Below are 283560 nucleotides of genomic sequence, written 5' to 3'. Positions count from 1 at the left end.
CCTAATCTCAGCTCGTTACCTGTATAAAAGACACCTGTCCACAGAAGCAATCAATCAATCAGATTCCAAACTCTCCACCATGGCCAAGACCAAAGAGCTGTCCAAGGATGTCAGGGACAAGATTATAGACCTACACAAGGCTGGAATGGGCTACAAGACCATCGCCAAGCAGCTTGGTGAGAAGGTGACAACAGTTGGTGCGATTATTCGCAAATGGAAGAAACACAAAATAACTGTCAGTCTCCCTCGGTCTGGGGCTCCATGCAAGATCTCACCTCGTGGAGTTTCAATGATCATGAGAACAGTGAGGAATCAGCCCAGAACTACACGGGAGGATCTTGTTAATGATCTCAAGGCAGCTGGGACCATAGTCACCAAATAAACAATTGGTAACACACTACGCCGTGAAGGACTGAAATCCTGCAGCGCCCGCAAGGTCCCGCTGCTCAAGAAAGCACACGTACAGGCCCGTCTGAAGTTTGCCAATGAACATCTGAATGATTCAGAGGAGAACTGGGTGAAAGTGTTGTGGTCAGATGAGACCAAAATCGAGCTCTTTGGCATCAACTCAACTCGCCGTGTTTGGAGGAGGAGGAATGACCCCAAGAACACCATCCCCACCGTCAAACATGGAGGTGGAAACATTATGCTTTGGGGGTGTTTTTCTGCTAAGGGGACAAGACAACTGCACCGCATCAAAGGGACGATGGACGGGACCATGTACCGTCAAATCTTGGGTGAGAACCTCCTTCCCTCAGCCAGGGCATTGAAAATGGGTCGTGGATGGGGATTCCAGCATGACAATGACCCAAAACACACAGCCAAGGCAACAAAGGAGTGGCTCAAGAAGAAGCACATGAAGGTCCTGGAGTGGCCTAGCCAGTCTCCAGACCTTAATCCCATAGAAAATCTGTGGAGGAAGCTGAAGGTTCGAGTTGCCAAACGTCAGCCTCGAAACCTTAATGACTTGGAGAGGATCTGCAAAGAGGAGTGGGACAAAATCCCTCCTGAGATGTGTGCAAACCTGGTGGCCAACTACAAGAAACGTCTGACCTCTGTGATTGCCAACAAGGGTTTTGCCACCAAGTACTAAGTCGAAGGGGTCAAATACTTATTTCCCTCATTAACATGCAAATCAATTCATAACTTTTTTGAAATGCGTTTTTTTTTAATTTTGTTGTTGTTATTCTGTCTCTCACTGTTAAAATACACCTACCATTAAAATTATAGACTGATCATTTCTTTGTCAGTGGGCAAACGTACAAAATCAGCAGGGGATCAAATACTTTTTTCCCCCACTGTATATATATATATATATATACAGTGGGGGAAAAAAGTATTTATATATATATATATATATATATATATATATATATAAAGTATCTAGGTTTGTTGCTTAAAGAGAAATTGGCACAGTTTTTTAAATTATGGTTTTATGCATCTTTACCTGCTGCTGTAGTATGTGTTGTGTCATAGCTTCCTGCATAGCTTGATTACAGATTTTTTTGATATTTTCAAATGACCAATTGTGGACTTGCACCATCTCCACTGTGCATCAATCTCCTCTGTAGTTGGACAGGAGAAAATAACTCCTTCTTCACAGTTTTATCCGTAGCTGTGCACACAACAACACTTCATGCTGTCTATGGAAACTATAATTACTATAAGGAGAAAGAATAGGCAGTAAGAAACTCTAACACTCAGTTGACTTGATAATAATAACTCAAGTTGACGCGGGGAAGACACATACGGTGAAGTATGTTAAAACTATCCAGGACAATGCATAAAACCATTATTTTAGGAACTGTGCCAGTTTCCCTTAAAGGTTGACTACCACCTGAAAATTGAAAGCTTCCCTGGTGGCAGGGAGGGCAGGGGTCAAAGGGAAATGTTTTCTCCTAATTAAAAGAAAAGAAAATCTGTGCTATAGAAAATATATTCTTTATCCGGATGTCTGGAGATATTCTTCAGAAAATACCTGCTCAGACAGGAAGCTTGACTGTTTCCTTCTGAAAACCACTCCTCTAAGCTACAAGGGTGCACTGTGACCAAAAGCCCGGGAGTCACTTCAGAGGTCCCTGTGGAGGTGTTTCGGGAATGTGTCTGATGACGTCGTAGATGGTGGTGTGTAAATCCTGGGCTGAATCCAGCCGCGAGAGAGACCTGCTTGAAGCCTAGGGATGCAAGCAAAGAAAATACAGTTTCTCTTAGCTTCTTCAAACTTTCACATCACATTATTTACAAAAGAGGGGTCATTATCTCTGCATTTTGAAGAGGAGAAGAAGATGGTCAGAAGCACACCTGCGTGGGGTCAGATTTCCCTGGAATGGCAATAAATTCGTAGATGCCAAAATCTTCAGTTGCATCTTCATGACCTGAGAACATAGAAAGATTGGATTAAGGTTTATAATTACTTCAGTGGTGGCATTTGACTTTCCAAACAGAGAGGTCAATCTGAGGAGGAACCCTCGAATGCTTGGTTTGAGGACCAGTCTCAGAGAGTGAATGGTAGACTTTCCAAATCTTTAATTTTTCTTCAGTATTTGTAGCTTGTGGGGAAATGAAGGTACCATTTCAAGTTCTTCTCTGTTTGATGATGGAGGTAACAACACAGTGAGAGATAAATGCAATACAGCAAACCTCTAAAACAGGCCTCGACTCTCTGCTGAATATTTCACAATGACTGGAAAGACCGTGACTTCCCTGTCCTGCCTGCCTGTCTGCACTGAAGATTATGCAAATAGCTTTCTGCCAATGGAAATAGTCACACATGTAAATGAAGAACAACCTGGGCTTGAATGTATTCTGGGCTGTTTATTTTGGAAATATCAGTTTTGCTCTAGGAAGCCAGGGGCCCTTTCCTCCTACGACGTGCAGCAGAGAAAGTCTCCCCTGTTCCCAGTTTGAGGGCAGTGTAAACATGAAATAGAATAACACCAATAAAAGGAAGGATGTGTTATTTGCAGGTAGACTGAGCGCAGGGCTACACGCTTATGCAAAAGAGCGATTCGAGTAGAGGAATAGGAATCACAATAAGCATTTAAAGATGCACAGACTCACAAAAACATGTTGGGTTTTGTCTTACCACAGATTCTACTTGCTACCTCGGTTTTATTATTACCTGAGAATTGTATATAAAACTAGAAAATAAAACAACAAAATGCAGCTGGAAATATGTCCCCGTCAAGCACAATAAAGACAGTATGGAGATGGGGTCTGTGTTAATATTAAACACCAGAAGCTTTGAGGAATGCAGTGACACAGTGACTAGTCAAGCACAGTGTTCATTAACTTTCCCTGTAGCCAGCAAACTGTGTCAAGTCCTTCAGACACCTACACAGGCACAAGTAATAACCTCCCTGGTGAATCTTAAACTGGGAATACTGGGGACCAACTACTCTTTAAGACTAGCAACATTACAGGTAGATTTAGGCTCAAATTTACCACAATCCCTTCCCTCAAACAATGCTTCAAAAAAGTGACTCCTCCTGGCCTCCCCCTCATGTCAGTCCAGGAGTTATATCTCAATGCTGAAGAACCCAGGGTCTAACAAAATCCGCAGAGCTAAAAATCCCCTCTTGAAAGCAATGATCAGTGAACAAACTTGAGCAAAGTGCGTCACAGTGCGTCAGTATCGCTCAGACAAACAAAGCGCCTCTCGATGCTGTATACTGTGGGGGCAGAGGGGCAGAATTCATTAGCTGTAATGACACAGCGCAGTTAAATAACCTGGTGATAACTGACGAATCGAGAAAACAATGTACCTGACAGGTGTGGTCTCTTTTGTTCCGTTAGAGGCCTGGAGGAATACAGAGAAAGAGCGCAACATCAAATACGTATATATTTAAATAGATGTAAATGTATCAACTTCTTGTGTGTACTTTAAGATCACGGACAGTAACTCTTCTTACCTGTTATACATATTCCTGATCACTGAAAAAGAAAGGGCAGAAGTTAGATCACAGAGCTGCCCGTCCACTTCCCACAACAATACAGGAACCTGCTCCTGGGCACTTGAGTCATCCTTCCCTTTTGCATTATTGAAGCCACTGTTTACAGTCTGAGAGGCATCTGACTAAAACTGAACTACAGATAAAGTGATCCTGATTTTCAGACATGGTGAGATAAAGAATTAAAAAGATATATACAGTATATAATTTATGTCAAATGCAGGCCTTGGTTGATCTTTTTGAAATAACTTACAGACTTTTAAATCATTTTTCAATTAACCAATTCATTTCAGGTGACTTTCCCAGCTCATCTGAATAGTTTGTTATTGTGTAAACATTGTGCACTGGAAAGATAGATGCATGGAGGCCAGGATCTTTCGGCATCAATGTTAAACTGAAATCCTCAGTGTAGATGGATATTTTCTGCGTTTTTTGAATAATATAGTTGGGGCTTTTAATTTTGATTCAGACTTAATTGTGCAAATCATGCTTCCCTGTCAAAGGCAGGAAAATGTAGCTGGGGGGTTTGGATAAATAAACATGTTTGTCATGAAGACAGAGCAAACTCGAAACAAACAGCAGACGGACAGGCCTGTTTCAGCTCAAAGGTCTTCCTCCGCTGAGTTCTCCCTTTGTCTCTGTGCTTCGTCTCGTCTCTGTCTTCATAATAAATGTGTTTATTTATGTAAACGCCACCATGATGACACAAGCTTCTGTGCAGAATCTGAATATGATTAACCTTGGGAGTTCAACCCACCAGACACAGACTTTGAGAAAATGAATGTCCTTAAGATCCTTTTTTAGTTTCTCTTTGCTCTACAGAACATAATATTTTTTGCTGAGGTATTTCCTACCTTTCTGAGGATGGCAAGCCTTTCTGAAGAGCACAAACACCATGCACGTGATGACGATGAGCGAAGTCACAGTGATGGCCGCCACCGGGGATATGGAACTGCCAACTTGGGAGTGTTTTTCCCTGCCTTCGGAAAAAAGAAAGAAAACCACCATGAAATGAAAATATTCTTTATGGTTCATTTAAAGGTTGAAAACAGATGGGTATGGTTTAACAATACTGGTCTCTTGGCCTGATTGGAGATGTTTGAGTTATAGCATTAGAGACATTATTTTGGATTATATATCATAACTGAATATGATGACATTCAGCCTGGCAGTGTGTTGGTGTATTTTTCTGAGTTTCTTGTTCTTTCTGGCAATTTAAGCTGTATTGGGCTTCATGGCTTGGTATCTACAGACTGGCCAATGTCTGGTGAAAGTAATTAATACGCCACTGGTTTGTGCCAGACACTGGACTGAGCCAGGCAAACCCCACTCACATGGGAGTGAGCTCGCCTGCCAGACATGCTCTGCGGCATATTTGTCCATTTGCATGCTGTACCTATATTATCTCTCATGCATGGAAATCATTGTAACTGTATTTATTATCTAATTTATTACAAGCTGCCATGGCAATAAATGCTGTGATAAAAGGCATTGAATTCTCAGAAATACACAGAAAAACCTTCTCAACAGTCCTACTACATGTGTTTATATACAGCTCTGGAAAATATTAAGAGCCCACTGCACAATTATTTTTCTCTTTGGATTTTCTATTTATAGGTATGTATTTGGGTAAAATTAACATTTTTGTTGAATTCTATAAACTACTGACAACATTTCTCCCAAATTCCAAATACAAATATGAATGGAGTGGAATGCTATCTGCTATCTTTAATAGGGCTCTTTACGACCAAACACAGGTGGAAACTGGTGTTTCAAATGAACAGAAGGCTCAAATTAAAACAGGGAAAGAGTATGATTCTGATTTAAAAGCTATTTGATTATACACGAATGTGTCTGTGGTGCATCACTCAGTAAGCAATTCAATATAAGTAATGATGGTTAAATGATGTTTTTACTGCTGTTTTAATAAAAACATAATTTTAGTACCATTTGAAATACAGTATAGTATTCCCTGGCAAGATGTTAGTTTTGCCGTCTAAAAACAATGAATAGCGTTCCCCTTGGTTTGCATTATCAATGTTTTGTATAAAGGGTGCATTGTTGGGTGAAACAGTAGCGTTTTGCTGATACACTCGGGTATTATACCATTTTGAAAAGTGAAATCTATATTTGCCAAGGCCGCCGCAGTACCAGTGAGCTCGTATGGAGGGAATCCAGTTAAACACTGTACACAAAAAACACCTGCTGTCTCCTGTTTACTTTACAAAACATCCGTAAGACTTTCATATACGGGCAGGTGTGCTGTACACTCAGCACCTGAGAAACCAGCAAAATATTGACACTTCTCAGACACGGACGACGCACTAGATACGGTCCTGGTTACATATTTCAATCTGCAGCAGCTTTCTAACAATTTGTGCGGATTGAAAATGTAGGCTTAATAGAGAAAGTGTAAGTGTAAGATAAGCTGGACTAAAAGTTTAATTTTTGTTTACAGATAGACAGTTATCACTTGCTGAGTCAAATTGGGTCATTTAAAGTACATATTTACATTTGAGACCAATATCCATTGTTAAAAACAGTGCCTTTATTCAGTTTACTCTGAATAAAATTAAATTCTTTAGTCCAATTTTGTAGCTGCAAGTAAAAAATGAACAGGGTCTGAAAATTGTTTGTAAAAATACATAAATAAAACTTATAAAATAGAACACAATTGTTCTTTACTGAAATATTTTAGAAGAAACTACCATAACTTATATATATATATCCACATGCTGGGTATAGTGATCTTTATACAACATGTTTTGCATGTCTTGGATTTTCAGTCAGCATTTATTTATTTATTTATTTATTTATAAACTACATTCTCGTGTTTCGTTTTTTGTTGCTTTAGCTTTCCATGCACTCCTCTCCCTGCACTTACCGATTCCTAGGCCCGCGACCACGATGGTGAACTGGGCCTCGTCTTGCTTCTGCGTGACGTTGTTGTACGCGCGGCACGTGTAGTCCTCCCGGTGCGCGAGGGTCAGCGACTTCACCTCAAACCGAGGCCCCGTCATGATCACCTCTGTGAAATTGATCCCTTTGGAAATCCACACGTAGGTGTTGGGCGGGTTGGAGTCGGCCCAGCAGTCAAATGACACCAGCTCCCCGGGATCCACTGTGAAGACCTGGCCCGTCTGCAGGCCAATGTCCGAGTTCACGGCCAGGTTGTAGGGTCCATCTGGAAGAATGCGCACAACAAGAACAATATGAAGGTTTTGGAAATATTATGTAAATCAAAACACCCTGACGCTGTTATGGGTAGTTCCCTAATTCAGGGCAGAAACGTTTTCCAATTCTCCCCATTCCGCAGCTAAAGTATTATACCATATATTTACATGCCATAACGTTTTAACCAAACTTGCTTTCAAAAAATTAATCATGAGGCACCAACTCTCACCCAAAGGCAGTGATCAAAGACCTTCAAGAAACTGATGTCTTTAAATATATTATCTCCAAGAATGAAATGAAATGCCTTTTTCTCTCCTCAGCCCTGAACTTCTTGGGCTTTCGCAGAGTGAATGTGAAGATATTCTGCTTGTTGGACCGACTGATTGCTGCCTTATTCAGCTCTTCTGAACAGCAGGGCGCTGTTTTAGTCGGGTGTTGATAATCTCTATTGGCTTACATGGCGGCCATTGATTCAGTTTCTACAGCCTTCCCATGGGGATTCAACAAACTACAGAGTAAATGTTCATTATTATAAAAAAAAAAGCTAAATATATAAGTGTCACAGTTTATGACAGTAATGATAAATGACAAAATCAGGGCAAATCCATCTGGGAAACTAGGGGGGAAACTTCCACATGACCCCGCAGGTTTACTACGGTAAAGTTTCATCGAGGCAGAACAGGGGAGAGCTGAGAAGAGAGTGAATCCTCCCATCATCGGGACGTATGGACGAGCCACTCACTGCTGGTTTTCACAGCCGGGCTCATGGCAGATTGACACACTAGTTTACAGTCACTGTGGCAGTCGACTCTAGGGCTGTACTCTGCACTCCGGCAGGTGGTGAGTGCTTTCTGTGTTGATGACCTGTTATCAAGCCCTCGCCCCGAAGCGGGAGCATATGGTGCCTCACAACAAAGGGGATGAAAGCCCTCTGCAGCAGGGCGTGCGTTCATCCTTATCTCAAGCCTTAAATAAGCACCAGCCATTCCCGTATTCGCGTATCTCTCTACCAACTGCCCGCATTTCGCATACGCTGAAGAAAAAGTGCCTTGTAGTGAGTATCACTTCTCACTCCACATCGACTTGCTATACTATTAACAGATTCCGCCTGCAATGTACGTTGCAATGTTACCTTTTCCTCAGAGGCAATATAACATTTTAGCACAACAGTTTTGCTTTTCAAAACTGTGGCTTTGTCTCTCCTAATTTATCAACAACCATTATGGTACGTCCACTATCCTCTGTTTAATGCCCATAGACTTTTTATATACATATCATCTGAACCATCTTATAAAGCTCCCTGCAGAGGTGAGTGGACCAATACATAAAACATATCCCCCTAACATCCCGCAATACAGATTTGGCTATGATGTCATTCTTATCTCATCAACAGTGACATCGTTTGCTGACTCCGCACAAGGTCTTTCTTTGCACAGGGCTGCTAATACAAATAAAAATGACTTCCCTGTTGTATGGAGTTGTAAAAGGAAGCAGAACAAACATTTCATTTTCATTTCTCGCTCTCAAATATTCAGATATCGTTAGAAGCTCTTCTCTCTCTGTGTATATTAAATGTATTACAGTTTTTTATAAAGAAATAAAGAGTCTATTGTGCAAACTCTTCCAGAAACCCTTACTGGAAGTAAGTAAGCTAGCAGATCGGATGCAAACAAAAGGAACAATTTAAAAATGACACAGAGACAAACACAGCCCAGCTCCCATTAACACGAAAGGCCGAAAGTAACAGTTCATCATATTTTGACTTTTGCAATTTGTTTTTTTAAAGAGAGAATACCTAAGAAAATGGAGGAAAGCTGCTCTTTTGTCCTTATACTTACAGAAGACGTTGAGTGGGAGTTTCTGGCTCTGTTGGCGGCTGATGTAATTGCTGGCCTCGCAGGTGTAGTTCCCCATGTCTGCCTTCCTCACCGGACTGATGCGCAGGACGCTGTGACCATCTGAAAGCGTGTGGCGAGCGCCGGGCTGGAGGGGATTGGTTTCTCTCAGCCACCGGTACTGCACCCTCGTCCCATTTTGCACCCAGCAGCTCAATGTCACGTTGTCTTTGTCTTCGATCGCTGCAGTGGCCGGAGTCAACCGTATGAGCGGTCTGGACACTGGCACTGCAAACATAATAAACATTTACTGATTGGGATTGGTCAGCGTTTCCATTTCCTCAATAATCATAAAAATACCTTTCATTTATATAGTATCTTTCATCCCAGTCTTTATGGAAGACTCATATATTATCAATATATATTTTAAATATGTATAGGGTATTAGTAATATAATATAACTATATGAAAAAGCATAATATATATAAAGTAAAGATATAAATGGCATCCTATAGTGATTCTGGTACAGGGAGGGGACGCGCTTCCTCCTCCATACCTGACTGTGAAAGAGTTATCGCTGATTTGCTTAATTGAGCTCTAGCAGTTGTTTAAAATGTGTCTGAAGACAAAACACAAGGTATCAACTTGAACCTTTGTTTACCACGGTTTCACATTGCTTTTCTACCATTTTCCGTCTGGATAAACATCATGAGAAAACAGAGCGAAGACAAAATATTGACATAGAGCATAATCGTTACAAATTGATCTCAAGAATGTTAAACAATGACAGAAATAGGCTGAAAATCTGCAGATTTCATTTGTGATCATGTTGATGTGTCAATATGATGTCTAAGATTTCATCCCACTGAACTCAAGGATGGATTAATGCCTTTTAAAAAGATGTCTCATCCCAGTGGGGTTGTCAGATTAAATGTTTAACATTAAATACAAGTAAGAATGTATAATTTGCCACGTAGGTCTATAAGGATGATCTGTTGATATAACGTAAACATTTAAAACAAAAACTTCATGATAAGTAGTAGGTTTTGTAGGCAACAAATGTGCAGAAGAAGGTGGAACAACTCAATCGTGTTTGTTTCCCAAAATCCCAGTCGTGTCATATTTGACCAACTTACCGTCAACTGTCACTTTGATGCTTTTCGTCTTCTTCACCGGTTGGGCGTCATTTGAGAACCTGATGTTGATCGTCAGCTCGTACTCCCCCTCTTCCGTGTCGTCCAGCCTGTTGATCTTCAGGGACGCATTGGGGGGGTGGAAGGAGAACTTGTTGGTGTATTCCATGTGCATGTCCGCGATGACGGTCTTGTTTCTGAACGTCACAAGGTGTGTCAGACCGTTGGATTTATTCTTCAGATGCCAGCTGCCCTGGATGTCCACGTCCTTGATGGCGAAGTTGTACTCCACTGGCAGAAGAAGAGGCTGTCCTTTAGTGCCATGGATGTGTGTGGGGGCTATGACTAGCACCACATCGGGGCCTACAAAGACAGAGACGTTTGGATTGTGTTGGATGGTTAGACATTTTCAGTTACAGCAGAAATTAGAAAATGCTTTGGTTAGATGTTCCCATTGTAACAACTCCCTACCCGGAGCATTAACAGAGCTTCATATGACACAGAGATGACATGTGGAGAAGTTCACATTAGACAAGTCCCTGACTGTCCCTGACCCTGACTGAAGGTGGCAGAGCACTGGCTTAAACAACTGAATCAGAAAACTCTGGGTCAAATAACATCAAAGCTCTCGATGGTGGAAAGAAAACAAAACATCCCTGGAGAAAGTCGTGCACCTTTTCAAGGTGACAACATGAAACTCACGCCCGCTTTCACAGGGAAACACCAACACTACCTGGAAACACGGATCAACCCACAATGTTTCCCTACACAACACTGGATCAAACTCGCATCTGAACTGGTCAGTGACAGCCCTGTGGCATGTGGGACATTGTGTTCATGAGCTCATTGTGGTGACGTCTTTGTGAAATCTCCTATGATGGGAGACTGGTCTCTTGGCAGGGGAGGAGCTGTATGAGAATATCTGTGTCAGTGCTGTGCAAATCCCGAGCGCGGAATTCTGTCCTGCTATGTGTGCATCCATGTTGAATGGGGCACACATGGATATGCACAGAGATGCTCAGATGATATAAAATCCAGAGCCACAACTCTTCACAAAGCAGACAGCGTTGGAAGCATGAATGGAAGATGTCTAGCTCAGACCTCTAAACCTAATTGCCTGCTTTCATCAAATTACACCCTGGTGTTCTAGAATACGATAGATGAAATTAGCTAAAATTATTTTAATTTCTAAAGATAGTTACTCTCATAACATAACTTACTAGACATAAAAGATTTGTATTGTTCATGTCCTGTTCTAAACATACTGTGGGCTTCTGTGATGTAAACTAAGCAATTTATGTGCAGGCAAACAATGTTCTCAAGGATTATGAAAATCCCACTGAGAACATGTTTGCTTGTTCCTCTGCAAAGCTGAATTAAATATGAATCCTATATTTGCATTATGTTGTACAAAATATAGCTTTACCCGGAAAACCATTAAACAACAAATTCACTATTGCAACACCAGGACAATTAGGGCCTATTCATTATTTGACTTGAGCACAATGTCTAGAGCAACAATAACACACGTATGGAAATTAAGATTTTGATATGTTGGTTTGCAAATATTGCTGTTTCTCTCATTATGAAATGGAGGCTCACAGAGTCTGACGGTACGATGTGAACCCTGAAGCACTAAGTGTGAGGGTTACAGGGCCGGTCATCACTGTACTTTACTTGACAGGTTTGCACGGCAGCGTAGATCAATGTTTGTTCAGTTTCTGTGTACTTTCTGGATAGACACCAAGTCATGCTTGATTAGTATGAACTGGTCTTTAAGCAAACAATTGCTTTGTGAAGTAACCTGTTAAACTAAATAATGAGAGAGGTTTGCCCCCCCACCCCCCAAAAAAAGGGATGCTGAAAGTTTTGCTGGGAAACAAATGTATAATTCAGTACTGAGGAGGATAGAGACCTCTTGTTGTTGCGGTAGATGAATGGGGTTCTTCTGATTTGATCCATTTGGCGTCATTGCTTGGTAAAAGCAGAAGCCTGAGAAGGACCATTTCCTCTGTTCTCAAGACAAACATGTGAAACTCTGAAGCTCCACAGATGGCGAATAAGAAGATATACTTTGTGGGCTGCTTTGCACAACATCTACCTGAATGATAGACGAACGCCTGCCTTCAGCGCACTGAAACGAGTATTTCATCACCAGCACAGTAAAGACAGAGCAGCCCAGCACCAGCGCCAGGAGAGCCAGGCTGTGTCCTTGTGCACAGCACCCCCTCACCACCGCCAACCTGCCCCGCAGACACCCGCTCGGGGGGAGCTGTTGACTGCTAATATTATTCATCACAATAGCACATTGTTGTGGTTTGCTGTGTTATAAATAATAAATACAGCCACCACCGTGACGAGCGCCAGGGAAGCGTCCCGACCAGGCTGTGAGATGCGTGGCTGTTGTGGATTCACCTCTCGTTGTCGTTGTTGAGAAAATAAAATAAAATAAAGTTTGTTAGTTCTGCTCTCTTTGCGCAAACTGCTTGACAGCGCACTGCCGACAGAGGTGTGTACCTGTAGTTTATCTAGGCAGGAGTTATGCAGCGATGCTTACAGGCTGAGTCTTGTGTTTGACAGTTTCCCCAGGACCTTCAGTCCAACACCAACAGGAATGTTTAGCCTCATAACAGACAATACCTATCTATACAGTTTGCAATGAACAGAACAAGCTATTGTGTTTTTGTCCTGGAGAACAATTGTGTAGGATACCAGCTAGTGAATTGAGCTGCACTATATTGACACCCAGCCGTGCCCTTCCAAACCAAAGTAAACAGGCCCCCGACAATACCATAAAAATGAAATCAGCAAAGTCAACAATACGTGTGTGCAGTGCTTACGAACAGATCTCTCCAGGGCTTTTACCAAAGACAGTTTGTCGAAAGATTACTTTTCACTGCTGTGTGAGAAGCGACGAAGATGAGTCGGTTTTAAAATGGACCCATTGGCGACTGGAGTCACTTACTAACACATTTTGCTCACATTTTCCTGTCTATTCATCAGCATGTGCTCATTTCCACATACAAGAGAGCTTCAATTAGAACCAGTCCCTTTCCAACTCCTGTTTACCTGAAATAATGACAGTACGTCGCCCGAATTAAAATAAATTAAATTATTAAAATCCGTAACTTCTAGAACAAACCCTGCACTGCAGAACAAGGCCTTGAAAGTCCTTTTGACAGTATTTGCTTATAATTTCATATTCAAATCTAAAGAACTGAAGGCTAAACATCACACTGCCCTCTTTTCAGGGCTCTCATTTTTTTAAGTTGTTTCATCAATCATTTGAATATTATTCATTTCAATATAAGAACATTGTGTGAAAGCCACTCTTTCAATGCATTAGATTTAGTATTCCTTCTAGTTACGAACTAGTTTAGTTTAATGTTAAATAAAATCAATGGTCTGATTTTTAAAAAAAGGAAATGTTCTTGACAAAAACAACAACAACATGAAGTTCTTGTGAATTAAAACTGACAAACAGACGACATACTGGTTCAATGGGTGAAATTACATTAAACACCACATCTCGGAATTCCTGTCCCATCTGAAATAGGTTTCTCTTACACAAGTTTCCAGGAAACATCAATCTTCCACCCTAACATATACAATCAAAGGCATATTTACACAACAACAACAACTACAATAATCATCATCATAATAATAATGCAAGTTCTTACCTGAGAGGACAAAGAGCGCTTTGTACAGAAGTAAACAAACTGCAGTGAGAAGGTGCTCCATGAATGCATCCTATCCTCTGACTCTGCCTGTCTGCTCTGAGGGAGAGGGAACTGATGTGACATTTGCCAGTGAAATGAGAGGAGCTGGCCCTGGCCCCTCCCCGTTACAGAGACGAGCTCACCTGGCAGAGTGCCGGGCCGCCCACCCTCCACGGGCACCGACCGCCAGGCCTCCGGCTCCACACTCCATCGCATTAACTCTTTTCATTGCCACCTTTCCAAGTTATTATCGTTACTATTATTATGATTGTACTGTTCTGGAATGTGATATTGTGGGAGTATCTTGAAGGGGTTCCTAACATGCTACAGGATGCATAAGTACACTGAGGTTTTCCATTTCTCCAGGCCCTATGGGTCTCAAGCAGCGACAGCACCATTGTGGCCATGCAGATACACATTGTTGTTGTTTTGTTTTTTGTTTTGTAATTATGTCTCTCAATCTACAGTATAACTCTGCTGTGAATGCACCCATTCATCTGATGCATAGCACAAGGGTGTCTTTGAGGCAGCTGCAGTCGTGTGTTGTGTGTTGTGTGAAATCCCAGCTTTGTGTTTGTTTGATAGAATTACCTTATCTTAGACAAGATCTCTCCACATGTAACATAACGTAACAAACAGCCTTTGTTTGGTGGTCAAGGAGTTACGGCTTCATGAGGGAATGGCATTGGTTTAGAAAGTTTGTATTAATTTAATCATGAAAAACTGAAGAAACTAAAATCAGTGTTTTAAATTACGTTATCTGTGTTTTTGCATCACCCTATCTATGATTAATCTCTATATCTCTGCGTGTGTCTGCCTATCTGTCTGCTATAATGAGGTATTAAAGCATTTCTTGTCTCATTTCCATTAATGTGGGGTTCCACTGTAAAAAAGTGACATTTTGTGAAATTATTAACCAATGAAAATATTTACTAAAGGCTGAGGAAGAAGAGGCAAACTGACAAACTCTTTGTTTCCCCTTTTTTTATTTGGAACAATCTGTTCACAGGCAGCGAGTGCTCCGACGCCCTGGGAAACAACTCACCACAAACAGCAATGACAACAACAACAACGAGACAAATCTACAGGAGAGGGTTTGGTCTTTTATTTCCTCCAAGGTGGGTTTGGAAAATAAAATAATAAGATAAAATGTGTGAGTTGATCCTGAGTGTTAAATATACTCCTGACCATGATCTTTGAGTCCAGTCATGAGAGCGGTGGTCCTCACTCATTCCCCTGGAGAGAAAGAGCAGGGACTTCTGTCCACCTGGACACTCTGTCCCCCTCCACAGAGAGCAGGACATGCAGAAGCAATATAAGAAGAAAGGGAAAGAAAAGAATGAAGGTCCCCTGTGGTATTACAAGTATAGATGTGTAACACTGAGTTGAGAAAATTGCTGTTGGAATCCAAACACGTCCCATTTACAATATCAGGTGAAAATATCCCCCTGAGCTCCTTTGAAACTAAATCCAAAATATGTACAGCGACAAGTCAGAGCCACACTCGTAAATACAGGCATTCGAAGTGCTGTCAAGATGTAGGGTTACAGACGAGGGCTACGGGAATGGGAGCAAGGAGGAAAACAAAATCAAGAACGCAAGGAGCATAATAAGCTGAAGTGCTATCTAGCAGGGATAGAGGACTAATATTACAAGTGCTGTCGGAAGAGATGCATCTTGAGTAAGCGCCACAATGAGGTCAAGGACTCTGCTGTTTTGACTTCGGTGGGCAGGTCATTCCACCACTTAGGGGCCAGGGATGAGAAGGAGCGGCTCTGGAGGAAGGGGAGTGGAGAGGAGGCAGAGTTAGCCTTCTGGCACTGGAGGAGCACAGTGGTCTGGAGGGGATGTATGGAGAGACGAGTGACTAAGGTAGCTTGGTGCAGTGTGGTCGAGACAGTGGTAGGTGAGGGTCAAAGTCTTGAACTGAATGCGTGCCGGTATCGGGAGCCAGTGGAGGGAGCGGAGCAGTGGAGTAGCGTGTGAATCGGGGCAGAGAGAATACCAGACGAGCCGCAGAGTTCTGGATGAGCTGGAGCGGGCGGGTAGTAGATGCAGGCGGGAGAGGACCAGTGACTGGACGAGCAGCTGAGTCGAGTGAGGAAGGGACGGATCCAGCATATGTTGCTCAGGAAGAATCTGCAGGTGCGTGTCAGCGTGGTGATGTGCTGGGAGTAGGAGAGCGCAGGATCGAGGGGACGACTCCTAGATTTTTAGCGGAAGAAGAAGGAGAGAGTGTGGTGGAATCCAAGGGGATCGAGATGGGGAGGTCAGCAGAAGGTGAGGAAGAGTGGGGGAAAAACAGGAGATCTGATTTGGAGAGGTTGAGCTTGAGGTGGTGCGAGTGCATCCAGGCGGAAATGGCAGACAAGCAGGAAGAGATGCGTGAGGGGATGAGAGGGTCAGAAGAGGGAAAAGACAGGAAGATCTTTGCATCCTCAGCATAGAAGTGGTAGGAGAAGCCATGGGATGCGATGAGGGGGCCCAGGGAGCGAGTGTAGAGAGAGAACAGGAGCGGGCCCAGGACGGAACCTTGGGGAACGCCTGTGAGGAGAGGTTGAGGGGTGGATGAGGAGCCTCGCAATGTCACTTGGTAGGACCGGTCGCTGAGGTAGGAAGAGAACCAGGTGAGAGCAGTCCCAGAGATCCCAAGGTCAGTGAGGCAGGAGAGGAGGATGGAGTGATCGACAGTGTCAAATGCTGCAGAGAGGTCAAGGAGGATGAGGACTGAGGAGAGGGAGGCGCCCTAGCACAGCTGAGGGAGTCAGTGACAGCCAGGAGAGCCGTCTCAGTGGAGTGAGCTGTGCGGAAGCCGGATTGCAGAGGATCAAGGAGTGAGTGTTGGGACAGAAAGTCCGAGAGCTGACGGTGGACTGCCCGCTCGAGAGTCTTGGAGAGGAAGGGAAGTAGGGAGACAGGGCGGTAGTTCTGAGGAGAGGTGGCATCAAGGGTTGGTTTCTTGAGCAGTGGGATGACAGCAGCTTGTTTAAATGCAGAGGGGAAACAGCCAGAGAGGAGTGAGGAGTTGAGGAGGGAGGAGATGAAGGGGAGAAGATCAGGAGCGGTTGCTTGGAAGAGACGAGAAGGGAGAGGGTCCAGGGTATTGCTTATTGCCGTGTACTTCATCTGTCCCAGAACACAAATAAACAAACATAAAAACTGACAACTTCTCAGGTTATTATTAAGATAAGCAACACATAAAGCTTGGGAATCTGCAGCAGGAACCATCGGATGTGCTTATTATCTAGTGTCAGTCTCACCACTAGACCACTAGAGGGAAGCATTGTGTTGTTCTTCAAACGAAGCCCTTTATCAGCGATGGCCTCTCTGCTTCCTACTGACCGGGTGATTCTGTTGTGCACTAGGCGTGTGGAGCGTGGGGCTTGTGTGTGGAGGAGCTCGGGGTGTGGAGGAGCCCTGCATGTGGAGGAGCCCTGTGTGTGGAGGAGCCCTGTGTGTGGAGGAGCCCTGTGTGTGGAGGAGCTCGGGGTGTGGAAGAGCCCTGTGTGTAGAGGAGCGCGGGGTGTGGAGGAGCCCTGCGTGTGGAGGAGCCCTGCGTGTGGAGGAGTCCTGTGTGTGGAGGAGCCCTGCGTGTGGAGGAGCCCTGCCTGTGGAGGAGTCCTGTGTGTGGAGGAGCCCTGCGTGTGGAGGAGCCCTGCCTGTGGAGGAGTCCTGTGTGTGGAGGAGCCCTGCGTGTGGAGGAGCTCGGGGTGTGGAGGAGTCCTGCGTGTGGAGGAGCCCTGCGTGTGGAGGAGCTCGGGGTGTGGAGGAGTCCTGCGTGTGGAGGAGTCCTGCGTGTGGAGGAGTCCGGGGTGTGGAGGAGTCCTGCGTGTGGAGGAGTCCTGTGTGTGGAGGAGTCCGGGGTGTGGAGGAGTCCTGCGTGTGGAGGAGTCCTGTGTGTGGAGGAGTCCTGTGTGTGGAGGAGCCCGGCTGCCCCGCTGCTCTGACACTTCCTTGGCGTCTCGTGGCCGCAGTGGCTCCAGACTGACGCTGTGCAGGATGGAAATGTCAGGCCGGTGTGGGGGGGCTGGCGCCGTGCCGCCCGTCCTGTTTGTGCTGCAGGTCTGTTCTGCATCCAGACCACTCTGTCAACAGCAATGCAGTGCAGTAAAGTACAGTGCAGTAAACTACAGGAAACCACAGTATAATACAGTATGATATAGTACAGTGCACTGCAGTATACTTTTTGTACAATTAGGTTACCTCAGTGGAGTAATATTACAATATATATTACAGTACAGTGCAGTATACTACAGCAGAGCACAGTACACTAAGGTATTCTACCGTAAACTACACTACACTGCAGTCGGGTTCAGTGCGCTACAGTATTCTGCAGTATACTACAGTACAGGACACCGCAGTGTATACAGTTCAGAACATGCCACTGTGGGGGGCGCTGCAGCGCAACAACTGACACCCAGCTTCCTGGTGCTTCTGCCTGGAGCCTGTCTCTGATGCTGTGAGAGACAGAGACAAACACGGCAAGGTGAAGCCTGTGTGGCGGGGGGGCTGCTGCTGCCCAGTTCCTTACCTGTGGCCCTCCTCTGCAGAAGGAACGCCCCGGACAGCCTCCCCTCCTCAGAGCCCAGGCAATCAGGAGACGGCAGAGCAGGACTCAGACTGCAGCCCCGTCAGGTCCCGTCTTTAACCAAAAATATTAATCTTCTTCTACCAAGACATGTGTTATCATATTTTGTTTCCTCTGTTGTTAATGAATCTAGAGATAAGCCGGGTCCTATTGTTGGGGGGGTTGAATTCCCTTATCTTTATATGGCCATGATGTCACTGTGACGGACTGATATACGCAATGGCACCTGTTACAGACATGCATATTGGAGAAGACAAGAAAATCGAATTACACAAAGTCCCAAGACACAGTGGACACACATTTTTAGAAGAGACGTTTTATGAGCGTATTGACATCTCAACTTGCCATGGACTTGCTTGGGTCCCAGTTGGTGGGTGATCACCTGGGCCTGGATTAGGGAGCAGTCCCTCCGCAGTGCTGGACGTAGAGATGTCTTATCGAAGGGCAAAGCCATGCAAGCCGGGGCTGTATTCGCCAGGCCTCTAGCCTGTCATTCACGCATAGCTCGCCCGCACCCATCCCTCCTGGCAGTCAAGTGTCTCACACATCACTTCCTCTGTCAACAACAGTAACCCTCACAGCGGCTTCCCTGCGGCAGGGCTATAGCCCATAGTGCATGTCCACCATAATCTTCATTCCCTCACAATCATCTCAGCTCCAGTCATCGCTGGTGGCATTATCAAGCCACTTCCTCATTCATTCAATCATCGGGTGTTGTTTCTTAAAGGAGACTAAACCTTTAAGAAGGAAACGCACAAGCCTATGATATCTACAATAAAAAGTATTTCTCTAGACAGGACAGTTCCTTAACACGGGACCCATCCAGCTCTTTGGCCTTGACCTGAAGCAAGACTCTCAGACTGGATGTGTTCTCCGAGCACCAGTCGATGTTTATTTTTCTGAAAACATCCTGGTCGTATGGCCCCCACGCTGCCTGCCGAAGGGGTTGGTCTGACAGGGTCACTTCAACAAGAGGAAAGATAATGGTCTGAGACCCGTATGGTGGTGTGTTTGTGCCGCTGTGTGAGAAAGGCACAAAGAAAGGTTTGCGTTCATCTATAGGTCCTTCATAAGGATTTTTGTTTTGGTATTTTAATGGTCGTTTAGCTCGTTTAGTCGTTTTGCTGACAGCCTGAGAAATGCAGAAGCAGAACCCATAATCTCGTTCAAAGCCGCTGCTCAGGCCTGACCTCAGGGCACTTCGAGCAGCGAAGAGGGAGTGCGTTTCAGCCGAGAGTGGAAGTGGGCGGGGGGGGGTTTGAGCACTCTCATTGGACGGTGCAAGTTCATTCATTCCGCAAATGATTTATAACTCTGGGAAATCATTGGCTGCTGGACGAGGTCGTTATTTTTATTTTTAATTTTTTTTTTTGCTGTCTTGAAAACGTTTCCTGTTCCTCCACTTTACAGACTGTTATCTCTAAGCCTGGTTCCTGCCTGGATACTAGATAGGTCAGATTAGACAATACTTGGCCTTGTGTGTTGAATGATAGTTTATTTAATTATATATATGTGCACGGTTTACTTCATATCTGCATATATATACACTTCTGCAAAAACAATATTGATAAACTTTTATGCAAAATGTCATGCAAATCCTGTCCCATTGGTCCAGATGTAAATGTAAACTGTCAATTTGTAATAGCTTGTGTTTTTGTTTATATACAGATGGGTGACAAATCAAAGGAAAAACCCACATAAAGTGTCTCAGTGAGGTGTTGGGCACCACGAGCCCCAGATCAGCTTCAGTGCTCTTGGCACAGATTCTACGAGTCTCTGGACTCTACTGGAGGGATGAACACCATTCTTCCAAAAGATATTCCCTCATTTGGGGTTTTGATGATGGTGGTGGAGAGCGCTGTCTAACACGTCGGTCCACAATCTCCCATAGGTGTTCAATTGGGCTGAGATCTGGTGACTGCAAAGGCCATAGCATATGATTCACATCATTTTCATACTCATCAAACCATTCAGTGACCCTCGTGCCCTGTGGATGGGGCATTGTCATCCTGGAAGAGACCCCTCCCATCAGGAGAGAAATGTGTCACCATAGGATAAAGGTGATCACTCAGAATAACTTTGTCATAATTTGCAGTGACCCTTCCCTGTAAGGGGACAAGTGGAACCAAGTGGCCTGTCCCGTTCTCTTGGTGTCCCACACATGCACTCGCCCACTTGTCCAGAACACGAGCCAGTTGAGTGTCTGTGACTGAAGCTCCTACCATTCGTGCCCCAATAATGACCCCTCTTTCAAAGTCACTTAGATCCTTTCCTCTTGCCATCTTGGTCCAAAATCAAGGTCAGCTTGGCCTGCTCAGCATTTGTATACATACCACACAGCATGATAGCATGTTAATTGTTTAACTGTATCATGCAGTACACCTGTTTGGAGGCATCTGCATTCGTTATGTTCCTCCACTCATTTATTCAGGTTTTTCCTTTAATTTGTCACCCATCTGTATCTACTGAAGAAGAAAATTAAACAGTAATGGGTTGGGCATTATAAAAATATATATATATATATCAAAGACTCACCATTAAAACAAAGGAAATGTATTTATCACTTGTGTTCATGGTTTTTGGGGGCTTCGGGGGACCTGCGCACAAGTTCTCATTTATCTTCTGCTTTCGGGGCTCATGCCTCATACCAGCCGTACACAGAAAACAATCTTTGAAAGCCATAAGGTAATGTCGTCCCCATCTGGAGGTAATTCAAGATCTGAAGGCAAGACGGCATGAATATTAACACACCTCCTCCACAGCCCTCTGACACGGCAGAGCCGTAGTGCAGGGGCCTCACAGTCTGCTCCAATCGCCCATAGATACAGATAGATAATCTTTAAATAACCGCCTGGGCCGCCACATCTGTTTCAAATACTCCTTTCCCGTCTCTAAGCGGAAGACATCTACGCCATTCTTCTTCCCTGGAACTACTGAAGCAGCATGAAGCAATTTAATGTAACGATAGCTGCGCTTTCCTGCTCCTCGCTCCATTCTCAGCTGTGGTCTTCATGTCATCATAACCAGCCAATATCACATTCTGCAGCCATGTGAACCCATGCAGGAGGCTCTGACAGGTGGCTGAACGAGGTGCCGCTTGGTTCCTTAAGGACCGCATGTTTCCATACTGTCCATGGGTCAGATTGAGTCACTTGTTGTCACGTTGTTTCAGACCAAGAGGAAGTTGCATCACATGGAGTCTGAAGCCAAAAGTCTTGCTGGTTCCAGAGCCAACCAGAATCTTTCTGATTGAACAAGTGTTGAAAGATTGATATTAATATTAATTAGTAGATTGCATAGTATATTTTCACTGATGGGCAGTCCAGCACGGTAGCAGACAGTCCAGTTATCTCTGTAGATGAGCTCAAAGAATATTCTGACCCCTGTGTGCTTTATCAGGACTCCTCTGCATCGTTTCACAGCTCTGTATTGATCGGAGTTGTTTATGTCGGTATAATAATGTACTTTTTTATGATTATTAAATGAACAGATTACATTAGGCTCAGAAACTCTTTCAATGTAGATTTCCTGTGCCTTGAAGACTGATTTTAAGACTGACAAACGAGCTCTCTGCCTCTCGCTGACAGAGAGAAGACACGCTCAGAGAATGGCAAGGAGCAAAGTTAACAACATGGAAATGGCAAAGTGCACAGACCGATCTGAGTAAAGCTGCTCTGACACACGGGCATTGCGTCACATGCCATGTAACATGCTTGCTCACGTCTGTGTAACATCTCTCAGCATCACAGTTCACAATAAGGATTGTGAATATGATGGAAGGGTCTGTCTGAATAAATGCGGAGCACACCTGCATCCGTGTCTGCGCTTGCCTGCTGAGGTGTGGAATGAAACTGCAGAGCTGTGGTCTCCATCGCTGCTTTTGTGCGTTGTTCTCCTTTCAGTGTGGCAGTAAATCACAGAGGCTGCAGGGCTGTGTCCACTCAGGTACAGCAAGGGAGGTCCACTTCTCACACAGCGGCCGAGTCTGGCACACAGGAACACAAGACCCCTGTGTCTGAGACTGGTAGCGTGCTGAGCAATGTCTTTTTTTTCTCTTCCTCCTCTTCTTCTTTAACTTGAAAGAAACGTTAGCTGCTGGGAACTGCGTAAAGGCACGGCCCAGCCAAGACTCTGCACAGATGATGTAATCTAAAGTAACGTCTTTCCAAGTATGTGGTGAGTTATACAGACGCAGGCATTAGCCGCCAGACTAATGAAGCTAGAACTATTTTGGCTGCTTTTCCTCCCAGTCCCCAAACTATTCAGCAAACCAGCTGGGATTTTTTGTTTCCAGGCTTTAAATAAAATACGACTTTGGAGGCCAGAAGAAGCCAGAGCAAGCTGCGTTCAGGAAAGTGGCCCCACAGGTACAGTCTGTGCTCACCTCCCACTGAAAAAGCTTGTGTGCCTGTTTTCTCGTCTCCTTTTTTCGTTCTCAATCTCTTCCAGTTGAAACGTATTGACGCTGTTGGTAAGAGCAGCTGTGAGAATATGAGATAGGAGACGTTGCAATGAAATATCTGAGCACAAGCAAGCTGGAGCAAAGAAGCAGTGCCTCACCATTCCCGTGGTATTTGCAGTTTGACCTGAAGAAAGGCATCATCTGCAGATCTTCTGACAGGGATTAATTTGATTTTTTTTTAATGTTAATTTCAAATACAATAAAACAAGGCTGAAGAGTTGTCTATTTAAAAAAATATACCTGCACGAGTAAAAAAGGACCTTCCTGTGGCCCTGAACACTTGCGCAAATAACATTTTCATTTTTAATCACCCCACTGGAGATGATTAGAGAGGGTGAGGGGCGTTTTCAGAGTGACTATTTATTGTATGCATCCCACATGTACTGCACTGATGGCATAAAATAAATATTTATTAATGCAATCATGTCCTGATAAGTAATAGTTTACAAACTTGTGCAGTGTGTTGGTACACCATTCCCAGTGCTATAAGATTGAAATCTGATGATCATGTGGTAGATTTCCCAGGGCGTTAATGCAGTGCCATGTCAATTAATGCCTCTGGTCATGTGGAGGTTATTTATTTCCCGAGTGATTGATGTCAGATCAATAGCGCCTTGCCGCTCGAGCCAAGACGGCCACTGGCAGCGGGTCTTTCAAATCCCAGCCAACCTGCCCTATCTTTATCACAGCCACAGCAATATACGACATAAAATGGCTTTGCTGCTGAAATAAAACCATAAGGACACATCTTTATGACAAACCTTGTCGCTATAAATGCCTTTGAATCAAAAAGAGCGATCCTTGATTAAAACTGTAAAGATCAATGATGGGAAGTGATCTCTAAACTGCTTTTGATAACTTTTACTGCCTATTGCTTATAATGAGCTGAGCAATAAAGCACAGTGAGCGGTTTCCATAGAACTGTCAATAAGTTGAGCTGTTGTTGTGCAGTAGTAAAAAATGTCCCATTCATAAGTTTCAGAATTAAATTTGTACTTTGGAATTGCATATCCAGCTACTTTCTCAATCTGATTCTCTGAGCAAGTCTTACAAAGGTTGTTGTTCATTTTCATGACCATTGTTCGTGGTAATTTAGCGATAGACACTGAGTTTATAACTTCTTAAAGTAATCTATGCACACACTTAGGGGAGTTACGTAGGGTAGGGTAGCACTTTTTGTAAACTAAGTCACAGGCATCCTTACAGGAAAAGCTCAGCACAATGCAATATGAGTTGTATACCGTTACACAAACTTGTTTTCATGTTTGTTTCAGAGAAACGAAACATCTTGTAGGTTAAATGTTCAGTGGGTGGTAGAGTTAACTATTTGTCCGACTGCTTTCTGACGTTTCATCGCTCTTCTGTGTGACGTGGGTTTTGTTTTTTTGTTTGCGTTTTATTTTTCTTGTTTTTAAAAATTACGTCGGCGGCTGATTTTCAATGTTACATTCAGGCAGCTGTAGGTTTTACACATGACCAGAATCTCAGCCCACATGAGGGAGCAGAGAGTCCCGACACCAAGGACAGCAAACAACCGGCAGGTGTGCGGTCTGCGCTCGGCCCGTTTCAGTTAAACATTAATTTAGGAGTAAAATGGCTTGTGAATCTATCATGGTGCCTTCCGAGGTATGTTTTGGGCTTCTGAGACCCAATTTCAACTCAGCACCCTGTTCTTTCATGGTGCACTGAAGGGGGGGCGGGGGTTCAATAGCTGTTTGGTACATCAGCATCACTGGGCTACAGGATCTCCTGAAGGATCTCTGAAGGATCTCCGCCTGCTGAAGAGCCGACTCCAGCTGACCCGACTGAAGAGGGACAACCGTGAGTCACGACCAGGGTGCACTGAGGGGCTCAGCAGATACGAACCCCAGCTGACACCGCTTCGGGAATCAGATACCCTTGTAGGTGTTTGGTGGCTATGAACACCTGTCTGAACTACCCTTGAGGTGTGTCGTTTTGGAAGACTGCTTTGCACAGAGAGAGAGAGAGAAAGACAGAGGGAGAGCTTGTGGAAACCACTGGGAATAAGAGTCTCCTCTGCTTTCTGGGGTCCCACAGGCAGAGCGGCAGGGGTCTTTCCTCACAGCACAGGAGGGGGAAGTTCTCTACAGCTGATTCAGATCCCTAGATCACAGCTGCTCCTGCTGAGCAAGGGATCCACAGCCACGCCGCCGTCAGCCAGAGGGTGGGGTAGTTGTTTTTGGGAACACAGTCAAGCAGTGTCATAATAGAAGGGCCAAGTCCAAGACTGGTACTGGTTTTGGGTTTGCTGCAAGTATGTAATAATTTAAATGTTTTTTCAAAATCAAGAGATCGCCCATAAACTGGGGTCTAACCGGAGAAAACTGAGAATTCACTGTCAGTGAGATAAGGCGAGGCGATTCCTCCACTCTCAGATTTGAAACGTACAGCAGGAGGCTGGCCAAAGGGTTCAAGCTCAGAGAATAACCCCTGCCCATGGTTGAATTCGTTCTCAGCGTGTAGAGTTTTTCTTAAAATGATATGAGTCTTAAGGGAAACGTCCACACTGGAAAGTAATATGTTTTTAGACAGTCTGTAAAACGAATTCCCTATTTTTATGAGGTAACCTTCTTTTTTCAGAAAGCACACAGCGATCAAACGCTTGGTATTTCCACAGAGATTTTCAACACAGTAGGTGTCTCCGGGATCCTCCTCCGCTGTAAAATTCTCAAGAAATGGGAGTGGTTTGGCTTCAGTGATTTTCTTGACTTCCGATTCCCATCGATGTGGAGAAAAAATTATTTTCATTTTCAGGGTTATCATTTCACAATCACATGTTACACAAAGCTAAGAACCATGGACATTTGTTTTAAAATGCACATTATAGACACAACACACAGCTGGCTCTAAATATAACAGGCATTTTAATTCTTGCATTGGTAAAAGCGAAACAAACACTGACACTGCTTTTAAATATTACCAAAGATATCGAAGTATGATTTACTTATACTAACATGAGATCCAGTGTGTAAACTAACCCTAAACACAGTGAGCACCCTGTAGAGACTCTTTGTTAGCTAAAGAATGGGTTTTTGAACACAATAGACAGACCGTACTGTGTATTTGTGAATGTCTCTAGACCTGGAACCCAGTCCGGTTCCCATTTAGAAGGTTCTGGAACGATTATGGTTCCATTGTTGCGGTTCCGGAAACAATTTTGCAGACAATTTCAAGTCCCATAGAAATTCTGCATTCTGATTTCTACATTCTGATTCCGTGCAGTAAATTACACAAGCAGTGTGGGAAATCGGAACGTGAGCGAGATTACAGTCGCTGATTTTAAAAACTAAACAAAAGTTGTGTGCCACCCACAGTCTTCCCCAAACACACTCTCTCTCTCTCTCTCGTTTACTGCAGATGAAAGAAGCAGATTCAGTTGATGTTGTCGTTTCTTGTTGTTGTTGTTGTTGTTGTTGTTGTTTTGAGAAGTTATAGACCAACCACCTACCCTGAAAACGAGTCTAGAAATACCCACAAGAAAGTGCATTGTCTCTTACGTTACACATTTATTGTGCTTCCAGCTACATCTGCGGGGGAAGCAGGTGTTCTGCTCTCCAAAGAGCAGGTTTTATGTATTTCTTCAAGTTAGTTGCTTGGTTTCCATGGAAATACACAACAGAAAGAGCCTTGTCTAGGGGCCTGTGCAGGGGAAGTCTCTGCAGCCTCGTGCTCTGGACTTTAGCTCCTAAAAATCAAGCCAACAGTGAAACAACTTAACATTGTCTGGGAGGATAATGTTAAAGGTTAAAAGGCAGGGATCGCTGTGGAAGTGGGCTACGCTGCCTCTTCCACAACAGCAGAGCTATCGGGTGACGCAGCCAGCCCATTGATTTACACAGCAGCCCGAGATCAAGTGATCCGCTGTCTGCTTTGAACCCCTCATTATATTGCTATTCCAGACCGGCTGCTGCTGCCTGCACCACCAGGGCACAGGCGATGTACCGGGTATGAGCAGCACACCGCGGTACCGGAGAAAAGATGTGGCTAAAACCTGGGGCCACTATTAACGTTCACAGTACAATCGTCCCGATTGTGGAATATTCTTTAATTTAATTTAACAAACTGAGTTAAAGCCTGATGTTTTTTGCAGTTTGACAATAAAAGGCTGCGTTTCTCTGTTCTTTGTGTTTGTTAGTGTTTTTACAGCTTGGAGAGCAGCAGCTGGCAGGTATCTCCCGTCCCTCCGTATCTGGGAAACATCCGTCTCTAGGTGAAACGATCAGGGTGTGTTCCCGCAGAAACAACACCTGTCGCTGCAGTCATTAGAGGCAGGTGCAGCCCCCATGCCTTTTAATGGCCCCCACGTCTTGCTTGCTGCCATCTGTTGGAGCGGTGTCGGTTAACACTGATTGGGGCGTGTTGGCTCAGAGTCAGAGCGAGGGAGGAGTGGCGAAGATGCCATAAATTAATAATAGGCGCGTCAATGACTCTTAACTTCCGGTTAATTATTATTTTGTCAAGTTTAAAGGCTTCTTTTGAGTTGCATTCAAATGAGAAAAAGAATGAGAAACCATGTGAGAGTCAAGAGTCCCATTTAACACAGTCCATGTCCAAATGAGTTTGCAAAGACAATAGAGTTTCTGGACATTAGTGTATCATAGGGAGAGTGTGGAGTCCATGGATCTACGATTTCAGTAGTTTCCCTTCGTTGGCCATGTCTGCTGCTCAGGATGGAGGGGAGACCGTTCTGAACCGTTCGGTCAACAGCAAGGAGGGTCTCTACTGCATGCAGGTCCTCTTACTCAGATTCCAACACACTGAAGCTGCTCACAGGTCCCTCTGATTACCTGAACTGACAGGAGTTACCCAGCTGTTAACTTACCCCGGCAACAATGGCTGCACTGCCCACATCTCGGTGTGTAGAGACCCTTCTTCCTGTGTTGATAGCTTTAATTTATCTCCGTAACCTTTATCTTTTATATGGTGTGCAGGTTGTCATACGACAATAATAGGCAACCTGCACATGTGGCCGTGCCATGAAATCCGCTTGCCAACTACAGCTTATCACTCTCGGCCCATTTGCTCGATAGCAGGTCTTGCGCAATAGAACTTGCGTTTGCTTTGGTTGAAACTACAGGCTGTGGTATAAATGATAATACAAACGATCACAATCAGCCGAAATGTCTGTTATGGGGTGTTAATTATTGACAACTAAAATGGAAGGTGTTATTTTCTGTAAAGTCTTGTTTAAGATCACTTATAAGTGAACAGGGAGAAGTGAAATTACAACGTGCAGCTCTTGTCAAAGTATTCACACCCTTCACTTAAAACACTGCTGCTCCCAACCGGATTCACTGAGTTTAATCGATGTAATTCATTACACTGGACGTAGTAATCAATTATACTTACTCAGTTTGTTGAGCTCTGATTCCGCCCCACTGAGAAAACGGTCAAGATGCCAACTGATTGAACTTGTGTCTGTCGTTCCATTGATTTATATCAATGTCCTCACTCAGATCAGCTGATGGGAAAGGTCACCACTAACCCAAGAATCAGTGAACAGCATTGGTGAAGACTTCACTGTGTTGAGGAAGAGTTCACAGTGTTGATGAAGAGTTCACAGTGTAGATGAAGACTTCACTATGTTGATGAAGAGTTCACAGTGTAGATGAAGACTTCACTGTGTTGATGAAGAGTTCACAATTCATATGACTGTTCAGAGCTGCAGGTTGGACTAATTGGGTTTTGGAGGATTTCTATCTATAAATATTCTTTAAAGTAGATCTTGTCATGCACTATCCCCATTGTTTTGGCTGATCTGGCTCTTATTTATCTATTAATTGTTCATACATTTGTAGTGTCTGAATTGCTATATGAGTTGCATGTTCAGTACTTGAATCAATATAAATAATTGTTTAAGCTGTGAACTGTCCTGTTCATTTCTGAGTATTTTTTATTTGTTTGTTTTTTCTTACTGCTATATTTTCCCTCTATGGGTCCCTCTATGATTTTCAGTAGTTCAGTTTACCAATGTGTTGTGAATTTCCTAACTAACAAATACATATTTCTTTGGTTAATAGTTACTCATGTTGTATATTTTTCTTACAGTTATATTATGCAGCTTTATAACTTATATATATATATAGTTAGTTAGTTACTTAGTTAATAATCATTTTCAAGTAAAACCCTAATGTTTAGGCATTTGAAAATTTGAAAGTGAACGAATGCAAATCAATATATAACAGTATTATATACCTAAAAAGAAGATTAGCAATTATCTCTTTCCATATTTATTTGTTAGCCCAGATATAATGACACAAATTAGAGAACAGAAAACTGTGCACTTCAGCAAAGGCAATATAAAATAAAATAGTGAAAATATTACTGATTCCTTTTGTAAAGCTTAATCTTATTTCATATAATCTCATAATAAATGTCTCCAAGAGGATCCTTCTGTTCCTTTGTAAACTAAAAGTTCAAACAAGCTCATGATTTGTTATGAATTTTTTCAGTTGTGTTTATCTATTGCTAATTTCTCCATATTTACAGTAATACAGTTTACTTAAAATATCAAAAGAAAAACAGCAGACACATATTCTAACATTTTTCAAATTAAATTATTTGAAATATCAATAGTTTTGTAAAGTTTCTTGCCAAGGATTTCTGTGAAAATATACAATGAAAACGTCTGACATTGAATATGCGTTGTAGAAACAGAGAAAACATTAAGAAGTAATGGATAAGACTTTAAAATATATTTAAAGTTAAAATGGTTTTGCTTAATTTACTCAAATTAATCATTATTATTATTATAAAAATGTGTAATAGGGTGTAATATGTAAATACATTATTACAGTGAGATAGTGAGCTACATTTTCCATTCATAAAACTCCATATAATTTAATTTTGTTTTCTTTAATCATCCATCTTTTATGTTGTTAAATATGTATCTAACATGCACTGTATTGTAATACAGGAAATAAGTTTCAAAGCATGGCATTTATTATTTTTAAACTGTTGTATTATTATTGTTGTTGTTATTATTATTACTGAATTTAGCAAAACTGTTTGAAGAGTAAATATATTTGCAAGATCTTTTTTGTACCCTATTTAGTATTGAAATCTGGTGTAATGCTTCGCTTTCTTTATAGTCCTGCGAATAGAACAATGGTTTGATACCAATTCATATGTATTTACTATTTATTTTAATGTGAAACAGATCATCATCTGAGGTTTACAATACAGGCTCAGCATTTACAGTAAACTAATAAACCAATAAACCAACAAAAAGGGGGCTCCTGATCTGTTTTTCTCCAGAACATTGTGGACATGTTTTCGGTCATGGCTTTGGTCTAGTTCTGGCTCAGTCCACAACGCTCACTAGATGCCGGCATGTAAGAATGATCCCACCGGCACAAGGAGCTGCCACTGTATCCTCTCCTGCTGCCACCAATACAACTGGTCACTGAACCAGAACTGACCGGCATAGAATTGCAAATCAAGGGAATCAAGAAACAAAGACTTGAGGAAATACAAATGGATGGGATAGCAAACACAGATTTGTATTCATCACTTTGACTGCATTTCTATTTAGTAAATATATAAAATGATTTAACATTAGAAACATTATTTCAATCTTATGTTTTAAGAAATAAATATAAAATACAAATCGACTTTTAAACAGCGATTTATTTCATACAATTGGGCTGTATTTTGTGTACCAAAGAAACAAGGAAATAATGAAAACATGCTCCAGTTACTTCCATCTGGCACTAAAAAGTCCTTAATTAAAGAAGATTAAATAAAAAGTAAATGATCTTACTTCTTGACAAATGATATGCTGACAGACAGAATACATGTATTTCCAGAGTAACAATAAAAGTCATTCCAATAAAATATAATTTCACACCACAATCAAGTCAATTTCAGAACAGCCCAGCAAAAATTCTCTCATCTTATTTATATTCTATAGTAATTAAATAAAATGGTTTTATATGCAACATATTCTGGCAGCTCATGGAAAGTGTTTTTAAACAAGCATTTAAACCATGTAAAGTGTTTTGAAATTAAACCGAAAGTGTTCTAATCCTTCTCTATTCATCTAATTATTTTATGTTTATTTGTATCAGACTGGCACCTGTGAAACACTGACTAGTAATATTAACAAAACATACTTTCAATGTCTGGAAATTCTACCCTGGTGTTGATCTATTCCTGTAACATCTTTCATCTTAAATATAACATAGACTTTTTTCAGACTTTTACTGGATATTTCTACCACTGCAGTTTGAGGGTTGTTGTCTATGTTTAGTACAGATGTCAACACCTAAACTCTAAATGTCAAGGAATCCCCAACAACTTCCTGGCAGATGTTTGTACTGTTTTGATTGGGACTTTTGTTTTCACTGTTTTATTCACTTTCTGCAGCTGAAAGATTGACTGACTTAGAATTTAGTAAAAATACATTAATTATGGTGTTTAATTAGAATGTACATACCATCTGCACTCAAAGTATTTTGCTGCTGCTTGTTTCACTAATTTGTTGTTTTCATTTTTTCTATCCTTAAGAAGCTTAATTTCATATTTCATGAATTATTTGTGTATGAAGTCTTTCATTTTGACTTGTTGTTAAAACACAACTGTAGCCTCATTGTTTCCATCTGCCTGAGCTGAAAAAAACGCCATTACAAGACAGAACAAAACAACACAAGAATCATCTCTATTGAAAGTGGGAAAACAATATTACCTTCTTGCAGCTAGAAATGTGAATTATCTTTATTTTTATGAAAGGCAGGATCCAAACTATGTGCACACATTTCCTCTGCATCCATTCTATAGTAAATAATAGATACAGAATCAGCTAAATATAGAAAACAAAACAAAACGTGAACCACTTCACTAATACTATTTCAAAGCAGTCAAATATTGCACAAAGCTTTCCATCTTTCCATAAGTCTGAAACCCACAATTTATAGCTTGGTTCTTGTTTGTAAAAAGTCAAACTGTCTACAGAACAGCTGCAAGCTATTTAAACCATAAAAGAAACTCAGCTAAAGTTCAATGCACCTCTTTCCAGATTTCTACATTGTCTTCAGCATCTTTCCCCACTATGATATGAAATGTATATTTTAAGTCATTTAATGTACATATTAAGCACTTTTTTCTGTTGTTTTTTGTTGTTGTTGTTGTTGTTTTTTAACAAGTAACTGTTTGAACTACACACAGATCATGCGATACAATTTAATACAAAAACAGAAAACAAATAAAGAAAGAAAATAACGCATTGCAGTGCCGGGCAGCTGTCCGCTTTTATACAAAAAAGAAAAAGGAAAATGAGTTGTCATGAGGTCCACACGGACATGTTCATGGTCAGAAAGGAACTGACTACAGCTGCCCGACAAGACACATACATACATGTAAATATAAGTCTAGGAAACTTACACACACCGGACCCTTCCGTCAATCTGTGCAGATTTCGTTTGGGGACGAGAATAGCTTAAATACTGAAGTGAAATGAAGCGACAGAGCTCTTGTTTCTGTTCAGAAGTTGCTTTCAGCTCCAGGTCGCTTTCCCGTGGCGCAGATTCCCGCAGATATGCGCAGAGCTTCAGAATCCCGCCCCTCCCATTGGTGGAGCCGCGCACATCTGCGCAGAGCTGCGGAAATCTGCGCTACAGGAACGCGACCCCAGCGCTGATCTTTTCGTGGCTGTTTTGCCCCTGGGGGGGGGGGTGGTTGTGCAGTTTCCCTTTAATACCCAACCAAGAGCGATTTATTTCTCTCTCTGTCCTCTGTAACATCTACCTGCTTTCATTTTGCCTTCTCCGTTAATCCAGTGGCTTGTGGGTGCTTTTTTTCTTGACTATTTTCGATGCATTTACATGTTATTTTGTCTACGAATTCTGATTATTTTTCAGATGTTACAGATCTAAAACCGGAAACTTTCTATTTACGTATCGCGTAGTATTCTGGGTACGGAAAAATGTGACATACCTAGTGAATGTGTTATTTTTCTTCTTTATAATTTGTTTTCCTTCTTAATTAGAAATAACAGCCTCCTTGGGACATAAACCGAGTAACATCATAAGAAAAGAAAGGCAGAAATATGAGTATAAAGTTGCCATAAAAAAGTGCACCCAGGTCCAGCTGTCTTCCACAGCTCACAACGTTTTGTCATCAAAATAAAGATAATTATAGAAAAACAGAACTGGATTCATGCACACAAATGGTATGTATACACATTTATTTATTACCTTTACTGTTGCCTGGTGTCGATCAGGGGCTACTGCAATATAAGTCAGTTCAATAATTATTATATAAAATCCATGTGCTTTAAAGAAAAAAAAAGCTCGTAGAAAGTGAAAGGCGCAGGGCTGGACGGCTGCCAGGCGCTTTATAGTGCTGTTAATAATTTGACATCTCTGAACGGTTTTATTTATCTTTTCCCGTTTAAATGGAACAATATACGTGCATGTTTCTGTATTCATTTAAAGCACAAGTATCCAGGTAACCGAGTCATTTCAACAAAACATTTGGTTATAAATAGCCTTAAAAAATCGTGGAGGAGGGGAGCAGAAAGTCATCCCAGCACTTAAATGCCTGGTTACATTATACGGCTATTACAATGAGAACGTTGGTTAAAAAAAACAAAATACGAATTAATCAATTACATAAATCAATCAGTTAATTAACAATATTAATAATTAGAAGTTCTGCAGCCATTTGATAGCTGCTTTGTATTAAATACCTCCTGACACCGACCCTTTGCACAGGTCTGGGGTTATGGGTCGGCTCTGGGCTCTGGGCTCTGGGCTCTGGGGGGGGCAGGGAGGCTGTCGGACCCCTTTCCAAAACCACGCTTTTTGAATGTCTTGGAGCTGTGGCCACTGAGCTCAACACACTGTCCATCCCCCTGTTGTGATCCTCCTTTCTGACACCGAGACAAAAAAAGGAGAAGAAGCAGCAGCAGCAGCAGAAGAAGAGAGCAAGAAAGGGGGGAAAAAAAGCCCGAGCATGCTAGAGGAGCCGGGAGGGCGAGAGAAAGCAGAAGGAGGCGCTTTTCCTTTGTAGTCTGGCAGGAATGCGGAAGTGTCCCTGTTTTGTGTCAAACGCTCTGAAGGGGGTCAAGCACATTCAGCCAGCGTGGGAAAGGGACGCAGCCGGGACACGCAGCGCATCCACACCGACACCGCACGGAGGCTCGGCGCGGACGCTGCTGCTGTGTGGGGGCGCAGATTCGGCCCGTTTCAGCCGCGGCCGGTGCCGGAGGATGGGGCTCTCAGCGCGCAGGCGGCCGCTACCTGTGTGGCCTCGGGTCGGGACAGCCGGCCATCTGTGAAGTATTTGCAAACTGCCATTCACTCCAGTGCGGCTCGGAGAGGACGTGCGGGGCGCCCAGCCGCACGGGGATTGTGTGTCCTAAATTATATCGATCAGGTAATTTGTCATTGCATAGCATCACAAAATGCGATGCAGATACATTTGTATGTGCATGCTGATGTATTTCTGTATATGTGCATACACATTTGTTAGTTTAGTGCATCTTTCGCAATGCAGTTTTCCGACTAGATTTTTGCTAAGCTGGAAACCATGCACTAGAGATATGTGCTATAATTTAAACGAGCTCAATTATGATCTGCTCTTCTTAAAAAAATATATATATATATATATATATATATATATATATAGATAAATATAAATATAGATAATTGTTGCATTGTAACCAATTGCATGCGTGCCGCTCAAAGGGCTGTGCTCGGTTTTTGCCTCCAGTTTGTGCATGTGATCGGTTTTTGTATTGATCAGTTGATCAGAGAAGCTGAACCCCCCCTCCTGAGCCGACACCACGTGCTGGAGTGCGGGGTTTAAAGCAGCTCGCGCATCACCCTGCCCCGCACGGGCCCGACCTGATAAAAACTACATGTACTGTCCTTTATTGTGTTTTGTTTTTATTTCGGTCTCGAAATTGTCATTTCACATTGATCTCGCAAAGCAAAGGAAATACTGGAATAAATAAATAAATATAACATATATATATAACGCAGTTGCACAGAGCGCAGCTGCGGAACAAGTTTGCACAACAAACTGCCTGGACAATACGAGCTCAGTGGTGATCATGCGTGCGGCTTTCTAAAGAGGGGTGGGATGTGAGGAAGAGGAGCTGGTGTGCGCGACAGGTAGGCTCATGATTGAATGCATGCAGAGACGAGCTTCTTGTCTGTAAGGGCTGAAGGCAGTCTGTGATCGCACTGTCGGATACATTGTGACTGATGGTGTCGGGGTTGTCGTTTTGAACAGACCTGGAGGATGCTGAGGCTGCGCTTGGGATGAGGTCTTCTTGGTAACCGTCGCCCGTTCCGTTCTTCGTCCACTATCCAGTTGGCAGAAAGGCTTTAAATCCTAAGAACAATACAACTGTAAAAAAAAAAAAAACATGGAGAAGGAAGGCTTGATTCAGCAGTACGAACCCGTGGCCGAGATCGGGGAGGGCGCCTATGGGAAGGTGTATAAAGCCCGCGACCTGAAGAACGGGGGTCGCTTCGTGGCCCTGAAGAGGGTCCGGGTGCAGACCGAGGAGGAGGGCATGCCGCTGTCCACCATCCGGGAGGTGGCGGTACTGAGGCAGCTGGAGTCCTTCGAGCACCCCAACGTGGTGAGGTAAGGAGCAGGGTGGTCGGTGGAGGTCAGTGAAGGTGGCCGGTGTACACATCTGCAGGGTTATGGCCGGTCTTCAAACAAGTGGAATCTCCGCGTCCAATTTCTAGATGTTCTGGTTTAAAGGTATCCCATGTGTGTGCATCTATGGATGTAGGAATATAGACTCTGTGCCCACTGTAGCATTTTTCAAATGATTGCTGCCCTTCCTCAGGTTGCGGCTCCAAATGAAGATGGGCAGACCTAGTCCCAGTGACAGAAGAGTAAATGTAGCCTTTGCTTTAATATAATCGGATGAATCGGATGGAGAAATAGGTGGGTGGTTGTTCTTTTAAACCCCAAGGTCAGTGTATTTTCAGCTGGTCCAGTGGCCGTGGTGTCCGTGTTTCTGTGCCATTGGCGTCCACAGACTCCTCCGATGCAGAAACCTAATTGTAAATTAAAAACACACCCATGCCTGCAAGAGAATTTAAATTTGAATGCGAGTCCTCATTGGCATCAACCACAGCTCCCTGGATGTTGTCCCCTGGGTGTCCTGGGTGCTGTGTGTCTGCGCATGTTCACACAGCACCCCATGCAATGTGAGTCTTCTGCTCTAGGGTCCCCTGCTTTGGTGCAGATGGTGCTCATGTCCAGCTCTCACACGCATGGTCTCTCCTGTCTGTCCTGGGACAATGACCAATGCCATTTGTGCGTCCCAAACTCCACGTCCTGGGACTCTCAGGCTTCACTGCTGGTGGGAGAGGCCCTCTTCCAGCTTTCAGTGGTTCTTGGGTGGCATTAGCCCAGAGAGAACCTTGTGCCAACGTTCCCCCAACCACAACACAAATTAGCTATTTTCTCTTCCTTTATTTTTTTTTATTATTTTTTCTTGTTTTTCTTTATTTTTTTCTTTCTGCTACTCCTCCCCAAATGCCATGTGTGTACGTCCTACTCTTGCGTTTTGTAATCCTTTAACCCTTTATCAGTGAGTGTGAGTGACGTGTTTCTGCACCAGGCCAGTTCTATGCGGTTTATCAGGGAACTGATTTAGGTACCCACTCTTATATGAAAAAAATATATATAATGAATCTGTGGTAGACGTGTGATGTGTGTGTGTGTGTGTGTGTGTGTGTTTCATATGTCAAACGTTTTGCTTATTTAAAATAAAGGGGATCTATTTTACAATTGTTCCAATATCACATTTGTACAAAATACATTTTAGTCCGTAATTTATTTATTTTATAGTTTTTAATATATTACAATTCATGCTGTGGTTAATTTCTACAATATGTTTTTAACATTTAGAATAAATACATGGCTTTGTGATCTGCGCTGTTCCGTTGTAATGTTGTATGGATTGAAAGTGTGGCAGTAAAGTCGTCAGTGCTTTGCCAGTTTTCCAAATGCTTATTTTTAATTGGTTATAGCTATGCTCTTATGATGAATAATATCCTTTTTAATGATGTGATTTAATATTAGATGAATCGTCATATAACCATTGTAGGCACATTTGATTACTTGTTCACATGCATTGATATAACTGCTAGATTTTCTCATTAATGCGTGCCTGGAAAAGCATCTTAAACTGTCTTCAGTCTGTCCCATGTCACTGCACTTTTGTCTCTGTGATATTTTATACATACCATTATATGGAAAGTAGTTTGGGTAAATGCCTTTTGTAGCTCAGGAAGTGATATACAAAATGAAAATGTCTGCCCTCCTACTTTCCCACAGTGTGATGAGAAACCCCTGTCAACTCATTTCTCTTATCAAGGCTGCACACAAGAAACCAAATGGCACCAAAGTAATAATTTAGTTTGCACAGTGCTAGTTTGGGGGAATTTCCCTTGAGAAGTCAATTGATATTGGGAAAGTTTAGTTTTTTTTTTTTTTTTTTTTGGGCCTACAGTATTTATAGCTGGTTCTCTGAAGTGTCCGTGTGTCTTTGTCTTCTCCGCGACACTTTTGTGATGCAAAAAGCGCCCTGTAATGTAAGGAAAGGGCTTCTTTTTGTGTTGCTGGTAATTTTAGTCTCATTTGGGGGGCTGTTTGCATACAGCTGCAGAACAGAGAAAGTCACCTTTTGAAAGAGGATTTGGCTGTTTAAATTTCATTAGAGAAACCACCTCAATCATTGCTTCATTCAAAGGGTTTTCTCTGCATTTGGCAGAAGTGGGAGATGGGGACTTTGTCTGTTCCCCTGATGTCTTCATTTCAGCCACAGTCACACTCATTTCGCCTGTTCCTGTTAACGAGCACAGAGTCTGATTAGGGAAGCCAGACATTATTTTAAAATGCAGTAAAATACATGTTTTTTTTTAATTTATCTCCACATCCTGCCCAACAACTTCCAAGTGAAAAAGATATTCTAGAAATTTGTAGACAGTTCATTAAAATATAAAACTGAAAGAGCTTGGATATGTGTCCACCCCCCTTGTAATCGCAATCCTAAATTAGCTCAGGTGTGGCCAATCGCCTTCAAAAATCACACACCAAGTTCAGTGGCTCCACCTATGTGAAATTGTAGAGATTCACATGATTTCAGGATAAATTCAGCAGTTCTTGTAGCTCCTCTGCTGGGTTGTGAAAAGCAAAGACTCAACCATGAGCATCAAGCAGCTTTCAAAACCAACTCCAGGTTGAAAGACACGGATCAGGGGATGAGTATAAAAAAGATTGTAAGCTCTTGAATATCCCCTGGAGCACAGCCAAAATGATGATTATTGTGGAGTGGAAGGTGTTTGGCACCACCAAGACCCTGCCAAGATCAGGCCGTCCCTCCAAACTGGATGACCGAGCAAGAAGGAGGCTAATCAGAGAGGTGACTGAGAGGCCAATGGCAACTGTACAAGAGCTACAGGCCTCCATGGCCAAGACTGGTCAAAGTGTGACAACAATATCCCTGCGCTGCACAGATGTTGCCTGTATGGTAGGGTGGAAGAAGGAAGCCATTACTCAAGAAAGCCCCCCTGAAACACTCTGTGGCCATGTGGGTAACTGTTTTATGGTCTGACGAAACCAAATTGTAAACCCAATGTAATGTTTCAGTGTGAAGCCTGGTGGGGCAGCATCATGTTATGTCATCGGCAGGGACTGGGACACTAGTCCGGACAGAAGAGGAAATGAATGGATTAGAGGGCAGGAACGTCATTGGCCTTTCATATGGTCTTCTGGCAATGAGTCTCATTTTAACATTTTTCACTCTTTCAGTGACATTGTTTTTGACACGTATTTCTCCATGCTTCTGTGGGTTGTCCGCAGTTTCTGTAACATTTTTGCATTTAGTGACCAGGTTTCAGATCCGTAAGAAAGCACTGAAAGTCTGCACTGGTCAAGTACTTCTCTCTTCAGGCAACTGTGGAGATCCTTGCAATGCTTTGCTGTTTTATTCCAGTATCTTTTGATCTACTTATATTCTTTGCTTTCACAAAGCAGTTAAACATGACTTTGCTTTTAGTTCGGTTCATTTTTAGGCCAGTTTTCTTGCATCCAAGAGTTCTTGAAATTGACGGTGTCTTTGCAAATATGACAATGTCTTCAGAAAATCGTAAGGTGTTAAAATAAGCTCCGTTTATCTTGATTACTTTTACTTTTTCTTCCCAGTCCAAAGTCTAGAACATTATCTATAATATATATGAAGCTTTAAATGGTCGTTTTCTCTCCAGTTTTAAGAACTGCAGTCTGTCACTGTAAAGCTGTTGCTAAAAATATACCAGTGGTTTCTGAAGGCTTTGGAAAGACTTACAGATCTGTCCTTCAGGATGTCCGGCCTTGAATTATTACCACCTACAGTAATGCAGGCTGAAAGAGGCTGTTTGTGCGATTTGCTCTAGCCATGATAAGTGACTTACAGTCTCATTCTAATAAACGAATGACTGGGAACGCAGTCTTGAACGTCGTCTGTCTGTTTGTGTCCGGCTGTGCGGTGAGACTTGTTGTGACCGTGTGGTGTGGTGTCATTCTACATGCGTGTCATCTTCTCACACCCTCAAATAATCCCGCTGTTCTGGCCTGGCACACTCAGTCACAGCAAGACTTTACGTTTTATTCTATTTTCTCCATGGACAGTTTATTCCTGTTCATTTATTTATTAGATTACTTCATGATAGTTAGGCAGGGCAGGGTGGTTGAGCCAGTTGGCCCAGTTGCATAAGAAAAAAACCTTGAAGTATTGAATAACCTAAATATCAAAGAGCATCTTCACCCTTAAGTCACTGGATTGCCTCCAAGATATTGAGGTAATTTTGTAGAACCCATAAGGGCCAAAGCAGAGGGAAATGGAGCTGGAGTTGTTTTAAAGGGGACCGACCGGTGACCCATTGAACTGGACAGCGGTCTCCGAAATGATGACTGGCTGGGTCCGCCATCTGCTCTGATAATAGCCTGGCATCTGGGGGCTTTGGATGCAATACCCCATTTGAATCCTGACCCTGGGGATGCTGGCAGTTGGCTTACAGTCTGTGTCTGCGGCCGACGGGACACTGACACACTTGTCCGTGCGCTTCAGTCCATCTGCGCAGCCAGTGAAGAGCATCTCCGTTCCCGCTCTCCAGAAATCCTCTTGGCACCAGAGCAGCGAGAGAGAGGGAGAGAGAGAGAAACAGGTGTTTTAAATCAGAGGGGCTTGTATCTTCTCCCAGTGCGTGTGGTCTGTGAGTTACTGCCGTTACACAGAAAAGGCTCAAGCAAAGGCTTTCGAACATCGATTGTTGCCCACTTGCTGTCGTTTCATGTTTGTCGCAATGTCCACAGTCTGTACACCAGGCCTTTGAGTGCCTTGTGTGACCTGCCTGTCCCGCCTCCCGTGTCTCTGTCCGACTGCTGTGCCGCCCTGCCCTTCTGTGTCAGTATAGACGCACATTAACTATCTCAATGAGCTTCCCATGGCGTATGGATCACGGATCGCTCCAGTCAGCCTTGCACACCGAGTTGAACACACAGATAATCTATCGGGAGAACGAGCTCCTCGGACTTCAAAGGGCCAACACCCAAGGGTGGAGTGTTCCCTTCAGATAGCGGTTGACATCACCAAGGACTATCAGCATGAACAGGTATCCAGCCTTGTCTTTGGACAGATTGTAGAGCAGCCTTGGGTCCTGTCTCCTAATGGCCTTATTGAGCTAATCACACCAGGCCTTGTTTTCAGCTAGTGATGCTTGAAGTGCTTGAAGTGCAGAAGACCTTCTGCCTCCGCTGGTGTCCTAAACTGCCAGCTTTTGAAGGACAGGCATATATCACCTGCACTGCAAACTGGATTTATCCGTTGCTGTTGCATATCCCATGCATTTGGTCCCGCCACGTCTGTGTCCAGTGGAGCAGTGCTGTGGAGATGTAGACCAGCAACTGTTTTGAAACCCACTGCAGTAAACTGTACTTTGTAGGAATACCTTTATACACTACAGCCTCTGACACATTGGAGCAGAAAAAAACAACCCAATTGAATATTTTAGGACTTTGGCGTAGAGTCGGAGATCTATTTCGTATCATATACAAGCTATGATATGTGGAGAGTCTTCTTTAAAGTGCAGACAATCCTAGGATGTTTCCAATGAAGGATTATTAAATCCATATGTGGACCGTCTGCTATTCCAGAATAACTGGGGAGTCAAGGGTCTTATTTTGCGCCTACACTCGGTGCCACACATCTGTTATTCTGTTGCTTGGTTTCAATGCTTTCTGTAGACCTTGACACATTAGAGCCAGTCAGTGGGGCTTATTTTCTTAAGAATGACACGTGTAACAAGTGAGCCGTTTGTTTTTTAAGCATGAAATAAAAAGGACCTTGAGCAAAATATTCCTCTCGGTAAACGTGTGAAATGACGCTGTAGAGAATTTTTAAAAACAATGGGACTTGTGCCTTTCATTGCCGCCTCTATCGACCCCAAATGCAGACGGCTGACATGTCTGCAGATAGCTGCTGAATAACTCCGCTGTCTCAGAGTGTGCGAGATCAGGGGAAGCTCCTTGTGACAAGTTGTTTTCGCTTGCCTTCTTTAGCAAACATCCCCGTGTCTCCGGGATGCTGCCCCGCCACGGTGCGCCGGGGGGCTGGCCCTGGTTACCATGGAGTCGTCCCAGGAATGTTTTTTGTTTTGTTTTCTCGCTGCTCTTTGATATCCTGCCGAGAGCATGTTTGTCATTCAACCATTGTGATTAAGCTTTTTTTATTAGCTTCTACCCGGCGCTTTTTCAGAATTTCACGGATGGCCAACTCCTGGTGTCAAGTGAAATTGCCTATTTCTTTCGCCTCTATTTACCGTAGCAGCCCTGCACAGCCCTAGTCCATAGATCCTTGGCTTGCTTCGGAAATGGGTTAGTACTTGAAGTCCTGGATAGGAGGAGGTATTATACTTTGGAGATCTTCCAGCAACCACGAGAAGAAAGCATAGCGTGACGGCACAGTGTGGACGAGGTCTGTTGGAGCCTCCATAGCCTCCTTCCGCCATTAGGCCCCAGTAATATGATCATACATGTTTTCTTGGATGAAACAGCGATTAATTAAATTTAAGGTGTATTTTGAAAGTCCACCTTTCGTCGTCTTATTTGAGTTCATTGTGGTCCTTTCCTTGCTGTTTTCTAAGATTAGTGACTCCCCACACGGCCTGCCGGGCAGCTGATTAAGCGGGTGTTCGGTCAAGTTAACCTGAACTGTTCTCACACCAGGCAGAGGTGTTAGTCGTCCTTGGGAGGAGGACTGATTGATTATATTCAATAATGCAAACCCCAAATACCACACAAATACCATTCCAAAACTGCCCTTTTCACAGGCAATGTTCAGAGGTGTTGTTACTTATGTAAGGCTTGTGTAAACCTCATATATTTTAAATTAGTGTTATATTAATCTAAACCATCAGCAAAACCATAAGCCAATATTGATCCACTGCTGTATGAAGGCCTCAGCAAGATGTTTCCAAATATGTATGTGTGTGTGTGTGTGTGTGTGTGTCAGAAAATAGAAAAGCGCCAGATCTCATGGCTTCAGCAGAACGTTACAGAGCTGGTAAACATTTTTGAATCAACGTCTGTCATTAATGAAATAAATTAGCATCTGTTCACGCGATTAACCCTCTTTAGATTTGTTCGTTCATTCATGGTGGTCAGTCCACCGTTGTGATTACTGGTTGGTCATTTTGATTATTGTATTAGCTTCTACCAGGCAGTTTTTCAATCAATAACTAGGACAAAAAAAAAAAATGCTTGAATAGAGTGACATTGTGGAGCATCTGGTATCCGCTGACCTGTGATTGAGATCTGTGTGTGAGTGAGACGGTGGGCAATGGGCTTCTCAGGGGGGGATGGGAAATCGCAGAGATACAAGATTAAACTAGTGCAGCTATGTTTTTTGTCACCTCTTTCACAGTGGGAACAGCTCCGGGGAGGGGGTGGCCGATTGACAGTTGCTCGGTTGGTTTCATAGCTTTCAGCACCATGTTCCCTCCCTCCCTCTGGCTGACTGTGTCCCCCCCGCTCTCTCCCCAGGCTCTTCGACGTCTGCACCGTGTCCAGGACCGACCGGGAGACACGACTGACGCTGGTGTTCGAGCACGTGGATCAGGATTTGACCACGTACTTGGAGAAAATCCCCAAGCCAGGCGTACCTGCAGAAACCATTAAGGTACCTTGGATTGCTGCACTTTCTCACCTTAATACTAAAATATTTACCGTACCAAGGTGAGGAAAGGAAGAAAAATGAGTTCATGTTAATTCATTTAAAAAGAAAAGCACAAATTATGTGATCAGGCTTTTGAAAATAACGACCAAACCCCCCATTACTAAACGCACGCTGATAACTGCTTATTTCCATTGTGAATGTTTTTTGTGTGATGTGGTGATGCAGGTGTTATTCATTTTCTTGGAATGGCAATGAATGTGGTTCACTGCCCACAGAGACAGTTTTTTATAGTTAGTTTTATTTTTACCAACAATAAGAAATATCTCTGAGTGTCCCGTTATTTTTATCTGGCCCCAGTAGTCCTTTCCTATTTCTCCAAGGTCTTACTTCCTCTTCTCTTCGGGGCACCGCAGTGCGTGGCAGATGTTTCTTGAACAAAATGCATTGTTTTTGTGGCAGGCTGGCGAGCCTGTAGTTTCTATGGTGAAGGCAGTTGTTTGTCAGCTTTTACAAGCTGTGATGTTATCTTAATCGTTTTTGTGAAATAATTCAGGGCTGTTACCAGAGCTGTTTTTTGGGGAGGGAAGCCGTATGGTGTGTAAGGCTCATGCTGTGTGTCCGAGTGAAGCACCCGCGTCTCTGTGGACGTCACATCGTCCACAGAGATGCGGGTGTTTCCCTTATGATGTTCCAAGTTGACTGGATTTTAAAAGCTGTTGGCGTATCAGTTTACGGAAGCAGATGAGCCGGTCTCTGCATTCAGAGGACACCCAGGCTTTTCCACGGAAAGGCTGCGGGCTGAGCTGGCGTTGAGATGGCATGCTGCTCTTTAAACATTCCTTGTTATTTCAGCAACGCCGCTTTCGTTTTTTTGTGGCTGTGGTTGCAGATCTGCTTTCCCTACACAGTGCTGATGGAGCTGGGCTCTGTCGCTGTGCTGTGCCCGCTGTGTGAGCTGGACTCTGGATCGAGAGTCACGTCATTGTGCTATAAATCTAATGCACCCACTCCAATAGTACAATAAAAGACTAAAGAGGAGTCCTTTTTTCAGGGGGAAAGATATCTTTAGGTACTTTGCCACAAAGATATTGCAGCACACTCGGTCTTTGGTGTGAGTTATTATATCCCTTAGTCGTTGTTTTAGGAGGAAACTGTCCAATGGAGAGAGAGGCTTCTGTTTTGTTTCTGCACCTCCAATTGGGTACAAAATGAATCTGAAATCCATATGAACCAGACCGGTCCCAGTCCAGTCCAGATCCTCGGCTTGCTGTTCAGTGTCGGCCTGTAAAACTAGGTGAATCGCAGAAGAAGGTTGTGAATCATTTCTTGACAGCTCTGCCAGGGATGTCCAGCACACGTGGCCTATGACTGAATCACTGTCACGCCTTGAGCAGTAATTCATGTAGCGAAAGCACCTCACAAGTGCCGAGAGTGAATGTAGAGCTATTTCAGGCTCCTGCGACTCTGTTGAGATATGACCGTTGGGTCTAGATCGGTCATGGTGTGGAAATACTAGTACTGTAATGATCGTGAAAAAGCACCGCCAAATAAGAAATGTATTAATTCGCTAAAGTGTCACTTTTTAAAATATAATCAAATATAAATATATGTGAGGATGAAAACTAGACTGTGTTTCCAGAGAGGGGTTTGAAAAGTCCAGTCATAGCGCTGACCTGCCCTCGATGGGGGGGGGGGGGGGGGGGGTCTGGCGGACGAGGGGCCGCATTGTAGAACGTCTCTGAACACACTTTTTTTGTATTGCTATGAAACCCTTCTATCACAATTCCTTCACATCATCCCAGGGGACGAGTGTTGTCTGTACCATATAAGGGATCGGAGAAAGAGCTGATGTTGCCTTTTTATGTTATCTATGTGTGTTTGAAAGATGAAACTGTCTTTCTCAGCAACATCTTCACCATCATTTAAGAAGAGAGAAAAATGTGCCAAATTGTACATTGCTAACAGGTTTTTTGTTTTTGTAGAGGATTAGTTTTAATTATTCATCATGCTTTCGTTAAAAGAAGTAAAAACACATTTTCGGAACTTCACTCTCCTTCATCAGTTATGCCTTGTATGAAAAAGCAGAAAGTGCGCATTTTATTGTGACATAAATGCATTTATTGACAAGTGTGAAGCATGAAGAAATCAGGGCAAAGGAACTGACTAAAACCAAACAAACTAAACATTTCTAAACTGTTTTAGTTTATTTTACTCTAGAAGTTTTTACGACCGCAATTTCATTTTGAAAGAGACCCCTGCGACAGCCTTTGTACCAGAAAGTTGTGCACTTTTATTTATCTCACAGACAGGAAAAAAAAACAGAAGAAAGTTTAAAGTTTAAAAATCTCCTTTTCCGACAGTTTCAATCACAATTTCAGAATCGCACTAAAGTCCTAACTGGCCGTGACACAACTCTGACAGACTGATTAGTGCGAGACTCAAAGCAGCTCATTAACAACCTCGGCTCCTTCTCCTCCCGGGGACACCAGGCCGAGGAGGACCCGTCCGGACCCACCGCGTGGCGACCGTTGAAAGGAGGCCAGCGAATTAAATGAGCTGGAAAGACATCAACCGTTTTCTCCATCCCTGGGAGTGTGACTGGCCGGCCCAGCCTACAGGCCACAGACTCGCGTCTCCCGGGCACAATGCGGAGGTTAATGAAGCATAGGGAGAGAATTACACAAACCTTCACAGGCAGATGTCCCGCAGTATGCCAGGCTGCATTCGACAATGCCGAGGCTCCTCGCGTATTTACATCATAAAGGACGCTGCTCGGCAAGAAGGCCTGGGCTGCTTTGTAGTGTTGTTTTATTGGCTACCTTGGGGCCAGCTCGGGTGGTGTCCCATGAAGCCGGGTCGGTCGGTCGATTTGTTTGTTGGTTGGTTTGTTTGTTTTTTTGTTCAGCTCCAACTGTTGTGATCCGGGTAGCAGCTTTATTGCTTTACTGATCCTCTAAATGCCCGAAGAAAAAGAAAGACCATGAGAACCTGCTGTCAGATCAGATCCCAAACCAGGGCGATTGACCATGCTTCTCTGTGCGTGTGTGTGTGTGTGTGTGTGTGTGGTGGTTTGGTCTGGGTCCTGTCATCTCACCAGAGGTCTATGTTCTCCTCTGGGGGCTGAAACACAGCTCGTACTTCTACATTTCATGGGATGGATAAAGTTAAACTTGCAAGGGTGCAGCACTGTAGCCATCTGGGGAATGTGGGAGTTATGGAAATACAAAGCTTTTGGTCCGAGCTGTGCTCCAGTCCTCGTTATCTGGGGATGCTCTGCCCCTACACACAGCTGTAATACTTCCTCTGAAAGGCCCTGAGTTGTGTAGTGTCACTGGGTTTTGCCTTTCACGATGTTAATACCCCTTCAGAAACACATTTGTGCACAGTTATCCACGCAGGGACTGAGGGGGGACACTCGCATCCTTTTCAAGTCTCTTTGTCTCAAACGCATGGGCTATGACACCCCAGAGCAAGGGAGTTTTCATACACATCGTTTTTTTTTTTGTTTTTTTTTAAGCGCCTTGTTTGTCAAGTTAGGTCCAATTATGAGAAGAAGAGGAAGGGTAGTGGTCTTTACAGAGGGGAAAAAAAATCTAAATCAACAGAAGAAATCGGAGGAAATGGAAAAAGGGGTATTTTCCAGTGAAGAAAAGTGAGAGGAGGTTCATTAACTTCGACTGTTCTGGCAGATTTGAAAGTGGATAGACCTTATAAATAAATAATACAGACTAAATGAATAAATGTAAGAAGTCTTGGTTTTGTTCGGATGCTGCCTCTCCAGCACACGTTTCCAGAGGCTGTCGTCCGCAGCATTGTCCGCCCATCCCCAGCGCCAGAGCAGCGCCGTCCGCCCGTGTTTTCTGGATGAGTGTGCAGGGCATTGTCTCAGTGTTTCTAATCACTGACCAGCTGGCTTGTTAGTGAATGGAGTGGCGGCCCCCCCGCCACGTTCCTTGTGAGGTCTTGGCAGGGAGGCCAGGCCGGCTGGCTGAGGCCAATGTCAGAGCAATTGAAGCGGTAACAGCAGAAAGCACAGCCCCTTCTGCTCGGTCAGCGCCCCCCCCGCTGCACCACCACCACCGTCGTTAACTCTCGCCCCCCCACCCCTGTCACAGGCTCTTGTGCAAGCTGCGCCAGAGGAAATGGCCGTTGAGTCTCTCGAGTCGCTTCTTTTTTCTTTTCTTTTCTTTTTTTTTTTTTTTAAGACTTGCTGGGGGCATCCCTACGTCCCCCTCCAGATGTCGCCCCACACGGGCCACACTAGAACAAGTGGATCCAATTAACCACCAAGCACGGGCGGCCCGAGGAGGGCAGGGCCCCAAGCTTCTCCCTCACAGCCCTTTTCCTGCTGGCCACAGTGTCATCTATCAACATCTGTCGCACTCCCGCTGTCGGGGGACTCTTATCTCCTTCTCCGAGCTGCTGCTTGTTTCTTCTTTTTTTCTCTTTTGGGTGGGAGGGGGCTGAGACAAAGAGGTGTGCCACGGTTACAGTTAACTGTCCAGATCCAAACGAGTCTGGGGCGTCTGCTTTGCGGTCGCTGTTTTTGTGTTTTTCTCCAGCCTGTGGAGGTTTGACCAAAAAAAGCAGTTTGTCATGTTTCCTGTTACAGATGTATTGTGTACCAATTGGACACGATACTGGAAAGAATAAATAAATGCCAAAACAATGAAGACAAATATGCGCAGAATTGAGTGTGGTATTGTTATTCCAATGGCTTATTTCCTTTAATTAATTAGATGGAGCGATCATGGGTCAGGAACCAGGTAAAACCAGAAGGAAATCGGAGGATACTGATAGTTAGTGAAGGCATTTTCCCTTCACCGTAGTGGGGCATCAGGCACACAGCAGAACAACATTTAATTAAACAAGATCAGAGTCTGATCAAAATAAGGGGGGGTGGCCACTAACACCAAGCTTGTCATGAACTCCTGGACCCTTTGAGATTGAACCTTAGACTCTTCAGTCAGGATGTAATATAAAAAGTATAGGCTACTTAGATATGTCTTCACTTTTTTCTTTTGAGTTCTTTCCTCTTAATTGCAGGATTAAAGTCCATTTAGTTACATTAATGTTAAGAGCTAAATGAATGTGAGAAAACGATACCTTATCAAGGCTTAATGTGATATTTCAACTGACTCCTAGCATGTGCTGAGTTTGCGGCCTGTTTCAATTGAACAGTCAGGTTGAGGTGATATGAAAGGCTGTGCTGGACTTATCTCCTGGACAGATGTGGGGGCCTGGTGGTTGTGAAAACTGCTCCCGTCTGAAGAAATGACTCGAGCGCTCGAAGCTGTGACAAGATCGGAATCGGTTCGTTACAATACAAGGAAACGCGCCTATACTACCAGTGTGGGGAAATTCTTGCATGATGACATCTTCTGAGAATGTGGTGGCTGGAGGTGAAACCCAAACGGTTTCAAAGAGCGAGATCTGGACACGTTTTCCCTATGGGCAGAAAATGGATTGTGATTGGGCAGAATCGGTCATCCCAGAGTGCTCTCTGTCAAAACAGCCAGCCCGACCCGTGACAATTGGGAACAATGGCTGGTAGGGCTCAAAGAGGGAAGAGAGTGGTGTCAAGCAATAACGTATAAACCAGATTTGTAGAAGCTGTTACTAACTCGTGTGTGTGTGTGGGGGAGATGGAGCTGCTTTAGTAGGTTGTGCAGGAATAAACAGAGTGGAGGGAAAACCTCGCTGAGCTGCGTGTTGCAGAAAGGCTTTCTTCATCTATAACCTTGAGATGTATTGGAAACCCCCCCTCCTCTCACAAGTGTGCCTGGGACAATAAAGAGTGGGAACCTACTGAAAAAAACACCAGAAACAAAGGGAACTTTTTAGGGATATTTTCTGTTGTGATTTATGTTTGATACTGAAAATAAAACCTCCTTCCATCTGGCTAAGTGTCAGAGTGTTCTCTCTCTCTCTCTCTCCTCCTCCACCCCTCTCTCTCTCTCTCGTATCAGATGTGGGACCAGCCCTCAGTCGGGTTATTAGCACTTCTGCCTTCAGTTTCACCGAAAGCAGCCAGTAGATTGAGTTTCCTCAGCCTGCTGTTAGAAAGCTTTAAAATAAAGTCATTGGTCATTAATTTTAAGGTACAATTTTAGATCCCTGCTTTCTACGATCCATACGAAATCTGCTCAGCTGCTGCCTTTGCAAGAGAAACTGGTACAGATTACTTACAAGTTTAGACAGGCTTGTTAGCTGGTAGCTTTATCCCGAGGTAAACGGGAATGGCAAGTTCATATAACAATATTGATAAAGCTGGAAAGAGAGCTTTACTGTGTGATTTGTCAAGTTTCCTTCAGAAATACACAACTGTTCTCTTCGCATTGCTGCACATGAGCTATTTGGACTCTAGTCCCGCCCACAACACGCTTATATGGGGCTCAAACCCTGCTTTCCCAGCATTCATTGCTTCACAACCCTCCACCTCCGCAGCAAACTCCCTGGCTATTCCACACGGTGGGGTCGGGGTTTGCAATGCTTCATCCACAAGGCCAGGCCATCGTTCCCTCAGCCAAGTGAATTTAAACACTCCAGGAATCCGAGTAAACTCACTGAGGTTCGGCCAGAGCTCTCGAGTCAAGTTTCACCTTTTGAATTGCAGAAAATCCATTCCTGAGGCATCGACACGATCAGGGCACTGGAAGTCTTGACATCACCTCAGGCGGGAACGGTGTCCAGACTGGAGACGAGATTAAACGGCCGCTGTTCTCACAAACACAATGATCGAGACCCCTGTCTGAGAGACTCCATTTTCTGTTCTCCATTTTAAAAGCATCTGTCCTCTTCAGTCGGTTTCCTTTTCAATACTCTTCATAATGTATAATAATTCGGACGCATTCTCAGAGGATATTGCACAGACTCGATACTCCTCATCCCGTGCCGTTCATCAGTGCTTTTATTTGTGTGTTTGTTTCACCACCTCTTCTCTCTCCGTCTGTGCTTCTAGGACATGATGTTTCAGCTGCTGCAGGGTCTGGACTTCCTGCACTCTCACCGCGTCGTCCACCGCGACCTGAAGCCACAGAACATCCTGGTCACCAGCGGCGGGCAGATCAAACTGGCTGACTTCGGCCTGGCGCGGATATACAGCTTCCAGATGGCCCTCACATCCGTGGTGAGTACGGGGGGTTCCTTCCTTTTGGTTTGTCTGTGTCCCGGGGGATTGGGGGTCTTGCTGGGCTACCTCTGAAGGAGTGACGCGGTCCTGTGGATATCGTAGCGTCCGTGTTTTGTACTTGATCTCAGTTCTGGGCAGTACAGGGATTTTGGGAACGCCTGGAGTTAAAGTTGTTGTTTTTCTCCCTGTGACTGTGTGGGCTCGTGTCGTGAAGCATTTGCTTCCTCAGAATAACAGCCTGTCGCATTTTCATCGGAGGAACCGCTCTTGAGCGTTTAAAATGCTACAGCTCCCACATTTCCTCAGAACAAAGGGTCTGTTCATCAGGGACAAAAGACCTGCTAGAGGGCCTTCCTCCGAAAACCTGATCTCCCTCTTTCCCCCTTTTTCTCTCTCTCTCTGTCTCTCGCTCTCTCTTTCTCTCTCACCTGCCTGGGTCAGGGCGGCTCGGCAGATATCAAAGCAAGAGGCTCCCGTCCGGGCGGTGAAATGTATTTTTTTTTTTTTTTTTTTTTTATGCGGGAGCCCTGAAAGGCTGTGTATTCCCCCTGCTCAGTCTATGAGAGTGGCAGGTTGCTGCTGTGAAATGCGTCCCAGTCCCGGGGGACGGGGGTGAAAGGAGCTGCGCCGAGATGTGGCCAGAGGAGCCTGTGAAGAATGTGCATTGTAAAGCGAGACGGGCGGCCCCTGTCAGGAGTCTGGCTGTGAATGAGCAACAGAGCCGCGATCGCGAGGCCGTCCTCACGGGCGGAAAGCAATGCGGCTCGTCGGTTTCCTTTTGAAGGTGGATCATCTCGCAGGTGAAGGCTCTCAGCTGCTGAGCGGGTTTTGTTTTCTCTCCTGGGGAAGAACCACGCACCGTGTCTGTGAATTTCCCCGAGCGTGCGTCCGCTAAGCGTCGCAGTTATTGAAGATTAGCTTTTCTAGATACCCCTTATGAACTCAAAATACCCATTCTATTGATTTGGGTTTTGTTTTTACTTTTTGTTTAGTAGAAAATCATTAGTTTTTAGGTTAATTTGATCATTTGTCACTAATAAGAAGTTTTGTCAGAATGAAAGCAGGAAACTGAGACATTTAGTTAGTAATTATATTTCTAATAACCAGAATTAAAAACCAGAAAAGATATGTGACTTCACCCTTTGATCTGTCAGCGCCCTTTCTGACCCCGATTCACAGCTTCAGCTTAGCAGGTGCAATTGCAGAGCAGACAGTCAGCCTTAGAAGGCTCAGCACTGGCTTCCAGCATTGAATTTCACCTCCATTCACTACAGCGGGGAAGAGATTCACTCTAACTTAAGTCACCTCTTAGATGTGTCGATTGGATTCTCACTACAGTTCGCAGACGGGCTGGGCTGAGCCTCAGCAGATGAACTGTCACTGCCACTGGTCTAGAATCTCGAATCTCAGTTGGACACATCCCCTACGCCTAGTAAACCTCAATCCGAGCTCCCACGGCTGACTCTCCTCGTGTGGAATTTTCTTATCACCTTTATTTAAAGGAAAAGAGAAGAATAAGAACCCCCCCCCAGAACAGGGAACGCAGGTATTGTTCTTTCAAAATCCCCCTAGAAGTCCCACTGTGTATTAGCAATACCAACGCGCAAAAAATCGGAGGAAGTCATAAAATAGCCCCGTCTGAGGCAGCTGACTAATTCCTGACACAGTCTGCAGTCAGCCAAGGGACCCGAGCCGAGACACCGGGGGGGGGAGAGCTGCGCGAGGAGCAGCGGACCCCCGGCCAGCACGCTCCGGGCCGCCGTGCAGACGCTTCTGGTGTAGCCATTTCTAGAGATGATTCATTTGTGTGCTGTAATGAATGGCCCTGGTTTAAAATAAGAACACAAATACTGCATTTTGACAGTGAGGGATTAAAAAAGAAACGTCAACTACAGTTACTCGTTGACTGTTAAGAGGGTTTTCTGGAAACCTCTCAGTTCGGTTGCAGAATGAACACAAAGCCTAGAAACTGAAGGGCTGCCCCTGTTTTAAAATTGGGGTTTTGCTCATTTTTTTGGCACCTTTTTGCATGAACAAATGACACCAATGTTTTACTTTAACGGATGTTTTCCATATCTATATCCATGCATCTGTATAGTACATATATATGTCTACGTACACATAGTTAGGAGGTGTTGTAAAGGTTTACACTGTGCTTTCTGCTGTCCCCCTCTCCCTCTCTTTTTCTCTCTGTCTCTCTACTGTCCCCCTCTGTCTCCTCCCTCTCCCCCTCTCTCTCTCTCTCTCTCTCTTGTCCTGAGCCCTTAGCCCTACACTGGGGGGAAAGGTGCCAGAATGCTAATGGACCACCCATTGGACTCCCCCCACAGCAGTAGTGATTTGCATCGCCCTGCCGATCAGGCCAGTGTCAGCCATTGTCTTCCCGGGTGCCGATTGTTTCATCATGACTGGGGTCTCCTTGTCCTGAACCTCTTTTGTCCAGCAACATATGGGCAAAAAACCCGCCCAGCAGCCTGTGCCGTGGCAGGGAGGGGGAAGTCTTTCTCGTGCTTCACTGCAGGTTTTAAAAAACGGTACAGAGCCGATGACTCCTGTCCAGGACGGGAGAAGTGTTTGGTGCCGCCCCATCGTGCGCTAACTGGGAGAGTCTTCATCGTGCCCTGGCTGGCCTTGGTCCAGTAGGGCATGGCTGAAGAGAGGAATGTGCAGAGAATGGCAGAGCAGACCACACCACAGGGCAGTGTTGTTACAGGGTTTTTATATTTTGCAGGATTGCCATGCTCGTGCTTTCTCACATTCCTCTCTCTCTGGTGTCTCCAGTGGCTGAGAGCGCTGTGGTATCTCTGCAGGGTGTTGCTCTGTACGTTAATCTAACTACTGCTTTGACATCACAGGAAGACCGTGAAAGTCACACAGAGAGGATGCCGGGTAACAGAACGGTTTTGATTCTTGTGGGAAAATATGCCTCAGTGGCTCATTGGCACCGGTACTGGAATGTGGCATTTAAAACTACCTTTTACAGTGGGAAGGAATTTAGGCTAGAATAAACAGTCTGACCTTGCTGTGAAGAGCAGTGTCTGCACATGGCCCGTCTCCACAAAGGTTGTCTCTGTTGGTGAATTCTAAACTGAACGAGAGTGAAGTGTCTCGGTGACCAAATAATGCTGATGCTTTCAGCAGAAACACAAGGAGCTGTTTAATAAAAACAATTGCATACATGGTACACTAACCGATGAAAACGTCAGCTGTTTGGTTATGCATTGTGATGTGAAACCAAAAATGCTTACTTATCATAAAGACAATGTATACCTGGGTGTTTTTCAGCCTGTTAGAGTGCATTTGATCTTCGTGCAACTGCAGTTACTAATGAACCTGGATATTTCACTTGGACAAACCTCCTGGACACATTTCAGTGCCAGAGTGCAAAGTTTAATTTGCTTATTTGATGTTTGATGAATTGTAAAATAGTCGTTCAGTTTTTTTCTTTCTTTTTCGCAGTGTAGTGAGTGTGAGCGACGACACGTGAGCTCTGTTTGTATGGAAACCAAGTACATATTAGTATCTTCAGGAAGCTGCAGAAGATGTGGTTTCATTAATTGGTTACTGTGCTTCTCTAGAATTCTTGTATTTCTCAATAGTGGTTAAGCATCCACACGTAGTGTAGAGCAGAGACCATCGCATAACTGTTCTGCGAGTTTGTGGGCCTTGCCAGCGATGTTATGCGTTTGCTGAGCCTTCGGTGGCAGTTATTCTGGGTGGAGTCTAACAGCCTCTATACTGAATAAATCACAAGGCAACATGTTTTTCATATAGCTTAAATATTGTATTTATTATTATTATACAGGAAGGGTGGCGGACAAAAGAGTTTCAATATAATCTGATGGTCTTGTACATTTTGGTTATTGTTGTCAAGTTGTTATTATGACACTCAACTGTCAGAATGTTACTTTCCTATCTCCTTGAGCAATCTCTGTGAACGATTCAACGATCAGCTGTTTATTCTGCAGTTTTGAGACTACATGGGGTCTGAAAGTTGCCCTGAATGTGTTGGGGGAATAAAACAACAATACAGAGATGAGCATTGAGGATCAATCACCTCAAACTGTCCGTCACATCATCAGAAACAATCTACCTGATTCCAGTAGATGTTCTTAGGCAAAGTACACGCCAACAATACCAGCAGAGGTTTGTGTCAATCAGATGTAACACGTCAGGGTGTGTATACAGTATAAAGGATCCAGGCTGAAGAAAAACAGGTTTAATTAGTCTCTAACCCTTTGGAAATCCTTAGAGCAGCAACACTGCTTCTTCCCCAACTCTGCAAGATGAGAGAGTTTAATTGGGGACATCCCAAGCCGGGTAGATGGGTGAGTCCTTAGTGACGTGTATTTGGACCGAGTTTATCTCTGTCTGTTTGTGCTGAATGAAGGCTGGTGGAAACTATCTAAATGGGTGTTTTCCCCTCCCAGTGTCTGTGTAGGCCTAGCTGGTTCGTCAGTCCCTAAATTACCCCCCCGTTATCATCACTGACTCAGTTGAGCTCCTGAAAGATGAACATCATTTATTTTCATATAATCATTGTTTTGTCTTGGTTTGTGACACCAAAAAGTTCCAATCAGGGGTTACCTCATTTCTGCTGTCTTTGAAATAAAAGGAGCATGCATTTCTACCACAGATTGAACCTGTATTTGTCCTGTATGGGTAAGAGAAAAATAATGACAGAGTGAGGGGATTATAATATTAAACATGGTTTTCCACAGCTGTGTTGCAGGGCTCTTATCCCTTCACCATGACCTGCAGTTTCTATACATACATGTATATCTATGTTGGCCTGTTTCGTGTACTGCAGCAGAGTCGCTGATCGGTCGCTGCACGGCGTGTGAACATCCTGTTCTCACAACGTTATTTAACCTGTGGCTGCGATTGATAAACGCAAACGCCCAGCTCTCGAACGCCGCACCACAGGTGGTGAAAGTCTTCGTGGAGCCGTAGATCAATACTTCATAGAGCAAATATAATAAGGTGTAAAACAGTTCATACTCACAATAAGATAATCAATATTTCATTTCTATTGGACTGGCAAAGGAAAAGCGGACACGTATCGACCGCAGGCCTCCCCGGCATTTATGTGATGACAGAATCAATGTGTGTTAAACACTAACTATAGATTTTCTAATTGCGATCAGTTAGCAGTCATTCTCACCTCAAAAGCTCAATACTGCTGCAACAAAGCCTCAGTCAACGTGATTCTCACAGTAGAGCACAAAAGATCCCTTGAGAGGAAGCACGGGAATGGCACGTTTGGAGGTGCTGCTGGAAATGCATTATCATTTGTACCCTTGGATAGAGGGTTTGATTAGCATTGGACAACAATGGCACTTGCACAGGCGCTCGGTTTTTGCATGCCGTGTGCGTGAGTCATGTGTTCTACTTGCAACACGAAAGATGACACAATGGCCATGGCCCACCGCCAGCGAAAGGCGACTATGCGACTATCAATCGATCGATGTTTATTTGGTATAGCGCCTTTCGCAAGCTTGCTACAGAGCGCCTCGCAGAATATAAGATGTAAAAATTAAATCATTAGGCGCAAAGGAGAGGCGCACAAAAACTCGGACGACAGACTGTTGTAGGAGAAGGTTAATCTCTGGGGGTCTTCACCTTGGGGTTCAGACCTGACGGTTGCCTCCCCTCAAAGGAGGGCTCAAGAAAGACTGTAGGCAGAGAAGCAACTTGTCTGATACGACCTCTGTGGAGGAAAGGTAGAGCAGATTGGGCAAGAAGGACAGGAGCATTAGTAAGGGGCCCCAGTCCAAGACCCTGGGCCCTGTGAGTGAGACTGCTAGCCGGAGCCAGGACCCCCACCTCCCTCGGGGCCCCCTGCCGTAGCTGCCACCGCCACCCCCTCGCTAGAATTCCCCGTTTGTGTTATTATAGCGGGCGGCTGGGGATTGTGGTTTGGGTGTGACTGTGTTCTCCTGTCTCGACACTGTTCCTCGGCCCATTCAGGGGGAATGCAGCAACAACAAGAAAGTGAAATAAAGCGTCTCGGGCTGATGATCTCATACAGTACAGTGTGTTTCACTGTACGGCCCAGACACAGGGACTGTTTTATGCAATTCTCATGGATAAAATTGTAACTGTTGTTGTAATGATTTCTCTGTGTGTGTGTGAGAGAGAGAGAATGTGCTGGTACCGTATGCAATCTACTTGCATTCCTAAGAAAGGTTTTTTTTTTTTTTTTTTAAAGGGGGGGAGGTCTGCCGAAAGAAGGCGGAGATGCCACGTGACATATTTGGGGAAAGCTGAATTATCACTTCCATAATCCAAATAAGGCATGCATGTATAAATTATTCTAAAAGCAGGGTGGCCCAGGGGTGAACAAAATGGCGAAACAATGCACAATAAAGTTTTTTATTTGGTATTTCCTGCAAGCCCTTGCCAGTCGCCACGGAGTGAGCCGTGTTTGTGTTCTTGTGTTAATTGTTGATGCGCCTTGGCGGGGGGCCAGGCTGTAAGGGACTGATTGGGGGAAAAATGGCATCTGGATCTTAAAGCCTGGCCTGTACTGGAGAAAAAAGTAAAGCAGAAAAATTACAGCATATATCAGGAATTTTCCAGCTAATGATGCGCGGATGTGGTAGCGGTGGGGAAAAAAAGGCAAACTGAGCCCTCTTTGTTCGCCGAGTAAGGGCCCCAAGTCACATTCCTTCAACTGTGCATACTTTGGCAGCAGTTGTGCAGTTTTTAACTGTATACTGTTTATGCCTCCACTCAGTTGTTACTTCATATATCTTTCCTCTGGCTGGGCCCCGCTGTATTGTTATCATTTATATATATATATATATATATATATATATATATATATATAGTCTTTGTCCAAGAACATGACACAGGCGCACAATGGAACCGTGCTCTCGGTACCGCGGGCGAAGGAAGGCGTTGCGCTGGACCGAATATTGGGAAGGGGATCAGTCACCTGCTGGCTGTGCAGAGTTTGGGGAGATCCCCGTTTCCACACACAAGTGGTTGGGCCTGTGAGATATGGCCAGCTGTATTATAGGCGAACTGATCCCTGGTCGAGAGCTTAAACACTGCTTCCGTTTTCTGTCCGTGTGCTCATATCCACAGTGCAAGTCTGTGCCAACAGCCAGCTGAAGACCAAGCAGCACAAGGATGACTTCAGGGATAATAGCGAGTATTTCCCTTTTCTGACATTGTATACAAACTGTCCTCCAGGCACTAAGGACTGACTAAACGCCCGCCCCAGTGCTTTTACAAAAGACAAGTATACACATATACATAATCACATATATATATCCTCTGTGTATTTTCCTGTGTGCGTTACTGGCCAAGCAGAGCAGATTGTGTCATTGTTGCATGCTTGTGTTGAACAAATGATTCCTCCATTGTTAGCTCACATCTACCATCTGAAACAATGTCATTGTCTGCCTGGAGTCAGAAGATAAACACTCAATCCTATTATTGTTCTTATTTGTATGTGTATGAAATTAACAATTCATTTTATTTTCTCTAAAAGCTAATTTCACACGATCTCACAGAAGAAAATAAAACGTTTTACTGAAGTATTATGACACGTAGATTTTGATTTTGAAATATATTTTCCATGTTTTTTTTTCACTTTAATCATATCAAAAGAAAATGGTTTCAATTTTCAAAATAAGTATGTTTATTAAAACCACAAGAATCTTATAATAGTAAGTAGTCTAGTGTTAAGTGTTTTGCAGTGTGATGTTTCCAATTACTGCAGATTTGTATCAAATAGCACAACGATTTAAAAGAGCAAAAACAACTTTATTTTATACAGAACATGGCACAGCGAACCAAAAATGGTTTTGTCTGAAATCAAACTGGCATAAATATTGATTTTTCAAAAGCTTGTTTCACACCCTGTCCTGAATTAACAGAATCCATAGTTGAGTCCCAGTTGAGTGTATTCCCAGACCGGGGAGACTCGCTCCTCTTCGGCGAGATGATGCTGTTGTGTCTGATGTCCGCAGAATGAGTTCCAGCTCAGAAAGTCAGAGGGCCGGGCATGTTGTATCAGTCTTGATTCTCAAGAAACTCACATGGCACAATATGTCTGGTGCCACCCATTCGTAGCAGATACTATATTATACAGTGTTATATTGTCACCTGTAGTTTGCTCTAGTGTAGCCGTGTTACACTCCAGTTCAGACCCCATTTCTGAGTCACACAGGGCCTCTAGCCTCTAAGATGACCAGTCCAGTGAAATTCGCCGCTCATTTTGTCGGGATCACAGTCGTCAGATGTGTCTGATTCTTGTCTGCCCCTCAGTTGGCCCACTCGAATCGGATGTATAACCAGGGCTGCGGACAAGCCCCTTTAAGATGTGGCCGGTTGCAGTCTACTGCCCCAGCAAGATGCAATGTCAGTGTGTGCTTTAAAGGGCCTTTCATCCCTCACTTCCTCCCGGAGAGAGAATGTAAACATTGGCAGAAGACCAGATGTCATCAGCAGCAGAGCGGATCCTTAATGGCTTGTGTTGCTCTTATATTTTTTTGTTATGCAACCCAAGCAAATAAAATAAAAAAGAAGGGGAAAAACAGAACTTGTTTTGTCTGAACACCGGTCCCTGGCGATCCCAGAGGTGAGGTGCTGCCCGGACACTGGCTTATCCGGTTGTGGCAGGGCGGCCGCTCTGCAGCTCGGCGGGCCAGCTCTCTCACCGGAAAGGAATGTGCAGAATGTGGTCATTTAATCATAAGCCAGGCAGGACTCCTTTATCTGTCCGTTATTACTAACTAGCTTTACTGTGTCTGTGGCAGCCTGTCCTGCGGTGGCCCCAGACGTGAGAACTGGCCGAGGCGTCCACGTTCCAGCGAGGTGAAGATCCCTGCCGGCCGGCCTGCCTGCCTGCGAGTCTGGCCTTCTGACAATGCTGTGTTTGTGCAGAAATTAAAATCAGTACAAGGGGGCCCCACATGGGAGAGGGGTGCCGGGGAAACAAGTTTAGGTTCCATCAAGGCCAGGAGTCTGTTGCACAATGCAGCCTAGACAACTTCTCTTTCCATTGATCAAACTCCATATTATTTTCAACAGATTGAATCTTTCCCTGCAGTTGCTTTTGGTTTTGGCAGTGTGTTGAAAAATAACACTTTTACTTTACTTGGACGGCTTGGAAGGTAATCTTTCTTCCGTTTGAGTTGTTGTCAGATGAGATATCCGCTGATGGAATTTCAAACATTTCAATAATTTATAACTAGATGGATTTGGAAAAGGAAGAGGCATTGATTTATCTGGAAGATACTTTTGCTAATTAGCGGAAAATATCTCCTTACATTTCTTACTTTATCAACATTTCATAATCGTAATCTGGAGTTGTTAAACCTTGTCACTTGAAGGCTGAAAACATTAATCAACAAACATGGTTTAAGATGATGTAATGCCAATGAACAACCAGAATAAACAGGTACGAGAATGTGGCACCAACATTAACATGCGCCAGTAAGCTGCTTGAGGTTTCCTGAAACCTTAATGTAACCTGCGACTGTTCACTTTTAATGTCACGTGTGTTTGATTATTTTTTCACCTGAATTTGACCTACTGCGCATTAAGCATCCATAACTCCCCTAATTGTGCATTTAAAACCACCCAGAAGCTTTCAAATCTCCTGTTACAGGGGCTATTGTTTCCCCAACCCAAATGTCTTGCGCATCACTGAAAACCAGGCTACTTTTGCATGCCTTTATTTGTCACATGAGTAACATGATGCGATGCGGCACTGGTGTAAAACTGATGACTCAGACCGTAAACACGGCCCGAGATGCGGATCTGCAGAATCAAGCAGAAAACAGCCCGAACGATTCAGTTCAGTCCAGAATGTCTCTGCTTGTGTCATATCAGCACAGCACTAGTCATAACTTTCTTTCTTCTTGTTTTTAGCAACTGTATATTTAATGCTTCATATATTTATATATATATATATATAACGAAAAGAGAAACTGTAGATTGGATCAATATAGGCTGATGGTGGTGGTGTGTGTGTTTTGTTTTTAATTCACACAAACTTTATAAGCAGTGAAATTCAACCCAAAAGTGGGCCTTAAAAAATGTGAATGACAGAAGTGCTGTGCTACTTCTGATTACAGAGAATTTCCACTGCACCTCGACGCACACCTATTGCAGCCTGACTTCCGTCTCTTTCTTGTGTGCAAATAACCACGGCTCGATTTGTGGTGCAGCCTTCTATTAACGCTCCCCCGACTTAGCGGATATACCTACGTGTTGCCTGTTAACAACTCAGCCTGGGTTTCCTAGAAATCGAGATGCTCTACTCTGTCCTCCAGTCGCTGAAGGTAAACTCTTTGTTCTTTTGACTCTGTGCCCACAAAAAATCAAATTGTCTCATGGGTGTTCAGCGTGCGTTACGTGAGCAGACATGCACGGTCGCTGCAAATCATCTGTTTCTGTTTGTGTTTTTTTTTTTTTCTTTGGAGAAGAGATGGCTGGCAGGAACCGTGTTCTGGTTTGGCTCCCTGTGGTTCTGTGTTTTGATACATGTCTGCAGTAGCTAGAGCAAACATTTTGAACATGCTTTACTTAATGCTCCTTTGTTAACGCCGAGCCCTGCCAGTGTTTATTAAAAAGCACTGCATGGTCCACTGAAATTAATCGGCAAGAACAGACAGGGAATTAATTCCCTAATGTCACCTGACAGATGTGACAGACTCTATTGTGGCATCACAATGTTCCCGAATCTTTATGTAACGGGTTCATTTAGGGCACTGGCTCCCACCCCCACCACCCCCATAACACTCTTTGACATCACTCTGGCACCACAGCGCCAACCGTCTATCTGTTGCTCTGTCTGTGTCTGTCATTCTTTTCAAGCTAAAACCAAAACAAATCTTCGTCCACCGAGGCCCCTGACCGCCCAGCACCACCTGCTCAAGACACACCTGTTCAGACTAGGCCTGCGGCACCGCAATCCCCCCTCCACTCCCATTGCTCCCTATTTTACCTGAACTCATTCCTGCACTTTAAATTCCCTCAATTGTAACTGTATCAATTCCTCTTGGTAACGGAGTCTGCTGTGACCTCACTGCTCTGACGTAATGTTTACCTCACTTCTGAATTAACTTGATCTTCCCTTAATTAGATCATTTAGATGTATTCAGAGTATATTAACTCCTACAACATCATCATCATAACAACAATACAAATAATGAATGGCCCTGTAGGATCCTTCTCAGATGAAAAAATAAAATTAAAACATGTACAGGTTCTATTAGGCCCATATTCTGATTGTCATTTGCCATTCTGGAGGGGATATGAGTGAGGAAATAGGTTCTGGTCTTTAATTGCAATACAGGGACGCTCTGGTCTGAATGATTGTTACTGTCTGTTGCCATTATTGTACCTGAAAGCAGTTGAATGAAGACAATATTTTGTCAATTAATTATGCAATCTTTTTCTGTTCCAATAATGGGTGGCTCACATCTTTCACAGGGCCGATCTGAGAGCCAACCACATCTAGCGAGACTCGTGTCGCATGGCGTGGTAGACCAAAGTCAGTGGCGAGGTTCTTAATTCAGAAGAACTTCCTCTGTGTTTCCAGTTATCCAGGAAGTCTGAAATAAAAAGTGTTAACTTTGAAAATATAAAATCAGCGTCTATAAATAGGCATAAACACTTTTTACACTAGCGAAGTATGAACATTTTTCTTGAGAACCCTTCGTAGACTTGCAGCATGACTGTGGTTTTGACCAACATCTCGTTTGCATGTTTTTGCTGCTGTGTTGGAAGTCGATAGCTGAGTGTTTATTGTTAGATAATTACAGTCGATAGCCTGGGTACCTCTCTCTGCTCTGAGGTTTTACTTGTCTGTGCTTGTTTACCTCATGCAAATATGTCAGGAAACAGGTCTCCAAGTTCCCCGGAGACACCATGAGCAGTTAGGGGATCCACAAAGATAATACAACATCAGTACTGGTGAATCGAGGGGGATGCTCATTTAACATTCATAGTCAAATGACCTTGCCTTTTATCATTTCTGAAGTTCTGGATAAAAAAAAATCCCCCTGGTGGGGGTTCTGTATTGCACACTGTCTGTTCTGTACCGGCCAATGAGCTCACAGTAGGTGTCAAAAAGTGTCGTCCAATCATTGCACAGAGATCGGTCCTAAAGCTGAGACAGTGTGCTGGCAATAGAATGAGAAGGCATTTAAATAGAAGAGGAAGGAAGAAAGTGTTGCATTGTGGGGTTTTCTGCCCTCAGCAGTCATCAGTCATTACACTCCACTGGGCCAGGAGATTGTGACTTTTTGGAGGCACCTCTTACATATGTCTGTTTGTGTGTGTGCATGGGTGTGTGTGATTGTGTATTTCTTGTGTTTTATGTTTCCTAGTCAGAAAACAAGTTCTGTGTAATGATTGAAGTTACTGTAATACTGAAAATCACATGACCAGTGAGGTTTATTATTAATAGCATAAAAGTCAACAGAAAAACAAAGAAAAGCACCGTGAGTTAAAAACACTGCAGAGCTGTCGGCGTGGCTGGCCTGTGCGCACATCTGAACCCAGCTTCGTGTTTGAGCTGCTCCGGGAAAAGTGAAGGGAGTTCCTCTTCCATTAGGCAACGAGAAGCACTTGGACTGAATCCACGTACTTGCACTGGGTCACTGAGTTCGATCTGGATGTCTTCCCTGCAGTAATAATAACTCAATGCTGCTTTCCTGTATGCAGAGTACATTCCGCTTTTAAGAGCTCTTTGGGCTCCCCTGTGAAGAAATGTAAACAGTATCTATTATTCCATAGGTGTTAGTTTCCATGCAGGTTTTTCGAGTGCCGTATTTGTAAAATGTAGAGTCCTGGGGAGCGGTGGCTTTATCAGTACACTTGTGTTGCCTGAGTGAGGGCCAGTCTGTGGGTCCTGCGCTGGTGCGGTACGGACAGCCAGAGCTGAGGTGATGTGAAGTGGCCTGCTGCTGATTCCTGGCACCGATGGAGATGGTTGTGCTGTCGAGACACGCACATTGCTAATAAACCACTGGAGATCGCTTGCAGAAGCAACATGGGAGGGCTGTAAACATTCACACTGGCAAATCAGTCTGACACATGACAGGAATGACTGTTGGTCTTCGCTTGATGGGGAGCATCTCGGCACAGTCTGTGTCAGACGGAGACACCAGAGTGATGAGTTACAGCCCCGCCAGCGCAGATAAGACTGTTTCTGTGTCATGTTCAAAACATTCAGCTGTTCCAGCCTCTCTCTCTCTCTCCTCCCAGTCCTGCTACACCCTCCCCTGGTAAGAAAAGAGCCCTAAAGCAGCCAAGGACGGAGCCAGACACTGCAGACCAGTTCTACAGAGTTCTGCAGCCTCCCTGCAGTCTGCTGATCACATTTATCGTCTCTAACGCATGTCCGTAGGCTAGCAATAGCTCATAGTACTGCTGCTCTGCTGAAACAGTCAGAGCGGACTGTACCACACAGACAGCAGTATGCACAGAAAAAAAAATTTATAATTGGAAATTAAAGACCAAAAGTGCCGAGCAGTTTCATCAGGCCAATCCCCCAGAGACAGAGGACGTGTTTTTTTTCAGCGGCGTTGGAAAAACCCTGGTCAACTGGGCACATACAGACACCGACGGGAGCCTCCCCCGGTTGGCTACGGAAAATGTGTGTGATCCCTGCGTTCCAAGAGCAAGGCCCGAGCCCTGCCCTGCCAGATATGATTTCATAGGTTATGTAACTCTGCAGCGTTTAAAGCCATTAATCTTTTTTTGTTTTCGTCCTTCTGCATTCACCACGAACACGGTTAGGAGCTGTCAAGCACCGGGGCTGCATTTAAGCCCTCAGGCCACTGCTCCCATTAATATCATAATTAATAATGATTCTCTCAGTCTGCAAAAAGGAAAAGCTCTAACTGAAGGGTGACGTTAATAGCACAGCCCCCGGGCACGGAAGATGAAGCTGATAAAAGCTCTCCTTGCCGAAATGAATCGCGAGATCATCCTGCTTTGAGAAACTGAGAGCCGCATATTTGTATTGCACAGCCTGGGAACCCAGCAGTGGGACGTTTCGATGTTTACTGGTTTCAGTGGACTTAAAAGAGGGGAAGCAGTGTGTCCCCAGATGAGCATCTCAGATCAGGCAGAGCCTGCTCATCTGGGGGGACACTGCTCTGTGAAGCAACAGAAAACACATTTTCTATACATTTGACCTTTTCTATATATTTCTAGCATCTGTTTTTAACACAGAAGATGTGGTGAAGGATGTGTCGTTGAAGTAAACGAAAAGATCAATGAAAAAAAGTGTGACTTTCTATAGGCACCATATGTGTGTGTGTGTGTGTAGTGTGTGTGTGTGTGTATATATATATATATATATATATATATATATATAATGTGTGTGTATATATGTATATATACACTCACCTAAAGGATTATTAGGAACACCTGTTCAATTTCTCATTAATGCAATTATCTAACCAACCAATCACATGGCAGTTGCTTCAATGCATTTAGGGGTGTGGTCCTGGTCAAGACAATCTCCTGAACTCCAAACTGAATGTCTGAATGGGAAAGAAAGGTGATTTAAGCAATTTTGAGCGTGGCATGGTTGTTGGTGCCAGACGGGCCAGTCTGAGTATTTCACAATCTGCTCAGTTACTGGGATTTTCACGCACAACCATTTCTAGGGTTTACAAAGAATGGTGTGAAAAGGGAAAAACATCCAGTATGCGGCAGTCCTGTGGGCGAAAATGCCTTGTTGATGCTAGAGGTCAGAGGAGAATGGGCCGACTGATTCAAGCTGATAGAAGAGCAACTTTGACTGAAATAACCACTCGTTACAACCGAGGTATGCAGCAAAGCATTTGTGAAGCCACAACACGTACAACCTTGAGGCGGATGGGCTACAACAGCAGAAGACCCCACCGGGTACCACTCATCTCCACTACAAATAGGAAAAAGAGGCTACAATTTGCACAAGCTCACCAAAATTGGACAGTTGAAGACTGGAAAAATGTTGCCTGGTCTGATGAGTCTCGATTTCTGTTGAGACATTCAGATGGTAGAGTCAGAATTTGGCGTAAACAGAATGAGAACATGGATCCATCATGCCTTGTTACCACTGTGCAGGCTGGTGGTGGTGGTGTAATGGTGTGGGGGATGTTTTCTTGGCACACTTTAGGCCCCTTAGTGCCAATTGGGCATCGTTTAAATGCCACGGCCTACCTGAGCATTGTTTCTGACCATGTCCATCCCTTTATGACCACCATGTACCCATCCTCTGATGGCTACTTCCAGCAGGATAATGCACCATGTCACAAAGGTCGAATCATTTCAAATTGGTTTCTTGAACATGACAATGAGTTCACTGTACTAAACTGGCCCCCACAGTCACCAGATCTCAACCCAATAGAGCATCTTTGGGATGTGGTGGAACGGGAGCTTCGTGCCCTGGATGTGCATCCCACAAATCTCCATCAACTGCAAGATGCTATCCTATCAATATGGGCCAACATTTCTAAAGAATGCTTTCAGCACCTTGTTGAATCAATGCCACGTAGAATTAAGGCAGTTCTGAAGGCGAAAGGGGGTCAAACACAGTATTAGTATGGTGTTCCTAATAATCCTTTAGGTGAGTGTGTGTATATATATATATATATATATATATGTAATGTATAGGGAGCTTTTATTGCATTGGTTTCCACAGACACGACATGATTTTCGCTGCAGGAATCCCTGCCCCAAAGAATCCCTGTGACTGTTTTACTTTGATCTGGGCATGCTGCCTCCCATTCCCTGGTTCTAACGGACCGTGCCTATCTTGCAGGTGGTCACACTATGGTACCGAGCCCCCGAGGTGCTGCTTCAGTCCAGCTACGCTACACCAGTGGACCTGTGGAGTGTGGGCTGCATATTCGCCGAGATGTTCAGAAGAAGGTAAGAGCCTTTTTTTTTTTTTGTCAGGGGTTGTGCCGCTCTGGTGCCAAAGGGCCACAGTGCCTATTCTTAACAGCCCAGTTCCACTCCCAATTGTCCCAGCCAATCTGACCAAATTCCCGAGTCCTCGCGAGCGCAGATGATTACCAGAGACCTGGTCTTGGATCCCTTCAGTCTGGGTTCAGTCCTCTGCCACCTCTGGCTGGGCACTATAACGGTGTCCTCAGGGGCAAACTAAACTGGGCTGCTCGGCCTTTGAGGAAGAAATTGATCCTAGTTTCCTGTATAAGAACCATATATTGTCCGTATTTGTCAACAGACATTTCAAGTTTGATACGGGACAGTACGGGGGAAATGACAAAACAAAGGGTTCTACTGGTGCAGTTCACGGTCGAGCAACTACTACAGGTGTTCTTGCATCAAAGATATCCACTTCAGAAATGCCTGCCCTTTCACAACACTTGAAGAACGCTTACATCCATTGAAGCAGCTCTGGGTCTGAGTCTAACTTTCCAGCTGAATTCCTGGAACCCGTACAAGAGAGAGGTTACGTCTGCAAGTAGAAACCTGGAGGATTTCCATGCTTTGTTGGCACTGCCCACAAAAATGCCAGCACCTTGCTTTGCATTTCATTTTTCACTCCGGAGCCACACTTTCAAACTGTTGTATAACATGTAAATGACAAACCTGGCGTGACGGGACTAATTATATATTTTCCTGTCGATTTAGACCGTTTTGGGGGTTTTCACTGGATTGTTAAGACAGAAGTGTGGGGCAAAATCCTTAAAACTGATCTTGTTTATTAATTATTAATCATATTGTTCCTTTTATCGAAACTGTCTGGAAATGTGCCCAGGAATACATGTGACAAACTCTGCAGTAAATTTATACCAATATATTTTCATACACATAAATTAGTCAAACTCAGTCAGTGTATTTATTTTTATTTTTTTTTTCAAAACATTTAGGCAGTTTAAAATGCAAATTCGAGAAAATAATCTTTGTTTTCCTCATGGCACCTGGCAGATGATCTGTACTTCCCAGTTTTTTGGCCGTTGGGTTCTTAACCGTTAACAGAATTCAGTTACCTGTGGTTGGGTATTGTTAAAAACTTCTGAATTTTTTTTTTTCCTGCTCTTGTGGTTTAAGTCTGTCTTGCATGTTTGGCAGACCCCGTCATAATAAAGCACACTTCTCATACACAGAGACTATATAGATGTACAAAAGTAAATCAAATAAAGCAAAGTTTTTTTGTTTGGCTTTGACTGGGCATGTCCCTGATTGCTCACTCATTTATTTATTGTTCTTCCACTTGATATTAAATGCGAGAGAGGAGAGACTCAATGGCACCAGCCAGTCATTAGATAAAACTTAATTCACTAAAGGGGACTCATGCCAAGTGGGCGAGCTGCCGGTAATTTTAGTTTCCTTCCCCTGATAAGCCACATGTCACTCTGTGCAACGGTCCGTTGATCGTGGCCTGGTGCCTCTTGCGATTTGCGAGTAGTAGTTGCCCAACCCAGTTCCACATAAGAGACACGTGCGGCTGTTCTGCAAACCTGCACGAGACCCACTGTGCTACTTATAGAGCGGCCGTTTCCAGATGCAGCTGTCTCGTTTCTATTTATTGCATGAGGGCCGTCTTGGGTATTGAGTGCCACATCGTTCTCCATCCTGGTTCATATGAATAGTGGGAAAATGGGAAATAAAAGTAGTCCCACACCGCGGTTGTGTGACCGCGATTCACAGGATGTGATTTTGTTTCTCCACATGGGTCTGCAGTTCGCTCTGCAGTATACGCTGTAAACTCTGAAGAGTCAATGGTCAGAGTGTCTCTGACAGGAGACATCGCTGGATGCTTTTCCCCTTCAGGGTCTTGAAATTGAACATGTTTCGATACAAGCAGGTAGGAGCTTGACACTGAAGGAAAGAAACACATGCTACAGCTTTTCTTCCCCTTCAGAAAAGTTAACGGAAAAATAATACTCCTCCCCACCCAAAAAAATACTCACTGTGTGGTTTTATACACCTGCATGATTACACACATTCTTGGCTGATTTCTCTCCTGTTGTGCTGGGTGGCTGTTTTGTACGTCGTGTATGTGTGCGTGTTTGTACCCTCACCATGGCCCACTGGTCCTGGATGAGACTGGCCTAGTAGCGGCACAGCCCTGCCTCTGAGAAACGCACTGACAGTACAATTTTGAGCCGTCCCGCATGGCGCTGACCCAAGCCCGAAGGAAGGGGCTGCAGCCAATGCTTGAAGAGACCGAGTATCTTGGACAAGTGGACAAGTGTCCGTCCAGTCATCCACACAGAGAAACTTACACTGAGCCTGTGATTTCTTTGACAAGTAGTTGAAAGGCAGCCATGCGCTGGTCCTGCAGAAGGAAGAACAGCCTTCTTTTCCGTTGTTCATCCAACCACAATCGGACCGTGCTGCTCCCTCCAGCTGTGGTCCAACCCACGTCGAGCCTTCGTCGCTATATTTGGCTTGTAACGCAGTGAGGGAGCATCACTGCCAAGACTTGATAATACAGGGGTTAATAATCCCAACAACAGCTGATGTACAGGGACTGCAGGCTGGGTACACTTGGCACACGTGTTCTGATCTGGAGGGAGGGTATCTGTGACCAGCATTACATGAGTGTGGTTCCCAGACCAAGCAAAGTACGGTTTTATTGTTAAATTCGTTTTACAGCACCTGACTGGAGTAACTATTTTAGTTTGGATGGGATTGTTTGAGCTTGCATTTTATTTTGAAACGATCTAAACGATCCATTGCGGATCAGACAACAGAATAACCCCCTGCTTCCTTAGCCCTTATTCCTGGGACATTGTCATTAACTTGGCTCAAATTTTTTTTTATCCGTTTCAGTCCAGCCAAGCGCGTTCAGACTTCAGCAGAAAGTAGAACAGCAAAGGGTGAGTTTCAAGACTGTTTCTGTACAAAATAAAAACAATAAGGACCGGTCATTAATTAAACAATGATTGAGTTTGAATCCACACCTTCAAAGCAGGTGTCTGCCTTCCTTTGCTTCATTTTTTAGGTTTTGTGTGTTTTGTCCGACCTCCAGCACCAGCAGTGCTTGAGAAACCCTTTTTTCTTATCTTTCCTACAAAGGATATTATCACAACTTGAATTCTGTGAAGAAAAGGTTAGCTGAAGGTTGGCTCATCCTGGTCACAGGCAGCGTGCCCTTTGACCGCTGTGACGTGCTCTGATTCTCACCTGCATGTGAAGAAGGCCGCCCGTACAGGTTGAGTGCTCATTGGGCTCGATCCCCAGACCCTTACTGACTGACTGCAGCCTTGACTGGAGGAGCAGGGTGGGAAACTCGCACCCCAGGGCCACGCCACTAAGACACACACCTGGATCCATGAGTCTGCAGTCTGGTGTTCCCGATCCGTTGTGTTTTTCTGTACAGCGCGATTCCCAAGCCTAGATCAGGTCTTTAATCCAGCCAGCACCTAGTCACACGTTTCAGAGTTTCCTTAAAAGTGTGTATAACTCAGTACTCATTTTTTTTTTATACGTAGCGGTGGCAAGATATATTGATCGCGTGCTGGATGGCCCGGCACAGGACTGGGAAGCTCTGGTCCAGCATTTGGATAATTCTTACAGGAACTAGAGAGTGCTCAAGAGTGCGGTCTACCCTGTACACAGAGACCTGAGTGATTTAACAATGCATGGCAAGCAGTACGAGGAAAGTTAGCACAGCTGCTATAGGCTCATATCTCGAGAGGCTTGAGAAATCGAGTGGGCGTCTTCTGTTCTTTTCAAAACAAGCATTTTTTCTTTTACCTTGAGGAATTCCTCAGCGCCAGTGTGCTGTAGAAAGGGAAGCCTCGTCCCTCCTTCTCGAGGCGACAATGAAAATAAAAACATAAATCAATTCCATTGTTCCCCCCGCAGAGTGTGAGTATGAACCTCTTGCGTCGGGAGGGGACGTGTGGCTCTGTTGCGCTGCCGTCATTCTGCGGGTTTGTCGATCTTCTCTGTCTGGACTTTCTAATGTCCAGGGACCAAAACCAATTAACGCAAAGAAGGCCATTCCCAACAGACCATCAGCGTTGTCTTTTCACGTGACATGAGCTTTCTGTGATCACGCTTAATTGTGCTGTTCCCAGACTCGCTTAATCTGCTCTCGACAGTGTCCCTTCAGCCCACCGTGCCGTCTGCAGATTGTGCAGTGAGCTGCCCCTCTCCTGAAGGCCTCAGTGCCTCATGATTCACAGCTTTGTCAGAAGGTCCACTTCCTAGGTTTCGGTGGCTTCGGTGACGCTCTGAAGTTTGTTGTTGAAAATTAAGCTTGGCAAAAATCGGCCTTACTGATTTACAGTTGATCTAAGATGCAAAAAGATGGAAATTGAGGGAAAGATGCTGCATTATAGACAACAGAACAACAGACATGGTGACATGTAGGAATTATGTCATTATATTTATTCTTTGAAGCAGCTAGCAAGGCCCTAATGTTTAATATTTTCAGATCAGTCATCTCACTTGAGCTGTTCCTTGTGCTATTTACATCATTCAACTATGCGTGTCTTCTTCCTTGAGTTGCTGGTTTTATTCTTTCCGGTTCTTCAGCCTTTTGGGAGCTTTTCTTTCCTCAAATCCTCTACTTTTTTTTCAGCCCCTGTGTCTACGGTGCTGCCTGCCCACCCCAGGTTCACATTCCCACCATGAGGGGTAATTCAGTATTAGAAACATAACGAAACATTACGAGAAATAAAAACCCTCCCTGCACTATTCTAATCTGAAAGTCGGTACAGTTATGCGATCGTGGTATTTGGCCGTAAAACAATCTGCTCTGTTTGCTTTCTCACAGCCTGGGCTACTCGTGTACGCTCTGCCAGGCGATATCCCACGGAACGCACAATCGCACCCAGGTCCGGGGGCTTCCCGTCTCTGCTGCCACATGTTGCCCCAGACAAAGCCTGGCTCTCAGTGTGTGTATTCCAGTCGGCGGCACATTTAGCGAGCTGCCCGGCCGCTTTTGTGTAGGAATGGCACCGTACAGTAGGAGGTCACATTGTACTGTACGGCCGCACTTCCGAAAGAATGTAAACCTTGTTTGAAGCTATTAATTAACTCCAAGGGAGCAGCTCTGGGAAAATTCCTGCTCAAGAATTTCAGGCAGTGTACTTGTTTTGGCTTGATTCTGCTCAAGGTGATTTGAGCAGAGAACTGGTTTTGTCAAAGCTGCCGGCAAACCGTATTATTAAAGTGTGTTCTTTCTGCTATTTCAGTCCTAAATCCAAACATACGAGGCAATCGGCTCGTTCAGGGACGGATGTCAGTAAGGGAAAAAGAGGGAAAAAGGGTTTCATTTATTAAATACATTCTGAGAAGTCTTTGTGCGCGCTCCACACACAGGCAGCTGGGTTGAATAGGAGGTCCCCTAATCTGCTGTCTTTACCCAGGATGCCGTGCAGAGCTGGTTTAGATGTCTGGGGAGACCTTAAGGGATTTTGTCCTTCCTTTGCAGTGACAAATATGCAGGAAGAGAAGAGTGAGTGGCTTACCTGAGTTAAAATGCTCCAATGCAAGCTGCAGCTGCTCGAAAAAAACACACAGGCGAAGATGGCGATTATTGTGATGCTAATTGTGAGTGATTTACAAATGTAGGCGTCGATTGTACACCCCCTGCCTGGTGAGAATATATATTGTGGATTTAGTGTCTCTTTAAATAGGCTTGTGTTGCTGCCAAAGACGTGACTTTCATGTGGGCTGCAGCGGATCTGTGACATCTGGTGGCGACGGGCAAAAGTGGAGGACGTTGTTTATGTGTGTTATTTCTGTGAGAAGCGTTTTATAGTCAAAGTAGGAGAGATCTGGAGGCGGGAATGTGTATCAAGTGGCTGATTCTTCTAAGTGTTGGGGTCGGGGGGTGGCGGGATATGTTTAACTCTTCGTAACTTTAACTGTGACTTGTTACCTGAACCCCCGTGAGAAGTGTGCGTTGAGCGAGTCCTTCTCAGAGCAGCACAAACCACTGGTCCTCTGGACTGAGAAACGAGACGCACCACAGAGCAAAACTGTCGGCGTCTGCTTTTCCACTTGGGCTTTTTTATTGAACGAAAATAAATAAATACATAAATAAATACGACGAGGCTTGTTTTGAAAGCCGTCTGATGCTGAGCGGTTGGCAGTGCACCCCCGGGGGCCCCAGACACTCCAAAAACCCACAGGAACCGCCAAGAGTCGGGGCCAGGGGGCTCGCCGCTGTACCGCCACATATTAAAGACATATAAATTGAGTGCAGTCATTATTGTAACCGCATGCATTTTACAGACGTTGTAAGTCTTGAAGGAGTGACGTGTGATGAATAAGGCTTGGAGACTGAGATTTTAATGTATTTATTGATGTATTTTTTGCAGTTCACTAATGTTTTTGTTTTATTTATTCATATTGTAAAATGTATATATAGTGCCTTGTACTTTTCTGAAATGAAACTCCTTTTCAACTGGCTAGACTGCCATAAAATGACGAATCTTGACTCTAAGGTTTTGTCGGGGGAGCTGAGGGCCGGGGTGAGAGATGCTATTCCTTTGTTTGAAGCTGTAAGCCTAACAACTTGATATTGCTCATGGACGGGACAACTGTGACCTCAGCTTCAATGAAACCATCGCTAAAGCGGAGACGGACGCCCCACTCGGGCCCCCTGCAGTGTGAGAATGCCGCGAATGTCGGCGCCGTATCAAAGACGACATCGCTGTGGCTCTTTCACCGGCTCTCACACTGTAGGACGATTAGACCCCATCTTTATCCCGGCCACTAATCTGACTCCCCCCAGAACACGCCAGTGAACCGGCGGCTGTTAAGTAGAACATGTCAAGGTGTTTGTGTATGAAATTAAAAGCCACAATATTGCATTCTTTTTTGAGTCAGTAGATTATTTATTGAGACTTTTTCACCGCTCTCTCGTGTCCCTCTCTGAGTGCACAAGTTCTTCGCATTCAACTTTTAAATCTGAATTATCTGTATTTCTGATTTCAGTGACCCTCTTGGGAAAGCTTTTTTGCTTCCATTTTGGGGTTTGCAAGAGTGAAGCAATGTTAAGTGCTATTATACTTATAGTATTTGCAGAAATCCCATTTTGGGCAAGACAGAGAACTGGTTTATAGATGAATGCGTCACCATCTTTTCTCGCCACATTTTGTCCTCATCCTTTGTGCTTCCCGGCCCAGGTGGGCGCGGCGTTCACACCTGTCGGCCAGACTCCACAGATGCCAGACTCCGCTAGAAAAACACCTCGGGGCACGGGCTCTCCACCTGTGCACCTGTTCCCATGATCCTCGTGTGTAACATTTCGGTTTGTGCGTTTGTTTTCCAGGCCTCTCTTCCGAGGAAACTCTGATGTCGACCAGCTAGGAAAAATCTTCGAGTGAGTACCTCTGATGACTTCCCGGTTCACACTTAGGACAATTAACTTACTGTTGTTGCTGTTTATTACTATGATTATATGTCTTAATGTCTTAAAAACAAAGCACACATTAGGCCAAATAAGAGTAACATAGGATTACAGATGTCAAGGAAAGAATGGCGCAATGCCTTGATGAAACACCTGACATAAGCCTTCAATTGTCAGAAATGAACTGCAATGGTGGCAGTGCATTGTTTTGTTACAGTAAACACTTACACAATGATACTGTATCACAATAATTATAGATACCCTATATCTTTTTTTTTTTTTTTATCCACAAAAAGGTGCCTTGGTTTTTGACACAAGCTCCAGATTTCCATGTGGAATTCCTACGAAAATAAAAAAGATATAAATTTAATAAGCCCACGCACTGACCGAACCACACCCCCAAACCACGAGTGGAAGAACAGTTTTGGCCCCGAGCTGCTGCATTTTTAGGGACCGTTTTCTTTGGGGTTTTTTCTTCCGCCCTGTCGCTGCAGTTGCTTTCCTGTCAGGCTGCTGCACAGATGGCTCTGACAGATAGACTGGTAGTGATGATGTGCCGTGTGTGTGTGTGCGTGTGCGTGTGCAGTGTCACTGGAGTTCCCAGCGAGGAGGACTGGCCCTGTGACGTGGCTCTGCCCCGGAGTGCCTTCTCTCTGCGCCCGTCGAAGCCCATCGGGGAGCTGGTTCCGGACATCGATGAGCTGGGGAAGTCCCTGCTGCTGGTGAGTCTCTGCGGCCCGTTCACCCTGCAGACCCACATGCCTTTCTCCTCAATACTCAGAGTTTCTTTTTTCAGGCTTTGTTGTTTTGTTGCGTGGCCTCCTATGCGTTTCTGGTGGTTGGTGTTTTGATTCCTGAAAAGACATAAAAACACAGAAACAGAACCTGTTCGCAAACGCTTTTCAGCACAGAAAGTAGTTTTTTTTCCTCCACTTTCATTTGTCTAATCTCTCCAGCCTACAAATCTACATCTGATGGAGAAATGTGAGGGAGCATCTCGTGTGTGTAAGAGTCGCAGTCTAGAAAATGACCCGACACTGAGATTAAACTGCACACTGTGATAAACGACATTTACTAAGAGTTGGGTTTTTGAAATCATTACTGTAAACTCCGACACAGATGACGTTCTGTGGGTGATATCACTGAGGAGGCGTCAGCTGTCAGAACAGCCTCCTAGTGTTTTTCCCTAGTATCTCCAGCTGGGTGCCCCCAATTCCACATTCTGTACAAACTCTTCCTTCGACGTTACCAGCCCTATCCTCTCCACTAAGCGAATTCAGCTCCTGTGTATTTAAGAGCTTGTGGTCCGTGTGGGGGTGGAAGGAGGCACTGACAAGTCCGCAACACAAAATTGCAGAGGATTACGATCCGTTTAGTAAACGCACGAACAAAGGGAAATCACTACAAAGTAGGAAAAGACTCGGCAGCAAACAAATTAAATGTACTTAACCTCCTTTTAAATTATTTTATTTTTTGCTCCAAACAGCAATTTCTGACGTTCAGCCCCTCCAAGAGAATTTCGGCGTACGCTGCTTTGTCCCACGCCTACTTCCAGGACGTCGAGGGCGGGAATAAGAGTGTGCATTCGCAGACCCCGTCCAGCCAGGCGACCTCCGAGGAGAGCGCGGCGTGAGAGAGGCACGTGGGCCCGCCCATGACTCGGAGACCAGGTCCCGGGCCTCCCCAGAGGTTTTGGTTCACGAGCTGCAGTCTCGTCGTGATGTTCATCGGTATGGCTGGTTTTTTAACGGAAAAGGAAAAAGAAAAAGGAGTCTTCCACAACACCCTATGCTGCTTTGAGAACTAACTTCGGAACATCGAGAAAAGCCTATGTGTTTAATTGTTTTACCTTGTTTTCGGTCTGGTCACCAACAATGCAAGGAGCGCCGGCGCCGTCTGTCCGGGCAGAGCTCTGGAGTCCCGGACGCAGTTTACCTCACCTGCTGCCGGTGTGTCGAAACTACAGATGCTGCCAGGCCCTCGGAACCGCTCCAAATACCCTCGCTGCCAGTAACTCCAGGGGCTTAATCAGTCAAGCTGCTCCGGCCTCTCTATATCCCTCTCCTGGATGCTGATTTTGTGTGTAGGTGTGGGTGTCCATATATGTGTGCATCTCTGGGATTTTGTGTATCGTCGCGTCGAGTTTTGTCATGTTTTTCCTCTCGTTGTCACATTAAGTGTTGCGTGTCGATGAAAGTCACATAAATATTGCGTTTGGCGCGTCTGCCATCTGGCGGTGTGTCGGTGCCAGTGCAGGCAGACAGTCATCTCTGAGAGAAGGATTAATACCGGATCTTGGCACCTGAATTCACACACGTTCTCCTTTCACGTCAAAAGACAAACAAGTCACAAGAATGTAACGGAAGCTAAGTTATTTTAATCTGTACACAACTACACGCTATGTGGGACTTTTCAATGCCCAATTCACAAGGAAAAGTACCTTCTCTTTCACTTCACGGGACAATCTAACGCAATAATTTGACGGACTAGATTGTATCTTATACGGAGGCTTCCTATCTTAACTTACAGATCTGTATTGTTCAGTTTATACCATAATAATTAATCTATTTTTCCATATAATTAAAGTAATATAATGGCTTTCTTATTTCCACAGAACATTTTTTAAAGCAGTTATCAAAATATAATATTGTATACTGTATAGCTCTATATTAAGTCCCTGAACACAGAGCTTCTGGTAAAGGTACTATTCTTCCACTTTTCTATATTTACTGTTGTTCTTTACATACAGCAGTTGCAAAACCATGTGCCTTGCATGAGTCTCGGCCTGTCCTGGTAAAGTAGGTCCAAACCATGATGTCAGTGCTTTTCAAATTGAATTGCTGTGAAATCCAATGACGTCAGGGACACCAGAAGGTGCTGGAAATGTTTGTTTTTGTCAAGTTATTTATTTTGGAATAACTCAACCAATGTTTTATTTATTTTTTTACTGTTCTCTGTAGAAAAGAGAATGATGTGCTATCACTAAAATCAAAAATCCTCTTGGTTTTATAGTTTTCTGCGTATCAGAGAATGAAATTGAACATGTTTGTCAAAATCAGACTCAAATTCAAACACCAGAAACAGACTTCAACTCTCTTACCAGATCGGCAGCTCGCTCAAGTTGCAGATTAATAAAAGGCATCCTTTCACTCTGGCATGTTAAAAATAAGTTTTAGAGTATGTGGCGGAGGAAGTGTAAAAATGGTTGCCGTTAAAGACACTTGATTTTGTATAATCCGAACGGAAGTGTATCAAACGGAAAACGTAGAAGCGACGGTACTTTATTGGTACATAGTGGACAGATCATGTGTGTGGATGTGCTGGATAAGCCGTAGAGTTGCAGTAGTGCAGGTAAATGGCAGGATGAGAGGCTGCTTCCTGTCTCCCAGAGCCCCTGAGAAAGCTCCTCTGTGGGCAGGGGACGGGGTCCGGTAGCCGGGCGTGCTGGTTCGCGGATCCCGGTACGGCTGGAACAATTCTGGCCGGGTTCTGCTCGCAGGTGGATCGAGTCCAGGCCGTCCCAATGACCCCCACTGAAGTCCAGACAAACACTCCAGTCTCGCTGGTATCTGTACCGCACTGACCGTCACGACCATAACCATCTCTGCCATGTGGCTCCAGGAATAACAGCCACACGGCAGAGATGGTTACGGTCGTGACTGGGGTTGAGTCCGGCTTCTATGGTTCCCGGGAGAACTGCCACACAACAACACAGTCAGGTTGTGCATCAGGACCGGCCGGTGATAGATTGACCAGACTCCCAGGATCCTTCATTCCTGGCCGTGCCGTGTCCGTGAACCAGTCAGAAGGCAGATACCTCACAGACAAAATACTGAGAAAGCTCAAATGTAATATAAGATAGTGATCTATCATTCTCAATACGAGTTTCTTCTTTTTTTTAATACTATTAATAATAATAATGATACTAGTACACAATTATCAGTCACTCCTAAAATGTGTCATGGTAGCAGTGTAGTAGCTTATCACCATTCGAGGGCAGGCATGTTGTTTAGTCTTGTGTTTTGGAGCAGTGCGTCTCCCAGATGAGGCGAGAGGTTGGATCTGTGAGGATGGGACCCATTCGGGTCAGAGGCTCGGAGTGAAAGACTTCCAGAGACAGAGCCGTGGAGATGTGTAGGTAGAGCCTGCAAATGCATACCAGCCGGGAGTCGGGCTCGGCTGGGGAACCAATTTGAAGAGTAGAAAATGAAAAAAAACGTGTGCATGTGGTCTGAGGGTGGCCGTGTACCGGTGAGGGGAAACGTCCACTTAAAGCTGCAGAGACCCAGACATTATCATATACACACACACACACTCTGGACAGTCACGTGCGGATGGCACATTTCCAGCTGTTCAGTGAAGTGTAGGCATTGATATTGTCCGGTTGCTGGTAGTAGGTGAAATACAACATACATAGAAATAATAAACTGCATAATTTTGTTATTTTCTGGTTGTTTTTAAACCGCTTGGGCACACCGTACAACATATAGTAAATGTTATTTATCATCTTTAACCTTTTATAATGTATAACTCTCATTACAGTATGTCAATAACTCAGTCCGCTTAAGTGCTAAAAGTGTGGTTGGGCTGAAGGTTTATAGTTTGTAATATTGATGTACTATCTTTTGCGCCAGTACAATGTAAGAGTATAGTCAGCAACAGGAATTATTTTTCTTCCCTGTTTGATCGAGTGTATTAAAATATAAAACATTCAAAGATATATTTTAAAGCTTCTCAGAAAGCTGCCACTGTGATTGTGTTCTGATCACCGAGGGATTGGAATGAACTTCTGCGGAACTCATTACTGTATGTGTGTCAGCAGATCAACTGTCACCTGAAACGCTCCTGTATGAAAACAAGATGCAACTGAAAATAACTGAAGCAGGTATTGATGCTGGGGTTACTGCTGCTGCTGTTTTACTGTTCAAGACCAAGCTATGTTAAAGTCAGTGAATTTCACCCATTATTTGATGGATCTGTAGCCCAGCCTCCCCTGCCAATCAGAACTGATAACACAGAATGAAACCTTGTAACAAATCTGAACTGTTCTTCTTCTAAAGCTAAAAAAACTGTTTTGTTGGAAACTTCACTCTCCGGTTTATTTATTATAAAGTTTCAGGGGTTTGTTTTGTTTTTAATACTAAAGATATTCCCATTAACATTTTCTCATGGTCCCAGTTTTCTTATTGAGCATACAGTGACACAGGTCTAAACTTTCTGAAATGACATGCAATCCTATAATTTAATTTTTCTTCTGAAGTGTCGTTGGTATGGAGTGATTTTTTTTTTTTATGGACAAGAATGAAAAGGTGGATGTTTGACTCTTCAATTTCAGACACTGTGTTTGAATACAAAGCATTGTTGTCCTACAAGGTGTAGTACCTGTCCTACAGAGCTTATCAAAGACTATAACTACAAAAAAAGGATGATTATTTTCTGATGTTTTATATAGCAGAAACATGAATTTTATACTTTACAATGTTATATTTTAGGAAATATTTAATTACTGTTGGATTTATATGTTTAGCAAAGCAATAAGGCTGTACTTCAGATACTGGTTAACTGTTTCAGCCCAGCTGGCTTGTCCTCTTTCATAATCAACACAATGTAAAACTCATTTGTGTCTTTTGCAGAAGTGACACTGATCTGTCAAATTTATTAATTTAACAGGAACATGAGAATAATAATAATAGTGTTCTAGTGATTGGTCATGTTGATTCACGGTAGATTATGGTGGCTTTTATATTACAGCTTTGGTGCTTTGCTGTTTGAATGATCAGATGGACTTGTTCCACTTGGTGCCGCTCAGAGGTACTGTGTTGGAGTTGTGTTTTCTGCCCACCTGTAAACAGTGCCTCTGACTCTCTTCTTACGCTTACACAATGTTATTTGTTCAAAGTTCTGATTCGTGTGTTTGCTTTTACATATTCATTCACAGAATATTTATTTCTCCTTTCCTTCGACCTTGTTTACAACAAACGTGGCAGTTGAAAAGATATTTGCTGTTGTAACACTGACTTACCCTGAAATCTCCTGTTTTGTGTTTTTATTTTTGAAACAGGGGTGTTATGTCTGTGACTTAAAGATTACCCTGCAAGTCGGAGTTCTTGTACAGGCGCACAGGAACTCGAAACTTGAAAAGCAGATTCTCAGTGGATTGAAAGACAGGTTTAAATGAGCTGTACACCTTCAGAGACAAACTAACAAAAAGGAAGATTAATCTTACCTACCGAGGTCTGGTCCAAGACCGTGTTTAGCATGTGTGTTTGCGTTTATAACAGGGGGGGGGCCCAGCAATGTATCCTTCACACAGTGCTATTAATCAAGAAAAATGTAATTGGTGCTATGAGATACTCCTGTTTCATCTGAGAGAGCAGCCTCTCATTAGGGCTCGTGGTAGAGACCTCTGTCCTGAAGCCCTTTACTCTTTACTGTATCCACGTATACTTGAAACCGTTGTTCCAAAATCAATAGTATCAGGAAGTGGTGCTAAATCTGGCTTCAGAAGTTCCTTGCACAGCGTTGGACAGTTTCACTAGCAGTAACGTTGACCCCTCCTGTAGTTTATAAAATGGCATTAAACTGGCCCACCGATACAGGATCTGAACTCTACATCAGTACATCTATAAACACAATCCATTCCCTGTGTGGGTGAGGAGTGTTATTCCAGCGTGCGTTGTGTCAATAGGTATACTCCTGCACTGTGGCTGAGAGCGAAGGTTATCCTGAGCCTGGTGATGACCCTGCTACATCCCAAACGTGCTTTTTTAGGAGGCGTGATGGGTCGTTTTATCATTGCCTGTTAAGTTATTTAACAACTGATTACAAAATGATTAATCCGAGGCGGAGAAAATGACTTGAGGATTATCGAACCCTGGCAGTCCAAATTGTGAGGCCACTTAGAAACTCTTGCTGCACAATAACTAAAAGTGAAAGAATAAAACAAACTGGTCATTAGACTGAAAATGTATATAGTGTGATATTTCACTGCTCAATTTGTAATTGTTTGATTTTCACTGGAAACAAGATATTAGGCCAACTAGACTGTGTGCAGAATTGTCCCTGAAATTGCATTTCTTGCTGAGAATGGATGTCATGTTCATTGGCCAGAATACATTGTTTCATCATTTAATGCTCACAGTATTTTTCTGCAGATTTGACAGATTTACTTTTCCAATGGATACAGAAAAGTATTATTTTGATTTCTTGGTCTTTGATTAAACCTTTTATCTTTACTTTTCTCATAACTGTGAGGCAAAGAAGGCAACAGACTATGAAAACATACTCCACAAGGATAAGCATGTATGCTGTTGTTCTGATCCAGGATATTTCCAAAGTGTCATGGCTACTTTGGTGTGCAAAAAAATCCCATCTAAGCTAAATCCTGTTTAACTGGAGTGAGGTTGTTAGTGGAGTTCCACAGGGATCAGTACTAGGGCCATTGCTTTTTCTAATCTATATTGATGATCTGGACTCTGGGATAGTTAGCAAACTTGTCAAATTTGCAGATGATACTAAAATAGGTGGCTCAGCAGATACAATCTCGGCAGCACAGGTTATTCAGAGGGACTGATAATATTCAGTTATGGGCCGACACCTGGCAGATGAAATTCAATGTGGACAAGTGCAAGGTATTACATGCAGGTAACAAAAATGTCCACTATAATTACACTATGGGAGGAATAGAACTAGAAGACGTAACACATGAGAATAGCCGTGTACCATTAGGATACCAAAGTTTTACAGTGATGTGCTTAGGTCTGTGACTGACCTTTCTGTTTTCTTTTCTCCGTTTTGTTAAATAATATTTGGATCACTGCCAAAAAAAAATTTTTGTCATCATGTAGTTTGAGGCGGTTAACAGGAAATGCTTTGAGAGCAGAGCTGAGCTGCAGGCGAGGAGGTCTTTTGTGCTCAGTTGGGCTTTGTGTCAGGGCTCGTGTCTTGTTCTGGTTTGATGCAGGTGATATGATTTCCCTCTGACGCAGAGTTTCCTTTGTGTCTCACCATAATGAGACTTAAATAAGACGTGTCCATGTACGCAGCTCCAGACTGGAGAGTCCTACAATGAGCTAAGATTTTAATATCCTGTGAGTCTTGCTCAAGAGGTGTTGTATCAGTTAAAATTTGTATTATTATTATGTTAGTAGATAAGATTATTTTAGCCCCTTTGTGATATTCAGAAGTGACAAAGGAACTTAGTGTTAGCAATCGCCTGACGATGATTTGGGTTCCCACAATATCTCCCGGTGCACACTGGGATCTCTGTGAACACAGCGGCTGCTGCTGAGTGAAGAATGATTAACAAATAATAATGAACTGCCATAGGCTAACGCCTTCTGTCACAGTAGTCTGAGTTGTTACCAAGTATATATGTGAAAGTATACTTTTGTATTATGGTTTATAATTAGGTAAGAATGTGTATTATAATGAAAACCAGTTAAGGGCTAATTTAATATAGTAGTTTAAATCGCATACTATTAAAGTTCAAAGGTGCATTAAGCTTTGTTATGATTTTATTTAAGCAACACAGTCACATGCCTGGTATTTTCAATTACAATTGCTTGTGTGTCAGTACTATTTGAATTAAAAATAAAATTAAAACCCAGTTTTGTATTTTTATTTTATTATTATTATTATTATTATTATTATTATTATTATTATTATTATTATTTTATTTGGTTGCCTGCCAAATGATTTATTGAATGCATACTTACTATACATTAGAATTGTAATTCCAGAATTGATTGCATTGCATTTTCTTTATTGTTAGTTTTTGTTTTATGTTTGTTTTATTTCTTGTTTTGGGAGGGAGCTGCTTTTTCATTTCTGTATCTCTAGGATTCCTCTAAACATGTTTGCTGCTAATTCTGTATCGTGCTCTGGTCCACAAATTGTAAGACTTTGCTAAAGAAAAAAAAAAAAGAATTTGTAAAAAAAAAAAAAAAAAAAAAAATCTACCATTGTAGCTTCAACTGCTTGACATTTTTATTTTTGTAAAATAAATATTTTAGTGTGTAAAAAAACACATTGTTTTGTTTGTTTGTTTGATTGGTATTTGGTGATTCAGGGATTGTCTAATCTTCAATCAGCCAAAACAACTGCACGGTTCATATTGGGAACATATTCTATACATTAAGGTCATAATTATTAGGTGTTAGACAATCTTCAAAAGTAAAGTGGTTTGGGATATTGTCAGTAGCAGTTGATTCTATCCCACTGCTAACACCAAATGTAGCATTTTACACTCCTTGCTGCAGATTCACAGTCTAACAAAAAACAATAAATAAAACGGAGGAGAATGAACTGAAGTGATGCGGGACAGTGCCCCATCTAAATGCCAAATATATTATCTTTGTATGAATTACTGTTGCTGCAAGATTGTGTAAATCATGAGCATTTCAGCTTTGTGTATTTCTTTGGGTAAGCCAGGTTTAGTCAATTTGTCAATCTGTGTAGATGATTTTAAAATAGACATACAGAGTTCAAAAGGCAAAGAAGGCTGTGATAAAGTTTGGGGAACCTCATTGTCGTCATGTGTTTTATTAAAGTTGTAGGGGTTGAAGTAGGTGCTCATTTTTGTAATTTTCTTAATTTATGCAGCTCATCTCTCCCCTATGTGTATGGGGTGTGACGTCACGATGAGGGTTGATTAAAACTCGGCTGAGTTCGGCAATCTTCGGACACTGGTGTATTTACCGCGGCGATGGTCTCGCCCCCTGGCCGCATGAGAGAGGTGCTCGTCCGGCCGCCAGGCGGCGGTAGTCCCTACTCGGCCACCATTAAACAGCGGTAACGGTGTCGGTTTATAAACCAAATCAGTCGGCGAAGTTATGTGAAGATAAACCCGTTTTAATTCAAACACCTCCGAGGAAATCCTCCAGAATGGGGAAGAGAGACAACAGGGTGGTGAGTTTGAATTGCTACTCTTTTCAGCCATTTTAAATCACACACCGGGGTCTGTGTTGTGTCTCACATCTGCGCCGCCCCGGCGCCGACATGCGGGACAGGAAATCACGAGAGGCCGGGGATCGTGGGCCTGGTCTCGCCAACCTTAGCGCCCGTCCGCGTTTGCACCGATCTCGGGTGACCGGGAGTATGAACAACTCCGCACATGGGCTGGTGTTTAACCCGTGCTGGGGACGCACTCTGCTGGCACGTCGCCCTGTGGAAGTGCGCTTCCCCGCCAGCGAGCCGAGCCTTGTGTGTCTCAGGGTTGCAGACCTGACAGGGGTCTCTCGGTGCAAATAGCGACAATTGACAATATTTTCAGTTGCCATTTCCTTAGACATGCTTCAGTTTTTCACTATAACTACTAGCTGACTTTGACCAAACGCAGCCATATTTGGAGGTGTCCCTGCGAATACATTTTACAGACAAGCCCCTGGCTGTAGGCCATGTTTTCCCGTGTGGTTTCAGATCTGTTTTACCGATTTTCTGAGCTTTGTCCGAGTGTTTATTGTGGGGGAACTGCGGGAGACAGAGAGTGGTGTCCCTGAACTGGCTTTACAGCCCGGAGGAGCCGCTACCCTGCTGGGTTTGGTTCCAACCGGGCTCTCAATTGCTTAATTGAAGTAATACTTTTATTTTAATCATTTTAAACCGTAGCACTTTTAAGTATAAGGAACATTTAATTGTATGAGGAACTGATCTTATTAAGGAATGGACTTTTTATCAGTTACACAAGTTTAAAATCAAATGTCAGCAAATTAGTTAAATTAAGGGTTAATGAAGTCATTGAGAGCTCTGTTGGCACAAAACCCTGCAGGGCTGGGAAACACTGCTGTTATTGCTTCTGCCCCCTGTGCTCTTGTACGGGAATAATCGTGCGAGCCCAGCAGATGACAGTGTTCAGTCAACTGCAAGGGTGAATCAGTGTACAGTAAACTTGTATGAAATGTGTATTATGATTTATTCATAGGCACCTGCCCTTATCCAGGATACGAGAGCAAAGCAAAAGTGCAGTAATACAGTACAGAACGCAGTTTAATGAAATGGGTATATAAAGTGCAAAATTGCACTTTGTATGTGTTTTTGTACTTTGTATTGCTCTTATATTTTCTAAGTCGCCCTGGACAAGGGTGTCTGCTAAGAAATAATAATAATAATAATAATTACAGGAGAGCTGAACCACACGGGGGAATAAACTGCAAAATTACAAGTTCAGTCTGAACAGATGTCTTGAGTAATCAGCGGAAGGTGTATGATAAATAAGTAGAGTTTATATATAAAGTGTGTATACACACACCCTCCCCCCCGCAGTGTACAGTACGGTGTGTAGATAAATTGGGGGGGAATAATCTTCATTTTAAATGCATGACATTCTGAGGTACCGACGCAACACAATGTGATATATGTGACAGAGTTACTAGATGAAACAAATTGGGACCTAACACTTGAATTGATCCAGACGAAGGACATGGAAACCAGCTGGGTACCTGTTTAAAACTGCGTCGTGTTCCCAGAGTGCAGAGCTCCAAGTCCTGAACTGCAGCCCTGCACAGTCCTCCAGATCTTTGTTCAGTCCGCTCTGTGTGTCTCCAGGGAGCCGCTGTCATTCCTCCGCGCCCCAGCTCTCCGAGCCCCACTGACCCATTGAACGAGGGCTGGGAAGCCTGCTGCACTGCAGCCCCTCCAGGACCCGCACTATGGGACCCCTGCTTTAGCTGCAAAGGCCCCAAATACCAGCGGTGTGGCTCTGGCTCCTGTAGACTTAATGATGCTTGTCCTTGTCTCCACCAGGCCTATATAAACCCCATCGCTGTGGCTCGGTCTCGGGGACCAGCTCCGTCGTCGGGCCCTTCGATTCAGGACTACCTGAACAGACCTCGGCCCACATGGTGAGTACAAGGTGTCCCAGCCTGCCTGCGTGTGACAGTCAGCCACAGCACAAGAGGTTTACTGCAGTGGCTCTGTTTTGTCACGGCTCGCCCATTTTAATTTGGATTTAATTTATTTTTGAGTCGGGAGGGAGGCCTTGTCTGGGGCTGGATAGGCTCTTATTCACAGGGAGGGTTTTCTGTGTTTGCTTTATTCTGTGCATGCGTTTCTATTTTTGCACTTACAGGAACTGCTGTGGTGGCAGTAGCGTAACAGTTTCTGTTTGATCCCTCTCTCAGGGAAGAGGTGAAAGAACAGCTGGAGAAGAAGAAGAAAGGCTCCCGGACGCTAGCTGAATTTGAAGAGAAAATGAATGAGGTATTGTGTCCTATAAAACAAGCAGGTGTCTGTGCAGGATGTGTGTGGTACCTGTGAGAATCGCTGCTGGGCTGTTCAGACCTCCAGCAGGAAGCACGCTGGACACACATCTGTCCATGTGAGCTCGGGCTTTATCGCATGGAAGTCTTACTTGTACTGCCTAGAAAATAATCTGCACTACTAGCCTAACATGCAGCCTGCAATTGGTGTCTGGACTGCAAGTTAAATTTCAGTTTAAATGTGATCACATGGATTGTGTGTCACTAACAGCTGAACCTTCCTCTGTAAGCCCCAGTTAAATGCACGTGTGTCGTGCTGGTTGCTTGTTCCGCTTGTTCAGTCTTGTAGGAATAATGTATTATCCTTGTGTCCTCCTCACGGTCTTCCTTTTAACCTTTAATCTACTAAATAGCAATAACATTTAAAAAAGGCTGTGTGATTTCACATAATGTTGTGAATTATTTTTGTTGCTATGTACATGTTAAATCGTGTAATACTTTAAGACTAATGATGAAAACATGGCATCGCACTCTTGGCACTGTGAAAATACAGGATTTGTTAGCAGCTTCCTTTCTCTTCAATTGCCTCTGTAGAAATGGAAGAAGGAGCTGGAGAAACACAGGGAGAAGGTCCTCGGAGGGTCTGACAGTGCTTCCAAAAAGAAAGAGGTAAGAGGTGTGTGTAACAGAGTGAGGATGTGTGTTTGCCTGTGATATTTGCAAATAAAAGAATAAAATAAAATATCTCTAAATGCCCAGACTACACACACCAAACACACGTTGCTTGTGTAAACTGTCGGCCTGGACGAGGGCATCTGCCAAAAAATAATGCAGTGAGTTAAGCCTATTTTAAATGCATTTCTAACTATGGAGCTCTTTAACTCTAAACATGGCAATGCTAAATACTGTGAAATACTTATTGTCAAGTTGAAATGATTGAGATGTCACAGCAAGTTAGAGCAGGAGATTGTGGCTTTTTGTAGACCCCCGTTTTGTGTGTGTGTGTGTTTACATAGAGATGTGCTTTATCTGTGCACAGAATAACCGCTAATGTTTTTTTTTTTTTTTTTTTTAGAAAAAACGGAAAGAGAAGAAGAAATCCAACAGGGTGAGAAAAGCTTTCCAAAACACAGTATATAATGTTTCTGCCTTTTAGTTTGTCCCTCAGTTTTTGTATTCCTGGGTTAATATGAATGTGGTTGGAACTGACCAAAGCAGGGAATTCAGCCACCGCTGGCTTCCTTGAGCAGACTGAGTTTTAATAGCTTGATCTCAAAGTTAAAGTAATAATAAACACCACCTCTTGACTGTGATTGTGATTCTGTGTCTGTCACACTGAGCTCTTACTTCTAGCGAGTCCTGTTCGAACGAGACTCGTTCATTTTCCTGTTTCCTGTCTTCTTTGTAAGCCAATTTTAACATTTAGTGCAAAATGCTTTTGTGGATGTGCTGTGAATGATGTAAAATCTCATGAGCTCTGCTTTTATTGTGTTTGGTCAAGCATTCTTCATCTTCCTCCTCTTCATCAAGTTCTGATTCTTCTAGCAGCTCCTCTGAGTCTGAGGATGAGGTAAGACCCCCCTCTGTGTAAACTGCTGTGTGTGATTCTGTTTCAGTAAAAGATGTGAAGGGGCAGAGCCTGGGCATATTACCACAATGATCCTTCAATAAGAGATCGTACACATCGGGCCTGATTCCTCAAGCGTTCAGTGCCAGGATAGTTTGTAAAGAATCTTCCAGGGAGCTGAATTAATCAAAGAACAGGAAATGTGCTTTTTTGATGGGATGGGAATGTTGTGGTTTAGGCGGAGACTTGGACCGAACTGTAGAGCTGATCTGTCTTGTCAGTTAAGAACGGGCTTAAGAACGATCTACAGTTAAGGGTTTTGTGCGTTTGTCTTGAGTGGAAGCATGATGATTTGTGTGTGTGTTTGTGTATATTTGATCTTATTTTCCTTCCTCTGAATAGGAAGAAAAGAAAACCATAAAGAAGAAACGGAAGCGAAAGCACACCAGGAGGTCGTCTGAGGACTGCGAGTCCGAGTCCGACTCCGACAGCAAGGTCCGAATCTCTGTTTTCCACCTTGCTTTAAACTCCTCAGGACCGTTTGAGTTTGCAGCCCCTGTATTTCAGGGCCTTGTACCTTAAATGTCTCTGCACTGTGGCTGTGTGTGCGGATAGCTATTGAGAAACTAGTGAAACTAGTGAAATCCATCTTTCACAATGCACAAACCTAAAACCAGAAGCCCCCTCTGCACTCACGTCAATGTGTATCGGCTTCGTTATTATTTTAGGAATCGAACCCTTTTTCAAATATAAAATCTTTACTGTTTTTTTTTTTGTTTCCTTTTTTCTTAGGAATCCTCCAAAAAGAAAAAGAAGAAATCCAGAGAAGATGCAGAGAAAGAAAAGGTAATTTTTAGTTTTCTGGCAAAAGCAGGAAAAAACCAAACCCCCACTTGCCAAACCTCGAGTCCTTGCTAGAGAGTTCACGAGGCATCCCTCCGAGCTCCGCTATTGGCTGAAATATTACGCTGTTAGGAAGGGGGTCCTACGCTGCCAGCGCTGCCTGATCACGTCTGTACTCTTCCAACAGGACGATCGATGCGGCGGCAGGAGGAGGAAGAAGACGGACCGCGGCCACAGAGCGTCGTCCTCGGAGTCGTCTGCTGGCGCCGGCGTGGCCGAGGACGTGAGTGTGGCCGTGGGCCCGGGGACCGGCAGGAGCGATGTACCCGGCTCATCTGTCATAGTGCGCGTATCAGTTCTGCATTTCTAAATGCTGCAAACCAGCTTGGTGTACAAACTTCTAATCTGCATGTATTTATCTTCCTCTCCAGGCGGAGTTGAAGAAGAAGAAGAGGAGTAGTGAGGAGAAAGAGAAGGTCTCAGTGAGTGATTTGTAGAGTGACGTTCATACGTTCCCAGAAGCCCTCAGGCTGCATGAGAGAGCGGATTGAGCCTCTTTAAATCACACCTTTAAATTAGTCTCCTCTTCAGTTGTGCCTTACTGTCACTCGCATCACTACTGCACATCCGTTTGCTTTTATTTATTAATATTTATATAGTCAGCTTGCTATATTGTGTGTTCTTGAGTAAGGTTTCTGTAAAGATGATGTTATTATTATTATTTATTATTATTTTTATTTCTTGGCAGACACCCTTAACCAGGGCGACTTACAACATAAGTGCAAAAATATAGTTCGGTAAAGGCATCAATCATTACAAATTCAATTTACATAAAACATAGCAATTCAAAATATAATACATTTTACAAATTCCAATTTACAATTTACACAGGCAAGTTCAGTAAGTGAGGTCCTACATCCTGGACAGTAAAAGCTAAGTGCTGTCAAGATGTAGGGTCACAGTCAAGGGCTACGGGAAAGGGAGCAAGGAGGAAAACAATCAAAAACACAAGAAGCATAATAAAACTATGTGAAGTGCTATCTAATGGGGATTAAAAGGACCAATTATTATTATTATTATTTATATATTAATAATAAACTTCACACCGCCCCATGTTGAGTCAAGCTTGGGCAAGTCTATTACTATGATTCTCCGAATTTAAATGGGCAATAACTCTAGATTAAAACCTGGCAGGCTTGAGTTTAAAGCGGCAGCCTTGTTTATTTATGTGGTGCTTACTGATGATCACTGCTGTCCTGAAGCTGCCCACAAACCCCCTCTGTCTGTGTTTGTCTTCAGGACAAATCCAAGAAAAAGAAGAAGAAGAAGCACAAGAAACACGGCAGGAAAAAGCGGCCGGCGTCGGGGTCTGGCTCGGACTTGGACTAAGCGCCGGGTGCGGACCTCGACCGGCGATGAGAGGATCGTGTGCTACTCTGCTACCAACCGACCAAAAATACAGACGACCGCATGACTTCCCAGGAGGTGTTCACAGGATTTCTCAACCGTTCGCTTTCTGGGGAGCTCCGCTGTCACGGCGGGTCTAAACCGGTGAAGTTTTGGCTTTTTCCTGGCGATGTAATGGAATGTACAAGATTTTTATTTATCTTTCTCGCCCCCCCGAGCTCCCCCGACACAACCACTGCGACCAACGGAAGCATGAGGATCTGTGGTTGCCTTGGAGGTGTTTATAAAAATAATAAAAACAAAGAGCAGCTAATTTTTAATCGAAGTGTGCCGTTCCACTTCGCTCTCCTACCACCCCCTTCACTGGTGTCGGTCTGGTGCTGAGGGGCGCGAGCGGACGGGCAATTCGCTGGAGGCTGGTTTTAAAACGCAATAAAGTTCATTACCTCTGTTGACAGTGACAACTCGGCCTCTTCACACCGATGCGAGGGGACGGGGGGGGCTGCTAGGGCGTCGCTGGTCTGCGGTGTTTGGTGATTTATTCCAGCTGAGGTGAGAAGTGAGGGCCGGGCCGGGCAGCCGTGTGGTGTGTGTGTGTGTGTGTGTGTGTGTGTGTGTGAGAGCAGCTTCATATTGAAGTTGTTACGAAAAGAAAAAATGTGCTTGGTTCCGGGGGACGGACGCTTTCATGGGTTGTGTGTCGGCTGTCCAACTGGACAATCTGTCTTCTGTCCGTTATCGTCACTCTCATGTGTACGTGTGGTTGTTTGATTGGCTTTGAAAACTGGGATTATATACTTTATGTAGATTTGTTTTGAATAAAGGCAGCAACTTTATACCGGATCGGCACTGCTTCGACAGTGTGTCCATGTCTCCACCCGTCTTCGTTGGATGTGTCCAGCCTGTATGTATTTATTATTTTGCAAAATCAAAACAGTTTCTAGCTGTTAAAGTAAGAATTTGCTCGGCAAACCAAAATCTTCAGTCGATCGTCATTACCTTTTAATGGGCCTGTGCACTGGGCCGCCCGCACGCACGACAAGTGTGTAGAGCCAGTTCTGTCTTACACTTCTGTTCAGATGTTTTTTCAAAGGACAAGTTCTGTGCTCACCTGTGGAAACACCCGTGACTGTGTGAAGACTGTGAAAAATACTTTTTTGTGAAGCTGCCAGTCTCTATGAACGGGTCACTGCAGTCATAAGGAGACGAAGCTCGCATGCAGACCTGTCTGAAATCTCTATAGTTGATTTTATTTTTTCCAGTGGTATTAAATACACAATGTTTAAAATGACCTGGCTTCTTTTAGTTTTTTTTATTCCCCCTCTTGTTGCAAATGCAATTAAAGAAAAGATCAGATGGGTGAGGATGTGTGTTTTATGTCCTACTTGTCAAAGAGACGCTCTGCAGTCCTGTGGTGAGCAGCGGGGGGCTGGTGGGAAAGTGAAATTGCTTGAGATGCGCAGCACGGGCTGCGAGGCAGGAAGTGCATGTACAGTTTAACTCTTGCGTTGGGCTCTCGGCTGCAGCTGTGTTGTCTTCAAACCCCAGCTGAGCACCCGTGTTTGGAGCCAGTTGCACAAGTTCTGAAAATGAAAGCATGCTTTTCATGTCCCAGAAGATATTGAAGGATCGCTTGGTTGAGTCAGAAAGTCTGGCTCTGTTTTACAAACCGTTCTCACTCATTAAATGCATGTTTAGGCAGAGGGCCTCCAAACACTGCCCTGAAAATAAAAGCATCGCATTGTAGTGCGGTCTTCTAACTCATGAATGTTTCTTTATTGCGGCTGAACTGACCAGTAAATGTGTGGCACGTTGGTCACAGGGAATCGTGTGTGTGTGAGAGAGTCATCTGATGGGTTCCCTGGGTGGTTGTGTGCCGACCCTTCTAACACGTTGCGGATTGGACCTGGTGAAAGTGCTGGAAATCCTGTGGAAAAGCAGGGCAAAGCCATGTGCTTGTTTGGGACGGGTACAAGCCAAAATAAGTCTTTCATGAGGGTACAATTGGTCTAATCTGTCTGATTTAGCTAATTGCTTAGCAGGCCTGTTATTTTGTGAAGAAATGGGTAAGCCTGCCTTTCCTAATTTAATTTGCCAACCTCCTTGCTTCATGCAATCCAGTGAGAGGATGTTTTGCAAACCAGTGCAGCACCGAGGTTCGTCCTGTTTAATGTGATGTGGAAATGTCCGTTGTTTAGCTGGGTCGTGTTTGTATGGATGAGAAGGTTTTTAAGGACAGCTGTCATTACTCGTGTATGTCAAGACATGTATGTTTCATATGACATCGGTTTTGAGGTACAGAATGAATGAATGCACCTGCTTTGTACAGATTCATCAAAATCGATTAGGCAATAAAATAAGATTCATAGTGTCATTGTTGCACGTGTTTTAATATATTTAATAAAATCCCATCCGGGCCACCATTTTCATGATTTAAGTGATTTTGCAAAAGCAGCAGTATTGTGCTGTCATGTGTGAGCTTTTTTTTCAGTCATGCGTTTATTTCTCACTCCCTAAAACATAGTTTCATTTTTCAATAAATAAAAAACGCATGTGCCTGTGTCTTGTGTCTGTTGGGGAAGTGAAACTCCTACCAGATCAATCCCTGTTGCTGGAAACTGGAGCAGAAAGCAGCCCAGAAACTGGAGCAGAAAGCAGCCCAGCAACTGAAGCTGCTGCAGAGGGATGGTGGAAAAGGACAAGAACTCAGAATACCGACCTTGCACGGCCAAGAAAACACCTCAACCTTTACAAATACTTTACAAATGACATGTTTAGACATATTTCCAGTCTTTGTTATTTAATCTGAAGACCCAACATTAACCTCAATAATAATGACGATTGACTGCATGGAGTTTGATTTCGTACTGATGTAGTTTTATCGAAAATCGATTAGGCAATAAAATCAGGGGTTTGAACGGATGTGTAGCAGAAGGAACCGAGAACACACAACCAGCCTGATTGCATTGGGAGTTATTGGCATATTGTTTCACCATAACTTGAAGCAACCTTTGAACCTGGGCCTGACTGAGGAAGTTGAGTCAGCCCCTCGGAGCAGACTATAAAACCCAGCACAGGAAACTGAGCTCAGACTTGCTTTGGGGGAGGAGGTAGCGATAACACCCACAAGTGGAGAGCAAGGTAATTGGAATCATTATTGTATTTGATTATAATTGTTGTTATCTGGAGAAGTATAATTAGGAGTCTGCCCTTTCATACTGTAGGGATATTACTGAGTAACTGATGTTCTACAAACGCACCTAAAATAAACTACTTAAAGTAAAAGTAACTATGTTCCTGTACATGCATTCAATCATTTTTATTTGGTTATGATTGGTGGTGTTACAGTTTCCCCAGATGCCAGGGCCTGCTGTGGTGTTTTCTCTACATACTAGAAATGATTGTTACTTTTTGTTACTAGAAAGCCCAGCATCTTTGCCCACTGACATGCTTTGTGCAGGCGTGGATTCAGTCTCTGCTTTAGTGAACTCTTCAAGCTACAGAGAACAGGTCCCCTGTGGCCCAGTTCCGCTGCAAATTAAATTAAGCAGTTTTGGCTAAAAATAGAATATATAATGTATACTATATGAAGCAATAACAATAAAATTGTCACAGTGGATGTTGTAGGTGACAGTCAAAGCTTTTTTCACTCCCTGATTCCAATGAAATAGTCTGTGCCCTTATAAGTGTTCATTCTCCAACTGGACTAATAATATAGTGGACAAAATAAGTCGTTAAATATGTTCATTCTAGTCCAATAAGAAGAAATGTCTGAATATCAGTTGTATTTTACTTCCAATACATTACAAACTCTGCATAAATGAACAGATATTTAGAGCACAATAAGAAGAGTAACAGTAACAATATAAAAGTGCACACTATTGCAGTGAGTTCTGCAAGTTTCAGCAGTTCTTGTTATACCTCCTTGAAATCAGTTTTCTATCCAGCAGTATTTTATAAAGGTGTGTCTAAAGGTCAGTCAGATTAAGGTTTTGTTGTGGTTTTTTGTGTGTGTACAGGAAACATGAACACACATTTCACATGCCACGTATCTTGCTTTGTTTTATTTACTGTCGAGGGATTTCATAGTGAAGTGTTTACCCTTCTATTACTGTGTGTATGTACAATTTAAATATTAGTGACTGCTAAATCCTTGGATAAATACATCTGCTTAATTATGATAATAATAATAGTAACCCCCTCATTTTCTCCCTTAACCCATTCCTAGATGCTGAGAGCCAGTGTACTGGTGTTGCTGGTGGGACTGGCCAGCGGTTCTGTGACCTGTCCAGATGGGAGACACTGTCCGGAAAGGTCGACCTGCTGCCCGTCCCCGAGTGGGTACCAGTGCTGCCCGATCCCGAAGGTAAGACTACGGGCCGGTCAATGTCGCTGGAGCCGAGGCAAGAAGTAAAAGGAAGCGAGAAAACATACATTTTTATTTAGAAAGCTTTAAAAATGAAAATAGCAAGAAGAAACTGCAGCAATGATACTAATGATGGCATGCCATATTCATAATTGTATATTGCTTTATGTTGATGGAAACATCCAATTTGTGTGGTTCTATCTCAGGTGTCAATGCAGTGTTAATTGACACGAGGAGACCCACAGTCATTCTGAGGGCCCGTATGTTTCATCTGCAGGTATGTGTGTCCCTGATTGAAAGCAGCTCTGGGACAGTTTCTGTTCTTCGTGCGCTTTTTTTATGTATAAGTTGCGCTTCCCGTTTTTGTATCCTCTCCGTTATAGTAGGCGCTCTTATTTAGCCACAGATCCACTGAAAACTGGCGCTTTGACTGTTTCTCTTCAAGGCTTCAGACAGACACCGTCATGGGCCCTCAGCAAGCAGCGATCTGTGATTGTTAACACACGTGTTCTACTGATTTACCCATTATCATGGCTGCTGTAATCGGAAATGTAACCTATGGAATTCAGGCTGTGTGTTTTCAGGATTTGTGTATGTGTTTGTAGGCTCTGTGTGTGTGTGTGTGTTTGTGTGTGTTTACAGGCTGTGTGTGTGTGTGTGTGTTTACAGGCTGTGTGCTGCCCCGACCAGCGCCACTGCTGCCCAGAAGGCTACAGCTGCAACGTGGCGACCATGATGTGTGAGCGAGCCGGTGAGGCAGAAAGAGTCCCGATGCTGAGGAAGACGGCGGCCATCGAATCCAACCACAACCACAGCATCGCCGCCCCTGTGGGGAGGAGCTGCTGCAGCGCCCGCAGTGTGAGTGCCCGAGTGCCTGTCTGCCCTGATGGCACCGCCTGCCGTAGACAGCCCATTAGTGCTGGAGCTGCTGTCCTCACCCAGCAGGAGGCCCACACTTATTTATTAAATAGGCATTCACAGTCGAAGTATGCGGATGACACTTTTATCTGAAGTGAATTGCAGGGGTTCCCATTGACACAGTTGGGTTTAGCCCTGCTCTGGGTCAGCACCGCAGTGTCTCAGATGGGATTACCAATCCTCAACCATGTGGTTACCAGTTAGATTAGACACAGGAGGAAGGAACTGTGTTTTTGCTCACAGAGGGGTATAAAGAGGGGTCAGCCACTGCCCCGATTTTGGCGAATACTATGACACAAAACTCCTGTTCTTCTGAGTGACGGTGCCATGTCGTTCTGCTGCCAGGCTGCTGCGAGGGGCTCCGGCTGTGACGGCAGGCGGCAGTGCCAGGAGAGGGGTCCACGGGGCGAGGCGCTCAGAGGAATGGCCGACGGCTCCGTCATTCGCTGTGACAGCGAGCATTACTGCCCCCCCAACAACACCTGCTGCAAGAAGCCCGATGGCGTCTGGGGTTGCTGCCCATTCCCACTGGTAATTTCATTCACCGCTGTCTGTGTATGTCTGGGTGAATGTGATTTAATTATGGCTGTAATTAGGACACGGTTACTAATCCACTCGAGTGACTGTAATTCTCTGAGGAAGTGAACGGTGAGTTTAGTGTCTCTTACTCCTGTATCGGTCCTCACCCGCCACGTTGCTCTGTTTGACACAGGCCGAATGCTGCAAAGACGGAGTCCACTGCTGTCCGTTCAGCTACAAGTGTGACGCCTTCTCCACTGGGTGTAAGAGAAAGCACTGGAGCATCCCCTCAGCTCATAAGACGGACGCCTGGGGGGGCAGAAACGCAGAGTGACCGAAGGAATGGGGGACTAAGATACCGTCCCAGAGCCGACACACACACTCGTGATCTGTCCATTGTGACACTCAGCAGTTGGAGAGGATATGATTTCAAAACCTTGAGAAAGAAAGGTGGTGTCTGTGTGTGTGTGTGTGTGTGTGTGTGTGTGAGAGAGAGACAGAGAGAGAGTTTTAGTTTTCTCCTGGTTCTATCTGTTACTGAATCTTACTTGAGAAGAAGTTCTTCGTTCATGCAGGGAATTGATTGCTTCTGCCCGTCCCCTCCATGTTCGTTTGGCTCTGCCTGCTGTGGATTTTATTTAAAACAAATCAGTGCTGTCGGCCCTTCGTTAACATTTTTCTCAAGTTCTCAAACCATTATATTTGTAAAGTGTTTATTAAAGAGTCACAAATAAACATGATGCCGTGTTTATTAATTATTTTTGTTCTCTTGCAAAGTCTTTGTTCTGTGGTCTGACACCATCACTACCTCCTCCCACAGATCTTATGCTACAAATACATCACTCTCTGCAAACTGCCTCTTATGTGGCTAGAGCTTTTTCAATGGATACGATCAATAATATTTGTAATATATTAGTTATAGTGTAATTTATGTTAGGAGTAGTGTGGATCAGTAATAGTATGTAAAAGTAAGTAGGTTAGTAGCTGTAGTCTAATAGCAGGTGTGTTCACGTTCAGGATCGCATGTAAGGTACTGCTGAGTGAAAATTATTTTTCACACAAACATTGTGTGATATTGTAATGTTATTTAATAAGTGTATGTAAGTATTGTTGTTATTAATGGAAATATCCCCAAGAGTAATTAAGCTGCTTTAACATCATAACCTCTTTGTGTGGTACAAGATGGCATAAAAGTGTCAAAAGGCAACAACAAATGTCATACGAGACCAAAAAATGTAATCCCCGAGTATTGCAGTAACAGGACCATATATTCGAGTATATATTAAATAGACATCAGCCTTTTGCACTTAGCAACCACGTTGAGTCCAACTGTCAACCTCTGGCTGCAGTAACAGATTGCATCTTGATTCGTCCTGCTGCTTGCCCGAATGTTTGGACAATCCATTACTCCTCTTACAGCTTTTGTGTGAGATACAAGAAACGCACACAAATTCTGCCTCGCACACAGTGCTTTATTAAACAAAAGCTTTATATCCGTTTGAAAATTCAAATAATACCATTTGCCAAGATGAAGCCCCCTAGACAGGCACGCACGCACGCACGCACGCACGCACGCACGCACGCACGGTGACCAGGGCAGGGGTGCTCAATCCTGCTCCTGGAGCCCCAATCCACTCACTCTTATAGGTCACCCTAAATCACCACTTTCTTAATACTGGGAACACATGCAAGTTATTAATCAATTAACCACGGGAATTCAGTCCTCAGGAGGCTGCAGGTATTCAGATAATTGCTCCAATAGTTTCTAAACGACTGAATTTACCAAACAACCTGCATTGATCCTGCAACATTGATCAGAATGAAATACTTCCAGGTGTTTATAAATTGGTGATATAAGGGTGACCTCTTAAACCTGCAGGACAGTGGCTCTCCAGACTAGGATTGAGCACCCCTGGACCAGGGGGTTAGTGCGAACATGATCTGTGGGTCTACTATATGAGCCAAATATGGGGTTGTGACACTTTTGTCCTATACAAAAGTAAATCTGAAGTGTGGTGTACTGTGATAAGAGTAAGTAGGTAATGATAAAAACATCCTATAGTGTTCCATGGTTAAAACATGATGAAATGTAATGTGGTGTAGCATGGTACAAATTACAGTAAATACATGGTACAATCATGATATTAACATGATAGAAACATAGCAAAGTATACTGTCCCATGCCATGGTCATTGTTCACTTATTTAGGACTACATTGCAAACAAGCTCGATATATTCTGAATATTTTGTTTATATTCTCAAGATTAGAGCAAAACTGAATGGCCCTGAACTGTATGTATTTGAGGTTTCCACCGGGACAACCTATCCTACCCTTGTAGGTACTTCCGCGACCAGGAATACTTTTCAATATTCAGGCACAGTGTCTGCAGCACTAGCGGAGGCTCGGCGCCCCCTGGCGGGCGGGCGGCTCTGCACACTGCGCCCCGCTCCTATAGCAACCCCCGCAAACACGGCGCTCCCCCGCACAGCAGCGCCCGCACGCCGGACATGTCGGCCCTGGACCGCAAATCCGCGCAGAAGCTGGCCGAGGCGCTGTCCCGGCAGCACAAGCACTGTGAGTACCGGACCCCAGTGCGGGAGAGATGCGGGACGCATTTCATAGCCGTCTCCCTGCTGAAGCCACAGCTGGCAAACATTATTCCAGGACTATTGAATGAAGTGCGCAGTGGACGGCAGGAGTATTGACAGTGAGGTGTTACAATCTAACTAAAATGGATATAATTAGAATTTTCTGTCACTGATCTACACATAGTATTACATACTATTATCTTTTTTTTTTTATTAACTAAAACACTGCATGAATATTCACGATCTGCTGTGGTGCAGCCAGTTACCTTCAGAAGTGACATCATTAGTTGTGTATAGTCCACCTGTCTGCAAAAGTGTCACATGATCTCAGATGAAATACACCTGTTTCTAGCAGACCCCAGAGTGGGGGTGTCAGACTCCGGTCCTCGGGGGCCGCAGTGTCTGCTGTCAGTTACTCAATTAATGTAATTTACTCAGGTAGGCTTATCTAAAACTCTAATATTTTAGTTTTTTTGCCGATACCTGACAATTTTCTGAGGACTCAAATCATTGAACCTACAAAACATTTCAGAGTCTGGAGAGACGTGTTCAATCCATCTAGTTAATTGTTTAATTAGATCAATTAGGGGAGCTGAGCTGGACAAAGGAGTGTTCAAAACAAGTCATAGGCGAAGGTTCAACTTTCAGGAAGACTGATCCTCAACACTCAGCCAACACCACTAGGGTAGTTTCAAAACAAGGAGCTGGGTGTCCTAGAATGGTCCAGTCAAAGTCCAGACCTCAATCCAATTGAGAACCTGTGGCAAGACCTGAAAGTTGCTGTTAACCAACAGCACCATCCAACCAGAGAGCTTGCGCAATTGTGACAAAAATATAGAAACCAGATGTGCAAAGCTGATAGAGACTTACCCCAAAAGACTTGCAGCTCTATTTGCTGCCAAAGGTGGTGCTACCAAGTATCGGGAGTGGATACTTTAAGCAATTAACAGTATTTTCAGTATTTTATGTTTAATTAACTTTGTTTCACAAAAAATCATTTTGCACCTCCAAGGTGTTTGTGGTGTCAATCAAAGGGAGAGATTCCCAATTATACCATTTACATTCCAGATTGCAACATAACAAAACATCCATGGGGGGTAAATACTTAGGCAATCCACTGTATACAGCATGGGTTTAAACAATTAAACATTAATGATTCCACTGATTTAGTACTTTATTTTGAATGGAGCTGTAGTGTGATGTTTTAAGTTCATTTTTAAAGTGATGTAACTGTTGACCAAATTGACCTGTCTGAGTGCAGTTGACAAGAGCGAGGTGGAGAGTTTGATCCAGCTCTTCAACGTCCTCCTGGAGGAGCAGACAGACAGGCGTGTGGGGACTGGGCTGGACCGCGGGAAGCTGCGGAGCATCCTGCACAAGTCGTTTGGGATGACAGACGACATGATCATGGACCGAGGCAAGGCTTTATAGAGACGGATAGTTTGTGTTGTGGTGAAATAATAAGTGAGTGTCCTAGAGGGGCCAAAGACGAGGCAACCTGCTTTATTCAGCCTGGGTTTGGCCAAAGGTCTACAGAACCAGAACAAGAATTTATAATGCTGAGTATGCATGTGAGAGCAGTGTTTGCATGCTGTATGACTGGATGTGAATTGTTTTTTCATCGTAGTGTGCAGTGTATTGTCAGAGTCTGTAATCATTGTAATGGGCAGGAGGTCAGGAGTATAATCAATGCTTATTCATAGAATGCTAATGCAATAATTAAACTACACTTGCTTATTAAAAACACCCGCTAGATTCCCCACTGTTGTAACGCTCTTTAATTCTCAGGTAAATGCAAATAATAAATGTTTTTTTGCAGCAGATCTATATTTATGACTAATTCGTAAGTAATTTTTTGATTTTGTTTTTAGTTTTCCGTGCATTCGACAAGGACAATGACAGTTATGTCAACATAAGAGAATGGGTGGGGGGACTGTCCGTGTTCCTGCGAGGGACCCTGGACGAAAAGATCAAATGTAAGTCTATGTAATTTTAAGTATATATTAATGACTGTGGCTTAATCTTGTGCTCAGTTAAGAGTTGAGTTAAGATAAATGTGTAAAAATATGGTCTTTATTGTTGGTGCTGTTCTTCACTGCAGATTGTTTTGAAGTCTATGACTTGAATGGAGATGGATACATTTCGCGAGAGGAGATGTTCCACATGCTGAAGAACAGTCTCATCAAACAGCCCACGGAGGAGGACCCAGACGAGGGCATTAAAGACTTGGTGGAGATCACCCTGAAGAAGATGGTAAGGGACTGTTTCTACTGCATGTTCTGAAGCACATCTGGGATTGATCTTGTACTCAGCTGTCCAGCCTGTGTCTTTTGTTGTTACAAAAGAAACCTACGAAAGTTTACAGACGAGAGGAGGCCATTCGCCCCATCGTTTGGTGTCCAAGTGATCCAAGGATCCTATCCAGTCTGTTTTTGAATGTTCCCAAATTGTCTCTTCAGCCACATTGCTGGGGAGTTTGTTCAGATTGTGACGCCTCTCTGTGTGAAGAAGTGTCTCCTGTTTTCTGTCTTGAATGCCTTGAAGCCCAATTTCCATTTGTGTCCCCGGGTGCGTGTGTCCCTGCTGATCTGGAACTGAGGAGTCCACATAGACTCCTAGGTCTTTCTCATGCATTACTTATTCTAGTTCTATTCCTCCCATAGTGTATTTATAGTGGACATTTTTGTTACCTGCATGTATTACGTTGCACTTGAATTTCATCTGCCAGGTGTCGGCCCACAACTGAATATTATCTAAGTCCCTTTGAATAACCTGTGCTGCCGAGATTGTATCTGCTGAGTCACCTATTTCAGTATCATCTGCAAATTTGACAAGTTTGCAAACTATCCCAGAGTCCAGATCATTAATATAGATTAGAAAAAGCACAGGCCCTAGTACTGATCCCTGTGGAACTCCACTAACAACCTCACTCCAGTTAGAAGCAACTCCTCTAATCGACACCCTCTGTTTCCTATACATCAACCAGTTCATAATCCATCTACTTACATTACCCTGAATGCCTACAGCTTCCAATTTGAGGATCAGTCTTTGGTGTGGAACCTTATCAACAGCTTTCTGAAAATCTAAGTATATCATATCATATGCTTTCACATGATCTACAGCTGCAGTTGCATGTTCAAAAAATTATAATAAATTAGTAAGACATGATCTGCCTCGTCTAAACCCATGTTGACTATCTCCAAGAATATGGTTTTCATTAAGATGCTCCTCTATTTTCTGTCTAATCATTTTTTCCAAAATTTTACAGGTGATGCAGGTGAGACTGATTGGTCTGTAATTTCCTGGCTCAGTTTTCTTATGGATAGGGATGACATTTGCAGTTTTCCAATTGTGTACCACCAATTAAATGTTTAGATATATATATATTGTTTGGAGTATCAGTTCATTGGTTTTCAGATATGAACAGATAAAAACTCCCAAGAATAAGGCATATACTATAATCTTATTTAAGAGCACCTTCACTGTAACTTGTGAGACTCATCTATAGTAACGCCCTCTGCTGGTGGACTGGAGTGCCAGTGACTGCATCTGCATTTTCACATTTGGCGAGTGTTCAGGTGACCCAGCAGCAGTATGTAGAGCAACACGGAACCTGTGGCAACTTAATGTTTTACAAATAACACATCCACCGAGGAAACCGCAGCAGTGCGACCCAAGACAGAAGGACAATCATGTACATGTCTTCATACAAAAATACACCTTTATTGTTCCTCACAGGATCACGACCACGACAGCAGACTGTCATTCGCAGATTTCGAGAAAGCCGTCCGGGACGAAAATCTCCTACTGGAGGCTTTTGGGACCTGCCTTCCTGATGCCAAGGTACAAATGCGAGACAGAGCTTCACAGCACAGCATTTCCAGGAACTATGAGTTATACACACACTGACACACTATCTCTTCCCCCTTGTTTTGCAGAGTATACTGGCATTTGAAAAGAGAGCGTTTCAGGTTACTTCGGACAGCTAAATCCGTCACAGAGAAGTGTTGCCATGACTGTTATATTCAAAACTTTTGCACAATTCTTACACCTATTTGAATTCAAACCATTTTAATGTTCTGTCTAATTTTCTTTCACATAATAAAACAAATCTGTCCATTTACCTTGTGTGTGTCTGATGCAACCCTTCGGAATTCAAACCATTTAATTTTGGGGATATTTCTGTACAAACACTTGTTTAATATCTTTTCATGTGGCAAAACTAATTTGTTTTAGATCTTAAATAGAACACTGTTTTTGTGAAGTAGTGATCCAGTCCTGCTGGTTCTTTCCAATCGGCCAAATAAACAAGGCCTTCCCTGGATGCTTCACTCTCTCGGCAGTTCTGCACAGCTGCTCTCGATACTCCATCTGACTCTCGGCTGCGCAGTGATCTGGTTACAGCTGGACTCTGAGGTTCATGTGGACATCTGAACACTGTCTGGACCCCTGAGGGGACTCAGGACCAAAGGCCACAGTGTGGCCTGTCCTACTCCTGCCAGGACTCTGTGTCTCAGCCCAGGGATTCCTCGTGCCACAGTGCTGTTAAATCCTCCTGCGGGGCTTCGGGGCATCCTTCTTCTTCTCCGCAGCCTCTGACTCGGCAACTGAAGAGATCTGCACAAGTACAAAAGAGAACTGTTTGAATAACTGGTTAACAACGGGAGGGATGCTGTAACTCTGTAGAAACGACTGTGTATGATATAGGAAAAAGGCTGACCAATATCATACATACATCATATCATATATAAAGGGTATAATCACTGTATTTCCCTCAACGTTTTGGGCCAAAAATTTTCAGTGTGCACAGACACTTCACAAAGCACTAAGGGCAATGCAAATTAACATCAGCCTGTTCCGGTTTGTGCTTCTTGAATGGCAGGGACTGAGAGGGCATTGTGTTAGTATTGGTCAAGGGCACCTCGCCTCACAGGGGCGCTGAGGGAAAATCCTCCATTTCACTTCCACAGAGGCAGTTCTGTGACTCCGTGAAATAACTAGATCCCAACTAGAGCACATTAACGTACAGAACCCCCCCACACAAAGAAAGTGAAGTGCCAGGACAAAGCCGCGCCTATGTGAGCCACTCCACACCCCACACTCGCCTTTCTTAGCTTGCTCCTGATGACATTGGCCGTCGTGTTGAGGGAATCATCCCCCAGGTCCAGTTTGGGCGTTTCCGGCAGTTTGGGCCCAATCAAAGCCTCGTCCGTTCCAGGGATTCCCATCAGCGAGGCCACACCTGCCTGTTCCGCTCTCCTCTTCCGTTCCTGCAAGTGTGTGGTCCTAGGTATGAATCTGGACACAGTGCCTTTAGCCTTCGAGGCAGACGGCTCCCGTCTCCTGCTGTCTCTGGGACCTGAAGGCTCCCGACAAGAGTCCGCTGAATAATCCTCGGGTGCAGGACTGAACCCTGCGGGTAACAAGCCGCCTTCCCCCGGCCCTGCAGAGCGGAAGGCAGCACTCTGAGGGGACGGCCAAAACCTGTGCACGTCTTCCTGAGGAGGAGGAGGCAGCATGGGGTAGCCATAATAATCGCTGTAGTTGTTCCAAGTGTCACTCTCGCCGTCAGTGCCAGTGTCAGCCTCAGCCTCAGGGCCTTGCTGCAAATCACGGACAGCTTCCTCCACAATACCCGGCTCCTCCACTGCCTGCGCCGTCTCTTCACAGTCTTTAACTAGAAAGGCAGAAGTCAACAGTGTGTGATTTTTTTCATGGTGTTTGTTAACCTTAAGCTCTATATGCGATCAATGTCTAACAAGTATGGTTGCACTTACATATATATATATATATATATATATATATATATATATATATATATATATATAAATAATTACTTGATATTATGTTGCAAGCTTGGCAACTACATGTGATATGTCAATATTTATTGTATTATACTGTGAATATGCATGTTCACGCTTTTTCACTTTCAGGTTAAAGATATTTTAAAAGGCATTAATTTGCAATATTTTAATCAATACAGACATTTAATAATACAGTTTATTATTAAATACCTTTATTTCGTAAAACTCTTGCAATAAACTTTCTTCTGTCCTGTAGTTTCTCTCGGGTATCCTGCACCGTTTCAAATTCGGGAGCGTAGCAAACATGCAGCAACCCACCGAAGAAACTCTTCTCATCCAGTTTGCGCTTGGCTACTCTGCGTTGGATGCAATATTATAGTTAGTATTAGATGTCACCTTAATCTGACAGAACCATCGCTTTCATCTTCAACGTTTCTAAGATCATACTGGTCAGGAGAATAAAGCATGCACAATGCATGCCTGTACCAATGATACAGCTGCGCTAAATGCATGTACTTCCAGTCGTCTTAGTGTGCGGGTCATGGCGCAGTCACCTGGCACTCTGCAGGCGCAGGAACTTGATCAAGAACACGTCGGTGAACTGCTCGGCGGGGTACTCGTCCAGCACGCGGTACTCCTCCACCGCCCCATAGAGCGCGCACAGCTGCACGAGCTCCGACGTCACGCCCAGCGCCGGCACGCCCTGCACCAGCAGCCAGCGCGACTCCAGATTGATGGTGTACACCTGGACCAGTGCGACAGCGGTTAGCGTCAGGAGGGCTAAGTGGCATCACTAAGATCTGCCCATTTTGTCCCCGTTTTATTCTCTTTATATATGCTCCTACTGGGATTAATATGTCAAAAACACAATGTGTCATATCATTGCAATGCAGACAATACCCAGCTGTATATACCTATGAAATGTAATGATAACTCCACACTTGTATCTCTGCTTGTTTGTTTGGATGAGATAAAAGGGTGGATGAAAGTGGTGATCTTTGGCCTGGCTAAATTACACAATCAGCTTTACCTTTATCTTGGCCCTTTAGCTGCCAATGTTAACACTAAGGCAAGAAACCTTGGTATGATTTTTGACTCTGAGCTGAAATTTGATCAACGCCATGGTGAAGGGTAGCTTCTTTCAATTAAGGGGCATTGCCAAATTGAAAGGATTCTTGTCTTCTAAAGATATGGAAACGGTGATCCATGCGTCTATCTAATCCAGATTACTGTAATTCTCTATCTGGGGCTGTCCAAGAAATTGCTTTTGTGGATGCAGTTGGTGCAAAATGCAGCGGCCAGACTGCTGACTGGCAAAAAGAAATGTTCCAGCATCACTCCGGTGCTGGCTTCTCTGCACTGGCTTCCTGTCGATTTTAGAGTTCAATATAAGGTTCTGTTATTGGTGTTTAAAGGCTTACATGGACTTGCTCCAGTTTATATGTCCAGTCTGTTGCAGAGTCATCAAGTTGCTAGATCCTTAAGATCGTCACAGATTCTCCTTTTAAATGTCCCTAAATCCAGATTAAAAACCAAAGGAGATCGTGCTTTCTCCGTGGCAGCGCCTCGCTTTTGGAATAGCCTCCCACTACAAATTAGAGCATCTGACTCGATAGAAAGTTTAAAATCTATGTTGAAGACGCATCTCTACTCTGTTGCATATGAGTGTTGTTAGATGCATGGCGTTTCCATTGTGTTGCATCAGATGCGTTCTGTGTTTATTTGTGGTTATGCGTTTTTTGGGTATCTGGGGATGTACAGCACTTTGGTCAGCTTGTGTTGTTTTTAAGTGTGCTATATAAATAAATGTTGGTTGATTGATTGATTGATTTTGCAGTCAATGAGTGGCGAAATGGCTCAGCCGTGGTTCCCAAAGCGGTCTTCAGTGTGTTTAATAGGGATTATACACACGGAGGGGGCTGTCGAGGAAGCAAAAGCAACCCGACACCAGATATTATTACAGTAATTACACACTTCTTACTTCTATGACGTGACCTAGCATTAAAGAAGAAAGAAAGAAAAGACTCCAACCTTCACTGCCTTGGGTCTCCTGCCTTCTCTGTACTTCGCTCTGGTGTGACAGACATCCTTCTGTTCGTGGTGTCTGTGCACTTCTGGGGTGCTCCAACTGGAAGCCGCCATCTTTGCGTGTCGAGGCAGTAGCAGCCGGCACAGAGTCAGTCGAGTGTTCGCGGCGACCAATCGGGAAAGAGCCCTGGGTGCCGCTCGTCCAATCACCGCGCAGCGTCGTTGTAACGCTGCGCTCAGGTTCATCCAATCAGGATTGAGCAATGCGCCTTGTTTTGATGGTTAGGGATCAACACACACTGCAGCACGAGTTGAAAAGCGACAGTGGGCGCAACCATATATGTGTCATACAGCATATGCGGTATGTCTTTTCAGCTTGACTAACACAACGCAATCAAGAACCAAGATTTGACAATGTTTTGTTAATCAAATATCATCACACTGGCCGTAGCAATACAACCTAAACGCTTGGTACGGTGTTGTTATTTTATAATGGGTCCCTAAACTGTGAGGCATCCAGCAGCTCCGGGTCGATTGGTTCTGCCTTCCTGTGCTGCTGTTAGACGGTCGAGCCGCAGCGATGCTGGGGGGGCTCGGGATACAGCCGGTGACATTGTTATTTAACAACGCCAAAAACTGTTTCCTCCACCTGCCTGCAAACCTAGTCTCTCAGCTTCGTCTTCAGGAGGTAACCGGGCGAGTCATTGTGTGTTTGTTACTTTAAATCAAGTGTTGTGGGTCGTTAAGGGTTATGGCCCTGATAGGAAAGCTATGTAGCTGCATTCACGACATGTCCCGTAAACAAACACTTAAACATATTGTAATAAAGTAACGCTGCATTTATTTAATCACAGACCAGAACAGAAAACTGTTGCAATTACTAAATTATTACTATTCAAACACCATACTATAGGTTCCCAACTAGGTTTTCTGCTGGGTTTTGATCCAAACGAGCTCTCAATTACTTAATTGAACCCTTAATTTAAGTTTCCTAAATCAGAGCCGTTTCATTAGTGTAAACTAGGGGGTGTAAGTTGAGTATAGAATTGTATAAAGAACTTATTAAAGAACAAACTTATTTCACAATAAAAAGTCACATCCAAGTAGAATGTTACTTTAATGAAGGTTACATTAAGAAAGTTAGAACATTTACAAACGAAATGAAGGCATTTTACACATTGTGCTACTAAGTATTAAGTAATTGAGAGCTCAGTTGGAACAAAAACCAGCAGGGTAGGGGCCCTCCGGGGCCAGGGCTGAGAATCACTGTACTATACCAACATATTGATTCATGCCCTTGCTTTAGACGCAGGTTCTGGAGCTGACCTGGGCCCGCTCTCGGCCCGTGTTCCTGAGCTGGACCAAATGTCCGCATGGCTCGGTTCTGGAGAATGGCGTGGAGCTGAACAGACAGCTGGGCGAGAAACTGGGAGTCACCGATGGAGAGCAGGTACTGCAGGGTCACTGGTATACAACTGACAAGAAGAGAAGCTAATTAAATGGCCCAATTCACTGACACCCCGTACAGGTCCTGCCGTTTAACCTGGAGATGCTGCTTCAAAAACATATCCTTTCTATCGCTAGATCAGTCTGCAGGAAGAATGATTATTTGTTTTACTTGTTGTTGGTGTTCTGAATCATGACAGTGTGGATGATTCCGTATTGATCGGTATATAAAGCATTGGTATTTGTGTCCCAGGCGTTCATCCGGCCGTGCTGGCAGGCCCTGTCTGTGCAGCGGGTCTTCGTTGAGCCCCTTACCTCCGACGACTGGGAGATACTGGTGAGAGCTGAGTTCTGTGAGACTGTTATCCACAGCGTAACAGAGACTAGCCTGAAGTAATTTGTTGTTTTAGTAATTTTAGATAAGATTATGATGATGATGATTTCAGTAATAGTAGTGTTAATGTGCAACACACTTGCTATTTAAATGCATGTCAGGCACGTGTTGATTGAAGTTAACAATGTTGAGAAACACAATGAAAGTTCCACAAACTGAAGCTGCGTTTGAAAGTATAGTAATTCACACGGCTCCTGATGCTTTAACGCCCCCAGGAGCTGCACAGCGTGGCCCTGGAGCAGCACCTGCTGGACCAGATCCGGGTGGTTTTCCCCAACGCGGTGTTTCCTGTGTGGGTGGAGCAGCACACGGTCATCTTCCTCAGGACAGGTGTGACCCGGTGGCCCGGCTCTGTTCCTGGTCATGCTTTAGCAGCTGCCTGATGTTCATCAGAGGGTTTCGCATCAGTAGCAAGACCAAACTGTGCTCTGAGTCTGTGTGTGCGTGTGTGTGCGTGTGTGTGCGTGTGTGTGCGTGTGTGCGTGTGTGTGTGTGTGTGTGTGTGTGTGTGTGTGCGTGTGGTGGGGGTTCTGCAGCTGAGGTAGATTTTTTATTTTTATTTATTATTATATATTTTTATAAATGTTATTGATATTGTTATAACGACAGTTTACACCATGTACAACAAGACTTAGAACTCAGATTGTACTAAGTATACAAATGCCTAGAAAATATAATAGGACCACAGACTATATATCACAAATAGGACAATACTGTACGAGTGTATAGGAGTAATCTGTCCTCTCCCTCTGTCCCGCAGTTGCCCTTGAACCCGTGGCTGTGTACGGCCGGTTGGAGCAGCACACTGAGCTGGTCATTTCCCCTAAAGAGCGCCAGGGCAGGGAGGATGTGGCGGGGCGGCCCCCCGGCCCAGCCTGGCCCCTGGGCGACAATCAGAGCCCACGTCTGCACAGGCAGGACAACTTCGACCTGCCGCCGTCCACACGCAACTCTCTGGGCAGTGATGGCTGGGAGACCCCCGGAGGGGCGGGCCTGCAAGATGCCCCTGCAGGCCGGGAGTCTGCCCCCCGTGGGGGAATCATGGATCTGCGCAGCCTGATCAGGTACATGTTCACCGGGAGCTCAGAGCCCAGGCCAGGGGGCCCGCTGCCCTCCGTCCCCTCACTGCCACCCCTCCTGAGGGACTCTGTGCTCAGAGTGTGCAGGACGTCCCGCCCCGCCTCGGCCAGCCAGCAGGGCTCGACCCAATGCACCGTGCATGTCCTCCCAGCGGGCTTTCGCTGGGAGAGCCAGGCCTGCCGGCAGTTCGCGATCACCTACGGCAGGCTGTGCAAGCTACCTTCCCCACGGGAGCTCCGGGACCAGACGAAGCAGCCGCCCGCACCGTCCGGGACGCAGCCAAGGAAGAAGCAGAGCGGGGTGGAGGCGGAGCGGGTGGAGCGGGCGGAGCGGGCAGAGGGACGGGCTGAGGGCGTGGTCATCAGGGTGGTGTGTCATGCAGCTGAGGAGCCGGCGGCGGCACGGAGTACCGGCAGGGCGGCGCTGTACTGCGGGCAGGTTTGGGTGAGTCTGAGGCGCAGCTCCGCAGGAGGAAAAGCGTCAATTTTTTGGTATTGTTTGTGGTGTAGTGTACAAAGCTTTGAGCATCTCTGATCATGATTTACAGCGGTACATTACTTATCACTCTTCTATTATGATGATTATGATTATTATGATTGTGGTCAGGAATACGTCTCCCTTTACACCTGTTTATTGCAGTCGGTGTTGAAGGAGGATGTATAGAACTGTGTCTAACACTTCCTATTCTGAAAAACTGAAAAGTAATGTGTGTCACCATGGCAGGCCAGTTTTGACCCTGTGAGCCTGGTGCGTGTGAGATGCAGGTGCAGTCGGCTTTCTGCCACCATTACCTGGGTTGCTATTTTGTTGCGGTTTTTCAGAGCCTTGAACTGCTCTTCTGTAACCCTTGTTATTTTCCCTCAGATTCCAGGAGCGCTGAGAAGACGACTGGGCATCGACGTGTGCAGCGCGGTCAGGATACAGCCGCTGAAGTCCACCCCAAAGTTGGCCACCTCAGTTCGGCTGCAGCCCCTGCAGACTCTGGTGAGCGCCCCCCGCTTGCTCCAATGTCTGCAGCAGGAAAACCTAACACGGAGAAGTGAACGACTCCACACAGAGACAGCAAGAAGAGCCTAGATATATACAGGAGGTCTAAGGTTTATTGGGCATTTTCTTTCCTGTTCACAACACTTCCTTAGTGTGTCACTCAGGTCTGTTACATCCAGTAATGCACAAATATGGTCTGTCGTTTAATGACTGAGCCTCTTCATTACGGTTTACAATTGTATTTTTATTATTATTATATACATTTTTGCAATCAGTGCATATTTTCAAGGTATAGTTTTTAAGATGATCTGTGTCATTCCCTCAGCCGGACAAGGTGAGCGAGGGGGACGTGCAGGGGGCGCTGCTGGACTGGCTGCTCACTCACAGCACCGAGGAGCTGTCCTGGCTCACCGGCAGACACAACTTTGTGTTCCTGCCAGTGCTGGAAGGTGGGTCGAGTTTAAGGGGGAAGGGAAACTGTCAGACATGAATTTAGTGACTCTAAAAGTCAAATACACATTGACCCATAAGACGTCAGTGAGTGTTAATGTGGAGATAATGTCACTGTGTGTGTGCTATGCCTTGAAATGCTTTGATTTGATAATCTATGATTTAAACATTCATGTTTTATGCCAAAATGTAAAAACACACATGTATATATCTTTATTTCTTATTGTGTTTTTTTGTGTACATCCTCAGAAAGGATAGAGTTCGCCCTGACTGTGGTGAAGCCGGAGCCGGAGGCCAGTGAATCGGAGGAGGTTTTTCTTCTGACAGCCAGTTTATTACAGAAATCGGACATACAGGTAATTCATTACGCTAGTCTCTATGACATTTTCAGCGCATTGCCGGCGCACGGGCCGGCTGCCTCTGGATTGGGATGTGGTTGTACTCTCTGTCTGTTTAAACATCCTGGCCTCCAAAGAGGGCTGTTTCTGCAGTGCACATAAATCTGAAAGTCCAGTCCAGCAATCGAGTCTCCTGCTACTAAAGACAGTTTTACAAGTGGGACCATTTTTCTAGCGTTGTCAACGATGTTGCAATCACGGGAAGAGAGGAAAATAAAAACCTCTCAATACCCGTCTCTCCCCTCAGATTCTCATGCCGCCTCAGAGCTCAGCGTCCGACTCTGAGAAAGCCCTGGATGATGACAAGCTCCTTCAGTTTCCCACGCTTGACAGTCTGGGGTAAGAGCTCTGTTCCTGTCTCCACAAGAGACTACACACCTTCACAGCACTCTGTCCCCCCCACATCACCCTCCTCCCACTAGACAAGAGTTTATTCCCTGACCATCCCCAGTGAGAGAGCAAATAAAGGATGTATACATTCATTCTCGTGTATTCGTTTTATATTTCTTTTCATATTATATATTCCTTGTATGTGTGTGTTGGCTTATTTTTCTCCGTCTGTCTCCAGTACACACTCTTGTCCTCTTGTCTATTGCCCTCCAGGGGAGTGGGTGACATTGGCGACGCTGCCTTCGAACACCTGACGCACTGCCTGATGGGTCGCCCGCTGTCCCAGGAGCTGGTGTGTGGGTCGCCCGGGCTGAGGAACGGAGGCCTCCTGTTGACAGGACCCAAGGTAATGAGAGAGAGAGTACGAGTGTGCTGATGAAAGGAAAGCATCCCCATTATCACATGCTTGGGTTAGTGCCGGCTGCCCACGTCTTTCTTGTGCTTGACCTCGCAGGGCAGCGGGAAGACTGCTCTGGCCACAGCGCTCTGCCGGAGAGCCGCAGACGTCCTGGATGCTCATGTGGAGGTCATTGACTGCAAGAAACTGAGAGGTGAGCGGGAACACGGACCTCAGGGTGCAGAGGACTATTATTATTATCAGCAAGTGTTTTTATTTAGTTTTTTATGTATTTATGTATTCTTCATATGACTCACCGACTGACTTGGAAGTAGGACAGGATGTTAACATGGGAAAGTCAGTAATGTTTGTTTGTCTGTCTGTGTCTCTGTCTGTGTTACTTGGTTTGTCTGTCTGTCTGTCTGGGTGTCTCTCTGGGTGTGTATCTGTGTATGTGTGTGTGCGTGTTGTTCCAGGGAAGCGTGTAGAGACGGTGCGCAGGCGTGTGCAGGAGGTGCTGGAGGAGGCGGTGTGGAGGCAGCCCTCTGTGCTCCTGCTGGACGACCTGGACCAGTTGGCTGGAGCTTCAGCCCCCGAGCAGCAGCAAGGCCCCGAGGCCCAGCACTGCCAGCAGCTGGCCCACGGTACGAGCTCTGCGCTGGACTGCCCTGTGTCTGCTGCTGACTCTACTGCCCTGTCTGTCCCCACTGTACCACACTCTCCCTGTGCTGTTCGGTCTCTGCCTCCCTCTGCTCCTCACTCCAAGCTCTCTGTGCTGCTCTCTCTCTGTCTGTCCCTGCTGGTCACCCGCTGTCGCGTATCGCCCCGCTGTCCTGTCCCGAGCTGCCCTTTCGTGGGTCACAGCCCGACTCACTTCTGTGCTGCTCTGTGGTTTCAGTGCTGAGGGATGTGTTTGGGGACACGGCGGCGCACGGCAGCCTGATCGCCATGATAGCCACCAGTCAGAGCACGCACGGCCTGCACCCCTCCCTGGCCACGGCGCCGGGCTCCCACTTCTTCCAGTGCTTCCAGAGCATCCGTCCCCCAGACCAGGTGAGAAACTGCGAACCAGGCGACAATCTCCAGGTCCACACTAAAATTAACAATTGCATCAGAAAGCCATCGCATTGTGCTTTTGTTTTCTTATTTTACACCCCCCCCAGGCCCAGAGGTGTGAAATCTTGCGAGCGCTGATTCGGAGCAAAAGCAACATCGCTGAAGACAGCCTGCGGGTGCTGGACCTGGATGCACTCGCCAGAGAGACCGAGGGATACCTGGCCCGGGACTTCACCCTGCTGGTGGAGAGAGCCGTCCACGCCAGCGTGCTGCACAGCAGGACCTGCTCGGCCTCAGGTAGGCGGGAAGGGGGACACGGGTGCTCCCAGTGCATGGACACCCCCCAGCCAGTGTTACACTGCGTTGTATATCTGTCTGGGGTGATCCTCTAATGGGAGGAATCCCCCAACACAGCTGTGGAGATGAGAAGAAACGGTTCACATGGGTGAGCTGTTAATCACACTTTCTCTGTGTCCCACACCATGGCGCCCAGTGTTCAGTAAAAGCCTGTAATCAATTCAAGTTAAAACTCAGTGTGACTGTGACCCCTGACCCCCTCCCTCAAATTGAATTAAAATCAGTGCCTTGTGGTGAGTTTCACAGGGACAGGAGCTCACACTCAAACTGCTTTTATATCCATGTACTCGTGGGAGCGCCACATCGCTACCATCACAGTAACCAATCAGGCATGTTTAATCCAGACTAGACTGGGTCTGTGTGTGTGTGTGTGTGTACATATGTAATAACATCTCTAATGTATCAGGGGGAATACATTTGTTTCTTTATCATTCATTCAGACATTTAAAGTCTTGTAACATGTGCCTCTCCTGTGGCAAACTTGTGCCCCCAGTCTGGAGTCTCCTGACCAGTTCTTGTTGCCCTCAGAGGTGTTTCTGGCCACCTGTGACTTCCAGCAGGCGCGCAAGGGCTTCACCCCGCCCTCGCTGTGGTGTGCACAGCTGCACTGCCCTCGCCAGGTGGGCTGGGAACGCGTGGGCGGCCTGAGAGAGGTGCGCCAGCTGCTCATCGACATCATCCAGCTGCCCGCCAAGGTGGGTAGGGTAGGCCATCGATTAACAGGACTGACTGACACACCATCCAAGATTGGCCATCGTTTAACAGGACTGACTGACATACCATCCAAGATCGTCCATCGTTTAACAGGACTGACTGACACACCATCCAAAATCGGCCATCGTTTAGGCAGGCTAAGCAGGCATGGAATAATAAAATAATCATAACCATAGTAAGTATTAAGAGTAAGTAATGAGTGCATGATTTGTGAATGGTTTGTGTTTCAGTACCCCACGCTCTTCAGCCGGCTGCCCATCCGCCAGTGCTCCGGCGTGCTGCTGTATGGGGCCCCGGGGACGGGGAAGACATTGCTGGCTGGGGCCATCGCCCGGGAGAGTGGCATGAACTTCATTGGCATCAAGGTGCAGCAGCGCCGGCCTCACAAACTGCCCCCAGGCTCCTCACACTCTCATTTTTACATCTGTGGCCGAGACTAGGTCCACGCTCGCTTTAAGCGACCAACAAAAAGCTATTCATGGTTCTGTACCGCCTCGCTGGTTTGATTACGAGTGAAATCCACCATGAGGTGAACCGTGGTGGGAGGCAGGTTTGCACTTCGCTATTCGAGGGCAGGTCAGAGTGCTGATTTGGTCTAGCACTGCCTTTTTGTGCTTGTTCGTTAATTTCCTTTTAGTTTCATAGTCCAGTACCGGCCAAGCCTGTGGACTGTCCGAGCGGTGCAGCTGAGAGCGCAAAGTGTCTATTTATGTATTTGTATTTATATTATTTATTTATTTAGTCAGATCACATTTAGCAGAGGTTTTCATTCACTCTTTCCCACGGGGCCGGAGGACATGCAAAATACAGGAGGCTAGATCTTCCCCAGGTCAAGTGTCCTCGTCTTGTTCTTCTTTCCTCAGGGTCCCGAGCTCCTCAGTAAGTACATCGGAGCCAGTGAGCAGGCTGTGCGGGATGTCTTCCAGAGGTGGGTCCCACTGGGGGCAGCGTGTCTGAGGCCGGGTTTTTCTGTGGCAGCTTGTTATGAAGGTTGTGAACTCGTTGGTTGATTGGTAAAGAGAAGAGATGTCTGTCAGTCCCGAGTTATCACCCCGTTCACATTGCGAGCTGATTGCTGTGCTTGCCTCCTGCCAGGGCCCAGGCTGCCAAGCCCTGCATCCTCTTCTTCGACGAGTTTGACTCGCTGGCCCCACGCCGGGGGCACGACAGCACCGGGGTGACGGACCGGGTGGTCAATCAGCTGCTCACTCAGCTGGACGGAGTGGAGGGACTGGACGGTGAGCGCTGTCCCTCACGCTGTCTCTGTGGGACAGTTAATGGACCAGTTAATGCAGCGATGCCCAGCCTTTCACCGCAGTTAAGATCGGTGTTTTCCTCCCGGCAGGTGTGTATGTGTTGGCCGCCACCAGTCGCCCGGACCTGATCGACCCAGCTCTGCTGAGACCGGGCCGCCTGGATAAGTCCCTGTACTGCCCTCCACCCGATCAGGTACCCTGGGGAGCTCGGTAGTCACATCAGCTGTATTATTACTAAGGATGTGTTGATCTGTGTGTGTCTGTCTCTTTGGGTGTGTGAGGTCCCCTGAGGGGGCGTCCATGCGGTTGCCTGTCTGTGTTTGAGTGTTTCTCTCTCTCTGCGCTGTGCAGGAGGCCCGTCTGGAGATCCTGAAGGCGCTGACCCAGGCCGTGCCTCTGGCGGGGGACGTGGACCTAGACCAGCTGGCGGCCACCACAGACTCCTTCACTGGGGCCGACCTGAAGGCCCTGCTGTACAACGCCCAGCTGGAGGCCATTCACAGCAACCTGGGGGCCAACCTGCTCCATGTAGGTGCTTCTCGGATACCTAGGGGTGGTGGGGACAGGGACAAGGGCTGCTTCATTCAGAAAAGCCTCACAGGTCTTATTTTGCCTGGAAGAGAAACTCTGTTGACGGGCGAACCCTGACAGCTCCGGCAGGATAGGGACACTGTCTGCAGGTTGCTCCAGCGTTACACCTTTGTGCATGTGTGTGTTGAAACCCCTGACTGCGTGTTGACCTCCTGCCCTCCTCCCTGCCACAGGACGGGGGCTGCGGCTCGGACAGCGACGTCAGCCTGTCCTCCATGATCTTCCTGAACCACAGCAGCGGCTCGGACGACTCGGCAGGGGAGGGCGAGGGCGCACTGGAGAACTCCATGGTGCTGCTGGATTCGGCTGAGCTGCTGCCCGAGGACCCGCGGCACAATGTCTGGCGCCTCTACTTCGGCAGCTCCTACGAGTCAGAGCTGGGGAACGCCTCACCCTCGGAGCTGGTCAGGCGATACGCTGTGGTTGTGATGAGAGATGATAGCCCTGAATGAACACACACCCTGTGGGCTGAAAGCACAGCACAGCTGGCCAGCCACTGCAGTGGAAACGAGGAGACGATTGATGATGAGAGTTAATGTTACTAGACGGGAACGTCTCTCTGGATGGGTTTGAACGCACAGGCATCGCAGCAGTAGTGATATCAGTAATAATGATGTTGACAAGAAGAACAAATTTAATTTTAAAGCTGCTAGATCTTCATGCCGAATGGGTTCACATTGTCCTGTTCCTCCCTTGTTTGATCCAGAACTCGCAGTGCCTGTCGGGACCCAACTCGATGACCCACGACCTGACGGGCACCTCCCTGCGGGACCCCGGCTCATCCCAGGCTCCGGTCTTCATGGCCTCCCTGCAGGAGGGTTTCCAGGAGCTCGGCCACGAGCAGATCGAGCGACTGCGGGCGGAGATTGGCCACCTCAAGAGCAACTACCGTGTCCGAGCCACGGTGAGGCGGCCCGCGCTTCCGCCCACATCTCGGGGGTGCCTGGGAGAGGGGGTGCGACTTGCTGCTCACCGGCGCTGTCTCTCTCCCTCTGTCTGCAGGATGACTCGATCCTCGTGCAGGCCGGGCCCATCAAGCCCGCCTTCCCCATCTGTCAATCACACCTGAGCGCGGCCCTGACCGCCACCAGAGCCTCCATCAGCAAACAGGACTGGAAGAAATACAATGATCTGTAAGCTGTTATACCGTTTTGGAGATTACAAAGGCACCCAGAATTGGTTGCCAGTGTCTGTGGTCCTGTAAGGAAACTTCTTCTCCAGAGGATCCATCCCAGTTCAATCCAGTCCATTTCGGTTCCCATTCCATCTCTTGATATGTTTTCAGTTCTAATTCCAACTCCAGAACCGTATCTGCGAACTGACCCCCGGCTCTCTTCCCTCCCCGTGTCCTCGCAGGTACAACGCCTTCGGAAGCTCCTGTGACGGCAAGACGCCGGGCTTGGCCACGTTTAAAGCCGGCCAGAGAGTGACCCTAGCATAGAGACAGAGAGGGAGAGAGACGGAGAGACACGGCAGGCCACCCTGAGGCTCTTCACTCCCACCGCTGCACTGTGCATCTCCAACTCCTGTGTGAACCGAAGCCGAGAGAGCCCGGAATTATTCCGGGGCTCCATCCACCTGCAGATTCCACGTTTGCCTCCTAATTTTCCTTGGCAGGAATTTGAGTCGTGCAGCTGGGATCCGTTGCGGTCCGGACTTCCTGAGCACCGCAGTGAGGATTGTGTTATTAATCGAAGGAAAGTCTTACAGAGGGACGCACACCTCTTTAATAATCATTTTTGTTTGGGAATAGCTATGACTTTAATTTTCACAGTTTATCTGACTGTACACTGTAGGAGAGCTGGGTGGTGTTGTCATCTGCAGAGGCAGTGAAAGCATTTCTAATGTACCCCTCTGGATGTGTGCAATTGAGGACCAAATCACAGAGGCGCGATCAGGAGTAGCTTCGATCACAATGCATTATTTACTCGTCGGTTCTAAGACTGTTGTGACGTCATGACTGCCCCCTGTAACTGGGAATGACATCCATGATCCATGACATCCCAATGTTAACCTTGTAAGTTACTGTCAATGAAGTGAACCTGTTCCCCATGTGTTACAATACAGTGGAATAAAATCTCAGTAATCAAGTCTGGTGTCGTCTGAGGCCATTACTCAAGATACAGAGTCTGTAAACACTTCTCATTTGGGTCACCTGGTACCTGATGACATCATAACCCCCCCACCTGATACTGTGCGTTGACTGCTCCCACCCATGTAGAGAGTCCGCTCCTCTGTGATGGCACAGTGGATCAGAAGACCACACCCTTGTGGAACCCACAGGGTTCCTGTTGACTTTCCTACTGTGAGAGACGGAGATTAAAACAGTGGGAGGTTGCCTGCCGTGTGATTGGCCGTTTCAAGAGTGAGTCACAGTGGCACGGTCACATGATCACATGACACACAAGTTAGGACAAACGGGCCTGATGTTTGTTTTAGGCAGGAAGTTGATAGCATGTATATCTCGTGTATAACCATGTGCATCTGCGATTGACTGGGGTGTGGATTTCCTCTTGGCCTGGACTCAAGACGAGAATAATTGATTGGTTCAAATATGTCACTCAATTGTTTGTCACTTTAGGTAATTACTTCTTTTCCAGCCTCAGTCAATGCTAGGATGTAAAGACAGCAGGTCAAAGTATTGCTGTTCCAATCAACCGCACACAACTCTGCCATTTCCTTATTTGCATAGCTACCCCCTTATCAATGTTTAACAGCACTCGCCCATATCTGAGTGCCGTCATGTGATGGGGATGAAACTGTGAGTTTCAGTCTGAGCTGCTGACCTGCGAGTGAACGTCCCTGCTGTCCGCTGTCCCGTAGCCCTGTTCTGTAGCACCGGGACCCGCCTGCCAGCCAGAGGTACTGTGACCCGTCCCACAGAGGTGAGTCTCACTGCAATTCCTCTGCTTTGTGACTCGTTTGTCAGCCGCAGGGACCCCTCCGTGAGCCCAGCTGTGCTCGGAGAATCGACATTTCAAAATCCAGGTTGTGAAGATTGTTGCTGGGGATACAAACCTGTTAGAGTGAAATCTCAGTGGACCTTTTCCTGTTTTATTCCCACTGCTCTCATTCTGCTGCTTTTCTGTTTTGAGCGTGAAATCCCGGCTCGGTCAGTCTGTCAGCAGGCAGAAAATCTGATCAAAGGTAAATACATGTGTAGACTTTGGCCTTCAAAGAAGTCCCACCGCATGTGAGATGAATGTAGTGTATAGTTAAGAAAAGATTGAATACTAAGGTGTTTTGTGTTGAGATAGTAAAGTTTAAGATGTACAGGGAATCAATTTCTTTATGTTTCAGTCACTGAGGAGTTGTGTTGTGACCTGTTCCCTGTGATGCCCAGCGATTGAATACAGCATTCATTAGCTTTGCTGAGAAGGATATTCCATTTCTTGTTTCTGTGGTGTCTGAAGCATGAAAACCCTTTTTAATATTCTCTTTGTGAGATTCACTGGAGAGGCATGGGGTTATTCTAACTCACACCACTTACTGTGCAGAATCTGTGCCAGATTACTGTAGACATAGTCTGATAGCCGTCCGTTAATCAGGCTTGTGTGAGAGTCGTCCTGGCACTGCACACTGTGAAAAGGAAATGAGGTTGCCAAGGCTTCTTCTGAGCTGGATCTGATCTCCACTAGACTAGACCAGCGCTCACAATTAATTCACAATGAAACCGTCATTCTCGGGATCATGTCCTAAACCTCAGTAGACGCTGACGGGACACTCCTGTGTGTGCTTTCTATAATTTGTCATTTTCCCCCCATCACAGCTCTTCCAGAATTAAAGACTAAGCTTGTTTTTATTTACTGTTTTTGAAATGCAAAACACTACAAATGGGGACTGCTCTCGTGTTGTTCTTGTAGGGGAGGAACTCCTCTGGGATCATACAACTCCATACACGATAACAGCAGCAGCACTGCTGACCGGAAGATGGAGAAGAACCAGTTCAGTGAGCAGCAGCGCACGCCCTACAACCCCAGCGGCTTGGCCATGCACACCACCAGCATCTCGAACCCGGGCTACACGCTACAGCCGGATTTCACCCCTGCGCCCGGGAGGATCGCTGTGATTCACCCGGTCCCGGAATACAGTCCAGCCCCCACCAGCACCATAACCAGCCCAGCAGATCCCCCCCCCGCCTATCCCAGCAGCTCAGAGGCGAATTCCTTTGGTGACTTCTCTGACAAGGTCATCAGGAGAGGTGAGAGACTTTACCTAGGTCTTCCTTTCATGAGTGTGTGATTATAGACCAGAGAGACTCAGTGCAGTTTATTGACTGACAGAACTGCTCTACAGGTGCATTGTGGGTGTTTTTTGTGATAACTGTTAGGTCATCCTGAGAAAGTGTATCTGCAAAGTGTTTAATAAAACCAGGGACTGTCCTTCAGCCTCAGCCCTGCCTGAACAACCACAGCTGGCTGTGTGTCAGCTCTCTTTAAGTTTTTTATTTGTATTATTGTTTATTGTTTTACTGGGGTTAGCTGATTAGGTTTAGGAGGAAAATTCCCACACGAACTGGCAGCTGACTATTAAATGCTACAAATAAAGACAGGAATGAAGAGTAGTCCCCCTGGTGTGTATGTTTCTAGTTATGAAAAATGCTAAAAGGCCACCTCCTGGCCCAGAGAAGTGTGCCTTTTGCAAGAATCCAAGATTATTATCTATAATCAAATCATGAGTAGGTGCCCTTCATTTGCTAAAGGCCAAGCATTAAATAAGGCTAAAGTAGCAGTCATTTGTGGGAGATTGAGCTGATAGGGAACCTAACAAGACTGAGATTAGCGCCAGCGATGTTTTCACAGCGTCGGAGGGTATGAGGAGCAGGTTCAGATGTCATTGTCCTCTTTGAATTGTGGACATGATTGGGAAGGTTTCTCATTCTGGGTCATGAGGAGAATCCATCTATACCCTGACATCTGTGACAGGACCAGGTGGATTTCCTTTTAGTAGGCTGACATCATGTGGCAAACGAGCAGGTAGTCAATTCATCACTAAAACCTCCTCTACAAGTTTTGCTAATATAAGAGAACCCCTTCTCTTTAAATGTAGACTCTCTTTTTGGGGAAAAAATATTTTACCCGAAATTATGCCAGTGATCAATGAAGGGCAGGTCCTCTGACACACTATTTTGCCAGCCAGCTATTTAAGGAGAACAATCTATTGACCATTGCACCCCGTCCATACTCTTTTTAATTTAAAATGTTCCTCAAGTGTTCCCAAGTCTCTCGTGTTGGTTGTGCCCATACGAATAACAGTAGATGCCCGTTAATGGGAGTTTCCATTTGAGCGGCAATATCGGAAAAGCTGCTCCAGTGTTTCCGATAACAGTGTGAAGTGATAGACCTGCTCTTTATCAGTTTACTTTATTGACAGAAGCCACTTTCTACTGCTGGCGAAGAAACACACAATAGGGTAACAAGTTTGTAATTCTCAGGGAGGGTCGAATTTGTATGCAGTCCAAGCTATTATTAGCTCATGTTGTGTGTCTATGTGTGTAATGATATTAATACATATGTAAGATTTGACTTGTTGTCAAAGTGAACCTTTGCTGTTGTTTCCCCCCCAGCCTTTATCAGGAAGGTGTACTTAACTCTGATGTGTCAGCTGTTGGTCACAGTGGGACTGATCTGCATGTTTCTATACTGGTACGTGATTTCAGATTTTAGAAATTCTTTATCACTTCATCCACTTGAGCAAGGGATCATTTTATTTAATTTTAATATTATATTGATACAGCCATGCATTAAAACAGGGCAATGGGCTGGACATGAATTATGGACTGTGCCCGAATTATGATTTCTAAATTATGTGGGTTTTTTTTTGCTATAAATTGTTCTTATAACATGAGGGAAAATAGCCCCTGATTTTCAAGTCTGGCCTTGGGGCCCAATGCTCTGCTCTGTTCTTATATATGTATGTATGTATTGTAGGCCCACGCTCAGGAGCTGGGTGATGGTTCATGTGTGGTTCACATACATATGGATGTAAGTGCTCCTGCGTTTCTTGCCTGTCTCTGCTGACTTGCACACATCAACACATTACTGCTGCTGCTGTTTCAAGGAATCTCAGAATATAAACAAAAAACAGCAGCCTGATTCAAAACCCATCCCATCTTTACTGTACAATTCCTGCAGCCGTTGAATCAGCTCACACATTCAATTCATACTGCTTTTACATGTGCATCTATCATCTATATATTCAATGATTCCTCTTGAAGAGCCTACGTATTCCATGTCTTCTCTTCTCGTCTTTTCCCTGCAGACCAGCTGTGTTTGTCCTCATTATTGTGCTGTCGTGCTTCCCACAGGCCCGGCGCCGCATTCCCCTCAACTTCATTTTCCTGGGCTTGTTTGTAAGCATGAATTCCCACAATGCACCTCCTGTGCCCCCATACCAGTTTACTCTATCGATACTGAAATGCACGGCAGTGGTTTTGCAGAAGCTGATGCTCTTGTACTCTGGTTTCTCTAGACCGCTATGGAGGGGCTAATGCTCGGCTCGGTGACCGTGTGAGTAGATGTCCGTTCCAGAACTACACCGCAGCGGCAAAAAAAAAAATATTTTAATCTCTATCAATGAAATGAAATGAAATGAAATTTAATAAAGGATTGGTTGTAACTAGAATTGAGTAATCCAACTCCGAAGGTGCAAATGCCAATTAAATATCTTCTAGTGAGGATCTTATGAAGCCTCCTTCTAAATTACTGGATCTTAGTTAGAGAATAAACCAACCACAAAAGTTTAATTTAAAAAGCCTCCAGTCGGTCCCTGAATATTGTGGCTTTTATTTCGTCAGGTTTTTTGCGGCCGACGCTGTGATGTGGGCAGTGGGAGCTACAGGATTCGTGACCTTCGCCCTGAGTGTGTTTGCAATGCAGTCTAAAGTAGGTAGCAATGTTTCGCAACAAAAACATACAAAGTAGCAGAGCTGCCAGGAGAGAATAGGCAATAGTTGTACAGCATGCTGTCTGAAAGCCTGTACCTGAGAGATATAAATAAGTGAACGCTTTCATTGTTTTGTACTTCCAGTGGGACTTCACGCTGGCAGCTGGCACGATGTGGGCTATTGGCTGGTCTCTCGTGTCGTTCGGACTTCTGTGTGCGATAATCCGGACCGACGTGAGTACATCTGACACCAGGTTCTCCGTGTCGATTTACACAAGAACAATGTGGCAGAAAACCTCTGTGTTCCTAATGCTGCTCAACTGAGGTCAGCCCAAGCAACTTTAAACTGGAAAAGAAGATGGCTGCTATCAATGTGAAATGCTGATAGTTTTTTCCTTGATAAACCAGGTTTCATGGGGGGGGGGGTGATGTCTCAGCCCTGATTGATATACAGACTGTAAAATTCAACCCTGGCTAATACACTTTTAACCTTCACTCAAAGCGAGGGCAGAGGTTTATTCAGTCATCAGATCCTAATATTGTCTCTCCTGTTCACTCCACAGTGGCTGTACATCCTGTACGCCTCGCTGGGGACAGTCGTCTTCTCTGTGGTAAGTCACACCCCCTGAGCGGCTGTTTATATACATTTAAATATAGATTTCCATTTAACTATACATGTATATGTCCACACACACACACCCCTGAACCGTCCACTGCGTGTGTGACCTCAGCCACCTGTCCGCCCCCCTCACCCTGTTCTCGTCGTCTCCCCACAGTACCTGGTGATCGACACCCAGCTGATGCTCGGCGGGAAACACAAGTACAGCATCAACCCAGAGGAGTACATCTTCGCCGCCCTCAACTTGTATCTGGACATCATCAACCTCTTCCTCTTCCTCCTGCAGATCATCGGGCTCAGCCGCTAACTCCCCCCCAGGCACACACGCTCTCTCTCCACAGCCATCGACTCGCTCCTCCAGGGCCGCAGGAGTGCAAAGGAAATCAACCAATAGCACACCGGTCGCAAGATTTTCTCTAGGTACTGGTTACTCACGGACGGAGCTCAGTGGCTGTTGCTGTTAATAACCCACACCCTCTCGCTCTCTCGTAAACTACATTTAAAAAAAGTTGGTTTATGGAACGAATCTGTGCAGAAATGGCTTAATCATTAAATGTTCAGAGGTCTTGGTTTCATTTTAACTGTGACAATTTATTTTGTATTTTTTGTCCTGTGCTGTGTAAAATTACAATAAATTGAGAATATTTATTTCACTACTCATCCTACTCCATCTTTGTCATATGACTGCATATGTAGAGTCATATTTCAGTTTTATTACTGGGAACAGTTTAATATTTCAGTTGTATTACGGGGAACAGTTTAACAGACATCGGCTTAAAGAAATGTAAAAGGAAGGCCCTTTTAAACAAAAACAGGAAAACCTCAAGAGTCCAAAGTCAAAAGGCACACAGCCTGCATTTATTCTCCCATACCCATTCTCCCAGAAGGGCGAGTCCTCGGCTCTGACGGAGTCCACTGGACATCTCTCACTTAGATGTGGAGTTCATCAAACCTCTGGAAGATCTTGGGAAACAAGCCGTTGCGGACGCACACAAGCGGATCACAAAGTGTGTCGAAGTGTGTGGCTGTGAATGAAAAACCATTGTGGTTCAAGATTGAGCACTTCTCCTCCCAGGTCACCACAGGAAAAGATCAGTGGCCTACAGCAGGCTCCCCAATGACTCCTTGACCGCTGTGGCCGGCGTGGGTCCGATGTGGGTCCAGATGTATCCTTTCTCTGGCCGAATGGGGATGGTGGGGAAGGGACAGCTCTTGCACTTGAAGTACTCCGAGGGGGCGTGGCACACAAACTCCAGGTACTCCATCTTCCGCGGCAGGTCTTCCTCTGGGCCTTGGCGGCAGAGAGGGGGAGAAAGCAAAAAAGAAATAAAAAATAACTCGGGACAGGAAACCCACAATTCTGAGAGGCGCCTCAACAACAGAAGACGCGCTGCTCAGGGGGACTGGAGGACAGTGCCGTGCGTCTGCCCCTCGGACACTCACCCACAATATACGTGGCCGGGTCAAACTGTTCCCGGGGGCTGGCCTGCGTGGGAATGAGCCAGGTGAGGGCAGCGCTCTTCTCACAGTACTGGTCCTGGATGAAGCCTCGTATCTGCGCGTAGTACGGCTTCCCGTCCTCCTCGTCGGTCACTCTGATCACATCACCGATCTGGTAATACACGCCCTGAAGATCGGCACATTAACACAGGTAATACAGACACATCCATCAACTCCTCTTTCAAGTTGGCAATTTCAGCTTCACACTGGAGGAAAACAAAAACATACCTTGTAAAAAACAGATTCCGATGTGATTATTGTCGAGACCGATTCTGGCGCCTTGATTGGCTGAAACAATACAAACAGTTTACAGTCATTGTGATCACCGTGCAGACACCTCTCCCTGGTGCAGTTAGCGCCCGTGGATAACCGCTACGGCCCAGCAGGCTCACGCTTACGTTTTTAAGCTTGAAGATGTGTCTCCTGCCCTTTCCTTTGGTGGAGACCTTTTTCTCCGATGCAGGGGCTTTATACTTCGTGTTTCTCAGGCGCGCCGACCTCCTGTGGATTTCTTGTTTCGACTGAAAAACAAAGACAGGGCTGAGCAAAGGCAGACAAACCCAAACCCCTTCGATTCTAGATGATGGTTTCTACAACTTCAGGCCAATGTTTATTAAAACAATCCCATGCAGAAAACATTTGTTTTAAACCAATAGATTTTAAGCATGTGACATTTTTTACCCATCTATGATTGAAGAATAAATATAATTTTAAAGAAAAAGGCTTACAGGGGGCATTTTCCAAGATGACTCCACTTCAAACACGCAGGGCTACAGTGCACAGCGAGATAATTGTATTGTCAGCCTAGTCTACACAATATTACAGCATGGAGCCACACACAACCATACTGTCAGCAAATGAGCTAGACAATGACAACACTACACTGGTGCATTGTGGGATAGCACTGTGCGGGTGATAATCGCCAATCAGAGACGATCACTAATGTACAGCACAGGTGCAGTCTGGGTAGGGGAGTCTTCTGGAAACGATGTTTTTGTCATCATCCCATACGACTACATATTTAAACCGCTGAACTGTATTGCCATTATAGGAGTGCTGACCCGACACAGACCTGCACGGAGCTCAGTCACGATGTGTGTGTGAGAGCCCTGGCATCCCGAGTCTGTGCCTCCCGACATGAGCAGCAACCGCCAGCCACCACACGCCTGCTCCCTCCGTATCACAGCCCCCCACAGTCCTGACGCCCCCCAGCCCGGGTTACCTGCTTCCCGCCGCCATTGTTCTGCTGTGCTGCGGAGGTGGAGGACGGGGTCCCCGCTGTCCCGCCGCCAACGTTGCTGCCCTTCCCGTTGCAGTTGTTGCACAAGATCTCGCCCTGATTGCCCTTCTTCCACATGGAAGAGGAGTTGGTTTTGCAGACGCTGCAGCACGGCTTCAGCCCCAGCGGCATGGCGGCCACCTCACAGCCCGGACGAGTGCATGTGACAGACGCGGCAGCACCGCCGAGCGCAGCCCGTCCAGGGCGACCGACTGAGCTGCCCCCCGGGAGCACGGTCCGCAGGCCGGGCCGGGTCTGTGGCTGCTCGTCTCAGCTGGACACAAGCCTCCGCCGAAGACAGACAGACAGACAGACACACACCGCTCCAGCCCAGACGTCAGACGCGCACAGCGGCCACTTCCGCCTCTATTTCCGGTACACAGGGCGCAGAGGCACCTGGGAAGCGCACGGAGACCTGTCATCTCCTCTAACATTATTACTGCACTATGACTGAGATAATGTACAGCATCCCAGGATTTCCACTTTTATTGCAGACTTTAGATTACATACATATACAGGAACAGTGTCGGCGTGTGCGCAGACTGTACCTGGGGCTTGGACACTGTATTCAGTTCATGTGGGCTTGTTCTGTTTGCCGCATGTACTCGATAGTGTGTGAGGCTGTATGTATGTGACTTAATTATGTACGCTACTTCCGGTTCTATATGTGTTGGTCTAAAGTATAACAACATCAACTCCATCAAAACGTACAGTTAAATCTGAATTCCTTGAAATAAGTTGCACATCATTCAAAAATATGTGACTATAGATACAATGGTAAAATAAATTAGTCTATTTTACCATAGCACCAAAAACAAATTTTCATCCATTTCTACTTTAAATTTTGCTATAATATTGTTGACAGGATAAATCCTATGAATTACTTTATAAGAAAATTCTTTAACTTTTCTGTTGGGTATTGTCTCACCAATATTCTTCAAAGTTTCCTTCCAATTAATATATTTTTAATTGCATTCCAGTACAATTTTGCAGAGGGAATAGTAATATCCCTGCATAAATTCCTAATTTGTTTATTGTCACATTTCTTATTTCATATATCTACATCCCCCAACGTGTCAATTCTGGTGTCCAAAGCATATTCATAACATATATATATATACACAGTGGGGGAAAAAAGTATTTGATCTCCTGCTGATTTTGTACGTTTGCCCACTGACAAAGAAATGATCAGTCTATAATTTTAATGGTAGGTGTATTTTAACAGTGAGAGACAGAATAACAACAAAAGAATCCAGAAAAACACATTTCAAAAAAGTTATAAATTGACTTGCATGTTAATGAGGGAAATAAGTATTTGACCCCTTCGACTTAGTACTTGGTGGCAAAACCCTTGTTGGCAATCACAGAGGTCAGACGTTTCTTGTAGTTGGCCACCAGGTTTGCACACATCTCAGGAGGGATTTTGTCCCACTCCTCTTTGCAGATCCTCTCCAAGTCATTAAGGTTTCGAGGCTGACGTTTTGCAACTCGAACCTTCAGCTCCCTCCACAGATTTTCTATGGGATTAAGGTCTGGAGACTGGCTAGGCCACTCCAGGACCTTAATGTGCTTCTTCTTGAGCCACTCCTTTGTTGCCTTGGCTGTGTGTTTTGGGTCATTATCATGCTGGAATACCCATCCACGACCCATTTTCAATGCCCTGGCTGAGGGAAGGAGGTTCTCACCCAATATTTGACGGTACATGGCCCCGTCCATCGTCCCTTTGATGCGGTGCAGTTGTCCTGTCCCCTTAGCAGAAAAACACCCCCAAAGCATAATGTTTCCACCTCCATGTTTGACGGTGGGGATGGTGTTCTTGGGGTCATTCCTCCTCCTCCAAACATGGTGAGTTGAGTTGATGACAAAGAGCTTGATTTTGGTCTCATCTGACCACAACACTTTCATCCAGTTCTCCTCTGAATCATTCAGATGTCCATTGGCAACCTTCAGACAGGCCTGTACATGTGCTTTCTTGAGCAGGGGGACCTTGCGGGTGCTGCAGGATTTCAGTCCTTCACGGCGTAGTGTGTTACCAATTGTTTTCTTGGTGACTATGGTCCCAGCTGCCTTGAGATCATTAACAAGATCCTCCCGTGTAGTTCTGGGCTGATTCCTCACCGTTCTCATGATCATTGAAACTCCACGAGGTGAGATCTTGCATGGAACTGTTGTCACCTTCTCACCAAGCTGCTTGGCGATGGTCTTGTAGCCCATTCCAGCCTTGTGTAGGTCTACAATCTTGTCCCTGACATCCTTGGACAGCTCTTTGGTCTTGGCCGTGTTGGAGAGTTTGGAATCTGATTGATTGATTGCTTCTGTGGACAGGTGTCTTTTATACAGGTAACGAGCTGAGATTAGGAGCACTCCCTTTAAGAGAGTGCTCCTAATCTCAGCTCGTTACCTGTATAAAAGACACCTGGGAGCCAGAAATCTTGCTGATTGATAGGGGATCAAATACTTATTTCCCTCATTAACATGCAAATCAATGTATATCTTTTTTGAAATGTGTTTTTCTGGATTCTTTTGTTGTTATTCTGTCTCTCACTGTTAAAATACACCTACCATTAAAATTATAGACTGATCATTTCTTTGTCAGTGGGCAAACGTACAAAATCAGCAGGGGATCAAATACTTTTTTCCCTCACTGTATATATATATATATATATATATATATTAAATACACTACATTAAATGACTCGACTCCCCCCTCTTAATTACTCATGTTAGTATTCATTATATATTCAATTAATCTTTAAGGAACTAATGAGCTCAAAATCCCAAAATGTCATTCCGGGTCACGACTTAAAATCTGAATACAAAAATACGACAAAAATGTAAAAAATATTAATAAAAGTATTTAAAATCTACTTGGGCATAATTGTATTTATGTTTTCTATGATACCTACAAATATAGTGATAATACTAAGCTTATTTTTCTAATAACAGGCATCAGTGACCATTTTGGACCATAATGCATTTTGGTATGTCATGTGACATAATATTGTATCAAAAAGAAGACCCTGAGGGAGCCCCAAAACATGTACAAACGTCAGTAAGCGTCTCTTAAAATGTTGATATTTTGACCTTTTCAGTCACTGGTGCACTTTGTAGCAATATGTCATGTGTCCTTCTGGATAACACTAATAAAACATCTATAATGATTTTTTAATTTAAAAATCTATTTGATCTAAAAGATTACGTTAAAGTGATAATAGCTAAGTTGTTGTTTGTTGAGCTCCAATTATGGATATCAGTACATTTGTATACACCAACAATGGTAGAAATGTAATTCATTTCAAAATTCATTACCGTTACCCAGGAATGATATTTTCATAGGGAAAAATACCACCAACCTTCCGAAAGATACATCTAGGAAATATATTCCACATACAATCTTTATTTATAATAAAAAATTGATCCAGTAGTAGTATTTGAAGTCTGAACATCCAATACGTTAAGTCTGCATTGTTCTTGTGTATTAGAAGGTATATCTTCTTTAATATTTAATGATAATCAACATACAACATCAATTGCCTTTTTAACTTCCCCTTTGTCTTTCAAAAAGATGGTAGTGTCATCTACTACATATATACCTTTGGATGTATGTTTATTATTTTTAAGAGACAGAGTTTGTGTTATTAATAAAAAGGAGAAACAGAGCAACCTCGACGAATCCCTGCACCAATTAGAAATCTTGGAGAAGTCCCATTTGCCAATTTAACGGAGCTATTACTTCCATTATATAGAGAGTCCTAATAACTTTGTGAAAATATTGACTAAAACCAAAAAACTGCAGTTTTAAACATAAAGTAATGCTCAACTGTGTTCAAGGCTTTATAAAAATCCACAAACAAAATTAATCCGTCTTAATGAATTAGGTCGCTAGGCACATTTACACGGCCATTTCTGATCCGTATCAAGTGCTACCAATGCAAATATTAAAGGAAACAGTTTTGCATAATTTTGTATTAAAGTGATTGGTGTCCAATTTTATATTATGAGAGTGTCTTAATTAGGGTTGGGTATGAGAGAAATTAAGCCTTGTTTTAGAGATGTGGGGGATTCTCTCTTATTCTCTCTTTAAGTTTATTAATTCCTGTCCTAATTTCATCAACAGTAAATTCTTTATCACATAATTCCCGAAATTCCCCATTTACACCTTTTGCATTCTTTGATGTAGTCCAAATATATAATCAGGTTAAAATGTTGTTGTATTGGAGTAATATACTCTTTTTGCAACATATGTAGAGATCTCTTTGGATTTGTGTAACATTTCCATTACTATTTAATTGACTGAGGTATATTCAGAATTACTTTTTTCTACATATGTGGTAGGCCTATTCTTTTCTCCTTCTTCCATCCATTTTATTCTCAGTCTTACAAATGCCCCTTCACCTTCTAACTCTAATTGTGATAATGACTATGCTTTTTTTCCCTTGATTACTTCTGTCTTCTTTTTCCAATGAGAACCACAATGTCTTAGATAATTTTCTTTCAATCATTTCCTTTTAGCTATGTCTCTTCCTATTCTTATTACTGCTAGCCTTATTTTAAACTTCATAATTTCCCAGTATTTTAAGGCTAGAAAAGCAGACACTGAACAGATGAGTCTTCAGCCGTGATTTAAAGGCTAAGACAGAGGTGCCATCTCTTACATTGCCTGGAAGAGCGTTCCACAGTTTTGGGGGCCTATAACTGAATGCTCGACCACCTGCGCTTTTCTTGTGTATTTTAGGGAGCACTAAGTAACCGGCTTCCTGGGATCTCAACGGCTGACCTGGAGTGCATTCAATAAGGAGATCTTTTAAGTAGGGAGGTGCCAGACCCATAAGTGCCTTAAATGCTAGTAAGAGCACTTTAAAGTCTATCCTGTAGCGCACGGCAGCCAGTGAAGAGAAGCCAATACTGGAGTGATGTGTTCATGTGTTTCTGTTTTAGTCAGGATTCTTGCAGCAGCGTTTCGGACTGAAGTGCAGAAATAGCTCTGTTTGTGCTTCCTGACAGAATGGCATTACAGTAATCCAATCTAGATGTAACAAATGCGTGTATCAATTTCTCAGTCTCATGTAATGAGAGGAATTGTCTCAGTCTAGCGATGTTTCTAAGACCCCGTTCACACTAACTCAAATGTGAACGGGGACATAGATTTAGGCCGGCCAGAGACTGCACGTCTCAGAGACGCAGAATAAACACAGAATAATCACAGAATAATCACAGAGTAAACACAGAATAAACACAATAAACACAGAGTAAACACAGAGTAAACACAGAATAAACACAGAGTAAACACAGAATAAACACAATAAACACAGAGTAAACACAGAGTAAACACAGAGTAAACACAATAAACACAGAATAAACACAGCGTAAACACAGAATAAACACAGCGTAAACACAGAATAAACACAGAGTAAACACAGAATAAACACAGAGTAAACACAGAGTAAACACAGAGTAAACACAGAATAAACACAGAGTAAACACAGAATAAACACAATAAACACAGAATAAACACAGAGTAAACACAGAGTAAACACAGAGTAAACACAGAATAATCACAGAGTAAACACAGAATAAACACACAATAAACACAGAATAAACACAGAGTAAACACAGAATAAACACATAATAAACACAGAGTAAACACAGAATAAACACAATAAACACAGAATAAACACAGAGTAAACACAGAGTAAACACAGAGTAAACACAGAATAATCACAGAGTAAACACAGAATAAACACATAATAAACACAGAGTAAACACAGAATAAACAGAGTAAACACAGAATAAACACAATAAACACAGAATAAACACAGAATAAACACAGAGTAAACACAGAGTAAACACAGAATAAACACAGAGTAAACACAGAATAAACACAGAATAATCACAGAGTAAACACAGAGTACACACACAATAAACAGAATAATCACAGAGTAAACACAGAATAAACACAGAGTAAACACAGAGTAAACACAGAATAAACACAATAAACACAGAGTAAACACAGAATAATCACAGAGTAAACACACAATAAACACAGAGTAAACACAGAATAAACACAGAGTAAACACAGAATAAACAGAGTAAACACAAAATAAACACAATAAACACAGAATAAACACAGAGTAAACACAGAGTAAACACAGAGTAAATACAATAAACACAGAATAAACACAGAGTAAACACAGAGTAAACACAGAATAATCACAGAGTAAACACAGAATAAACACACAATAAACACACAATAAACACAGAGTAAACACAGAATAAACACAGAGTAAACACAGAATAAACAGAGTAAACACAGAATAAACACAATAAACACAGAATAAACACAGAGTAAACACAGAGTAAACACAGAGTAAACACAATAAACACAGAGTAAACACAGAGTAAACACAGAGTAAACACAGAATAATCACAGAGTAAACACAGAGTACACACACAATAAACAGAATAATCACAGAGTAAACACAGAGTAAACACAGAATAAACACAATAAACACAATAAACACAGAGTAAACACAAAATAATCACAGAGTAAACACACAATAAACACAGAGTAAACACAGAATAAACAGAGTAAACACAGAATAAACACAATAAACACAGAATAAACACAGAGTAAACACAGAATAAACACAGAGTAAACACAGAGTACACACACAATAAACAGAATAATCACAGAATAAACACAGAGTAAACACAGAATAAACACAATAAACACAGAGTAAACACAGAATAAACAGAATAAACACAGAATAAACACAGAATAAACACAGAGTAAACACAGAGTAAACACAGAATAAACACAGAGTAAACACACAATAATCACAGAGTAAACACACAATAAACAGAATAATCACAGAGTAAACACAGAATAAACACAGAGTAAACATAGAATAAACACAGAGTAAACACAGAATAAACACAATAAACACAGCATAAACACAGCATAAACACAGAGTAAACACAGAATAAACACAGAATAAACACAGAGTTAACACAGAATAAACACAGAATAAACACAGCGTAAACACAGAGTAAACACACAATAAACACAGAGTAAACACAGAATAAACACAGAATAAACACAGAGTAAACACAGAATAAACACAGAATAATCACAGAATAAACACAGAATAAACACAGAGTAAACACAGAGTAAACACAATAAACACAGAGTAAACACAGAGTAAACACAATAAACACAGAGTAAACACAGAGTAAACACAGACTAAACACAATAAACAGAATAAACACAGAGTAAACACAGAATAAACACAATGAACACAGACTAAACACAATAAACACAGAGTAAACACAGACTAAACACAATAAACACAGAGTAAACACAGAGTAAACACAATAAACATAGAGTAAACACAGAGTAAACACAGAGTAAACACAATAAACACAGAGTAAACACAGAGTAAACACAAAATAAACACAATAAACACAGAATAAACACAGAGTAAACACAATAAACACAGAATAAACACAGAATAAACACAGAGTAAACACAATAAACACAGAGTAAACACAGAGTAAACACAATAAACACAGAGTAAACACAGAGTAAACACAGAGTAAACACAATAAACACAGAGTAAACACAGAGTAAACACAATAAACACAGAGTAAACACAGACTAAACACAATAAACACAGAGTAAACACAGAGTAAACACAGAGTAAACACAATAAACACAGACACCGACACAGCTGCACCGCTGCAGGATACACAGTATTGTCTCTGTATTGTTTGAATGTCATATCGATCTATAGCCTTAAATGTACTGATCCATTTCACTAGCTCACATCTTTATATATTATAAAAGTCTAGGCTAAGTAATGAGTTATAATGTAAACAGTTCAAACTACTCGGTCGATTAAAATAAAAGTGTGTAGCTGGTAAACTTGCTATTGTTTGCTCTTGTACTAAGTATGATTGACGTCTGAAATTTAACAGCATGTATTTTACACGTTGAAATTGCATTGTGAAATGGTGAACGGGACCATAACTTTATTAATTATCTGAATTTGCATTAAAGCGATATCAATTTAACGCGTCACAGAGGCTGCTCTCCGCGCACACGATTTACTGTGATTTATGCAGATGTCCTAATAAAGGTGCTTCGCTTGCGGGTGAATTGTAACAGCACTTTTAGACTTGCAGAACCGCAGATTATCAGTTAAAAAAGCTTGCAATTGGTTTGCCTCTCTAGGACCTTAGAAAGGAAGGGAAGGTTTGAAATAGGTTGATAGTGGATTTCTTAAGTGGTTTAATTACAGCTATTTGAAATGATTCGGGAACAGATCCTGAGGATAAAGAGACATTAATAAAATAGTGTATTATGTGAATACTTAATGGCAGAGATTGATTTAGCAGTTTAGTGAGTATAGGGTCTAGTGCGCAGGTTGTAGTTTTCGTTTTAGTAATTAAGGAGAGCAATTCCTGGTGATGTACTGCGTTAAGTGAGGATGATTAAGCCTAAATTCTACCTGGTGAATTTCAAAAGCTGTCTAATGGCTCAGTAGAGGCGCAGGTCTGCCCCTTCTCAGGTGTAGATCCACGGTACGTCACGGTTGGCCTGTCGTTTAGTAAAGAGCGCACAGACTCGTGATGTACCCGTTATGTTTTATCGCAACGCAATGCACTGTTTCTGCGAGTTTCCTTTTAAATCATGTTTGGCGTATACGGGCGAGGCGTGTCTGAGGGGTTCGCGGCCTCTGGACTAAACCCAGGCGTGATGTCGTGTTTTTATGTAGGCGTTCACTATCACCAGTGACTCGCCTGTGACATACAGGACTATTGCGATTCTCATCACAACGTCAGCGGAGGTCATGTGATCCCCGAAGATAGTCGTCTGAGGCACTATGACACAATGCGACGTGGTGACGTCACAGAGCTCTCCTTACGCCAAGCGTTGCTGAGCAAAACAGACGCCACTTCTGCCAAACACTTGCAGTAAGTATGGCGGACTCCTGTTCGGTAGCCGAGGGTGTCTCGCTAGATACGTATTATTTTAAGGGGGAGGCATGAGAGCAAGATTGTTTTTGTGATGTGCACAATCACATTTTTATAAAATGTTTTAAAACTGAATTGAATAAATTAGTTGCTACAGTATATACACATTAGTATCTTAGTAAGTCGATATTAAATACAAATGCCAAGTACATTTAAGCAAAACATAGTTTCTGATTTGTATAACCACTTACTTTGCATGATTGTGTGTATGTGTGTGTGAGAGAAACAGAGGGTGTGAATGAGTGTGTGTTGTAAGTAATTAAAGGAATTTATGTTAGGAGTAGTGTGGATCAGTAATAGTATGTAAAAGTAAGTAGGTTAGTAGCTGTAGTCTAATAGCAGGTGTGTTTGTGTTCATGTTCCTGATTACATGTAAGTTACTGCTGAGTGAAAAATATTTTTCATATGCATTGCGTGATTGTAATGCTTTTCAATGTTTTTTTTCTTTGATTAGCGTTCCGGCTTGGGTTAGGGTTTCATATTTACAGTGAGAGTTGTCTTCTGCTATGATGGCAGTTGTGTTTCTGCTTAATTTCCTAAGATTAGACCAAAATAGAATGGTGCTTAAATGTATTTATTTAAAATTTAGGATTTATTTATTTTACATTTATCCCAAGTTGGATCACTGCTCCTGATGCCACCAGAAAGCCCAGGGATGTTGGAAATGTCTCGGACGGAAAGAAAAGACATAAAGAGACTTGCAGATTCCATCTCTGAGCAGTTCAAGCACTGTGAGTAACCCGTCTGAGCGTCACAATTACAGTGGGACCCCCGAGTATGCAGGTTGCCTGTGAATAAGGGCCTCCATATGCAAAGCAGCTCCCCATTGTATTTCCGGGGGCTTTACTACAGTAACCGTTAAAACAGTCAATAAACATTTAATAACCGTCTCCCTGCTAAAGCCACAGAAGTCAAATATTATTCCAGGATTAATTAATGAAGCTTTGCATTAATGTGTTCACCTTTAGCTCCTATGTGCGCATTGGACTGCAGGAGTATTGACAGGGACTTTGAGACCTTTTGTAGCTAGAATCTGGAACTCCAATGGATTTTGTCAGGGTTTTCTGTCACTGATCTACACAAAGTATTCCATCATGTCGATGTTGAGGAAAACAATCTACAAATATAAAACCTGAAAAGTCTTGATTGCATAAATATTCACCCCCTTTTTCTGTGACACACTTTAATAAGCTGTGGTGCAGTCAATTACCTTCAGAAGTGACATCATTAGTTGTGTATAGTCCACCTGTCTGCAATTAAAGTGTCACATGATCTCAGATGAAATACACCTGTTTCTGGAAGACCCCAGAGTGGGGGTATCAGACTCCAGTCCTGGGGGACAGCAGTGTCTGCTGGTTTTTGTTCCCACAGGAGATCCCAGTTACTCAATTAATGCATTTTAAGGTGCCAGGAGCTGGGTAGGGTAAATACTTGTGCAAATAAAATTTCAGTTAACAAATAGGTTGCACCTTCAAAGTGTTGTGTATGTGGTGTCAATCAAAGGGAGAGAATCCCAGTTAAATCCATTTACATTGCAACATAACAAAAGTCTTTGGGATTGAATACTTATACAATCCACTGTATGTAGAATGGGTTTAAACAATTAAATGTTAACTTAATGATTCCACATAATTTAGCATTCTTAATGAAGCGTTAGTGTGATGTGTTATAAGTTACTTTTTAAAGTGATGTAATTCTTGACCAAATGACCCTGGCTGATCACAGTTGACAAGAGTGAGGTGGAGAGTTTGATCCGGCTCTTCAACATCATCCTTGCGGAGCAGAGGGGGAGCCACGCAGAGACCAAGCTTGACCGCCTGGATTTTCAGCACGTGATGCAGAAGTCATTCGGCATCACAGAAGAAACCATCTTGGAGCGAGGCAAGGCTTTATAGAGATGGATAGAGTTTGTGTTGTGGTGAAATAATAAGTGAGTGTCCTAGAGGGGCCAAAGACGTGGCAACCTGCTTTATTCAGCCTGGGTTTGGCCAAAGGTCTACAGAACCAGAACAAAACCTGTACAGTATTTGAACAAATTAGAATTTATAATGCTGAGTATGCATGTGAGAGCAGTGTTTGCATGCTGTATGACTGGATGTGAATTGTTTTTTCATCGTAGTGTGCAGTGTATTGTCAGAGTCTGTAATGATTGTAGTGGGCAGGAGGTCAGGAGTATAATCAATGCTTATTCATAGAATGCAAATACAATAATTAAACTACCTTTGCTGATTAAAAACACCCGCTAGATTCCCCACCGTTTTAATGCTCAGGTAAATGCAAATAATAAACGTTTTTTTTGGAGCAGATCTATATTTGACGAATTGTAAAAAATGTTTCAATATTGTTTTTAGTTTTCCATGTCTTTGACAAGGACAATGACGGTCAAATCAGCTTAACAGAATGGATAGCAGGACTGTCCGTGCTACTGCGAGGGACACTGGAAGAAAAGATCAAATGTAAGCCTATTTAATTATAATAATAATTATGTAATATATATAAAATGTATAATTAATATATATTAATGACTGTGGCTTAATCTTGTGCTCAGATACAAGAAAAATCCCTTCTTTATGTCTGTTGTTGTTGCTGTTCTTCACTGTAGATTGTTTTAACATCTATGACTTGAATGAGGACGAATACATTGGCCAAGGAGAGATGATCTTCTTTCTGAAGAACAGTCTCAACGTAGAGCCCAAGGAGCAGTTAACAGACGAGGGCATTAAAGACTTGGTGGAGATCACCCTGAAGAAGATGGTGAGGGACGGTTTCTACTGCATGTTCTGAAGCACATCTGGGATTGATCTTGTACTCAGCTGTCCAGCCTGTGTCTTTTGTTGTACCACTAATCAAATGTATAGGTTTATATATTATACATTTGTTGGTGTCACAGTTTCTCAGTTTTTGGATATGAACAGATAAAAACTCCCAAGAATAAGGCATATACTATAATCTTATTTAAGAGCACCTTCACTGTCACTCGTGACTTATCTACAGTAATGCCCTCTGCTGGTGGACTGGAGTGCCAGTGGCTGTATCTGCATTTTTCTATGGCGCAGGGGATCCTGTGAGTGGCCCTAGGGGACAGTGCGTTCAGGGCAGCAGTCAGCACATGGGGACTGTGGGGGGGGTAGATGGTGTGTGCGTGTATATGGGATTGTGTGCGTGTGTATGAGATATGAGATCCTTAGAGATCAAGAGCATTTTTAATTAGATCAGCTTTTCGTTGGGAATGTTTTTACATTTGAGCTCTATAGATTCGGCAAGGTGTAATTTTACCTAATAAATCTACTTCCTTCCATTACACACACCACCCGGCTCAGCCCTGCTTTGACAGTAACTCAGACTATAGGGCTGCGCTTTTTACATGCAAAGTAATGAATGTGTAATCCTGTCAGTATAGTTCTACAGACTCCATTATTACGCCTTTGGTGCATTGGTGGACTGCAGTCAGATCTCAGAACCAAATGAAGCTGTGAGACTGAGAGACAGGAAATCATGTCACAGTATTAATGCACAGGTGCTTATGACATCATCACTGACATGGGATTAAAAATGAGCTACAAATCCAGCATTTTAATGATAATTATATAATGCCTGTGCTAGACAGCAGGGTATCAGACTACAATGTACATCACCTCAGTTATTCCCATATGATCTGTGAATCCACCTGCCTCATCTGAAATATGGAAGCCCAGGCTCTGTCCACGAAGAATAGTCAGAGTCTACATTGTGCCACAGATTCGAGGGAGGTGTAGGAAAACATCTTATCTGTCAGAAATCATTGCTTAAAGATTTGTTTTATGAAGTGATCTATCAGTGTTCATCTCATATGTCACTATGATGGGATAATTTCCTGTTAATTTGGCTACAAATGCAAAGAAACCATTTATATCAGACATTAATTAGTACAACATAATACTAGGGTAAGGCAAAATCTGACAAAACAATAGAGAGATGACCATTCTGATGCAGCAAACTCACTCCATGATACATTTCATTACTACAAGCATGCAAATTTAAATTGGACGTGTGTGACATTATTATACTGGGGTAAATACAGCCTGTGCTATAAAAAATATGTATTTAAAATGAAGCATTTTCTTTTGCCATGCTTCCTCTCTGGACTTGGCAGCAGCAGCATTATTTCTCAAGGAACGTTTTGAGCAATATAAAGACATTTTAACAGCTAAATGTAGAGCAACACGGAGCCTGTGGCAACTTATTGCTTTACAAATAACACATCCACAGAGGAAACCGCAATCATGTACATGTCTTCATACAGAGAAACACCTTTATTGTTCCTCACAGGATCACGACCACGACGGCACACTGTCATTCATAGATTTCGAGAAAACCGTCTTGGAGGAACATCTGCTACTGGAGGCTTTTGGGACCTGCCTTCCTGATGCCAAGGTATCCGTGCGAGACAGACCTTCACAGCACAACTTTTCCAGGAACTATGAGTTATACACACACTGACACACTGTCTCTTCCCCCTTGTTTTGCAGACTATACTGGCATTTGAAAAGAGAGTGTTTCAGGTTCTTATGGACAGATAAAGCCCTCTGATGTCCTGTCCTGTCTGTCCTGCCACTCCACAGCCCTGGATCTCCTCCATCCTCCACTCAGCCCGATCCACTTAATTGAGATAACAATTGTCATGTCCACACTTCACATTGATTAATGTATTATTATAAAAGCATTACAAGTAATACAGTAATATAGTGCAATAATACAGTTTAAAATTACAGATCACTTCTCCTCTTACCTCAACGACTGGACCTACCTTCTACTCTCTCCGTGCCACCCCAGACCACTACTACAACCCCTTCTCTCCCCACCCCACCCACTGCCACCGTCACACTTCCGCCATAATCTCCGCTCCATCTCCCCCGCCACACTTGCCTCCACTGCTCTCACTCTTACCTCCCATTGACTGGTTTTCCCATCTGTCTGAAAACTGTGCTACTTCCACTTTCTTCTACCTCCCTCACCTCCTCCCTTGATTCCCTCTGTCCTGTCACGTCTCATCCTTTCCATCCCTCCGCTCCTCAGCCCTGGATCTTTTCTGTCCTCCGCTCAGCCCGATCCACTCTGCACTCTGCTGCACAGAAGAAGAAGAGGTCCAAACTCCCAGCTGCCCTCGACCTCTACTGCTCTCTACTGTCCACATTCTCCTCCTCACTCACCTCAGCTAAGAAGTCTTACTTCCAATCACTCTTTGAATCCTCTGTCAGTAACCCCTGCAAACTCTACTCCATCTTCTCATCCCTCTTTGCTCGTTCTCCTCCTCCTCCTCTCTGCTGATGATTTTACCTCCTTCACAGACATCTGTAAACTCATCGACAGTCTCGCCTCGCCCATCCTGCCTAAATCTCCTACTAATCAGTCTTCTTTTTCTTCATTCTCTCATCTCTATGACTCTGAACTCTTCTCTGTCACAAACCCACAACGTGTGCCCTGGACCCTCTCCCCACTCACCTCCTCCAAGCGACTGCTCCTGATCTCCTCCCCTTCATCTCCTTGCTCCTAAATTCCTCCCTCCTCTCTGGCTGTTTCCCCTCTGCTTTCAAACAAGCTGCTGTGATCCCACTCCTCCAGAAACCTATCCTTGACCCCACTTCTCCTCAGAACTACCGCCCTGTCTCCCTACTCCCTGTCCTCTGAAAGACCCTCAAACGAGCTGTTCACCATCAGCTCTCTGCATTTCTTTCTCACTCCTTGATCCTCTGCAATCCGGCTTCCGCACTGAGACGGCTCTCCTGGCAGTCACTGACTCCATCAGCTATGCTCGGACGCCCCCCTCTCCTCAGTCCTCATCCTCTCTCTCCACAGCACTTGACACCCTCGATCACTCCTTCCTCCATTCTCCTCCTATCTCAACAACCAGCAAGTGACGTGGCGAGGTTCCTCATCCACACCTCAGCCTCTCCTCACAGGCGTACCCCAAGGCTCTGTCCTGGGCCCCTTTCTGTTCTCTCTCTCTCTACACTCGCTCCTTGGGCCAATCATCGCATCCCATGGTTTCTCCTACCATTTCTACGCAGACGATGCCCAGATCTTCTTGTCGTTTCCCACCTCTGACCCTCTCATCCCCTCTTGCATCTCTTCCTGTTTGTATGCATCTCTGCCTGTATGCACTAGCACCACCTCTAGCTCAACCTCTCCAAATCTGATCTCCCCTTTCCTCCCCCCTCCTCCTCACCTTCTGCTCATCTCTCCATCTCAATCCTACTGGAATCTACGACACTTTCTCCCTCTTCTTCTGCTAAGAACCTAGGAGTCACCCTCGATCCTGCACTCTCCTACACTCAGCACTTCACCACGCTGACCTGCTGATTCTTCCTGAGCAACATAACAAGAATCCACCCCTTCCTCACCAACCACTCGACTCAGCTGCTCGTCCAGTCCCTTGTTCTCTCCCTCCTGCCCGGCCTGCCCGCTCCAGCTCATCCAGAACTCTGCGGCTCGTCTGGTATTCTCTCTGCCCCGATTCGCACACACGCTACTCCACTGCTCCACTCCCTCCACTGGCTCCCGATACCGACACACATTCAGTTCAAGACATTGACCCTCACCTACCGCTGTCTGGACCCAACTGCGCCTCTACCTTCAGTCCCTTGTCTCTCCATACATCCCCTCCAGACCGCTGTGGTCAATGTCTTGAACTGAATGTGTGTCGGTATCGGGAGCCAGTGGAGGGAGCGGAGCAGTGGAGTAGCGTGTGTGCGAATCGGGGCAGAGAGAATACCAGACGAGCCGCAGAGTTCTGGATGAGCTGGAGCGGGCAGGCCGGCCAGGAGGGAGAGAACAAGGGACTGGACGAGCAGCTGAGTCGAGTGGTTGGTGAGGAAGGGGTGGATTCTTGTTATGTTGCTCAGGAAGAATCAGCAGGTCAGCGTGGTGATGTGCTGAGTGTAGGAGAGTGCAGGATCGAGGGTGACTCCTAGGTTCTTAGCAGAAGAAGAGGGAGAAAGTGTCGTAGATTCCAGTAGGATTGAGATGGAGAGATGAGCAGAAGGTGAGGAGGAGGGGGGAGGAAAGGGGAGATCAGATTTGGAGAGGTTGAGCTAGAGGTGGTGCTAGTGCATACAGGCAGAGATGCATACAAACAGGAAGAGATGCAAGAGGGGATGAGAGGGTCAGAGGTGGGAAACGACAAGAAGATCTGGGCATCATCTGCGTAGAAATGGTAGGAGAAACCATGGGATGCGATGATTGGCCCAAGGAGCGAGTGTAGAGAGAGAGAGAACAGAAAGGGGCCCAGGACAGAGCCTTGGGGTACGCCTGTGAGGAGAGGCTGAGGTGTGGATGAGGAACCTCGCCACGTCACTTGCTGGTTGTTGAGGTAGGAGGAGAATGGAGGAAGGAGTGATCGAGGGTGTCAAGTGCTGTGGAGAGAGAGGATGAGGACTGAGGAGAGGGGGGCGTCCGAGCATAGCTGATGGAGTCAGTGACTGCCAGGAGAGCCGTCTCAGTGCGGAAGCCGGATTGCAGAGGATCAAGGAGCGAGAAAGAAATGCAGAGAGCTGATGGTGAACAGCTCGTTTGAGGGTCTTTCAGAGGACAGGGAGTAGGGAGACAGGGCGGTAGTTCTGAGGAGAGGTGGGGTCAAGGATAGGTTTCTGGAGGAGTGGGATCACAGCAGCTTGTTTGAAAGCAGAGGGGAAACAGCCAGAGAGGAGGGAGGAATTTAGGAGCAAGGAGATGAAGGGGAGAAGATCAGTAGCAGTCGCTTGGAGGAGGTGAGTGGGGAGAGGGTCCAGGGCACACGTTGTGGGTTTGTGACAGAGAAGAGTTCAGAGTCATAGAGATGAGAGAATGAAGAAAAAGAAGACTGATTAGTAGGAGATTTAGGCAGGATGGGCGAGGCGAGACTGTCGATGAGTTTACAGATGTCTGTGAAGGAGGTAAAATCATCAGCAGAGAGGAGGAGGAGGAGAACGAGCAAAGAGGGATGAGAAGATGGAGTAGAGTTTGCAGGGGTTACTGACAGAGGATTCAAAGAGTGATTGGAAGTAAGACTTCTTAGCTGAGGTGAGTGAGGAGGAGAATGTGGACAGTAGAGAGCAGTAGAGGTCGAGGGCAGCTGGGAGTTTGGACCTCTTCTTCTTCTGTGCAGCGGAGTGCAGAGTGGATCGGGCTGAGCGGAGGACAGAAAAGATCCAGGGCTGAGGAGCGGAGGGATGGAAAGGATGAGACGTGACAGGACAGAGGGAATCAAGGGAGGAGGTGAGGGAGGTAGAAGAAAGTGGAAGTAGCACAGTTTTCAGACAGATGGGAAAACCAGTCAATGGGAGGTAAGAGTGAGAGCAGTGGAGGCAAGTGTGGCGGGGGAGATGGAGCGGAGATTATGGCGGAAGTGTGACGGTGGCAGTGGGTGGGGTGGGGAGAGAAGGGGTTGTGATGGTCTGAGATGTCATGGGGTGTCACAGAGATAGTAGAAGGTAGGTACGGTCGTTGAGGTAGGAGAACTGATCTGTAATTTTATGCTGTTATGTTAGACCCCAGTTCACACTTGAGATTTAGGCCGGCCCTGGGCCGGGTCAAAACTAGTCCTGCTTTTCGACCCGGCCTAAATCTTTCGACCCGGCCTAATGCGGCCTAAATGTAACTGTGACGCACCGGGCCCTGGGCCGGTGAAAAGCGTCAGCACATATTTAATGTGCATATGCAAAACATATTTTTCCCTGCCCTGGTCCTGCTGGATCCCCTACCCTGCTGGCCCCTGGTTATGTCCCCATAACAGAAATATTTACACAGAAATGTGTTCCCTTATGAGACTAGTGAAGTAAAGGCTTAAAAGTCATAATAATACAAAGAAAGAAATGTGTCAATATTGGGCTCTTAACGGTAACTGTGCTATCAAAATAAGTAAACTGAATACGGCATACAAAGACTGTGCGGCGATAATCAAACTGCTCTGTAGTAAAAAGTCATGAAACCCTATCTGAGTACATATTCCTTCTTTTATTGTTCCTCTTAGTTTTCTCTCTGGTTTAGTGTCCTGGAAAAGGACAGCACATACTTATTAGACTGGGTGTGAAGCGGCAGAGCCCTGAGCACGGCTAGCGGTTGCAAGCGATACATTCTAGATAAGGCCCTACATCCAGGCATGGCCATATCAACCCCACGCCAGAGCCAGAGTAGCAGTAGTTTATGTAGCAGTCCTACGAACCCAGTACTCAGAGCATTTGTTTGATTTTTACTAAAAATATTTGTATTTAAAACCGCCCTATACTTTCTCACTCTATATTGATACATGTACATTAATTAAAAAAATAAAATAACATACTTTGATGTTGTGGTATGCATGAGCATTTCTCCTCTTTCCTGTGTATTATATCTGCTTAGAAATGTTCAATCTCATTCTTAAACATGACACTTATTTATCTAAATTGTGTATATATGGATTACCTTTAAATATATGTATATCTTACTGTCTGTCTAAATGAAATTAGTGTTTTGTACTTTATTATTTTACTACACTTACTATGCTCTCTTGTAATCTTAGCCTTGCAGTTTGGGATGTTCAGTATTTCACCCTATTTAAACAAAACATTTATTCAGTTATGAGATCTTCAGATGACCATTTTATGTTTTAAAACAGCATAAACAAGTTGAAATCTTTTTAAATAACATGTAAAGGTAAACATGTTTATACTGGTTTATCCACAGAGAGATATATGTTTTATACATGTATTCTTCTAGGATATGTAAACCTAACAAAGAAATATAAAATTACATTAATGTTTTAACATGTTTATCACACAAAGCCATCCCTTCCTACTTCAGAAGCCTTCGTGAAGTTAGCACCGAAGGCTTTTGAAGTAGGAAGGGATGGCTTTGTGTGATAGTTGAAGTAAAGAAACTCAATCATTTCTGTCTCTGTGAAGAGTAATATTACAGGGCTGGCCTTGTCCCTCTGTATGTCTGGCTCCTGTAGGAGATTTCAGACCACAGCTGCTACACTGTCCTCTCACTCTTGAGCTGGAAACTGCTGCTCTGGCTGCTTCTCAAAGCTTTTCCAAAGGCAGTAAATCACTGTTGGTCTAAACTTCATTGGGTGTCTACAGGTTCGAGACAACTTAAAACGAACCATTTGTCTAAAAATAAAATCTATAAAGAACTTGATTAACAGTTTACCTTCAGTCCGACTAATGACATTTTATTTTTAGAATTAAATGTTCTCTCCTGTGCATCGTCTTGATCTGGTTCTGAAGAAGTTGAAAGAAAATACCCTCCAAAGAACTCAGGAATTAATTCAGCTTCAGGGATTTCCTCTCAACGGCTGGCTTCTGTGAAAACTGAAGGCATCTGGTTACTGCAGTGGTCGTATAACTTTCAAATTCATTGTCCATGCCCTGATCATCAGTGACAACATAGTGCTTGATTCTTTAAAGTTTAATATCCCATGGTTTTTATATGTCAAGCCAACATCTTTAAGGACACAAATATTTAGATTTGTTATGAAGATTTGTTATTTGCTATGAAGCTCTTATTTTTTTTATTAGTGAAACATATTCCATCTAGTTTCTCCAGACTGTAGGACTAAGTGCTATCATATTTGCTATATACTTACAAATGTAACAGATATAATAACAAATATAATAGATAATGTAATACAATAGGACATTATTGAACAATATATATAAATAAAATATATGGCCACATAGTCCTCCGTTCAGGAGAAACCAGGCAGTATATTTTTAACTTAATTGAAAACCTACACTGTAAGCATCCAGTAGTAAATGACCAAAGCATAAAAACATCTGAATATTTAAGTGCTTAATTCTGACATTTATTCTTAATTGTTATTATCCACAACAAATGTGCATTTTATGGAAAAAAACAGTACTTCTGCCTCCGGGTGGCAGCGCTCCACTTATGAGCATGTGCAGATGCGGCGAATTCAACACCCATATGCAGTTACCACCTGGACACCCTAGATGGCGGTGTACTAAATAGTGCTATATTTCTATTTCTATAAAACTCCATGCAACTCAATCTCAGTATCCGCTGGAGAAAGGACGAGGAGGACGAGTGAGAGAAACACAGAGAACAAATTAATACAACGGATTACAACCCCTGACCGTGATTTGACCCTGCTGAATGAACCTCTGGCTTCTGGACTCTGACTATTCTTGTGGGTTTGTGATTTGGACCTGTTTGCTGATCTATCTTGTGTCAGCCATTTTGATTAACAGTGTATGTCTGGAGAGGGATCTGTTTATACAATGTAGGTAGGCTCAAAGTTTAGTTTTGTTTGTTTAACTAATAATCTACTCCCGTTGGACGGTGACCACCCCAAAGGTAACACTGTCCTCCGAGATACAGTCAACCATGACCGGACAAGAAGTGACACTGAGTGCCGTACTGTCACTGCAGCGAGTCTGTTTGAACAGGAGGGGGGTTGTTTTAATTCTCTTACATATGAAGACTATTAGTTTTGTATGCTACATTCATATCATATGTACTTCATATAGGTTTCATACAAAATTAATTTGTTTTAAATTTTTTCCTTATGAGTTGTGCCTATATATATATAAATTACTAAATAAATATATATACAGTATATAAACATCCTCTCACTTTCAACTGCTTTTATTTTCAGCAAACTTAACATGTAAATATTTGTATGAACAAAAAAAAAAAATTCAACAACTACGACATAAACTGAACAAGTTTCACACACATGTGACTAACAGAATTGGAATAATGTGTCCCTGAACAAAGGAGGGTCAAAATCAAAAGTAAGTCAGTATCTGGTGTGGCCCCCAGCTGCATTTAGCACTGCAGTGCATCTCCTCCTCATGGACTGCACCAGATGTGCCAGTTCTTGCTGTGAGATGTTACCCCACTCTTCCACCAAGACACTTGCAAGTTCCCAGACATTTCTGGGGGGGGAACGGCCCTAGCCCTCACCCTCCGATCCAACAGCTCCCAGACGTGCTCAGTGGGCTTGAGATCCGGGCTCTTCGCTGGCCATGGCAGAACACTGACATTCCTGTCTTGCATGAAATCACGTCCAGCGCAGGTGGGTTTGTGCCCATAGGCGACGTTGTTGCCGGTGATGTCTGGTAAGGACCTGCCTTACAACAGGCCTACAAGCCCTCAGTCCAGCCTCTCTCAGCCTATTGCGCACAGTCTGAGCACTGATAGAGGGATTGTGCGTTCCTGGTGTGACTCGGGCAGTTGTTGTTGCCATCCTGTACCTGTCCCGCAGGTGTGATATTTGGATGGACCGATCCTGTGCAGGTGTTGTTACACGTGGTCTGCCACTGCGAGGATGACCAGCTGTCCTTCCTGTCTCCCTGTAGCACTGTCTTAGGCGTCTCACAGGACGGACATTGCAATTTATGAGAAAGACCTAGGAGTCTATGTTGACTCCTCACTTTCTCCATCCAAACAATGTGGGGAAGCAATAAAAAAGGCAAACAGAATGCTAGGGTATATTGTCAAAAGTGTAGAATTGAGAACAAGGGCAGTGATGTTCAGACTGTACAATGCACTAGTTAGAGCTCATCTGGATACTGTGGACAGTCCTGGGCTCCACACTTCAAGAAAGATATCGCTGCTCTAGAGGCAGTTCAGAGGAGAGCAACCAGACTTATTCCAGGTCTGAAGGGAACGTCCTACTGAGAGACTGAGGACCTGAACCTTTTCACCCTGGAACAGAGGAGACTACGTGGGGACTTGATTCAAGTCTTCAGAATCATGAAGGGCATCGACCACATCAAACCAGAGGAGCTTTTCCAGATCAGCAGGGACACACGCACCCGGGGACACAAATGGAAATTTGGCTTCAAGGCATTCAAGACAGAAAACAGGAGACACTTCTTCACACAGAGAGGCGTCACAATCTGAACAAACTCCCCAGCGATGTGGCTGAAGAGACAATTTGGGAAAATTCAAAAATAGACTGGATAGGATCCTTGGATCACTTAGTTATTAATGGACACCAAACGAGCATGATGGGGTGAATGGCCTCCTCTCGATTGGACACTTTCTGATGTTCTTATATTCAAAATACTTTTTAATAATGAAAAATTAATAATAATAACAACAACAATAATATAAATAACTCAAATTGTGTTGGAGGCTAATACAAATTCACTAATACTACAACATGGTGCACTGCTTGTAATTACTTTTTAATTTTAATTTTCACTTTAAAATAAGTCTGTGTAGTGAAAGGTCATTGCTACTGTTTATGAACTTCAAAGGAAACTGTAACTGAAGATCATCTCTTTGTATAAAAGGACATGTCTCCCTAATCCCTAATATAAAAAGATGAGTGTAAAGATGATGCTCAGTCCCACTGGTGTTTTGAAGATCACTCAGTAAAACAACTTCACACACATATTTCACATATTAATCCAAGAAGCAGAAACAACTCTTGCTGCAAAAACATTTTGTATCTTTTAACAATAAATTATTTACCTGAATTAGGCTGTCCTGACTGATTCTTAAACATTGTAGATCATTCTGAACAATGCTAACAGATCTATTACATTTCACAAGAACACCTCGGAACTGATCACAGCTGTAGATTATTTTTGTGTGAATTCTCTGGTGTGTGTCAAGGGTCCCTGAGTGGCGAAATCGTTTCCCACACTGAGTACAGCTTCTCTATTGCTTCTACCTTGTGTGGGTGCGCAGATGCCTTCTGAGGGCTGATGAATGGGAGAAACCTTTCCCACACTGAGTACAGGTTTGTGGCTTCTCTCCTGTGTGGATACGGTTATGTTCTTTCAGACTTCCCAATTGTGTGAAACTCTTCCCACACCAAGCACAATTATAAGGTCTCTGTCCTGTGTGGATGCGCTGGTGTACTTTCAGTTGTGGAGCTGTTCTGAAGCTCTTGTCACACTGAGCACAGTCACTATAGCCCTCAGGGTTTCCAGTGAGCTCTGCTGTGTCTTTGTTCACTGTCAGTGGGCTGCAGGTGTTGAAGGTTTCACTTCTGTGTTGTATTGACAGTCTCTCCACTCTGACTGAGCACGGCCTCATAAGCTCAGGAATCTGTGGTCCTCTGCTTCCCAAGTCCCATCTGTATTGGTCCACCTGGGAGGAATCTACCTCAGTCCATGTGTTCTCATCTTTAATAGACCGTGGCTCAATCTCTGTCTTACATGTGACACAATGCAGGAGGGGCTCTTGTGTGTTCATGTGTTGCGTTCCTATAGAAGGTCCCCTCAGTTCCTCATGAAAACACTGGGGTTCAATGTGCTGTCCTGAAGCGTTACCTGTCTCCAGTTCACTCTGGTTCACTTCCGTGTGCTCGAGTTTAATGATGCGTCCAGTTCATGGTGATTCTCTCTGATGCGCACTGGGTCCAGATGACTGAGCCCCTCTCCTCTGTGCTCAGGCCCTGCTGGACTGTGTCTGTGTGCATCATGCTCAGGTCCTGGCTCTGCCTTGTGGACAGGCTCCAATCCACTGAGCTCCACACTCTGTTCACTCCTGTGCTGTCCATGGCTGTGGGCTCTGCGTCCTGCTTCAGGCTGAAGCCCCTCTCCTCCTCACAGTGTTGGGGCTCAATAGGATTTGCTTCCCCATCGTCACTGGGAGCACTGGCCTCTACAGCTCCAGGAGAGATGGGAGACTCGGCAATGTTAGCAGCTTCAGTGACTCATTGGAGAGATTACAACATATAAGATACAGTACATTATAAATCACATATGAAAAACCAGCCAATCACAAAGCAGCATTTGCAAAAATTCATTTTTTGACGAGGTTGACTGATAAACTAAATTCACTGAATAGATTTGCATGTGACTAATAAGGTCATAGATCATGTAAAGCTGTCTCTTACACAATGGTAAATGATTATTAAAAATATTAACTGAAGTTGGCAGCACAAAAATTAGTTACATTTTGGGCTAAATAAAAAAACTAAATTGGATATTCCTCTTAAGGGAGAAGCTGCAAGAATTACACACTATTTCACACATCATACAATAAGTTTGTTTTAACTATTTCTGTGACAGAAATGGGGATGTTTAAATGGACAGACTTCAGTCAACACAATTACAACAGAGGTTATAGAGGTGACTGGCATTTGGTGATCCCTGATTGGGAGAGGACATAATGAGGACATAACAGGAGAATCAATATAATCAAAAATATAAACAGTATCTTGGATGATCATATACACCGATCAGACGTAATATTATGACCGCCTGCCTAATATTGTGTAGGTCCCCCTTTTGCCGCCAAAACAGCCCTGACCCGTCGAGGCATGGACTCCACTAGACCTCTGAAGGTGTGCTGTGGTATCTGGCACCAAGACATTAGCAGCAGATCCTTTAAGTCCTGTAAGTTGCGAGGTGGGGCCTCCATGGATCGGACTTGTTTGTCCAGCACATCCCACAGATGCTCGATTGGATTGAGATCTGGGGAATTTGGAGGCCAAGTCAACACCTTGAACTCGTGATTCATCAGACCAGGCCACCTTCTTCCATTGCTCCGAGGTCCAGTTCTGATGCTCACGTGCCCATTGTAGGTGCTTTAGGCAGTGGGCAGGACTCAGCATGGGCACCCTGACTGGTCTGCGGCTACGCAGCCCCATACGCAACAAACTGCGATGCACTGTGTGTTCTGACACCTTTCTATAAGAACCAGCATTAACTTTTTCAGCAGTTTGAGCTACAGTAGCTCGTCTGTTGGATCGGACCACACGGGCCAGCCTTCGCTCCCCACATGCATCAATGAGCCTTGGACGCCCATGACCCTGTCACTGGTTCACCGCTTTTCCTTCCTTGGACCACTTTTGATAGGTACTGACCACTGCAGACCGGGAACACCCCACAAGAGCTGCAGTTTTGGAGATGCTCTGACCCAGTTGTCTACCATCACAATTTGGCCCTTGTCAAAGTCGCTCAGATCCTTACGCTTGCCCATTTTTCCTGCTTCTAACACATCAACTTTGAGGACAAAATGTTCACTTGCTGCTTAATATATCCCACCCACTGACAGGTGCCATGATAACGAGATTATCAGTGTTATTCACTTCACCTGTCAGGGGTCATAATGTTATGGCTGATAGGTGTATTATTCCAATTGTATTCCATCTATGTGATGTCCTAAAATGCTCAATCCTCCACTCTCACCTCTCTCTCTGACCCTCAGTGCTGCCGGCGGGTCATTGCGGGCCATTTCAGTTCTGCCTTCATCAGTAAGAAGTGGTCCGGGCCTCTGCTCTTCCATGGCTGCAGACTACAGGAAGAGAGGAGTGCGAGAATTACCCTGACTGGATCCCAGTTAGGACTTGCATCATCAGGAGCACACTGCTGTTTCCAGACAGTCACTGTAGTACAGTAAGACCCTGGTTCAGATTTCCATTCCTTACGGTGCACATGGCTCAAGCACAAATCTTGTCATGAAAATAGAGAATGTCTCTGATTGGGCGCACAACAGGAGCAGAAAGATGTTATATATTGATTCGTGTTGCCCTTCTTATATACATGTCATGTACAGTGCCTTGCAACAGTATTCAGACCCCTGACAAATTCTCTGCTAATAAAATAATGATAATAATGAATATCTGTAGAAAATCACGTGTTTCAGCAACCAACACGATTATAATTGACTAATGTATTACAAAGTCCAGTTTGTTGGCTATTATTACCGCAGGTCTGGGGGTTTGAGAAGAAAGTAAGAAAGTATTTATAACGTATTAATTATGAGGAGTTTCCAGCTGAAACGCCATATTTAATTAATAACAGAAATGCGGGAGAAATTCACATTCGCAGAGATATTTACTTTTGAATTGAGAAAGCTGTACAAAAAGCGTCTATAACCGTAATAGTGTTAATTCAATTTAAAACAATAGGTTAGAGAGTAACAAGAACAAAACTAAAAACTAAAAAACACCAGAGGTTTATTACAATACAACAATTATATTACAGAGAAACAGACCAATTAAGAGGTCTTAATGCTTTAGAATTGCTGGAGGCTGAAATACTTTGGATATACTGTTTGACCTCATTTTCAAAGATAGTTTTTTATGACTACATTGATGAATGTGGAAGTTTGCCAATTTAATAAGATTAAATAATAATCACTTTCTTTTTCTTTTGTGTATTCAGAGAAGGCCAGGTCCGTTCCCTTGACATCAGGTTTGGTCTTCATTTGTAATGAAAAATATTGAATCATTGTCTGTTTGCTTGAAGTCATGCAGGTGGAATAATATGGATTCTCATTAAAATTATGTCTTGCAGCAAATACTGATATTCAATTTATCATTCTTAAAAAAAATGGAGCATCTGGAGCAGAATCAAGGAATCATTATGAGGGATCAATCCTAATAAAAATAATTCCTGACAAGGATGAACACAACCAGTTGGTTAACAAAGTAGAGGTATTTGAGGGATTTTCAGTACGTGTAATCACATTATTACAATTATAATTCCCCCCCTTGCAATATTTATATGTCATTTTAGGAAAGATTTTGGGCTTTAAAATCAACTGGATTGTGCCAAGTGGTCAGGTGAAAGAATTAAACTGTTACCAAACATTAGTTACGTAATTGTATTTTTTACTCCTTTTTGCAAGAATAGTATTTGTATAACGTATCCGGTGAACACATATGATTTTCCATTGATATTCCACAAATTGTGTTGTATTTACAGCATGACTTGATTTTCTATTCCTATGTGTGAAGCATTTCCATGATGAGGTGGCGGTAGAAGTAAAACATTGGAAAACTGACCAAAATGAAGACTACAGAAGAATTCTAAGTGCTTCATCAAATTGAAACGTACAGATCACTAATAAATACAATTCTGAACATATTACTGTGTGTGTGTGTCTTGAATCTAATTACTGAATATCCATGTCACTATGAACCCACAGTGTGAGCACAGTTAGGTCACAGGGAGCTCACTGTGAGCTCTGAGTGGTTACAGATTTAGATCACTGTGAGCTCACATTCTTCACTGGGTAATGGGTCATGCACTGGTTTTATTAATCACTGCGTTGTGAAGGTAGAGATGTATTTCTACAGTCGGTACCATATTTACTTCCAACCATTGGGTTGTAATATTTTCAAGGCTTTTCTTATTGAAACTAATGCCTGTCTAATACTGTCTGACCAGCGCATGTTATATTAAAGGCGACAGTGTTGTGTTTCAACTGAAAGCCTTTATTGCCCAAACTCTGGTGAGCGATGGTTTTGCCTTCAGAATCACAACTAAAATGATGCCAAACTATCCCAGAGAGATTTGTACAGAGTCCTGCAAATGTTGTGATGGGGGTAGTTTATATATCAAATCCAGGTAAGTAGAAAATCAAACAAGCAAAAATATAAGCAAAATATAATGACAGATATGAGATATAGACACTTTAAGACAAACATTTGTAGCCAGATTTAAATTCTTACCGAGTCTAGGAACCAACTCCCCCCCACACACATAAACCGACATATAAACGATGCATAGCATATGATGTGAGCAGAGAATCAATGTTTTTCTTTTGAATATTTGCTTTTAGTTTTGAATTGAATTAGAATATAATACACAAACATCTCATTGATTTGAAATTCTTTCTAAAGAGGTGTCAGTCAGAAGTTCATTAGCCAGTTTGTTCGCTCATAATCTTAGTTTTCTCCTCCACCTTCTAACTCCTTCATCCTTCATACCCCACTCCCACTTCCACTTGTGTGTGTGTGTGTGAGAGAGAGAGAGAGAGAGAGAGAGTGTGGGGAAATTATAAGATTAAGAGAAAATAAAGATCCAGAAGAAGCTCAAATCAGGACCTGGGCTGATGATCCAGCTTTCGTTCTCTGAGCTCTCTGACTCTCTCTCTTCTCCTCTTCTGACCCTTTACTCACTCTCTCTCTGCTCTCCTCCTACAGTCTCATTCGCTCCCTCTGGTGGCCCTGATCTCAGATCAACTCTAACGATAGTGTTTTGTGATTATGAACTTCAAAGGATAACGATACAATATATCAAAAGATAATATTGCTTGTTTCTATTATCTATGTTTATAGCTTTCTTGGGGGGGATAACTGGATAAGTACAAGCAAACCCATAAATTGCATTGGCAGTTTTAATTAGTGAACAAATACATTATTTCTGCAGGCGAGCAGAATGTAAGCAAAGGCAGGGCTGTACCTGAAACAGTGGGCTGAGCTCAGGTCTGGGGTGGCTGTCAGTGCCGCTGGCCCGAGATGACATCCACAGGCTGAGCCACGCGGTCATGACCCTGCCCAAACAAGAGCTTAACCCACAACTCACAGTGAATAACAGTACAGCACACACACAACTGTGTCATCTCATCATTAGCTCTTCATGATCGCACTAAATAACAGCAGGGTTGTCGGAGTACATAAATAACTACATCAAGACAAAAGTATTTCTAGAACAGACGTGAACATTTCAGAAAGGTTCTGAATTACTACCCAAGCTCAACTGTGTAGAACAAAAACACTGTACAGGCGACACTACTCTGTATTTCTTTTTGGTGTGTTGCATTACAGTGTGAGGAATTAAGTCTCTGTTCTGGGTCTGTTGAGGACCCACCAGTTTGGCAAAGGAGCTCAGCTGAGGCTCACTGGGGAGCTCCCGGGTCGCCTCCTGGCCAGTCTTGTCCTGAGTTACACCTGACGTCTCAGAGCAGCTACCCTGCAGCTGAAATGAAATTGAATAATTAACTTGTAACAATGTATTAAAATAAGAGAGAACCATTAATCTGAGAAACAAGGGAAGAGCCAGTTGATGTTCACCTACACTCCCCCTCGTGTTAAACTGCTGGTCAGTGTATCTCACCTCTGAGGCAGATATCATTGTTTGTGTGGCAGGTAGGGGGGGAGGTCTTCAGAGGCCCTCAAGAGAACTGGGATGTTGTCCAGCCAATCTTGGACAACATCATGACACACCATCTGATCCCTCTGCATGTCAGGTCCCAGAGCAATGCTGTTAAAAGAAGGTGCATTGAAAGTTTGTTCTGTTGTTGTTTGAAAGTGCTGACTCTTATGAATACACTGAGAGCCCCTTGGCGCAATATGGTTGAGTTGGACACAATGATTGTATTCTAGCAGCTGCAAGATGGTAAAATAGCTCCCCCTGGTGAGGAAACTGGTGAGAAGTATCTCATCCTGGATCTACTGACACAAGTAAAGCACTTGGCAGAGATTACACACAGATGTAACAATTAAGAATACGTAACTATACATTTTGTTCTATCAAAACATTCACCAAAGTGCATATTAACCTAATTTATAGTACCCAATAACCATCTAATGTCATCCATTGTTCTTATACTTACAATAAATCTATAACATGTATTCTGTATTTAAACCAACTATTTGGGGGCTCATATTTAAAAACACTGTTTCACATCCCTGCCTAGGAATCCACTCAATATATATAATATTTTATACTCAAGAAAATATAGTTAGAAACTATAATAGAAAGTATAATAGTATCATATGATGGCTGACTTTGAGACAGTTGATGTGTCTGGTAATTATATAATTTTGTATTTCACCCATGAAGATCTCTAGTTCCTAATATTAGGCAATTAGGAAAAAAATCTGTACTTTCTGCAGATAATGCCATTTAAAATGTATTGAAGTCCGCAGTATTGTATGTCAACTGAAAGCCTTTATGGCCCAAACTAACAACAATCAATCAGACAAACTAAGTTCTACTCAAGGGACTCAAATGAAAGGTTCGGTGAGCGAGTGGGATGCCTTCAGAAGGGCCAAATTAAGCCAGATTAAACTATTATTTATTATTCATATTATTCATTATTATGATAGTTTACATGAGCAATAAAGTGCAGTCATACAAATCAATACAAAGTTCAATTGAAGAAGGACAAGTTACTACTATGGTTATTACTAAAATATGCTCATTCTTAACAATCCTCTTTACCCAGGTCAATGATAAAGTGCAGTTGTTGTTGTTATTATTATTATTATTATTATTATTATTATTATTGTTATTAATAATAATATTTACATCATCACATCTAAGTATTGTTTCTCAGCCACTCTGAGTCTGCAATCCAGTCAATTTTGCAGTGGTTATAAAATAGTTTAATTAGGTCAGTAAAATATATGAGAAAAAAAAAAAACTTGAATATTAGTTTAAAAAAATTGTAAAACTATAGTGAGGGGGAGAATTCTTCTTCTTAAAGAAGAATAACCACAACCGAAATACATAATTTTACCAGGAAGGTACGCAGAGCACGTAGGGAAATGTGTGAACCATTGAGTTTTACAGGTGCAGGGCATCTTAATGCGTTTATCTCAATGATGTCATTTACATAGGCCTCGCCTAAATCAAACTGTAAAAAACACAGAATCTGGCCATGTTGAACAGTATGAGATGCACTAGTTAAAAAACCCAGAGAAAGACCATAACCATATTTTAAAAAACGGTATAATAACCAGATTTGAATGCATTTCTGTTAATGGCAAATGAATGATACACATTTTAAACCGTCAAGTCACACTGCAATTTATAGAAGCATTTGTGATTCTAATTAAAATATATCAACCGGAGAAAAAATGTGTGTTGAGTCATTTAGAAAAGAAATAAAATGAAAACACTCAATGCAAGTTTTACACAATTTTATTTAGAGTAAAACTTAACTGATACTTTCATTAATTGGCCAGACATCAAACATTACATATTTCCATATAAACTGGGAATGTATCAAGTATAGACTATGAAAGTGCAAATAGCATTTCAAGGTTAAGTTGCTTTTTACAATATAAAATTTCACTGGGTTACAAAATAAGTTTGCCAATTCTTAAAGTCATTTACCATGACAGATTTTAAAATTCAGTACCAAGAAAATACAAATCGAATGTAGTATGACCTTTTTTCATGCACAGCATACTGTAACACAGAAGAGGACAATCGTTAAACTCCACAACTCGATCTACAAAACAAGAGTCCCACAAAGTTCACTTACTCCATATACACCACTCTGACACAGCGTTACTTCTGCAAGACAAATTTAAACGTGATACATATCAGCTTGGTAACTGTTCTATTGATCAGATTACAATTAGTTCAGTACAGTCACACACCAATTTGGGAGAGACCAATTGAAAAAGTAAAATTCTCAGAAGACCTTCCAACGATTTAGGTCTCTTCGTGTTATTGTTGTAAACAAAACAAATAAAAAATGTCCAATTCATTTTCAGTGTTCAATATTGTTTTTGAAGCTACATTTTCCATGAAGTTGTGAGGGACATTCAATTTCAAAGAAATCATAGCAAGTCATTTAGTTTTTTTAAAGGTGTCCTGCTTCCTAGTGTTGTTAACTGTGTGCGGTAATCTCTGCACTTCCCCCGAGCTCACCCTGACCCCTCCTCTGCTACGTCTAAAGATCTGTACTTCTCTGCTACTTCTTGCAACATCAGCCCTCGGTCAGACTGTGCATGCCTCAACCAAAACACAAATTAAACAGAAAAATTAACAAAAACAATGTTATATATTTTCTTAAATGAAATGTTACAGAGTTAACCAACAATGACCACACAATGCATTTGGCTATATTCATGTAAAAATTGTATGCTTTATTCAATGCATAAAGACAAATCTTAAACTGCCTGAACAGGCTGAAGAGACCTAGAATGAATGTGTGTGAGTGTGTGTATATATATATATATATACACACACACACACACACACTACTTTAAAATTGGTATCTATAATTTGGACACTTTGATTAATGAATATACCACTTAAACTGCTGTCCTGTACACATGCGTTACGAAGTATTCATGACTTGTGGCAATAAATAAAAACAGGTTCACATGAAGGCACGGCAATATGGATTGTGTAGAAGAACTGTTGTCCCCCCGCAGCCTGACGGAGCTGCAGAGCCCAGGTTGCTGCCGGAGCTCCTGCGATTTCTTCGATCACCAGTGGCGTTTTACAGTGCTTACATTGCACGGGGGGGTAATAATTCTGATTGCACTTCTAATAAAGTGTCTCGTTTGCTAGTGCATCATTTGCTTTCATGCCTACTTTCAATTGTTTATATCAGCAGCTTTGATTGTTGTTTTTTCTAAAAAGAAAATAATAGAGCTGAGAGAACAGCTTTGCATTATTCTTTTGAATCGAGTTTTAATCACTGGTTGCAAGTCATAATCTATGCATGGGTTCATGGGAGGAAAACAAACGCAGAGAACAAACCCAACTATCAGCTAGTCCGATTGGTTCATAGCAGTGCAGGCACAATTAGCATGTGATTAACCTACTGGAGAATGCTTCAACCCATTACAGTTTGGCACCTGTTGGCACAAAAATAGGCAGCTGAGACCAGTCCTTGCCGGCCGGTTCCCTGGACATCAGCGCAACACCACCTCCTTTTGGGCAGCAGCGTCTGCTCTCGCGCGCGTGGGGGGGCTACGGGCCCCTTGAGCGGCTCGCACCGCAGCCTCACGGACGATGACACGGGACAGGAGAGGAGTGCCGCAACAGTGTTTATGATTACAAAATTTAAAAAGCACATTGATATATATCTTGTCATATTCTAAACTATCACACGTTTGAGAATAGAGCAAACTTCCCAAACTGTGAGTTCATTGTATTAGTTATTAATTTTCCTACAGATGCATGTTTTAGGTGTAGCACCTGATAAAGGTGACGTGTATCCATTACGGTGGTCCTTTGCTCAGGGACAGACCAGGTAACGTGCCGATGGATACAGAGAGGAAACTCTCTCCACCTTCTCAACTACTCATTTTATCTATTTCTGTTGTCATCTCTAAACAGGGAAATCCTGCAAATTCAACATCAAATTCCTTCCCTTCTCTACAAAGTCCTACAGAAGAAAAAAGAAACAAAACAAACTCTCCACAGCGCTACGGCAACAATTAAAAAAAGAAAGAAACAGAAGAGGAATTAGGAGAATTGCTGCCACAGCTGCTAATTGCCCCAATCAAGAGTGGTTTGTTTGCTTTACAGGTCGGCTACATGTCATCTGTCTGCCAGGTCTCAGACCAGGTGCACTTGCTCCTCCCACTCGTGGGCCACGGGGCCAGGCTGGAGGGGGGCGTCAGAGCTGCAATGTGCCGTGTCTGTGTGGAGAGCCAGGTTCGCGCTACAGGGTGCTTCCCCACCCTCTGGCTGCGGCTCAGGGGCCGCGGTGGGGGTCTGGGCGCCACTCTCTCCCTCCGCCAGGCCTGGCTCAGAGTGTTCGCTGGGCGGGGCGGGCAGGGGCTGCTCTTCCTCGGCCTGGGGCGGGGTCTCGGTGACGGGGGCTGGCAGGGGCTCCTCGGCGAGGCTGAGTGGCAGGGCGGCCAGGTCGGCATCGGAGGCGGCGGAGGGGATGAGCGCAATGCTCTGGGGGTTCATGTCGTGGAACCAGGCCATGATGTTGCCCAGCAGGTTGGCGTTGAGCGCGGGGTCGTGGCCGGCCGAGTCGGTGTCACTGGAGGAGGAGAAGACCCCCCCACCGCCCACTGGCTCCCCCAGTAGGGGCAGGCCCAGGCTCTCGAAGTGCTCGGGGCCGTAGGGGCTGCCCATGCTGCCCAGGCGCATCAGGCTGTCCCCCAGCTCCAGCAGCTCCGAGCTGCTCAGCGCCGTGCGAGGCACCTCCACGCCGCGCGGGGCCGGGTCCAGGCGGGAGGGCAGTGAGGTGCCGATCGCCCCCAGGGATGCCTCGCCGCTCAGGAAGTCCGGCCCCTCCCCCAGCCCCGCCAGCCCCGACTCCTGCAGGGAGAGCTGGATGGCCAGCAGGATATTGGGGTCATCCTCGTCCAGAGAGCTCAGCGCCTGCAGGGCCGAGAGCACGGGGGGTTAACTTCTCATGCCTATCAGAAGGGAACCTAGTGAAAACTATAAACCGTGTATGAAGTGTGGCAATGGATCCAGTATGAATGGCTGGGAAAGTGTCAGGGCTTTGTTACAGTATGAACTGCACATTTTCCCCCCGGATGCCTGTCTCGTGGCCTGGCTGGGCTCCGTGGCCCCTCACCGATACCACTTGTACGTTCTGCGCCGCCCCTCACTGCTGGCGTTGAGCACATGTGAAAACAGCTGTATTGCCGCTGTAGCTTTTGCTTTGCTGCAATGGCATTTGCTACGCTGCGGTGTTCATTTGCAAAATGTCACACAAAATGCTTATTTTAATACTATCTGTGATACCATTGCAGACACTCAGTTAATATGCCACGCCCCCAAAAGCTCCACAGATCTCACAGGATCTCCTCGTCCTATTTCTATCCTAATGGCAGGCACTCTGTGACAACCTTGCCCACAGTGCAGCCGCTGCCAATTGTACCTGTGCACTGAATATAACATGACAACAGTATCCTTTGGTTTTTGCTCTAAACGTCTGTGAAATGGGTGCTGTGGTGTGAGATCCTAACACCCCCCCACACAGACTCACCTTCATTCTAACAGACACACATTCTCTCTCGGAGACAGACGGAGACAGACGCTCTCTACTTCAAGCACACACTCTCACAGACTCACTCACACACACAGAATCAAACTTCAATACTCAGTCGTCACTAGTGGCCCCAGACAGTTCAGCGCTGGACATCCCTGTCGTACAGCCATGCTCGGGGGGGACAGGACTGGGCGGCGGGCTCTGAAACAGAAGCATGCAGCAAAGCAAGGACCATGGAGAGGAGAAGGAGCGAAGGCAGAGGGCAGGTACCTGCAGCGAGTCCTGGTTCTCAGAGGGACTGACAGGGGTATAGTCATGAAGCGAGGAGCTGTGCAGTATACTCATAGAAGCTGAACTCACCATGGAGCCCCCGCGGCGCCGGCTGCAGCCCCCTTCCTGGGCATCTGTCGGGGGACACAAACAGGCATACGGTCAGAGAGGGGGGGCGAATTGGACAACAGGGGGAACTCCCTCCCTGCCGATGAACCGACCCAACCTGTCCTTAATGGCTGCACATGCAGGGAGCCATGTCTACCTAGATATTAATACATAGGAATCTACAGGGCACTCATTTATGTGTGGTTGTGTTTTCTGCTTTTCGTTCTTATTTATTTTATTTTTTTTACCTAAGATGTTGTGGGGCCCTTAAACACCCAACTTGCCATAACAGAAGAAGTGCCTGTACTGCCTAATCAATAACTAAGGTTCAGGAGTGGCCCTGAGTATTATTCCACAACCTGGATAGGGGCTCTCTCAGACCACAGTCCGCCGCAGGAGTGTGAGTGGCGGTACCGGTGTGTGAGGCAACGTGTGAGAGTCTGGGTCAGCGTGTGCGTGTGTCCGTGTGCAGCGCAGGTTCTGGGCAGCGTACCTAAAGCACTCTCGCTGGGGTCGTCGGGGTCAGGGGTGTTACTGCGCACGCTGTGCATGTCTCCTCTGCGCCGCTGCCGGTGTCTCCTCCTGTACTGGAACTCGGCATACTCCTGCAGGAACCACGAAGCACCGGCAACCTTAGCACTGTTCCTCCTCACCACGGCCCCTCCTGTCTCCCACATATCAGCCCCATAGCGCCCACTACACAACCAGTTAGACGGCTCTGTGACAGCTTCTGGCAGCCGAGTCGACCTAGGCTCCAGCTCGCTCACACACTGAGGTACACACGCTTTTGTGCCCGCACACGCCCTCACGTACAGCTTTGATTGGTCTGTCCGCTGCCATGAAGCTGCACAGAGGCGCACACACACAGCGCACAACACAGTCACAACACACACAACATTCCAGGAGATATTATAGGGATGTACAAAAAACAAAAAACAAGCAAACAAACAAACAAAAAACAAAAACACCTAAATACCACATCCTCTTTTTGTTTGGTTTTTCCTTTAGGCCTCTGATTGCTGGAGGTCAGATGTGAAAATCTGATTTCATGTGCGATGCACACATTGACAAGAGCACATCTGACTCTCGGGTTTTCCCTGTTTCAGGGCCCAGGCAGCAGATCCGATCGCACGGAGGAAGATGGTATGCGAGGTGTTTTCTGTACATCCCTGGTGAAACGCAAGCCTCAGAAAAGCACAACAAACAATAGAGAAAATCTGTAAAGGGATGCTTCTTCATATCTTTAGCTATTTACCTATCTAATAACACAGAGTGCTACAATATTCTGCAAATGCCTCTTGTCTTAATGTCTGGAATAACTTATTTTCTTGCTTTCCTTGAAGATGGCTTTCAGGATCAGTTCCAGATATTAACTGTATTTTTACAAAAAGATTTCTAGAAATAATATAATTAAAATCTTCCCTTCTACCGCATCTTCTTATGTTATTTTATGTCCTTTTTACCCCAGATATAAAACTATATTCTAATAGCCGTCACTTTCTCCTCTGTGAACAGAAAGCCAGGTTCTAACTGCAAAGAAAGGAGTCTGCGAGTGATTCTCGAACCCCACAGCCACACTAGCAACAACAGGGGTCTGTTTTTGTCTGCAGCGTGAAGAGCTTGTTTGTAGAGCGTGCTCACACGTCTAACAATGCACACAACATGCAGATTGCACTGAGTTATGTGTAACTGGAACTCCTGCTGGACAAACCCACAGACATGCAAAGAGGACTATATATCATCCGAGGGCAAAACCAACACAGATTGTACATAGACAAAGAAACTCCTTTTTCATAACATACCAATGCAAACAGAGACAGACAGACACGTATGTCCACACAAATGTAAACAGAGTAGAAGTATATATTTAGATATGAATGTTACACAGTAACATACTATTCAGGTACACAATAGTAGCACCACAGCCTACTGGAGCGAAAGTGCTCGGCTGCACAGTGTCTGGGCACTGGGCTCTCGGTCCTACGGGCTGGACCGCACTGAACCCTGTGCGTTCAGTCGGGTAAAAAGCATTTTGTTGAGCTAATCTACGTCCACTGCCCCAATGTGAGGTATTAAGGAACCGCAAAGATGGTGTGTGGTTTGTGTTAAGGCAATTTAGGAACACACAACACAGCTTTAATAGATTACTAGCATGCCTTGCCCTAAAACCCTGAACACATGTTAATATGCAGGCTTCCTGAAACACTGAAGGCCATCCAAGAGATTATAAATATGCAAAAGAAAATGAATAGTAATAAATAGCTTTCTACACCAGTCAGAGCTTCAGGACAATGATGTATCATTGCGAGAGTGAAAGTGCTGCTCTGTGTGTGTGAGGTCTACTGTATCCACCTCCCATTACAAACCCTGCGAGATAATGAAGCAGCAACAGATTTTTCTGTCCAATTTGTTGAGCTGTATGAATGTTCATTAAAATAAATAAATAAATAAAATAGGTGATTTTCCCCAAGCGATATGGTCACTGAAATCAAAGGCGTCTAATAAATTATAAATAAACAAATAAAAAGACCAAATTCCCCACAGAAAACAACACATTTCAGTGGGGATTTCAGATAAATACAAAAGGGATGAAATCTAACTGAAGGTCCCCAGGGAGCCTTTGAGCATCAGAAAGGAAAAAGTAAAATAATCTGAGAAGGGGCAGACAATTCTCAATCAGATTCAATATTGATCCTTGCTGTCAGCTATTGGCAATGGTGATTTGCAATCATATCTGGGCAATGATATCTAAAGGCACACTGGACAGAAGAATAACTTTCTGTATACGCCTAGTCCCCCACGAGACCCAAGGGCCTTCGCCAGGATGAGCGTGTTTACAGCCGACCTCGACTAACGATGGCCAGGGCCAAATGGATATAAGCTAGCGGGCTCACCGACGGGACAGACGCCCTCGGCCCGACGCACATGGTCTGAACACCGCGGTCGAGTTTCCTCTGACGGAGTGACAGAGACGCGAGACCCCGAATACTTTTACAGGGACCATTACAAGACAGCCGTGTAACAGGACTATCCCCACAGAGGAAAACATTACTGCTGTGCGAATAAAGGCTGGCAGTTTATAATGACAGAGCCGGACCCGTACCAGGCCACCGCTGGCATCCTCTGATAGCAGGGTGTGTGCTATAACTACAAGGCCCGGTATTGCACAACCTAATGAACCCACAAAGGAATGGGTCACCTAGCATGCCTTTAATAACATTCCCAGTCTAGAAATCTGTGACTGTTACAGGGGGACAAAACTGCACTACTGGTGCTGGGATTATAATTGGAAAAGGGAAAGGCTTTCACAGTAAAAATAAAATAAAGCTGGAAAAAAAAATCATTCCAATGTTTTTTTTTTTTTTTTTTTTTTTTAATAACAATTAACCATCAGAAGTAAAAAAGTAAAATGAAATAGGAATAAGAATAGTAAGAAAATACTTTTTTTCTGTACGACAATGTGCATGGTCTCTTCTGCAATACCTGCGGCTGGCCTTCTGAATTTTGACAGTTCTCTCTTTGATCATTCCTCCCAAGAACTGATTGATTCCTCAGGATCTTTAGATTAGAACAGAATGACACTTGAGTGACCTTCCTCTGCAAACACGGTTAGGCATCTACAAACAATCGCTTACGGAGAGCAAGTTACTTCCTGCACAAGCACTCAGTCTGTTAATGTCTTAGTCACATGCGGCCGTCTCTGCAGACGAACTCAACAGTACAGGCTACAGGAGAGCACAGTCTCACTACTACACAGGAGAGAGAAGCTACACGGCAGATAGTTACCTCAGGAGACGCAAACCCTAAGTACTCCCAGTCCCACGTGCCACCTGCAAAACTGCAAATACAAGATAAACAGTATAGCAGGCATGGTTTCTTTCTTCTCTTAACATTTGACAGATTCAATATTTCAGGATTGTGTTGCACTTGCCTACAAGCTAGCAAAACAGCAGACAGAATTCCGCCGCTCTAAGACTCCGGAACAGCAGCAGGTACACGACTCCAGCTTAGATAATTCATCTTCACAACTTAAGTTACTTATTTATATGTATATACAATTGTTTTTTTTTTTTGTTCAGATTTTCTTTCCTCCCCACAGGCTTATTGCAGGTTAAACTCTAAAGGCCTTACAGATTTAACTGAATTGCAGCACAGTCACAAATACATTGTTTTCTTGTAACACAGAAAATGTCTGTTAACAAGCAGGTCTGGGGCATTAAGCTATGTAATACTTCTTGCCTTGCTTTACCAGTACTCGTATTGTTATTTTGATTTGCCCTATGCTCCATTTCCCCTGGCCCTTGACTGTGACTTAACATCTTGTCTGCACTTATCAGCTTTTACAGTCTAGGACGTAAGACCTTATATATTGTTTACTGTATATGTCGTATACACTTGTGTAAATTGTGAATTTGTAAAATGTATTTTGCCTTGAACTGCATTGTATTATTGCACTTTGTATTGCGCTGATATTTTATAAGTCGCCCTGGACAAGCACGTTTGCTAAGAAATAAATAATAATAATAATAAAATAATATGATACAAGAGGGAAAACAACAACAACAAGAACAACAACAACAACAACAACAACAACCAGAACGAGAGAAGAAAGCAACCATAAAAAGAACACAGGCATGTGTCAGAGAAAAGAGGGAGAGGAAGGACAGAGATGAGAGAGAGAGGGTGAGAGGGTGAGAGAGAGAGAGAGAGAGAGAGAGAGAGAGAGAGGGAGGAAGGGAGGAGGTGGTAAAATAAAGGAGAGAGAGAGAGAGGGAGGAGGGGGTAAAATACAGGAGAGAGAGAGAGAGAGGTAGAGAGAGATGGATAGAAATGGGACAGGCAGCCATGCTGAGGGACGCAGGGACAGGGGAGACGGCCCACCTGCGTCGCGGGGCCTCGGGGGAGTCATTGGGGGCCACACCCCGGGCCACGGAGGCCAGGAACTCCTGCCGCTTCTGCTGCACCAGGCAGGCGGCGCGCACAATCTTATGCCGCGGCGTGCGCAGGTACGGCCGGTTCACCTTCTGGGCCAGGTCCTCCGTCACCATCTCCAGGTCAGTCTGGGGACACGGAGATAAGAGGTCGAGGGAGAGATCAGGGAGGGGTCGGCGTGTCCCACCAGGGCAGCTTCTGACTCTAAGTACTGGGGTTGTACTCTAATTAACTCATTAGTAAATTACATTAGGAGATTCTTGTCAGGGCTCTTGGACGGCGGTTGTACAACAGACCTGCACATCATTCACAGGACAACTGTAACACCTGAAACCGACCAGTTGTTCATAAAATGTTAATAAAATCGTCTGCTACCGCTCAGATTATTGTCCTTCATTTTTTGTACTCTAAACTTGTCACGGCACTGCACTGGGGTCCTGTTCAATCAATTTTCGGCAAGAACTCTGGTAAGTTTTTAATACACTCGGTCTAACTTTAACCAGCAATTATTTGTTTCTGTAGGTCGACTTCACTCCATGCTGCTAATAAAACTTTAATTTCTTCCTGATCCCCCATGGCACTTGAGATTCTATCTTCCAACTCTAATGTAGCTGGTGTGTATTCTGGTGAAGTGATTTGAACTGCAGATATATCTTATTTTAAAGTGCATTTCAGGATATCTTCAAAACACCAAAAGAAATCTGAAATAAATGTAAAGATCTCGAATTCATTTCACAATATCTTGAAAGGCAGTTGAAGATGTCTCTAAATGATATGCACCCTGCCCCCCGCCCCCAAATATATACTTGTCCCTCAGTGTCTCTACCCCCTCCAGGCCCAATGGTGTCCTCACCTGCATGAGCTCAAAAATCTCTTTCTTTGTGCTTTTGGGTTCCAGAAAGAATCCGTAGGGGTAAGAGCACTTGAGGATGCGCCTGGTCTTCAGCAGCTCGTGCACGGCGTCTTCAATGAAGGTGGTGTCGGGGGGGCCGCCCTCCCCTGCGGACACAGAACACAGAACACGGGCCGGGGGGGGCGAGGCTGAGCGCACAGATCAAGTATGTCCGCATCCAGCGTGAACTCACAAGCATAGTAAAGCCCCCCCGTGGTCAGCAGGGGGGCGGGGGGCTCGAGTCTCACTTACGTCCGCTCAGTGCCCGGCTCAGCTGCTCCATCTTCTCTTTGGCGGTTTTCAGAAGTCGCTGCTCGAGCTACATGGGGGATGACGACACAGGAGAGACCAGAGTCACACGGACTGCGGCTGTGGGTGGGTGGGTATGTTAGGCAGGGATTCACGTCTCGCTCACCTGGTAGCTGTGCTCGTGGTTCTTGTAGCGTGTGTAGTAGTGCATAAAGCGATCAAGTTCCTGAAAGGTCTTGTGCTTCTTCTCAGCCTGATGGGGGGGTGACAACACAGAACAGCAGATAAAGCAGGTGTCTGTCAGGCGGGTCATAAGGATGCAGATCATGCCTAAAAATAACATCTTAATAACCACAGCAGTATAATAATAAAGATAACAACAAAAACAGTTCTAAAGGTATCAGCTATAAAACAACAACGGTAAGAGTGATGACCAGACCTCCACCGTCATCTCCTTGGACTGCTCCTCCACCTGCTGGATGACCTCGTAGCGCGTGCAGCGGTAATAGCCCCCCGTGGACGAGCTGTGCTTCTTCCACTCCTCCAGGCAGATCCAGCAGAAGTCATACTTGCACTGAAACCCCACAGACACACACAGCTCTGCAGGGTCAGTATTTACACACGCCACACAGACACACATTCACTAGAGCCTACATTACCAGAGAAAGAGACCAACGGACAGAAACAGAGAAACAGAGAGACCGACAAAGAGACAGACAGAGATACAGAGAACACAGAAGAGAGACGGAGATAGAGACAGAAACACAGAAGAGAGGCAGAGACGGAGGCGGCGACAGAGAGAGGGAGAGGGAGAGGGAGATGGAGGTGGTGACATAGAGAGAGAGAGAGGGAGGGAGACAGAGACAGACAGAGATACAGAGAACACAGAAGAGAGACGGAGATAGAGACAGAAACACAGAAGAGAGGCGGAGACGGAGGCGGCGACAGAGAGAGGGAGACGGAGATGGAGGTGGCGACAGAGAGAGGGAGAGGGAGAGGGAGATGGAGGTGGTGACATAGAGAGAGAGAGAGGGAGGGAGACAGAGACAGACAGAGAGAGAGACAGACAGAGACGAAGACAGACAGAGAGAGAGGGGGAGACGGAGACGGAGACGGAGACAGACAGAGAGAGAGGGAGACGGAGATGGAGACTGACAGAGAGAGGGAGACGGAGACAGACAGAGAGGGAGACGGAGACAGATGGAGAGAGAGGGAGACGGAGACAGATGGAGAGAGAGGGAGACGGAGACAGATGGAGAGAGAGGGAGACGGAGACTACCTTGGCACACTGCATGTGGTTGCATCCTTCGTTCTTCTGAATCGGCGACTTGCAGTTGGCACAGGGCTTGGAGTTGGTGAGCAGCCACAGGCAGTTGGCTGCGTCCTCGTAGGCCTCGCTCACTCCGACGACTGGGCAGAGAACAGGAGCGAGAGAAGATATCGAGTCAGCGGCAGCAAGACCCGGTGCATGGACTGATAGGCAGGAGGGGGACTGCCAACGAGCGGGGTGTCGAGTGGCAACACGACTGTCTATTCATTGCAAAAATATACATTGAAATTGATCTAAAAAGGATTCAAAACAATCTTCAGATCAGGGCTGGACGGCTCCGGTCCTTGAGGGGTTAACAGGCTCCTGTAGGTTTTATGGGCACTGCAAGTTTAATAGGCCACCTGTAAACAAGCAGCAGGACACACACTGAGGACAGCACAGCACAGGGGTCACTCACGTTCCTCCGGCTTCATCTCCGACACTTTGTGGAGCCACATCTGCCACGTCTGGCAGTCGCAGGGTTCATGGGCCTCTCCGAGACATTCCCTGCAGACAAACACAGGTGTTCGTATGCGTCTCTGGCCACCTTTCACACACACCGCCACTTCAGCTCAATCAGAACCGAAGCCGCTAAGCAAGAGAGCGGGGATCCCTGGGTTATCAGAGGGGAAGCACGGCTGAGAAGCTTTCACAAACCCGCCTGATCTCCAGACAACGCCTCATGAACAGCCGCGAAGCTCACACCGACCTTCTGTCTGTCGCTGACACTGTCGGGCACTGCGAAATCACCGGCCTGCGTTTCAGGACTTGATACTGAGCAGTAATTGTATTGCTGGTGGGATGAATTTCTTTGTGGCCCTCTACATTAAGCATTCGGTGCTTTTTTAGATGCTTACATTTTCACCTCCGTAAAACAAATCCGAGATGTGAGAAAGCACCGTCTGGTATTACACTTACTGAGAGGGAAAAGGAAACTGATGCTATTTAAAAGTGTTATAAAGCTGTGAAGATGCTTGAGGTGAGGAAGTAGCTGACTGAAGTCGCGGGGCTCTGGGCGCGGAGGTGGCAGAACGGGAACGCAGTCACCAACCGGCTGAGAATGGACATTAGGACCAGGGTGCAGAGGCAGGAATCCACAACAGGGATGGTCAGTCTTACACTTGTTTATATTATAAAAAAAAAAAAAAAGGGGAAAATTAAGATTCGCAAGGACTGTAAATGCTATCTAGTGCAAACAGATTGCTGTGGGATGTGTTTCCACACCGTGGCTCACTCGCTGTGGAGCCTAAAGCGGGAGGACGGAGCTGCCAAGGGAACAGAGCGGCCCGGGCGTGTGTGCTGTCTGGCAACAATCACTGCCGAGAGGAGCCGCACCCCTGAGACTTTACTTCTGCTGGCCTAAAACCGATGTCGGAAAAGAATATGGATTCTGCCGGGCCAGGCTAGGATGACTTGCATTGGAGCTGGGGGACCAGGTGTCCGGAGGTGGTTCTAGGGGACCTGTTGGCCGGAGGTGGTTCTAGGGGACCAGTTGGCTGGAGGTGGTTCTAGGGGACCAGTTGGCCAGTGTTTATTTTCAATTTTCGCCCATTGACTTACACTGGCCCTCCTGCAGCTCTTGTACGCAGAGAAAAACTATCCCTTGATTAATGCTGCCATCGCTACAGGGAAAAGTATGCATGTGTTCTCGCTCTCTCTCTCTCTCTCTCACTCTCTCTTACCAGCAGAACAGGTGTCTCTTTCCGCAGTCCACAGCCGGCGCCCTGAGCAGGGGGAAGATGAGAGGATCAGAGCCGGTCACTCCGGGGCCCTGCCTGGTCAGTCTGACTGCTCTCTCACACCCTGGGGTGGGGCACCACCTGATAGCAGGGTTGTTCTCAACAAAAGCCTGGAATAAAGAGGAAATCACACTGTACTGTAATCATGGAGGAGATGGAGAGAGAGACGGAGAGAGCAGGGGGCCAAAGGACAGAGAGAAAGAGGATTTGCGGCCTTCCTCGAACCGGTGTTACACTGACATAGGAACAGATGTCTGTGGGAAACGGGTAAACAAACAACAGGATTCTTCTTAACGAGCAGCTATACACACCTACACCTATGTGTACACAGACACACACAGCGAATACAACTCCTGACATATATGAACATAGCCGAGGAGCTGCGGAGACACGGACTGGCACGACCTGTCTTAACACAAGGTCAATCAATTAGAACAGAGACTTAATTATTAATTGTGTGGTTTAGTATACAATCTTTATTAAACTATGCAAATGAGTAAATAACTGACACCGGTGATAAAAACGATGCATTCCCAAAGATCATACTTCAGCCAAAAGCCTCCTCAGATTTAAACACATAATTGCTTTTTCTCAATTAAATGATCTTTGAAATCCTGAGTCATAAAAAAGAGTAATAAGTGAAAGAGGGTAACTACAGCGGCAATCGGGTCAGCTCAAAATTTCTGGGGAGGAGAAACAAAACAAACAAATAAAATCCGCAGTGAGTTACGGTTCAGTTAGATGAGCTAAAATTGTCCGTTACAGAGCAGATCCTGCGATACGACGCCATTAGTTCTCCCGGACATGGCGAGGCTCCCAGAAATCATCTTTTAACAGACGTGCTTCAGGCCAAATGACTGGAACGGGTGAAAGGAGACGAGTTCAACAATCGCACTCAGCAGGAAGGGGCAGCGGAGGTGGGGGGCAGCTGTGACTGTCGCCGAAATGTGTGGGTGTCACACACACACACACACACACACACACACACACACACACACACACACACACACACACACACACACACACACACTAATAATGCTTTTTAAATATTGTCTTCATTACAGCTTTGGTAAAACTCCCTCACATGGTTGCCAGGTTTATCCTTTGCTTTTATTTTTTTCTCTTCCCAACCTTTCAGTAGCATCTGTCCGTTTATATTGTTTCTTGCTTTAGTTATAGAATTTAATGTATTCAATGACTTGCTTTTCCGGTGTACATTGTTTCTGTGGCTGTGTTACATAACGATTAATTACACACACAAAAACACACACGTTTGTGTTTTTACCTTGATGTCAAACAGGAGGTAGCGCTTATCCATCTCCCTGGAGACCACGCTCTCTATGACGTCTACAGGAACCAGCTGGAAACAGTCATAGGCCGGGCAGAAGATGTTGTGGGCTTCTCCCTCCTGGATCTTCATGTTGAGAAACCTGAGGGAGGACACAATGCTCAGAGTCAGGGGCCACGGCAGTGCTGGACAAGTCCTTACAGTACAAACATAACTAAAAGCAAAGGGGGACTGGTTTAAATCTGAACATGATGATGGGGGGTGGGGACAACCTGTGAGATTATTACTGCTCTGCCACCTTACATGACACTGAAATGACAGTCTAGTGTTCAAGTCATTTCAAAAGTGACAAAAAATAAAAATAAAAACTCACCCTTCCCAGCATGCTCTGCAGAACTCGTGTCCACAGGACATGTCCACGGGGTCCTCAAACACTGAGATAGTGCACATGCAAATGCCACACTGGAAGAAGACAGAAAACACAACCCATTCCAATAATTACTTCAATAATTAATTCATTAACTAATGTGTGTATGCGTTTTTCACTATGGGCTGCTTCGTGCTCGAGTCCAAATGCACCTGAATGCTGCAGCAGCCGCTTAGCAAAGGAAAAACCGATCCCAACTGCCCAGACACAGCCCCACTGGACTGAACCGGTTATATTCCATTAAAACTGATTTCGTAGCTCTTGCACCACTCACTGACAGAAGCTGTCGATGTTTATTTCAAAAGAGAGAGTGGAGACACTCAGGGATGGCTAGATTACACAAACAAGCTTTTATTTTTAGGACTCTAATTATGCTGTGCTGCTGTCTGAAATGAAGAAGATCTCCCCTGCTGGTTTTCGCTTGGCCGTCACCAGTGAATATTCGCGTCAGAATTAAGATGATGGGAGCTTTTAACCGCTGACAAGTTATCCTGGCTGAATGGCCTGCCCAAGCAATTCAAAGCACCAACTGTACAAAATTATAAGAAAACACGTGGGAAGGGGGAACTCCTTCACTCGGCCATCGCACAAGCAGCAGTGTTCGTGCCAGGCTGCGCTAAGATGTCACATAGAGACAGCTGTGTGCAGGAAGCGAAAAAACTGGTCAGGGCGACTCTCAGACTTGAACCTCGTTGTCGTGGCATGCTCAGAACAGACTGCTAACCTCCCGAACACTTATCTGTGTAATAATAATAATAATAATAATAATAATGACATGAAAAAATGTGGGATTCATTCACGTATCATTGTATAGACTGACAGCGGACAATGTACAGAGGTAAAGAAAAGAAGAAGAGTTGACTGTTTCTGGACAGAGCGCAGACGGGAGCTGTGAAAGCAGCGATTGTCAGGGAAACCCGGCGCAAACTTTTAAAATAAGTCTCCAAAGAAGCTCGGCTCTGAACACAACGGGAGGCTTTCATGGGCCACACAAAAACACAGTCAAAGATCCACACTCAGCACAGAGCGGGGAACATCTCCGAGGACTTGTCACTGATAAAGTGTAAACGTCTGCTCAAATTCATGACTCTGCTGCAGAAGCTTTTTTTTTTTTTGTACTTTCTGGCACAAAGTTCACCATCCCTAGCCTGAAAGATTTCCTGAAAATGTCAAAGATCCACAAACTGAAGCAAAAAGGTTCACAATTCAAACTTTTATGTCTGAGTGGGTGAATGCATTAGTATAATTGAACTGCATTTCTTGATTAGGAACCCTAATAAGGGCGTCAGCTACCAAATAAAATCAATCAGCAATCCATCAATAAACCGATTCCAGCGGCAACAGGCGGTCGTTACCAGAGGCCTGTCGTCGTCTCCGGGTGACAGGCTGATCTCGTCGGGCGAGGTGACAGAGGAGCGGGTGGTGCGCGGGGTGCGGGGGGAGGGCAGAGTGTCCCAGGCATTGTACCCACTGGGCGGGGGGGTGGGCATCTGCACGCCCGAGCGCTGGCAGCAGTCCTCGGCATTGGACATCCAGGCCTCCAGTAGCTTCTCCCTGTCCCAGTCTGAGAGGAGGAGGAGGAGAGCAGCAGAAGTGAAAACTCTCAGTGACCACTTACTCTTACTGAATAGGCCTCCATTAGGAGTGTAATTGACTTATTTCCCCCCCGTTCTTATGGTATTGTGTTTTGTGAAGTGCAAATATATACTATGTGTCAACTGTCACCCGGAGTGACTCACCACGTGCTAACAAACAAACCATCGTAAAAAAATGAACTCTGGTGAACAAATGCGAGTGATTTGTAGGAGGTTTGGCGTTAGAGGTGGGAATACCCAGGGCTACAGAGATGCCTGCTGAAAGCAACGGCTGTCTGAGGGGACAGGGGGCGCTTGGCACGTGCCGGCAGAGGTACCTTTGAGGTGCCCAATTTCACAGGCCACTGGTCACAGGCATAATGACAGAGATGAACAAGGCCGGCCCATGGCTGAGGCACGACTTAAAAGCAGTCTCTCTCTCCCCCTCTCTCTCTCCCCCTCTCTCTCTCCCCCTCTCTCTCTCTCCCGTCAGTGCGGAGGTACCGTGAGCGCGCAGCAGAGCCTCGGCAGTGAAGAGGGGCGCCTGTAGCATGTCCGCCGTCTCCACGATCAGCATGTCCTTCAGTCTGCGCAAGTCCTGTGGTCTCAGGCCCTCGTATGGCTGCATAGACACACACACGAAAACACAGACATCGACAGAGACACAGACACATGTATACGTACACACAGAGACACAGACACGCAAAGACACACACACACAGAAATAAGAAAAACTGATAATCCACAAGGCTTTTCAGACAACACACTATTATGTGAGAAACTTAACTTTTGGTTTGAAGTGGAAGAGTAAGACTTATGTACAATAAAACAAACCCACAAATTAAAATCCCTCAGCTCTTAAAGCACACAAAAATAAACCTTGTTTGTAAAGCAGTGCTTGTGGCATGACAGGGGGTACAACACTCAGCAATACAGTTTATTCCTAAAAAAAGACAGATATAACAAAAGAAACAAGCCTACAGTGTTGCTGTGTGCAATGTGCTTAAGCAACCAATTAAACTGCAATGAAAAACTAATCTCAAAATCAGCTGATGTCTTTCTTTTTTTTAACCACATGGAGAGAGAAAACTGGGAAAAAAAACACATCAGCTGACTTTGGGATCAGTTTTTAATGTAATTTCATTGGTCTCTTATAATCTTAAGGAATGCAAGCTATCCCCCCCCGCCCGCTCTCTCCTTGCTTTACAGCTATAATTAGAGGTTATACACTGAGCAGCCCTCACAATACACTGCCATATGTTTTAAAACAAAATGGGAAAGTCTCCAACCATTGCGGGAGGCCGTCCCCTGCGGCAGAGAGCTCCCTTATACAGAGTGCATCATGTGCTACGTGTCTCTAATAAAATCCCTGCTCTTGCACACAGGCCACAGTCACGGGAGAACCCTGCCCCCCCAGCCAACGAGGCAGGCACAAACACTGCGGGCTGGTTTGAGTAAAATCAAACTCCCAGACAGCAAATACGCTGCCGGCCCAGCTCTGTCACACATCCTGGATGAGCAGCGCTCACGCGTGTGCCTTGATGACAGCGGCCCGGGCACCAGGGCTGTGAGGAGACTCTAGAACCCACATGGCCGGCGTAAACAGCACCAAGAACAGGCCAGCATTGACGTGGTGCTCTCGGAAAGCTGCTGCAACTGAACCACTTCTACAGACTCCCAACTATGTGTCACATTGTTACCGAGCTCTTTAGAAAGGCTGCTCTGTGGCTGAACTTTCAAAGCCCTGGCTCTGACGCCAGCGGCCCGTTCCTGGCTCTGACGCCAGCAGTGTGAATGCAGCAGCTCCACAGCAGCACAAAAGCAAAGCCTGTTCCAACACATCTGCAAATAAGGCCGTGATGGTCTCCTCCCGTCGCTGAGACAGAACGAGTCGGTCCGTAGACCTGTCTGCTTGTTCTCAGACTGGACTCTGTGTCAGCCTAAAGCAACATCCTGAAATGGGGATGTGTGCCTCCTCACCAGCTCTGTCAGGGCTCTGGACTCCTGAGTGGGGGGCTGTGGGTTCAGGCCCAGGTGGGGGGCACTGCTGCTGTACCCTTGAGCAAGGCACTGTACCCAGAATGCTCCAGTACAAGCCCAGCTCTATAGATGGGTCATTGTATGTAAAAATAATGTGATGTATTGTAACAACTGTAAGTCACCCTGGTTATGGGCATCTGGTAGGCAGTATAATAATGATGTCACTTGGCTGTCCTGTGCTGGCAGCTGCAGGCCACCTTTGTCAAAACCCGACACTGACGGAATGGCACCGAGACTCGTTATCGGATCAGCCGATCTCTTTGTTCTCAGACGATTCTCCATCCTGTGTGTTGCTGGCTCTTTAACCCTTTCCTCCCCCACCCCTAAAACAACCCTCCACCCCCGGGTGCTAGTACCTCTCTCCTGTCCAGAGCGGCGTACTCCGCCTCGATGTCCTCGGCCTCGGGGTCCCGGGAGAAGACCATCTGCGACTCCAGGCTGAGGGCCAGCTCCTTGTGGTGCTGCTTCTCGGCGCAGTCGCATGGGGTCTCCTTGTTCTCGTTCTCTGAGAACAGGTCGGCGTCGCACTTCACCAGGTACTGCAGGAGAACGACATGGGGTGTGTTACGTTGACAATAATGATGATGATTAACTTATTTAGCAGGTGGCTGTATCCCAGGCAACACTATCACTATAAAATTCAAAATCCCAAGTTACAGTGAATAAAATCAAGGCATGAGAGAAGATCAGAAGATCAGAACGGTCTCCAGGCGGCATCTAAACCCCAGTCTTAGGGAGGTGATGGAAGGTGCCGAGACACTGTGCTGTGCAGATACAACCATGTAACGTAAAATCTCTATTCTAATTTTCACCATATTGTATCGATACTTTGACCTCTAGAATCTAATTTTGTATGCCGGTAATTTGTGAGAAATAAGGTTTGCGGTTGAATTAACACGAATGCAGTACAAACCACCATCCTACTGTTTTGACCCAGAGGCTTGGCAACCTGAGCACCCCCTGTGTGCGTTTAGAATATTTAAAAAATCAAAACCAGCAAACAGAAAATACAAAAATAAACAATTTTTTCAGGTTTACAGAAATAAAGACAGACAGGTCACTAGGCTCATCTGTTTATTACTTTCTTATGCGTTCTGCATTCGTGGCACTTTTTCGCTCTAGTAATTGTTTCCTCCGAGAAATAAAAAAAGTAAATAAATGTACCAGTTCTAATTTAATGAAAAGAACAATTAACCAGACGTGGTATTGATGAGACAGGTGAACATTATCCTATTACAAGTACTGTATATTGAACACTAAGTAAAATTAATAAAAAAATAAAATAAAAAGACCAAAAAAATAAATAAATCCACCTTTAAAACAAGTTGCACATGCTCCGCCCACCACTCTCTTTATTTTTAATGAAAAAAAAAGACATGTATTTGAAAAACAGTCAATTCTATGTATATCGGCAACATGTTCTCTCATTATTGATGATAAACAGCCCAAACCCAGTGTCCCGGTGAGTGCTGGTGCTGTTTGAGCCCACAGGCCTCACCTCCACACAGGTCTTCATGCCCGCGGCGGCGGCGTAGTGCAGGGCCGTGCTCTTCTTGTTGTCCTTGGCATTGATGTCGGCCCGCTCATACTCGCCCCGGTCCAGCTTGGCGCCGGTCCACTTCAGGATCATCTGCAGGCAGTCGGCCCGGTTCTGCTCGTCCTGGTGGGGCCGTGCTAGCCGGGGGTGCAGTGCCCCATCGGGCAGCGTGATCTGGGGCCCCATGCACAGCAGGTGCATGGCCGTCTCGTTGTGCACGTTGCGCTTGTTGGGGTTCCCATCTTTGCTGTAGAGGAACGGCCTGTTTGTTTGGGAAAAGAGGAAAAATAAAAATCCACACCCAGCTGCCCTTCAGGCTTTTAACCATCAATGCCCGCTTGACCCAGGTACTGTCCAGAAATTTCCCCTCCCAGGAAACAGAACGGCTCTACCAACTCTGGTCTTCAAATTGCCCCAATTGTCAGCGCATCTGTATGACCGGCTGAGCCGAGCGCCGGCTGAGACCCCCGTGTGCTAGGTGAGGCAGTGAGCCCAGAGCCATGGCCTCTGCTTCTACATGCACTGGCTTTTATACTTACTCTTCAGGACTAAAATGTGACAATTTAAACTAAATGTGCACAAAAACTAATCAATGAAGGTGTGAACAGAAAGCAGAACTGCAAACTGCCAACTGCAGTCTGGACAAAAAAGTGGCCAACCAGACCAATGGCAGCAGGGCTGTATTTGTGGACCGTTAAGTAGATTAAATGTATGGTTTGTCTGGGAGCTGAGTGGGCTCTCACCATGTGAGATAAGGCAGCCTCCTGGTAGCAGAGAATCATTTTTCAAAGAATTTATGGCTTTAAATTGTACCTGCATTCAAATCAATACAATTTCCTGGAGTGCGGACATTGAAAGCGTGGAGTGAAGCTTCTCAAAAGCCCTTCAGAGCAAGTTGAAGTAAGTCGGCTCATCACAAGAGCTCTGTCGAGAGGCAAGGCCTTGATTTTGTCCTTTATGCGGCTTCTATTCGGTTTCCAAAATCATTTTCAACCTCTCAGGTTTAACGAGGGTCCACCGCACTTTAATTTAACACTACCGTGTCCCCGGAACTGACAGAAACATCTGTTTTACAGGCAGGGCTTTTATCTCCTTATCAACAGGGGAAAATGTGTCTAACATGGAGACGGCCACAGTGAAGGGGACCAAAAATGCTGCAGAGGAAGGGAAGGCATCTCTCCTCGGTGCCCCAGACTGACTGCTGTCTGGGCAGGAAATGAGCACAGGGAGCGCCGGACCCGGGGCGGATCCATGGCTCTTTATGAAGGACAAAGGCGCGGAGGGGGGAAGGGACACTGGCCAAGGGGGAGCTGGACTCGCAAAAATGGCCTTGCAGCGAGGCATGCATGCATGAATGCATGTATTTATAGTTATTTATATCAGAATTAATACATTTTTGAAATGTTTCATCGATGCCTGATCAAGTCTTTCTCCTTCATTTAATTTATTTTGCATTAGTGAATAAAGCGTCCCGTGTCTCGTGTCTGACGCTGCAGAACAGAGCTGTGTTTCTCTTAATGTCCTGAAGCATGAACAGATCTGTCTTCAGGTCTCTGGAAACAGAATCAGAAGTGACGTCGCAGTCAGGACACGAAGACCAAGGAACCGAACGGCCTGCCTTCAGCGGGGAGGCACTGGGGGAGGGCACTGTGGGCGGCGTGCTGGCGAGAGCGCCACAGTGCCACAACGTCCAGGCGGCTGCGCTGGCACACAGGCCTGAGCCACAGCTGAGCGACTCGCATGGTCTGTGACAGCATACTACACATGTGGGTTCACAGCGTTATCTGACCTTGGGCAGGAATGACACACTTACCCTGCCTGAGGAACAATACAGCCCCTGGACTCTCAAACACAGTAGACCACTGTTTTCACAAACCCAGTGTGCTGCCTGCGTCCCACACAGACGTGAGTCTCACACAGAGCCTGTTCTGTGGGCTAGGCACTGCAGTGTGGAAGAGCCCTCGACTCCAGTCTGGGTCCACTCGTTCGTCCTGATCGAAAGCCCTGTTCTTATCCCTCGTGCGTGATTCTTCATAGCAAGGCAAGTGCATATAGGTTCAGTTTTAAATACTGAAAATCCAAAATTAGCAGTCCATCCAGCGATTAAAATATATATACAATAATGTGGAGATAAACACTGGTTTTCTGTTTATATCCAGTTGCACACGTGGTTGTGTGTGGTTCTGCTGCCGCTGGGCTAAGTCTGAAACATATGATCTTGCTGTAATGTATATAATTCGCACAGCTAAATAAGGGTTCGTGGGGCACAGCGGTGAAGTTCTGTAATCATCCCTGGGAAATAAATAAATGAACTTAAATCGTATGTTTTACTTGCGCCATGAATATCTCCGACTTTCACATCTGTCTCTCTGCAGGTGTGGGACTGGTGGCTCATCCCAGGTACAAAGGGGCTGCCCCCACAGACTGCTGGGACTTCAGTGCCCCGATGACCACAGAATCAACCCACAAAGAGAAACAAGCCCAATGTTAGTGGACAGGCAGAAGGCACTGGGATAGCCAAACCCACAGGCGCACAGAAGAATGATAAAACAAACACGCTGGTTTCTCCTGAAATAGTGAATCCTTCGTCAAGCACCAGTTTCCTATAGATGGGGGTGCTGGTGGAGAAGGTGGGAGCTCGGCATTGTGGCCTCAATGTGACCGCAGCGTCCCGGGCCACCGCTCCCGTCTACACTGCTTTGGGGAAATGTGCTCAGTGGGCGAATGGCGGGAGCAGTCGTACTCCCTGCAGCATCAGGTGGGTCTCGGCACAGGGTGCTGCACACACTCAGTGAGAGACACAGAGACGCACCTCTCTCCGCGATTGCCAGCACCGTGCTCTCTCGGCACAACCCCCTGCCCCCTTTGCCTGCATGCAATTCAAATTAGCGCACGTCTCCAGTCCAGGGCCCTTAAACCCCTGCAAAGCTGCGAAAGCTACATATCAAACTGTGCTCCACAGGGGATGGAGGCAAATACTTATACAAGACGTGTTTGCTTTATTTGTGGAAATCATAGCAGCTTCTCAATTTCACTGCAGTTTAACTGGTTTCAATTCCTGAAATAATAAAAAGATTGGGTTATTTTATTTTTGTGCTCAGTGAGGTAGGATGGATTCTTTGGAGGAGTTCGGTGCTCCATTAGAAATTACTCAACCGGGGAAAATGGGGATGAGATTAATTCAGTCACAGATTAAAAACTGCATTTTTATTTTTCTGTCCTTAAATGAAAACCAAGTTTATGGATTTGTGAATACCCGTGACAGCGACAGCTGTTCAACTGCAAACTCAACAGCGACAAAAACGTGTCTTTAAATTCCTGAAAGCAAAGCAGAGGATCGATATTGAGTTCCAGGGTTACCAGCAGTGCGAAGATGTGAACAGACACAGTGCTACCAGCCTCCGCGCAACGACTCTCACACCCCCTTCAAAAGCAAGCCATCATTCATTCAGACAGCCCTACCACATGAGACAGTACGTAACAGAGTAGAAGTTAAATAATGACAATAATTCAGCAGTTAAAAGATTTTAAAAAAATAAAAATATTTCCATTTAGAGACCCTTTCTATTATTACTGGTTTCCTTTGTCCACAATGGTCGGCTGACACTACGTATATTGGGCCTAAGGAGACTCCATGAAGTCATACTAAGGCTGCAAATCTGGGATTACAGGCGCTGCAGTTCCACATGCTCCCCACGCCTCACCCATAAAACATGGCAGCGTTGCAGGGGCAGCGTCTGCATTTTGCCCACACTTCCCTTGTACACCGAAAGAAGAGCCACCACAGACGGGGAACTATGGGTCTGTGTCAACATGCCTTAAGCATCCAAACAACACCATGATGACAAAATCAACCTGCAAGGTACGACAGCCAAAACCCAACAAGCGGCCAAGCATTGCCTTGCTTGCAGTGGCAAGAGATCAGAAACAGACACCTAAGTGACGGGGAAAAGGAGAGCGATTTCACTATTGCAAAGTCTTTCACTAGAGCTATGAAAACCTTGACTTTAAAATAAATAGATAGATTTTAGCACTTATAAAAAGCTACAACAGGTGCGTAATTGCTGCATTATCTCTGGAGGGAGATGAGGAGAAAGCAGAGGACGCAAGGTCAGCGTTTTCCAGAGCTGCCGAGCAACACTGAAACCACCAGACTGAGCCAGAGACACGGCGCTGCTCTCGTGGGGCGACAGTAACGGGCCGTAAATTTTATGAGGCACAAAGCGACGTGCCTGTGAATGGCATTACCCACACGGGAAGGCCGGGCAAAATAAGTAATAACTGAAAAGCAGCAGAATCCTCTCAAATAAACAAATGCATGAATATGGTTCACAGGTTAAAAAAAAAGGACAATGTTATCAAAATGATCACTTCCCAAAATAAATAAATAAAGGTAAAACATTTGGTTGATTCTTACCCAACAGGGAATAGACAGTTTGTGATGCAGCAGCCTGTGACAACATGTTTGAGAAGTAGGGCACTATACCCAATAACAACTGACTGATTGATGGATTGATTTATATAGATATTTTAATTTTTAATATTTATTTTTTGACTGGGCCTGGGCCTGGGCCTTATTACAGTACTGTGCTCCATTGGCCTCCTGCCTACATATGCCGATGAGCAGCCGGTTACACAGCACCCCCCCCAGCCCTGAACGCGTTAGTGCTTTGACTCGCAGCCTGATTTACAGGTTGGTCCGGTGACCTCCACCAAACCCATATTTCATATTATGAATCACTCTCTCCCTTTTGATTCTTCCTCAAGGATCACAGCTGCCTTTTCTAATGCTAATCAACAGGAAAGAAAATACATTTGTTGCTTTTGTATGCGTTTGTGTATCTGGCTGTTACAGAACCTGAAACCAGCCTCCTGATGCCTCTAATTTGCAGACTTTTCTTCGCCCCCCCCCCCCCCCCCCCGATCCCACAAACAGCTGTGACCATGCATTCTGTCTAACTCAAGCATTTAAACATAAAACAGCAAGAACATCTCAACACCACGTCTATGCATTCACCACAGCAAGAGACACAGAATCAAACCTGCACTGCTCAGGAAATTGATTCAATAAGAGACGATTGTAGAGGGAAAGGGACAGAAACACTGAGACACACACGCACATGCACACGCACAGAGAGAGAGAGACACACACAGACACAGAGAGAGAGAGAGAGAGAGAGACACACACACACACACACACACACACAGAGAAATACAGAGCAACACAGAGAGAGAGAGATACAGAGCAGCACACAAAGAGAGACCGAGACGCACACAGAGACAGAGGGGGAAAACAAGAGAGCGAGACAAAGAGACACACAGACAGACGCCGAAAAGGACAAGGAGAGGGCGGGAGGGGGCCTCACCTGAGGAGGCGTGCCATGGCATGCCGGGAGGCATAGTGCAGGGGGGTGTTATGTTGGTAGGGCTCCCCATAGGAGGTGTTGGGGTCCAGGGACTCTTTGAACTGCGGGTTGCTCTCATAGAGCTGGTAGGCCAGAATCTCGTCTCCATTGATGAGGGCTTTGCGAAACTTGGTCGCCGTGTTACCCATCCTTCCGGCCCCCGTCCGCACTGCTGTGACCCTGATCAGCCGGTTGAGCTGCACGCTTGCAACATGCTTCTGTGCCTGTTAGAGAGAGACAGAGAGAGAGAGGGCTTATTCTCTATTTATTTTCAGCTTTGCTGCATCTGTGAATGCCTTGGCAACGCTGGTGTAAACAGGCCAAGCCAATAATGCTCGTTTTGAATTTGAGATGAACACGAAAGGGGGTTAGGGCTCGAGGAAGTGACCTGAAAGATGGCACAAGGTAACACATCTCTCTTCCATGGTTACCAGGAAGAGACTCTTTCACGGCATGGTTACCAGCTCTCAGTTGACCTCCTGGCAGATGGTTTTCCACACAAATGGTTAAACCCCTGCGTCACGCACAGTGTGTCCTATACGGTACGGGCAGTAAGTGCAGCATTTTACGGGTCAATTAATAATAACAATTACAAAAATAATACATCATAATTTTCCCAAGCCTGTGTGATCAATAAGGGTTTTACTGTTCAGAGCAGAAGGATCTCAACTCTGTTCCTGGAGGACCCCCCACCCTATTGATTTTTGTTCCAACCGAGCTCTCAATTTCTGAATTGAATGCTTAATTTAAGTAATAATTTCCTAAATAACACATAGCAAATAAAAAGCTATTTAAACAAACAAAAACAAAAAAAGACAGCACAAAAATCTGAACACACCCACCGCTTATCACACTGAGAAATAAAATAAGTAGAAGGGGGGGCTAATGATAAGTAACATTAAGGTAGGAAAAGGATCTATTCTATACTGTGCATCATTTAAGGGAAATGGAAAATCAGCTCCTGAAATCCGATCGCTGATGCACTTGTTGGCATCAGCGTCGCAGTGCCGGTTTCCTCACTCCTGCCAGGAGAGCTGTAATGACACAGTTCTTGCCACTCTCCACTCCAGTGAGACAGCCCCGGCAGTCTTTAACACTGATCCACAGGAATCCCTCCGAACGGCCAACAAATTAACCCCCTCACCCCAAATTACCCCAGAGCAGCAGGACACGGTGGCCTGACCTCAGGAGCAGCAAGAGGGAGGGAGAGAAAAAAGAGAGGGAGGGAGAGGGAGACAAAGGGACCATGTGGCTGGAGAAGGGGGCATGGACAGTCTCTGCTCACATACAGAAGCTCTCCTTGTTATTTGATGTTCAGGCATCCCAGTTTGGTTTATACATGCTTGAATTGTAGCCCAGTGACAGGAAGGGATCCCCTCACTGCAGGACTGCGGCTCAGCACACGGGTGCGTGAGACATTCGTGATTTAATGCAAAAAAAAAGTGAATGAGGACCTTCTGAACTCCCTGTGACCGACCGATGTTCTTGCCCATCTACCTGATAGCACTTTATTAATGCAACTAAAATCACCTATCTTCCCTGTCCACTCTGCATGGTTTATACACTCCTCACCGGTTGTGCGAGACCGGCCTGCCACACTGCTGCAGGGAGGAAACCTTGCCCGGTGACGCAGCACTTTGTTAATTAGAAACGCTGCCCCGCTTTGAAATTAAAAAGGTTCCACATGCCAGCGGATCGCTCTCTCTTCAGGGGAGTAAGGGAAGAATCATACCAGAGTCCCAGCAGTGGGCCGGGCTCAGCTCTGAAGTCGGCTCTCATTGACCAGCTGCTGGGTGCGCTACGGTGCAGAGACGGGGTCACCGATCTATGCAGTTCCGTCTCCGGGACACACCGAGGCGGCCGGTTGGCTGGTGTGATTGAGAAATACAACTGTGGCGCAAAGACAGGCGGGCGAGTCACGGACTGACTGCCTCTCACGAGGACCAGGACTTAAAGGGCGCGCCTGTACTTGGGGGCCCCCCCTGAGAGCAGCTGCCTGTATTGGAGCTACTATACACATCAATCTGAGAGAACGCTGGCAGAACAGGCAAAGAACTGGGCATTAAATTGCACAAGGCCCAGGACTGGCAAAGAACTGGGCATTAAACAACACAAGGCCCAAATGGCTTTTCAGACCAAAAAACGCTAACCCTGTTCAGTAATCCTAAGCCTGCTAAGACTGGGCACGACCCTTTCAGCTGTGCCTCAGAACTCACTGATAAGGCCCAGATATTGAACTGCTTCTGCCCCCCCCTGGATGAGCTACATTTTGAAAACTTAAACAAAAATTAGAAAAAACATTAAGCCCCCCCTACCCCCCAAATACAAAAAAGTGGTATAAATACAGAGACAACTAGTAAATAAACCAAGTAATACAAGCCTTCATTACAGAACGTGTTGACAAAGCAAATCCAGAACGATAGAGATCACAATGTTATCTTCCTCTCACACAAAAGCTTTATCACTGTGCGCAGGCAGGGTAGCAGTGCCTAAATCATCAGACACAGCGAAGACGTCTGCCCCGGGAACCGGCCTTCAATGAGGATCTTGACCCAACTGTTTTTGCTATAAAACCCTTTTACTTTTTTCTAACAAGGGCATAAAAAAATGAGTTTTACTCTGTGTAGAGATTCGCTGTGGTTTCCAGTAAGGCCCTCAAAACACTGACGATGTTCTCCCCTGCATTCAGCATTCACAATATTTATTTTAGGTATCTATTTAAATTGTATTTATTTGACAGGCAATATTTAACCAGACAAGCAAACCCAAATCAAATAAAGCATCCGGGTGTATTCGAGTTTAAAGGGCCACAAAGTCGAGTTGTTCCAAGTCATTGCATTTCACAAACGATTGGAAACTCACGGACTCAGACATGGCCCTTAGATTTACTGTAGCAGCTCAATCTGGAATGTGGCGCAGAAGATCAACTTAGACCCAACTCTGCCTGAATGACTGATACACTGCCTGTTTGCTTGATATACTATCTGACTGATACACTGCCTGTCTGTCTGTTTCCCTGTTGCTGGGCCAAATGGGCTCAAAGCTCATCTATGCCGTTCCTCTGCTGCACCACTGCTGCCTTACTGTTTTAAGCTTTGCATGTTGTTAAATGCTGTATTTGTTGTCTTGTTGTTGGGAGTATTGTATAAATCCATTATTATATTAGTACTCTTGTAAGTGTTTGATAAAGGCATCTGCCAAATTATGAAATAATAATAATAATGATAATAACAGTAATAATAATAACAATAATCCCTGGGGGTCCACGGTGGGGGTCTCATTAGGGAGAGTGGTGCTCCTGACGCAGCAGTAAGACGCGGTTGTTAATCTTCTGTCCAGGGAGTGAACAATACAGAGCGTTACAGAGGGCCAGTGGCTCAGCGCTGCCGGGGCCGGAGCCCTGCGTGTCACCCTGTGCTCAGGGCTCATGTGGGGCGCGGGACGGTCACATGCTCTGGGCAGCGGAGCCAAAGGACTCTTCTACGGCAGGGCTTGAACCGCAGCCAGCTGCACAGCATGTGGGCCAGTCTTTACAGAGCACGCAGCTACGGCTCATGGGAGGCTTAAGCTGGAACCGCCCATGAACTTGAAAAATACTTTATTTATTATTTATATATTAAAAAAAACGATTATTTTAAATCAATTCAAATTAATTTGTTTGATTCATCGATCAATCAATTGCTTGATGATTTTTTGTCATTTAAAAATGGCACCCTTACTAGATGATATTCTGTAATACTAATTCTACAGTATTCATTCGGTTGTCTCACTCTGTTCATGTTCTCTATCCAAATAGCAAGTTTAAGTCATCACAAAAACATGCCATCCATTAAATTTAAATTATGTATAATAATCAGAATTTTTTTTGTCATTGTTCTTGTGTTTTCAAGATCTGTCTCCATGCATTTACAATAACATAACAAACAAAATATTAATACTTTAAAAAAGTCAACCTGACAAAACACAAAGAAGTTGTGTAAAATAATAAAACAGGTCTTGTTACACACTTTCTATAGAAATGTGTATGTAAAAGGACATTGCTTTTAAGGTATATTTATTATTACAAAATCATAATAAACCATTCCTGAATGGAACAAAAACAAGTATTGTTGTGGAAATGGTTCAAACAATGTAAAATATCATATGATTTTGATTTCTGCAATCACATTTAAATTTGATTTCCTTTGTAAATGAACTTCGACTTCACCATCTCACCAGAACCAGCGGAGTTAATTGAAATCGATTCAGATATTTACAATAGTCATGAAAAAAGTTTCAATGACTGACAGTTTCTTTGATATCAGGAGAGATATAAATTGCATTGCCCAATTGGTCCATGTTATATTGTGACTATGTGAGAAGTACGAGCAACACACGCTCTCTGCGTATATTTGACTTGTCACAAGATGCTTTCTAGAACACATCCTGTCCTGAACCATTCGCTGGCACCCTGGGCACCCTAACACTCTTCTCCTGGATCTTGATCCTTTTCTCTCCCCAGTCTGCCATTTTCACTATGTTTCACTACATTACCATAGCAATGTGTAAACACTTAGTTCTCATTAGGAAGTCAAAGCATAAATGGCGCATGAAGCTAATTCCATGAACGCAAGTTGTGAATCGAAGAATTTGAATTAAAATAAAATAAAATAAATAAAAATTGAACATCACAAAAATTGATTTGATTAAATATCCCAGCTCTAATAGATTTTATGAAGGTGGATAGATCATGAAATGAGCTTCCATGAAGGCAGTGTTACAGTAGTGAGGGGTAACCCTGAGGCAAGAACAGAAATGCCATCTTCCAGGGCTCGGATCTATCAGCTCGTGATTATTAATGGCTTAAAAATCAATCCCCATATTTTGTTGTTGAATTTAAGCTGAAGGACTCGGTTAATTGGATTCTTAGGAGTCTCGCTGTGGTGAAGATTTACAAACATGGCAAAAGGACGGCACCTAGAACAACAAGTGTGATGCCCCAGATTGAGACGGGACAGTGTTGCAGTGAGCAGCCATTTGAATTATTACCAGAGGGAAATGGACAACCAGATCACCAACAAACCCATCGCATTTCAGACTCCTTTCAGAACAGCACAGAATTACTGCCATTGTGAGCAAAACATCTGAAGCACCTGCGACTGTAGGGTTGTGCTTCCGACAGGAGTGAGGCTTCATTTCACTGCAGGGGGGTTAAATGCAGCATTTTCCATCGTATTATCATCATTATTATCATCATCATGATCATCATCATCAGATGTTACAGTACAGCACCAGCTCCTTTTCTGGGGATGAATTTATGTATTTATTGAATGGGTTGAGCAACAATACACCTTAAATAGGCACAACGCAGGTGCGGTACAGAAATTAGACATGAGTCACATTCCAGCAACAGCTTCACAAGTGGGCTAATAGAGACTTGTCTGTGCCTGACTGCGTACCCTTAATCCAGGGAGTCGATTGCATTACAGATGCTTGACCTCATAAGGGTTAGGCACCATTTCAGCTGCACTTTTAACAGCGCTGTTAATATGACAGAACACACCTTCCTACAGCTCCTGCTGAAAAGTGCGAAGATGACAGCCTTAATCCTACTACATAGAAATAAAAAACGGAACGTTTGATGACGCAGACGTGACGCTCTGTGCATTGGTCTTGGGGCTGTTGCAGTTTCAGTAGGTGTCTCCTGTCTCCAGGCTGCTGCACAGCTGACACACTGGGCTTCCTCCCAGTGCGATCCGATGCCTTTTTCCGATTCCCCAGCAGGCATATTTGGGGGGCAAAAGAGCCCTGAGAGACAAAAAAGACAAGGAGAGCGGCAAATCTCTGTCACAGGATCTTCCTCCCATCTCTGACCACCAGGAGAAAGGCCACAGCTCCCTGACAGCAAGAGGCGTCTATCTGTTCATATTTACTTTCTTTCACTTCCACTCATTAACTAATTTCCTTGCGTACCTTTTCTCTGCAGAGAATGACGGCACAGCCAGAAGAGTTTGTATCCTGGACTCTTATTTATTCTATATTGTGGTTAAAAGAACAAATAAGGTTGTGTAATAATAATATATTTATTCATATCAAATAACAATCATTTGCCAACAAACACACACAGTGCTACAGCTAATTAGAATATTGTTTTGCCCCAGCGATTAGACTATACTACTGTAGTTCATATTCCTCCATGACAGAAACATAAGAATAAAAATCAAAATAAACAAAGATAGTAAGAAAGAATCAGGCGGTCATTTTGAATATGGCTCGATGTTAAAGCCACCTGTTGGCAGAGAGGAGCAGAGCAGATTGAGCCATTATGGACTGTACACAGGTTAGTTTGGCTCAACAGTCGGCTCTTTGTGTTTTTGCATAAAGCCCATAACTCAAGCCCTACCGTGAGCTAGCTGACGTTTCTGCTAACTGAAGGTGTTTTTTCTGGTGTGCAGCACTTCGGTGAAGCAATGATTAACAACAGATGGTTCAGGGTCTGTAAAGAGCTACACCTTTAGCAACTGCTGGAGAGGAAATGCACACCGTGCGTCCGCACTGGGCCAGGGATGAGTTTTGTTTATGCAACTCTGTCAGGGATACCGGCCCCGGCTGCATGCCTCCTCCTCCTCCTCCCCCTCGTCCTCCTCCTTTCAGTACCTTTCAGAAGCAAACAAAACCGCTGCCCCCACGTTTAACTCGCCGTCAGCTGACAGTGCCGTGAGGAATTAATGTTCATTATAACTCTGCTGCTGAGAGACACAGGAGCAACACAGTGCAGTTATTGATCCAGGCGGTCCCATATACAGAAATTAAAAGGAGGCAAGCAATCAAAGACACAACCAAACTTATATGAAGCAGACCCACCGGGCTTACATGAGATCCACATGACAGCACGTGAACACACTGTCCCCACGTCACTTTCCCCAGCAGGTGGTCTTCGCGTGACATCCGGGGGAAGAGGACAGAGGCAGCCTGCGCCCATCTCACAATGACTGGGTGCCACCGTGTAAGACCGTGAGCAGAGCACTGGCGTCCCTCCAGTCTAATAATACAATCCCCCCTCCCCCACCCCCTCGAAGGAGAAGCAGAGAAAACTTTCCTTTGCATTTTTTCCCACAACCATTTTCCTTTTGCATGTAGTGGTTACAGAATAACATCTTCTGGACACAAATAGTAATAATAAATAAATAAATAATAAGAACAGATGTCAACCCATCCAAGTCACAGAACGCACTTTTAAAGTATCCTCTACACAATGATAAAACTGGTTGTTCCTGTTGTACTTCGGGGCAGAAGACACAGTTTCCTTCAGCACAGCCCCCAGCCTAGCACAGAGGGGGTGGGGGTGGCCCCTGCGCAACGCTGGGTGTCTGGAGAACAGGACGTACCTGCTTATCGGCCCGGTGTCAATCCTCATATAGTAACAAAGCACATGAAATTAAAAGCGAAAAGCACAAAAACACAAGGCTAGGGATCAGAAAGACGCATTTATTCGGTGAACTGCTAAAAGAATGGCATGATGGAGTGACAGGAACAAAATCAAAGAACCGGTCACGTCGAGCGGGTGATTAGAACAGCTAACGAGCAGGAAGAGGCAGGCTGCTTTCCAAACACACACTCAGGCCGCCCCGTCTGGATTTCCCAGGATTCCAAGTTCTGTTCAGTTCCTACGTTTCCACCCTGTCGGAATATCTACTCAAAACAAACAGGGGGAGGGGGGGCTGGTCAGGGAATAATCCACAGTTACTGTTCAAAACCAGAGCAGTCTTTACTCACTTGGCTAGCGGCGCGTTGAGGCAAAGAAACATCCCAGCATCAGGGGTTAACTCTTGCCGGGTTTAGTGCCGTGTGATTTAACTGTGGTGAAGACTGAAGCCTGAGGTCTCACTAGCTAGAAGGGAGGTTGAATGAACAACACTGTCTGTCTGCCCCTCTCTCTCACCAAATAGAAAAATACAATAATTAAAAAAATATGCTTACTGAAATCGAACGTGTCTACAACAACTGAGGATCAGGGAGAAAGCTCCTGAACAATAAAGATGTATCCTTCACCACTTATGGTTCCACATTACCTAAAAGTGTGACGCTTCTGCTAGACTGCACAGATGTGTACCATGACCTACTTCAGTTCCAGTTCAACACTGTGAAACAGCTCCCACAACACAATGACAGGTTCCCAATGTACACAAGCTGACAGACGACGACTGAGGTGTGCAGTGATGAGGACTATAAAAGTGCATCTGCTTTACAAACGTGCCTTCACAGACAGACATGATGACACAATCAGGCCATAACATCTTTCTACGAAATCTCAGAAAGAAGAGGAGAGGTAAACAAACCTGATTTTCTAGTACAGAACAATCTGCATTCCTGAAGATCCATTTATTTATTTATTTATTTATTTATTTATTTATTGTAGAAGTACTCCAACTGTCATCCAACAATGCACAAGGCCAGAATACAACGTGACCAGTGTGTAGAAGGTGGACAAAGCCACTGCCAAATAACCCTTCAGAAAAGCCCTGTTTGTGTTGTTGGCTGAATAAATATTGTAAGTGATAGATAAAGAGGCAGGGTGACAATGCTGGGAGGGGAAGATAGAAGTAAAATGCTTTAGAGAGTACAGAGGGCTCCAAAACACACAAAAACAGTGACAACAATGGAGCGATCTCATGTCAGTCAAAACCAACTGCAAGTGGGGACACACCACACGTCAAGAGGCTGGCAGACGAAGGGTTAACGAGACACGGCCGAGTGTCCGCTAAAGGCAAAGAAATGCCACACGAGCCCTGGGTCCCGCTCTCCTGCTCTTTCAGTTCACAGCCTGCTCCCTCACAATAGCAAACCTTAATCCAGCAGGCAGGGCAGAGCACACCGTGGCTTTGTGTATCGCACGCACACGCGGCACGTTCCATTTACAACACGGCACCTTACTAGGCCATGCTAATAATACCCCTTTTGCCAGGGAAGTGCACTGGGAAAAAAGGGTCAGCACACTGGGTGACTCACAACGGCATCACAGAAATCTCAGACGGATTCAATACTTATTGGAGGGAAAAAGATTTGTGTGTCCATTGTTAGTGAGTTTAAGGTGGTATTGATGGGGGGGGAAATATACATACAGTCAAAGCATTCAGAGTTTAGGTTTGGATTACAGAGTGAGCTTTGACCTCTGTCCCTGAAAAACATATATATATATATATATATATATAAGGAAGACACATCTTAAAAAAAAAAAAATACCAAAACATTTTCACAAACGGAAATGAAAACAGGCAGAAAGTGCTCTGGTTTATTGCTGTGACAGAAGTACACTTACAATTAGTTTCAGTTTCTCCAGTCATGTGGCCCAAGATAACATAATTTCTCTATTTACTAACATGAAAGCAGGTTAGACTGGAAGACTCCATGGGAGGGAATCACGTGAAGACACTCAACACTGGTCCTTCTGTGGCCACCAGCCCAACAGGTATTGCAGCCCAGGTGCATGGACCTGATCGGGTTATTGGCCATCATGTCCGGCTTCTTCTGAGCCAGACCAAAGCCAGAAACCCAAGTCTGAGATATGTAGGATATGAAGCGTGCTACTTCAGAGTGCTCATCTCCACACTGCCAGTCACCAGGGCTCTCTTGCTGCCAGGGGCTATTCCTAAAGCTGTTTGAGAGCATCAATCGCTGACCTGGAAGACAGGATTTTTTTTGGGGGGAGGGGGTGTTTTTTGGCAGCCCTGATATCTCCAAAACCAAATGACTTCTGGGGCAACCAGCACACAAAACCTGATTTATTACGTACTTTATTAATGCAATCCAGATCAAGTCACAAGTGGTGGCAAAAGTCATGGTTATCAGGATTAAGATTAGGGACCATGAAGAAAGTGCCCTAGTGACGGAGACAAGAAACACTGGCCACAGTCTTAACACATTGCGGCCTAAGCTAATCCACAGCGATTACATCACACCAGTTTCTGTCCCCCACATCTGCTGAACATCTCTGCAATGAGCTGTGGCTCACTGTACAGTGAAGGGACAGGCTCCATCTCGAGGCTCAGCTTCAGGCCGGGGAACAGCAGCACAAAGTTAACTACGCACTGCAAACTGAGGAAGGGGACATGCAGCCTGATTAAGATCACGCATTTAAGTACAAAGTTATCCGAGGGCCAGGGAAACACACTGGGTGGGTACAAATACTACTGTGCAACGGACACAATTGATCCCTAACTTGACCAAAGAAAATAGCAGTTCAAGCAGGCATGGAGACATTAGGTTTTCATAGCAGTCTTCTACGTCAGGGACATGGGCAGCCTTGTAAAGGTTTCCTAACCAAATAATTTGTTTTAATACTACTACAACTACTACTAAAAATAAGAATCTCTGCTCCAATTCTTGTTTTCCAGATTTTCTTTGTAAGAGGCCCAAGGTTTAAAGTAATTTAACCCAACCATAACAAAGCTGTGATGTAAATGATGCACTTCTCCCCCAACACAACTACCCCCCAAGCTGCTCCAGCCTCCAGCTCAAATAGACGCCTACAGCCATCTGAATAATGTCAGTGTCTCTGTTCAGAACAGGCCCATTCTGACTAGCTACATAATGACCCAGCGACATAGCAAAGTGCAAGCATGTTTTCCCAGCCAAGGCTAGGAGTGGGGGGTAATTAGCAGAGGCATTGCCAGGAACACAGCCATGGGCTTCCTGGTTTACACTCCCTTTATTTCCCAGAATAGAGACATTTGCTGTGCAAAACGACTGCACGTCCGTCCCCCCTCGTTCCCCTGTCATCTTTGCCACTCCAGACCAGCACATTCAGGCAGACCTCCCTCTGACAAACAGCTACGAAATGCATCGAATTCTCAGGTCTTTATTGGAAGTCCTCAATGATAATTTCACATTCTGCCTTGCTCTTGATCCGTTCTACTACAGAGAAACACACGCTTACTCAATTCATTCTTCAGCTGGTGAAGGGAGATAGTTCGCAAAGCATTTGCCAAACTACAAAAAACTATCATCTCACAAAACCCCCCGCCATCTTTTTCCTTTTCAAATGCATGCAGATGTTTACATGACCCCCTGAACGTTATATATAAATGCATTGATGTCAGACTCTTGACAAACCAAGATCCCATAATATGCTGGGAGAGATCACTGGGCTCCTGTCTTTCAAACACACACACACAGCCACCCAAGTAAGGTTAACTCTCAGCTGTCACCAATAATAATGTTCTACTTTCTATGAATATCTATAACCTGTTTAAACTAAGATAATGCAATGTGGGCTTCAAGTGTACGAAGCTAAAGATTTCATTACAACTAAAGAGTGTTTAAAAAGTGTACAGACCAAGAAGGTTGTTTATCTTTCATTCATAAAATGTTTTTTTGGCAACTTTTGCATTTTCAAATCATTCTATCTATCACCTTAGCTTGGCTATAACATAAGCACTAGGGCTCCGGTTACTTTGGGACACGGCTGTTTATTAATAGGCGACAAAGACGGCAATGTAACGTGATCAGGCAAAAGACAACAGGTTTCTCTCGCAGGCGACCTCCTGCCACTTCAGCACAGGCTTCATTTCAGCACATACAAGCATGAGGCATGACCATGGCGATACATCAAGTGTCGTCACGTCACTGTTCTCGTTTGCGGAAAAAGACGTCTGCTGGGTAATAATAATAACAGTAGGATTTTATATAACACATTAAAGAAGGCCATTGCATTGCATTATACAGGAGACGGGGTTTCAGACTCAATTGGCAGCAATAACATCGCCAGCTGTTTCACTCCTGCAACTCCTCTGTCTCCAAAGAAGTTCGTGTGACGCCGCAAATCAGGACACAGCGACTGCGCACAACACGTCCACAACCCGGGGTGCATCTTGATTACTACCACTGTTATCAGGACTTGATCACATCCATCGGTGCTAGAATGGGTGTTTTCACTTTCAGTCCGAGCTGGTGTTGTTTTCCGAGACTGTGCTACAGTGTCACAGCCGGCACAGTGTGCAAACATGCACACGCAAACTTACACAGCAGAACAACTGTGCCACGACCAGACACACACAAGGTGAAAACACCACCAACACGAATACAAGAACCGGTTGTTAATGGTCGGTCGGATCGGATGACACTCGTGCAGGGCGGTGCTGCCGAGGTCCACACTGTCTCCGTGTCTCCGTCCTGAACTCCCCCTTTGTCGTCTTTGTTCTGCTGCTGTAGCTCGCAGTGCCCAACTCCTCCAACACCAGCGATATCATTTTACAGATTTAAACAAAGCTGTGCATTCAGAAATTAATCATCTGCAGCACGATGCTACCATTATAGTTGTATAGTTATATATGTAGAAAAACGAGCCAGATGTTACATTGCATGCTGTTCAAAGAACCATCAACATACTATTCTCAACACGGCCTATTTTTCTGCTCTGCTATTAAGGAGTATTAAATGCGGTCTCTTGGTTGGATCGAAGTCGAGATGCATGATTAGGAGAAGAAAAAAGGCCAGAAAACAATCGATAACAGGTCGCTTCCACCACAACACGGATCACCCGGCTCGGCACAGGAGCTCAATCAATCACAGGCTTGTTTATATCGATAACACCTCGATCTGCACGGTGCGGATTACATGTCAACACTGACAGCTGCCAGGAAGAGTCCAATGTCCGTCCGTGTGAACTTCCCCGCACAGCCCGGGTCCATGGCGATGAGCCGGGGGGTTGATTGAACCCGTCCCTGCTTTATATACGCACCCCTGCCCGACACAGCGCAGTTAGTGTCTGAAAGGGGATTACTTACACAATCGGTGTTTGGATATCCGATATCCGCCTAGGAGCCGAGCTGTGCGATGTGTCTCACGGTGTCTCCCACATTATGTGCTGCTGTTTTCTCGGTGTGATGATGCTTGTTGTGTTGTGCTTCCGCCTGCCTGCTCTCCGCTGCGCCGCTGTGCCTCTGGCTCTCGCTGAGGTGAACACGGGCTGCGCTCACAGCTGCGGCAGCGCCGAACACAGCGACCCGGAAGCACTAGCCCCGCAGCAGCCAGCGCCGAGGAGCGCGACCCGGAAGCGCAAGACACGCCTCCACACCATCGAGAGCAAGAGAGAGGATGTGTGTCTATAACCTAGAGCGCCCCTGTGTGGCGGGATGAACAGTGCGCGTCTGGGCGGGTCGGTGCTGTTCAATCACCTGGGCCCAGTTTTTCAAAACTTTTGATCTGGATCAGAATAATCTTGCTGATTTTGTGCCGTTTTTTCAGAAAAGAATCAGATTGAATCATTCTGATCCAGATACCACAAGATCAAGATTTGAATAGGCATCTGTTTAGCATGTTAGGCCAAAAAGACATGAGTGAACTAAACTAAAAAAGTGTAACACAAAGTTTGTATGTTACTTTTATTCACATATACATACATGAAATGCATAAGATTACTTATAGACAAAATTCAACTCTCAATGGATAAAAAAAAAAATCAACAACACAAAAGTTCACATTTCTCTGAAAACTGTTATAATTAATTCATTCATTCAAGGACCCTTTTAATAATAAAGGTTCGCTACAGCATCTCTCATTGACCTTCCAGCTGGTCCATTCAGCTGCAATGCTGCCAGTGGTGTGTCAGGGCCATCCACTTGGGGCTGTGGAAGATCACCGCTGTCATCATGGAGAGGAACTTTGCGTGTTTGAGCTATGTTATGAAGGACAGTACAGGCGAGAATTATAGTGCAACCTCGCTGTGGCTCAACACGTAGGTAGTTCAGGCATGCAAAGCGCCTCTTCAACACTCCATTTAGGTGCTCAATTGTGCTCCTGGTTGCTCCATGGGCGCTGTTGAATCTTTCCTCTGCATCAGTGCTTGCTGTGGCAAAAGGTGTCATTAGCCATGGTAAGAGTGGGTACGCACTGTCACCTAGTATGATGCCCTCTGGGGGTTTTGTTGAAAGATTGTATATCAAGCTGACCTTGCTCCAACAGAAAGAAGCAAAATTGCACATTCGTCTTCTTGAAAAACAACTGCAAGATGCTGGGGTTAATTTTTCAAATGAAGAACTTTTGACAATTCGTTTTTGTTTATATATTGAGGCATTTGTTAATTATTGGAACATCTTATTTCTTGTGTCAATTTAATAAAATGTAAACATTAAGTACTGTTGATGATTTATAGTCAAGTTGTATATCTTTTCCAAGATTCCCCACTGTGGTAACATCACAATATGTGTCTAAATCCACCCTGAATCCACCCTTCCAGTGCGATCAAGACTATCCTGATTTTCAGCATCAAAACTATCCTTATCTCACCCTTGAGTTTTGAAAAACCCAAAAACAACATTTAAGCTTGATTAAAGGTAGGATTGGATTACCAGATCCAAATCCCAATCTCAAAGATCAGAATCTACTTTTTCAGTTTTGAAATACCCAATTCTCCAAAAAAACTGGGCCCTGCTCTACAATCTTGAAGAATTTAAAACTGATATAGTGGGCTGTTAATTAAACAAATGTGCCTAACGTAATTGAAGCACGCTTATATTGTTTTTGTTGTGATTTCTTATTCTTATTCTACTTATTGTGGTTGTTGTCTTATGGTATATTTGTTTGGAAGCCAGAAACGTATTTATGTAGATATACCAAACCACCAGTAACTATATATTTCTTAAAGTTGGGTTAGAAGTACCAGCTCTTTACATCAATGCAGATACAAAATAAGTACGACCACCACATCAATGTGCTCGATTTCCCCTCAACAGAAAAATAAGGACTTAGTGCAAATACAAATGTAAAGCAAAGTGCCTGTATCCTATCACTTTTAAATGTATAAGCATAAGACGCTTTCTAGTGCTTATGAATAAAAAGAAAACGTAAAAAGGCTCCAAGTTTGTAATTCCTTGTAACCCTTGGATTACATTACAAATATACCTTAGACTTAACTGTATTTTTGCACTTTGTATTGCACTTATGTTGTAAGTCTGCATAGAAATAATAATAATAATAATAATAATAATAATAATAATAATTATAATTATAATAATAATAATAATAATAATAGGAAAAGGGGCAAAATATTGTAGGTGTGAAGCTGTAAAACAGGATGAATTGGGTGATGATGTACAGTGTTATACAGCTCAGATGATGATGATTACGCTGAAATGCACAGTGATGTAAAATTATTATTATTATTATTATTATTATTATTATTATTATTATTATTATACCTATGCATCTAGGATGTGAGAATGTAACAGTAAACACAGTGATTCCCCTTTAAACGCTGTCAAATTTGTCTCTGACCCCCAAAATGATTTTTTCTCATACATATTGCATTACTATTTACGTAAATGTAGTTTATACATTCAATTTAAGGTTTTCAAATCTTGTCATCATACCTCATTTCATTGCTTTTGTGCTCTGCCGCCTCCCAGAGGAGACACGGTTTAGTTGCCTCCTCCTGAATATCGGTGTTGAAGCAAACTTCTTTGTGGATATTTTCATTTTAATAAAACCGGCTGAGAGAGTGTTGAGTGTTGATCAGAAAGTTTATTCCTACAAGCAGCTTGGGGAAGAAAGACACACGGAGGCGGTCTCCATGAGGTTTCTCTCAAAAGATACAGTTTCAAACAGGCACATTTATACAGACCAGCCAGGAGAGAAAGATAACAGGCCCACATGTCTGTCCTGTGATGAGTGCAGGTTCGGTCTCTGCCTGACAACTGCTCAGGAAGACCAATATATGGTTAAACCGGGGAAAATGTAATGTTTAATATAAGGGGGTTTGGACGATGTATCAAGCCCAAATTGCTGGTGAAAACTGGTTCTTATCAGACTCTGTTCTTCTAGGTATCAGGGTTGAACTATAGCACAGTGAGACAGTGACCTTGCTCACACAGACACATAGGGAAAGAAATGTAGTTCAACAACGGTGTACCCTGTACTTTTATATTTTGTCCGAACACCTTTAAATAATAATAATAATAATAATAATTGAACGACATATTGTATACCAAGATAACATTGAATCAATGCTGAAACACCATTGACAGTTACATTAGGTTAGTTAGATTCAACATCAATTTGTTAATTGAAAGTACTTTGAATCAGCAATATTTACAATGAGACAATTGTTTTAAGTAAACTACTAGATGGAGCCCATGACTTAAGGGAATACAATTAAAATAAATATACAAGAGAAGAATGGACTAATAGCGAATTTAGACAATCCTTGAACTGTTGCATTTCACAAGCTAGGGCTGACCATATCTGAATAACTACTTAAAAATAAAAACACAAGCACTGCTTTTTTAGATACAGAGTTGATTTAAATGTATCTGTCAACATACACACACACAATAAACGGTGTGTTAAATAACAGTAAATACGTGGAAAAGGTTCCATCGATTGACTCAATGTTGTATCACCGATGCTGTTAACCTTTCATCGACGTGGGATCAATGTGATCTTGCTAACTGTGCGGCGAAAGCAGATGTGATAGTGAAGGAGAGCCGCACAGCACTGCACAGCTGGACACAGCAGCCCGCCTGCGCCACAGCCTGTGACCCGGAAGTGATAAACTACTGCCCAGAAGCGGCTCACAGTGTCGGCGGGGTGGGAACTGTTACACAGGAAACTTACAACTTTTCCCCTTTAATGTTTTGGTTTGTTTGCTATTATTTTGCTGGTTTCCCTCCCCCGGTGTACAGCTTTCGCTCAAACGACGCCTGTATCGGCCCGTGTCTCTGAAATGACGCTTTCCGGTGTCAGGTGAGTGTTTCTTCGTCCTAATGATTAGGATTATTATTAATCCGATGCTCTGATGAAGAAAGAATCAACGGCACCGTTGTGGGACTGCCTGGCGAGACCGCGGATTTCACTGTAACGATGATAAAAATGTAGTCTGGGCAAAGCTTTAAAAGCGATTAAAGCTGCCTGTCGATAATTGTGAACACTAAATGGCACGATATCCACAGATACCGCAAAACCTCTGCGCTGTGGTGCCACCCTGGGCGTGACGTCACTGTCATTAGTGAATTCCAGATGTTACCTCAATTAAGCAAGCAATTAACAAGACAATTCTATTATTTCACAATGAAGCAATGTAGTTATTTTATGTTTATGAACTTACTGTATTGTTTATGTCTGTATTAAGAAGCTGTATCAATTGCGAATAAAAAGTACAGGAAGCCGGACTATGGGCGTGTTGTTGTTGATGATACACAAACACGTCTGACTGGGGTTGTTTCGGTCCAGGATGCTGTATATACTCTGGCTGTCATTGACCGGTTCCCTCTCTTGCTCCCTTATTCCCCCGATTGTCCACCAAGGGGCAGATCGATTCACACAGACCAAGCCTGGATGGGCATCGGGTTTTATTTGCTGCAAGATCATCTTTCCATTAACGTCTCTATATAAACACAGTGTGGGTGTGCAATTGAACAGCCAGTGTACCAGTTATGTCCATTACTGTGGCTATTGTGTGTTTAAAGAATAATTTTAAAACTGCTTGATTGGTCTTGGACGTTATTTCCACTGTATGGACAGTTCAGCTGTAGGAGAAAGGCTCTTCAGTCACAGCGTTTCTTTAACTGGAAGCAATGCTGGATAAAGCTGCCCTTTGACAGTGGTACCACACATGTTAATTAGTAAGAAAATCAATTGCTGTCCCTCCTCTAATGTGTAAAGAGTCTTTACAGTGAAGGAAGCTGCGTGCAATTCCTAGAAATCAAACCGCCCGCAGATCTGCTTTTCAATTTAGCATCCATGCACAGAAGAGTAAAGGAAAAGCTTTCTGTAACACTTTCAACGTGGTTGATCTCTGAACTGTCAGCTGTTTAAGAAGGTTAGAGATGATGTGTTATTAACTTGTTTTATTCTTACATGTATTATTGTTGTGATTCAGGCCGGCATGGTGATGCTCCGAGGGGCTTCCGTTACTGTGACGTGTGAAAGGATCTGAGCCCCCCAGCACCATGGGCCATCAGGACAACCTGGAGGACGTGTTCGTCGCTGTCATTCGCCCAAAAAACACCGTCAGCCTCAACTCCAAGGAGTACCGGGCGAAGGCATATGAAGTAAGAGCTGAAAATAATAATTTGTGTATACTAAAAAATCTAACCAAATTAAAACAATAATATATATACATCACATTCATTACCATAAGCCCATATCGATCCACTGCTGGATGAAGGCCTCCCCAAGATGTGTCCACTTGCTTTTCAACACTTGCTACAGCTCATATTTTTGGTTTTGTTTTCAAGTTGTGTATCTGCACTGGAGCGACAGTTCCTTAAATAAGCAGCATTAACCCTGATAACCTGCCTTAAGTGAATAACCAGCTGTGTTTATTATAATTTTTTACCCATTTGCTCAGCTGTATTGATGCCAGGTCTGTGCAGGGTTCTGTACAGACAAAAGAAAGTAAAGCAGCACATGAACAATTGAGTTTGGGCTTCCTGCAGCTGCCACAGGGATAAAAATAGCTCCGCTTCACAAAGCCTTTAGTGCTCCGACAGTATTTTGGGGTATTTTATTTTTCTGTTTCTGCAGTGTTTCATCCTCTTCCAGGGACTATATAATAGAGCTGCTGTTAACTAGAGTCCAACAGGCAGGGATTGGGTCGTCTGTTTCATTTAAGATATGTGTGACAACAGCAGCAAACTGGAGGGGAAGCTTTAGAGATCTCGGTTAGGAGCTGCAATTGGTTCTTATCAACAGAAAGCTTGATTCTGTGATGCGAGAAACCTCAGCGCTTTCAGTGCGCCCCACCCAGGCCGCTGCTGTACGAGACGTCACTGTGGCTGTGCGGTGAGGAGAGAGCTAAAATGAAAGAATTGCAGAAATGTGTGGTTGTCAGGGGCTGTGGCTGTTTACTTCTTCCTGCTGCACACTCAACAGGGGGACAATAACACATTTATATAGAATGCATCATGTACACACTTTTAAAAATTCATACATTCATTAATTAATTAAGAATTGGGGCCCATTATTGTAAAGTGTGACCTAAAAATGTAAAATAATTGATTTGGTTTCAGAAATTAGACCTCAAAAGGGTCTTTGTGACTCCCTTCTCATCTCGCCCTTTGGAAATTATGCCATAAGGGTCTCTTTCACGTCTCTGCTTGGACACAAGTGCTAATGTTCACAACATACACACATTTGCATCCCCAGGGTTTCTCTCTCTGCAGTCCCCTTCTCAAGCAGGGGAACGATGCTCTGGGGCAGCAGGTGTTTATGTGTGTTTTTTGTTCACTTGTAGATCCTCCTGTTAGAAGTTCCTCTGGAAGGCAAGGAGAAGAAAAGGAAAAAAGTTCTTCTCGGGACCAAGATACAAGCCGACAGCGACCGGTCCCGGACAATTTTGGAATATGTGGACGAAACGACAAAGCCTATATCTAACAACCAGGGAATCAAAGGTGAGGCTGCGCTGTCCGTGGCACTCTCAGGAGGGTCAATTGTTTTCTGCCTGTGGTTTGTTGTGTATTATTCTTTTTTTTTTTTTTTTTGTTGATGTGGGCGCTGGACCCATACTCGTCCATAAGCTCTGGTCTCAGTGAAGCACCGTCTTTTATCAGCACCTCTTTTGGCGGTGTTAGTTACCATAAGTCACATGGTTTTAAAGATGGCAGGCAATCCAAAAAGAGGGGTTCTCATTTGGTTTTGGTGACAGTGTTCTTGTGAGTGGGACCACAGAGGCAGTAGCTACAATTAGGCTATTCTAGACCGAACGCAGTTGTCGCACACGGTACCGCACACAGTGTTGCTCAGCTCATGACCGCACACACATCTGCTTGACAGTGTTCGCTGCAAACAGTCGTTTCCTGTACGAGCTGTGTGAGCGATAGCAGTGTGCTAGAAAGGGAAAAGAAAAAAAGACAGCGATGATGTGGGTTTGGTGAAAGTGAAAGAATTTCAAACTACAAGTTTTGTTTTGTTGTGGCAGGCTCCACACAAGATGTTGTTGATGCAGTCACGTATGTGTGTGTGTGTGTGTGTGAGTGTGTGTGTGTCAGTGAGGTTTTGTTGTGGCTGTCCAAGTGACGTGTGCTGTCTCCTGCAGGCAAGAGAGTCGTGTACATGAAGAAGTTTGCTCTGGAGGGCGAGGATGTGGGGAAGGAGGCATCTCTGTTCATTGTTCCAATCACAGTCAAAGGTAAGACAACGCTGGTGTTCACATGGTGTGGAAATTGCAGACCGGGATGGATGGAAAAACAGTAGGGGTCATGTCTGGGTGAATAAAGGTGTGTGTTGCTTTGTTTGTTGCGGTGATGTTAAATGTCTGCGATTGCGTGTCGTTTTTCTGAGCCCGGACCCTGCTTTGGAGTTGCGGGCGCAGGGTCAGGTGTTATTATGTAGGAAGAAAACAGGACCAGGTAGATGGTTCTCCAAAAGTAAACTAATTTATTGAAGTTTTGTAATCTTCAAAAGAAATGAATAAACCAATACATACACAAAGAATACTGCAACCAAGTTATTATGTCCAAAAAGACTCTCTAGCTGTTCTGTCCCCTTTATACTCAAGGTCCAGAGCTCCTCCCCCAGCACAGACCATTAACAAAATAGAACAAATCATTTCCCTTTTTTTGTTATATATGTTTTCCCCTTTTTATATAAACTAATTACAATTAATAGCATTTAAAAGTTTGGTTATTCTAGATGCAAACATGAATCATTCGCAGCTGGTTCTGATCAGTGTGGCAGGGATGGGTTCACTCATCACACTCGGGTGTTTATTCACTCGCAGTTTCCATATCACGCTCTGACATCGCCGACAGTGCGCATGTGTCGTGTTGGACCACAGGGCCGTCGGAGTGTGTCACGTGTGCAGTCAGGCCCTGGGCTGCAGTTTGGGGAGGGGCGGTTTCATGATTCATGAATTGAACCCACAGACAACAGCAAACCTGTGTACTGCCCCGGGAGCCCGAGCTTCTACTGCTTCCAGGACATCATGCGCGTGTGCAGCGAGACCAGCGTGCACTTCTCCTCGCTGACCGCCCGCATGCTCATGGCCCTGGACAAGTAAGAGCCAAGCGCACCTGTCCTCAGAATGGATACCACCCACGTACCATTCCCTTCTCCCTTTCCCTTCCTCTCCTCCCTTTCTCCAGCTTCCTCTTATCTCTCCTCTCCAGCATCCTTCTCTCCACCCATCTCCTCTTCTACTCCAGCCTCCTCCTCTCCTCTCTCCCCTTCTCCTCTCCTGCCTCATCCTCTCCTTTCCTTTCCTCTCCTCTCTCCCATTCTTCTTCTCCCAGGTCTTATCCCCTCCCTTTCTCCAGCTTCCTCCTCCTCCCTTCCTCTCCTCTCTTCTCTCCTCCCCTTCTCCAGCCTCCTCATCTCCTCTCCTCCCTTCTCTAGCATAATTCTCCTCTCCCCCTTCTCTCCTCCTTCCTCCTCCCCCATCTCCTCCTTTCTCCTTTCCTCCCTTACTCCGGCCTCCTCCTCCCCCCATGTCCTCCCTTCCTCTCCTCCCCTCTCTTCTCTCCTCCAGCCTCCTCTCCTCTCTCGTCCCTTCCCCTCCCCTCCTCCACCCTTCTCTCCTCTCCTCTCCTCTTTCCTCCCCTCCCTCCCCCAGCGCGTGTGTGACCGCAGCGTTGCCATGTTGTCTCTGCTCAGGTGGCTGTTGGAGCAGCACACAGTTCCCCACGCGGTCCCGGCTCTGTTCAGACCCGCCCCCATGGAGAGGGTGAAGACCAGCGTGACCAACCCCGCCTACTCCAACGAGAGCAGCCAATTGGAGGGCACGCTGCACATGGGCTACACTGCCCTGGAGATCAAGAGCAAGATGATGTCACTGGAGAAGGCGGACATGTGTGTCCAGAACCCGCTGTACGGCTCTGACCTGCAGTACACCAACCGGGTACGCCTGGAGCTACGCACGATATACTGGAGTATTAACACTAATGCAACTAAACTCTGGACTGCAGGAGGAGCAGAGAAGTACTGATGTGGTTATTTAGTTCCTTGTATATTTAATGATTCAGTTAAATCAAAATTAGTAAAACATTGAGATCAGTCTGCATCTCTCTCAGCATCTGGCATCACAGACCCATCTGTCCTGTCTGTAGGTGGACAAGGTGGTCATTAACCCCTACTTCGGCCTGGGAGCTCCAGACTACTCCAAAATCCAGATCCCCAAGAGGGAGAAGTGGCAGCACAGCATGAGCAGCGTGACCGAGGACAAGTGAGAGTGCCGTCTCTGCCACAGCCCCCAGGCCCGGCCCATCACACCTCCACAACACACAACACACACACAGAGTCGGACACACAGACATGGACACACTGTCTCTACGGCAGCTTCCCCAAAGCACTGGCAGCAGATAAACCCCTGATCACATGATGCATTTGAGAATGGATTTAAAAAATATTGTTTGGTAGCGTCTCAATCATTGTTATCAGTACTTTTTAATATTGATTAATCCTGCATTACAGTGTTAGTCGTTTGTCTTATGATTTTTAAGGAAGGGTACTTCGGATATTGGTCTTATTCCTTTGTGCTGCTGCTGTTGTTGTTATGTGAGCGTGTGCCATGCCCCCCCAGGGAGCGCCAGTGGGTGGACGACTTCCCGCTGCACCGCAGTGCCTGCGAGGGCGACACCGCGCTGCTCACCAAGCTCCTGGACAGCGGCTTCTCCGTCAACCAGCTGGACAGCGACCACTGGGCCCCCATACACTACGCCTGCTGGTGGGTGCTGCTCGGGAGCCAGAGAGGGGGTGTGAGAGAGTGTGATTAGATGGACTGTGGTTGTTACTCATATTGACTGAATAAATGATGCCTGTAAACAGCATTTCAGGGTTTTCCAACAACAGTGCTCTGCTTTACGAGGCAGTCCTTCGTCTGATGCTTTTCTTTCTCTGTCCTGCAGGTATGGGAAGGCCGAGGCCACGCAGCTGTTGCTGGAGAAGGGGAAGTGCAACCCCAATCTCCTGAACGGCCAGCTCAGCTCCCCCCTGCACTTCGCGGCCGGAGGGGGGCACTCGGAAATAGTGCAGCTCCTACTGCAGCACCCCGAGACGGACCGGGTGAGACTGACCGCTCCGCCCACAGGCCGGGCTTTCCCCGGTCTGGCCGGCCCAGGATCATTCGAGTAATAGAAAACGATCTATGGAATGCTGCAGCACTAACGGTCTGTCTGTCTGTCTGTGGTTCCTGCCCTCAGCACATCGTGGACCAGCAGGGGAGGTCGCCGCTGCAGGTGTGTGAGGAGAACAAGCAGAACGACTGGGAGGAAACGGCCAAGCTCCTCCAGCAGGCCGCCAGCAAACCAGTAAGAGCACTTCGACCCAGCGTCTGTCCCGCGGTCACGTATACGTGGGAATAGATTTGATCCCTGATGTATGAATTACAGTGTTGCGTAGGACCGACCGCAAAATAAACCGTGCTTTGTGTTCCAGTACGAGAAAGTGAGGATTTACCGCATGGACGGCTCATACCGCTCCGTGGAGCTGAAACACGGGAACAACACGTCTGTGCAGCAGATCCTGGAGGGCATGCGTCTGTCCCAGGAGACGCAGCAGTACTTCACAATCTGGATCTGCTCGGAGAACCTCAGTAAGAGCGGCCGCACCGTCAGCACTGAGGGCCAGGGCAGACATGCAGCAACGATGCATTACACGACCTCCTGTCAGCGGCAGGTTATCAGACGTAAACTCGAAATAATAATAGTGATTGTGATGAGAATGAGGCGGACTTTAAAAGAAGGTGTCTCAAATCCACAAACCATAAAACACACAGATAACCCTGAGGACATTGCTGGATCTAAGCGGGCCGCTCTGTCTGTCTTGGGTTATAAGCGAGTGAGGGACACCAGCTGCCGAGTGAGCTGAGGGGCGGGGCGGTGTAGTTTACTGTAGTTTACTGAAGTATTGAGTGGTGCGGTGCATGTTGCCCCCCAGGTCTGCAGCTGAAACCCTACCACAAGCCCCTCCAGCACCTGCGGGTGTGGCCTGACATCGTGACCGAGCTGACCGTACTGGACCCCCAGAGGGAGACCCCGCAGCTCTTCCTACGCAGAGACGTGCGGCTGTCGCTGGACATCGAGAAGAAGGTGAGCTTTCACAGGTGTACACGAGTATATATAACAATATAAATAGTAGGAGGGGAAAGGAAAAAGAGGAGAGGAGAGGAGGATGCTGGAGGAGGAGGCTGGAGAAGGGAGGAGAGAGAAGAGGAGAGGAAGGGAGGTGGAGGAAGCTGGAGAAAGGGACGAGAGGAAGGGAAAGGGAGGAGAAGGGGAGAGATTATATAACAATATCTGCCCCACTGGGCACACAAGCTTTGCTGCATTACTGTTCCCGGGGGTGGGGGGGGGGGGTGGATCAATCGGTGTCCAACCGTGCAGCTGCAGAGAGCCATCCCGAGTGATGATGGGTGGTCCTCAGCCAGCAGGGTAATGTGTCTGTTCGCACTGTCTAGGTGGAAGACCCCCTGTCCATCCTCATCCTGTTCGACGAGGCGCGGCACTGCTTGCTAAAGGGTTTTTTCCCGTCGCCCGACAGCAAACTGATCACCCTGGCCAGCCTGCTCCTGCACATCATCTACGGGAACTACGAGAGCAAGAAGCACAAGCAAGGCTTCCTCACGTACGCCGTGTCCGCCGTCTCCGTGGGGGCGTGTTTCAGGTCACACTGACACAGAGGGGTGCGGTTGGCAGAGCTCAGCCCACAATGTGTGGATTTATTTGGATTTTGGGCATCGTTGGTTAGCAAAGGAAATTGGGGAATGAGTCGAACATACGGAGGGTTGTTTCGATAAACAGGATTCCTACAAACATGGGGAGTAGGACATCTCTCCCATTTTTATAATCCAAACACAGCAATTTGTAATGGTATCGAGTGACCGAGATGATGTATAAATCTAGGACTGAGGGCAAGAACACAAACTCTTACTATTTTTTTTTTTTTCCATTGACGATTTAACATTTTTCGTTTGACAGCGAGGAGAATCTGAAATCTGTCGTCCCCATATCAAAGATCAAGAGCAAAGCACATCACTGGACCAACAGGATACTTCACGAATACAAGGTAGGGTTGATTATTCTGCGGCACGTGGCTCTGTATTCTTAAAACTAACACAGTGGGCTTGTTGTGGTTTTTCTAACCATTTAAGACTAAAACACTAGACCAGTGGTTCCCAAACCGGTCCTGGGGGACCCCCTACCCTGCTGGTTTTTGTTCCAACCGAGCTCTCAATTACTTAATTGAACCTAAATTGAACTAATAATTTCCTAAATCAGAGACATTTAATTATTTTAAACAGTAGGGGTATTAAGTTAAGTAAAATGTATTGAAGAAACAACTATTTTCTTACACAATTTAAAAGGTAAAATCTAAGCAGATTGTTACTTCAATTAAGGTGCAATTAAGTAATTGAGAGCTCAGGAACAAAAACCAGCAGGGTAGGGGGTCCCCCAGGACCGGTTTGGGAACCACTTCACTAGACTAAAACATCCTTGTTCAATACCCGTTTTCTCCAGTAGAGGGAGCCCAACCCCGCAGGCACAGAGTGGGACTCCAGGCCATCGCAGTTGACCGAAATGTATTACCCCCATTGCCCAGGCCTCTGTATGTGACGTGTGTGTCTCTCACCGGCGTTCCTCAGGGTTAGATACAGTGCCAGGCTAATACCCCGCCCCCCCCCACCACCCCCGTGACCGAGCCTGGCTGTGTTTTCAGACCCTCAGCACCAGCGAGGGCGTCAGCAAGGAGATGCACCACCTGCAGCGGCTGTTCCTGCAGAACTGCTGGGACATCCCCACCTACGGGGCGGCCTTCTTCACCGGCCAGGTGTTCACCAAGGCCAGCTCCAGCAACCACAAGGTCATCCGCGTCTACGTGGGCATCAACACCAAGGGGCTGCATCTCATGAACATGGAGACCAAGGTACTGTGCCGGCTCTGGCCCTCACTGTCATCAGCATCAGCATAATCCCTGAGACACACTCAGCTTTGAGGCCCGATAGACACAGGGACCAGAAGGAATAATAAATATATGAATAATAAGAAATACAAATGGTCTCACTGCTGTAGAGATGCGAATGTTTGAAGTACCGCATCCTGGTGGTCCGTCTGCCGTGAGGCATGGTGGGGGGGTGAGGATGTGTTTTGGCCCGAGAGGCAGTGTGGGTTGACGCGGATCTTGTCTGAACCCCCAGGCCCTGCTCATCAGCCTCAAGTACGGCTCCTTCATGTGGCAGCTGGGAGAGGCCGATCAGTACTTCCAGATCCACAGCCTGGAGAACAAAATGAACTTCATTGTTCACACCAAACAGGTAAGAGACACAATCACAGGCACATACACTGGAGCACAGTATAAACACGCTTCGATCATACTTACAGTGTGCTTTCTCTGCATGTTGCTGGTGTAAGCAATGGCAATGGGTGGCTGTGTTTCATGTCCTCTCCTTGCTGTTTCTAGGCCGGCCTCATTGTCAAACTCCTCATGAAGTTAAGTGGACAGATGACGCCCAACGACAGAAGTTTATCAGACAAGTATGGCTACGGATAACTCAAATACTCCACACGCTCTTCTGAACACTGCTTTGTCCTGTATATTATTTTGCTGTGATGGAATATTATCTGATTGCCTGTTGCGAGATGCGCCGTCCTTCTGTGATGTGAACGCTCCCGTCGGAGAAGACAACATCAAAGAGACTCATGAGGACACGAGACTAGACAAGGGCACCAGACAAGGGATTTTCACAGGAGTCTGATGAAGCAAAACGCTCCAATACCCTATGGACAGTGGACTTCTGGATTTAGTTTCACATCCAGTACGCACGGCTGAGTCACTGCAGGTCGTGTCCCCTGTGTGAATGTCTTGCTTCGGTATTAATAACTTGAGCAACTCTCGTTTCCATTTCCCCAGTTAACAGCTGACGGTTGGACTGATTTTGTAAATATCTGTATTTAAGTGTGGTTTTTTTTTTTATGTTTTGTTGTTTTTGAATAAAATAATATACTGTAGTGCCTTGACACATTGTTTACTGTCCTGCGGCATGGGATGAATAAAACATTCACTCCAGTGTGGGAGATCTGTTACGTCTCATGGGGGAAACAATCGAGAAGATGGTGTGTGTGTAATGTTGAATGAATGGATGTGCGCACAATCCTCACAGCCATCCTCTCACAGGAGGCAGACTGGCACCGCGGGGCGCTGCTCTCTCACAGGATCTTTGATAAACATGGCAAAGTGCAGCATGGGGTACCATGGTAAAATCCGAGAGAGTGCTGTTCTGTGGTATGATATACTGACACGTACCACATACTACTTCTAAGCTGGATTCTACTATTTTAATTAAATACAATCACTGATTTTACCTGCATATTACCATAAACATACCACTATTATATATTATTTGTAGTATCCAGCTTAATATCAGTGATCATTTGTAATCAAAATAGTAGAATTATTAGTATAATGCATCACTAGTGGTTTGTACAAGTAAGTTAGAATCTGTAGTATAACAGCAGAAATCTAATAAGGCAGTGATATGAGAGAAATGATTGGTATGTCGAGAAAGGGACACCTAAAGGACATAGCCTGTAGAGACATGAGGCACAGAGATCTATATGCAATCGAAAGCCCCGCGTCTCTGCTTTCTAACGAGGTGTGAATGGGCAGCGTGCGGTTGAAAGCGGATGAAGCGGGTTTGAATCCGGTTTGAATCCGGTTTGAATCCGATTCCGCCGCCGGGTCCAGTAACGCGCGAGCCTGTGCTGTTTGCGCGTCGCCATGGCAGCGATTCTCACCCAGGGCAGGACACCGCCACTGCCCCGCACCGAGGACAGCGCTCCACCACAGTGCGGTACGTGCAGCTTCCTTGGGATTTGTTTTAGATAGAGCTTAATTAGACACAGAATTAGACTTGCGCAAAATGATGTATGTCCATGTCTCAAAACCCCGGCATAAATGTAGACCTGCTGTGAAAACTGTTGAATTTAGGTTGTGGGATGGTTATTTGTTCGTCGCATTATTGCTTTCATTTCGAATCTTGTTGAATTGTTTTTGTTTGGGCACGTTTGGAATTCCTGAACTTCAAACGCATTCCAGCGCAACGCGTTCCAGCGCCTATAACTATAGCGACGGCCTTCACCAGGACTGGTCTGCCGAAACACAACCCGTTCAACAGCGTGGAGCTCCACCAGGACGGGCCGCTAGAGACAGAGGAAACTGCAGGAAATAATATATGCACACTAAATATATACTAACAGGCAGATCAAAACTGGGTGTGCAATTTAGACAATAATAGAACGCAGTCGATATCCATAATAGACAATATCCATCAAGTCAGTCAATGTCATAATCAAATCATTCCTCATAAATGTTTTAATCTCCAGCAATCAACCTTCATATAAAAACCAGGTAAACCAAACAATAAATACGCACACCAAGTAAATGAAAGAACCAAATATCCTACACAGCAATATTCCTACCCAGGCAGCACTGTGGAGTAGTGGTCAGGGCTCTGTAATTATAATATAAAACGCAATACCAATATCAACCCACAAACACCTGTAACAAACCTAATTGGTTAATTGTGGTTTTAGATTAGTTAATTGGAAAAAAGGTAATTAGTTCAGGTGTTCACATGATTAAAGTCTAGCACTGTTCAATCAATTAACTCTTCACCCCAATATTACACAAGTATTAAAAATGATTCAGCATCAGCAGGTTTCCTTAACCTTATTACAGAAGTTCACAAAGTTCATATTTTAATAAAAAAAAAAGCTATTATGGACAAAGACTAGAATAAAACAATGATATTAAAACAATGGCAGTATTTAGTTATTTACACAAGCACACTACCCCATAAACAATACAAGCACGTACAGGTTTAAAATACAGCAAGACAACTTTCATTCAACTGGACAGCGCAGAGTTCAGATCAATACAGGCAGCTCCGCACCCTCTACACACAAACCCCAAACACAAATAGCAGACAGAAAAAGTATCTTGTGTCTCTTCTGAGCATTGCTTTTATCCCATCTGTTCACGATAACAGGTGTCCCGCAATTGGTCACAATGCTCAGTCCAACCGAAGATAACAAAAGTCAACTAATTAGTGACTGAGCATGCTGGCTCATCACAATGTTTGGAACAAATATTATTAAGCGCTCTATTTGTTTGACTGTCTTTTTGATTAATCTTTATTTATGGGAAACTTAAAATATTTTAAAATGTGAAATGGCCCAATATAAGCTATTTGAGTGAGTTCAAATTAACTGTAAATGAACAAATTAAGACATTTTAATAATACTGAGGACACAACTGATTACATTAATATATATGTGATCTGTAAATAAAACATTTTGTGGATTTGCTTTGCGGTTGTATATTTAAAGCAAGTTTGCTTCATCAAAGTTTGTTATGTTTGCTTTGCAGGTGAAAAACAATAAAAACAAAACTGCAGTAAAAATGCAACAAGAAACATTGAAGGTCACCCAGAATTGCTCTCTGTCTTTGGACGGGAGGGGGTTAAAACAATTCCCGGCAGACACTGTTGCAGAAGAAGGCCGTTTAAAGGTGCTCTCTCTGGCAAACAATGAGATCAGGACTCTGCCGGAGGAGATCGGGCAATTGGAGGAGCTGGAGATCCTGTCTGTGCAGGGGAACAAACTGACGTCACTTCCGGTCTCTATCGGGTTGCACTCTCACCTCAAAGCTCTGGACATTAGCAATAACCAAATCACGGCACTACCGGGGGAAATCTGCCAGTGCCACAGCCTGAGGCAGCTGTACGCCAGTCATAACAACCTTGACCTCTTGCCTCCTTTGTTCGGTGACCTGGTCACCTTAGAAGTCCTTGCGCTCGCAGGGAATAGACTGGCTTCTTTGCCAGCGTCGGTGTCCAGCCTCAATAATCTTCACATCTTAAGCCTGGAGTCCAACCACCTCACATCTCTTCCCCCGGCAGTGTGCCACCTGTCTCAGCTTGTCAAACTCAGCCTTGCTGGGAACGCAATACAAAGCTTGCCCAAGGAAATCTGTGAGCTGAGCAGCCTGCGAGAGCTTTCTCTGAATGACAACAAACTCAGTTTTTTACCAGTTCAGCTTTTCCGCCTGTCCAACCTAGAAGAGCTGAGGCTCTGTGAAAACCGGCTGACGGCAGTTTCGGACGGAATCGAGAAGTTAAGGGAGCTGAAAGTCCTGCAGCTCAGTGGCAACAAGATACGGACAGTGACAGAGAAGATCTGCAGGTGTAACAAGCTGCAGCACCTCTCCCTGAATGGAAACCTGGTGGCCAAGCTGCCCAGACAGCTGGGGGCTCTGGCCAGCCTGACGGAGCTGCAGGTGAGCGAGAACCAGCTGCGGTCAGTGCCTGAGGAGATTGCCCACCTCCGCAAGCTTTCCCTATTTGAGTCTTCAGGAAATCTACTGACGCAAGTCCCCATCGAGATCAGCAACTGCACGCTCGTGGTCTCCGTGGACCTGAGCAACAATCACCTGAGGAACTTCCCGCTTGGCCTGTGTGCTGGTGTGGCTTTGAGACATCTGAACCTCAAAGGCAACCTGATATCTAAAATTCCCACAGATGTCGGCGCGTTGCAAAGCCTGCAGCGTCTCGAGCTCGGCAGAAATCAGCTGACTGCATTCCCTGCCCACCTTTACCAGCTTCACAAGCTTGTTTACTTAGACCTGAGCAGCAATGCCATAGACAGCATCCCAGACGGTGCCTCTGGCTGGACATGCATCCAGGTCCTCCTCCTCCACAACAACCAGTTGGCAGATTTTCCTGAGGCGCTGTGCTCCTTGAGGACTCTTCAGGTTCTCGACCTTTCTGAAAACCAACTCAAGAACATTCCTCTGGGCGTCAGGTGCTGTGAAGGACTAAAAGACCTCAATCTTTCCAACAATCGCTTTAGTGCCTTTCCTGTTGAAATATGTCAGCTGCGTTCTCTGGAAAAACTATCAATTTGTCAGGCGAAAGGTCTCAAGGTAAGCCAAGTGATGTTTCTGGTACATTTTCTATTTGCTGCAGTGTAAAATATCCAGTGTATTAAGCTCAGCTCATGTGACACCACGCAACATGTGTCTCACATACAGCACCGAGCACAGCTGGCGGCATCTCTCTTCCATTTAGTTTGTAAAGATGGAAACAAGACAATTTCACTTTTCTAAAACTGCCTTAAATGATGATGTAAGTGATGTAATGCAGATTTGTCTATTTGATGTTACAACATTCGAATTATGTAACACAGGGTATTTCAGACAATTTACCAAGGATTTGCACTGTGGTGTCCATGATACATTTATTTGTTTCTTTGTATTTATTGACTTGTTAGCTGACTTCACTACCAGAGGAGCTGTCAAACCTGTGTAACATGAAGGAACTGGATGTGTCGGACAACGCCTTTCTGGTGATACCAGAATCCATTGGACAACTGATTCATCTGGTCAAGCTGACAGCCAACCACAATCACATACTCCAGCTCCCGAGCTCAGTGTGCGCCCTTCAGAGCCTGCAGCACATCGGTTTACAAGGTTGGGGTCTAGAATAAAAGGGAACTGAAGGCAGTTGTCATAATAAAGGATAGATGCTTGGTCGATCTTAGTCCTCCATAGATGATGCAAATATTATACTGTCTACAACAGCTACCTTACTAGAATCACGCACTATTTTCTGCACCTGCTCTTACATCATTCTACTCTGATCAGCGCTGAAGTCCTGCAGTGTTTCTTAGTGTTTCTTGAGATTTTCTTTGACGACAGACATGAGATAAGTTATATGTGATCCTTGTCTGTAGGGAACCAGCTGAGCTCTCTGCCCGGTGACCTCGGCCAGCTGTGCTCAGTGAGGCAGGTGGAGCTGGACGGGAACCCCCTGACCAGACCCCCGCCAGCCGTGTGTGAGGGACAGCAGCTGCTCCCTATTGGCCAGTATCTGAGACGGGCGGGGCTGAGGGATGGTGGGTGTGACTGTGGATTGCATTCAGTTATTTAAGTAGAAACACTTTATATATCTTTCAGAATAGTGTGCATCCTCTGAGTTAGATACATCTCCCACTATGAAGGAAGTTACAGGAAATTGTGCTAATTATTATATAATAGCCAGGAACTGGGAACTGTTATTCTGGGTGTGGTTTTGCTCTCTGAGGTACTATAGGAAGCAGTACCACCAGAGCGGCTTTTATCTCTTAAACGGCGTTTAACATTTAACCTGCACATAATAAACCCCCCAGTCTGGTATACGCACACACGGGCAAGCTCTCTGATTTAGTTTCTCCTTCCATAGAAAAAATCTTACAAAAAATATTCCGATTCGTGGCGAACAACATCTCCGACTCGGACTTTGAACACTTCTGTAAGAAGCTGCGGGTGTCTGAAGAGAAGACCGGTCCACGGTAAGAGAGGCCAGGCTGACCTGCACTAGTTACACTATAACCAGGATTTACCAGATCAGCAATTAACATTATTGTCCAGACCATTTTACAAGGTGCAAAATTGAAGAAACTGAAAATAAAAGATGGACATTTGTCCATTCTGTTAACTCAGTTTTCCTTCTCTCTATATTATAGTGTAGTGTATATATATGAATGCACTTTATTTATACATTATAATGCATGTTAGAGTTATTTATTTTTGTCATACATGTGGAACACTTTACTTAATAATACTTTAATAATAATTCTAATTAGCATGATATTATTATAATGATGTGTCTGCTGCAGTCAGCTGCTGGGGGAGAAGGTCATGCGTGCTCTGGGCGAGTGGCGGGAGCGTTACCTGGGCAGCGCCGAACCTGCAGCCGTGATGCAGCAGCTCGTGCGGACTCTGCTATTGGCTGGCCTGGACGGCGTCACGGCGCAGGTGCGAGCGATACAGATCTATGCGCAGGCCATCCAGCTGTGAGCAGCAGTGTGTGTCGCCGAGGGCAGCGTTTCTGATGTGAGCAGGAACACAGTCCCCAATACGGGCTTTCCAACACCACTTCTGTCAACCATGTTTTTCATTATACATACACACACATACACTTGATAAAGCGTCTCACCGGTTGGGCACCACGAGCCCCAGAACAGCTTCAATGCTCTTGGCACAGATTCTACGAGTCTCTGGACTCTACTGGAGGGATGAACACCATTCTTCCAAAAGATATTCCCTCATTTGGTGTTTTGATGATGGTGGTGGAGAGCGCTGTCTAACACGTCGGTCCAGAATCTCCCATAGGTGTTCAACTGGGTTGAGATCTGGTGACTGCGAAAGCCATAGCATATGATTCACATCATTTTCATACTCATCAAACCATTCAGTGACCCTCGTGCCCTGTGGATGGGGCATTGTCATCCTGGAAGAGACCCCTCCCATCAGGATAGAAATGTGTCACCATAGGATAAAGGTGATCACTCAGAATAACTTTGTCATGATTTGCAGTGACCCTTCCCTCTAAGGGGAAAAATGGACCCAAACCATGCCAAGAAAATGCCCCCCAGAGCATAACAGAGCCTCCGGACCCCCTCACTGTAGGGGTCCAGCAGTCAGGCATGTCCCGTTCTCTTGGTGTCGCCACTTGTCGAGAACACGAGCCAGTTGAGCGTCTGTGTGACTGAAGCTCCTGCCATTTGTGCCCCAATAAAGACCTCTGTCACTTAGATCCTTTCCTCTTGCCATCTTGATCCAAAACTGAAGTCAACCGGGCCTGCTCAGTATTCGTATACATGCCACAGAGCATGTTAATTGCTTAATTGTATCATACAATACACCTGTTTGGAGGCATCTGCATTCGTTATGTTCCTTCACTCATTTATTCAGGTTTTTCCATTAATTTGTCACCTGTCACACACCCCCCCCCCCCACACACACATATATATTTAAAATTTTTTAAACTTCACATTACTGATTGCTTTTCTATGAACCCCATGATGACATGGCTGTGTTGGGACGGGTAAGAGTCCCGAGAACTGTAATTATGATTTAAATCTAAAGCAACAACAACTAGTTTTGCAACTAATAGTTAATAATCACAATTATTCTTAATACAGCAACAGCAACATCAACAGAAACAGTTCCCCAGTAAAACCAGTAGCGCCACCACACTGCACTATCGCACTAATAACCTGTCTAATGTCTGTTTAACCTTATTGTTTAATCGGTTTGAGATAGTGTTCATGCTTGGAGTGTGAGCTGTGCTCTGTGCAGGACTGTCCCCGTCTGACAGGACACACAGGGACACATAAATCAACCCTCTGCTGTCGATGGGTAATACAATAAAGTAAGAACTGTCCAAATTGTCCATTAATATAATGGAATGAATAAAACTGACAGATGATTGTAACAGACATCTCATCATTGATTAATAATTTAAGTAATATGCGATTAACTTTTACAAATAAACATTTTCTAACAAAATGCTTGGTTTGTATGCATTGTTTTAATTTCCCTGTTGCAAGAATAATGCACTAATCATGGTGATCAAGGTGCACAAATATTCAAACCACGTTCTCTAATCACATGCATATAACCCGGGACAGTTCACGTTCAATTACACCTCTCACTTGTAAAGAACACGGTATGACTGAAAGCATTTGTATCCTTTGTAAAATGTGAGCCTCCCCCTAAAAAAATATATAATGCACATTTTATTTCCAAACGCTCTGTAAATAAACGTTTTGTAATCAGTCTTTTGAGTATTGATGCGGATACACTGTATTCCTGTTTGATCGCCTGTGCTTTTTGCAGCAGCCGATGCAGCGCTGCCGTCATGTAGCCAGTTCGGAGGAGCAGCCAATCAGAGCAGATAGGCCGACATCAGTTCAGGGTCGCCGGCCAATCAGCGCGCAGAGCTTTTTGACGGCAATAATAACCAGCCCATGGAAACATTGTTGCGGGTTGAGCCCGCCCGTCAGTGCGGGGACAGGGCTGCGGTGAGACTCTTTAGGGTTTTGCACTGAGAAGACAGTTTGTTGTGCGGGGGTCCGAGTGTGCGTCCGATTCAGTGTGTCGCAGTGCGTGTGTGGACGGCCGTGTGCGGCCAATTCAGTGCCAGTCGCGATACCCCGGTACGGCAGCCCGTGAAAGATGTCGGCCACCCTGCTGGAGGCGGGCAGCTCCCTGATCGAGAGGGCCGTGGGGCGGATGGGGGACAACCTGACCTCGGTGGTGCTGGTGACCACGGCGTCCATCCTGAGTCTGGGCTACGTGTCCAGACTGATGTTCAGGCAGATGCAGCCGCACGGCAAGGAGACGGTGAGGGCGCATGTGCAGTGTTGCCATCACAGCACCACACTGCCAATTAGTTATTTTATTTTGTAATATACAGCAGCCTTTATGAATGAAAAAACGAAATCAAACTTGACGCACTAATAGGCGAGTGACTGATATTAAAAACGCATCCTCTAATGATAATGTAAGAGAACCGAACACCACTAAAGCTGTCAACTGTTAATCATACTGATATATAATCTGTATTTCACATGGTCACTTGATTACGCTATGGAGGTGTTGGTTTCTTTAAAATCAATACATGGAAATTACATTATGTACGGATTGTATTCACTGCACTTTGTAATGGTTAGAGAATATGTTCTGTGAAAGCTGTCACCTTGGGAAGTGTCTGCTAATAAATACATAGGCAGGCGTGCGGAGAGAAGTGAGGCTAAGACACCCCACCAGGCCCAGATTCCCAGGGACCCTTCAGGGAAAGATCTGAGGAGGCTCTCATCTGCCCCATCTTCTGCTCCCACAGAGTGTAAATGTACTGTAAATACTGCAGTAAATTGTGCTCGCAGGTAACAGAGGCTGCACTGTAATAAAACCCTTTGAACGGGAAGCAATTCAGTAGAGACTTAATTCATGTAATAACGTCCTGTCGTTCTGAATTGATGTTACTGGGGCTGCTTTGGTGTCCTCTGAACGCTGCTCTTCTCTGTTTCTGCAGAAGTATCCTCCCTACATCCCCTCCAGCATCCCCTTCCTGGGCCATGCAATAGCTTTCGGGAAAAGTCCCATTGAATTCCTGGAACAGGCCTATGACAAGGTAAGAGACACAGTGGAGTACAGTCACATCCACCTCAAGACAAACACGGATCTCTTCTGCACAGCCCCCCGAACCCATACGTGTGTGTAAAATACCGCTCCCAGAACCGAGCTGACATGACACTGACTGCACATGTTGCCGGTTGTGGGAAAGCCACACTTCCAGGCGTCGGGGTTACTGTTGTAGAGAATTTGTAAAAAGAGCCCCCACCCACCAAACAAAACACTTTCTGTTTACTAAATAAAATGTGTGAACATGATGAGAAGCCTGCCGTTTCTTTTCCTCATCGTGTGTAAAGTGTGTAGAAAGGTGGCTTTGCTTTAAACAGTGTATGTGTCTGTCTGTGCATTCAGTACGGCCCGGTGTTCAGCTTCACAATGGTGGGCAAGACATTCACCTACCTGGTGGGCAGCGAGGCGGCCAGCCTGCTCTTCAACAGCCGCAACGAGGAGCTGAATGCCGAAGACGTGTACTCCCGGCTCACCACTCCTGTCTTCGGCAAAGGAGTGGCCTATGACGTGCCCAACCCGGTAAGACCGCTCGGCACACACACACACACACACACACACACACAAACATCTTTGGAGAAAAGAAAGTGGTATGGGGGGAGCAGAGACTTGTTAAAAATGTTTAAAAAGATATATATCATTGACCGTGTGACCATGCGTTTCTGAATTATGTGCTCCGTTATTCCCTTTCGTCTTGGTCGGCAGGTCTTTTTGGAGCAGAAGAAGATGCTGAAGACGGGGCTGAACATCGCCCACTTCAAACAGCACGTCCAGGTGATCGAAGAGGAGACCCGGGACTATTTCTCACGCTGGGGGGAGAGTGGAGAGAGAGGTGAGTGAGCTGTAATGAGTGCTGCGCTGGGGGGGTGGCTGGATGAGCTGCACAGATCCTTTTCATCAACCCCACTTCCACAGCTCTGATAGTTTCCACTTCTGACCCCCGCCGCAGACCTGTTCGAGGCGCTGTCCGAGCTCATCATCCTCACAGCCAGCCGCTGTCTGCACGGGAAGGAGATCCGGGGGATGCTGGACGAGAAGGTGGCCCAGCTGTATGCGGACCTGGACGGCGGCTTCACGCACGAGGCCTGGCTGCTGCCCGGCTGGCTGCCCCTGCCCAGCTTCAGGTGACCCAGCAGCACGATAGTTTGTGTAGCTCTTTACAACCTTGGGGTGAAACATGCCTTTTTCAAACACAACATCAGCAAATGCTGTGAGTAAACAAGTGAGATATTTGCCAGGAAGTCAGCTCAGGTCAGTCCTGTGACCGAGGCACACTGAGCTGATGTCACCCGTTGGTTTGTTCATTTCTCTCATTCTTGTGTTTGAAGGCGGAGGGACCGTGCCCACCTGGAGATCAAGAGCATCTTCTACACGGTGATTCAGAGACGCAGGCACTCCGGTGAGAGGGAGGACGACATGCTGCAGACCCTGATGGACGCCACGTACAAGTGCGGTTCCTGTTGGCTCACTCCAAATCTATACACTGAATTTCGGTTCCTGTTTTGGAACGATTACTTTTTTGGTCCAAATCGGAGCGTTTGAAATCCCAGAATTACACCAGAATTTGATTGGATCCCACTGGTTCAAATTGCGGTTTAAGAAAATGCCAGGACTGTGGTTTCCAGTCCAGCACAACCCCCCTAAATATCATTAGCAATTTCTCAATTATCCCACAGCCATTTTTACAGATAAAACACACATGTAAAAGGTCTTTGTGGGACTAAATTGGGGGCCTTGAACCCCCAACCTTCATTCCATGAATATCTTCTCAAAGAGCACAGTCCTTACCTCGTTTCTGTAGGGCGCAGTCACCTGTATCCTCTCTGTCTCTCGCCTTCTCCCGTTTCCTGACCTATGTGTCTGTCTCCATTCCTCTCCTGATCTGTCTATGCGTCTCCTCTACTATTCTGGCTCCTCTATATGCATCCTCTTCCCTCCTGACCCGTCTCTCTCTCTCTCTCTCTCTCTCTCTCTCATCTGTTCACCCCTGGCAGGGACGGGCGGCCCCTGAGTGATGACGAGATCGCGGGGATGCTGATTGGGCTGCTGCTGGCCGGGCAGCACACCTCCTCCACCACCAGCGCCTGGCTGGGCTTTTTCCTGGCCCGAGACCGGGCACTGCAGGAGCGCTGCTACAGTGAGCAGAAGGCCGTGTGCGGAGAGGACCTGCCCCCGCTGCACTACGACCAGGTGAGCTCCCCTCCCCTCTCACCCGCTGTGCCGTGCCGCGCTGTGCCCCCGTAGGCCCTGCGGTCTAGGGCGTCGAGCAGGTAGGATCGTCGGCTCCAGCGCTAACTGCCCTCTCCTTGCTTCACCAGCTGAAGGACCTGACCGTACTGGACTGCTGCCTGAAGGAGACGCTGAGACTCCGGCCTCCTATCATGACTATGATGAGAATGGCAAGGAGCCCTCAGGTATGTGCCCGTGTGTGACGCCCCCGGGGTCAACGCTGGCTAGAACTGCAGTTTCTTAGTTTAATCGACATGCCTTGTTGAAGAAAAAAAAAAAAAAATCATCCCCTGTAACATCAGCGCAGATAAAAACAAAAAACAACTGCAATTACCAGGGACCGGTCACCGCACCTGTCTCCAGTCAGCAGGCTGTGTGTCTGTGTCTGTGCTGACCGCTGTGGCTCTGTCCCTGCAGAAGGTTGCTGGCTACACCATCCCTGCCGGCCACCAGGTGTGCGTGTCTCCCACGGTGAACCACCGGCTGCACGACACCTGGGACCAGCGGCTGGACTTCAACCCCAACCGCTACCTGCAGGAGAGCTCCGCCACGGGGGAGAAGTTCAACTACGTGCCATTCGGCGCAGGTAAGGGGCGTGAACATCGTTTCACTAGGGTTCGCTTTGTTGGTCGACTGTTAAACACCCGAGTGGTTTAGGCAGCGGGACAGATCCCACAGTTATTGGAAAGAGCACCCGCCCCCAGTATTCTCTTATTAGCGGGTTTCATGAGCTGGAGAAACAGAAACCGGTCAGAGACGCACCTCCACCCTGTCAGGATCCTGATATACTGAGTGCATAATTTCTACAGCAGCCTAAATCCAGTTCCCGAGTGAATATTGACTCCCGGAGAGGAGTTTACAGCCTTGTTTGATCCAGATTTCTTCCTTCAGAGGTGATGGTTTATAGGTACTTATGATGCTCACTAATCCCCTCCCCCAGGTCGACATCGCTGCATCGGGGAGAACTTTGCGTACGTTCAGATCAAGACGATTTGGTCCACCATGCTGCGCTTGTTCGACTTTGAACTGGTTGATGGCTACTTCCCAACAGTGAACTACACGACGATGATTCACACGCCCCACAACCCGGTCATCAGATACCAGCGCCGCCCCACGCCCTGAGCGCCCCACGGACCCAGACCCGACTCTGGAACGGACTGCAGACCCGACTACATCATAAAAGTCTTAATCGATGCATAAAGGAGGAAGTGAACTTGATTTGTGCTTCATTTAAAGTGCTTTACTTGAATTTTGGTAATTTATTGTTGTCTGTGCAGATGTCTGTATCACACTACACACACGTCCAGGGGGTGGGGGGTGGGGGTGTACAGTGTTATGATTACATGTTTACATGTGTAAATATACCGGGGTTTACTGCAGTGGTGACATTCTGTGATTGATGCTTTTAACTGGTGTGCTTTTGTTCAGTAATCCCCACAAAACTAAACCTCTTACTAATTCTGCTCTAATAATGTACAAAGATAAAGGAACAGCATCAAACTGAACCTGATCGGGAGGTTAAATAAATTGAACAAATATTTTTCCAAGTTGCTATTTTATGTCTTGCTCTTTTCCATCCTGAACAGGTGTTCTTAGTGGATAATCTGCCTAAAACCAGTTTCTTTAAAGAAAAAACTACATATTGTATCAAATCACTTGGACATTTGTGACATTTATGTGGGTGTGAAACCAAACAAATAAAACCGTATAAATGCAAAGGATTAGACTACACAATTCAAATATTATATTAATCTTTATTTTTAATGTTTGACAAAATACCCATAAAATTCAAAGCTTCTACCTTTACAAAAATAAGTCTCTACAAACTTTGTTGTCGTCTGCCCACGCGCCAGTATAAACGACTGTGACAGTGTAGCAGCCTCTCGCTGTTAAAGCCCCGCACTTCAGCTCAATCCGTCTCCCTTCCCTTCCACCCACACGATATGCACAGAGTATAAATAAATCAGTTTAAATTAGCATTCCACACATATACATTTAAAACATCCGATTGTAAATCTGCACACCAAACCAGCAGACTGATCAACGTAAAGCTGCTCTCCTCCGAGTGCCGCCACAGGAAAGCCAAAAAACAACAAACCGAACGAACAGAAAGGTTGATACAGTATTATATTACACAGATTTGGTCCCACAAATATACACATGAGAAGAACTATACAAAACTAACAACAGACCACAGCAGCTCAGCTTCGTTAGGAAAGGCCATTGGAGTTTCAAGTCAGTCTTTGTAAAGTAAATTAAAGCAAACGGACTTCTCTCTATCTTCTGATCCCGTAGTGCAACTGAGCGTTTGAAGTAGAACCTGTTAAGGAAACAAGCACAGACTCTTAGTGCCCAGGCGACACACGCACACACACTGTGACACGCGTGTGCTCCTGCTCGGAGTCTCTGCTCGGCCTCAGGACCACTTGGCTGCGTGGCCTTTACCTGACTGCACACTGCCCAGCCGCCGCTGCAGCGCCTCCAGCCGGGAGATGTAGTCGGTGAGTGCCCGGTCAGGGTCGTAGTTCTGCAGGTGGGAGCAGGTCAGGGGGCTGGGGGCGTCCACGGTGACAGTGTGGTACCTGCGACAGGCGGGGAGCTACGTTAAGGGGCTTCATCAACTCGACGACAACAATAAGATAACAAGAAAGGTTAACGCCTCCTTATGCACACAAGACGCAGACAGTGCGTTGGGGACCTACCTGTGCTGAACCGAAAGAGTAGATCTGGGAGACTCTCGGCCGGTCCTCCCTCTGCTGGCCGGCCGACGCTCCCCTGTGTACACCTCCAGGCCCCCGGGGTGCAGGTATGGGGAATCCGCCCTCAGCTCGTTCCCTGTGTGGGGGGGAAGCGAAAGACAGGGTCAGACACGGGCAACTGCGCAGTGATCAGAGCACAATCAGAACACACACTCTAACACAACAACACACACACACACACACTCTCTTTAACACACACACACTAACACGACACACACACTGTCTCTCTAACACAACACACACTCTCTAACAACAACACAACACACCACACACTTTCTAACACTCACACACTCTCTATCACAACAACAACACACAAGCCCTAACCTGTAATCTGACCGAACCCGTTACGGTTGATGCTGGCTGACATGCCGGACCCTGTAGCCCTCTGCCACCTCCGGACCAGGAACTTCATCCTGAAAGAGCAGTGCATTCTGGGTAAGACTCGGATTCAGACGCTGGTCAACACATTCAAACGATCCGACATGCAGAAGGGTTCTCCCCATCCCCCTCTCCCTCCCTCCCTGACCTGGAAAGCGCGATGGAGACCCGCACGGCGGATCTGAAGCGGCTGAAGCCCCGGCCCCGGGGGCAGAGCAGCTCCATGCCGCTGTGGGGGGGGCGGCCACCCATCCTGGCGATGAGGGACAGCGTGGCCTCCTCGCACTCCTGGAAGCCGCCCAGCAGCAGCAGCAGATACTTCTTCTGGTAGACCAGGGCTTTCCTGAAGCTCTCAGCGCGCAGGTACTTCCCATAGACTCGCTGCAGGGTGGGGGAGGGGAGGAACAAGACACAGGATTAGCCAAGTTTGTTCTCCCTCCCTTCTCTCTCAGTGCCGTGGCTGGGTGTGACCTCACCTTGAGCGCGCCATTGTCCGAGTCGGACCCGGTCATGTCCCGGTACAGGGAATCGGTCCGCAGCTCGCCGCGCAACCGGGACACCTCGGCCTCCGCCTGGCGCAGGGCTTTCTCCAGCCGGCTCCGCTCCCGCTCCCAGGCCTCCTGCTCTGATGACTGCAGCACCACAGTGCTGCTTCCCGGCTCCACTGCCATCCTATGGCTGGACTGCAGGACGGGACCGCAAATAGAACGTTTACTTATTTTGGAAGTGTGTTGCTGTGCTCTCTGGTTTGTCAAAATTTTCAAGATGGCTGTGTGAGAAGGAGATCTTTTACACAACAAACTAACTTATCTGGGGGCTGGTAATGTGCAAATTGAAATAAAGAAATATAAATGTGCTTTCATTATTTGAAGAATTTGTGTCTGTGTGTAAATAAAGAAAAGCTTCACTGCCTCACTCTGCTGGGTGAGCATTGCGATCAAGTCTTTAACGATCAACTGGAATTGCATCCCTTCAAATTTAGTGTCACTATTGTATTAAAGGCAGGACAACATGTAAACAGGTCAACGACAGGAGTGAACCGGGGATCTGTGCTTCACCTGGAGTCAAAGCCAGCAAAACCACAAACATCGTCATTCTGGATGTGATGGTCGACAGCTGGGATTGTCAGCTCTCCCGCACGGACATTAACTATTAACTCAAAGTATTCACTCGTTCATTTACCCCGACGTGGCTCACACTGTCAGCCGCGCCGCTCTGCCTGTAGCGCCGCAGCTCCTCCTCCAGTCTGATCAGCGAGTTCCTCAGGTCATTCTTCTCCTCCGTCAGGCGGCTCACGAAGCCTGTGAGTTCTGCGTTCTGCCGCAGGAGCCGATCGGTCAGTGAGCTGGAGGAGCCGGAGACCACTGGGGCCGTCTGTGGGGGGAGAGAGAGAGAGAGAGAGAGAGAGAGAGAGAGAGGGAGGGAAATGTAATGGACAGAGGGAGAGGGAGTTAAAAAGGAAAACAGTATCCCTCCCCCACACAATTTAAACTCTTACAATGGGATGAGATTTGTAAAGAGGCTCAGTTATGTGTTGGACTTGAAGTCCTGAGAGCCGGACAGAGGCCGGTTAGGAGGCACAGACGGGTGCTGGTGGGACTCACCTCTGGCACCGCAGGGAATGTTGGGAGCTGCTGGAGCTGCGAAACCACGTCCTGAACGCTGTTCTGCAGCCACACCAGCGTCCCATCCTCCTCCCCCTCAGACTGCATTCTGAACATGCAGGGAAAGGGGTCACAGTTAATGAGACTGGATACAAGACTATCAGCTTTAAAACTGAAGAAACAGCAAATACACACAAAATCAAACAAAACACAATCTTAAAATGTTAAATCCTGCCCAGCAACACACACCCCTACAATTCTCCTAATATAACGTTATGTTTTCTCTTCTCCACAGAGGATGACAGATAACGAGTGGGATAAGACAGACACAGAGCTGGGGAGCATCCCTAGAGGAGCTCGCTGCAGCCCCAGGGAGACGCACCCAGAGGTCCTGCTCGTCAGCGCGGTGATCTTGGCGGCCATGAGCTGTAGCCGCTGGACGATGCTGTCCAGGTGTCGGGCGTCTGTGGGAGCAGCTTTGCCCCTGGCGACCTCGCTCAGGGATGCAGCACTGGAGCCCGGGGTCGGCGCCTCGGCCATCTTCTGCTGCAGGACCCAGTCTCTGGTGCGGTCACTGGGTGGCGGGGCGTCCACTCTCCACAGAGCCTTCTGCCACCAAACACAACAGCACAGGGTCAGTGGTCTGTGTGCACTGCAGCCCCCCAGCCAGCAGGCCGGGGCTCTGAGCATCATGGCCTGCAGTACGGAGGTCACACAGGGACAGCACACCGTGCAAAACTAAACACATAACAGAAGCAGTGAACCTTCCCTGCTCTGAACAAGACTATCACAATCACAAAAACACCCGCAGCTCTGACGCAGCCCTGTCATGAATCCCACACAGACACGGTCGGCCTGCTGAGGAAGGCGAGAGCGACTCACAGGCTCTGTGCTGGGCAGCTCTGTGCTGGGCAGCTCTGTGCTGGGCAGCTCTGTGCCCGGGGGTGCGGCCTGCAGCTCGCAGACTCTGTCCCTCAGGCCATCCCTCTCCTGCTGCAGCCGCAGTAGCTGCTCCCTCCCTCTGTCTAGTTGGTGCCGGAGCTCCTCCTGCACCCCCCGCAGCCGCTCCTGCTCCTCCCGGGCCCGCCGGCCAGCCTCCTGCTCTTCGCTCAGCACCTGGGCCTGGGCCTGCCTCTCCTCCTCCCAGTGCCGGGCCGCCTGCACCGCCTCCAGCTTGTGTCTCTCCAGCTCGCCCACCAGCCGCAGCACGGTCTGTTGTTTCTCCTCCAGCTGGCTCTGCAGGCTCTCCAGGAGCTCCTCCATGGCCTCCACCCCCTCCTCCACCTGGCTGCACCCGGTCTCGGCCTGAACGATCCCCGCCTCCCTCGCCGCCGCCTTTTCCTGCTGCCTCCCACCGAGACTCTGCTGTCGCCGGCACTCCCTCTCTCTCTCCAGCGCGCCGCCCAGCTCTCGTGCCCGCGCCCGCTCTGCCTCCAGCAGCACCTCCAGCTCCAAGACCCGGCCCTGCTCCCCACTCAGCCGGCCCTGCTCAGCCTGCTCCTTCCCCGCCCGCTGCCGCAGCTCCGCCACCGCCTGCCGCTCCTGCTCCAGACTGGCACTCAGCTGGCGCACCTGGCCCTTGCTCTCCTCCAGCGTCAGCCTCAGGTCCTGCAGGGGAACATGGGAAGAGAAGGGAGTCATCGAATCATAGACTGTGTCAGTAGGTGCTCAATCTTTCTTTATCGACGGGGAGCTGTATTTCTGTGTGAGCCAGAACATGAACACAACCTGGGACAGCTGAACCCGGCCTAAACCCTGAAGAACCCAGTCTCACGGATATCCCTCAGGCCGTTATCACAAGGCCTCTGTATGCCAGGCATGTGACACACTGTGTTCATCAGGGCTGAAGGGAGGGCAGCGTGCCTTTCCCAACCCGCACATGAGTCCAAACATCCCTCTCTCACCTCCAGCTCCTCCTTCTCTTGCTCCTCCTGCCTCTCGGTCTTGCACTTCTCCTTCTCAAGGGCCCACTGCAGCTCACGGCTCCTCTTCTGCTCACCGGCCAGGGTGTCGCTCAGCCTGTCCACCTCCGCAGCCCTGCCCGAGACCTCGGCCCTGTAGAGAGACACACAGCTGTCAGGGCAGCACAGGAGGTGAGTGTATGGGACAGTGCGGTGAGGATAAAAGAGGCAAAACGAAAGATAAAGCACCTCTAAGCCTGAATTAATGTGAATCAATGTATTATAACCATTACTCTTATTTGATTCAGGTCCCTTATTTACCCAAGATGACTCAGTAGGTCAGGCAGGGTACAGAGGGATGCAAAGAATGAAGTGCACAGCTAAACCACAACAAAAAGAGTCAAGAGAAGAGCCCCAGTCCCCGAGCGGGCCACGGCCTGTACGTGCCTGAGGGCCTCCAGCTCCTTCAGGTGCTTGTGCTGGGCTCTCAGCGTGCTCTCCAGCTCCAGCCGGGTCTGGGCCAGTTCGTTCCTCAGCTCCGTCAGCATGACCCTCTCCGAGTGCAGGGCGTCCTGCGGCTCTGCAGCGCCCCCTGTGGCCGGGTCCAGAGCCGCCTGCCCGCCCTCCACACTGCGTGCTGTGAACACAGACAAAAATAGTCTCACTGGAGCTGTTCTGGGACGCTTGACAACACACAGCCAGACACACCAGGGCCTGTATTCAGTTTCAAGGTTCAGAGAAATCAGTTTTCTCTGGAAAAAGACTGAATTTTCGGTTTGGCGGAGAATTAAATTTAATTTTTTTTGTAGGTTAATTTTGAATGTCTAGTGCACAACCCAGTGTAATTTCTGCATTGTACACAACATCACCCTCTTGTGATCAGTGCCTAAATATATGTTAATAAACTTCTGTGCTAAACGTCTAAAAGATCCCATTGTGTCCAGAGTGCTGCAGCTCCACTTCAACTCTATTAGGAATAAATCATTATAAAATTATAATTTAATTGTGGAGATAAAAAAAAACATTATATCCATTATTATTTAACACAGAAAACTAGTAACCTTGATTATGATTTGGAACAGCAGAAAAATAAAGATATCTCCGGGCTCTCCTTGAAGAAAAACAAAGCGACTGCATTTATTTAGACTAATCAGTTGTTACCCTTTGAACCCTAACGAAAGAGCCATTCAGTTAAACTGTGTCCCCCTTCGTAGGGATGATGCTTCGTAGGGAGCAGAGGCTGTTCACCAGCAGAGAGCCCTGGTCTGTACCTGTGGGGAGTTGCTGGGCACCTGTGTGCACTGTGCCCGGTGTGCCCTGGCTGCCCGTGTGCGCTGTGCCCTGTGTGCCCTGGGCGGACTCTGTGCTGTGCAGTCGGGCTCTGAGCTGCTGCAGCTCCATCAGCAGGCTGCGTCTGTCCACACTCTGCAGCTCCTCCAGTGCCTCTCTGAACTGGGAGTCCTGCAACAACACAACACACAACATGGCAACACATCCTCACAAACACAGAGCCCTGCTGACTCCGGACCCTGGGAAAGAGCCAGCGAGGCCCAGGACAGACGGAGTGCTCCACACAGCACTGCAGCGTTGGGTTGGGCTGCTACTGCAACTACAGCTACTGCAGGAAACACACAGCCAAGCATGGGGCTTCTATATGCAAAATAAATTAAATTATAATAACAAAACACCAGTATCAGGATTGTCCTGCATTTTACAAGTTTTAATTTAGTCTGCTATCAATTGCTCATTCCCAATCCCACAGGAGGCGCATGGATAGAAACTGGGCTGTGGAAAGCGAGGGCGCCCTTTTTGCGTGTCCGCTCACCTGTTCGGCCAGCCGGCGCTCCAGCTGGTTGAGGAGAACAATGGTGTCCGAGGTGTCCAGCTGCTCCAGGTGAGTCCTGATCACGCTCCGCAGCACAACACGCTCCTTCACAAACACCTGCCGCACGGCGTAGAGCAGCTCCCCCTGCCAGTCCTCGCCGCCCCCTGCCAGGGCGTCCTGTGCCGACCCCTGAGAACAACAACACACACAGACACAGTCACACCACAATGCCACTGCCCTGGCTTGCTTAAATCTGGTTACTAAAGATACAAATAAAATAAAAATCGCATTCATACAAAGTTGTGGGGGGAACCACTTGTAAAACACAGGTTGAGTCAATGCATTTATTCAACAGATTTAAAACAATCCATCACACAGACGTGCCCTGAACCCCCTGCTCACCCCCGAGTCTCGGTGGGCCTGCATTTTGGTGATCAAGACCTTTAGCGACTCTATGGTGTCCAGCAGGGCCTCCCTCTCCTTCAGCCAGCCCCCCAGCAGCTCTCCGCCGGCTGGGTCCCCTGCCTCGGCCACAGGCAGCTCTGACAGGGACAGCACCTGCATGCCCTCCTGGTGCACCTCCCTCAGCAGGCTCTGCACAGAGACGGGGACACGGTCAGCCCTGCTCGAGAGCACCCTCCACAGACGCCACACAGGGGCACATTTAAATATCAAAATCAAGATCAGAAACCTGACTATAACAACTCACACAATTCATAAATAAAACAAGCCGGGGGGCCATACCTTTATCCTGTCAGGAAGCATTTCGGACGGAATCTGGGGGCTCTCGTTGTCCCGCCTGGCCCCCTCGGGCGTGCCTCTGAACTCCTGTGCCTGGGGCAGCAGGTCGTAGCCCATCCTCTGGCTCCAGTCTGAGCTGCTGTCTGTGAACCAGGAGACACGGCCCCCAGAGGACAGGAAGAAAAGTGTAAGGCATGGGACAAGCCAACCCTGAAACACGAACTGCTAAGTATGACAGTTTGTTTAGTTTTTTCCCTGCAAAGGCAAATTCTTTAGGACAGCCGCTGTGTCAAACAGAGCAGGGCACTCCAGCCCCCGATTCCCGTCTCTCGACAACCGCAAACATGGCGATACAGTGAATGTAGTTTGTCGAGGGGGGAAATAAGTTTCATACTCGTGAAACAACTCACCACTGGTGTAACCATCCTTCAACTGTGAGGCGACAGGGTGCTCTAACCTCGATAGCGCCACACCCTGGGCAGGAGGAGAGAAGAGAGAATTGTTGGATCAAGCTTTCCTTTTCTCTATTTTGATTGTCTACAGAGAAGGTGAGGAAGGACGACGCCCACACAGCCGCCCCACACTGACCTCCACGGCGCTCAGCCGCTCCACCAGGGCGCCCAGGGCCTTGCACTCCTCTCGCAGGACTTGCGTGTCTCTCTTCAGGATCTCGCTCTCGGAAATGTGCCTGGTCTCCATGTCCATTATCTCTGCGGCATGCAGGTCCTGCATCTGCCCGATCTTCTCCGTGTAGCGGTCGATGACCTCCGCCATCTCCGCAGCGCTGTCGGGCCCGGGGCCCCGGAGGTCAGCCTGGGTTTCGGCATCCTGGCACACCACCCGCAGGGTCTGGAAACCCCCGTTGATGAGCGCGGGAGCGTCGGTCTGGGAGGTGGAGTTCTTCCTGACAAGGGCAGGTTTATCTTTGGTCGAGGACCGGCCGGGCTTCTCAGTGGTCTCCTGTGGAACCTGTCTCATGTGCAGAGCGAGCTTCTCCTCAGACTTTGCCAGAGCCTCCTTGACCTGCTGCAGGTCTTGCTGCAGCTGAGTGACGGTAAGATCCCTGACCTAAGAGAAAGACATGAGCAGAGGTGAAAACCTGGACCAATCTACCCCTCAAGAAACCTGGACTAATCTACCATTTGCTTCAGCAAACCATTGATTTTTCAATGGATAGTCCTCCAAGAGAGAGACCTAAATGAAGACAGCTCTGTTGATGACTCAACATCCATCAGATGTACTAGATCCAAAGAGCCTTCAATCCCTCCACTCGTCCTCCAGAAACATTTAATCAGACTGGAAAATTACATTTTATGTAAACCCTGACTTGGGTTTTCAACTGTGTGTAAATGGGACCCCAGTGTGAGGGTGTGGTGCGCGACAGTCAAGGCCTTCCTACCTGCAGCTCCTCCCTCAGTTTGTCGGTGCTCTCTCTGTAGCTGTTCAGCTCCTCTTTAGTGGCGGCAGCTTCATCCCGGGCCTTCTGCAGTTCCTGGACCAGCTCCGAGTCCGCAGCGGAGGGGGCATCCACTCTCACAACCTCCGACGCCTGGGCAGGTGGGGGGAAAGAAGTAACAATCAAGATATGTATGTAAAATAAGATCATATATCATGTGATATATTACAACATATATTCTGTGCGAAAGAACTATGAAGCAAAGCCAAATGACCCATTCAGTCACTCCTGGCCCAGTCTGAAAGTGGTTCTGACCAGGATTACCCATAATTCACCAGGATTACTCATAATTCACCTACTGTACTCTTGAATTATTGACAATTGTCTGCACAGAATGACAGTGATACACAAGAGAAGCAGCACAGGAATGACTGAAGATGCTACAATTATAATACAAAATAATACAGATTATACACAGAAGACCAAATGTTACATTACTTTAGTGGAAAAAGGCATTTATTAAAGACACTTTACCTTTCTGAGCTCGTCCTGAAGCTGGGAGTTCGTCAGTTCTCTCATCTAGGACAATAAAGTCAGTGCTTTACTCAGAAGATTCAATTGATTAATGGTTCATACAACACTACACATACATACATTAAATCATTACGGTCTTACACATGTTGTTTCTGTCACATTTGAGAATGTTTTAATGTATGTCATTGCAGCTTCACTATTACAGTTTGATAGCTGAGCCAGATGGTTTTCACTCCATTTAGTAAACAATAACAAATACAAAATTACAAGAATAACAACAGTCTTAAAATCCACCATCGCTGTCATCAGAAAAACTTGACTATCAGTGTCAGGCACGCAACTCTCGACCTCCCCAGCGTGTGCCACCGTTCACCTCGGCTTGGGTCCTGCAGTGGAAAAGCACACGACCCGTACCAGGCCAGCTCGGCTTGGGTCCGGCTCGGATGTGCCAGTGGAAAAGGGGCGTGTGCCTCTAGACTCGGACCCCAGTGTGAGGGTGTGGTGCGCGACAGTCAAGGCCTTCCTACCTGCAGCTCCTCCCTCAGTTTGTCGGTGCGCTCCCTGTAGCTTTTCAGCTGCTCTTTAGTGGCGGCAGCTTCATCCCGGGCCTTCTGCAGTTCCTGGACCAGCTCCGAGTCCGCAGCGGAGGGGGCATCCACTCTCACAACCTCCGACGCCTGGGCAGGTGGGGGGAAAGAAGTAACAATCAAGATATGTATGTAAAATAAGATCATATATCATGTGATATATTACAACATATATTCTGTGCGAAAGAACTGTGAAGCAAAGACAAATGACCCATTCAGTCACTCCTGGCCCAGTCTGAAAGTGGTTCTGACCAGGATTACCCATAATTCACCAGGATTACTCATAATTCACCTACTGTACTCTTGAATTATTGACAATTGTCTGCACAGACTGACAGTGATACACAAGAGAAGCAGCACAGGAATGACTGAAGATGCTACAATTATAATACAAAATAATACAGATTATACACAGAAGACCAAATGTTACATTACTTTAGTGGAAAAAGGCATTTATTAAAGACACTTTACCTTTCTGTGCTCGTCCTGAAGCTGGGAGATCGTCAGTTCTCTCATCTAGGACAATAAAGTCAGTGCTTTACTCAGAAGATTCAATTGATTAATGGTTCATACAACACTACACATACTACATACATACAGCACCACTCCGCATTTAAATATGTGTTCACTGTTCCCCCTTTTTCGACGGACATATCCGGCTTGGGTCGGAACCAGGTTTGGCTAGAAAAGTTTTTAATGGATTCTTCAAACAAAATAAGTAAACTAATAATACAGGTCAAATCCACCTACAAGGGAACATCAGAATATTTAATTGTGCTGAAATGAAATTGTAACGAAAGAGTATGTGAGACTATTGACAATGGGCTGGGACTCGGGACATATTTATATATTTTCCTTGTTATGCGATTGTAGTTTTAACAAGATTCAACCTTAATTTATTTTACTTCAAAAGCGAGTCTAAAACGCTTAACTTAATGTATAAATCGCTTCACGTGGCTTAATTACTGTATTTAAAATCTCATCATTTGTATCCAATCTTCACAAATTGCAGGACTGACACCATCCAGCCTGGTACACCACAGAGTGATGTTTAAAGTGATATTAAAACATAAGTGTCTTGTTAAGCCCTATTGTAGCCAAGCATGTGTTGCGCTTAATGTGGTTTACTATATTGGGCTTAACGTGAAGTTGATATTGATTGTGTAAAGTCTAATAGGTTAATAACAATAATAATGATCTAGTAAGTACATTAAGCCACATTAAGTGCGGATTATATGTAGGGCTTAACCTTGTTATTATATTGTTCCTGTTACCCAGTGCCCGAATGTAAAACTAGAAACTTTGAATAGTGATTATGTTTAAAGCATGTTAAGCGATACATTAAGCATTTTAGTCTCTCCAGTAAAAATCTAATATTCATTTTCACAATGTTATATATAGATCGATATAATTATACATCATTATTATATAAATTGGCTGTTTCAGTGCATGCTGGAATACTCCTTACTATCAGGGTTTAATGACTACCTAAACAATACTACAACAAATAGACATTAAATTAAATCGTTACGGTCTTTCACATGTTGTTTTTGTCGCATTTGAGAATATTTTAATGCATCTGTTTGCAGCTTCACTATTACAGTTTGGTAGCTGGGCAAGTTGATTTTCACTCCACTAAGTAAAACATTTAAAATTTAAAACTTAAAAAATAACACTCTTGGGTTCCTGCATTGTCATCATCTGGAAAAAACAACTATCTTACAGTGTCAGGCACGCAACTCTCGACCTCCCCAGCGTGTGACACCGTTCACCTCGGCTTGGGTCCTGCAGTGGAAAAGCACACGACCCGTACCAGGCCAGCTCGGCTTGGGTCCGGCTCGGATGTGCCAGTGGAAAAGGGGCGTGTGCCTCTAGACTCGGACCCCAGTGTGAGGGTGTGGTGCGCGACAGTCAAGGCCTTCCTACCTGCAGCTCCTCCCTCAGTTTGTCGGTGCGCTCCCTGTAGCTGTTCAGCTGCTCTTTAGTGGCGGCAGCTTCATCCCGGGCCTTCTGCAGTTCCTGGACCAGCTCCGAGTCCGCAGCGGAGGGGGCATCCACTCTCACAACCTCCGACGCCTGGGCAGGTGGGGGGAAAGAAGTAACAATCAAGATATGTATGTAAAATAAGATCATATATCATGTGATATATTACAACATATATTCTGTGCGAAAGAACTGTGAAGCAAAGACAAATGACCCATTCAGTCACTCCTGGCCCAGTCTGAAAGTGGTTCTGACCAGGATTACCCATAATTCACCAGGATTACTCATAATTCACCTACTGTACTCTTGAATTATTGACAATTGTCTGCACAGACTGACAGTGATACACAAGAGAAGCAGCACAGGAATGACTGAAGATGCTACAATTATAATACAAAATAATACAGATTATACACAGAAGACCAAATGTTACATTACTTTAGTGGAAAAAGGCATTTATTAAAGACACTTCACCTTTCTGAGCTCGTCCTGAAGCTGGGAGTTCGTCAGTTCTCTCATCTAGGACAATAAAGTCAGTGCTTTACTCAGAAGATTCAATTGATTAATGGTTCATACAACACTACACATACATACATTAAATCATTACGGTCTTACACATGTTGTTTCTGTCGCATTTGAGAATGTTTTAATGTATGTCATTGCAGCTTCACTATTACAGTTTGATAGCTGAGCCAGATGGTTTTCACTCCATTTAGTAAACAATAACAAATACAAAATTACAAGAATAACAACAGTCTTAAAATCCACCATCGCTGTCATCAGAAAAACTTGACTATCAGTGTCAGGCACGCAACTCTCGACCTCCCCAGCGTGTGCCACCGTTCACCTCGGCTTGGGTCCTGCAGTGGAAAAGCACACGACCCGTACCAGGCCAGCTCGGCTTGGGTCCGGCTCGGATGTGCCAGTGGAAAAGGGGCGTGTGCCTCTAGACTCGGACCCCAGTGTGAGGGTGTGGTGCGCGACAGTCAAGGCCTTCCTACCTGCAGCTCCTCCCTCAGTTTGTCGGTGCGCTCCCTGTAGGTGTTCAGCTGCTCTTTAGTGGCGGCAGCTTCAGCCCGGGCCTCCTGCAGTTCCTGGACCAGCTCCGAGTCCCCAGCAGGGGGGACGTCCGCTCTCACACTTTCCGACGCCTGGGCAGGGGGGCAGGAAATCGATATTAAAATAAAAGGTAGCCATTAAGACATAAAAAAAATAACGTAAAACTTCACCTTGTTTATTTCTTTCGTTCCTTCTCATTGGGGGGACTTGTTATGAAACTGGGGGGAAAGTCTTCATTATTAAGCAGTCCGTGGTAGAGCAACATGGAAGACTAGGCTGGACCGCTTCTACCATTGAGTGCTTAATAATGAGTTTCTCCACCAGGAGTTGCTCAACCATCTCCTGAAATCCGATGAACTACATTTAAAAGTGTGTTAATTATCTTGGAATTGCACAATCTGTTGCTAAGTAGAAAATTGGCTTTCACTTCTTAGCATTGCTGGCTAAGTTGCACAACACTACTACACACATTCAGGGGATCAGTACGCCCCCCCTGTGTGGGAGGGCATCAGAGCAGTATTTACCTTTACACCCTTTAACCCCCAAGAGCTGTCCTCAGCCCCTGAGAGCTGCTGGATTTGTGTCGCATGTAACCATCTCACAGACACTCGGCGCTGATTACAGCAGCTAGCATTCCTTTAAATAATGATCATAACGGCGCTGAATGATTTGTTTTCTTTCCCCCCAAACATCAAGTCAACAACAAGCGATTTCAAAGATTAAGGGGAAGCTTTAGACTTAGCGGTAAAGCAGCGCAATCTGGACAACAGCAGGAGAGTTTAAAGAAACGCCTGGGGGGATAAATATCAGCCAAGTCAGGCTACCTGTGCAGTGAAGTTACCAGTCTGGCACTGACCACACCCATCTCAGCTGTCCAGCCCTTTCTATGATCACGCTCTTTATCAATCACACACAGACTGAACCTCAGACCGGCCCGTGTCGTGTGCTGTGCTCAGGGATGCGACGGGGTTAACGTTTACCTCCTGCTTTCCGTCCCCTCGCTTGTTCATCTGCCTCAGGATGTCCTGCAGCAGAGCGAGCCTCTCCTCATATTCCGCTACATCCTCCTCCGAGCCCAGTAGCAGCTGCCTCTGCAGGTCCTGGTCCTGCTGTGCCTGGGACAGGTTGGCCTCCAGCTCCTTCAGCCTCCTCATTAAACCGCTCAGACCGGCTCCTGCCTGCTCACCCTCTTCTGCCTCACGCCCCTGCAGCTCCATCCTGGTGTTTGCAGGGCTGGGCGGGTCTTCAGCCCCCTTCGGAGATGCCTCTCCTCTTGTGGAGAGATGATGGGCCTGGAGCTCCCTGATCTGGCTGTGGAGCTCACTGCTGTGCACATCAGTCTGCTGCTGTAGGGCGCCCAGCTGGGCCTGGCTCACCAGGGCCGCTGCCACCTTCTCCCGGAGCGTGTCCCGCAGCTCCTGGACCTCCTGCTGGAGTGCTTCAGCCTGGGCCTGGGCCTCCTCCACCAGCTGGCGACACCGGCCCAGCTCAGAGTCCTTCTCCCCCACACACACCTCCAGTTCCTCCACCCGGGTGTCCAGGTCAGCCACCCTGGCGTTGGCGCTCTGCTCCACGGCCCTGATCTCGGCCTGGACGACCAGCAGGGTGGCGGTCCTCTCCTGCAGGGCCTCCTCCAGCTGCGCCATCCTCTCGTCCCTCTGCTCCTGCAGCCGCTGGTGCTCCTCGGCCAGGGCGCTGTGATCTGCTCTCAGGGCCTCCAGCTCCCGCGTGGTCTGCTCCAGTTTCAGTTCGGTCCGCTGCAGCTCAGCCCGGTCCAGGCCAGCCTCCTCTACGCAGCCCTTCTCTGGCCTGTCCCCCAGGGTGTGCAGGGGGCGTTGGGGGGCGGCGTGGTCCTCGCTGTCGGGGACATCCTCCTTGGGGGCCTGGTGCTCGATCTGGGAGAGCTCGTGCTGTAGCTTCTCAATGACGTCGTTGAGCTGCTCCACCTCCTCCTCGCTCTTGTGCTTCAGCCGCTCCTGCTCGCTGTGCAGACACTCCACCTGCGCCTGCAGCTCCCGCAGCAGCTCGTCCTTCTGCTCCAGGGCCTGAAACAATCACACATGCAAGAGGTCACTCGTGTGCAGCAATGAGACGTGTTTCTGGCCATTTCTGCAAAGCCACTGTGGCACAAAACCCCACAGCCTACAGGACTGTGACATCGGTCCATCGCTGAGGTCACAGCACCCTGCTGCACCCATCTCCACCCACCCAGTTCATATTTAATGTGGACTGATGTACTGGAACACAGTTTCTATTGTGTGTTTATATATATATATATATATACACACACACTCACCTAAAGGATTATTAGGAACACCATACTAATACTGTGTTTGACACCCTTTCGCCTTCAGAACTGCCTTAATTCTACGTGGCATTGATTCAACAAGTGCTGAAAGCATTCTTTAGAAATGTTGGCCCATATTGATAGGATAGCATCTTGCAGTTGATGGAGATTTGTAGGATGCACATGCAGGGCACGAAGCTCCCGTTCCACCACATCCCAAAGATGCTCTATTGGGTTGAGATCTGGTGACTGTGGGGGCCAGTTTAGTACAGTGAACTCATTGTCATGTTCAAGAAACCAATTTGAAATGATTCGACCTTTGTGACATGGTGCATTATCCTGCTGGAAGTAGCCATCAGAGGATGGGTACATGGTGGTCATAAAGGGATGGACATGGTCAGAAACAATGCTCAGGTAGGCCGTGGCATTTAAACGATGCCCAATTGGCACTAAGGGGCCTAAAGTGTGCCAAGAAAACATCCCCCACACCATTACACCACCACCACCAGCCTGCACAGTGGTAACAAGGCATGATGGATCCATGTTCTCATTCTGTTTACGCCAAATTCTGACTCTACCATCTGAATGTCTCAACAGAAATCGAGACTCATCAGACCAGGCAACATTTTTCCAGTCTTCAACTGTCCAATTTTGGTGAGCTTGTGCAAATTGTAGCCTCTTTTTCCTATTTGTAGTGGAGATGAGTGGTACCCGGTGGGGTCTTCTGCTGTTGTAGCCCATCCGCCTCAAGGTTGTACGTGTTGTGGCTTCACAAATGCTTTGCTGCATACCTCGGTTGTAACGAGTGGTTATTTCAGTCAAAGTTGCTCTTCTATCAGCTTGAATCAGTCGGCCCATTCTCCTCTGACCTCTAGCATCAACAAGGCATTTTCGCCCACAGGACTGCCGCATACTGGATGTTTTTCCCTTTTCACACCATTCTTTGTAAACCCTAGAAATGGTTGTGCGTGAAAATCCCAGTAACTGAGCAGATTGTGAAATACTCAGACCGGCCCGTCTGGCACCAACAACCATGCCACGCTCAAAATTGCTTAAATCACCTTTCTTTCCCATTCAGACATTCAGTTTGGAGTTCAGGAGATTGTCTTGACCAGGACCACACCCCTAAATGCATTGAAGCAACTGCCATGTGATTGGTTGGTTAGATAATTGCATTAATGAGAAATTGAACAGGTGTTCCTAATAATCCTTTAGGTGAGTGTGTATATATATATATATATATATATATATATATATATATCGCACATTTTTAAAAGTGATGAGGTATTTTTCTTTTTGTTTCTTGCAAATGCTTGCCGATAAAATATTAATTTGCACTTTTTTTGGTATTGTTACATCTTAAATTATTTTGGGGGGGGTTACCTTGTTATCGTGCATGTTCTCCAGTTGTTGCAGTTTGAAAATCTGCTCGTTGAGCCGTGCAATCTCTTGGTCTTTGTCCTCCGCAACAATGGAGAGTTTGGAAACGACCGATCGGTGGTCTGGGCCGGACTGCAGGTCCGAGGCGCAGGGGGGCTGCTTCAGGGACGCCACTTCGTTCTGCCCGCACACAAAGCACAGCCTTTAAACAACACACACTGACACACACACACACACAATACTGCAATCACATCCCAGCATGACCAGGAAATATGCTAAATGGCAATACAGGGTACAGACATTTATGACATATTTTACAACTGGGTTCTAAAGGAGCGATTAAAAAAGATAAATCACACTGACTGAAGTGCATCAAGAATGATCTATTTCAGGATGTAGTTACTGTGCTGTCTAACTATGCCAAGGTACAGATCTCACTGGCAGTGCACAACGGTTCATCAGACCACCGCTACACGCACAGACAGATATACTGGGGTGGTCTTGGCCTTGGCCAGCAGTAGAGACTGAGAAAACAGCCCGAGACCTGCTCTGGAGGACAGTAGGGATTGCTAAACTGCCCTCTGGCTCCTCCACTCACACTGGGGCAGTAGAGGGGCATTAGAGCTTGTTAGAGACACGCACAGGGTGACACATACACAGACAAATCAACTAAAATGTGATGCTGATTAAGAAAACAACAGTGAAGAAGTTGCACATAAGACGTGTCCTAATGAAAAGAGACGAGCGAGAGCAGAACACATGGATCACAGAACTCCACAGGGGGTTGTTTGTCTCTGGGAGCAGGCGGAGGGGGCGGGACGGTGGCGTACCTGCAGCAGTGTGTTCTTGCTCTCCAGGTCCTGCCGCTGCGTGCTCAGCTCCTTACGCTGGATCTCCATCTGCATGTGCAGCTGCTGGACCTCCTCGATCTTGTTCTCCAGCTCCTCCCTGAACTGTTCCAGCTGCTCCTCCAGGTTGGAGATCTGAGGGGGAGATCAGAGACGAGCTTTCACCGCTGTTGTGTGTTTATCAGCCAGTGCCCTCAGCCAGGGAGTTTTACCGGGGTCATGGAATACACATGTTGCCCGATGCAGACAGGACGAGCAATTAGATGCTTTATCACTGTGCTGCTGATGATACCGGTGTAACTACGGCAACGGGCTGGATATAAAGTGAAACTTCAATAGATTTTTAACATAAAAAGCGGATACAGCATATATTTGACAGAACAAACAGCCAAGCAACCGCCTCCCCGTGCTGTTCCCTAGCGACTGACCCCGTAACACACACTACCTGTGTGGTTTTACACGCACTGGGCTCGATGAGAAACACAGACTGAGGCGATTAGAGGTGGGAGAGATCAAAAGAGGCGTAAAACAGACAAGAGCCGAGTATTTGGTGCTCCAGACCGTGACGATGGCGTACCTCCTTTTCCTTCCTGTCCAGGGCTTCCCGCTCCGTCTGTAGTTGAGCTTCCAGAGTTGTTTCTCCGGCGGCCTCAGCAGGAGCACTGCGCCTCCCCTCCTCTGCCTGAAGATGACATGAGTACAGAAATCAGAGGTGGAATGACCAGAACCCACAGAGAAAACAGCAGTCCATCACTAGTCACCTTGGACCAGGGCATCAGCTAAATAAATACACAGGGAGGATGAGGAGGAAGAACAGTGAAGCGCAGCAGACAGCAGTGCTGGCTCACCTGGTGTGCGCCCTCAGTGCTGGTGATCAGAGCCTGCTCCAGCTCTCGGACCCGGGAGCCCTGCTTCTCAATCTCCTCGTTCCTCTCCTGGACGTCCCTGTGGAGCTGCTCGTTCCGCAGCAGGAGCTCGTTGCACTGGTCCGACTTGTCCCTCAGCTGACTGGCCAGCTGCTCCATCTGCCCACGAGAACCAGACAGTGAAGCACAGGCAGACATGGACAGACAGACTGATAAATTAATCTATCGATCATGACACCTAGATTGGTTTGCCAATCACACTGCACCATGGTAGTGTGGTACTGTCTCATGGATCTCAGGGGGCACACTACACAATTACACATCAACACACATCCCACTCTCACACCCTCTCTGCATGGATCGTGAATCTCACGGTGGCCCTTTGTATTCCATGATCGCAAAACAACACAGGGGCACTAATGGTCACCACTTAAGCCATGAAATGATGGCTTTTCCTCTTAGATCAACAGGATCAATGTGTACCTATAATTAAGCTCCTGCCCAACCAGTTTGGGATCAGATGTAATGTTTGTGTAGGTAAACACTGCGCTGGCATTGTCAGACCTCTTTGTCAACACCCTGGTCTGGAAGGAGTCAGGTATTCTATACCATGAGCTGGTCACATGACTACAGGTCTTTATTGGGAGACAACAATAGTGGGCCGGGCAGCGCCGAAACTCCTGCCATACTCCACAGTGTCATGTGTAAGCTGGAACAAAGGGAGCGGCTGACAGGGGCGCGGTACCTCTCGGTTCCTTTGTTCGCTGCTGGGCTGTAGCTTCTGTGGGCTCCGGAGCTGCTGTTCCAGTTTCTGGATCTCCTGCTGAAAAACATCCCTCTCGTGCTCGCGGTCAATGGCCTGCTCCTGTGGATCGAGAAGGCAGGGGTACGAGGAAGTGTCAGGTTGAAAACATCATCTTTTAAAAGGCCCAGCGCCACGTGGCCAACTGTGGACGTCCTCAAGATACGGCTTCAGGTGTGGCGAGAACATGGGATGCTCAGAAGTTGCTAAGGGTTTTCTAGTGATCTGCTCTTGCCAGTTTATCTAACATAACGTCTATGGCCGTTATTGTTCATAGTTCAGGGTAAAAACACAAGCAGGAAGTTTACTTTATCGACATTCCAAACATATAAAGAAACATAAAACCTACATTAAATTAAACAATACTGAAATTAAACAAGTGCCTCAGGAAATCTAAATTCTAACAAGCTCAAAGGATTTCCATGCTGGGTATCTATGCCTCGCTGCTCCCCATGTCCCCCCCAAGCAGTTTACAGACACAGGACATCAGACATGCACATTGATACTGATTGAGAGGAATTCAGACTCAGTAGGTCATCCGTATCAGAGCGAAGGAAATTTAAAAGCTTTGTGGGTGACCATCCTTTTGAACAACAGACTGACTTTAATTTGGTATATGATGTACAATTGTGCCTTATATTTCTGGGGCAAGGGAGTGTCTGCACTATGTTGGTTTTTCTTCCTTATTTTTCGATCATGGATTATGCTGTATAATTCATTATGTTTCTGTACTGATATGTGCCATTAAAACTTGATAAACAGAATTGTAAAAACAATAAAACCAGCCTGCTGGCCACGCCCCCAAGGGCACAGAGCACACTCACATCCAGGAACTTCCTGTTCTTGTCCAGCTGTTTCTCCAGCGCCTGGATCTGCTGCTGGAGGTCGGAGGTCTCCGCGGCCCTGGCCTGCTCCAGCTCCACGGCCCGATTCACCTGCTCCTCCAGCTCCTGCTCCAGGGCCTGGACCTGCTGCAGCAGCTCTCCGTTCTCCTTCTCCGCCTGGCGCTGTACCTCCACCTTCTCCTGCATGAGCTTCTCAGTCTCCTCCAGCAGGTCTGCACAGCGGCCCCGCACAAACACACAACACAGACAGTCCGTCAGCTGCCCCCAGGAGCCACCCTTTCTCAGTTCAGTCACAGTTATCTACTGGTTCATTTACCTCTGTCTAATGATTACAATAAAGAGGATGCAGGGATGTCGAAACGGACAAAAGTGTAGCTGCCGGCCATCAGGTGTGTTTTAAATTAATGGGATTTGAGTTCTGCAGTGAAGCAGGGGAGTCTCGTACAGCACACTGGAGAGGGAGGGACACAGTGGTGTGTCATCAAACCAGCCAATTTCTGTTTCGTGCATTGTGTTTCTATCGCTGAATTGAGTTTCAATCAAGCTTAGAGGATGACAATTTGCATTTTAAATTTCCATTTTCAGGTTTATCACACATCTCTGTACACGTGTCTCACTGCCTGATGTCTCTGCCGATCTTGACGTTCGCCCTGCTGAGGAATTTCTCCAGTATGAGCTTGAAAGACTCCCCCAAGCCGACTGCCAGCGGCCGTGCAAGGGAGCGATGAACACTTATGAAATGAAATTGCAGCAAACATCAACGAAACTATACAAAGGCCTATAATATTGTGAAATCATGATTATTTTTTCATTTGTATAACTCTATTTGTGAAATATTGGACAGCTGACAGCCACACCTTTACTTTGAGGCATTTCTCCATCCTCTGTGACAAATGAGACAGTCCCACTCCCAGAGTGCTAACCCGTATGATTCCCATGTGACCCAGACACCCACTAACACCTAAAACCCCCTCTCCCACCAGCTCACTACTAGGCGAGGAGACCAAGTCCACCAAAGTATTAGTACAAGAAAAGGGGTCAGAGGGTGCAGGGAAAAAAGCCACAAGGAAAAATAAATTAACTGAAACAAAACAACGCAGAGTTCTTGTGACCAAGTGCAATACAGGCAACGACATATCCCCAAACCAGCAATCATCTTACTGGGCAGTCGGGACTGCAGCAGAAACTATGCCAATTCGAGAGGAGGATAGAGGATAGAGGGGGAGAGAGGGAGAGAGAAAGAGAGAGAAAAAGGGAGAGGGAGAGAGCGATCTGTAATCCTGGTCTCAATGAGATTCCTTCGCTTTTCTTTCAGATATCAAACGAATGCAGATGATTGCAGATCAGGAGATCCTTATCGTGCAAGGTTTAGTGCACGAGTATGATATTATGCTCACTATGAACAAACCGGTACATATTCATACATTCACTTAAGAAAACTATAAAAACAGATAAAAAAATCAGAAGCCAGAGCAACAGGTTAGTAAGAGTGAGTAGGTGAGCCCAAGGCAAGCAAGCTCTAAGCTGTGAGCAGTCACAGGATCCACCAATGTTTTATCTCGCGGTGTGCCACCCGATTAAACACATATTCAACAACACAATGGCCATGCTCGAAGGTAAACACACCTGCTTCAGGAGCTGCATCAACTGCAGCTTCAACTAGACCTGAGAGAACAAGAGAGCACAAGAGTTCACTTGCGGCCATTAGACACGGCTTCGGGAAAGGAAGAGAGAGCAGAGGAGAGAAGAGAAGTCCAGGCCTGTCGGCTCTGAACCGTGAGGCGTGTCTGCAGGGGGACGTGAGCGCAGTGCTGGAAGAAGTGTTTGTTAGCGTCTCCCCCAGGCATTCATACCCCCTCACTGTCTCCCACAGAGACGGTCACTCTGCTCTCACTGTACAGAGTAGGCACATCTCACCCATACCTGACCAGCCGATCTCGTCTCTGAAAGATACTTCGCGGCACGTGTCGTGATTAAAGTATAGCAAGAAGAGCTCTGAAACCGACACGGCTCGGGGGCCTGCAGTGTGAGTGTGAGTGTTTTTCAGAGTGTGTAGGGTGGGGGGGATTGTGAGTGTATGTAGGTTGAAGGGGGGTACACAAACAGCTCTCTGATGCTGCGGTATCAGTGTGTGTGTGTGTGTGTGTGTGTGTGTGTGTAGGGTGAATGGGGAGTATGCACACAACTCTCTGGTGCCTCAGTGTCAGTGTGTGTATATGCATGTGTTTATGTGTTTGTCAGTGTGAGTGTGTGTAGGGAGAAGTGGGGGTACCCACACAGCTCTCGGGGGCTGCAGTGTGTGTGTGCAAGTGTGTGAGTGTGTGCAGAGTGGGGGGTTGTGAGTGTGTGTAGGGAGAAGGGAAGGTACCCACACAGCTCTCGGGGGCCGGCCCCGTCCCGCATGGCATCCTGTTGGCGGCTCAGCAGCTCCCTCTCCTGCTGCACCAGCTGCCTCTCCTGTTCAAGCTCCTGTAGACGGCTGCCTGTCACGCGCAGCTCCTCCTCCAGGTGTTGCAGTAGCTCCTCCTTCTGACACACCTGCTGCGACATCAGGGTGCGCTCGTCCGTGTAGCCGTCAATCAGCCCTGCAGAGTGCACACACAGACAGACAGACACACCATGTCAACTTGGCTTATCCACCAACAAAACCAGTGTTGATAGTGCTATTGTGAGTGTGTTGGTATGTCCTAAACAGAACAACCCCCATCATCAGAGCACAGTGCACTGAAACAGCCCAGCACTCCCTCCCCACAAGCCCGGCCACGCTGCTCCGAAATTATGACATGAAGGCTTCTGTGCAATAAGACACTGGGTTTGAATAAAGCTCTTGAACGCAGTCAGATATTGTATCATTGTACGATGACACTCTACAGCAGACACTTTTGCTAGCCTAAGGCACACCTCTCTGAGCAATCAACCACAGGCCTGCTTTGACAAACTCATGTCAGAAACACACCTGCGTCGAGTAAAGGAAAACGAGTCCAACAAGAAAAGGAAAAAAAAAAAAAAAAAAGGCAAGAGGAACCTATGAATAAATGCCCCGGGACCCCACCCAGACACACATGATATCAACGGCACTGCAGGACAAAATGTGTAATGATTCCCTGCATTATAAAATGCCATGCATTCCAGAAAAAGGGTGTATAGTTCAGAGACAAAAAATAAAAACATTTTAGGAGAGACTTCCAAAAACTAAATGCAACAAAACGTGACAAGGCACAAACCGTCAATATCAATCCATAGCCCTGCAAGCTGAGCTCCTGTCAACAGTGCCTTTACAATACAATAAAACAAGAAAATACAGGAGCATGCAAACAAGAATAAACGGTGAACTGTGTTGGGGTGCGAGGGGAACCAAGCTGTTGAACTCCGTTAACATCACAGAGGGGCCACACAGCGGAGCCACACATCCCCGAGCCCAGTTCACATCCCAGCGGAGCTACACAGAGAGGAGTGTGGAGGCGGGAACACTGGTTCCGCCTGAGAAAGCTCATTAAACTCATTAGGGAGTCCTGGAATGCAGAGCACGTTTCAGACATGCGGATGAATGGATGTTTTATGCGTAAAACCTACAAAAACACAGCAAGAGCCCTGCGCGGCACGGCCTGGCCAAAAAATCACAATGGCACAGAGCAGGCTGGGAAGGGCTGTGGGTTCCCTCAGGACAGTGGTGCCGCGGTCTCATTAAAAATGTAAGCAGTTCTATTCAGCTATAATTAAAGAAAAGGCGGGGGACATAGAAAATACGAACACAATTTTAGGATTGCGCGTCAGCCAACCAAGCCCCCATCCTGTCCACCGCTGTCACACTTCATCACGCCTGCATTTACATGTAATCTGTAAAGTACCCAAATTTATTCTGGATTTCCATGACATTCACCATAAAACCTGTGACCTCCCGACCTCACGAGGCCAGCATTGTTGATTGAGGTCTCAATGTGGCTCTGAGCTGACACACGTATGGGTTTGCGTTAAAGAATTAAAGAAAAAAGTCAAATCTAAATGAAAATGTTTATCGCGAAACTTATCACAGTTGTGTCACCCACTAAAAAAGGTCTGAGGTCACAATAACAGAAGACATCTTGCTTTGATCATATTCTACTGGATACTGAAAATAAATTAAACTCAAGGGACTATTTTCAAAATGACAAATCATTCCGGAAAATTTTCAATCAAATTATAGAGATTCATGCTACACATAAAATGCATTTCAGGCCCAATATGAGGGGAAGAAAAGTGATATATTTGTTCTCGTGACGCAGACTGTAGCCGACACAATCGACAGCAGAGGCGTGGGGGTCTATTTCAGTATTAGGAACACATTTGTATTGCAAATCATCTCGGTGTCTAGATTAAAGTTAACGCACTCAGGAAGGCGACCAGCGGCTATTCTTATTCTGCTTTCCATGAATGTGGGCGATGCGTGACGCGTCACTCATCAGATAGATGCAACTGACCTTTGTAACGCAGAGCACCAGATGGTTTTATGGCTTCAGAGCGAGGGAGGCCAATGAAAGGAATGTGGAGAATCGCAGTAAAAGGCTGGTTTGCACGCGCTCAGGGTAGGACTTGTTAACGCTTCAGCCTCTCCCTGTGTTTGGCCCATGTCAACAGGCCTATCCTTTCACCTGGTTCCATAATCTCAGAGGTGCTTGTGTTCTCGTACCCCACCCCATCAAAAATCAATCATTTGGCAATCTGTAAGGCATTGATGGAGGCACGAGAGGCAGCCCGGGCCGTGTGTTTGGACAAGCGTGTCCCGACACGTATGATCCAATCCATCTGTCATTGGAAACCCACAGACGCGTGGCTCCCTCACTACTGCGGCGCACAAGCATTGACCGTTGTGTTCACATTCCTCTGTAACTCCGTTATCATGAACTGCAGGGGAAAGCGCAGTGTTGCTGGTCAAACAATGTGTTCAAATCCGATACACTGATCGCTGGGTGTGATATGCTTCCAATAATCATGGTTTCCCTCCGGATCAGTCAATTGGGAACGACCTGTACAGTAGTCATGTCAGTGTAAATGGTCCTTATGCAGCAAACTGGCTTCCAATCGAATGCTGAGTAATTTTTCAGATATTTGTGTAGTGACACTGGCAGGTGCGAATCACCGCCAGTCACGAGGGAATGATCACAGCTGCCAAAACAGGCGACCTGCTAAGGACTGCATAGGCCTAACCAGTATTTCCACACCTCACCTGTGCAATTACCACACAGGACATCGTCGCTGCGCCAGAAGGCTGACAACGACACAAGGGTATAAGTGTCACCCTGTCACACAGAATGGGCCACGCCTTAGTGACCTGCCTGGTAACGAGAGGATCCACTCCTCAACAGCAACAAGAGTATCCTCTTCCCTGGCTCATGTTTCGTCATTATGATGCGAATTAGCAGAAGGAACATCTGCAGGTCAGAGCGGGGACCTCGTCCTGCACCTGTCCCCTGCGCGGGGGGGAGCTACCCGTGGGACAGCATGCTCTCATGGAGCAGGTGCAGCCCAGGACTTCAGCAACAGGGTGACATGACGCTGTACCAGCAAAAACGGCACGGTGTCTATACTTCCCATCCCAACATCATCATCCCAACTATCTGTACAACACAGTCTCACCTAGGCTTTATGTAGGCTATACCTACATAAATGCGCCCCCCTGGTGCACACACTCACCCTCGGCGCGGTGCAGCTCCAGCGCCAGCTGCTCGCGGGCCTTGCTCTCCTCCGCAAGGCGCTCCTGCAGCTCCTCCTGTCGGTGCATCAGCTCGTTGATCTCCGCGTTGTGTCTGAAGGACTCGCGCATCAGCTCCGTCTCCGTCACCCGGGCGTGCTCCAGCTGAAACACAGCATCACTCAGAACCCAGGTAGAACACAAACCACACAACACCCGTCTGGAACACACCTGCACAAGACAGCGACACTCAGAACCCAAATAAAACGCAACCGCACAACACAGCGACACTCAGTATGGCTAGAACACAACCGCACAACACAGCGACACTAAGCACGCAGCAGCCCAGACATTTGAGGGTGCTGGGGGTGATCTGGGGTGTAAGATGCTCAGGATCCTGGTTACATAAACTGTCTTGGTGTTGATTAATTTGATTTAAACCCTTTTAATAATTCTGGTCAGAGGGCCTATATTCAAGAGGACTAAACAGACATTAAAATACTTAATTCTTATTTAGGTATTAATATATGATAAAGATTTAAAAAGATAATGCAACCTAAGCTTTTAATACCACGATATACAATCACTTTTCTAGCTGATGAGATTAAAGCGATCTGCGTTGTCTCAGACACTTGCCAATTTTCCACCCCACATAGAGGGAATAAACAATTGTTGTCAAGGCAGGATGAATACACAGACATTCAAGCTGTGTTGGTGTAAAATTAGGGAAACCTTCTGATAGTGAACGGAAATAAATTTCTGAACACACAAAAACGGTGTTACAATGCAAAGTTTTTTCTTATCGTATTTAGTTAAATGCTCACAGATGCCCATTGGCAAACCCCCAGACAAAAACAAAATGACATAAAATACTAATAATGTTGGAATACTGCTTGGCAACAACACTATTTCCAACACTATTCTCTACAATTCTGATGAAGTTCAAAACTACAGTCAGTCCAACATACTTAGATATTACTACCAAACGCTGCAAACAAACAGGAGAATCAATATTTAATAGCTACCTAAGCTGTAAAAAAATAAATAAAAAAAAATAACTAATAGTAATAATATATATATTTGCTTCCTTCCCTAGCCACAGTACAATTGATAACGTTGGTGCGACAGGGCAGGGATGGGTCCGTCCGCCCCGGTCACGAAGCGCACTCACGGTATAAGGCGGGGTGGGCAGGGAGATCTTGGACACGACGCGCAGCAGGTGGCCATTGCTGATGTGGTTGACATGTGAGATCTGCGTGTGGACCACCACTGAGTTCTTCTCGTTCAAACTGGTGGGCAGAGCGAAGGGCCGGGGCAGGGGGATGCGCGACTCCACCTCGTACACGTCCTCATCCTGGCCCTCCACCCACAGGCCCCCTGGGCGACTGTTCTTCCAGTAAGTCCGATAGGAGTCCATCCTGGGGAGGGACAGGCTGCCTCCTGGGCTACTCGTGCGCTGCTGCCCGGGTCATTCCTGAAGGTGGCGGTCAGTGTTGAAGTGGCCAGGTCCCGACACACGGTCCAGCGGGAACATTGCACAGCTAAGCAACTGTCTCTATGAAGCTGCCCAGAAGAGCCTTGAGCAAACAACACGCTGCGGCGCACGCAGGCAATCACACGGCTCCCAGGTAAACACGGAGGAGATTAAAGCATCCGCAAACACAGAGGCCCCGGAGTTCACAGAGAAAGGGTGCAATTAATTTAAACGCAATCAATTCTGCTGGTGAAACAGTCCAGGCTGCTGTTCCCACAGTCCTCTCCCGAGTCCCACTGGTTAGAAGCAGCACATCTTCAAGAAAAGTTTCCTAAAGTAGTTTAAAAACTGTGAAGTAGATGATAAACTCCGTTCCCTCTCTGCTCTCCCTTAGTGTTGGCACCCTCTCTCTCTCACTCTCTCTCTTTCCTTCTCTCTCTCTATGGATCCAGAAGTAACCTCGTTAACAATTTCATGCCTCCACGGCAACAGCTCCCAGGGAAAACTCACAGCCCATTAACCACTTCCTGCCAAACTCGTCTGTGGGAATGACAACAAAACCAGCCAGGCAAAAAAGAAAAAAGAAACCCAGCAGAATCAGAAGTCCTGTCCCAAAGTCTGTGCTGCCCGTGTTCAGCACAGGCAAGGAATACCTGGCACTTCCTGCAATGTGAGCTCGTACAGGATGTGTGTGTGTGTGTGTGTGTGTTGTGTGTGTGCGTGGGGGGGCAGCAGGCGTGGCTTAGTGCTCTGCCTCCAGGCTGTTAGGCAGGTAGTCTGCACACAGGAGAACACCCTGCAAAGGAAGGCCGTCCGACTGGATTGGCTTCCTCGGTAAAGTCTGTGAACTGTTCTGACAGGTTTGCGTGTCTTCGTGTGAGGGAGAAGGCCTCTCTCTTCAGCGGACACCCAGACCTCTGAAAGAGATGCAGAGTAGCCTTCTCTCTGGGGGCCGATGCACTGGGTGTACAGATCTCTACCAGAGACAAACACCCAAACTCCCAGTCTTCATTCCCTCAGGCAGTTTCCCCCGGGCCGAATCCTTGCTCTGCATTTGCCGGTTGCTCTTTCCACATCACGCTACACCGGACCTTTAACGAGGGAACAGCTCTCCCCCACACAAAGCTTCCTGAAGCTGAAAACCTAAATGCCAGATTTAATTACCAGGACTGGTGGTGTGAACTGTAGCAAATCAAACCATGTAGCCCCAAGTGCAATTCCCACGGCTTTAGGAAACAAATATCACCTAGCAGAGCAGGTTAAAGAACAACGGAAAGCACAGCCCAACTCCACCACAGCCACTCCCTCTATAAGACATTTCTCCCTCTCGCCAAGTCTCACAGACAGCAGTTTAAACTCCGTCCCACAAACTACGGCTCCTACGCAACTTTCTGCGAGTGCAAGAAAATGTCTCCACTAATAATTAACCTCATACCAGTCAAAGGAGAGAGAGGAAAAAGTGAACTGACAAACGTGTGTGGAGAGGCATGTCACCCTGAGGCAGAGAATACCAGGAGTCTCAGGCAGCAGCTGTTCTCCACCTCACCTGGGCCAGCTTTTACAGAGGACACACAGAAACAACACCAAGTTCACAAGAGAGACCCATTACTGAGAGAGCAGGCTGCTCAGCTGTAGTATTGCTGCGGTTCTCTTCTGCAATGTGCGAAACGGCATTACAATCACAAGGCAGCAATGAAACGCAGGTGCCAACATACATCTGGACCCTATTTAAACACGCCAGTGAGTTCTATTGATTTAAGGTCACCTGCTTGTTCTTGTCGGGGGGTCAGAGTACACTTTCACATCAATCTTCTTTAATTAGGGAAGGAGGCCAACAAAATTAAAGACCCTCTCGTCCAATAATACGGTTACGGTTTTATTTTTGTTGAAAATAAACATGGTGATACACCATGTTGTTTCTGGGATGAAACTGAAAGGGGATGCTGATGATCTCTCACCTTTAAATAATCAACAAGGAAAGAAAAATAAATAGCCTTGAGGTAGGAAGATCTTCAGATACTTGTACACGTGTGAAACTGCCCCCTCAGGGCACCAGAGCAGGAAGGGGAAGACCCTGGGCAGAGGCAGCAGATCACAGCTTGGCAGATTAAGTCCCTTCCAAATCCACAACGCAAACAAGCCAGTGCCCGGACCACTTTTCCACAGAAGGAGCAAGTCTCCAGTGTGTCTTGGGAGGGACAGGGACAGGGACAGGGATGGGGGCAGCGAGTGACTTGGGATCAAGCAACAGATCTGAATAAATCAAACCTCTCTGCAGCACAAGCTTACAGCGCCCCCCTGTGTCGTTAACCAACACCTGCGTTCTTCACAGTAGACAAAAATAACAGAAAATCCTGAATGAAATCAAACAAGACTTTGCTCGGCCGCTGTAAATTATTCCAGAGGGTGGGATCTCATTCAGGGGGCTGGGGTGGCGGGATGGGAATACCTGGTTGGTGGTCTTGGTGATGGCCTCCAGCAGTTTCTCCACCGCTGCCTGCAGGCGGGAGCTGACGGTGGCCCAGGCCTCCTCTGTGTCCATTTCCAGGCCGGTGGGGGACAGCAGGCCTCCTGGAAGGAGCCCCCGAGACATCTCCAGTCCCTCGTCCGACTCCGTGCCCCGCGACCACACACTCCCGTCATCCCCCCCGGCCTGGCTGGCACCGCACGGCTCCGCGGGAGTGTCTGGAGCAGGAAAACACATAAAGTAATGAGCCATTAACACGACAACAAAAAGCAAACTGATCATTTTTCTCTGCGATGTCTTTAATTTGGACACTGCTTGGGGGCGACGGTGAGAGCACAAGACTCGCTCGCGGAGACAGAGGCATCATTTCTGGTGGGAAACTGGCACGGGGCTTCAAGAGGAACAAAACAAAAACAAGCGGACGTGCCACTGTCAGGAAATGAAGGAAAACAAAATAAGTGTCAAAGCTGCTGAGGTGTGACAATTAATGCGTCTCCTCCTCTCCACTCAAACCGATGGGCTCCACACTGAACACAGACAAAACAAACAGCCGGCCCACGAGAACATAGTCTACATCACAGAGGGTAACTGTGTGAAAAAAGGCAGGCAAAACCTAGAAGCAGCTTCAAATCCTTTAAAAAATAGGTAAACAAATCAAGTTGTTAGGATGGCACATCGTTCTATTGCACCAAGTCATTGTGGTTTAGTGGTGTCAGTCACTGCTGCTCGGCCTGGTCCTGCAGGGGCACACTGTGACCCACAGAGTCCTGTCCACAGCCACACATGCCGATGCAGGACAATGTGAGACACGCAGCACCGCAATGTCAGATAAGACAATGTTATCAATATTATTTCAGCTTCGGTTTTCAAATCCTTAAAGTGACACACACTGAACACAAGGTACACTGAACAAGTTCAGCTGCGCATGTTATAAGTCCAGCTGAGATTAGTGTGCCATGTCATGTTTATCCCATAAATCCAGGTGATTTGTATTTATTTATTCATTTATATTTAATTTAAATTCCAGCGGTCTTAAAATCCTACCTCCTTTGTAAGACACTGTGCCCGTGTCTACTCAGTCTGTGTGAGAGGCGCGTCACATTACAAGTGCACTACTCCGAGCCAAGCGGTTTTGACATGTTAATGACATGTCAGAACCGCTTGGCTCGGAGTAGTGCACTTGTAATGTGACGCGCCTCTCACACAGACTGAGTTTCACCATGACCTGAACCCCCCCGCCCTGTCCTGTCAGGAAAGTGTAAATCCCTCGCATCACGACCTGTAAACCACATATGTCAGGATGATCCCCAAATCACCCAGATTACCAAGCGCATGGATCCGGGGGATGGGGTGGGGGGGCATACATCTGTCTGCGTTATTAGCTGAACTAAGCTGCTTTTCTGGACAAGATAAACAGATCTGTAATCACCGCTGTAACAGCCTGCCGGAGAGAGAGAGCGAGTGCGGGTGTGCTGGGCGCCGCTGATGAGAGTCCCAGGGACAGAGACAGTCAGGGCACAGCACCGGGCGCCGAGGGGACGTGGGGTTCAGCTCTGAGTTCAACATTAGGGGCGGCCTGCTGTATTGGGGAAGGCGGCTCAACTGTCTGCTGCCTTGCTGACCGTGAGGATGCAGAGGGAAGATTTGGGAGACAAACTCGTCTTTGATGTAGTCCAACAGGTCCTGGTTTTCGGATCATGGGAAAACAGCACTTGTTCCAGATCTCTCACCTGAATTACACACCTAGCAGCGTGCAAATCGTCAGTTTTACCAACACATCAGGGTCTCTCTGTGCCAGCCTCACACAGTAATTGGTTACCTATTATTATATTTGAGAGAGTGAATGAGTGTGAGTATGTGTGTGAAGTATGTTTGTGTGTGTGTTTGTATGTGAGTGAGAGTGAATGGGTGAATAAGTTGTGTGTGTGAGCGCGTGCTTAAGCGCCATTAATCCATACACACCCCCAGCCGGTCTGCGGTTCAGTGTGCCGTGGGGGGCCCGGGTCTCTGTGCCATTTGGCCCCCAGGTCTCCTCAGTGCCGGTCAGCTGGGGGGGAGCTTTAATCGCCGGGGAAAGCAGGCCCTCCACATGGCGCCCTATGGTCTCCTCGGCCGCAGCAGTGGTCTTCAGCACGTCACACAGCACTTGGCGCAGCCTGACGTTTGCCTCCCTCAGCCGGTCCCTGCAGAACAGCCCAGACGCAAACAAACATTCACACTCATCTCGGTGTTGTCAACCATGAGCACAGACACGCATACATACATACATGCATACAGGCATACAGGCATACGAATATGGATGTGAAAGGCATTTGAGGCAAAGGTCAACTCTGTCCTCAGTTCAATTTCTCTCAAGCAAATGCTTTTTGTTACACAGTATCTTAAGGTTGCTTTCATAGCATTATATATTTTAAAAAATATTTTACAGGTGTCACTATTTAATTACAATTATTATTACAGTAAAGATTTGTATTAAACAGCACATGGCAAGATGAACTGCGTTGGCACAGAAGTCCACCAGTGCACCCCCCCCCCCACCGCCATTCCCTTACGCACCTCTCGGCGGTGATGACATCAGCCGGGCCCTCACTGTCTCCTCGGGTCTCGCGCAGCGTTGCCTCCTCCGGGGACGCCTCCTGGCAGCCGCGCCCCTCGCCCTGCCCCAGCCCCAGCGAACGCAGAGGCAGAAAGGACAACAGAGACAAGAACCCGGTCATGCTGGTCCCACTGGCACTCCCCCCACCAGCACCGCGAGTCACCAGTACTGGACTGCGAGGTTAGGAGTAACAGGCTGCTCCTTCAGCAGGGTGTGTGGCAGCTCTAAGGCAGGTCAAACCTGGCCAGAGCGAGCGGTGAGGCAGTCTGCTATTGTTTGCTATTGAAACAATCCCTCCTGTACGCTGCCATGGCGACAGCGGCACCTGTGAAGTGCGGCGGTGGAAACAAGTCCCCAGCTCACGGCAGGAGACGCACAAAGAGCCCAAGACACACTGCGGGACGCGAGGCGTTCCACACTCGCAGGGAAGAGCCACCAAGATCAGCCATGGCCAACGGCAGACCCCTGGTCTCGGAGGAAACCTCGACCGCAGCTCCACACACCTTTCAGCAGATCAATGCTCTTTTGTTTGAACAGTGTCGGGTTACCTGCTCACTCCGTGTGCCGCTGCTTTGCATATCAGTCTCGTGGGCCTCTGCCCTCCCAGCGGCGACACCTTCTCTCTCAACCTCCACAGAGAGATAAAGCCGTTCAGATCCCCGGTGGCAGGAATGCGTCCCGGCGCCCAACCGTATCGTCACTCAGGGCCTACCTCTCACTACTGTAACTGAGGCGAAGGCGAGGGAATCGGGCGATGAAAGCGCTGTAGACTCCTGGCCCGTGTCAACGAGAGTGCTGTGGACTTTAATGCTTTACCATTACATTCCTCTCAGGTTTGGCACGTTACCCTTATTTCTGAAAGTGGATTACGATTTGGCAGCTGCTGCCCAACACCCAGGCAACACATGTTCAACAAGAAACTGTCAAAGGTCACGGTGTAAACGTGATGCAATTACACAGAACAATTGCGCGAGGAATGGTTCAGCCCAGGGCACAATTGCCGAGCTGACAGCAGCCAGGATGCCGATAGTCCTGAAACACTGCCGCTATGTGCGAGGCTAGTGCATTGTCAACCAACAGCAGCCTGTGGGGGCCAGGACTGCACAGCTCAATTACTAGGTCTGTTTCACCGAGGAGGTTGGATGCTTTAAAGCAGGTTTTGTGCTGACCCATAATTAAGGTCTGTAGGTGTTGTGCTCTGCATTGCCACAGTTGCCAGGGGGACATACCCGACACTTGTTTAGATCACATAGACCTGGTCAACATCTCTGGTCAACAACCACACGCCTGAAAGAGACATAAAACCCGTAAAGAGTCACACTCCTGCATCTCTCCGAGTCCCAGTGAAAGCCAGCCTTCAGTGTGATGGGTTTTTAAGCTTGTCCAGGGTGAGTGCTCTCACGATGTCAGCTTGCATTTGTGCGTGGTGATGTGCCCTGGAGGCTGCGGTCTGAGTGATGTAACTAGAGGACCAAAGGAGCTACAGAGAGACAATCAAACTGCACAGATTCAAGAGGAAACTCACCAGGGGGTCGGCTGGAACAGCCCTGACTTGCACCTTATAAAAGATCAATAGACGATCAGTCTGGAGTGTTTGGATCTTACCGTTTCCTTCTGCAGAATCACGAATGACGTTCCCAGCCCGGGATGATCCAAGTGATCGGAGGAAACGCTCTGGGCAACAGCTGCCTGGCACTCCTTGTCCACCATGAGCGGAGTGCTACCCATCTGCCGCAGCCGCTCTCTCAGAGACAGCACATCTGCCGTCCTCTCCCTCAGCACGTTCTCCAGCTCTTCTTTCTCCTCCAGCAGCCTTCGCTCCGTGTCCCGCGGCATCCCTGGCTCCTGTCCCGGACCCATTTCTCCATGGAACGCATTGCCCTGGGCCTCCAGCTCCCCCTCCAGGTCTCCGCAAAGTGCCTGCAGCCCAGGTGCGCTCTCTCTGGCCTGGCGATTGATTCTCGCCAGCTCCGTCTGCTGGGCGAACTCCACGGACATCTGCACGATCACCTGAGTGAACGAGACATGTACAAATACGTCAATGGAAACAGACAAATGAAATCCTGATCACCAAATCATGGCAACATGCTTGAGGAGAAACAAAAACATAACAGCTTAAACGACTGAATAGATACTGATCATATTTTGCTCTTTCCCACCCCTGCAGAAATAAGTGTGTACAGCACTCTAAGACAACATGTCTCTTTTTTTGTCACAGCTTTACTTAAATTTAATCTATCGTAACAGCAGACAATATACATTTAATGACAAAAGGTCATATTTAGCACATTTATCTCAGGAAAGTAATCTAGGGACTCAGCTGGAGCAAACGCAAGAACTCACCAGAGCCTCTGTACCTGGGTGCCCCTGGAAAAAGCCAAAGCAGATAAAGACAGTACCTTGGCGATCTCCTCCTCTATCCTCTCCCGGTGCTGCTGCTCCACGGCACTGCTGCTCTGGGGGGCCCCCTGCTCCTCGGCCCCGGGGCCCTCGATAGACCGGTCCTCCCCGTTCATGCCCTCGGGGTCGTGCTTGTCTGGGCGGCTCAGCTCCTCACGCACAGCCTGCAGTTCGGCCCGGTGCTGCTCCCCCAGCCTGGCTTCCAGCCGCTCAAGCTCAGCGCTGTGCTGCTCCTTCAGGGCAGTCACCTCCTGGAGGTACTTGGCATACAAGGCCCTGCGCAGGACCTGCAGTTGCTGGGTGAGTCCCGCGGTCTTGGGGCTTCGGAGGACCACCTCTGGATCCACGTCCTCTGCCTGGGAACGCAGTGGGGTGAGATTACTTTCCCTTCAACATGTTTAAATAGTTTCCTGAGCTGCTGCACTATAACAGATCAGTCAAAGACCAAGAGCAGCCTTCGTGTCAGTCTCAGGAGGAAGAATCAGTGAAATTCACCCCAGACCCTTCAGCACAGCTACAGATCTATCCACCGGTCTCTCAGCCTCCTGCACTGACCGCGGCTGGATGCCAAGCGCAGTCGCTGCTCAGCACCACTGGAGGAATGGAGAGCAACCCTACACGGGCATCTTTAAGCCCCGGCTCTGCCATGCACGAGGAAATTGGTCTCTCATGCAGTAAACTATAGACATAGTCCAGGTTATGTAATTACACTGTTCCCCTCAATGCCCCCTCCCCCAGCTCTCAGCCTGGCCTCTTTGTGCCGCTTCCTGCGAGAAGTGGAGACGTGCGCTCGCCACAGGCTGTATTCCACTTAACGACGGCTCATTGCGCCTTTTAATTCACATTAAATCAGCAGTTCCCAGAGGATGTGGTGATACGGCATTTATAAAGAACATTGATGAAGGAATATGCATAGAAAATACAGGATGATCAAAGATGTTTGGAGAAGAGCAAAGGCCTACCTTGAGGTCTTCGCTGCTCTGCGGCTCCTTGTGCACAGAGAGGTGCGTCTCGCTGGAGGCACTGGAGGACATGAGAAACACGGTCAATGCATGGATTCAAGAAGCAATAATATCATAAACAAAGAAAAAGGCTAACTGTACTGCCGGCTTAATCTGTTACTTTGCAAGCCAACTTGACTGAAATTCATCAAACTGAAGCATTTCTGATATTACACTTATATATGTATGTAATATTTAATTTTAAAATGTTTAAAATAATTATTAACACTTATATAATATAATTATTATATTATTACTTATATGTTATTATAATATACATTACTTATGTTAAGTATTACTTGTATAATACTTTTATTTAAATGGAAAGAATAAAAATCATAAAAAATCATAATAATATATATATATATATATATATATATATATATATATATATATATATATATATATATATATAAATAAATGCAAAGGGGGCTCATATAAACACTACACTTTCATCTCTAACACAATTCTACAGGTACAAGAGTAAGGAAAATGTCTTTATCCCCCTGGACTGAAGAACAATCTCCATAATATAAAAAGGTTTTGTTCACTTTACTACCAGGCCAGCAGATGGCACCAAAACCACCTTCTTTGCTACAAAACAGATCTGTGTGCCGCTGTTCACATCTACCATGAACTGTAAGGGCTTTTAAACCAGTCCAGCCGAGAGTCCCCTCTCTTTGTGCTGCACCCCCACAGCACCGGACAGACACTCCTTTAAACACACCGAAAGGAAATCCATCACTCAAAATATCCATCAGGCAGGGAGGGCTAAACGATCACAGCATTTCATCGAGAGCAAAATATGTTTGTGTGTGTGTTTGGGTGTGTGTGTGTGCAATGCAATACGAACCTGCATATTATGTTTGAATATAAACACAGAAGAGAACTGTATACAAAAAATAAAAAACAATCCCATTCTTCTTTACCTCTAACTCTGTAAACGGGTGATAAAAAGGTTTGAACTGGACTAACTGGACCCTTTGCTTTACATCAGAGATTTGACTGACAGACTTCCTCAATTATGGAGAGTGAAGCCCCTTGGAAGCAGACAGAGCAGTCTAATTAGAAAGTTCTGTAAGAGGCACTAACGAGGTTGCTGTAGGAGCTGTGATCGCTGTGGCTGAATGGCGGGGGGGTCAGGTGTCTGTCTGGCCTGGTGTCGGGTTGCGATACGCACTCCTGCTCTCTCTGCATCACCGGAACCTCATCAATGTTTGAGGTCCACCGAGAGGAAATAAAATCCCCCCCCCCCCCCCTCCAAGCCAACATCTTCAAGTGAAACATACAACAATCTGTCCTCTTTTGCAACATCTAAACTCTTCCCAGCAGATCGTGAAGACAAAAGCTGGTTTCTACAGATCAATGCAAAGTGAAATCGGATAAAGTAACAATGGTGGCTGGGAGGGAACACTTGCACAAGCGCTGGACTGACTCTGGACTCGGGGATCCTGTCGCCTACATGATGATGCACTAAAATCCCAGCCGTCTACATGGGGACCCGTGGAAGTCGGCCACATCCTTCACCATCTCAACACTGATGCTGACCTGAACGGTTGTCCACTGAGCTCGTGCAGCCGCTGTTTCAACAGAAGCAGCTCAGTGGTGTAGCGCTCCTCCACGTCCTTCGCCTGCTGCTGGTAGTGGCTGCGCAGACGCTGCTGCTCCTGCCCGTGCTGCTGATCCATCTCCCTGTGCAGACGCTGAAGCTCCTGGCCGTGATGCTGCTCCATCTCCCCGCGCAGACGCTGCAGCTCCTGGCCGTGATGCTGCTCCATCTCCCCGCGCAGACGCTGCAGCTCCTGGCCGTGATGCTGCTCCATCTCCCCACGCAGACGCTGTAGCTCCTGCCCGTGATGCTGCTCCATCTCCCCGCGCAGACGCTGCAGCTCCTGCCCATGCTGTTGCTCCAGATCACTGCGCTGCTGCTGGAAGTCCTGCAGATGGCTGGAGTCCTGGGCGCTGGTGGAAGCGCGGTCGAGCTGCTCTCGCAGGCTGCGGATCTCGTCCTCACTGCGTCTCTTCAGCTCGTCGTATGCCGTATGCAGCTCCTCCAGCTGAAACACAAGGAAACCAGACTCAACACTCTGTCGTGTGTCATCTGTCTGTCGGTCTCTGCAGGTTTGTGTTAAGTAAGCTCATGGGACCCTGATTCTGTTCTGAGGATGGGCAGCGCACAGGTTCACCAGGCCGCTCTCACCTTGTTGCAGTCGGTGTTCAGCATGGCCTGCAGGTCTGCCAGGCGACTGTACTCCTGCAGGATCCCGTCTTTGAGCGTCTGCAGATCTGCAAGCAATTCTGAAGAAAAAAAAAAAAAAAAAAAAAAAGGTGTTAGGTGACAATTACAAGTACTCGTATCATCCCAGATTGTTTGAGAAGCGTGTTGAAATACCTTTCGCTTCACGCAGCAGTGAGCTGGAGTCTCCATTTTTACCTGTTTTCCCATCGCCGGACCCCTCTAAGCTGGTCTTCAACTCTGCCGTGTGTTTATACTGCAGCGGCTGTAAGTAATCCTCGCCCAGGACCTGAGCGAATGACTAAACACACCGTTTAACACGAGTTACTCAGGACATCTGCGTATAGGACTGCGACGAGCAAAATGTCTCCAAGAAAAACAACTCTACTGTGAGGTGATGGGAGAAATTGAGGGGGGGGGGAAGTGTTGCCAAAGCAGCTCTGGCTCTTAAGAAGCCCCCTTATGTCAAAGCTGAATTCTTAAAATAAAATGATAATTATATAAGGAGAGAGGAGAGAGAGACAGGATTGTGGAAATCCATACAATAGGAGAACAAACACAAACCTCACAAAAGCGCAGTTCTGAAAGGCACATTTGTTAACTAGCTACACCTGTGTCTACTCAAAACATGCATATTGTCATTCATATTTTACCAAGATCAGTTGCTTGCAGTCCTCTGTCACCATGCCAATGAGTTTCTGCTGCTTGGAAGATCTTGGCTCATCCCCATAACCTGCAGGCAACACAAGAGATGCCATGAATATTTTGTTTTCATACACAGATTTTACCCCCTACAGCAGGTCCCCTTAGACACCAAGATGGCACTGCTGCCACCTGAGCAAGTCTTTCCAATCCCACCTTCACTGCACCTAGACTTCCTCTATAGAGGAACGTGGATCCATTACTCAGAAGATTACCGATCAAGGCGAGTCCTGTGACCCAAGACAACAGCCAGGGAACAGGATCCCATGAGGAGGTTTTAAAGTTCATACAGCTGTCATTGAATCGTCTTCATATTTAATTATTACGTGCTGTATATCGTACTATAAGCACTAAAGTTACACTCTTCTTCTTATGCCAGCTCTTGCCACAATGATACGCTATTAAAAAGGGATTCCTTACAATTGAAGCGGGTTCTAGCAGGTGGATGGGGGCACCGCTTCAAAACAAAACAAAAAAATGTTTCAAATGTGATGGATGAAGTGAAGCTTGGAAGCGCATTGGTGTTAAACCAGGTAAAGATCTTCATGTCCCGTCGAGGCCGCGCACAACTCTGCTTGACACTAATTTGATCCCCTGGTGCACTCGCTGACAGCCGGCTTCAAGTTCTCGTTTGTGGAGAGGTTTTGGCGCCCCCCGCCCCACCTCACTAGAAGAGATTGATGACATGACAGCTAACAGGGAAGTGAATACTCGGTGAAGAGGTCTGGCCGGGACTAACACAGCAGCTAAATAAAAACCACCTAAAACACTGAGGTGTAAAGTTGTAAAGAAAACGCCCGGCGCCCGGAGGGAGAGCAACAGAACCTGAACCAGCTGTACGACCTGTACAGAGCCTCTTCCGTAACCCCGGGCAAGACCGGGGAGAGGATGCTCAGGCACAGCAGTGGCTCTCGGCTCCGTCCCAAACCGAGCTCTACATTATGTCACGGACTGAACTCATAACCAGCCCGGTGAGAGATCTTTAACAAGGGGGAGATGTCAAGTTACATATACACTTGATATCAGGCACTTGAACTCTCCAGCGATTTGTAAAGGGATTCAACTAATTACGTAGATAACGCGAACGCTGGATCATTGGGAATGTAGCTGCTCGGAAGTGAAGTTTTAACCCTGCGTGTGCCTCTCACCTGACTGCTGTTCTTCCATGTCCTTCAGCTCCTGCTGGTGTTTCTCCTGCAGCTGGCTCAGCTCCTGGGCGTGCCGGGCCTCCAGCTCCTCGGTCAGCGTGCGCAGACTGGTCTCCTTCTCCGCATGCAGGGTCTCTCTCAGCAGCTCCAGCTGCGCTGCGCTGATCTGCGTGAGGCTGATGCGCTGGGCCTCCATCTGCAGCCGCAGCTCGTCCTGCTGGAACAGCATGGAGGACAATGTGAGATGGCACGAACCCTGCAGCCGGGGAACAACGTCCCCGAGATTTTACTTAAACAATTTGGACTTTCAAGTAAAAGATTCCTTAATAAAAATGTATATAAACTGAGCATTTTGGACCAAATGTAGGACAGAGCAACGCAAACACACTTGCTTCTGTTCATACAAAGTAAAAAGTAAGCTTCCTTCAAACAGCAATAAGATCAACACAACCCTCGGACACTTGTTGCCGCTGGACTGGGTCTATATGCACTTCAAAACAGTGCCACCACTGTGATCGGTGAGAGACGGAGGATCTCGGGGGGGTGGGGGGAATGCAGTCGCTGCCACAATGCAGGCTCACAGACTGGGATCCATCAGAGGGAAGAGCGTTAACTGCACGGACTCACGCTGAGCTGCAGCTGCTGCCGAGCCTCGTCTCCCCGGCCCCCTGCGCCGCGTGCAACCTCCTCCACGCCAGACTGAGCCTCAGCCACCGGCAGGTCTCTCTCCTCCTGCAACAACAAACAAGTGAGAGTCCCCATCACTACTGGGAAAGTCTGTCTCGTTTGCACATCGTTGAGATTTAAATGTCCCCTCTCACAGAGCAGCTGTTTCCACGCATATCACTGCATTAACTCCAGAGCAGAAAAAGAGCAGAAGACAGGAGGCGGCCCAGCTAAATTTGGACACTATGACGTATGCGTTTCTGGTCTTTTTCTTTAGAGTGTAAATGTGTTTTTAAGCTGGCACTGTAGCCATCACATCTCTTAGAGAGATGCCTCTTCAGCTCAAAACAGTGCTGTTTTAACCAGTCTAAGAACGGGTTAAACAAGTTAAACAGTGCAGGGCTAATCAGATCAAAAATAAAGCCGGGAGGAAAGTCATATGACTTATTCTAATTTATTTGTTTTTTAAACTAATTTTCCATTAATCTACAAAAGGGATAAACAAATGGATATATAGCTGTGATCTATAATATATATACATCTAGATAGATGGATAGATAGATGAAGATCTCTCTCTCAACAACAGTGGACTTGATCTCCATGCAGCAAGATCTCCTGTATACACATGGCACAGGTGTAGAGGAGAAATACCCCGGGTGAACAAACTGAAGCCCTGGGCCTCTCACGGTCATGAGAAGCTTTTCATCACCTGTCCTGCATCTCCTGGACACAATGCCATCTGCATAGGACATCTAACACACATATACAAGGACTGTGCTCTCAGGGCCCTTGAGCTGAGGACTCGCCCCGCCTGTGAGTCACAGACCCGAGTCCTAATTAAGCTTCAGTCCGTTAGTCGCTGGCAACACAGAAGTGCTCTCACACTGCGCTCGCAGGCTGATTAGCACAGACTACAGAAAAGCTTGTTAATTAATTACACTGCACACAGCATAGTGGTTATGTAAAAGAACATTATTTGACCTGTAACACACTACACAAGCATCTACAAGATACTGTATGAAAAATATCCTTTTTAAAAATAAATCCACGGAGCACCGGAGACTTTGAAGCAGAGGGCAAAATATTCATATGAAATTCTAAAAACTAAAACAAACATGAATCCTTTAAACAATCCTGAGACTTGAAACATTAACTTCAGGCATATTATTATTTTGAATGTATATAATGAACAGTGATAAACATTGTAACAGTATATTATTTATTCTGACATTGCAGAAATATATTTTCGCAAGAACATTTTGCAATGGAACCTGTTGAATGGTTTTACTACCAACACGCACATTTATATATATATGCACCAGGAAGAGAGGGAGGGAGAGAGAGAGAGATAGAGACAGAGAGAGAGAGAGACAGAGAACGTGAGAGGGAAAGCCAGAGAAATGGAGATAAAACAGGATCGAGAGAAATACACGCACTACACCACCAGCACGTACACACACAACTCCGAAGCACTTACCGCCGTGAACATGCTGCCCTCCTCCTTCTCCTCGTCCTGCTTCTCCAGGGAGACCTCCGGCTCGCTCTCCACCCTCAGCCTCTCCTTCAGAGTCCGGATCTCCTGCTCGGCCGCGATGAGTGCCTTCTCCTTTTCCTCCAGCTTGCCGTGCAGCGACTCCTCCACCAAGCCCTTGTGCTGCACCAGCTCCGCGAAGCCCAGCTGCTTCCCCCTCAGTGCGTCCAGCTGCCTCTGCAGTTGGTCCCTGTCTGCCTGCAGATTGGCCAGCACAGGGGGCTGGGCTGCCGGTTGACCCTTCAGATCCCGGAGCCGAGCCGACAGCGCCTCGTTCTCCAGTGCCAGGGTGAGCCGCTGCTGCTGTGCCTGCTCCCGCTCGCGAGTGGCGGCCAACAGGGAGGACTTCAGGGCTGACACCTTGGTCTCCAGCGCTTTGATCTGGAGGTGGTGACCCGCCACAGAGCACAGCCCGCTCTCGGCACCCTGGACAGCTGCGGCCGCAGACGTCTGAAGACTCTCCGGGGTCTGTAGTGGCTGCGACTGCTGCTGCTGCTCTTGTTGATGTTGATGATGTTGTTGTTGTTTTTCTCCTAACTGCCTCACTCCCTCTTCCCGTGCCTCCCATTCCCTCTGCAGTTCCCCGTATTTCTGTACGACCTGCTGGCTCTCCTCCTTCACCAGCCGCAGTTCGTCCCTGAGCCGCTCCGTCTCGTCCTGCCGTGCCGCCAGTTGAGCCGACACCTCCGAGAGTTTCAGGCACAGCTCTTGCTTCTCCCGCTGAGCCACTTCGAGCTTCTCCATGAGCTCTGTCGTGTCCTTCTCGATGACCTCCCCGCCGTCAGCAGAGTCCTCATCCATCATGCCCGCCTTGCCCATCTCCACTGCGGCGTCGCCCCGTCTCCCTTTGCCTGTCCGCAGCGTCCGCGCTCCCACCTGCAGACCTCGAAGGTTGGCCTCATCGTCTCTGGCCCCCCTAAGGATCCTCTCCTCCAGTTCAGCCTTCACTTTCACCAGGCAGGTGTACTCCTCCTTCAGCTCCTGGTAATTCACCTCAAAATTTTTCTCTGCGAAAGAGAACGTGTTTTCCTGCCTTTGGATCTCCTCCTTCAGCTCAGCCAGCTGCCCGTTCAGCTCTTTGTTTTCACGAGCAAGAGCTTCCACTCGCTTCTCAGCCGAAGCACTGGACTCCATTCGCTTGTTCACAGCCTCTTTGGCTTCTTTGAGGAGCACGTTCTCGGACTCCAGCTCCTTGATCCTGTGTCCCAGGCTGACCTCCGTCTCCTTCCTCTGTGTCTCCAGCAGCTCATTCTTCCTCAGCAGCTCTTGCACCTCTCGCTCCAGAGTGCTCTTCTTGCACTTCCCTGTCCTCAGCTCCTGCAGCTCGGTCTGAAGCTCTTGCAAGCGCTGGGCCTTCTCTTCCGCTCTGGAGCTCTCGAGCGCCCGGCTCATCTCCTCTCTGGTCTCAGAGATTTCGCGGAGCAGCACCTCCCTCTCGGCAGCCAACCTCTCCTTCTCCAGCGTTACCAGCTGCAGCTTTTCTTCTAAGCTCTTCTCCAGGCCCACCAGCGCCTGCTCGTGCCTCAGGGCCAGCTCATCTCGGAGGTTGTGCACCGCCACCTGTCCGTCTCTCTGCAGGTCTTCTCGCAGCTTGGTCAGCTCCTCCTCGTGGCTGAAGAGCAGCTGTGTCCTCAGCCGGTCCAGCTCGGCTTCTTGTGACTCGGCCATCCGGTCCAGCACGGCATCCTTCTCCCGCTCCAGCATCTCCAGCTTTATCTTGTAGTTGGTGACCTCGGACTCGTGCTTCGTCTCCAGCTCCCGGGTGGCCTCGGCTGCAGCCGCCAGCTGCCCTTGCAGGTCCGTGATGGTGGCATGTAGCTTCCCCACCTCGCTCAGCTTGTGCTCCTGGTCCGTGATGCTCTGTGAGGCTCTCTGCACTTTCCCACGGGCGAACCGCATGTCCTGCACAAGGTCCTCCACCTGGCTCTGCAGGTTCAACTTCTCCTTCGCCACCTGCAGCAGCTCCTGGTGGGTCTTTTCCTTCAGCACCTGCGTCTCCCGCAGCTTCTGCTCCAGCTCGCCGATCCTCAGGTTTAGCAGACTCACCTGGCCGCTGTGCTCCGCGGACTGGCTCCGCAGCTGCTCCAGCTCCAACCGGTGCTGGGCGACCAACCTGTCTGTCTCGGCTGCGTGCTGCAACCGGAGCTCCTGCTTCATCTGGACAATCTGCTGGCCATACATCTCATCCAGCTCTGCCCGCAGCTGGTCCATCCTCCTGCGCAGCTCCGGCTCCATCCTCTGCTCCCCCTCCGAGGGCAGGTTCCCCTGGTGGATGCGCTTCTGCAGCCCCTCCACCGTCCCCATCAGCTGCTTGATCTCTCCCGACGACATCCTCTCCTTCTGCTTGGACCCAGACAGCTCGGCACGTAGGTTCTCCATGTCCTGGTCTTTTGCGGCGACCTGCTCTGCCAGCTCCTTCAGCGACCGCTCACATTTCCCGAGCTCCTCCTCTAGGCGCTTCACAGTGCTCTCCTGCTCTGCTAAGATTCGCTCCTGTTCGGCAATCGAATTCTCTTTCTCCATTAACTTCTGCGCCATGGATTCCTCTTGCAGCTTCGCCAACTGTAATTAGACAGCAGTTTTTTAGATATTAAGAGTAATCAAGGCCCTTCATTTGTTAATATGAATGCGTCCTTAACGTTTTAAGTATACAATCGTATAAAGAACTTAAGGAACCAACTTTTTATCACTTACACAATTTTAAAAGTTAAATGTAAACAAATGATTAGTTAAATTAAGGGTTCAATTAAGAAATTGAGAGCTCGGTTGGAACAAAAAACAGCAGGACAGGAGGTCCTACAGGAGCAGGGAACAGGAGCAATCTGCTACAGATTGAAACTATGAGGGGATAACCTTCAGTGCAAACTTGGCTTAAACGAACTCTTCAAGTTTAATTCCTCTTTCCTGTCACTATTTCATCTCCTGCTCGAAGACACCACTCTCCTCACACAACAGAACCGGCGCCAGGAACAGAGACGGCCGGCTCTGAACACACCAAGACCGGGCTCACCGTGTCGGCCTGCTGGACCCGTTCCTGTAGCTTGCTGATCTGCCGCAGCTGCTCATCGCTCTGTCTGTGGACGTCCCTCAGCTGCAGCTCCCTGTCCTCCAGCTGCTGCTGATAAGAGATGATCTGCTGCCGGGCCTGGAGGAGGTCTGCCGCCGTGCTGGTGTGGCTGCTGTTCCTCAGAGTCTCCCCGGCCTGCAACTGAAACACACAGCGCTGGTCACACCGTGGCACAGAGCAGGACGAGTGGCCACAGCTGACGGACTGAGTGATGGGAGTGGCAGAAAAGCACCACACGGGGAGTAAGACTGAGGGAAGAGTAGACTGCTTTACCAATCGGTGAGAAACAACACAGATATGTTCCCTTGTGATTTCACGGTTCATAACTTACGATTTAATTGGCGGAGGTGGATCGGATGGTACTCTGGAAAATAAGAGCCTCCCAGGACTCGGGAGAACTCCCAGCAGCCGCGATGCCATACGAGGGATCTATTATCTTAAGCCAAGTGGAGTGGCGTCCGTTCCTCCACGTCCCGCCCTGCACCCGACTCACCTGCTGGAACTGGATCTGCAGGTTCTGGCTCTGCTCGGTCAGCACCAGAAACTCCCTCATGATGTCGTCCTTCTCCCGGCGCGCCTGCTGCAGGTTGGCCGTGAGTTGGGTGATGATGCCGTCCCTCTGCCTCAGCGCCGCCTCAAAGTCATGGAGCTGGGGGAACGATGGCAAAAGCAGGTTGGCACAGTGACCGGGCGAGTGTAAGGCCACCAGCGCTGCTTCTCTTCCTACATTGTGTGGGGCCCTCCCTGGGAATGCAGGGTCCCTCTTATCACCATTTACCACAGTGAGGCTGCACAGTAATTTGGCACGGCTGTTCCGTTAATGTTAAGAACATTCGCATTCCATCTGACAAACTGACCAGTGGACGTGGGTGGGCTGAATCATTAAACCAGTGAAGAAGAAACCCTTCAGCTACTTCAAAGAAACATCGTTTAAAAGCAATACTCCATTAGACTGGGAAAATGTCTCATCTCAATAAGAAATGACATCACTTCCCAAATCATAACTGTCTGCAGTGAGTAAATGTATCTTCCTCTACTATCAAATAGGCACAGAGCGATTTTTGCAGGATCTCTCCCAGCGCCACCTGAGGATCACCAGGTTTACAGCTAGCACTGAATTCCTGGCTGGGGAATTAAACAATCAGGACCCTGACCCAATATGATGCATTTACAGATGAGGGAGAGGGAGAGAGCGAAGAGCGGGAGGTAGCCAGACAAGCATTCAAAAAGCTAATTTCACTTCACTAACAATTTCAACCATCTGCCATTACCTGACAAATCATGAACACACTATGAAACCTGCTGACCCTGTCTGTGTTAATGATTCATATCAAGAGCAGGAGATAATGTGTGCGGTCTCTGTGCGCACTCCCCACAATCAGAGGAGACAATAGTGGCAGCGGTTTAATTACTGTCAAGGTCAGATCTGCAGCACAGCTCTGCTCAAAGTAGGAAATATGAAATAGGAAGTATGAAATAACAATTCAAACAGCAGGTGGGCGAAAAGAACGCTTGATTTACAGTTTTGTTTTGCCCTCCCCGAATCCGTGTTCCCTGGCAGGAGCACGGCGGCGGGAACTGAAGGTACCTGTTGCATTTCCTCGGAGCCGTGCGCCGCACTCGACTCGTCCTGCAGCTCCCAGCCCGGTTCCTCGTTAGCCAGTGGTTTTGCCACCAGCTCGTCCTCCATGGCGTGCGTCTCCCGTGCCGGGGGGGCCCGGGCTTTGTGCTCAGAATGAGATGCAGAGAGGTGCGTGTCCTCTTCCTGAAACGAACCTCTCACAATCAGCAGCCGCTGGAGCGCATGACACAGCAACACAACCTAAATCAAACCTCTATCTCCCCCCCCGCCAAAAAAGAACAAACAGTGCCCGAATTGTTCAGCAGCTCAGCAGTAACCCTTCCGCCCCCACAGCAAATTTGCTCTTGGATTATAATTTACACTAATTTACAATAAAATGTCTATGAACTCTTGACCCCTCCACCATTTATCCCCCGTGTCAACTGTTAAAGAGATGTTAAAAACCCCACATAGCAGCTCCATCTCCCCCGGCTTGTGAATTGAAAATGCCGGTAGCGTCAGACTCATAGCTGCCTGGGTTAAAGGAATGTGTTAGTGCAGTAAAGGAAAGTTAGCCTGAGCAGACTGAGCAGTGTTGTGCAAAGGCAGGAAGTCATCAGGAGAGCTCAGAGCACCAGCAGCCACCAGTTCAGCGAGTAACCAATGGTTTCTACTGTACCCTGATCAGATCCCTGGAGGAGCCATCTGTGCTCACTGCGGCCTCGAGACTCCCATTCACCTGTCAATTCACAAAGCGGTCAGTCATTAAACCCAGTGCCGTCAGCGGGTGGGTGAGAGCGAGGCGGGCTTTACACACTCTGGTGATTTAAACTCCTCGGACAGGGGAACACCCCGACATACAGCGCTCCTGTGGAGGACCCCCAATCTCTGAAGAGAGACCTGACCCTGGCTAGGCTTCCCGATGTGCCTCAAGGGATGGCCGGGCTGCCCACTGGGAGGCTGAGGCACTATTAAACTAGAAGGCCAGGATTTTTTAACAGGGCAGCACTGGCCCCACCAGCACACCCCAGAGGAAAGACCTGGAAGAGGGAGCTCCTTAAAGCAGGAAGAAACACGAAGCTCTGAAATGCCAATGCAAACAATCAAAGAAATCAGTGACTTATTTAAAGCACTTTTCAAATACATAGTATACAGGGTCATTAGTCTCTGGCTGAGGGTCAGAACATCACAACTCCAGTATAACCATGTCAGTGGGGAACTTCTCTCCATGCAGACATGTCGGCACGCACACACACACACTCATCGGAAAACACTAAGACACATATTTCCCTGTCCACTGCACGTGACCCGAAAAAGCCAGGACTAACCAGACGATCTCAAGATGACAGAAGCCGTGTGGAGGAGAACAGAGCCCAGCTCCAGAGAGAGGGATGTGTGTGGACTGGGACATTCACAGTGCTACGTCCTTACCTCAGAAGTGTAGTCCTCCGCGGTGGTGGAGACCTCACTGTCAGGCTGAAACGAATAAAGACAAAACAGAGCAAAATGTGAAATGCAGGGCGATGGCAGACCAACCGCAGCGTCTTCATCAGCACAGCAAAGTGTGCTTAGGTTTGTTTGCTTCCACTCTTTTCCCCGGGAAGAATAGAAGAATTATGTCAATGTCAAACGATGTCTGCACAACTGACCTACATAGTGCAGACACTTTTGAGGAGGTTGTTACTGCACTCATGGCAAGACACCGTTAATGCTCTCCGTCAGCATTTACTCTCCGCGTCTTTAAAAGGGCTCGTGTAGAGAGTCTTATTGAAGACAATGTAGCAAGTAGTAACACCTTTAAGCTTCAGTCAAGGTAAAATATATAGATGTATATTAAAGCAGTATATTAAAATAGGTACTGATAATTTGTGGCCTCCTTTTGGAATGAATTAAAATAAACTAAACTAAAAACAAAATACTTACTGCCTAATTATTATAATAATAATGACTATTGCAGACTCCCTTTTGTACTTTCTATGGGGAACACATGGAATGATTAAATTAATACACTAAATGACTAAAATACACTAAATAAGGAAATCCTGAGTTTATTATTGATGTGGTTATCTTGCAAATGAACCTAAGGGATGCTTTTAGAGGCAGTAGTATTTTAATTAATATTTTATGATGCATAACAATCAAATAAATTAAACTAATAGATTTTCTATCTATAGAGACATCTGGAAAGTATTTCAGTGGATACCAAGTCAAAGCAGAGACTCATTCACTTTAGGTTTTTTTTCTTTTTCTTCCCCCACAGACACAAAAGAAACGCAGACAATGTAGTGCACATCAAAGCCAGGCTGAATCTGACACACACGTGACCACACCGGTTACAACTGCCTGACTGCAGAGCGACTGGGTTTCCACAGCAACCTTTTGCTTGAGAAAGGTGCGTTGTTAACTGGAACACAGAGGCAGAAATTCTACTTATTTTTATTTATTTTATTTTATATTTTATTTTTTTATTTAGAAGATACATCTTAAGAAAACAATCAGTCAATAAGTATAAATATATATTATAGGTCACGACTCAGAAATGCTTAGGGGGGGTAGGGAGGAGGAAGCATAAATACTTCTAGGGAAACCCCACATGCAGTCTCCCCCATTCCTTAATGCGATTCTTGCCCTCAGGGAGCCGATTAATCTGTCCCTCTACCCCGGCGGTGTAAACAATCCTGAAGCCAATGCGTCAAGCCCGTCTGCTCTGGGGCAGCAGCTGCATCTCGGCAGAGGAACCATCACGATTGATCCGTCGTTTTTTGGTTTGTTTACAGATCTGTTTGTTTATGCATTTATAATCTATCGCTCTGTCTATTTCTCTCTCTCTCCACCGCAGGGCTGGTCAAGTGGTCTCTCTCTCTCTGAATTAGTGCAACGCAATTGAATTATTTATTTTCTGTGTTTCCATGGCAACAGATACATCTGCAGTCATCTACAGTAGCAAGCGCAAAAAAAGAAAAGACTGTGCACAAGCCCTGACTGACCGAAGGCCCCTCTGAGCTGTGAGAGCGCAGGTTAATCGTCATCCCATCAACTCGCAGATGGACCACTTGACACGGACACCACAGCACAGCCTCCTCCCCGGCTAGTCTCCAATGCACACCTGCTGCTGCTGTTGTTCTGGACGAATGTCACCATTTGTGCCGAACATTGTGAGGTGACCCATCGCCTGCATAGAGGCCGGGAGACCGAGGGTCTGTGCACGGTCTCCATCTGGGCTGGCAGCGAACGGGCGCGTTTCACAGAGCGGCAGAACTCTGTGCCTGGCAGAATTTCACCGGGCTGCTGGAGGCTCTCAATTCTGTGTCAGCTTTGTGACGGTTGTCGAATAATGTCACTGCAAGGCCGAATCGTCTTTACAATTTCCTGAGCAATGCAGCTCTGGCTCACACAAGGTTACTGCGCTTTATACTGCCGTGAATAGAGTGCGTGTAGCATTCAAACTGCCCCATCATTTCATACAGGCCTGAAGAGGAAAGTAATTTAAAAGAAGATGTCAAAGAGTTTGATAAAATAAAGTGCTCTTCTCAATAGGTATCGTAAAGCGGACACTTTCGGGGGTGCATTAAAAAACATACAGCAGATAAGCCGACTATTTTTAAATGTGTTAAAACAGTATAAACTGTGCTCTTCATTGTAAGTAAGGTAACTGCATGTAAAAGATCGACAAGGGCAGAAACACCAGAAGCAGCAGTTCATGAAGATCAACAGATAGAAGAGGAGTAGTCCCCCAGTCCAGCCCCCACAATAAGGGCCCATTCGCACTGTTCTGTACAGTGTCAATTACGTTGATTTATTCCCTGGGCCTCATCTTCAAACATTTACAAATGTAGCTAATAGCAACGGCATCGTTCTGTGTGTGTGTGTGTGTGTGTGTGTGTGTGTGGGGAGGTTATCTAGTACTTTGCTTTGTAATGGATTTAAACACGGCCTTTGATGATCTAAAAGCAAGCCGAGTACCTGCTCTCTGAGCGATTCCCAGGATGTTAATAAAGGCTGTAAAGAACAAACGATCCGTTTACATTAGGATGGGTTTTAGCTTGATAACTACACAGAGGATTTTTTTGCTGGATTACAGTATTTAAATGCAAGAATCAATAAACAGAGTGCTTATATATGGCAGCATTTAAAAATAAAAGGTATACATACAGATACTTTTGAAAGTGGTTCTGGACAAGGTCGTAAAAAAAATAAAAATAAAATGTTAAAAATGTGGAAAATGGTTAAACTCGTAAAGCATGGAAATATCAACAGGAGACCCCTGAGCAGCACCCCCCCCACCCAAAGCAGCCTCACCCTAGAGCACCCCCACACTGAGGAAGCCTCACCCTAGAGCACCCCCACACTGTGAGGCTCCCGGGAGCACAAAAGTCCACCACCTGTCGTTGGGGGACAAGACAGCTGACAGGAGGAGACAGTCGTTGACACTGCAGAACCAACCCCCCAAAGTCATTATCGCCTCAGTTAACACCAGAGTCTGCTCCTCGTAATCATCCCTCCTCAGCCTGGAAGTCTGTTCAGTTCACCAAAATCTACAGCCGTCCCCACAGTTTGTCCACAGGTGCAGGATCTGGGCCGGGGGGGCGTCTTCCTCACTCCTGGGGGTCCCTGCCGCCTGCCTGGGCAACCAAACGTTGGACCAATGTGCTTAACGCTGAAATAGCTTAACGCACTAACAATGTACAAAACACAACGCGCAGGCACCTACAGAATCTGAAGAGAAGTTCGTAATTTCATTAGACCACTACGGAGCACAGAGCCGGGCTGGAACGAAAACCCAGGAGACCCCCACGGCCCCCCAGGACCGGAGTCTGACACCCCTGCATTGAATCATACCCTCCTGACACCCGACACCCCTTATGAGAGCCTGCAGACCCCCGGCAACACAGCACAGCTTGAGACTCTGTGAACCAGGGAGCTGCAGAGGCGGCTAAAGGGCTTCGTGCTGCAGATTTTATCACACAAGTCACCATAAAAAAAAAAAAAAAAAAAAAAAAAGACAAAGCTATGTATAATAAAATAAAAAGGTGATGTAGGCAATATAAAGCCATAAAGAGCTTCCCTCCACCGGCACGCAAACCATACTCACAATGCTGTGACGAAGCCGTTTGGATGAGGCTGCCCTCAACGCTCCGGATTATGAAAATTAATTTGCCTCACTCTCCGCCAACAGGGTTGACCCCCCCCCCCTGCTTTAAAGAATGCAGTGATAAAATACACGGCATCAAACCTCGCCAGCTGGTACTGAGCAGAGACTGAGACGGCGGCACGTTAAACTGCAGCTCAATAACATTGATACACAATTAAATAGCACAGAGACTCGCAGTGCAGTATTGCAGTCTGTGGACAGGCACACAGAGCTGGCACCGGGGGATCGGATCGATCCAAAGCCCCTAGACGCGGACACGGGCTGCCCTGTGCTCTGTTCCGACCCCGCAGGCATACCTCTATGGTGTAGGTGTGATCCTGCGTGACCGTGTCCCCGCTGCGCAGCGTCCTAGAGATGGTGAACGTTGAGGGCCCCGAAGCGGCCCTGCCCGCGTCCTGCTGGCTGCTCTCCTCCCCAGGTGCCTGCTCGGACTCGGTGCCCACGTGGGCATGCTCCCCGTGCCTGGTGCTCACCGACTTCTTTTTCTTCTTCTGTTTCTTCTGTCCGTCTGCCTGTGCTTTCCGCTGCCGGTACTCTGCCAGCTGTAACACACAAACACACACACACACACACAGATTTCAGTTTCACCTGCTCCATCATCGACAGTGGCTGCACAGAATCAAGCAGCCACTTCAAACAGGAGAATAACATTAATCTCGAATTCGCTTCCCTTGCTGCTCTGAAAACTAATGAATCTCACTACATAAAGAGACCAGCACTATTATTTTTTAGAATATCTAATACAAATGTCTAGGTCTAATGCTATCCGTGCATTACAAAAAAATACACAGCCTATCTAGACACCACTGATAGACTCAGAGTAAAAGTTTATGCTTAATGCATCATGTCATTTTAACACACAGAGAAGCCCACGAGAGCCCCTGCACCTCTCTGCGTGAGAAGCAGGTGGCTCTGCAATTCAAGACACACACTTTCCTAAAGCAACAGATGCTCAGAAACCGTTTGAGCTCCAAGAACCCAGATACCTACTGTCAAGCTGCACAATTTGGAAAAATTGAAACGAAACATGGCCGGATGCAACCGTCTTCACGGACGAGGAAAAGACCTTCTCCAACACAGTATCAGGTCTCCCTGCCGCGACGCCGGGTGCTAATCCCTTAAACACCACTAAATGGATTAAAAACTAAAACTTTTAGGTTTACAAAACATCCACTTACAGGAGCGAGCAGCAGCATACGCCTGGGGTGTCACAAACAATTTTCCGGAGCTGTGAATTCCTCCCAGACCTCGCAGATCAAACATCATCATAGTGTTCACTTCACCTCCCCCCTGTCTGTCACAGCTGTCACCATCCTCATAAACAGGTTCAGAGTAACACCTCTAACTAATGACACAGATTTTGATGGTCTGCCTCTACACAACAGCTATATTAAATACAATCCATCCACCCATTACAGTGAACAACACAGGAGAGAAGTTCAGAATGGTTTAACAGTGTTATCTTAACATGGATCTTAAAGAAAAATATTTACAGCGGTCTGTTTACACTGAAAGCACATTTTATTTGGTGAGATAATGGTGGATGATGTTATTAACTTCATTAGCTTATTATCATTAACTTTACCATAAATAGACCACAAGGAAATACTAAAAATGAAATAAATGTTTGACAAAGTAGATCATTCAGAATAAGAGTCTGATGGGAGTTTTATTTTCCATCAGTATAGAAGACTCCCCACCTGGAACAGCTAGAGGCACCGGACGTGTGATGAAGGCAGACCTGCGGTTCTGTATCTGCTGCAAACACGACCAACACCGAACTCTTACACTGGTAACGGATTCACTATGACGTTTTTAATTCAATCACCAGTGTGGATACTAAGGTCTCCTGCAGGGAAACTCGCCCTTATGACATCAGTAGCCAACACACAACAACGCAGGTGTTCCCCATTTACACACGGCCTGGCACAACCTGCTACAACTTGAGTCTAAAAGGAAAACGTGATCAGCGGCAGGAGAAGGAGCCATCCCCTGGAAGATTGACTACAAGATTAATCGCACTTGTCAGTTAAAGGACATCCCTCCATTAATCCAACCATGACAAGACCAGGATATCAACACTGACATCCCCCCCAATTACACTCACAGACTTTATTCTTTTGAAAACAACCGAACATGCAGTTATCAACCCCAGGAAAATGTGAGCAGGTTTGAACAGACCAGTTTGATCTATGACCACGGAGGCCCCCTGAAAGCGTTTGGGTTAATATCTTGTCGCCCCTGCTCAACATGCTTTGTAATTGAATCTGATCACTCCGCCCAGAATCAGCCCAACACTTTTACTAATCACACTCACGCCGAGCAGCTTAACCAAATGCTACTTGATGTGCTGCTCTATCCTAATATAGACAGAATCACAATAAGCTGCTTTTTTGGTGGACGGACCCAATTGACACACTTTTGATACTATGCATCTCGCCGGGAGGAATTAGGCGTCAGCTAAGTGCCAGGTTAGGACTACCAAACCGGACTGTGCCAGCGAGCCTCCCGGGATAAGACTTTCAGAAAGACGAACAAAAGAAAGGAGCACAGATGAGTAAAGTTGAGTAAAGACAAGTACAGGAGTGCAGTCTGGACATGATGAACGGCAAGACATTCAGCACAGGTTTGAAACGGCGAATTTGCTGCTCTGTGCGGAAAACAAGCTGGCCTGGCCTTCCAAATATGCCTGTAGCCACAACGATACACCAGCTGTGTTAGTGTGCGCTGCTCCTAATGGCCTTAGGAGGGCCCCAAAAGGATAAACTAACACATCTTTACCAAGGTTTTTCAATTTCTTCCAAAACACAGTATGAAACTCCCAAGCCATGCATTTATTTATTAAACCTGTACACGTTTATCTCGAGCTCAAAGAGCAATGATTCTGAACTGTGCAAATGTAGTCGAGCTCAGGCAGACTGCGCTTTCGCATCTTGCCTCTAGGCTGCTCAGTCAATTCCTGTGAGGCACACAGAGGATTTTAAAGCAGCTCCAAAATTTATACCTTGAACAAAGTGGTCTCTCTTGTGAGATGCTGCAAAGACCTGGCAGCTCTTTTACCTGATTAGTCTCCCATTTCTCCGAATCTGATCAACATACAGGGCACGATTTGGTTTAAACAACTAGTTCATGAACTTTCTTTTGGGCAAAGAATGCATTTTCTTGTTACCCGCTACCTACAATCCGCATCCCTCGCTCTCCCTGACTCTTCTCCCTGCATTTACAGGGAGTCCCATGTGGGGTTGTGCGTTATTTTATAGGTTTCCCAGCCGGACTTGCACAAAGAGTAGTGCAGCCCTGCCCAGCTCACATCTCACAACAGCTCTGTACTTTTATTGGTGTTCCAGTCGGTTTCCTTCCCTCAGCCCCGTAGGTCTCCCTTGCAAAAGAGATCTCATGGTAAAACGCACATTTGTGAATAAAATACTTGTATTTGAATGTTTCCCGATATATAAAAAAAGTAAATAAATGACAAGGAGCAGTTCGTATAATGTAGTCTGACTGCAGTCTGAAGCTTGACAGCTCCAGTAGAGGAATGAGGCGAAGAGGTCGGTTTACAACAAAATACAGCTCCTACAACCCGACAAAGGAAACAACTCATTCACACATTCTGACTCAGAGAAGTGTTTGGGTAGGATAGCCTCCTCGAAGATCAAGAAACATCAAACCAATCTTGGAGTAGATACTGCTTATGAATGGCAGGCTTTCATACCTCAATAAGCACTCGGTACCTGGCCAGGATATCCATGTGAACCCCAGAGAGAGAACTGCTGCTCCCAGACAGCCTGGCCCATCTTCCACCCTACGAACATCCCAACACACGTCTTTATGCACTTCAGCGTCTTGCTGCTAACAGTTCATATTTAAAAAGCACTTGGCTACTTAGGGGGGGGAGCTGGGCAGCAAACCTATGCAAGCGCATGTGTAAATATACTTGCACTGGGCAGCCCTCCAACGCCTGGGATTATCTTCCACCCCAGGTAGTGGAGTCGTCTTCCTCTCCACACCATACACCTGGGTCAAAGCAAAGATCTCCTCGGCCGTTAGAACTGCCCAGGACTCTCCGAGGAAAACCCAATTTTCTGAGGCCAGGGGGAATCACGCTGTTCGACATGGTGAAGCCGCCCGTTTGCGGAGATAGCTGGTTTGATCTTGGTGTACTCATGTACTGTTTTTTTTTTTTATTACAGTAAAGATGTTTTTTAAGTCCTTACGAGAGAGTTTTGCCAAATAAATACAGGATCAGAAAAGCAAGACACCTGTAGAAGAGCGAATGCTGAACAAGGTGTTCCAAAACACAAAACCTGTGGCAGTGTTTTCCCTACCATTATACACCTTAAAAACAAACCCACAAAAGTGGTTCACTGCTCTCACTCGCTATGACCCCCCATCTGTCAACAATCCGTTACATCTGTGAAATTTGAGTAAAACGCAAACGAAAAGCCTGCCGAGACGAGTTGTGAGGTGGCTTTAATGCAAAGACAAACCAATGCACACGCCACACACACACATCTATAAAACACACTTTAAATCTACACTTGATATGGGAGTGTAGGACACATTCTGCCCCCACATACTGGCAGCCTAGCGAGAGATTAGCATGCCGCCCTCCCCTGCAGAGTGGGGGTGCTCCCTGCCCCTGGTGTCCTCAGAGCGACACAAAGACTGTGGTAATCTGCTACAGGAGCTGTTGCCCCTGCTTCAGGAAAACATAAGTCTGCCTCCCTAAACGAGGTTACACTCGTTAATCACTTGAAGAGGTGACAAGATTTCAGATCTCGTTACTCGGCCAGGAGGGAGGATCAGTTCTGCCCGAGAGCAACTTATGCGAGAGCTGGGCTTCGTCACGATGCAGGAAGTGGGACACACTGATGGGCCAGGAGACTGAGTGACCCGAGGCACGCCTCTCACGGCATTTAAACATCCATCTGCCTGCCGCGCCGACACTGCGGACCAGATCTAAGTAAACAAGCTATGACAACCGTGGTGGGAAAGTAAGACACTAGCACAGAGCAAAGAGGTTTCGTATACGAAAAGGTGAAAACAAAACCTTTAAAAAAATATATAATTAAAAAGCACTAACATTCCACACAATGGGTGTGTTGGAATAAAATAACAATGATGACCATATAAATACAAATTGTAAAATTTCTTTAGGTAGCCGACCATTTCAAAAGCAAAGGTAACATATTGAAGAAAGGAACCTTAAATAAATAAATTAAATGCATTACATCTGCAAGCAATCCCTCCAACACTGAAACACTATTTATTCATCCCCACACACAGCTTACAGATACTGGTGGCGGGGGAAAAAATAGCCAACACAAACTTTCAATTTTCAGTCCATATGCCAGCATGCTCTCTTTTTTTAAATTCTTAATGTATAATTTTGAAGGAGAAATTCCTGCCAGCATGTGCATCACAGCTGCTCAAGCGATCATTCAGAAAAGCAACTGTTCGCATTTGAATACATCAACACACTTGCCTGCCAGCACTGAGTGTGTGGCGTCGGCAGACTAGATACAAACAGGAGCAGTGCTCTGACAACGGCAGCGAATGTGCGACTGTGCGACTGTGCAAACCTGCAGCAGATTCACACATCGACGTCTCTTGGAGAAAAGCACGACATGACTGAGCCTTTAGAAGACAAGATACTAATAAAAGACTACAAAAACTCCTTTTTTAGTTTTAAGTGTGAAGACACCAAAGTTTTAAAGAAAATTTTAGATTTTCTGAAAAGAAAACTGCATCTTTGTCCGCAATCAAATGTCCATACTAGAGTGATAAGACATTTACACTTCAGTTGGTTAAAGGGATCTTGCCATTTCTTAAAGGCCCGTTGACCAGCTGCATAAGCTCCTTGCATTGAATAATGCAAGTATTGGCCTAAATGCAGCAGGTTTCCCTGAACGGGCACATTTAATTCAGTGTGTTGCTTTACTTTGTGTACCAGCCCAAATTAAACCAATTTGGAGTCAAAAACTGCAGCAGATCAGCAGGTTTCTTCATTCCTTCACATCTGTGGCTCACAGCCTCGGTCCCAGGGACCACAGTCCAACCAAAAACTGTGACTGAATCGTTAACCTTCATTGCATTAATCATTTGCTTAATTTGACTGTTGAAATCGCTTATCTTACTAAGCGCTTGAGTATTCGAGTACCTGATACCATGTGTGCTATTTTTCCCGCCATTTAAAAATAATGAGAAAAGAAAACAAAGTCTAATTTAAGTAGGAGCACTGTGACATCACCATTTGCACAGAGTACAAGCTCACCAGAACTCACTACTGTATGTGATCAGTCACCGACAGGAGATTAAGGAGGAACAAGGAAGGTACAGTCCGGTCCTTAAACTGCCAGGGAGTTCACAGTAAATACAGTCCTGTCCTAAATCTGCCGGGGAGTCGACAGTAACTGCAGTCCAGTCCTACATCTGCCTGGGAGTTCACAGCAACCGCTGGCAGCACCACAAAGTTTCGAAATGTCAGCCAGACGGAACAAACTGCATCACAGAATCTGGCAGCTGAACCCACACCCAGCTACACAGCCCCAACATTGAGGGATCAATGACCTCATAGGCAATGATGTAAGCAGCTCCGTGAGCAACTTGACTACATGTGTCTGCTTTCCTTTGTAAAACACGAGTTAAAACAACATTCTGTAAAGTCTTTGCTTTACGCATTAGGATTACAACTTTCACAGCCTTTTTGTTTTGTTTGTTTGTTCCTAGCGAATCGATCCACAAAACTAGATAAGGATAGCATTCCATTCATTTCTAAGAACCCCTAGTGGCCGTGCTCAGTGAGGGGCTGTCGAGTGGCTTCCTGCAAACACGGCTAAAAGTATGCAGGCCGGTCGCGATATAGCAGTGCTGTTGAAAACCTGAGTCCTGGGCTCCTGGAGCACCTCCCCTTGACATGTATTACTGCTCTCCGCAGCCAGAGGGTGACCCAGTTTGCAACTCCCTTACCTCAGGTGTGTGTTCAGCGTAATCCTATTCCCCACTTACCCAGCGTCTGACTACGAAGACACAGGAGAAGTGCACCATACATCCACGGGCTACAGCCGAGCGAAGAGAACACTGTGTGCTGTTCAGAAACCAGCCAAAGTGTCTCTAAACGACTGCCCCCCAGGAAGTAAATTTGCATATACTGGACCCTGGCGATATGTGGCCCTGCTGGAGCCCTGGCCTCAGAGAGACCGTCTTTGAAGGACTTTCTTTACATCTCCATCTCCTTACAACCTGCAGGCAAAGCTTGACCGATACGGTTTAGTAAATACACAGCATCAATTTTAAAATTGTAATTTGAGTGTTGCAGTTGAACATAAGAACAACAACAAAAACAACAAAAAAAATCACAGTGGATCCTGCAAAACCAGGTGTGTCCAGTAGTGCTCTGGGACCATCAAAGGGATCGCATTAATGTCAAGCTTCTGGAAAGTGCGGCACAGAAACATCCCCCCACTGCAACGCTGATGCTGCTTCCCAGTTCCCACCACTGCGTGTCAAAGTGGTGTAACTGCGATGCTGCGATTATCATTTTTGAGATGTTCTCTGGGCTAAATGAGCTAAATGTAATGGCATTTCTCAGTAAAGGGTACAGGGCAGCAGGCTGCTAGGGCAAGTTAATTCACTCAAGAACATAAACCTGGAACATGTCAGGAATAGGTAAAAACACAATTAAACTGCAAGTGTGCAACACATTGTACTGCCCGGTGACCAAGTGTTCACCAAAGCAATGACAACCTGTAGCGGGCCACGCTGGACACTTTATAGCACTGAAGTGAGGTCCGGGGAGGGGAGCTCTGTGTGTGCGTTGGAGAAGGCAGTGGTGAGAGAAAGCTGGAGATGTTCACCTCAGAGTTACCCGGGCAGGATTAGCCGTGAATATCTGCTGGCCTCCTCTCCTGGTCTTTGCCCACTCTGTATTTTTAGGTGCTGCGCCATAAGGGTCTAGTCTAATTTTAAACTACCTCTGCAAGCCCTCTCTCACACTCCAGTGTTGTTAAACAGCAGGCCAAGCTCTTAACCATTTCCATAGGGCTGGGGCAGTGTACTGGCATGAAATGATGTCCAAACAATATAATATATACAGTACACTAATTATTCTGCCAGGTACATAATTTTGATTGTGGTATATTGATGCTTATACTCTTCCTAACAGCAGTATACATTTATTTATCTGTAAGCAATGTGTTGTTTGTTTGTTTCCTTTCATACAAAGGAACAGTGCGCTAAACAAAGGCACTTGGACTGGGGTATCACTGCCAAACAAGGACACTTCATTTAAACACAGGATGCAGGTGAGGAGTCCGTTTCCCCCTGATTGCACTGTCCTGCGTTACACTGCGAGTCAGCATAAGAAAAGGTGAAGTGCTTTTGTCCCCCATGGCTGTGCTACTGTGGAGTCAGAAATGCGGTTGTGCAGGAATGTCAAGATGTTCTCCCCTCGGAGACACAACACAGGGTTTGTGGCCAGGCACGGATTTGCAAAAAGCTTCAGCACAACCAACACCATCGACAGTCCACACGACAATAGACGACACAGAGAGCGCGTTAAAGAAGAAAGCGACTGTCAAATAGCACACGCATTGCCTGTGCGCACACTGACACACTCTCTCACACTGACACACTGACACTCTATCACATTGACACACTCTCTCACTGACACTCTATCACATTGACACACTCTCACTATCACACTGACACACTCTCTCACTCTCTCACACTGACACACTCTCACACTGACACTCTATCACTCTCTCACACTGACACTCTCTCACTCTCACACTGACACACTCTCACACTCTATCACACTGACACACTCTCTCACTGACACTCTATCACATTGACACACTCTCACTCTATCACACTGACACACTCTCTCACATTGACACTCTCTCACTCTCACACTGACACTCTATCACACTGACACACTCTCTCACTGACACACTCTCTCACTCTATCACACTGACACACTCTCACACTGACACTCTCTCACACTGACACTCTATCACACTGACACACTCTCACTCTATCACACTGACACACTCTCTCACATTGACACACTCTCACTCTCACACTGACACACTCTCTCACTCTATCACACTGACACACTCTCACTCTATCACACTGACACTCTATCACACTGACACTCTATCACACTGACACTCTATCACACTGACACTCTATCACTCTATCACACTGACACTCTATCACACTGACACTCTATCACACTGACACACTCTCTCACTGACACTCTATCACATTGACACACTCACACTCTATCACACTGACACTCTCTCACTCTATCACACTGACACTCTATCACACTGACACTCTATCACACTGACACTCTATCACTCTATCACACTGACACACTCTCTCACTGACACTCTATCACATTGACACACTCACACACTCTCACTCTATCACACTGACACTCTCTCACACTGACACACCGTGGCGCTGACACAATGTATTCACTGACACAGTGTTGCCGCTGACGCACACAATGAAACCCTGACGGAACGACACAGCCGAGCCGCCCGCCACCATCCCGGCCACACCGCCCGCCCGTCAGACTGGCTCCTACCTTCGCTTTACCGGCCTCCAGCTTCTTCAGCTTCTGCTCGTCCTCCATGGCCGTGGTCCCTGCGCCCGGGGAGAGAAGAGCAGGGCTTCATACACCGTGTCAGCCCGCTGGGAGCCGGTCGGCGGGCTCGATAAATGCACTGCTCGCTGTCGGGCTCTCAGTCCCGCTCCCGGCCGCCGCACTAACAGCAGCCGCAGCCGACGGTTCCTCGCTGGCGCTGCCTCTCAGACGCCATGACATCCACGTAAACACGGGACGGGCCGTGATGACGTCACGGGGTGCCTGCCCGGGCCGGCCACGCCCCCTCAGGGCCTCCTTTAGGGGAGTCTGCCGTCAGGTGGCAGGGCAGTCCGTTTAAAGGGGCATTTCATGTTTAAATGTTAGATTTAAAAGTGTTATCCACGGTAATTGAGTATATGCTGCTGTTTCACTTATTCACTGCTGCTTCAGGCTGCTGTTCTGCTGCTAATTATGTTTTTATTTCCTGTTAATTAATGAGGAATGTTATAACAATACATGTATATGGCCCCAGGTAACATAATTAAAATAATCTGCTTTAACCGTGTCCCAGTAATAACGATTACAACAACTCAGTGCTTCCTGACCCTATGAAATTGACCCAGCATGTATTTAAAGCTCTGTTATTCACTCATTTATTTAGTTAAATAAGTATAATTTAT

General features: G+C 45.8%; 15 protein-coding genes across 30 annotated transcripts; 10 read left to right on the top strand and 5 right to left on the bottom strand.

Annotated features, from left to right (window-relative positions):
* Window positions 1-1354: 1354 nt before the first annotated feature.
* On the bottom strand, window positions 1355-13891 carry hepacam2 (HEPACAM family member 2). Its single transcript, XM_066715476.1, has 9 exons — window positions 13773-13891; window positions 10096-10455; window positions 8963-9247; window positions 6835-7134; window positions 4805-4930; window positions 3912-3933; window positions 3765-3799; window positions 2302-2375; window positions 1355-2174 (listed from the first exon to the last, which is right to left on the bottom strand). Exons 1-9 carry the CDS (start codon window positions 13831-13833, stop codon window positions 2064-2066), a joined length of 1374 nt encoding a protein of 457 aa, XP_066571573.1. The 5' UTR covers window positions 13834-13891; the 3' UTR covers window positions 1355-2063.
* A 19757-nt stretch (window positions 13892-33648) lies between these two features.
* cdk6 (cyclin dependent kinase 6) lies at window positions 33649-82543 on the top strand. Of its 2 annotated transcripts, none has more exons than XM_066715474.1 (8): window positions 33649-34258; window positions 35120-35479; window positions 42938-43073; window positions 50032-50199; window positions 65987-66096; window positions 73436-73486; window positions 74100-74235; window positions 75000-82543. In XM_066715474.1, exons 2-8 carry the CDS (start codon window positions 35256-35258, stop codon window positions 75144-75146), a joined length of 972 nt encoding a protein of 323 aa, XP_066571571.1. In that variant the 5' UTR covers window positions 33649-34258; window positions 35120-35255; the 3' UTR covers window positions 75147-82543. The 2 variants fall into 2 exon arrangements, with proteins under 2 accessions (XP_066571571.1, XP_066571572.1); XM_066715475.1 differs by lacking the exon at window positions 33649-34258 and adding an exon at window positions 34518-34998.
* Window positions 82544-83236: 693 nt separating this feature from the next.
* Window positions 83237-91898, top strand: fam133b (family with sequence similarity 133 member B). Of its 2 annotated transcripts, none has more exons than XM_066715472.1 (11): window positions 83237-83422; window positions 85256-85353; window positions 85633-85711; window positions 86305-86379; window positions 86786-86818; window positions 87212-87280; window positions 87680-87772; window positions 88070-88123; window positions 88308-88403; window positions 88552-88596; window positions 89420-91898. In XM_066715472.1, the coding sequence occupies exons 1-11, from the start codon at window positions 83399-83401 to the stop codon at window positions 89507-89509; spliced, it is 756 nt and encodes a 251-aa protein (XP_066571569.1). In that variant the 5' UTR covers window positions 83237-83398; the 3' UTR covers window positions 89510-91898. The 2 variants fall into 2 exon arrangements, with proteins under 2 accessions (XP_066571569.1, XP_066571568.1); XM_066715471.1 differs by having other exon boundaries at window positions 83242-83422; window positions 88552-88602.
* A 614-nt stretch (window positions 91899-92512) lies between these two features.
* LOC136760180 (progranulin) lies at window positions 92513-96070 on the top strand. The gene is made up of 5 exons (XM_066715473.1): window positions 92513-92668; window positions 93756-93893; window positions 94563-94751; window positions 95157-95342; window positions 95524-96070. The coding sequence occupies exons 2-5, from the start codon at window positions 93756-93758 to the stop codon at window positions 95662-95664; spliced, it is 654 nt and encodes a 217-aa protein (XP_066571570.1). The 5' UTR covers window positions 92513-92668; the 3' UTR covers window positions 95665-96070.
* Window positions 96071-97771: 1701 nt separating this feature from the next.
* Window positions 97772-102042, top strand: clxn (calaxin). Of its 2 annotated transcripts, XM_066715470.1 has the most exons (6): window positions 97772-97905; window positions 99181-99336; window positions 99791-99895; window positions 100021-100172; window positions 101658-101762; window positions 101858-102042. In XM_066715470.1, exons 1-6 carry the CDS (start codon window positions 97839-97841, stop codon window positions 101906-101908), a joined length of 636 nt encoding a protein of 211 aa, XP_066571567.1. In that variant the 5' UTR covers window positions 97772-97838; the 3' UTR covers window positions 101909-102042. The 2 variants fall into 2 exon arrangements, with proteins under 2 accessions (XP_066571567.1, XP_066571566.1); XM_066715469.1 differs by having other exon boundaries at window positions 101658-102042.
* Window positions 102043-102147: 105 nt separating this feature from the next.
* Window positions 102148-105875, bottom strand: rbm48 (RNA binding motif protein 48). Its single transcript, XM_066715468.1, has 5 exons — window positions 105755-105875; window positions 104278-104468; window positions 103934-104079; window positions 103025-103596; window positions 102148-102536 (listed from the first exon to the last, which is right to left on the bottom strand). The coding sequence occupies exons 1-5, from the start codon at window positions 105863-105865 to the stop codon at window positions 102465-102467; spliced, it is 1092 nt and encodes a 363-aa protein (XP_066571565.1). The 5' UTR covers window positions 105866-105875; the 3' UTR covers window positions 102148-102464.
* Window positions 105876-106286: 411 nt separating this feature from the next.
* Window positions 106287-117297, top strand: pex1 (peroxisomal biogenesis factor 1). Its single transcript, XM_066715467.1, has 24 exons — window positions 106287-106439; window positions 107058-107201; window positions 107451-107534; window positions 107807-107921; window positions 108352-109115; window positions 109536-109655; window positions 109984-110107; window positions 110358-110464; window positions 110754-110845; window positions 111110-111242; window positions 111351-111447; window positions 111710-111877; window positions 112132-112286; window positions 112397-112586; window positions 113175-113341; window positions 113591-113725; window positions 114224-114288; window positions 114456-114598; window positions 114706-114809; window positions 114968-115144; window positions 115381-115611; window positions 115914-116111; window positions 116210-116340; window positions 116564-117297. The coding sequence occupies exons 1-24, from the start codon at window positions 106332-106334 to the stop codon at window positions 116646-116648; spliced, it is 3837 nt and encodes a 1278-aa protein (XP_066571564.1). The 5' UTR covers window positions 106287-106331; the 3' UTR covers window positions 116649-117297.
* A 331-nt stretch (window positions 117298-117628) lies between these two features.
* Window positions 117629-123367, top strand: LOC136760173 (protein lifeguard 1). 2 transcript variants are annotated; one of them, XM_066715464.1, is made up of 10 exons: window positions 117629-118092; window positions 119071-119408; window positions 120774-120852; window positions 121138-121191; window positions 121469-121559; window positions 121679-121716; window positions 122004-122091; window positions 122237-122326; window positions 122656-122703; window positions 122869-123367. In XM_066715464.1, the coding sequence occupies exons 2-10, from the start codon at window positions 119138-119140 to the stop codon at window positions 123016-123018; spliced, it is 909 nt and encodes a 302-aa protein (XP_066571561.1). In that variant the 5' UTR covers window positions 117629-118092; window positions 119071-119137; the 3' UTR covers window positions 123019-123367. The 2 variants fall into 2 exon arrangements, with proteins under 2 accessions (XP_066571561.1, XP_066571562.1); XM_066715465.1 differs by lacking the exons at window positions 121138-121191; window positions 121469-121559; window positions 121679-121716 and having other exon boundaries at window positions 117630-118092.
* Window positions 123368-123542: 175 nt separating this feature from the next.
* gatad1 (GATA zinc finger domain containing 1) lies at window positions 123543-125863 on the bottom strand. Its single transcript, XM_066715466.1, has 5 exons — window positions 125434-125863; window positions 124610-124732; window positions 124440-124499; window positions 124155-124338; window positions 123543-124002 (listed from the first exon to the last, which is right to left on the bottom strand). The coding sequence occupies exons 1-5, from the start codon at window positions 125620-125622 to the stop codon at window positions 123812-123814; spliced, it is 747 nt and encodes a 248-aa protein (XP_066571563.1). The 5' UTR covers window positions 125623-125863; the 3' UTR covers window positions 123543-123811.
* Window positions 125864-134447: 8584 nt separating this feature from the next.
* On the top strand, window positions 134448-139316 carry LOC136760172 (calaxin). Of its 2 annotated transcripts, XM_066715462.1 has the most exons (7): window positions 134448-134466; window positions 135144-135257; window positions 136252-136407; window positions 136878-136982; window positions 137129-137280; window positions 138835-138939; window positions 139035-139316. In XM_066715462.1, exons 2-7 carry the CDS (start codon window positions 135161-135163, stop codon window positions 139083-139085), a joined length of 666 nt encoding a protein of 221 aa, XP_066571559.1. In that variant the 5' UTR covers window positions 134448-134466; window positions 135144-135160; the 3' UTR covers window positions 139086-139316. The 2 variants fall into 2 exon arrangements, with proteins under 2 accessions (XP_066571559.1, XP_066571560.1); XM_066715463.1 differs by lacking the exon at window positions 134448-134466.
* A 16778-nt stretch (window positions 139317-156094) lies between these two features.
* On the bottom strand, window positions 156095-194648 carry LOC136760170 (ankyrin repeat and IBR domain-containing protein 1). 4 transcript variants are annotated; one of them, XM_066715458.1, is made up of 21 exons: window positions 194426-194648; window positions 181623-181885; window positions 176218-176518; window positions 175076-175258; window positions 173184-173301; window positions 172461-172669; window positions 171052-171140; window positions 170676-170820; window positions 169334-169500; window positions 168070-168158; window positions 167622-167752; window positions 166782-166916; window positions 166509-166595; window positions 166346-166412; window positions 166055-166200; window positions 165151-165329; window positions 164056-164107; window positions 163753-163827; window positions 160763-160874; window positions 160162-160295; window positions 156095-159272 (listed from the first exon to the last, which is right to left on the bottom strand). In XM_066715458.1, exons 2-21 carry the CDS (start codon window positions 181808-181810, stop codon window positions 158493-158495), a joined length of 3387 nt encoding a protein of 1128 aa, XP_066571555.1. In that variant the 5' UTR covers window positions 181811-181885; window positions 194426-194648; the 3' UTR covers window positions 156095-158492. The 4 variants fall into 4 exon arrangements, with proteins under 4 accessions (XP_066571555.1, XP_066571557.1, XP_066571556.1 ...); XM_066715460.1 differs by having other exon boundaries at window positions 160252-160295; XM_066715459.1 differs by lacking the exon at window positions 163753-163827.
* Window positions 194649-198195: 3547 nt separating this feature from the next.
* On the top strand, window positions 198196-208585 carry krit1 (KRIT1 ankyrin repeat containing). Its single transcript, XM_066715457.1, has 17 exons — window positions 198196-198380; window positions 199516-199687; window positions 200872-201028; window positions 201673-201765; window positions 202502-202631; window positions 203229-203472; window positions 203681-203796; window positions 204154-204297; window positions 204479-204635; window positions 204773-204880; window positions 205008-205164; window positions 205509-205660; window positions 206029-206195; window positions 206549-206636; window positions 207288-207494; window positions 207766-207882; window positions 208029-208585. The coding sequence occupies exons 2-17, from the start codon at window positions 199586-199588 to the stop codon at window positions 208116-208118; spliced, it is 2229 nt and encodes a 742-aa protein (XP_066571554.1). The 5' UTR covers window positions 198196-198380; window positions 199516-199585; the 3' UTR covers window positions 208119-208585.
* Window positions 208586-211000: 2415 nt separating this feature from the next.
* LOC136760167 (leucine-rich repeat and death domain-containing protein 1) lies at window positions 211001-215991 on the top strand. The gene is made up of 5 exons (XM_066715455.1): window positions 211001-212549; window positions 212897-213095; window positions 213359-213520; window positions 213847-213955; window positions 214283-215991. The coding sequence occupies exons 1-5, from the start codon at window positions 211029-211031 to the stop codon at window positions 214461-214463; spliced, it is 2172 nt and encodes a 723-aa protein (XP_066571552.1). The 5' UTR covers window positions 211001-211028; the 3' UTR covers window positions 214464-215991.
* Window positions 215992-216422: 431 nt separating this feature from the next.
* On the top strand, window positions 216423-221368 carry cyp51 (cytochrome P450, family 51). The gene is made up of 10 exons (XM_066715456.1): window positions 216423-216794; window positions 217486-217584; window positions 217938-218114; window positions 218298-218424; window positions 218542-218716; window positions 218921-219040; window positions 219587-219782; window positions 219911-220006; window positions 220239-220407; window positions 220762-221368. Exons 1-10 carry the CDS (start codon window positions 216627-216629, stop codon window positions 220941-220943), a joined length of 1509 nt encoding a protein of 502 aa, XP_066571553.1. The 5' UTR covers window positions 216423-216626; the 3' UTR covers window positions 220944-221368.
* Window positions 221369-221561: 193 nt separating this feature from the next.
* On the bottom strand, window positions 221562-283119 carry akap9 (A kinase (PRKA) anchor protein 9). Of its 8 annotated transcripts, none has more exons than XM_066715447.1 (55): window positions 282881-283119; window positions 273582-273827; window positions 269565-269609; window positions 268813-268872; window positions 268161-268337; window positions 267066-267221; window positions 266516-266713; window positions 263452-266067; window positions 261936-262040; window positions 261309-261525; window positions 260112-260191; window positions 259615-259759; window positions 259423-259520; window positions 258771-259279; window positions 257184-257244; window positions 256221-256577; window positions 255427-255831; window positions 253782-253882; window positions 253188-253408; window positions 251208-251443; window positions 247287-247449; window positions 243989-244201; window positions 243243-243281; window positions 241596-241828; window positions 240715-240834; window positions 239952-240128; window positions 239681-239785; window positions 239086-239238; window positions 238259-238435; window positions 235569-236633; window positions 234531-234680; window positions 234004-234048; window positions 233473-233622; window positions 232018-232062; window positions 231487-231636; window positions 230960-231004; window positions 230429-230578; window positions 229618-230097; window positions 229440-229503; window positions 229033-229172; window positions 228691-228882; window positions 228289-228477; window positions 227735-227924; window positions 226911-227100; window positions 226467-226617; window positions 225445-226170; window positions 224945-225171; window positions 224563-224671; window positions 224141-224332; window positions 223435-223641; window positions 223107-223339; window positions 222905-222993; window positions 222524-222656; window positions 222267-222403; window positions 221562-222141 (listed from the first exon to the last, which is right to left on the bottom strand). In XM_066715447.1, exons 1-55 carry the CDS (start codon window positions 282926-282928, stop codon window positions 222098-222100), a joined length of 12954 nt encoding a protein of 4317 aa, XP_066571544.1. In that variant the 5' UTR covers window positions 282929-283119; the 3' UTR covers window positions 221562-222097. The 8 variants fall into 8 exon arrangements, with proteins under 8 accessions (XP_066571544.1, XP_066571547.1, XP_066571546.1 ...); XM_066715450.1 differs by having other exon boundaries at window positions 224156-224332; XM_066715449.1 differs by having other exon boundaries at window positions 224945-225168.
* Between the last annotated feature and the right edge of the window lie 441 nt (window positions 283120-283560).

Source organism: Amia ocellicauda, chromosome 10 (assembly GCF_036373705.1).
Source record: "Amia ocellicauda isolate fAmiCal2 chromosome 10, fAmiCal2.hap1, whole genome shotgun sequence".
NCBI lineage: Eukaryota > Metazoa > Chordata > Actinopteri > Amiiformes > Amiidae > Amia > Amia ocellicauda.
This window is presented reverse-complemented; position numbering and strand designations above follow the sequence as displayed.

Bases quoted from the DNA above. Each gene is read 5' to 3' on its own strand.
- hepacam2 (XM_066715476.1), bottom strand. From the start codon at position 13,833: ATGGAGCACCTTCTCACTGCAGTTTGTTTACTTCTGTACAAAGCGCTC. The intron at 9,248-10,095 runs GTAAGTTGGTCA...TTATGTTTGCAG, and splicing joins CATCAAAGTGACAGTTGACG to TGCCAGTGTCCAGACCGCTC. The intron at 3,934-4,804 runs GTAGGAAATACC...TTTCTTTTTCAG, and splicing joins GGCTTGCCATCCTCAGAAAG to TGATCAGGAATATGTATAAC.
- cdk6 (XM_066715474.1), top strand. From the start codon at position 35,256: ATGGAGAAGGAAGGCTTGATTCAGCAGTACGAACCCGTGGCCGAGATC. The intron at 50,200-65,986 runs GTGAGTACGGGG...CCTATCTTGCAG, and splicing joins AGATGGCCCTCACATCCGTG to GTGGTCACACTATGGTACCG. The intron at 74,236-74,999 runs GTGAGTCTCTGC...TGCTCCAAACAG, and splicing joins TGGGGAAGTCCCTGCTGCTG to CAATTTCTGACGTTCAGCCC.
- fam133b (XM_066715471.1), top strand. From the start codon at position 83,399: ATGGGGAAGAGAGACAACAGGGTG. The intron at 88,124-88,307 runs GTAATTTTTAGT...CTCTTCCAACAG, and splicing joins AAGATGCAGAGAAAGAAAAG to GACGATCGATGCGGCGGCAG. The intron at 88,603-89,419 runs GTGAGTGATTTG...GTTTGTCTTCAG, and splicing joins AGGAGAAAGAGAAGGTCTCA to GACAAATCCAAGAAAAAGAA.
- LOC136760180 (XM_066715473.1), top strand. From the start codon at position 93,756: ATGCTGAGAGCCAGTGTACTGGTGTTGCTGGTGGGACTGGCCAGCGGT. The intron at 94,752-95,156 runs GTGAGTGCCCGA...TTCTGCTGCCAG, and splicing joins GCTGCTGCAGCGCCCGCAGT to GCTGCTGCGAGGGGCTCCGG. The intron at 95,343-95,523 runs GTAATTTCATTC...TGTTTGACACAG, and splicing joins GTTGCTGCCCATTCCCACTG to GCCGAATGCTGCAAAGACGG.
- clxn (XM_066715469.1), top strand. From the start codon at position 97,839: ATGTCGGCCCTGGACCGCAAATCCGCGCAGAAGCTGGCCGAGGCGCTG. The intron at 97,906-99,180 runs GTGAGTACCGGA...GTCTGAGTGCAG, and splicing joins GTCCCGGCAGCACAAGCACT to TTGACAAGAGCGAGGTGGAG. The intron at 100,173-101,657 runs GTAAGGGACTGT...TGTTCCTCACAG, and splicing joins AGATCACCCTGAAGAAGATG to GATCACGACCACGACAGCAG.
- rbm48 (XM_066715468.1), bottom strand. From the start codon at position 105,865: ATGGCGGCTTCCAGTTGGAGCACCCCAGAAGTGCACAGACACCACGAA. The intron at 104,080-104,277 runs GTGACTGCGCCA...CATCCAACGCAG, and splicing joins CTGCGCCTGCAGAGTGCCAG to AGTAGCCAAGCGCAAACTGG. The intron at 103,597-103,933 runs GTATTTAATAAT...CTGCCTTTCTAG, and splicing joins AAGAGTTTTACGAAATAAAG to TTAAAGACTGTGAAGAGACG.
- pex1 (XM_066715467.1), top strand. From the start codon at position 106,332: ATGCTGGGGGGGCTCGGGATACAGCCGGTGACATTGTTATTTAACAAC. The intron at 110,108-110,357 runs GTGGGTCGAGTT...GTACATCCTCAG, and splicing joins GTTCCTGCCAGTGCTGGAAG to AAAGGATAGAGTTCGCCCTG. The intron at 114,810-114,967 runs GTACCCTGGGGA...TGCGCTGTGCAG, and splicing joins ACTGCCCTCCACCCGATCAG to GAGGCCCGTCTGGAGATCCT.
- LOC136760173 (XM_066715464.1), top strand. From the start codon at position 119,138: ATGGAGAAGAACCAGTTCAGTGAGCAGCAGCGCACGCCCTACAACCCC. The intron at 121,192-121,468 runs GTAAGTGCTCCT...TTTTCCCTGCAG, and splicing joins TGGTTCACATACATATGGAT to ACCAGCTGTGTTTGTCCTCA. The intron at 122,704-122,868 runs GTAAGTCACACC...GTCTCCCCACAG, and splicing joins GGACAGTCGTCTTCTCTGTG to TACCTGGTGATCGACACCCA.
- gatad1 (XM_066715466.1), bottom strand. From the start codon at position 125,622: ATGCCGCTGGGGCTGAAGCCGTGCTGCAGCGTCTGCAAAACCAACTCC. The intron at 124,500-124,609 runs GTAAGCGTGAGC...GTATTGTTTCAG, and splicing joins ACATCTTCAAGCTTAAAAAC to CCAATCAAGGCGCCAGAATC. The intron at 124,003-124,154 runs GTGAGTGTCCGA...TCTGCCGCCAAG, and splicing joins CCCGGCCACGTATATTGTGG to GCCCAGAGGAAGACCTGCCG.
- LOC136760172 (XM_066715462.1), top strand. From the start codon at position 135,161: ATGCCACCAGAAAGCCCAGGGATGTTGGAAATGTCTCGGACGGAAAGA. The intron at 135,258-136,251 runs GTGAGTAACCCG...GGCTGATCACAG, and splicing joins CTCTGAGCAGTTCAAGCACT to TTGACAAGAGTGAGGTGGAG. The intron at 136,983-137,128 runs GTAAGCCTATTT...TCTTCACTGTAG, and splicing joins ACTGGAAGAAAAGATCAAAT to ATTGTTTTAACATCTATGAC.
- LOC136760170 (XM_066715458.1), bottom strand. From the start codon at position 181,810: ATGGGTAACACGGCGACCAAGTTTCGCAAAGCCCTCATCAATGGAGAC. The intron at 168,159-169,333 runs GTAAGAGAGAGT...GTTTGTCTGCAG, and splicing joins AAGAGACACCTGTTCTGCTG to GGAATGTCTCGGAGAGGCCC. The intron at 166,917-167,621 runs GTAGTCTCCGTC...GTGGGGTTTCAG, and splicing joins ACCACATGCAGTGTGCCAAG to TGCAAGTATGACTTCTGCTG.
- krit1 (XM_066715457.1), top strand. From the start codon at position 199,586: ATGGGCCATCAGGACAACCTGGAGGACGTGTTCGTCGCTGTCATTCGC. The intron at 199,688-200,871 runs GTAAGAGCTGAA...GTTCACTTGTAG, and splicing joins ACCGGGCGAAGGCATATGAA to ATCCTCCTGTTAGAAGTTCC. The intron at 204,881-205,007 runs GTAAGAGCACTT...TTTGTGTTCCAG, and splicing joins AGCAGGCCGCCAGCAAACCA to TACGAGAAAGTGAGGATTTA.
- LOC136760167 (XM_066715455.1), top strand. From the start codon at position 211,029: ATGCAACAAGAAACATTGAAGGTCACCCAGAATTGCTCTCTGTCTTTG. The intron at 212,550-212,896 runs GTAAGCCAAGTG...TTGACTTGTTAG, and splicing joins GTCAGGCGAAAGGTCTCAAG to CTGACTTCACTACCAGAGGA. The intron at 213,956-214,282 runs GTAAGAGAGGCC...TGTCTGCTGCAG, and splicing joins GAAGAGAAGACCGGTCCACG to TCAGCTGCTGGGGGAGAAGG.
- cyp51 (XM_066715456.1), top strand. From the start codon at position 216,627: ATGTCGGCCACCCTGCTGGAGGCGGGCAGCTCCCTGATCGAGAGGGCC. The intron at 218,425-218,541 runs GTGAGTGAGCTG...CCCCCGCCGCAG, and splicing joins GGGGGAGAGTGGAGAGAGAG to ACCTGTTCGAGGCGCTGTCC. The intron at 220,007-220,238 runs GTATGTGCCCGT...CTGTCCCTGCAG, and splicing joins GAATGGCAAGGAGCCCTCAG to AAGGTTGCTGGCTACACCAT.
- akap9 (XM_066715447.1), bottom strand. From the start codon at position 282,928: ATGGAGGACGAGCAGAAGCTGAAGAAGCTGGAGGCCGGTAAAGCGAAG. The intron at 240,835-241,595 runs GTGAGTGTGCTC...CTCGATCCACAG, and splicing joins AGAACAGGAAGTTCCTGGAT to GAGCAGGCCATTGACCGCGA. The intron at 229,173-229,439 runs GTGAGTTGTTTC...CCTGGTTCACAG, and splicing joins GAAGGATGGTTACACCAGTG to ACAGCAGCTCAGACTGGAGC.